Genomic DNA, 210,042 nt, shown 5'->3' with positions numbered 1-210,042 from the left:
CTTAATTTATTATTTTCGGTTTGATTATATAAATAGGTGACATAATTGATGATATGGGTAATCGGGGGTGTTGATTACATTTTTAGAAAAAATCCGAGGCTATTTCGATAAATTTTCTTTTTGTATTAACTTCAAAATGGATTAGCGACGTTCGAATGTTGAAAAATATATAAAATTTTGTAGTCAAAAAAGGGAAAAAAGCGTGGAAAGTTTTTGGATAAAAAAAATTTTATATTTTTATAATTCATTGATCTGAGCTTAATAATAATCACAACCCCATTTTACACATAAAGTTACTAATATTGTTAACTACAAATCCTATGACAGTTATTGGATTTTAAATAATTATTTATATAAATACGGGGCTGGGGAAAATATAGAATCGAGTAAATATTTTTTTAAAACGAAAATAATTGGCTTAATATCAAAATTAACATTTTTTGGTCACTTTTTTTTTCTCTTAATTGTATCACAAAATCACGTTTCGTTTAAATAAATCACCTAACAATTAACAGTCTTTTATATATATAGTTTTGTTTTCACAAAACGGAGCTTTGATCTTCCTTTTTGTCGTCCTTTTCCCTTTTTTTCGATTTTTTTCGCCTTTTTGAATCCCGGACTTGCGGGGTTCTTTCCAGAAGGAATAAAGCTTCGTGGAAATCATCCGAACTTAAATTGGATTCTTGTACGTGTAAAACGGAACTGAGAGCGCCGTCCGTGGACGATTTCGGAAACCTACACGGAAACATAAAAATATATCGGAACTATATACGGAGTGTACCAAACAAATCTTAGGTGATTTTGGAATTTATTAGAAAATTTAATTGGGAATATAGAGTTTCAAAGTTGTTCCAGTTTTAGATGAAAACATATGCATAAAACATAAAAACAAATAATTTAGGCTGAAATAATAGGGATATGGAGCTAAAATTTTTAAGGAGTATTTTAGAAGGACGTTTCCATAAAGGAAAAAATCAGGACATTGTTTAGAGTCACTTTATTGGGAATAGGAGGTTTCGAAATTGTTCGAGTTTTAGATAAAAACAAATGCTCGTTCAAAAAATCATTTAGGCTGAAATAATTGGGATATTGAGCTGAAATTTTGGAAAAGTGATTTTTAAGGACCTTTGTATAACATAAAAAATCAAGGCGTTGTTTGGGGTCATCATATTGGGAATATGAGGTTTCAAATTTGTTCGAATTTTAGTGAAAAAAATATTATCATTCAAGAAATCATTAAGGCTGGAATAATTCGGTTAATGAGCTCACATTTCAAAAAAGTGTTTTCATAGGGTCTCTGTATATTACTTAGGGTCACGTTGTTGGAAATACAAGGGTTCAAATTTCAAATATCAATGAGGATTATATGTAATTGAAATGAAAGCTGCAATTTAACAAAAAATTTCATGAAAATCGAAAGATATATCGATTTTTGAGAGCTAAAAACGGGAGGACACAATTTTATGAAATTACTCCTCAGAAATTACAGAATATTCCATAAATGGAAGCAGAGTTTATACAATTGCTGCTGATATTTTTGAATTAAAATAAAACATATAAGGTGTTCTTGGAAATAATTAATATCATGTTTAAATTGGAAAAAAATATATACCTGAACATTTCTCTCTCCCTTTCAGGTTCGTTAGCACTTCTAGTCTTTCCGGTTTCATTGTTTGATCTGGAAGGACTCGTGCTGGGGGTATGAAGGTTTGATCTAAAACACATTTCCAAAAAACAAATACGAATTGGAATTGAAAAAAAAATTCTATTTATTAGTTCCATTAAAAACTATAGGAAAAATTCTGTAACTACGTCAATGGTATGAGAAAAGACAATAAGCGAAGCTGGTTGACAAAAATTTTTTGTGAGGTAGACGACTCAATTCCTGAAGAAGAGTTTCCACCTGGAAACTTTGGATTTCAAGATTTCATCTTATTTGATATGTGAAATGAAACTGTTTTCTTACCTAGAAGATATCGGAGTATTCGATTTAATCAATGATGGAGTATACGGTTCCGGAGGTAACGAAGAATTATTATTGAGACTCGTACTCGATATACTCAACGAACACGAACTCAAAGGCAGTGGAATACTGAAACTCGATGATCGGGACGATCTTCCGGTTTGTATGAAACTCATGCCTGACGATTTCGGTTCTGGTGTACGGGATATGGAAACACCAGAAATGAATAATGTCGGCGATTTCGGTATACCGGTTTCGCTTTCGTATTCGTTCGAACTGTCGGTTTCTAAACAATATTCGGCATTCGGAATAGGACTGTCGCATATTTGGATGCGGAGGTTGGAAGAAAGGCCTGAAATTTTGTTAGTTACATCTAAAATCCGATTATTTTTTTTGATGGTTCACTGAAATTTTTTACGCATTTCTAGGTTGATAGAATGTTCAAAAATGTACAAATTTGATCAGAATTCGTGAATTAAATAGGGATATTAATCAAGAACAGTTAATATGGATGATCATCAAAGTTTGATGGTGATTGAGTTTGAAATCGTAAAAACATGAATTCAGTAATACTAATTGGATTATGAGTTATGGAATTCAACGATACTTATTCGACTACGAGTTATGAGATTCATGAATCAAAATGAAATTTGTCTCATAATTATTCAGATTAAACCTCGAAACTTTGAATTTAAGAGTTTTAGCTAAAAAACATAAAGAAAGTTTTTTGTAGAGCAGTTAATTTTCTACAAAAATGTGTATTTTGAACTTAATAATACTTATTCGACTACGAGTTATGAGATTAATGAACCAAAATGGAATTTGTTGCATAATTATTCACATTAAACCTCGAAACTTTCAATTGAAGAGTTTTAGCTAAAAAACGTAAAGAAAGTTTTTTGTAGAGCAGTTAATTTTCTACAAAAATGTGTATTTTGAATTTATTAATACTTATTCGACTACGAGTTATGAGATTTATGAACTAAAATGAAATTAGTCTCATAATTATTCAGATTAAACCTCGAAACTTTGAATTTAAGAGTTTTAGCTAAAAAACATAAAGAAAGTTTTTTGTAGAGCAGTTAATTTTCTACAAAAATGTGTATTTTGAATTTAATAATACTTATTCGACTACGAGTTATGAGATTAATGAACCAAAATGGAATTTGTTGCATAATTATTCACATTAAACCTCGAAACTTTCAATTGAAGAGGTTTAGCTAAAAAACATGAAGAAAGATTTTTTGTGGAGCAATTAATTTCCTTAGAAAATGTGTATTTTGAATTCAATAATACTTATTCGACTACGAGTTATGAGATTAATGAACCAAAATGGAATTTGTTGCATAATTATTCACATTAAACCTCGAAACTTTCAATTGAAGAGTTTTAGCTAAAAAACATAAAGAAAGTTTTTTGTAGAGCAGTTAATTTTCTACAAAAATGTGTATTTTGAACTTAATAATACTTATTCGACTACGAGTTATGAGATTAATGAACCAAAATGGAATTTGTCGCATAATTATTCACATTAAACCTCGAAACTTTCAATTGAAGAGGTTTAGCTAAAAAACATGAAGAAAGATTTTTTGTGGAGCAGTTAATTTCCTTAGAAAATGTGTATTTTGAATTCAATAATACTTATTCGACTACGAGTTATGAGATTTATGAACCAAAATGAAATTTGTCTCATAATTATTCAGATTAAACCTCGAAACTTTGAATTTAAGAGTTTTAGCTAAAAAACATAAAGAAAGTTTTTTGTAGAGCAGTTAATTTTCTACAAAAATGTGTATTTTGAACTTAATAATACTTATTCGACTACGAGTTATGAGATTAATGAACCAAAATGGAATTTGTTGCATAATTATTCACATTAAACCTCGAAACTTTCAATTGAAGAGTTTTAGCTAAAAAACGTAAAGAAAGTTTTTTGTAGAGCAGTTAATTTTCTACAAAAATGTGTATTTTGAATTTATTAATACTTATTCGACTACGAGTTATGAGATTTATGAACTAAAATGAAATTAGTCTCATAATTATTCAGATTAAACCTCGAAACTTTGAATTTAAGAGTTTTAGCTAAAAAACATAAAGAAAGTTTTTTGTAGAGCAGTTAATTTTCTACAAAAATGTGTATTTTGAATTTAATAATACTTATTCGACTACGAGTTATGAGATTAATGAACCAAAATGGAATTTGTTGCATAATTATTCACATTAAACCTCGAAACTTTCAATTGAAGAGGTTTAGCTAAAAAACATGAAGAAAGATTTTTTGTGGAGCAATTAATTTCCTTAGAAAATGTGTATTTTGAATTCAATAATACTTATTCGACTACGAGTTATGAGATTAATGAACCAAAATGGAATTTGTCGCATAATTATTCACATTAAACCTCGAAACTTTCAATTGAAGAGGTTTAGCTAAAAAACATGAAGAAAGATTTTTTGTGGAGCAGTTAATTTCCTTAGAAAATGTGTATTTTGAATTCAATAATACTTATTCGACTACGAGTTATGAGATTTATGAACCAAAATGAAATTTGTCTCATAATTATTCAGATTAAACCTCGAAACTTTGAATTTAAGAGTTTTAGCTAAAAAACATAAAGAAAGTCTTTTGTAGAGCAGTTAATTTTCTACAAAAATGTGTATTTTGAATTTAATAATACTTATTCGACTACGAGTTATGAGATTTATGAACCAAAATGAAATTTGTCTCATAATTATTCAGATTAAACCTCGAAACTTTGAATTTAAGAGTTTTAGCTAAAAAACATAAAGAAAGTTTTTTGTAGAGCAGTTAATTTTCTACAAAAATGTGTATTTTGAATTTAATAATACTTATTCGACTACGAGTTATGAGATTAATGAACCAAAATGGAATTTGTCGCATAATTATTCACATTAAACCTCGAAACTTTCAATTGAAGAGGTTTAGCTAAAAAACATGAAGAAAGATTTTTTGTGGAGCAATTAATTTCCTTAGAAAATGTGTATTTTGAATTCAGTAATACTTATTCGACTACGAGTTATGAGATTTATGAACCAAAATGAAATTAGTCTCATAATTATTCAGATTAAACCTCGAAACTTTGAATTTAAGAGTTTTAGCTAAAAAACATAGAAAAAGTTTTTTGTAGAGCAGTTAATTTTCTACAAAAATGTGTATTTTGAATTTAATAATACTTATTCGACTACGAGTTATGAGATTAATGAACCAAAATGAAATTAGTCTCATAATTATTCAGATTAAACCTCGAAACTTTGAATTTAAGAGTTTTAGCTAAAAAACATAGAAAAAGTTTTTTGTAGAGCAGTTAATTTTCTACAAAAATGTGTATTTTGAATTTAATAATACTTATTCGACTACGAGTTATGAGATTAATGAACCAAAATGGAATTTGTCTCATAATTATTCAGATTAAACCTCGAAACTTTGAATTTAAGAGTTTTAGCTAAAAAACATAGAAAAAGTTATTTGTAGAGCAGTTAATTTTCTACAAAAATGTGTATTTTGAATTTAATAATACTTATTCGACTACGAGTTATGAGATTAATGAACCAAAATGGAATTTGTCTCATAATTATTCAGATTAAACCTCGAAACTTTGAATTTAAGAGTTTTAGCTAAAAAACATAAAGAAAGTTTTTTGTAGAGCAGTTAATTTCCTACAAAAATGCGTATTTTGAATTTATCAATACTTATTCGACTGCAAGTTGTGAGTTTCATGAACCAAAATGATGTTTGTCTCATAATTTTCCACATTAAACCTCAGAACTTTCAATTGAAGAGGTTTTGCTAAAAATTATTTTGTAGAGCAGTTAATTTTCCACAAAAATGTGTATTTTGAATTAAATAATACTCGTTCGACTACGAGTTATGAGATTCATGAACAGAAATGAAATTTGTCTCAAAATTATCAACATAAACCTCAGAACTTCCGAAAGTTGAGGTATGGGTAAAAAACATAGTAGACCTTTTTTGTAGAGCTACAAAAATCCGTATTTTGCATTCAGTAATGATAATTTGATTACAAATTATGGAATTTATGAGCAGAAATGATTTTTGCCTTAACCTTCATTAAAATTCAACCTCAAATTATAAATGATGAGGTTAACAACAAAAAAAACGTCGAGTACTTCTTGGAAGATCGGTAAATTTTTAGTATGATCACCGAATAACGAATTATAATTTATTTCTTTTCGACTAAAAAACTGTTATCCGAAAAACCTCTCCATTAATAATAACAACTCAAATTTGATGGAAATTATGTAAAGATATCTAGCAATGGATTTATATGTAAAAGTAAGAAATAAAATTATTAGATTCTCACGAACATCAATCTGTATATTTATAACTTAGGATTTACTTCTTTGAATTCCTCTTTTTCTGTATTTAGTTTTTCTAAACCGGAAATCTATATTTGACAATCTGGAGAATATCCGGAATATATACGGATAGAAAATCATCAAAAATATAACATAATGCAAAAAACACTAATCCAATAATTAATTTTATACATGTTTCATTTCGGCTGAATGAATGGACTATAAGTATAAGTAATTTATTATTATTTTGTTCTTATTAGAATAAGGAATAAATTGAAATTGGATATTACGAGATAATAAAAATTCTACTCACCTCTTGTAGCCTTTTGTTGTTCTTCTACCAAAAATCCAGTGGATTTCGAAAATATATTTTTCTTACAAGTTTTGTGATGTTTTTTCGGACTTTGCTTTTCACTTTTACATTCACTTATAATTATAAATTTTTTATCTTCTTCTTTCTGCTTGGATTTTTCGAAAGTTTTATCAGTTTTCGAAGTATTTTGATTCGTACTAATTTTCTCTTCAATAACATCGTTTTTACCCACTACTTTCGTTTTCGGTAAATGCGACGATGAACACAACTTTGTTTTTAATAAAGAGAAGGGGTTGTGCGTTTGTTTTTTACATTCGGATATTTTACTGGTACCTACAGTGAAGAAAAAATCAAAATCGAAGTTACGTGAAGAAAAATCTAGATTATTCCAAAAAATTAAGATTTTGTAAATTTGTGTCAGCATTAATTTTAATATAAACACCTTTTAATGAATATTATTATTATTCAATTAATCTAGTAATTTGTGTTTTTGTGTTGGTAAAACTTTTAAAAATAAATTTTCGAAAATTAAATATATAATTTCGACGAGAAGGAGTTTATAAGTTCACGTGTACAAAATACTTTGTGAGGAACTTCCACCCTACTTCGAGGGCAAAAAATGTTAACTTAAGTTAAATTTCAGCTTTTCAAAATCATTCAATTATTTGTAAAAATGTTTTTTTCTTCAAATACTTCGTTTTTCAAATTGTGCGTTTTTGTATGTACTTCTGAATACAGTTATTGGAAAACAAACAGGCCGCTCCAAAATTAGGTCTGATTTCTATCTTAAAAGTACAGAAATATCAATTAAAAAGGAAAAGAAATTATTAGAAAAAATGTAATTTTTCGATATTTACGATCCAATATATACTAGACCTCCAACCATTCACCAAAACATTGTTTAATTTCAGATAAAATCATACATAGAAGTTGAATTGTTCAATTCTAGCAATAAAATTCTCATATTAGTGGCTGCTATGTACTACTACATTAGCTTATCCAGAAGCAAAAGGCAGAAAGCTACTATAAAAGATAGTGAATTATACAATCTTATATCTTAAGAGCGATCGATATTAACATCAGAATAAGAATTTCCATTCGACAAATGTTTCTCTTAATAGTTTGACATCATCTTCCGGCAATCAGTTATTACCATTTACGTTACTGGTATAGTAGATTCCATTCGTCACGTCATACCTAATAACATGGAAGCTTAACAGGAATGGGAAAATTTGAATTTATCTGAATTTTCAATAAAAAAAAATTAAGTTTAAACATTGTTTTGATTCTAGCCTGGTGAATCTGGTAATGATAATGGGCCGAATTCATGAATGAAATTTTGAATTGATCCGATCATTTAAAACATCAAGATACAAAGGTGCTGTTACGTGTTATTCTTTTGTACCAGGCTAGGATAATAGTACGAATTTATGAAATTAGTATTTAATTATCAGTTCTTAATGCGTGTAAAAATATCGGATCAGAAAAAATTGATATCGAAGTTAACACCGATAAAAGATTATCAAAAACCAACCTTTTTCATCATTACCATCAACTTTAACCGTTTCGTTGAAGCTCTCCTGATCGACGTTAATAGAATCTGAAGTGGTGGTATCTTCAACCGAACTCTGACCCTGACTATCCTCTTCTGGATACGAGGTGTGCAATAAAAATAACTGTTTGTTTCTAACGGAAGCTGGTAGAGCCATCAACCTTCGAACTACATCTTCCGGTTTATCTTCATGTTGACTACTATGATCCGAATCAAGGTGATAACGAGGTTCTTCTATATTTGTGCGTATACATGTTCGATTGCTACGTCGTATGCATAAATCTCCCGTGGAATGCGATCTTTTTAAACTGACGTCGCAATCGTAATTGTCCAGATCTTCGAAAGCGTATCCTGAAAAATTTACCGAATCTAACGATATTATCAAAAAAAAATGGAATATATATTGGTACTCCTGTTCACTCATCATTTATTTATCGTTTTTACACATCCATGGACACTTTTATGTTTAGCAATCGCAGACTGATTCCACTTCTGAATTGTGAGTTTAACCTTTCTAACGAATTAGGATAAACTGCGGTAACTTGGTTCAGTACAGTCTTCCGAAGAAGACAGTAAAATGACCCCAGTTACGTCAATAAATAAAATCCAGCAGCTGCTTTTCTGTGAAGTCGGTATCGGGTTCTCCCGCTGGACTCACTATAAGCTGCAGATTCGATCGTCCTTCGTGTAGCTACCACCGGAGCCAACTCGTTGTTCCATGGGCTTAGAACCAGAGGTTTTTGACTTCTTAACAGGTTTTACCTGAACCTACAGGTTAGAAGCTCTGGATGGAGAAGGGCTATGAGAATTTTCTCAATTAAAACATATACAATCTCAACGAAATTTGTTTCTTCTTCCTCTTGAACCAATTGGTTGATTATATGATTTTTTTTTTCAAATTTCTGAATAAACTAGAAAAAATAAATATTCTTACCGTTATCGTGAATATCAGAAATTTGAAAAGTTCCGTCTTTATTTCCCGAACACGGTAAATTCATATGAATATTGTCATGTTCCTTCCACTTTTCTATGGTTCTTAAATCTATACTATGATTCGCCAACGATTTCAAAAAATAATCAACGGTTTTCTCGGCATTCGATTTTTCTCTGGAAAGCCTCTCAAATTCTAATTGTCTACTTATCGCGGCTGTGGATTCTTGTAAACTAAGTTGAATGGCAAGCTTCAACTGATCGTCAGATGAACTTTCGTTACTTGTATTTGAGCTCGGATCTGGTGTAATTGCCGGCAGAGTTTGTTGCGCCTGTTGTTTCATCCTGTCTTCTATCATTTGCAAACGCGACATCTCCAGAGCTATTATCAGTTCCATATTGTAATCGGAACCTTCTAAAAATTACAATCATTAAATTTTAAATGATTTTTTTTCGAGAAATTACTCACTATCACAATTTTTCGTAAGTTTGTTATCTTTGATCGGGGATTTACAGGTGCAAGGGAAAGTTTTATGAGTTACACCCATATCAGTCTCTTCGTCAGTATCGTATTCAGGCCATTCGCAGTCTTTTAACCATGACGATGTTTGGGATAAATCAGACTAAAATAAGACAAGTATTTAACAAGATATCACATAAATAATGTCGTTTTTATCAAATAATAATATAAAATGGAAGCTTATTGTTTTAACCCAACCTCGCTGTAGGCGACTGTGAAGCACTCCGCCATTGATGACATTCTAGCGTCAGTCGGCGTTGTGCTACAGCCACGTAAACATCTCCGCCATTATTGATGCTTCCGCCAAGTGTGACTCGTTTTCTACAGGCTGAAGGCTGTAATGCTGCAGAAATCCATCGGAGACTGAGTCGTGTGTATGGGAAAAACTTCACGAGTGATGGAGTTGTGCGTGAATGGTGTCGAAAGTTTATTATAAAAAGATCCACATCGACAATTAATAAAAGATAGAAAAAGAAATTGAGACAGGTAATGCAAGTTTGTGTATGTTTCAACATTTTGATATCAGTCTAAAGAATTTCTCTAGTTCGACGGTTATGGCCAAGAAGAATGTTCGAGATTGTTCTAAAACAAAGTTCTAGACGAGACGATCATTTAAATAAGAATGTGTAAGGACGATAAGGTATAAGGTATCAGCTAATCAGTCGAAATATGATAAATAAAACAGTTAAGGCCAGTTTACACAAGACAGTGGCAGTGCTATGAATACTAAGGGTATAAATACAAAAGTTGAACATTTTGGGGCTGTTCCAGCTTCTATCCGGTAATCAAAACAACAACCCCACGCCCAGCTCGTAGCATGAACGAAATAAATTCAGACGAATTTTTTAAACATCATTAATATGATCAACTTCTTAACAGAGACTCAACAAAACATTCAATGAGAAATTTTTATTGTCGATTAGATCAGGTTTAAGTTAATCACCATAATTTTCAAATGGGAAAATGCCAAATTTTAGTTTTCTTGAACCCATCCGACTTTTCGTTATATGAACACTCATGGGCACGTACCAAATTTTATCAGCCTTTTACTTAGAGAAGTCAGTTACTCCATTAGAAAAGTGAGGTTATGTTTTCGACGTTCAGCGATGACTAGCGCGTAAAAAGTTCATAACTTTGACGTCAAGAGCACGTACAAGCGCGATCATTGTGTGCGTTATCACAATTTTTCAACATTTTGAACTGTTTTTGACACTCATGAACGTCTAGAGCGCGTCGTGCTAGCGTTCATTCTGTTAACCCTTCGCAGCAGTGCTTCGTCCTTACTCAGTCAAAATTTTGCTGTTGTCACGTATATTATTGCGTATGACAAATCTTAATTACTTACGTAGTCAGAAAAAATAATTGACTACGCTCTCTAATAATTTCGTTGTTTTCAAAATCTTTCCCCTTGCTACTGAAGCGCCACCTTTATTTTCCCTATTTCAACACTTTATGACTCAATGACATGGTTGTTTTACGTCTACACTCCATAGTAATCGAAGTACTTACATCCAAACATTTCTTTTTCTTTTTTCTTAACATAGGAGGTGTTTCCGGTGGTATTAAACCCTGTTCAACGGCTCTAACAAATTCATGTCTCTTCCTTCTTGCCAATGCAGACGTTTGGATTATCACAGATTTTGGCGTACGTAGATAAGGTCTCGCTATCATCTCGCTCAATTTTTCTGTCACTTCCTCCAATTCATTCTGAAAACATTTCACTTAATATAATGTAACTTAAATCAAATTTCGAAGCAATAAATTCGCGGTTACGTTTCCGATGTATGTAATAATAGTCACCGATTGTTGACATATGACATTTGAAATTGACGTGACGTGATAGATCGCTTCATATATTATATTTGTTATTTAAAGTAATTAAAGTTAAATTCTTAAATTCTTACGTTCACGCTCGCGTTGGAAACTATTCATAAAATTTTTGACTTTCCATATTACTGAGGGATTTAATTATCTAGCTCTATTCGGACCAATTAGAAATATCATTTCATATAACCACAAAATATTTTGTATCTGTTTGATTCTTTTGAAATTTAAGCATTTCTTTTATTTGGGAATGTTATTTCTATTCCAGTTTTATTTGAACTATGTTATTGCTGCTGCGCATGTGTAGTCATATGAACTGGATTTTCATTGAATAGGCGCTGTAACGCGAGCGTCGAACATAAAGTTTCAGCGCTAACGGGACACTGACGCCCGCGTTGGCTAGGCGTTGGATAGCGAGCGCGGGCGTTGTATTTTAATTTATGATGGATATGAACAAGGGCGGCACCAGCACGATCACGAGCGCGAGCGCGAGCGCGAGCGTAAAAGTTTATAAAATGACCTTAAATGAAGATAACAAAATACGTTAAAGATATATAGGAGGATAAGGTAAATTTTATAATTTTACCTGCATGAATTCAAAAATAGTTTTGTTGTAACCGTCATCTTCGAGATAATAACCATAAATGTAAGAACCACATAATACTCTTCTAGCTTTTAGTAGTTCTCGAACACCATCTTCTATAAATTTAGTGCCTTTATCGATATTTTCTGAAAAACATTCAGTTAACTATCAAACATCAACCGATACATACCTTTCTAAAACAAAAAACAATAATTTTACTTGAAAATGAATACAACAAGTGATAAAGCTGTTCAAGTGGTCATGACACCTACTGTGATAAGGTCAGAGTCCGCGAGAAGTGGCCAGTACGCTGAATATGAGTTAGTCTACTGATTATCTCGTTACCAAGAGTTTGGTAACTTTGATTGAAGGCGCGATTCCGGAAGAAAAATGTGCACATCCAAGAGAGATAACTAACTTATTGTCAGCACCGGTGTTTAAGTCCAACAAGAGCTCAGAGAAACGCGAGGTCTGCTGCGAGTGGCTGGACACTGAGAAGAATATTTAAGGCAGCTAAAAACATCAACTATTGGATCCAAAATTAGCTCCAACTCATACGATTTGCTAAAGGACACGTTAATTGGACTGACGATCAATGGGATTCCGCTCTTTTTTCAGACGAACGCAGATTGAATCTACCTGGTAGCGCTAGGAGAGGACGAGTCTACAAACGACCTGGGGAAAGATTTTTGCATTGTTGGATACGACAAACCGTGGTTTTTGGAGGAAATTCCTGGATGGTTTAAACTGGCATTTCAATAGATGCAAAAACCGAGTTGGTTTTTATCTAAATTGGCGGTTGAGCGCGGGGATTGATTGCGAACGGATACATGGAAGCTAAAGATTTTTTGCTGTAGATCCCGAGCGTGTGACTAGAATCGATTTTTTGTTCAAGACATTTTTATCCATAGATAAATAATTGGAATTGGACAAAAATGAAGTTTTTTTATTTCAATACGAATATTGAGATTGAATATTTACCATCGGCTTTTGTGATACCAAAACTATTCACTAATATTTCCATTTTTTGTTTAACGCTCGTCAAAAGGATCTCCTCCAGTTTCCGGCTATTTTCGTGATTTTTAAATCTCGTGTAGAAATGTAGGAAACGTGACATTTCTTGCATTTGATTATTGCGATCTAGAGCGTCTATAATCAATGAACCTTGTTTTTCGTCCGCTTTTAAAACAGCTTCGAAACGGTTACAACGAAAATATCCACCCGTTGCCGAGCTGTGTCGTTTCCAAGATTCCTGGCACACCCAACAGAAGTCAAATTTACACTAAAAAATATAATCAAATCAATAATTATTAAAGTAAAAGTAGTTTTGGTAACTTTATTTGCTACAAGGAAGAATCGTATCATAAATTCTTGAAAACGGGCTCTGTTACCGACACGCCGCGTTTTAGCCGACCGGTCCGACTACTAACGCTGAAACGCATCGAGTTTACCGTCCGCGTCTCCTCCACATACTTTACGAGGATGATTTTCATCTGGGATTGGAATTTAGCGAGTGGTACGTCGGATGCAGTCAGGATGATTCGCAGTTCCAGCATTCGATCGGATTGAGCGGCTTAACTGCGTAAACTCGAACGACCAGAATCCTTACGTCTTCATTGAAGAAGAATTAAACCTGTCTGGGGGGTGTTTGTGGGCAGTTACCAATGCATGAGGTCTCGTGGGATCGTAGTTTTTTGAGAGTCACGTGACGGGCTAAAATTATCTGGAAATGCTCGAAGGACTTCGCATCCTCTTCGATTCTCGAGCTACAATTGAAGTAGAATTCGAAACTCTTGACATGTTTCGCCGAACCCACTTCTCCGTTGAAGAACGTTGCTGTCAAAGTATTGATCAAGATGGTGATCAGTAACTTTAGGATGTGCTGGGTAATTATCATTTCCTTTTCTCTGTGTCACATACATCTGCTGCTACCATGACAGCTATTCGAATTTTCCTCCACTACAATTCTCACCTTCAGATGTCGAAGGTATTAAGTATTGAGATAGTCTATTCATCATTGCAATTTACTGTCCCAAAATAGGTTAAACTTTCTTTGCTATCCAATTAGATAAGTGACTAGTGGCCTTCAGAGCTTTCTGATAAAGCCCCAGGACATAAATTCCAAATCTATGTAAATAGAAATCATACCTTTGAACACTTCATATGATTACAGCCTTCGTTTTTTTGAATTGGACTTTTGCAGCTCGGACAAGGCTTGGAATTAGTAACTAACCATAGACAATTTGCTGCGTCTTCAGAGCCGCTACAAGAAGCTTTCAATTCTTCTGGTTTGATTTCGCTTATTTTTGATTGCCATTCTTTCCATTGTTTGCAGCCTGAAGGAGCATGAGCTTCACCTGTAACGTAAATATTTTTCTAATAAATAGTTAAACCATAGGGAAATATCTATACAGGTCAACCAAATAATTTTTTTTAATAGTATAAGATTCTAAAATCAATTTCGATCATTTCTGGTAATTGCCTTTTGTCCAACCACTGATTACTCAACCCCATTAGGTTAATGAGGTTACTGGCATTAAAGGAGATGACTGTCGTTAGCATTCTTTCAAAGTTCAAGTTAATAGTATGATCTAACAAGTTTCTTCTACTCTATTTCTCAACCTAAAAGACTTTCTCAACCCATTCTATTTGAGTTAGTGACCTTGAACGACCCCTTGGTGTTAAATATACACACTTAACCTATTCAATTTGATACTGATAACATTCATGGTGATTTTGGGTTGGTTGGGCAATGATATATTAACACACCTCTAGTCGACGTTTGATTTTAAATGACGATCTTTAGAAGATAAAAGGGAGTCCGATAATCGGAAGGGACTAATAGTAGCATTTTCTACTGCTTCATTGTAACGTCAATATTCTATGCAAGTGGATGACCTGAACGCCAAAGATCTCCAAGTGTCGAATCAATTTTTGTTTACAATAATGTATTCATATAATTGGAGACTATTTGACTTGAGACATAGGAATATTTGCATATGGTATATATTACTTATGAGACACTGTATTGTCATCTCCCAGGTTTTCAAAGTAAGGTTCTTCGGCACCTCCAGCTATGTTGCAATAGCTAAGCACCTTTGGGTATCTTTGAAATGTTTAAAATAATTGAGTCTCCCGCTCGATAATGGAAAATGGAAGGTTGCAAGATAACAAAAATTTATGACAATGAAGCAAATGATCAGGGGTTTTAAATATGGAAACATGATGGAGAAGCTCTGTACGATGATTTTATGATAATCGCTTTTTCCTTAGAACACAATGGGAAGCCATGCAGTTATGACTACAGTCAAACTTTTTTTCAAAATAGTTAAATGAATTATTGAAAAATAGATGAAAATGTGTATAATCTTAAAGTAAAAATGTTTTTAGATAAAATATTGGTTTCATTAATAAGACCGTACTAAAAAACATCCCTCGTTTATAGTGTTTTGCTTTCTATTAAAAGTATTTATTTTCCTACGAGGTAGACAACTCAAACAACGAGCTTTAGTATTCAATGTTGCCTCTATATTCGTTTTATTAATGATTTCACTTCCTATGAAGCAATTTTGAAAACGAATTTATGCTGGTAGAATTTTCAAACATATTCACATGTGCGAATTCGAATTTCACCATTTTCTTTGGTTTTTCCTGTTATAGAAGAAGTTTTTTGGCGAAGCGGATAAAATCTGAAGTGATTTGTATTATTTACTATTCTTTTTACAATAATACTAATTTGGCATCTCCAATTACTGATTTCAAGTATACGAGGATAGTTCCAAATATGTTTGACCCACAAAGAAAAAAAATATATTTAGTTTCCAACATAATCTCCTTTCAGGTCCAAACCCTTTTTCCAGCGATTTTCAATAAGTTCGATACGATATGATCAAGTCTGGAAACAAAAAATAACCAGAGGGGGCTAAACTTGGCGAATAGAGTGCATGAGGAATCAATTCATACTTTAATTAATTAATTTTGGCCATTGCACTAACGTATGAGATGATGGATTATCTTGATGAAACAACACTTTCTTCTTAGCGCATACGAGATTGTGCGCCTAGAGGGCGCCCTAGACAGGTGGGGTGAAAAACGAATATAAATTGTTGCAAGAGGTCTATGGGGACAATTCCCTATCTCGTGCGCGTGTTTTTGAGTGGTGTAAGCGCTTTAGTGAGTACCGATACAGCACTAAAGATGACAAGCGCCCAAATTGCACTGTGATTGTTTCAGCTCCGGAAACAATGGCCAAAATCGACCAAATTGTGCGTGCAGATCGTGGAATGAGCATCCGGATGATTGCCGAAGCTGTAAATGCCGATAAAGAAACGGTTAGAAAAAATTTACACGAGGAATTACACATGACAAAAGTTTGTGAGAAATTGGTGCCAAAAATCTGACTCCTGGCCAAAAGCTTTGAAAGAGACCCGATTAGAGTCGATGGAAGCGGTAAAGCAGCTCCTGAAGGTCTTCACCAAAGAAGACTTCCATCACTGCTCCAATCAATGGAAAAAAACGTATGGAAAGGTGTGTGGCTAGACCAAGACCCAGCCTGCAGATGGAACGGCTTTTCCTTTCTCTGTAGCCGGTTCTCCCTTTTCAGTTCATTTCTTTGATTGTTCTGAATCCACGTTTCATCCATGGTTATTAAACATTGCAAAATTTTGGATTTATTTCTGTGAAACATCCAGCAGTTTTTCACATGATTTGCTTCGTCGCCTTCTTGATATGTATATAAAAATTTTGATTTTAACTATGAAAATTTGTATTCAATTTTACGAATTATTGCAGAAATATTTTTTGAGATATTTCTTTTGAAGGTAATCTCTATTTTCATAGTATTTAGTTTCCTTATTTTTGGGATTACAATCTAATAGTAACATCCAACTTTGCAATAAGTTCGCTCAAAACTCGCCGTTGATAGTTTTTCCTTTTTCAAGACTGTTCTTTTGTGTGTTGATTGAAACACCGCAAAAATTTGTCTTTATTTCTGTGAAACATTGCCAAACACTCAATGGAAACATCTTCACGAAGCTGGTTTCGATTTGTGAGCAAACGTGATAACCATCTTGCTCACAGCTTTCTCATGTCCAAATTTTTAGTTAATATGCGATGTATCCCTCTTTTTAAAATGCCTACTAGCACGCGCACTTTCAGTCGCCGATAATCCAGTGGATTTTCTTCAACATTTCTGGATCACCTCATCACCAGTAAGATGCTGATCTTCGAAGGTCGTACGGTCTCGTCTAAACTTGCCTACCCAATATTTCACTGTTGATAACGAATTGATAACGAAGAAGAAGGTTCACCTAGAGTAAAATCTAGTTTCGTTTTCATATTGGTTGTGCTAAAGCCCTCTGGTACTTCCGGGGTCATCCTCGTATTTTGAGGGTTAATGGTACAGTCCAGCATTCCTCATGGGTTCCATAGCAGCAGTTTTTACACCTTCATTGTGACCTGTATGTATAAATTTCACTTACCTAAACATTCCCAGCAAAAGAAATGTGCATTTCCACAGTCAACTGCGTGCGACGTGCCGCACTGATTTTTTTTATTCAAGTTTTCGTTAGTTATTCGTTCGGCATCCGGAAGACGTACAGCTCGACCACAACCAGGTATCGGACACCATTTTATACTTTTATTACTTTCGACGAAAGCCTTAAACTCAAAAGTTAATTAATCAAATTATTAATTTTATCACGTCACTTACTTTTATATCGAATTGTAAATATCGTCTAGCTACATTCGGAGTTACTAATTTTTCTATCAACTCAACCGGAACTAGTATATCACATTGGAATGCTGGACAAAAGATGTGATGAGCGTCTCCATCTTGGATTTTGGTCGTGAGATAAGTTTCCCAACACGTTTTACAGAAGGTGTGTTTGCAAGACATTTGTACCGGCTGGTGCCAATTTGATATTGTAAATAAACAAATTTCACACTGAAATTGAAAGCAATAATCAGATTCATAGAAACTGTAAAACAGAGCTTCAATTCAAAGCTCACTATATTCACAGATCATTCTGTCGCATATTTGTTTTAAAAGGTTCATCTAATCTAATATATAACATATAATCTTTTTTCTAGACACACCAAAAATCATTCATTCCAACGCTTTCCTAACTTCTCGATGCCGTACTTGTAGAAGGATTTGTCTTTTGCCTCCAAATAGACTTCAGTTTCAATAATGATTCTTCATTTGAGCTGAAATTATGGTGGATGAGGAAGCAACTCCAAGTGTAAATCGTCCAATTTAACTATCTTTGCCATCGAATTTTGAATCGGTGCATTGTCTTCGTGAAACAGTTGCTGAGGCAGTTTTCTCTTGATTTTGACATTCAAACGATTCAACAACTCTATGAAGTATTTGCTATTGATTTTCTCTCCCTTTTGAACATAGTGGATGAACAATATTCGATGCATATCCCAAAATGCTGAAGCCTTAACCTTCCCAAATGACAGTTGCTTCTTTGGACGTGGTTCACCGTCTGCTGTCCACTCAGATGATGATTCCGGAGTGAAGAACTGGATAAAACATATTATGACAAAGTAGAATTAAAGAAAGACTGTGGATGAAAATTCTGTTAAGGCAATGAACAAAACATTGACATCAAACTCCATAATTCAAGCTATAATCTCGAAAATTTTGTGATGAACATAGTGAACGATTCCATTAAGAAATTTGTACCATGGAGAGAATATAATTAGAACAGACACTAATAAATACTTTGAGCTTCAATGTATTAATTTTTTGTTGGAGGATTTGTGTACTTTCATATTTTTTTGAAAAGATGTAATGTTACCAGAAATTCAGTTTCATCAGCTGCGTTGGAATCCGTAGAATTACTAGAGTCAAATGAAGAACTGTTTTGAGATGCGAACGAGGGAGCTTGAACGCCTGCTTGTTGACAACATTCCACAGGATCTTTCATCCATTTTTCTAGAAGAAGCTCTCTTGACCATTCTATAAAAAAATGCACATTACAAAGTAGGGATCTAAATTCAAAGAAACGGATTTTTTAACAATTGAAGGATATTTATCTAATAATAGTTAAATCAAAAATCATTTTACAAGCACTCTCCACCTAAGAGTTGTGGAAACATATAAAAGTCTAGTAGTGTTAAGTCAGGGTTATATGTCCTCACTTTAATCATGTTTCTGGATGGTGAAGGGTGAACTAAATTCATCTAATATATACCTACAAGGTCAATTTAGTATTCTGAATGTACCACGAAGCAAATTCCTATTTATAGCAAGAATAAATCAACAACTGGCCGCGAAATGAATCGGATAGTATCGAGGGCTCTGAACATGTGTATATAGTATATTTAGTTTCATTAATAAATGCTGTTATATTATCTTGGATGTATCAAATAATAGCGCAGACCAAAGGAAAACCAGAAATTAAAATCGATATTATTGATAAGGTTGAAATAGAGCTCTTGGAATAATTGGATGAATCTTTTATCCAATTGCGAAAAGAAATTTTTTAGAAAACCGAAATGAAGGTTTGTTTCTGGAAAAGACAGTCTATAAGATCAACTAATGGTTTGTTCTTGAAACAGATACTTTCTACAGATAAATGACAGTATATTTTAGAAACGGGCGGTAATAAAATATTTGGTGGAATGTGGAAGTTTTATAGATAAGAAGGTTTATTGGAACTGTCCCAGATCTTCTGCAGGCTGGAGTTGTCGTGATAGGTTTCTGCTTCAGACTAAAAAAAAAGAAAAAAAATGGATGACCACGTAGCTCCAAGAAGTAAAAAAGACTAAAAAACAAACAGTTTTTCCAGGTTTAGAATACAGCTACTGATACATTATTCCATATCTTCGGCCATTTGGCTGTTGAATCGGTTCATCAGGTTACAGGAAATGGTTTCTATTTCAGACTAAAAAAAAAGAAAAAAATTGACGACCACGTGGCTCTAAGAAGGAGAAAAGACTAAAAAACAAACAGTTCCTTCCAGCCTTAGGAATATATTTTCAAGTTTTTTCCGTTTTCTTTATGTTTGTTTTAGTTTTATCCACATTTTAAATATTTTTCTCTTTATCAGAAAACCTGCAACACCGACGATGATAACGGTATATAAAAGGTTGTCTTGATTATTTTAGACTCATGCTTCAATTCAAACGATATAGCTACCGACATCTGGCAAAAATTTCAGAATATTCTTTTTAAAAAGATAACGCAAATTATTTTAGGATACAGGTGATTTTACATTCATATAAACCCCGTATATTATCTTATTAGTAATTAAATTTTTACCATTATTTCTTAGTAGTGCTTCAGCTGTGAATAGAGGTACTTTCAGCATATCAGAAGTATCTACTAATAATTGATCTTTGGCTTCTTGTAGATCTTGACTTCTCAATCCGCTATAAACTTCTTGCTCCCCCATTAACTCGTCTTCATTTACTACAGCAGTACCCGCCTATGGATATTCAATTCACATTATATTGATTTGACATGATTAGATTTTTTTACTCACAAAAACCATTCTGCTTTCCAATAATCTAGCGATATCGTGGTAAGATCCCCGCATAGCTAAATCACATGGTGTTAGTTTATCGTTGTTTTCCACAAAAAGAGTTGCACCATGACTTAATAACAATTCGACGCATCTTTTTAAACCAGTTTGAGCTGCATAGTGAAGCGCAGTGTTCCCTTCCTAAAAACATCACAAACTTGCAATTTCACGTGTAATTTTCATGTTAACGTACTGTCAGGAATGTAAGAAAAATCCAAAGCAAAATTAAACCATTAAGCAACATCCCCGGAAGTCGTTTGTAAAGTAGAAGACATATATATATATATATATATATATATATATATATATATATATATATAGATTAGATTCCTATTGCAAGTGATGGTGCATTTTTTTGCATTGTAACATATAGAGCCTTCAACTAATTCTGAAGGTGATAAGTACAGGTCGTGCTTCGCGTTTAATGCAACGATCTTTCTGAAATTGGAGAAGAGTGTTCCTGACTTAGCCACACGTTTCAAAGATAAATTTTTAATCTTTCAAAGAACTCCCTACAGTGAGCCCTGCTATTTAGTACAAGTAAATATCTAACAGCTCTTTTATGTATTTTGAAGATTAGCATCAGGGAGATATGAGAGCAGATCATGGATCAAGAAGTTATAGAATTTGAAACATTTTTGGCTACATTTACAAAGTAATTATTAAGGTTACCAGGTGAAGCAGATATTATGCTCGATGAAGAAGCCTTTCTTAGATCATTAACAATGTACCATGCTTCCTTTCTCTATAGTTTCACGTAATTCTGAATGTGGACCTTTAGTGGACCAAAACCAAAAACCTGCAATAATTCTCAAATAACTGTAGTTCTCAAAAAATTGTTGAATCTCTTTCAACACTAAAGCTTTTAGTAAAAAATTTCTGAGATGCTTTTTCATCAACAATTTCCATCGAGAAGAGAAGAAAAAAAGTTTGGGTTTTTAATAAAGTATAACAACAAACTTTAAAATTTTCTACAAAAAAGCTCCGTAGCATCAATCGCTAAAATAAATATTTCTGGAGATGTTTAATATCAAATTCTTATCAAAAATCTTCAAGATTACACGAGGTTTACGTGTTTACAAATGATATTCGTGCTTGGTAATTTAACTATTTTCCAAATTTGTAGCATCAGATACAACGAAAATCGTTTATTTCACTATTTATATCACCCTTGGAATCAACCAACAAATCTTCCAAAACATTTTTCTTTGTAGAGTATTACTGCCTAATCGACAATGTTTTCTTTATTATGTGTTTAGTTCAGTTTCTTTATTTTATTGGAGTGATATTTCCACAACGAACAGCTGGAGGAATCAATAAAGAGATACCATTAAGTTCAAATATGAATTAAGTACATGCAAGGTATCTAAACTTTAATCACTTTTTTTGTTTAATCGATGTTATGGTGGCGCCTTTTGACGAAAGATTTCGCTCTTTTAGTCACCACAAATCAAATCAAACTTTCTCCTCGACCATCTAGTCTAATATTAAGAAGTTGGGTTATCAATTTTATTCATTCCAATCGTGAAAGTGCTTGTCAAACAAGACATGGTAAATATTAAACTTAAAAATAGCGAGAGCTTAGATTGAGGACTCCGTCAAAAGCATCGTTGTTTTAAATTGAACGCCTTCGCGACTGTGGTTATTTATTCATTTTCGTCCTTCATTCGTTTAGTTATCTGTGACGAAAGCTACAATGAGATCGATAAATATTGAAATCATTCTTCTAGATACCTTTCAATTAGTTTTTTGCTATAAATATATTATCAAAGTATCTTTCTCCTTTTAAGGTTTTTGTAGTTTTCTGTCCTTATTTTATGTGTTTCATCTTCTACTTCCTTTCTAGTTATTTTTCGGTGTTCATTGTTTTTCCTGTGTCTTGTTCCTCATGATTTCTCTCAGTCTCTATCAATATTTTTATTTGTGTCTTTACCTCCTCAATATTCTTTACTAATTGTCTTTTGTTATGTTTTTTTCATAATCTTGTTTTGTTTTTGTTTGTATATAATTTTTTCACTATTTTCCCTTTGAAATGTTTTTGATCTTTTCAATTCAACAATTCGTTATTTTTTTCATATCTTATCGCTGTCTAGAAAATGAACCAACGTTGCCAAGAGTTTTTCTGAGGCTAAGAGATGATGCCAAGTAATTTTGGTTTGATGCTAGAAGGTTATTGAAAAGCTAGTTTGAAGAAATATGGATTGGAAGATCAATGGAGTGAGCAAGACCTCCTGATCTTATCCTCTTAAATTTTTATATAACTTCGCAAATTATATAAAAGTTTGTAAATGTCCACTCAAGTGTTTTTACAGTTTTTTTTTAAATGATCATTGTACGTTTAATGGATGTTGTATTTTATTTTAGTCTAACCCTAATACAAAAATGGAATTAATTGAGATAATTTCCCCTCATCGAATTTACCAACAAACAAGTCAACTTAAGAAAACTGTATTTTCGGAGAATTAGTGGGAATATTTATTAAAAACATGCTGAATCACGAAATATTCGTCGAATAGAACTTTCTAGTAAACTGTAATGGAATTTCTCCGAATTAATTTGCGTTGCAAATTTAGAAACACCAAATACAAAAGGCTTCAAGTGTTATTGATAGAAAAGTTCCTTGTAAGGGATATGCATAATGGTCGAGTCCGAGTCAGCAATTTAAAATATATTTACTCAGAATTTTAATTAACTGAGAAATACGAAAATTTTCATAGAAAGTTAGCGCACCTGAACTTTTCGTTCAAAGTTGTGAATATTTTGAACAATTACTTATTGAAATTCGGCTCAATGTCGATTTTTATTTAACAAACAGTTTAGTAAATTTGAATTTCTTTGATCCCTCTGTTCCATAGATTGATTATCATAACCAAAAAATTGCATATTATCAAGTAAGAAAATTCTTAATTATATAAACAAGCAAAATTTTGATACAGTTTACGTAGAAATAAAAAAAAACGAAGAAGGTACTATAAACGAAAAGCAAAAAGCAATGACGGTATTTCATTTGTTGATTTATCATTACTTCTTGATGGAAAAAATACTATACAAGCTCAGTAATGGCTTCCAAAGTATTATCCTGAGTCTGCTCTAACAAAATGAACCATTTGTTTCTGGTTTGTTGAATATAAACATGGTCGTACGGACACAGATGATGGTGAACGTTCTGGTTGTCCAATTGAGGTGGTTACTCCAGAAAACATTGAAAAAATTCACAAATTGGTTTTATCTAATCATAAATTGGAATTGCATAAGATAGCTGAGACTCAATAAAATCTGAAATGATAAAAAAATATCAAAGAATTAGAACCATAAAACAATAATTGAACTATCAAAAAAAGAGAACTAGTATATTATGAAAACTGAATAAGATCATGGCTAGAGAAAAAAAACACAAAATACAAACTGGATTTAGAAGTGGCTTCCCTCGCATTGTTCAAATTGCTTCAGTGAGAATAATATTGAAACAAATAAAAGAAAAAAATGAAGATATCCGATTGAATTTTATAGACTTTGATTCGATAAACAGAATAGACTGGATAATGAAGAAAACAGAGGATAAAACTTATTCTAAAACCTGTGAAAGAAATAGAAATTACGTAAAAAAGAAAATAAACTAGCTACATAATAATTCAACACCAGTTGTACTGAACATAAAAACCAGAAAAACAAAGATATAACGTCTCGGCAAATCCTATACTGACAGCGCCATATACTGAAGAGGAAGCCAACTATTTTGTTATGTAGGCAATTGGATAATAGAGAAAACAGAGGATAAAAGGTCAGGAATCAACTGTAACTGATTCTAAAAAACGTGAAACAAATAGAAATCCCATAAAAAAGAAAACAAACATGCTACATAATAAATCAACAACAGTTGTACTGAACATAAAAACCAGAAAAACAAAGATATAACGTCTCGGTAAATCCTATACCGACAGCGCCACATACTGAAGAGGAAGAGAACTATTTTGTTATTTAGGCAACATAATAAATTCAATAGGAGGTACTGGAAATTATATGCAAAAAAGTGTCAATAGCTTTTAAATCATTGCATTAAATAAGGTCTTCAACAAATATCTCAATAACGACAAAACTAAGGCTATACATTAGACCCGTATCTTTCTATACTCCCGAACTGACTCGATTCGATAAATCCCGATTCGACGATAGTTCAAAAATGTTTCTTAATTTTTTTTCTGAATAAATTAAACTTTTACGGCTTGTCGTCTTGTGTGTCGCACACCCTGAAGATGCTCGATTCAATACAAAAGAGAGCAGTTCGATTTATACACGACCCAGAATTGACTTGACTGCTTTTCCTAGTTGTTCAGCGCAGTTTTTCCATAACCTACTCGACAAGCAGACCTGGCTTATGAACGCCAAATTAACTCCAAAGCAGGTCTTTCCCGAGTACTACAACTTACAGAAGTTCAAGGTGAATATCTCGAATACAAAAGGTTTTAATCTTTTGTGCTTGTTTTATAAAAAAATTCAATGATAATCTTTAGATTTTCAAATTAAAGTCACGCATCCAAGCCTTTCACCTACGTTGTTTAGAAAATTGCTAGCAAATCCTAGCAACAAAACCAATGAATTAGTGTTACGAACTCGTCCACTGATATAAACCATGAAGCGGGTGTTGTTCTGTTATATTAATCGAAGTTAAAACTTTGAGGTATACTCTGGGCACTTTATCTATTTATTCCCTTCTTATTTCACATTTTTTGTAATCTGTTTATATTACGTAACCAATTTTAAGACATTTGCCAAACAGGCGTTTTTGTTTTTTTGAAATGGCAAGCTAGAAAATTCCAGGAACTAGAAAAATTCTAGAATGTGATGATACTATTCAAATTGGACTAAGAGTTGGTAAAGAAAAGGTGTATTTAAATAAATTACATAAGTGCGAATGATTAGATTAGTGTATAATTGTTAGTGAATAGTAAGTAGTAGTAATTTAAAGTTATTGAACTGAACAAGAAGAGTTCTAAATAGCAATAAACTATAACTTTGTTCACGGTAGAGATCCCGAACATGTTCTATGGTCAAACTGTTGTGTATTTTGAAATTGGACGTTCACTGTTATGATTAAACATGTTCGGGATTTCGAATAATATGTTCCAGGGGTTTTACCTTATCTTGTGCGGCTATATCCATTTTTTCTCGAACACCATTATTCAAAGTGACACCTTTCCAATAGAGCAGCAAATGAACGCAAGCAGCTCTCCTTTCTTGTGCACTAAAACTTTTAGTTTGTTCTAGTTGACAAGCCGAATGTAAAGCTGTTTCATTTAGACCGTTTCTTTTGTTCGGATTGCCTCCTAAATCGTTCAAGAAAGCGCGAAGTAGATGTTTCATACCTGAAAATAAACATAAAACCAACCGATGTACAGTTGGGCAAACATATACATTTGGAGGACTTAGGATCGATATCTGGAATTCCGAATTTCACCATATTTTTTTGGTTTATCTGTTCTTCTTAATTTCAATTATCATAGTCCATCGTCGGTTTTTTTTTGTAATTAAAAACGACCGCGTGTTTATACTTTATGAATTTACGATTTGGTCTCGAAAAAATTCTTAAGAAAAAGAAGTTTTGTGTGATTGATTGGTACTATTCCTCCTAAATGGTTTTGATTTACTGAAAAGCCCCATAATAGTTTTATACAGTTACAAACGCCTTTCAGAGCTTTCTAACTAAATCCAGCCTAGTCCTACTTGATATAAGCAGACGTGGATGATGACCCCTGAGTTTGTATGCAGACGTCCAGAGCAAGCCTAACCAAGACACGTCTTCCCCGAGCTCTACACCCTACAGAACTTTAAGATCAATATCCACAGGCATATCTACACCACATGCAATACTGGAAACCTTGAATGTACTTGTTTCTCATAAAAAAGTGGCCTAGGTTAAAGTTGTTGAGTGTGAAATCAATTTACTATGTCAAATAATAGGGTTCCAATTGAAAAAAGTGTTTTATGGATCGTTTTGAATATAAAAATTGAGATTTGAGTACAGATATCGATTCCTTATTAAAAATAATGGGGGTTTCCGTTTGAATGTTTTTATTTCTGATATACCGACCGTGTTTCGCAGCGTAATGCATAGCCGTGTTATGATTATGACTTTCACCATAACTGGAATTAGGATCTAGATTCTTCTTTAATTCGGGCGAACTTTGATAGATTTGCATAGCTGCATATTCGTCACCGTGTTGTATATACTTTTTAAATTTTGAGGACGTACTTCCCATTCTTGAGGAAACTTTGGATAAGCGGAAGCGTTTGTCTTATGTCATGAAACCCAACTTCCACGCCGACAACACCATTCTTTCTCCTGAAATAGAATTTAATCAACTATCAACATCTATGTCCATCGTCTCGCATCTTCTAGCCATTATCTAGTTAAAATCAAAAAAATAATAAGAGGAAAAAATTGAAAATGATCATGTCAAATTGTTGCGGATTCAACACGTTTCTTATCACCAAACGATATCAGTCCTTTTGTTAATTCGCTATGCAGTTGTTAGTGAAGAACTTCCATCATCACTTTCATCATAAACCGACCTTGAATTCATAATAAATAATAGAAATGTACCATTGAGAGCATGTTATAAAATACAAGGAACACCCTCGGTAGATGTATAAAAAACTCAACAGGACTTACTAGTCTCAAGCTTGGAGTTTATCTACTGCTTTCCTCCTTTTCTTCTTCTTCTTTCAATAAGACCAGGTCCTGTTCAATCCTGTACGTTTGGCCCTATTCTTGGATCTTCCCGAGAAGCTGATCTCCAGCTTTCGTACCACCTCTTTGGTAGTCTGCCTACAGGTCTGCGTGTGTGAGTTTTAGGCCACTTTGCCTATCTGTCTTCTGGAATTCTTTCTACGTGATTCTTCCAGAATCTTTGTCGTCTCACCACATCCTGTACGCCCAATTCTTCTCTTATGTCATCACTCCTTATTCGGTCCCTTGATAGTTCGCAGTATTTTCATCTCTGTGGTTCTCATTATTCTTTTTGTTGTTGATGTCTCGGCTCTGGTTTCTGAGGCATATGGTTCTTCCCTCTATTTTTGTTTTTTGCTGCTTCTACATCCTTCTATCTGTGTTTTCCGTTGACATATCATATCCCATCTCAACTTAACCATACGTGCTTTGATCTCTGCGTTCGTTTTTCTCATTCTCCACTCGTTTTTAGTACTTTTCTCTCCCATATATTTATTTTGTTTTCTCCTTTTTTGTTCATGATCCAATAACCGCTGTCATATGGTTGTTAGTTGTATAATTTTGAATTTAGAACTCCAAACTTCCTGTTTCTTTTTTTCAATCTTTTATCGATTTCCCTGGTTTCATCTCCTTCGTTTTTCACTGTAATTTCAGGACTTTATCAAATTTATACCTCCTGGTTTGTTTTGACGTCACTTTCAACTGGTTGAATTCATGCTGTAAGTATTTCGAGTATTTCGAGTGTTGGTAGCACCTTTTTGTATCATACTCGAAGAGGTTTAATCCTCGATCCCACCTATTACTCTGGATTGCCTTCGGGATATAAATTTGATCACCAATTAATTTAGAACCATCCTGGTACTCGCTCACTTGTTCAACCAATTATTCACCTAATCTAGTTCTCATTATTCTAACTAAGATAAGTCACTGTCACTGTCACTGTCACTGCCACTGTCACTGTCACTGTCACTGTCACTGTCACTGTCACTGTCACTGTCACTGTCACATTCTTCTTATGTACTGGGCAAATAATTGTCTCATCTCATTGGTTTGGTATCTGCTTCCTCAACGGGAATTGGTACTCCTTATTACTCATAATTTGATAATATGGTTAGGACTCATGTCCAAACTTATTAAAATTGATCCAATTTCTGAATTATGGTCGAATTTCTCTGCACTCTTTCATTTATTAAAAAGAAATGTGAACGAAATAATCAATTTAGAAAAACCCGGTATCTTCATAGCTTGAAAATTTTCTTTAAACCTTGATGGAACCGATGTAATTTATTTGACCGGCGATTTATAGAGATATTTGAAATGACAATAAAAAAATGTTAAACGATATGAAGAAAATTTTTCATTCGTATGATGATAAAGTCATAAACCATCGAGAAATTAATTTCTAGTAATTCGTAATTTGTTTATGAATAAGAACGCATCCTCATATCATAAATCTATTCAATATTACATGCAAAGTGTTCAACAGACTAATTATTTGAAGACCGATGGTTAATGTCATGTTTAGAAGCATCAGTTTTTGTTGTAAATAACTTAAATTGATGTATAAAAACTTACCCATGCACGTGCAAATCTATTATCTCGCATTTTCTTTATATTTGGCACAATATTCTTGACAAGAAATTGACATTTTCGTAATGGTTCGAATGCAATATCGTAACAAAACGAATCGATTTCCGAGGCGCTTGCGTTTTGGCCCTCCCGGCAGCCGCCAGCCTAAATCCCTCTGCCGCTCTTAAAGATTCATATGTCATTCTATTTTTTTTTGATTTCATAAATTCAACTTCATTTATTAATAATTCATTGCAATTCCTATTCTACTGTTTGTTTCGTAAATAATATGCCAAAATTCTACCATATACCAGTAAATGTGACCAAAGAACAAATATTTCCACATATATTTATCGAAGTCATAGGGAGTCAAATCTGGCGGATACGGTAGCTGAGCGATGACTCCCCCGTTTAGTGTTTGGCCAAGAAAATCATGATGTAAATAATCGTGGTAACGATCAAGTAGTACTCTATTAATTTTTAGAATTTATGTTTAACCACACCACGACTATCGAAAAAAAGGATGAGTTTTAGTTAACTTTAGACGGAGTTTTACTAAATGAGGTAACGACTCCAGAAATGTGGAAGGAAATCTACGAAGCGGTACTGAATGATGTTAAACTGAAAGCGGACATAGTAGGCATTACAAAAAGTGCGGTACTTTGTATATTAACTAAAAATTTGTACACAATGGAGCTAAAGCAGCGTCCTGAAGATGATTCCATCGAGTGTTTAGCGATTCCAATGGACTAAAAAGGAAGAACCGGCTGCGAAGAAGACAAAAACCGTTCCATCTGTTGCCAAGGTCATGGCGTCAGTTTTTTGCGACAATTTTCATTGACTATTTTGAAAAAACTATAAAGTGCGACTTATTGTATTAGGCTGAGAAGAAAATGTTGTTTCATCAAGACAATGCACCAGCAAAATTAATGAATTAAAGTTTGAATGGCTACCTCATGCATCCTATTATCTAGATTAAGCTCCTCTTGATTATTTTCTGTTACCAGACTTAAAAAAATGACTCGGTGGTCGAAGATTTTCCAACAATGAAGTTGGCAGTTAATTCTGAAGGCGATTCTTATTATAAAAAGGGTATCAAACTTATTGAACATCGCTGGGAAAAGTGTTTGGAGCTAAAAGGAGATTACGTTGAAAAATTTTCTTCTGAGACTATCGTCGTACTGTCAAATTATGGTTCTTGATTCATTTTAGTGACTGATATACAATTTAGTTATCACTCTGATTTTAGAATAGATTGTAAAAGTGCTAAATACAAAAAATTATATTCCTAAAATTACCATTAGAATCCTTTATGGATTGTTTATTCCTAGACATTGCTAGTCCTTTCAATATAGATTTCATAAGATAGTTATGCTAGGAACAATCAATATTCCTTTGTATTTGAGTATTTACAATTATTTTAATGAGATTTTTTGAAAATTTCAAGTACAATAAACATCTTTATATCTAGGTTTAGGTAGCTAAAGATAATTAAATTTGTTTACATTTTGATTATCACTTAATCCCACTTTATGGTTATCTACTCGCTGAACATGATCCGCACGTATCTCTGCAAGCTCAAGGATACAAACAGACGTGGACTAAGGATCGTTTATATTATAAGGATCATATATCCAAGTGGAATAAACATCTTAAAACGCTGACACTAATATTAATTTTGATTGTACTTTCTAATGCCAATAAATGCACATAAATCTCATAGCTTGCGTGAAGAAATAAATAAAAATAACTAAGGAACGTTTATTATACTGAAAGGCTTCGTTCAATGGAATGTTCTAATCGATATATACTTTCAAAACGCATTTTCTCTTGCACAAATGCAATTTTTCTTTCTTATTCCTAATTTCACTGCTCTAAAAATGTTTTTGTCTATTCGAGGAGGATGGCAGTTCGACTTTTAATACTGCCGGGTCGCTTACTTCAAAATTACCTAAGTTTTTAACCAATATGCTGTTTTACATCATTTATACTTATCATATTAACATCCTTTAATAGGTTATATTCAAACCAAGGACGTAGCTAACTTCAACAGGTAAACCGAAGTTGGTATCCCCTTGCAAATCGATTTTCTGAAGAAGAAGAAGTCTTTGTCGACTAAGGACGAACGGAATACTTGAAGAACAGCTACACATAGCTCTAACTTGCAAGAAGTATTCACAGATAAAAGTCGATTGATTCTCATTCTGAACGACATTGACTCAAATACAATAGATTGAGCTTGTTTTTGGGGTAGCAAAACAACAAGTCTAATCGCAATTTGGGACTTTATGTCTCAACAGATGTTATTTAGAGCAAAGAAAGAGCTATATTTCTGAGGTTTAGATAAAACTTCGTTTGCTGTTATTTTTACTTTGTAAAATATAATGATACGGTTCTGTAGTTTTATCTACAAATGATCATTATCGATTATATATAAAAAGGGTCGTGGGTTAAGTGGTGTTTGAGAAACTATTTAAAATGGCCGTGACCCAGACGTTACCCACGGTGTACGAATATTATACCGGAGATGGAATTACCGCTGGTTTGTCAGATCAACAGCCCTATTTTACCCTTAACAACAAAAATATCACGATATACAGCGGCGCTTTCCATTATTTTAGAGTACCAAAAGCGTATTGGAGAGATAGATTGAGAAAAATGAGAGCCGCGGGGTTGAATGCCGTCGAAACTTACGTACCTTGGAATCTACACGAACCTCAATCTGGTAAGTATTATATTTGTATATAATTTTCTTTAACACAATCATTTTATAAAGCGAGGTGGGTATATGATGGCGGTATTCCCGTAAAATCATAATTAAAGACGGCGCAGCGACGATAAAGGTTCATTTAGATACCAGACCAGAGCTGAAGTTGAACCTTTACTTCTAAATTTACTAGCCCTTCAAAAATATCTAATAGAAAATAATCGAACGATGCCTTCAGCAATTTCAATGAAACAAAAGATTATTCAATGAGAATGCAGAATATTCCCCCTGGAAAGCACTTGAAAGGCCTATCACTGAAAACCAATAAGAAAAAATGAGAGGAGATGGAAAAATAATCGAACGATGCCTTTAGCAATTTCAATGGAACATTTTCTACCATCCTTCGTATAGACCCGACCTAGTACCGAGTAATTTTCATCTTTTTCTGAACTGAAGCAGTGGCTTTAAGGGAGATGCTTTCAAAACGACGTGGAACTGGCGGTTATATTTTGCAAAGCGAAGACATAATGACAAATGTTTTAAACAAAGAAAGAAAATAGTTGTATTCAGCTATCTTTTTTGTACAGCTCGTCGGAGGTTGAAATATACAAAAAGCGTTTCTTTTGTAGTCATACAGAAGAAGTCTTCTAGACTAACGAACTAACCATAGAAAACCTACTTGGAGGAAAACCCGTGCCTCTTGAAAACCTCTAAAAAGAGCTACCAACAATTTGAATTTGAACGATGTAGTCTTCGGATTGAAGCATGTTCCAATGGTATGGAAAATAGTGATTATGCAGTGAAACTTCACCTACAGCCTTTTGTATTGAAATTTTGAAAAACCACTTAACAAAAATTTGGATTCTTCAAAAATATGCAACTATAGAACTTTGTGAAAATCCTTGACGATGTTTTTAGATACAATCCAAAAGTATTATCCTAAAGGAATCATAAAATATTGGTATGAATGAAGAGAAAACAGAAGAAAATGAAACATTACGATCTGGTGTGAATTTTGGATGAATTAATAAAAGCAGAAGGTTCATAGATAAGACGCCAATGAATGATAAAGATGAAGATAAGAAACATATAATAAAAGCCCAAATAAGGAGACTAAGTAACCAAATTTGTGTCATATTTCTTGTTTCATTTTCTTTACAAGTTTTAACAAATTCCATCTCCTCTTCTTTATACTAAATGTTTATAATATAACGATTTGTAGGTGTATATGATTTCGGAAACGGTGGATCAGAATACGAATCATTCCTCGACGTAGCCGAATTCTTAAAAACGGCACAAGAAGAAGATCTACTAGCTTTAGTACGCCCAGGACCGTATATATGTGCGGAATTTGAATTCGGAGGTCTTCCAAGTTGGATTTTACGAAACACCACGTCGGTAAGGAACTCGCAGGATAATAATTATTTGAGCTACATGAAGAGATACTTCAACATGTTACTACCGATTCTAGCGATGTTACAATTTCAAAAAGGAGGACCGATTATAGCGTTCCAAATAGAAAACGAATATGGGAATACGGGACGCGATGATTTATCTTATTTGCAAGCGATACAACAAATTTACAAGGATAATAATTTAATTGAACTGTTTTACACGTCGGATCCTCCCGGTGCTAATGGAAGAGGAGCTATACCGGGGGTATTACAAACAGCTAATTTCAATACGAACCCTAAACAGAATTTGGATAAATTGAATACATTGCAATCTAATAAACCCACAATGACTATGGAATATTGGACGGGATGGTATGATCATTGGGTAGAAGGTCATCATACTGTGGATGTCGAAACTTATAAACAACGTTTATTAGAAATTTTGGATTATCCTTCATCGGTGAACCAATATATGTTTGTTGGTGAGTATAAAGTTATTTTGATGTTGATTAGCTCAATAATAGCGGTTCTCAAACTCAAGCAACTAGTATTCAGATCCCAAAATTTATTATACTAGAGCTAATTTTGAAGAAGGTTATATTATACCCATTCGTAGGCCAAAAAAGAGGATTTTTACTTAACCTCAATCAACGTCCTGAAGATTAATCTTCAATAACACCTTTCAGCATGATTTTTATTTATATTGTAGCAAATTTAAGGCTCCGTATTTCAAATATGATGAATCCAAACAACGTCCTGATTTTTTTCAACATACATCTAACCCTTAACAATATTTTTGCAAAATTTTGTTTCGATATTCTAATTATTTTGACCTCACTGATTTTATAAACAAGTATCTGTTAAGTCCTGATTATAATCAGATTATGATCAGATCAGAAACATTTGGTGATTGGCAAATTGTGATTATAGCACCATCTATTATCAAACTCCAACAGAAAAAAACCTTGGATTCTCTTGAGATGATTTTCGAGATCAAAAAGTATTTTTTTAAATAGAATTTTACGTATCAGCGTTAGTTTTAGGGTTGTTTTTGGTCTTATTCGTTTTTCAGTATATTTGAAAAATGTGATCATATCAATTTCACAACCTAACCTAACCTAACTTAACCAGAAAATATAAATAACAGCATGTTTTTGCGACTTACGGGGCTAGCAGAGACTAAGCCACAATCATAAACACCAAAAAAAATAATTCACAATTAAAGAATGATAAAGTTTTAACTATTGTACTAACCGAAAATAACATGTGCTCGTATAAAGTAAACAAATAACGGAGGCTATAATTTTTGGTTCTTTAGACACAGCTTCGACCTTTGCTTGACATTATGAAAGAGAAACTTCTTAAAGTGTATATATAAAACGCAATATTTAACTTAGTCGCGCGTGCTTAATCTCTAGAAACAACGTAGCTCCCCTAGAAACGACTAAACATTGTAAAGGGATGTAGGCATGTCGGTTTTTTATAAAACGTGTACCAAATATATTAGAAAATATTAATTATTTGCTGTAAGGACATTACGAAGGTTATTAAAGAAAGTTGACTTGCAATTACCGAAAGAAAGTAACTTTGCGATTACTTTTGTCAGGCATCAGTCAATTGGGGTTCGAAGGATTATTGTTCTTTTGAGTAATAAATTGTTGTACCTGAATTATATACTTCTTGCTCGCAGGGGAAACGTTCAATTATTTTTATGTTGGCAGTGAAAAGGGTTGTGAATAAAATGCTATGCCATTATCATCAAAAACATTTCCAAATCCTGCGTTATTTCCATCGAGGCAAAAAAAGCTGCGTACTTATGTTGAAATAACTTAGTTCGTAACTTTGTGAAAACTATTTATTAACATAAAATATAAATCAATTAAGTGATTATATATATAATCTGATTACTATACTTGTTTGAAGTCAAAACTATTAAGAACACACTATGCGTGTATGTGTTCTCTTAAATACTCATCCTATTTTATACCAAAGCTGGAATTAATTATATTTATGGTTATTAGAGTCATATCAATACAATAAGTGATTAAGTGTCTAATGGACGTATGAAATCGCTTAACTACGACGTTGGCTACCATCAGTCATAGTTAATTCACTTTATAAACAACGTCATACGCTGAAATTATTATTTTCGTTCACAGGTAGTACGAACTTTGGATTTCTGAATGGTGCTAATAGCCTCTACAGCGGTACCAACAATTCTGGTTTACAACCTACAATAACCAGTTACGATTACGATTCTCCATTAACTGAATACGGTGCTTACACAGAAAAATATAATATAGTTAAAGAAGCCATAGCAGAACGTACCCCAGTGAAATTTAGTAACCCGGATCAACCAGAATTAATCCCAGTAATACAATATTCTTCTAGACATATAGATGGACAAATAACATTCAGTGATCTAATTAATCAAGCTAAAGATGTTATAGAAAGTGAGGATATCATCCCGATGGAAAGTTTACCAATAAACGGTCATTCCGGACAAAGTTACGGATATATTGTTTATAGTAAGACATTTACTGCATCAGGAAAAGTTTCAATAAGAATCGGTGGTTACGTAAGAGATACAGTATTAGTATTAAGTAATGGTAAATTAATATCTCCAGTACCACAAACTGCAAACGATATTAACGGTTTTGGATTTTGGAGACTTGAAAATTCTACTCTCGATATAGAAACCAACGAAGAAACTGCTGAAACAACTTATAAAATAGATTTAATAGTAGAAAACTTTGGTAGAAATAATTATGGTGGTTTAGATCAATTCAGACAGTTTAAAGGTCTAACTGAAGATGTTTATTTGAACGGGAATAAATTAGTAAATTGGAAAATAATTCCATTCGAATTTAAAAGATCATGGACTAATTCTTTAACGAATTGGCAACCCGTTGGATCTAAGGAAGCGACTCCTGCTCTTTACAAGTTTACACTTAAACTTGACGATAAACCGAATGATACTTATTTGGACATGCGCGATTGGAACAAGGGGATTGTTATTGTGAATGATTTCGTTTTGGGAAGACACTTTTTCTTAGGGCCCCAACAGACGCTGTATCTACCAGCGCCGTTTTTGACTCGAGGAGAAAATACTATAATAGTTTTTGAGCATTATAACGCACCTGATCAATTGTCTTTTTCGGATAAACCAATATTTGAATTGAGATGAATTTGTGTATAAATAAAGAAAGAAAAAAAACGTATATATTCTTATTTTTATTGTTATTTTATTTCAATAAATAATAATGTACTCAAACTTTTCCTTTTTCAACATAATTGATTATTTTAAAACGTTTGATTTGAAGTTAAAGATGATCTTTAAGCAATAAATTAGTCGGCCGTTCAAATGAGCAAAACTTAGAAGCGAATATACGAAGACATGAGAAAAAAAAGGAAAATATGTAATTGAAGGCGCAAATTGAAATTCTAAACGTTAGAAATCAGAATATGCTAGAAACAGCCCGACGGACAAACGCCAACATGGCAAAACTTTCAGGAAAGAATCAAAACATGGAAAAATCGCAGGAGAAAGACGAAAAAAACGCCTCTCCTACCATAAAAGAAGTGAAAAGAACGAAAAATAAAAGAGAAAGTCTCGAAAATCGATCGCTAGAAGACCTCCCCATGGAAAAAGAAATAAACAACAAGACAAAGAGGAAGAAAGCGCAAAGGTAATCCTCTGAAAAAGGAAACACAGCATACATCAATATACATCAGAAGCTCCAAAAAATAAGGAGAAAAAACAAGCGAGAAGGCCACCTCCAATAATTATTGAAACTCATGTGGACAGCAATACGGACGCAGCTACAGGAAAATCGATGCCCAGTACAAAAAGAGAATTCACAGCGGGATACCACGGAGACAAAAGAGGACAAAATGAAGATGCTCGTGAGCTTACATAAAGAGATCGAGTTGTATACGTATCTACTCAACGAAGAGAAGGAAAACTAATCGTAAAAGGACTGGCAATCAAGTCGAAAGAGAGCTAAGAGAAAACGGATTAAAACCAAAAAAAGTAAGACAACTAACGAGTCGTACACAAAAAAAGTCGACAACACCCGAAAACTAATAGAGTAATAGAGCCCGCAAAAAAAGCAATCATACAAGAAGCTTTGTCGTTGAGGCAGAAAAGGCACGATGTTACAGATGCCAAGGATTTCACCATGGATGTGCACCCTCAGCAGGACAAAGAAACCAGATGCAAGAACTACAGCCCATAAGAGGACACCCCCAGATACGGTAATTCCACAATTCATAAGCAAGTTATATATCGGGGACAGCGAAAATACACATTAAGAGGACCAGAATAAGAAGACAAGAGTGTACAGCCAAAAGGCTAACTTTTAACAAAAAAATGGGATATCCCAGAATCTCTTAAAGAACTCGGGGGGAGGAAAGAGTCACTGTGCGAAACTGCGTTTAAGAGGATGAGGACCAGTCGATATGTGAGTGAAAGTGAAAAAAGGCTGAGTTATAGGCATTCAAAGCTGCTAAATCGGAACTTATATTTGAGTATATTTTCTAAATTATACATTCGAACATGATGAGTTTTCGATGGTTCACTACAGTACAGTATGCAGTTCAATAAGAAACGTTCGACAGTAGCCTATTAGATGAAAAATTATGTTTTAATACCTCCAGTCAGTATTTTCAATAATTGTATACTTTACTAATTCTCGCCGAAGAGGTTTTTCCGCTGAAATTATTCTTAGCGGGAAAATTTAGTAAAGAACAAGTAAGTTAAGTTAATTGGATTTAATTCACCTTCAATATCTAAAGATCATCGAAACGCGTGTCAGAAAGTATAACTGGTGTATACAGTATGATTTGATACAGTTGATTTGCAACAAAAATTCTCTTGTCATATTTCCAAATTTCAAAATACGATTTGCGAACCAATTAAAACTTTGAATACACTACGAGGTTTACCCAGCTTTGTCAATTCTTCTAGCTTCATTTACTGGACTATTAAAGCTTTTTCTAATCATTTTTGTGTTTGTCATTTACTATAGCCACATTCCAAATTGTTAATGGGAAAGTCTCATAGTTTTACTTTGAAAAAACAAAATAAAAACACAAATCGGAAACTGCAACTACTAATAACGACCAGCATTCATCATTTTATCGTTTGTAGACATTCAGAAGCGAAAATATGGAATATACGCTTAATGGAATATTCCTGATTCTATGTCAGATAGAGGTATACACATAAAAGAAGTCATTTGAATTGAAAGTTTGCTGCAATATAAATTTTTTTCATTTTACTTAAAAATATCAATGTGAAACGTAATGAACTAGAAACGGGAATTGAATAAGTTAAAAGCAGTTGAACAAATTGCAATTAGAGACACATAATTAAATTTGAACAAATCATTTTGAACAAATCAATATAATAAAGGGTTGAAACTGATTTTACAATTTTATTTCGTTACTGAAAACTCTAGAGGATTTATTAGCAAATTTTGTAGCCTGTTTCCTTTCTTTGAAATATCATAATAACCTTATTAGGTTAAAACAAGGTTAGGGAAAACCTAGCGCATCAGAATAACCCTATTAAAAATTAATTTTCCATCAGGTTTCCCTGATCGGGTCCATATAAAGAACCTCTCAGAATCACCATGTTATCGAAATTATCTTCATTGCTTTTATCAAATGTTTCTTGTAATATGAATTTTCCAAATTGGCACATTTGTACTTTTATGATCGATAGAGTATTCTCAAAAATAATTTTGATAGAGTGAACCGCCTAATCCCAAACAAACAGGAAGCTGTCCAAGGCAACTCCAATAAGGACAATATGAGGTAAACGTGATCAAGACCTCATTGCTGGTCTGCAATAAATCTTTATCAGATTCTTGTCAAATTTTCCTGGTCTCTACTTAACCAGATTGTGGAATAACTTGATAAGGCCCTTATAGGGTTCTTGTAAAAAATTCTAGCCTGGTGTAGGATTATGAATTTAAGGGAATAGCAGGTTTGGACCAAAAAAATTACATTAACTTGTACGTACTCATGGATACTTCAACGAAAGTTCGCTTTGTTTATTGAATAATCATATTTTCTTCTTCAAACGGAAGTTATATCTATGACAATTTGATTGAATTTTTTCGATCTATAAATTTTTTATTGTCAATCTTTCCGTGAATGATCAGTTTTTATGTATTTAGCAGTTGTAGACCTTTATTCAGCTGTCTGAGTTCCTACCTCTTCCTCACTAGCATGTGCAGTCCACGGAATCTTGAAGATTTTCGATAGTACCACGTTTCGAACGCTTCTATTTTCATCGTGATGTCAATTTTAAACGTCCACGTCGCACAATTTTACAAAATATGCGGAATGTTTTTAACCGCTTTTGAACTCTGGGAGCTGGTTTCCATTTAGTGTTCGTCGCAAGTCATTGTTAATCAACTACGCAAATATTTGGGTATATATTCAACCAGATTACTGCATTCTGACTTTTTTTTGTAAAACGAAATATATACTAAGCTATTATATTTAGCAAAAACCATATTGAAAAAAGTTTGGAGCGCTATAATTAAAAAACTATGCGTTATACAAAAAAAGTTTCAGATAAAAAAGATGGCAAATATTATTATCTACAATAGTAATTTCCACAATTTTTATCGTACGAGGCGCGGTTCGCGAGATTTTTAATAAAACGTGTTTTTCAAGATGACGGCTGAAGTGAAACCCCCCATGACGCCCACTGGGATTTACATTTAGAGGATACCAGGTAACATATTAAAAAAATATCTGTTCCCGTACGTTTTTTTCAGAGCCTACTTTTTTGGCTGGGGCTCTTGGACTACAACTAAATAGGAGGAATAATTTTGAAAAAATTAAGTAATTTCTTAGAAAAAAATTATGGATTTCAATTTATTGATCCTGCCTAACCTAACCTAACCAATTTTCGTTTTTTGTACCAATGGCTTATAAAAGTTTGATTTAGTACCTATGTGAAAAAAATTGGAACGTCTATTTTATGTATGAAGTTTTTTTGCATATTTTGACTATGGTAAATAGTCTAAATCATTTGCATATTTTGTGCTTTTCAATTGTATTAAGTTTTAAATATTCATTTATTCCATTATTTAAACTGACAATTATTATTTTATTTCAATAGTTTGTTAAGTTTTATAAACATTCGAAAAAAGTCCATTTTTTGGAGGAATATTCTCTTTAAACTTCTTGTCCAATGTTAGTTTCATCTGAAGCTGTGATATCTCCATGTATGCCAGGGGTTTGGCCCAGGACATTTTCTGAAATTCTTCCCTTTATTTCTAATGAACTCTCAACATAACCTTCGACTACACTGTTCGATTTCCATCCTCCGTGTTTTACAAGAACTGTAGAAGCTAAATACATAGACGCGACTTAATCAAGGTTGTTTTATTTCAATAGTTTGTTAAGTTTTATAAACATTCGAAGTAAGTCCATTTTTTGGATGAAAATTCTCTTAAAACTTCTTGTCTAATGTTAATTCCATCTGAAGCTGTGATATCTCCATGTATGCCCAACCTAATCTTCGACTACACTGTTGGATTTCCATCCTCCGTGTTTTACAAGAACTGTAGAAGCTGAATACATAGACGTGACTTAATCAAGGTTGTTTTGTGATCTGGTATGTGATAGTGTGATTGTTGATCATGAGCACGTCGAGATCATTCGATTTCAAGGATTTTATTCGAAAACTGGAGTATCAAAGCAACTGGTCGCGTTGAAGATAATTTGCGTTTTCCAACGCGACCAGTTGCTCCAGTTTCTCAATATTTGCAGACTTACTTCAAATAGATTCACAAATCTGAAGACATTCCAAGTAACTACATCTAACCTCATTTATTTCCACATTAATATTTCCATTGCAATTGAAGATTCTATCAAATATTATAGATATTATAAATACGTTAAGCCTCATCCACACCCGCTAAGCATGAGTGTAGATCCTATTCGCATTTTCTTATTGAGCCGTTTGCCGAAAATTATCGGTTTATGTCCAGCCAAAAAAAGGCTGACGGAATCGAGCCGCGCTCGAATACGAAGAGACTCCACATTATCTTCGACTCCACGATTTAGCATACAAAATGAGTACTGTATGAAATGACGAATTAGAACTCTGATTTATTGAATGTTTTTATTGAGAAAATTACACGACGTGAATATTCAGCAAGAACGGGAACTTTACTGCGAGCCAAGCCCGATTCTGCGAGTGTGGATTGAGCATTATAAAAAAAGGATATTATCCAATTCGCATTATTTTCGCTCTTTCCATAAGTAGAATAAATTGTTTTCATTTTATATTTATTTTCACATAAACGTAGCCATTCCTATCACATTTCCATTTCAAATGTATTGTTTCAACATTCTATCAAAACCGGTATCCTTTAGAAATTCAAATACGTGTGATCTTTCCATCTAAATCTCCTCCAATGACAAGAAACGCGGTTAATCCCTTTTGTTGCAGCAGTAAAAACTATAGGAATAACTGACAATAGCTTTGTATCGAGTAATTGAAAATGATCTTGCGGTAAGGATTTCCCTCTTTTCACGTGACATGCGCAACTGCGCGCACAATTCCGAAACATAAACTATGTATTCTTTCCATCCCTTTCCAAACTCGCTCTTCAGTGGCACGTTGCTATTAGATGTTGCAACACCGAAAATGCTCTAATACGGAATTATTTTCATCTTCTCTATTCAGACTGATATTTCTTTAGTGGAATCGTGTCTGCGAACTTACATGTGAGACTTCAACGTTTTAAATTTTTTTTTTTTCCTTTTTAGTTAATTGTGTATTATTTTTTTTTGTGTAATTTCGTTGGGCAATTGTTAGTGCGCATTTTTTACAAGACGAAGTTCTACGAGGTCTTTGAAGTAAAGAAGTTTTCATCGCAAAATGACGGCAGAAAGTATATTGTTGTTGAAACTGGGTAAGAATTATCTTTAATAGTTCTAATAGTCGAAATGAAAAGTTACTTCAAACTATATAGAGTTATGATAAAGTAGTGCAAAGAATTCATAACACTTACAATGTTCATTTTTCAAAATAAATTTACAAACACGTCAAATAGTTTGACATAAGTCAGGAAAATAAAACGTCAAACTAGTCAATGTCAATTTGTGATTATTTACGTGAAAGCCAGTTGAAAATATTTATGCAATTTAATTGAATAATAATAATAATAATTTCATTATCTTAACTAGTAGGAACCGGAAGTATATTATTAGTTGATAACGTTCCAAAATCTACTGAATTGCTAGGACTTATTAATATATTATATGAGATAAAACTGGGAGTTATCTATGGAAATCCAGGATGGTTGCAGTATGAAAACTTTCATAAAATATTTGCTTAAAACTGAAAGAAATCCATAAAAATAACCGCAATTTTTGTGAGCCCAATAAAGAAAACAAAGAAAAACTTACCAGCGAAAATAAAAAATAGAACCATCACCCATTGACTGAAATTTACTTGGATTCGAAGTGTAGATAGGTAGAGGAAGATTCAATTTCAAGGTTTCATTGATTCTCTCGAATATTGGAATAAATAAATGCAGCTATACGTGAACAAAGATATATTCATAATGTTTGGAAAAAAACAATCCGAATAGAATGTTACAGAAGGTTCTACGAAAACAGTGAGCTGTATCTGCTTTGGTTCTGGCAAAAATTCGGCAAATGGATATGTACCAACTGAATTGGCAGTGGATTTTTTATTTATGTATTCCAGGAAAAAACGACGATGTTTGTTTGTGGAATTTACTTAAGAAAATAGTCATTATATTCTACTAATAAATCATAAAACTATTCACGTAGACAGACTCCAAATAATGCGAAAATAGTTGCAATTTCAATCATTAATTTCGTATCTGGTGCTGTTAATGTGAGAATTTTCTATTTTTTGAACTTTCCGTTTTAATTATGCCTTTCAAAAACTTATTAACAGCAACATAATTTTTGACTTGATTATAAAAAATTAGATGTACAAAGTTGATAAGCTCCATATTTTTGATAATTCACTAAAGTTTCCTTCTATAGTTTTCAAATTACAACAACCAGAAAATTGGTACATGAAATATCGTAATGCTGAGTTGATTTCTTAGATAAGAGCCCTAAAATTGCTTTTCTTGTATGTTAAGCAGCAACCAAACCAAAACTTTTATTAATTATTCTACTATCGACACAACTATTAGACAATCAAGTATCAAAGATAAAAATTTGTAAGTAATCATACCGTTGGCTTTCACAACAACCTTGTGATTATCTAAAATGTGTTTTGAGGTTCATTCTCATTCCGAAATCTTCTATTTTATTATCAAAATAGGGCAGTAATACAAAAAAGATTGTATGACATTTATTTTAAAAGATAAAACATTACTCACATCATAAATAACTACGAAAGGTGTTACTCAAATTTTGAAATAAGGCAACACTAATATGTATATAACAAATCTGACATTGTCATAATGAAAATGTACTTGTACTTAACACATTCATCTTGGTCGAAAAATAGAATTAAACCTGTTTTTTAAAAACTTCCTACATGGATTAAATCAACAGCAGTGGGTCGATCAACTCGCTTCGACTTTTGGTAATGAAGCACCATCTCGTAGCATAGTGTTCAGCTGATTTTCCAAATTCAATCGGGGTCGTACTCTGCTACAGGATAACTTTTGTGAAGGTCGTCCAAAATCGACTGTATCCGAAAACATCGACGGTGTGCGTAAATTGATATTGCAAGATCTTCATGTAGCATACATATTCAGTATTGCATGAACATTGCACTGCTTCAAAAGATGGATCGTTAACAACGAATCATGAATCTATGCACGAATTTATGTGTATTTCAAGACGAGTCAAATCTAACAAGAGTTGTTCGCGCATGAAGCACTTCGAAGTTTGTTTTTTTGATATAATTGGACACGTCGCCGCTGTTCTATTGGAGCAAAGTAGAACGGTGATTTCTAAATAAAACAGCAGCATTTATTTGCCATAAGTATTTGAAAATGTCAAGAAAATCCAGCATGACTATTCAAGCTGTCAAAATATCGAATTTGGAACTGAAGTACCTGTTAATGCATTCAAATTACCTGTTTTGTTTTTTGAACCAAAACTATTCCTCACAGGAATTCTCCAAACGGTGTCTCGTTCTCTATCTGACATAGACTAAGACGATGGTAGATCATATGATCTTATTTAATTAGTTTTTATTAATCCAGAACGACAATTCGATCTGTCAAAATATCGAAAAATAAATTGCGGACACTTGAAGCACCTGTTAATGCATTCAAATTACCTGTTTTGTTTTTTGAACCAAAACTATTTCTCACAGGAATTCTCCAAACGGTGTCTCGTTCTCTATCTGACATAGACTAAGACGATGGTAGATCATATGATCATATCTAATTAGTTTTTATCAATCCAGCACGACAATTCGAGCTGTCAAAATATCGAATTTGGAACTGAAGCAGCTGTTGATGCCTTCAAATTATCTGTTTTGTATTTTGAACATAACCTTGACTTTTTGAATTACCTAGATGACTAGGGACACTCCGTTTATCCCCTTCAAACTGGCTATCCAAAATCCTTTAAACATTAGGACCATAATTTTGGGTTGTACCCAAAAATTAATTGTTTGGGCGCGTTCAGGGTGTTTTGTCTGAACCCAGAGGGAATTATTGTATCATCGTTAGTCTTTGTAAAGTTTGTATAGCTTAAATAAGAAATGATCGCTCATAGTACGCCAAAAATTAAAACTAATCCTGTTATTGAAAAAATTGTCATTATTGTGACTAAAACTAATTTCATTTTACAAGTTCTGATATACTTGGTAAGCTACTAGTGCGTTATAATTATATTCCTTGTTGAGTAAACATTCAATTAATCGAATTTCCACATTGAAAATTGTACGGAAGTTTCAAGGTACCGTTCAAATAATTGATTACAACAGATTAATTGAAGTCTGCGTGCTAATTGTTCTTATTGTCTGTCAACTATGCTGACATACACTTCAAGCGTGCTAGTTAACTTTACCAAACTTCGTAACAACCTTCTTATACGATGTTGATGGAAAATTCAGCTTTGATTCCAAATTTATATCCAGTGTCTCATTATCAAAAATGCATCAGGGCAGAACGGTGAAGTTTGTATGAAATATATGATTTACTGTTCTCTTTTTACTTATAGTCCGGTCAATATACGCATTTAAAATAATAGAAACTCCCAGAAAGCCAAATATTGGTTGGGGTTTATCACTACGAATAAAGATCCCCCTAGATTTTATGTGTGCTACAAAAGTTATTCTAGGTCAAAGTCTTTGATTTGAGTTTTCTTGGATTTTTCTCGAAAACGGTTAGTTTTATCAAAAAAAAAACTTCATATCAAAGTTGTAGATCGTAGAATTCTCTACAAAATGGTCGATATAATTTTTTCTAAGAGGTACTATTCTTGAGATATCGCGATTTAAATATTCACATTATACATGATGACTTGACATGTGCGTTTTTTTACCGGGGTTTCCCCTGTAGGCCTACTCATCATATTACGTTATTATTGGAAAAACTATTGTTTTGATTTCTTTAGATACTTTAATAATATTGGAAGTCTACTTCAACAGTCATGTCTTCTTTGATTTCTTTTTCTTCATCTTCCTTTTGCTGGATGTTTATGAATTGTTCAAATGTGGCCGAGTCATTGATCTCTTCATTAAAATAACAGGAATTTTCCTCTATTTTACTCAATCGCTTATTTAAGCAAGACTAACCTTGCCAATTGGAACACAGCAGCCCGATTTTTTCACAGCCACATCTCAAAGAAGTTTTTCTCACATTTGTACACCATTTCCGTGATCAATAGATATGTTTTGTTTTTATTTTGGTCCAGAATAATGGTCCTTTCAAATGTTGACATAGCCCGAGCTGATGCCTCGGTCGAAGAAGCCGAAACTACCGAAGTCTACCACTCACGATGCACTCCAACGTCTCCAGGAGATTGGTAGCTACGATAAGAGGACTAGCAGTGGGCGACCAAGAGCAACAACGACAGTAGACGATCAATTTATTACTCTGTCGGTGTTGAGAGACCGTGATCAGTATTCTCAATAGACGATCAAGACAGAATCTGGTGATGACCAGTGAGCGATTTGCTTGATGTACCATTCGTGAATCACGGCCTTTTAAAAGGAGATTAGCTATGGTTTGAGTTGGAATTAATTTGCACGCCCGGATCGAACTGATTTCCATAAATAATGGGGCTGTGATCCCGTTTGCTCAATTTATTCGTGAGCAATTCATTTTAATACAGGATAATACCACCAGGATTATTACCGAATATTTGGAGCCAGTGGGAATCACAGTTCTGGACTGGTCTGCACTATCTCCCGATATGAATCTCATAGAGAATTTGAGGGATAATTTAGGGAGGCTTGTTAGACGTTATCCTCCTTAAATCAGCTCCAAATTGATCTTCGAGAAGAATGGGATGTTATTCCCGGTGGAGTACGTCCAGAATTTAATTTTTTTGACGTCTGACAGAGTTAGAGCTCTTCACCGTATCAGGGGGACTAATATTTGCTATTAGAATTACATAAATTGCTAGAAAACCTAATAAACATGTGTTAATTCATCATTTTCTCTTTATTTGTAAATAATGAGTAAAAATTATTTACTTCTCGTAGATTTTGTTTAAATAACCTATAAATTAAATAATTATAATTATAATAAGACTAAATTTAAGTGTCCGATTTTTTTGTTCAGTTTATATGAAAAAAAACACAAATGAGTATTTATATATGTTGGTAGATGAATTTAGCGACACCCTATATTAGTCATATTAGTCATTATATCTCAGGAATAGAGAAATCGCGAGGACAATTTTTATAGAAAATTTTAAGATCTACAACTTCGGCTCAAGGTTTTTTCTGATAAAATTATTTTTTCGAGAAAAATCCAAAATCCAAATGTTGACTTTTGACCCCGAATAACTTAGCATCGATGGGGATTTTTAAAACTTTATTTGTAATGGTAAACCCCATGTCCTCACCAATATTTGACTTTCCGTGAATTTTTGTTATTTTATGTCTAAATTGACCGGACTAATCCCTTCATTAGCTGATAACCCTTTTTCCAATTATTCTATAAATTCTCATATTTATTTAATATGCCTGGGTTTCGTGAAAATACAAATATAATTTATGTACACGCATCATTTTTTTTATTTGTAAAAATATCAGTTCCTCATAGGTTTCCACTTCCCATGGTGATTAAAAAGTAAATATGCGCTAGATAATATTCCCCATGGAAAGTTAAATTAATGATTCTGTTTTATAAAACGCGTTAAAGCCAAGAATCACGCCAACAAGGCTGGAAAAATGAGACCATTTAACCCAAAATTTACGTAAAACGTACAGAAATAACACAATCAATTTATAATAAACTAAGCGGATAAAGATTTTCGAAATAATAATGAACAAACATGAAATCTAATTCATCTCCTATTCAGGTTACAACAATCTAAAGAACTAATACAAAGGCAATGAGCTAACTAACTATAATACACAACATAATAATAACCAATAGGATTATTAAAGACACGTCTTAAATTCAAATTAAAGAAACTGGGTCTACAACCGAAAATGAAATGATAGAACACTCGAATCTAATCGAATCTGTCATTTAGATGTCAAGTTTGCAGATCAAGCTGCAGAAGAAGCTTCGACGGTTAACCTCCACGGCGACTCGGTGCCACAGTGACTCGGTGCAAATCTGGACGTTGTACAACCTGGCATTCATGGATGTGAGCTGCACCGTGAAATAAACGGTCCATCGACTTCTGCTTTTGATTCTCCCATATGTCAACACTGACAATCAACCACGTACTAACAAGTTGTCCAAAATACTCCAATATACAAGGAATATCAATGATAAGGTGTTATAGTTAATAATTATATCATAACTGTACCAGGTATCAATGATCTTAGTTGTCGAGACACATAAATTAAAATAAAAAAAACATGACACTACTTCACTTCATAGTAAATTGTAAACCAATAAATTAGTGTAGTAAAATTCACTTCAAAAGTATATAAAATGTGATGGGCTTGGTAAGTTTGACAAAATAATAAGCACGACATGATATACAGACACATTGAAGCATCTTAAAGTATTGAAAAGTATTTTTTATATACTTAATTAGTTATTCACGTAACTAATTTTCGTTTTTTTATATTAATAAACATCAGAAAACTTTTGAAAGGAGGGAGTTAATTGTTTGTATTACTTAAACAATATGCGCTTTATTTATAAGCAGTTTCCGTGGTTTCCTTTGAAAAAAACTGATCAAACAATAGAGCAAGTTTTCCATGAAAATGGAGGCTAGTTCTTTCAAACGTGGAGCAACACCAAGTTTTGTCTTGAAATGGTTAAGAGCAACAGACGTGGAATGGAAGATAACAGAATAAATGAAAATTCTTCAGCAGTTAATAAAATTGGAAAATTTTTCAATATTCACAACCCCTTTGCAAATGTACAGGAAGCAATTTCCACAAGAGGTTAGGAAACTATTGATTGTGATAAAGTATTTGATATAGGAATTAATTTAAGAAAAAAAAATTGGAGGTTTATACTTCAAAGATATAAAAATGACAATAAAAGATACAACTGAATCATTATTGAGAATCAACAGTAGATTTAAAGTTGATAATAGTGAAATAGCTGAAATTCCAAATCTAATTTTACAACGTTTATGCTTTTTGAGAAAGATTATGAAATTCATCAAAATTTTAAATACGATCTGGCTTTCTATTCCCTGTTTCTTTAACAGTATATCAAATATTTACGTAATAACCTGTAGAACTAACGTCAATGTTGTTTTTAATGGATACAATAATGATGAAACTACCGCGTCTAAAAGAAATCGCAGATATAAAAGTAATACTTCAATCAATTATTTGTTCGAAGAAAATATGTCTCCGAATATAAATAAAATAAAAATAGTTATAAATCTTTAAGGCACGAAATTGGCTGTAAATAATATTGATTAAAGTTAAATAGAAAGCGATGCAGATGGTTCAATTCAGCTCTTGATAATTCCTTCCATGATGACATTGATCATGATGAAGAAATATTTTCCTTAAAACTAGTAAATAATATGTTTCAACGAGTTTATTCAACAAAAACGATGTTAATAAAATATCCAAATATTCCCAAAAATCATATTTTTCATTCATGCATTCACTGGATGTTTTTATATTAAGAGATGATAATAATTAGAAACTACGTGCCGCAGCTGGAACTATTTATCGTATTCTCACCACGTATGATGCTAAAGCTGTCAAAAACAAGCGTTTTATAGCATTAGCTTCAAAAGACAATTCAGCTTATCACAAAACCGCTCAAAATGACGAAACCTGCAGCATTAATGAACGTCTATTAAAACAGGGAGCGGGTGCAGCATGTAGCTGCGGAAAAACTGGTTTGCGTTGTTTGTAGTGCAAGGTACTGCGACAATCAACCACTTCACAGCTCCGATGACTGAAAATTTAGTATTTTGTAGAAGAGATCATTTTGATTAATTTGATATGCATATATGGGGCGCGGAAATTATATCTTCACATATTTAGCCTAACCTAATCACACTTTAAACAAATTATCTCATTTCCGATGACTTTATGTTCAATTAGAAAATCAATTGTTAATAAGCTCGTAAATTCATACTGTGGATTGTTAGAGTCTTATTATTTGCCACCCATTTTGTTTTGTGATAGTGATAATCACCCATATAGGATTTTACAACGTGCTCAATATAGGTCCAGACTTGGGCCAAGTATGTACAACTCTAGTCCTAGCTTGGAAGCCGTTCCGTCGCTTGGTTTGCAAGCCTGGACCAGGCCTTAAACATTAAAGAAATGATACCATTTTTTATTGTCTTTTACGCATAAAAATGTATCACTTTTAATGTTGAGATATCTATTATGGATAAGACATTACAACACAACTTTATAAAGTTATCAAAGTTCTGGCAAGCCTGGTTGACTATAAGATGGCCGAGGTCGGATTACCCAAAGTTTAGTCTGGCTTGGACCATTATTGGTTTGCCAAAGTTGGCCCCAGCTAAGCCCTTTTGTTGAAATATAGGAGTTTTTACATGGGTATAACAAGGTTTTTTTAAGTACAAGTTTGAGGTTCAAAGATTATACAATTATAATGTGTCATAAACTGTAATTTTTCAAGTAAGATATTAACTTGAATATAAATTCTTTTCCTCCCAATAAAAACTGATATATTTACGAATTATTGCAATAAAAAATGATCACAATACTAAAAGACCCCGACCTTACGAATAAATGGCTAGTGATTATAAAAAGAGATAATTTCAAACCAAGTAACTATACAGTGATTTATATACTTCACCAAAGAAGACTTTGAAGTTAATTTACATTGATCTCATCGCGTTTTTTTCATTATATCTTGACGAAAAAGTTTTAGTGCCTTTTAGCAAAAAAAATGAGCAGATTGAATATCTTAGAATGGTAAGATTTGCAATTATTCCTCAGAAAACTCGAGACAAATATTAATAATTTGTTGTCCATCAATCAACTACATTTAATCAAAAATTTTATTATCAAATAATTCATTTAATTAAGCAATAAATTCCAGCCTTTACTATTTTCGAAAGCTGTTAATTCGTCGTTGAAACTTACAACGCAAATTTCCGCATATAGATCTAATTATCATACAACTCCACTACAACTCTCTATGTATTATATATCGCCACCCATTGGTAAAAGTCAAAGTTCCAGACATATATCCCCCTCAATGTCCGATCTCAAAATCTTTTGAATCAATTGTAGAATAGTTGTGAAAAATGGATGGTGATTCACAGTTTTCAAAAGAGGCCGTTGAATAATTCAAAATCAAAACATTGGATGTAAATTGACAGATCCCTTTGCGATTATTTGTCATAATTTGTCTAATATCAACAAATAAATGTTTCAATTTATAGATTTCGAAAATTTATTATTCTCAACGAAAAAATATATAATTCGAAATTAACCGGGTTCTGTTTCGTTTATTCTCATTACAACTCCAGCTCTATCCAGAGAAATTTGGATAAACTAAGTTAGATGGATTAAACCCAAAATTAATCATATTTCAAATTCCCAATTAACTTTATCTGAAAACGTTGAGCACACCTAGCTGTATATAGCTAAACTTATTTAAAATTTAATATTTACCTACAACATACATATACAATGAAGCTGAATTATACAGAGTGTCTCATGAATAATGTCGGATTCCAATTTTTATTAGAAAATCATACAAAGAAAGTCATAATATTCGAAATTTTTTAAAGTCTTGATTGATTCTAAAGAATTAATAAAAGAAATTAAAATAATAAATTGTACTCTTGATAGAATAAGACATTAGTTTTAACAAGTTACGTCATGTTTAAATCGAGACGTAGGAATGAAAACAGACAATACTTGTAAGACACACTTTGTTTTATAGATACACTTCCATTTGAAATAAAAATACAATTTAATTAGATTCAATTTCAGCGTCAAAATTCAAAAATTTATTATTAGATCCATTTTTTAACAATTTTACATCATTAACACTTATGCCAAGACTATAACTGGAATTTTAATTGAGCTATGTGCTCTTTAAGGCGGACGTTAACGGATCGCTTAGTCTGCCCAATATACATTCCGTAATAATCACCCCAGCTAATTTCATATGAACGACTCTTTTCCTACAATTGTTTTTATGTATTGCTGGACCAATTTGAAACCCATTCTGTTGAATATTCCTTCAAATTCTTTTGTATAAACAGGATTGAAAGGTATCGAAGGAAATTTTTCCTTTTTTTTCATTTTGGGTTTGGAAAAAACTGGTTGATGATCAATTTTTATCATAACCGTTGAGTACAGATACCTCCTAGATAAAAGTCTTTTCCTCATTGTATCTTTCGATGGTAAGTGAATAAAACAATGTACTAGGGAATGGAGACTCGTCATCTTATGTTGGTTACAATGAAAAGAATCAGTCGGTATGTATCTGCACGTAGCGGTATTTTTCCTAAATACATCAGATTCTAACCTATTCCAAAGTATCCAAAAATGGTAACTATCCATTATTTTCCATTTACAGATCTTCTTTTTCTTCTTATTTTTTGTATGGTTGGTATAAAACCTGTTTATTCTTCAGTTTCAGCCTCCTGGATCCAGATTGTCACACCATCTCTTGCTCTGTCGACTGATACTTCTTATGCCTGTTGACAATTGTAAGCCTTTTAAAGATAAATATTTTGATTCGATTATGGCGAAAATATCATCCACATACCTGTCCCATACCCCGGGAAAGTATTGAAACTCTTGACTGATTTGTTTCAATATGACTCATGGACAGTTCAGCCATAAAATTCCTTGTTGTAGTGGAAATAATTATGTTCTAAAATTAGTAGGTCGCATTAAGTTCTCAAGATACTGCAAGATCTGCGGGATTGGCAAAAAATGAGCTTACATCAAAGAAGATGGAAACTTCCTCATCTCCAATTCCTGTAGTCTTCACTTTGTTGATAAACTCGTCGAACGAATTCTTTGTTGAAAAAGTCTTAGGTTTGATGGATAGGTTTCGAAAATTCCTTGGAACAATAGGTCTCATTGTCTTCCCAGATTTATGTATTTTTGGTTGGGTTATAATACCTTAATGTACCAGCAACAAGATGTTTACAATTCTTAGATGTTTCTTTCACATTTGTGATCAATTTATTCATTGGAGACCTTGAGATTTTGTTTTCTTCCGTTAACTGATGGATTTTTATTCTTAGTAGATGTATTTTACAAGATTTTACTTCTTTTGGCCTTTCGGACGAAGTTTTTAATTCATGAGAATATTGATTGGAGCTTTTAATATATCCAATCAATTCGCCAAGATCGCCTGTAACAGCAAAATCATCCCTTTTCTGTCAAACATCTGGAAAGAAAGATTTTCGACAATATTGATAGGTATCAAAGCAATTTTCAAGGACTGCGATTTCAATTTCTTAAACTTCTTGTTGAATGACCCTGAACATGTTACTTTGAAACTCACCTCTCTAAATTCTAAACGTTTTCAGAAATTCCAGCTTAGTTCATAAAACAAGACAAAATTGCTGTTTTCACCAGTTTTTATCAAATATTTTGATTCAAAATTAAGAATGTTTCAAGTAGTAAGATATATATGGTCTGAATTAGTTGACAGCTCAATGATTATAATGTGAAAAAATGCACAATCATTTGCCAATTGAAATCAAATCGCATTTGGCAATAATTTGATGGCATATTCACTGGAAAGTGCCTTCTAATCTTTAAACGACTTCTAATAATAATATTTAATTGTTTTTTTTTTAGTTTTTACTAGCTTTTGTCTACAAAATATGACAATTTCTTGACAATAAAACATTTCTTTATTTTTCTATTGTTGCATGTCAAATTAAAACGATACGGAAATGTAAGAACTTCATTAAAAAAGTCCTTTACGATGAAGGTAATTGGAAAATAATAATAAACATAATATCTTCAGTCTTTTTTTTTATAGAGACCAATTTTTATCCTTATTCACATCAATATTAATTAAATCACGGCGAATAAACAAAACGATGTAAATGTTGATTTTTATAATACGTTTCACTCGATTTATCTTTTCGCTGTTGTTTACTTGGAATTTTAATTAGGATTGGAGGTGTGAATACTTCATATTCCATCATATTTTTTCGGGATCCAATTTCTGTTTGTATCATCTTTATAAATCGTTTAACTGATCTCATTTATCCTCAGTCGGATGTTTTCATTTTTTATTTGGAGCTAAATCAATAAATTTTTGTATTTCTCCTTTTTATAACTATAGAAATATTCAATATTTTAATTATTTCCAGAATAGTATTTTAGATAATGCACCGGCATACCTACAATACGAGAATTGCTACTTAAATTTTGAAATATGGCAACACTGATATAAATATGTCATATCTGACATTTTCATCATGGAGTTTGACAGTTTTAATAGCACCATCTCGAGTCCAAAATAGGTGGTTGTGCTAGGAAACATCAATGTTGTTCGTAAACTGATAAACTGCATGAACATCTGGCTGTCAAAAAGATACGTTCACATAATTTGACAAACGCTCAAAAAAAGCTCGTATCGATTTAAAGAAATTCTGCAAAGATGTACCAAATCCAACATATTTTCGAGGTAAATCAATTTGAATGGAAAAAATTCTTCAAAAATCTTAAAATTTGAGTAGCAACCCTCGTAAGTTTATTGTTTGTGCACCGTTCGTTTGATTATTGATTCTGGTTCAACCAGATCTTTCGCTAGCATGGATTTACGTCTTCCATAGACCATATTGAGCTTGAAAGGACATTAACCTTATTAACTTAAACGTCTACTATACTCTGGATCAATCATGAAGCAATTTTGAATATTGGAATTTGAAGTTTGAAAGGCAAGTAATACTTTTTGTAAATAATTAAACGGAAACGTTTCGATCGCAGACATGTTTTTAGGTTAATGTGCCTCATTACATTAAATATTTACGATGTTAGAAACAGCATTAAAAGGTCTGACTTAACGTGGAAGATACATTCGTTGTCTGTTTAATTATGTAAATGAAAACTCAAGTCAATTATTCTGAATGAAACTACAATGTCAATTATCTGTTTAATGATATTCCACTTTTTACATGATGAAGAACTCGAATCATTATAAATTGTAAACACTGTTCATCTATACTATAACTACACGACTACGTATTGACACCAGATAAAAACCAGATTTCAAACAACAAGATATAGAACTATAATAATTCCTACGATTTTCCATCTCATATCATCTTTCTTGGAGTGTCTACTTCAGAACCTGTTTATTTATCTTTTTACCTGACATTCCTTGTACATGACCATAGTTTTTGGTTTTCAAAAACCAGATTTCGAAAAACAAGATATAGAACTATAATAATTTTCATATAAATTCAATCTCCTACGATTTTCCATCTCATAGCATCTTCCTTGGAGTGTCTACTTCAGTATCTGTTTATTTATCTTGTTACTCTGAAATTTTTTATCGCTATTTTGAATTTTGACGTTGTTTCTTTTGATTTTCGGGCAATTCGCAAATATGGTTGTTTCAGGACTCACTAGACACCTCGTGTACACATTTTATAATCGATTATACTTAAAATATTATTTTATAATAAAGATACATATCGATCAGAATTCACTAGTGTTCTTATTGACACTGACAGATTAGAGTTTTATTGAAATAAATAACCCTTCAACGTTATTAGAGTGTTTACGTCTTACTAGGGCTGATTGATCAGTAAATATATTGCGGATTTTAGAAAAACATATTTATTCAATTAAATTTAAGCCGATTCCAAGATGAATGTTCTGGTTTTCGCCACTACCAATCCTTCTAAATGTCCCTTATAACAAATAGAACACAAAATAAAGTTATTTGAATCAAAATATAACAAATTATAACCGATTCATGATATAGCAGGTATTTCAAATAAAGGTGATCTTGTCTTTATGATAGATGGTAAGCTATAAAATATTTTCTTGGTAAAATTTTTTGTCATCACATCCGTATTCAAGATAAAATATCTTGAATATTCTATTGATTTTTCTCGCCTACAGATACGAACCGCAGACTGATGAAAACAGTATTGTAGATGGGAAAAGAAAAAAAGAAAAGAAATGAGAAAATTTCGATTTATAAGTAAGGAAATAGAAAAAAATATCGAGAAGAAACAAATAGTAAATTCAGTGATAACTACAAAAGTTAACGCTAGAAGAAACAAGGAAGTGATTGAAGAAGCAACACAAAACCAGATTGTGGGCTGAAGGAAAAAGGAAAATGTTAATCCACAAAGAAAAAAACAAAGAAAATAATTAGGTAGATAAAATCATAAGAAACAAAGTCAAGAAGCATCAAAAAAGCACAAATCCACGAAAAATTAGCAAACAACTATAAAAATAATAAGAAAAGCTTTTGGAATATGGGAGAACAATGGGAGGAAGAAAAATAAGAATAAGAGATCAAAAATATATATAAAAGTAAATGAGGAAGACAGATGACATATAAAGAACGACTGGAGAAGAACCATTGAAGGATTATACGACGATAGAAGGACATGAGAGGAAATTACGGGATAGGAAGTGAAGGTAAAAACATAGAAGCGGAAATTATGAAACATTCAAGACAAACAGGAAAAGGATTTTTATTAAATCAATTGATTTTAGCATGGAACTAATATAAAACACTCAGAGACTGGAAAGACAATGAAAAGATAACAGCTTGATAAAAAGGAAAATAGAACAGGGAGAAAAACTTTTAAAACTGTGTATTAATAAAAATTATTTCTTACGTTCTCAATTTATTAAACACTACACAAACACGTAACTAACTTATAATAATTCCCTTATCCCTATCACTTAATTAATTTATTTAAATTCTTTGATTACTTTGCTTAATCGTTCTGTTTACTTGTTTACTACGACTATTTCCTTCGAAAAATTTAAGCCAACCAAAAAGCTGTAATATTTTATGTTTACCTAGCAACGATCAAATTTCAGCGATAATACTGCACTAGTGCCAAATTTTCGTCTAGGATTAATAAACATCATTTGGTTTTAATTTTATATTTTAAGAAAAGGAACAATTATTGTTTATTTTGAATTAAATTTTTCTCAGGAAATAGTCTGCCAAAATGCCCTCTCGTGCATGTCAAATTGTCTCATAATTTCCTCTCGTGCGCATTCGCGCACTCGAGAAAATTAAATTATCGACAATTTGACATGCACTCCGGACATTAATATTGACTATTTATTATAAATTGAACTAAACTGCGCTATATCTTAACGCTTGTAAAAAATTTTTGAATCTCATAGAAATCAAAATTCAATATTCCAAAATATTTACTAAAAGAATTAGACTCTCCAGGAAATTATTAAAAAGATCAAACATCAAACGGATTCCGCGGTCTATAAAAAGTGTGTTAATTTTTGAATTCCACTACGTCTAAACAGGACCGGCGCCAGGGTGGAGACGCGTTCTTAAACCTTATCAGTTACTGCTTGTAGGGGATATTATTTCTGATCGAATTTCACCCTACCTAGTGCTAAAAATCGTCAATTCCATTGAATCTCGTTTTTAGTACAAATTTTCTTGGTTACTTCATTTTCCCTACACTTAAGAATTTCTCATAAATTCAGTACCATCAGTTACTTTCTTACACTATAAAAGAGCCAGAAAAAAGGTTTAGAACTTTTGGAAATGATCCAATTGTTTCCAGAGTAATTTTATTTCAGATACTTTATTTTCCTGGAACTTGTTTGTGTGGATTCACTTTCTAATACCATAGAAAGCTTCCGATTCAGTATAGGATTATTTTTTTCATATCTGGTGGTAACGATCTGAGTTATTTTCATTTTAAATTTACCAAACCCTGAACGTTTGAAACGATCTGGTAGTAATCAAAGCAATTTAGTTCGTTGTAATGATTGGTAGCGATTGCACGTTTCAAAGCTTTAATTGAATCTGTGAATTAATAAACATTATCTCTTACGTTCTCAATTTATTAAACACTACACAAACACTTAACTAGCTTACAATAATTCTATTATCACTATCACTTAACTAATTTATTTAAATTATTTGATTGCTTTGCTATTGCGTTCTGTTAACTACGACTATTTATTATAAATTAATTAAACTGCGTTACACAAATTTCTTGTTATTTCTGATCGAATTTCACCCTAACTAGTGCTAAAGTTCGTCAATTCTATTGAATCTCGCTTTCTGTGCAGATTTTCTTTGAAATCTCGCCTTTTATTCACAGCATTCTTGATAGGAGTTTTTTCATTTTCCATACAGAAGCTACACTTATCAATTTCTTATAAATTCAGTACCATCAGATACTTTATGAGCTGACATTACATTATAAAGGAACCAGAAAAAAGGTTTAGAACTTTTGGAAATGATCCAATTGCTTCCAGAGTAATTTTAATTCAGATACTTTGTTTTCCTGGAACTTGTTTGTGTGGATGCACTTTCTATACCATAGAAAGCTTCAGATTCAGTATAGGATTATTTTTTCCACATCTGGTGGTAACGATCTGAGTTATTTTATTGAAATTGACCATACCCTGTACGTTTGAAACGATCTGGTAGTAATCAAATCAATTAAGTTCGTTGTAATGATTGGTAGCGATGGCACGTTTCAAAACTTAAATTGATACCTTCCGTGCAAGGCGTCTGTAATTCCATATTTGAAAAGAAGCGAAAAGGCAATTATTTGTTATTGAAAGTTGTGAGTGACTTTGGGAATTCCGCATTCAATACTGGTGTATTACATTGGTACAAAGAGTCACGTGATTTATTTCGTAAAAGTTTTTTTTATGTATTACAGAGGCGATGGCGAGAGAAATTTTATAACGGAGGGGTTGAGAACAGCCCTCGCCCGACTGCGACAGAGATCAACACCCACAGAAAGCCAAACATCCCCTTTGCACCAACACCAAGAAAACGTGAGTATTACTTTTTACTGTTGACACTCACAGTTATGCCTCATAATAAAAACAGACTTAAGTTGATGTATATGATCTTAAGGGCGTGAACTTGTTATTTTTTATTGAGATTAGTTTGAAATTTTTAATACAGTGACACAAAAAAAAATAATAGATTTATAAAAATGATTTACCGTTGTGGAATGTATCGAATTATGTTTTATATAAAAATGAAACTAGAATAAAAATATCTGGATGGAGTCGACTCGAAGCTATTTTTGCATGGGTGGGGAAAACTATTTTCGAAAAACTAGAGGCATCATTTCTTAATAACGTTAACCCGTGAGGTAATTTGGATAAGATGGTGATGAATCAGTACAAAATCCCATCTATGTTGTTGATGTAAATCAATATCCAACAAACAACTCGTCAGTATCACATAAAAAGCAATCTTATTAAAAAGAAAATGCTTCATAAAAGTTTCTCGCAGAAACCAGGACATTCATATCAATCAATATATTAAGTATCCTAAGAATTGTCAGATGGTACGGCTTAGTATCCCAGTATCCATTTTATGTTATTACTAGGTTACTATCTATTAGATCCTGGTGGAACTGAGGAAAAATTAGTTTTTAGTCAATGATAGAAGACGTCTCGTCTGGACTGAAGGTAAATAATCTCACCAACTTATGTCGCGGTTTTAGTCGTCCCAATGGTGAGTTCAAAAACTATCTGCCCCAAAAAAACTAGTTTTATTGAGGTTATACTTTGACAGATATGAAAATGAAGATTCCTTGTGAACGAAACTATCGATTCTTTTATGTAGACGTCGCTGGTTGAAGTTGGGCAACAACTAGAAATAATTTTAGCAAATTTAGTTCACATGACTTGTTTATGGATTTAATAGTGTAGGCGAAGATACTAGATGTGAATTTTCTGATTTAAATGTACTAATTAATAGCATTAGAATGTATTTTCCAAAATTATTGCATGGGAAAGATTGCAAGTCAATTCAAAGAATAGATTTTCTCAATCAAGTACCGAAATTTTCGTTCAGGAATTGATTCTATTCATCGTGAAGATCCTGAGAATTCGTTTTCATGTTTTTCTTCGAAATCTTAGCTAGCTTTGCAAGTTAACTGTTGGACGAATGCTTGTACGTGTTGATCAATTTTTACTCATAGTTAGTTTTGGCAACTATTATGTTTTGAGCCTCTATTCGCAAAAATTTGATGAATAAATAATCGAGTCTAGATCAAAAGAACGAAGTAGCTCCTAGATCAACAATATTCGATGTAAAAGCCAATCGATTCTATCAGATTCTATCCACGGAACATCATAAAGATGCTGAAAAGTCGTTTTCTCGTTTTTATTCGAAATCCTAGCTAGTTTGGTAAACGTCTCTGCTAATTGTTGGACAAATACTTGTACATTTTGGACAATAAATAATCGAATCTAGTTCAAAAGAACGAAGTAGCTCCTAGATCAACAATTATCGATGTAATAGCCAATCGATTCTATCAGATTCTATCCACGGAACATCATAAAGATGCTGAAAAGTCGTTTTTTCGTTTTTATTCGAAATCCTAGCTAGTTTGGTAAACGTCTCTGCTAATTGTTGGACAAATACTTGTAGATTTTGGACAATAAATAATCGAATCTAGTTCAAAAGAACGAAGTAGCTCCTAGATCAACAATATTCGATGTAATAGCCATTCGATTCTATCAGATTCTATCCACGGAACATCATAAAGATGCTGAAAAGTCGTTTTTTCGTTTTTATTCGAAATCCTAGCTAGTTTGGTAAACGTCTCTGCTAATTGTTGGACAAATACTTGTACATTTTGGACAATAAATAATCGAATCTAGTTCAAAAGAACGAAGTAGCTCCTAGATCAACAATATTCGATGTAAAAGCCAATCGATTCTATCAGATTCTATCCACGGAACATCATAAAGATGCTGAAAAGTCGTTTTTTTCGTTTTTATTCGAAATCCTAGCTAGTTTGGTAAACGTCTCTGCTAATTGTTGGACAAATACTTGTACATTTTGGACAATAAATAATCGAATCTAGTTCAAAAGAACGAAGTAGCTCCTAGATCAACAATATTCGATGTAAAAGCCAATCGATTCTATCAGATTCTATCCACGGAACATCATAAAGATGCTGAAAAGTCGTTTTTTCGTTTTTATTCGAAATCCTAGCTAGTTTGGTAAACGTCTCTGCTAATTGTTGGACAAATACTTGTACATTTTGGACAATAAATAATCGAATCTAGTTCAAAAGAACGAAGTAGCTCCTAGATCAACAATATTCGATGTAAAAGCCAATCGATTCTATCAGATTCTATCCACGGAACATCATAAAGATGCTGAAAAGTCGTTTTCTCGTTTTTATTCGAAATCCTAGTTAGTTTGGTAAACGTCTCTGCTAATTGTTGGACAAATACTTGTACATTTTGGACAATAAATAATCGAATCTAGTTCAAAAGAACGAAGTAGCTCCTAGATCAACAATATTCGATGTAAAAGCCTATCGATTCTATCAGATTCTATCCACGGAACATCATAAAGATGCTGAAAAGTCGTTTTTTCGTTTTTATTCGAAATCCTAGCTAGTTTGGTAAACGTCTCTGCTAATTGTTGGACAAATACTTGTACATTTTGGACAATAAATAATCGAATCTAGTTCAAAAGAACGAAGTAGCTCCTAGATTAACAATATTCGATGTAATAGCCAATCGATTCTATCAGATCCTATCCACGGAACATCATAAAGATGCTAGAAAGTCGTTTTCTTGTTTTTCATCAAAATCCTAGCTGTTTGGGAAACGTCTCTGCTAATTTTTGGACAAATGCTTGTACATTGTTCAATGAATAATCGAATCTAGTTCAAAAGAACGAAGTAGCTATTAGATCGACAATATTCGATGTAAAAGCCAATCGATTCTATGAGATTCTATCCACTGGAACATCATGAAGCTCCTGGAAAGTCGTTTTCTTGTTTTTCATCGAAATCCTAGCTGTTTGGGAAACGTCTCTGCTAATTTTTGGACAAATGCTTGTAAATTTTAATCAATAAATAATCGAATCAACTTCAAAAGAACGAAGTAGCTCCTAGATCAACAATATTCAATGTAAAAGCCAGTACTTTCCTTTAAAAGAAATCTAATTTAGAAAAATCTTTTCTTACTCATTTTTGAGATATTTTGTTTTAAAAATCATTTAGTTACATCAAACTAGACGAATTTCTTATTGTTTTCAATACTCAATTCAGCTTGGAGTCTTCTTTAGAACCAAAATGCTTCTAATCCTCCACAAATCCCAGATTCGCCATCTTTTGAATATAGCTCGCATATTTGGAGCTCCACTTTCAAGCATACCCTGAAGAAGCTAGACTCAATATAGAGGAGAACAGTTCGGCGATTTAGAGTTTACCAGGAACTTGGAGAGCTAAAAGAAGAGTCGCCGACTTTGCAAGACATTCACGACAAGCAGACGTGGCTCTACACTCTGCACTACAATCTACTGAAGTTCAAGATGAATATCCACTCGCAGGCACCACTCGTGTGCTTGCTTTCACGTGAAAAATAAAAACTCTCGCTTGGAAATTAGTTTAGACATTATTGTAAAGTATAAAGGGGTGTCATTAACAAATAAATAGCAATAAATTCGGTTTCAGAGTTTCCTAGTTTATCTAAGTTTCAAGTAAAGCAATTCAAATAAACCTAACTTCATAACTTCCAAACTTCACATACCGAACGCGTTAAATGGAAGTTTGAACTTTAGTAATCTAAAACGTGTGCCGTATAATAAATTTAGAAAATCGTAAGATACATAAAATGTCAGAAGCTTCTCATTTAAGTGTGTGGAAGGTGAATTATAATAACTGGCTTATTTCCGCCAATTTTTTTTGACTTAACTTTAGAATTACAACATTCACATTCTAACGCTATATAAATCAATCAAAACAATGACAATTATGTTGATTTGACAACATCGTAAAGTTTTACCAGCTTTCGAGACTCGATTTTCCTGTCTATTGAGTGTTAATCGTATTTAGTTTCTTATTTATCATCAAGTTCAGTATACAAATCACTAAAAATGTCGTCGCCATCTTCTTAAACGTAAAACTTGTTCATGTATCTTTTCAGGACAACAGGACAAATTGTAGTTACTATTCACAACCTAATGTTATAAAACCCTTCATGAATTCGAATGTTTCAGTTGACTATCAAATTGCAGTTAAAAAATAATTATAAAATTCAATTTTTCAAATTAATTATGATTGATACAAATATCACGTGTTTCTCGCTTGACATTAGAAAATTGAGTCAATTTGTAATATGTCAGTTAACCCTTTTACCTCCCGGACAACTTTTTATGCATAAATTATCATTTCGTTAATGCAGTTAAATCATTTGCGACGTTTCTATATAACAGAACATACATTTCGAACGTCGTTTAAATTCAATTTATAACCGTAGATTTGTAATGTAAGGGCGTTCACCCCGGTGTTTTCGACAAAATCACAAATACGAGGGTCTTGTAGAAAATTCTTACTTATCTTGACTTTCAAAGATACTATTAGTATTATTGAAAATTGAACAACCGTCTTTAAGTACTTAATTCTCAATAATAATTCCAATAAATTCATATTACTCTGAACTGAGTCGATGAAGTTTTTCGGCGGATCCATTGAAATAAACTGTGAAAAAAAATTGTTAGATATATATTATAATGTGTTAATTAACCCAACGGATTAGATTCTGCATATCGATCTCTAAAGGAGTGCTGAATATTTATAAACAACGTCGATAAATCGTAAATGGATAAGGAAATTCGATGTCGTGTTGTAATACATTATCTAAGTCGGAAATCATTACAAAAAGGTATTGCGTGTTCCGCTAGTTCCAGTTCTATACTGCAGCTTTCTTCCCCGAATATTTCAAATATTTTCGCATCATTCATTATGTTTGCTAAACTATTTTTGGTAATTACCGTTCTTATTAATAATTGTTCGAGAACGGTAATAAAAAACGATATCTTTCCAAAGATAATGAAAATTTGTAATAAACGACATCTAGCCTAGTTTTAGTTTCAATAAGGGAATCAAAAATAACTATTTTCGGAAAAGTCGGTTATAATAAATTCATTTTTGTCACATAGATTCAATAATTTAAAAATATAGTAACAATCAACGGCACGAATCAATATAACCAAGTAATCAATCAACGATTCCACCGATCAATCGATCAACGAAATTATCTATCAAAAAATCAAGGCATAAATGGATAAACCAAGCAACGAATGGAATTGATTAACGAATCATAGAATAAATGAATCAAACAATCAACCAATTAACCAACTAACTAATCAATCACTTGACGAATCAACGAATGATTCAATCAATCATCGGATCAATCGATTAACGACACATCCGATCAATGAATAAATTAATAAAAACTCGATAAAACAACAAAAACAACGAAAGAATAAGTTGATTAACGAATCGAATCAAGACACTAATAAATCGATCAATTTATCAATTAATTAATCGAGCAATCAACTAATTAATGAATAAATCAAATCACAAATCGAATCAATCAACGTATAAATCGATCAAACTAACAACTAATCAGCCATCAATCGATCAATTAACGAATCGGATCAATCTATCAACGGAAGAATTGATCAAATAATAGAATTACTCGAACAACGACATATTCAATCAACGAATGAATCAATAAAAGAGTCAATAAAACAAAATAACAAATGAACAATCGATCAGCAGAAGAATCAAATCAATTAAAAAAAATCATTCTATTGACGAATTAACTAATTAAATAAAGATTCAATCAATCAAAGAATAAATCGATCAATGAAACAATCACTCAATGAAAAAACAAATCAATCGATTAATCGAATCAATCACTCAAAAAATCGATGATTCTATCTACCGCTCAATCAATCAATCAACAAATCAAGCATTTAACTAAACAATCGATCAACGATTCAATGAATGAATCGAATTAATCAACGAAACAATCGATTAACGAAGAAACCAATCAATTAACTAGTCGAATAGATCAACGTATGAATTGATCAATCCATCAAGGAATCAATCAATCAATCAAACGATGAATCAATCAATGAATTAACCAATTAACGATTAATTTAATCAATCAATCGAATCAATTAAACAACGAATAAATCTATCAATGAAACAACCAATCATCGAAAAAAACAATCAATTAACGAATCGAGTCAATCAAAGAATTTATCGATATTTCTATCAAATAATCAACTAATAAACCAATCAATGAATTAACGAAAGAATCAATCTACGTATAAAATCAATCAATCAACAAATAAATCGATCAACGAATCAAATGAATAATCAACGAAACAAATCGATATATGAACTAATTAACTAAATAAGTAATCAATCAATCAAAGTATTAACCAATCAACGAATGAATCAATCAACGAATCAAATCAATCAACGAATCAATCGATCAACGAAGAAACCAATCAATTAAATAGATCAACGTATGAATTGATCAATCCATCAATGAATAAACCTATCATTCAACCGATCGATTCAATCAACGATTGATTTAATCAACCAATCGAATCAATCAAACAACGAATAAATCGATCAATGACACAATCATTTAATGAAACAATCAATCACCAATAGAACCAATCAATTAACGAATCAAATGAATCACTGAATACATCGATCAATCTATTAACGGGAGAATCAATGAACAAAAGAATCAATCAACGGAACAATCGATCAACGATAGAATGAATTAATTAACGAATTGAATCGATTAACGATTTTATCGATATATCTATCAAATAATCAACCTATCAATGAATTAATGAATTAACGAAAGAATCAATCCACGTATAAAATCAATCAATCAACAAATAAATCGATCAATTCATTGAGCGAATGGATCAATCAAGGATGAATCTATCAACTAAAGAATTAATCAATCAACGAATCGAATGAATAATTAACGAAACAAATCGATATATGAGCTAATCAACTAACTAAGTAATCAATCATTCAAAGAATTAACCAATCAACGAGTAACTCAATCAACAAATCCAATCAATAAACGAAACAATCAAGAATCAATGCCAGGTCTTTTGAAAAAATTTCGTATTGTTAATTTAAAATTTCGCAAAAAAAACTGTGGAAAACCGGGAACGTTAAATACTATTTTGGATCATGAGTTCGTGAGTTTGGAAAATCGAAACTATCGAAATGAAAATCCAATAACAAGGATGGTCGATATCAAACTTATATACTCTAAGTCCCTTAAAAAATGTTTTTCTGTCTATAATCAAATAGAAGACGAAAGATAAAATAACCTTTTCATGATGAAAAATACTTTTTATTTTCATTTTCAATCCTAAACTGATAATAAAAACTCGTTTTCAGTGTGGCTTTCCGTTCGGTTGGTCCAGTTAAAAAGCTTTCACAATCAGATTTTCCAATCAATCGGTGGATTGCACAAAATTATATACAGAATCATTTTTGTCAGCGCGAATATTAAAGGAGCTACGAGCTGTGAGCGATGTAATATTTTATGAACGAGCAAACAACATTCGACGGTGTTAAACGTGTCAATTTAGATATTAAAACCATGAAAGTCTGGGCGATTACGATAAAGTATGACATATATATATGATGATATCAATCTACCTTAATTAATTGTGGCGGGTCATCACGTCGTTGGTGAGGAAACTGTTTAGTATCAGAAGGTATATTAGGATTAAAAAAACTGGTTTTAATCGTCTGATGTGTTATTTCAGTTAACAAAACTAACATTATTATTACTGTTAAAAAATCTTTGAAGATAGTAAAATATTAGTCGAAAAGCCAAATAAATCATTGATATAAATCTAGTAGGCTGCTGTCATTTAGGTGTTTGAAGTTACTAAAAGAGTCCGAGACTCGAAGAGAAGACATGATTGTTAATTATGATTGGTTGTGGTAATTAAACAAAAACTCAAAGGGAGGTTTGTGAAATTGAAAACAAGTTTCGTGGAACTGGACATGAGAAAAATATTGAAAAACCAGGTAAAAACGTTGGAAAATGATGAAAACAAGTTGGATGTACTTGGAGATTGAAGAAAAACCGCTTAAGACAACTCGAGACGTTGCCGCCGACAATGATCTAAGTAAATCATCTATTTTGAGTGTTTTACATATAAAAAAATACTGCCTCTACAAAGTTCAGTTGGTTAAGGAGTTTAATGAAGATGATCCTCATAGAAAACAAGAATTCTGTGGATTGATAAAGGACAGAACGAATAGATTTGCGGCTAATATACAAAAAAAGTTTTTTCTGATGAAGCGACCATTCCTTTAAACGAAACGGTTAACAAACAAATATCAATATCAATATCTTGAAAAGTGAACGTTTGGGCTGGTATCATTCTTCTTCTTCAAGTGCCATCTCTATTAAATGGCATTTTCGCTCCTGAGTGGTGCAAATTAAAATTCATACCAGTCTAATCGCATATGTTTTCTAACCACGAATGTTGTCTGCGACCAGGTCCACGTTTTCCTTCGATTTTTCCTTCTTTTATCAATTTCAGTACATCATACCTGTTGTCAAGGTATTTGCGGCCCAGATAAGTGGCCTTTCTTTTCTTTATTGTTTTAAGTAACTCTTTTTCCTTTCCCAAACGTCCATGAAATTTTTGGTAGTCTACAGAAGATCCACATTTAAAAAGCCTCGAGTCTGTTCATGGTATCCACTTTTAATGTCCATGTTTCTGCTCCTACGCCTTCACAGAACTTTTTTCTGATGTTACTTCCAACAAGACGCAGCTCTACTACATTTTGCAATAATTCACACAAGGTTTTTTCAATTGGTGGATTGGAAGACTTGGAACGATCAAAAGGCCGGCTAGATTGCCAGATTTGACTCCTTTCGATTACTTACGATATAAAAGAAAATTTCTCATACAACCCCTCGTTTCTTCACCTTTAACGTCCTATAAGGTGAAATGTTGGAATATTATTCCTAAGAAATATTCTTCGTGGACTCAGGAAGTGTGTAAGGTGTCGAAAAATTATTACAGATTTTTACTTGTTTTTATTTGATAAGTTGTAGGCTAACCAACTAAATTTTTTCCCTGCATAATTAACACTATGTTATAGAATGTTACAAATTACCACAATGTGTAATTTCTTCATCGATCTATTATTAAATTCAACAATATTGATGTATTTTCTGTTTTCCTTTTATGAAGTTAAACTGTCAGTTCACCACATTATCAAATTACGCATCGTCTTTTGCAGTTAAAAGCTTTTCGCGACTTTGGTAACTTCTGTATACTATAGTGAAGGCTTTCCATTTCTCTCCCTACCTTATAGACTGTTTCCTTTCAAATATAAACCGCTTTCAATGACTAACAAATATCCGAGTTTGTCTCGAACGTTAACAAAGAAGCTACGACCTAAATGTCATTGGAAAGGGCAATAATTCAGTTTAAATTTAACTTTTATGGGATTAAGATAACTAATATGATATTTATGAAAGTTATTCAAGATATAATGCCGTGTAACTAGCGCCCTCTATTCCAGTCAGATTTAAAAATATAACAGTCGTGTCACTGACACGCAGATGGCGCTGCTATTTATCAAATCTATATGACATTTACGAAGTACCAATTATTAGATTAGTCAGAAAAAACTGACAACCATTTAAGTGAAGCTACTTTTTTATTTTCCAAACAATTTCTTGTGTTAATTTATCATTGCTTCTTGATAAAAAATACTGTTCAAGCTGAGCAATGGTTTCAAAAGTGTTACCCAGACTCTGCTCGATCGAATAGAACCGTTTTTTATTGGTTTGCTGAATTTAAACGTGGTCGTACAGACACCGATGATGGTGAACGTTGTGGTTGACCAATTGAGATGAGAAAACATAAAAACACAAATTGCTTATATCTAATCGTCAATTGGAATTGCATGAGATAGCTGAAACCTTAAAGATATCAGAAGGTGATGTGTTTGAAATTATGCATGAATTTAACCATGAGAAACTTATTTCAAAGTGCGTGTCACGTTTACATACAGTCTATTAAAAACAACAACGTGTTGATGATTCAGATCAATGTTTGGACATTTTCACACATGATAAATCAGATTTTTTGCGTCCATAAGTGACATGGATGAATCACTTCACTCCAAAATCAAACCGATCATCATCTTAGTGGATTGCAGCCGGTGAACCACGTCCAAAGACACAACAGTCATTTGGGAAGGTTATGGTTTCAGTACTTTGTGATATGCATGGAATATTGTTCATCCACTATGTCCAAAATGGAGAGAAAATCAATAGCAAATACTACATAGAGTTATTGAATCATTTGAATGCAAAAATCAAGAAAAAACGGCCTCATTTGTCGAATAAGAAACCAAGAGAATGCACCGATTAACAAGTCAATGGCAACGATTGTTAAATTAAACTTCGAATAGCTTTCTCGTCCACTGTATAGTCCAGATCTGACCTACACGGAAATATCTTTAAAAATCGTTCCGATATATCGGTTTAGCGATCGAAATTTTTTGATACTTTTTACTAATAAAGATAAAATATACTATATAAAGATTCATTAGATTATACAGGATGTCCAATACAGAGTAGAGGCGTATAAGACGGCCCAAAATATAACGATTGGAAGCATTTACTTTTTTTACTTAGTTGCATCCATGAGGAGTTATTTGACAAAAAAGTTGGGACCAAAACACAAAGAAAAAACTAATTTCTTTGCAGCCTTTTGATTTTGAAAATACCAAATTTTGTATACTCTGAAAAGCGGTGAACTATTTTGGTTAATTAAGGGGTACCTAACCTTAAAATTTCAAAATATTTCTATCTATCAGTTGATTGAAACATTTTGTGTTTATACCATGGATTTATGTCCTAAACTTTTCGTTATTTTTCATAAAACTTTGTCAAGAGTTGGCTACAAGTTCAACAATTTCATTGTCATTTGTCATATTTTGAGCTAAATTTTTAGGTTAGGTTACCTTTAATCAACCCACAAGAATGGTTTGATCGCTATTTATCTACCATTACTTAATACGCAGTCTCAAAATTTGGAATTTTCAATTTAAAATTGCTCCCATTCGTAATATTTTTGGCTACCGTATACGCCTCCGTTTTGTATTGATTTTTTACGGGGACCACCCTGTATAAGAGTCGATTCAGATCAAATATTTTGAGAGAATTATTAAAATGACTGTCGCTTACGATGAACGACGTCTCGTCCATAGAAATAACGTTTTTATGAAAAAGAGACTGACACTTTGTTTTTCAATCGATTTTCATATTAACATATATGTATGAGTTTCCCTAAACAAATTTATTCAACATAATATTTGTTAAGCTTGTGGCGTGAATTGTGAAGATAACGTGTTGTTTTTATTAGAAAAATAAATAAATGAAATATGTTCGGAATAAAGAAAATAATGGAAATCAACGAGAAAATATAGTTGACTAGAATCCAAAGTTATGAATTCCATATTTATACAAAAAAAAAACGAGTTGAATAAAACTTTACACCAACATTTACGATTTTAATGTCACGCGTTTCGCTGAAAATAAATTAAAATCTAATCCCTTAATTTACCTGTTTTAAACTAAGTTCTCCACCAATCAACTTCAAATTAATTCCAGCGGGAAAAATCTTCTTGGCGGGAATCTTCACATCTTCATTTCTATTGAGTGAGCTGTAAAGAATTGGCCCTTTGTCCCTATTTAAGTTACTCTCATATCTAGTAATTTCATTGCTTTATAATGTATCCAACAATTTATTATTTGATACATTTTTTGATAATTTCACAATATTAAGGTCCGTATTTCAAATGTGCGCTTCAAACCTGACAAGAACGGATCTCTTAGTTTGCCCAATATACTACAACACTTGAGCTAATTTCATATATATACAACTTTTTTCCAAATTTGGTATTTTATTCTTTGGATTACCCAACAGTTGTTTTAATATATACTTATAGTTGGATTTATAAACCTATTTGAGGCCGAATTTGCTAAATATTCCTTCCAATACTTTTTTATAAAGACGATTGAAAGGTATCAGCCCACTTAATAATTTAATAGTCAAGGAATGAATGTGAAGATTCTTGTTAAGAAGTTTTTCCTCGCTGGAAAAATTAAGGTGTGTTGATGGCAGAAGTCATTAGTTTACCTCAGTCTCTGAAGAGGAAAACTTGGTTATCGAAATGTGTTGGTGTAGTGGAGGTGCAAACAGTGTATTCAGTACTAAAATTCATGATTAAACCTGCTTAGTTCACGATAAATATCGTCCACATAGATGGAGAATGTCAGTTAGCAAAGAATTGAAAATACAAGGATTGCTACTTAAGTTTTTAGATAGAAAATTAAAACCGAACGCTTATGAGTAGAAATGACTTCATTCTTTTTCAAGATATTCTGCATTAGAATCAAAAACTCTTCCATGAGATTTATTTAATCAATTTTCGAAGCATTTTTCTCCATTCGGATTGAGGTACCGCCAAAACATGTGATTTGAACGCATCAACCGCTCGTTATTTTTAATCTGCGGGAATCTTTGGATACCAAATTAGGACTGTACGGTGGATAATCCATTAGATGTTTTGGCTGCTCAACAACGTTTTTGTTTGAATTGATATGTACAAATCCACAGAACTGATCATTATATGTTGCTTTAACGGAAAAGTGGTCATATATACAGTTATTCTGAACAAACAGGCGACCATTTGCTTCGAAGTGCTTCGTATGTGAACTAGTTTTGCTTCTTGAAAGACCCATACAGTAGATGTTTGTCTCTTGAAGCATCCCGATTGAATTCTTTGCAAATGTACGTTCAAAATTGAATGTGTGCAATTGGAACTAATGCCCAAGTATTCATCAATCTCACGGTAGTTCACATGACGATATTTTAAGATAAGTTCACGTAGAACATCGATATTTTCTGTTGTGCAACAACAGATTTTGGACCACTGTAACGAAATTCATCCTGTAGCGAATTGCTAACAAAATTGAATTCGCAAAACTCGCGACCCTCTAATAATACACACGATTTTCTCATTTTTTAACCTTGAAAACAGAATTTATTATGATTTTTCTACGAAAAGTATGAACCAAGACATAGTTATAACATGTCCTACTGTACCTGAGTGTTTGAACCACCTATCCCCTATACTTTTAACAAAAAAATTTCAAGAATGAATAATGTCAAAAAATACAAAATCATACGACTTGTAGATCTTGACATAACCTCTAAATAATTTTTAATACACCCGGATAGCTTAAAAATCAAGTGGTAACTATCACATTTATTTGTATCTATAGCTATTTTGGTATATTGGACACACCTCAAACTCCATCGGAATGTAATCTATATTATCGGCGTGGTTTGCAGTTGGAAATGATGATAACGCCAAATACAGTTGCTGTGGTATAATTAACTACAAGAATCAAATAACAGCGCTGTTTGGTGTTGTCTTTATTTCAGTTTAGAGAGGTTGCTACGCCGCTCTAATTTGACACAAGAACGTCGAAACTAGTCAGTGTATACAACCCCTGCAATTGCGAGCTATTAAGAATGTTAATAATGACAAAAAGATCGATGAACATCACGTTCTTCAGAAGAGATGTAATTCAATATTCCTCCAAGGACAGTAGTTTGATTTTTATCTAAAATTTTTGTTTTCTTAGAGCGTTAAGTGCTGTTTGAACTCGCCAAATCTCTCTTATTTGATAACTCTCAATTCAATGATTCAATTTTACATAATCGCAGTGCGACTAGAATAAACTGTTAAAAATACATATCTCGGACCTCTATACTATATGAAAAAACCTGAAATCGAATTTTCAATGACACTTATTGGTATGAGAGACTTAGAATTGGAATAAGACAAAAATTTCTAGCTTTTATTAGCAAATATGAACTTATAGAAAAATTCTAGTGATACGACTATGTAATACTTCAACACACAGGGCTTTTGGCCTATCCAAACTTCTTTCTATTGTTCTATACAACTTGTGGTTATAAAAAACCAAACAATTTGAGAAATATTGAGACTATTCTGTACTAAGTTTTGCATTGAAAATTAGGTTTTACTTTTCACTCATACATAAGTAGTTGCAAAGCAGTTTCGTAAAGAAAACCATGAAAATGGAAGGCTTATTTATAAAAAAAATGTGAAACTCACTGTGTATTTCTCATGATTGAACATCAAAGGAAAATTATGATGGATTTCAACTTTGATTAATAAATTGCGGTACAAAAAGAGCAGAAAATCTAGGTGGGGTAGAGCGAAATCGATTTGAATTTCAACTATACTCACATTGAGCGTTTATCACAAATAAATTATATAATATAAATCTATAATTCAATCTTCAAGTCAAGTTTTAATCATCGAAAAACATCCCGACTGTTCCTCACTCTAATATCATTTACTACGAAACATTCCAAGCTTTTTAAACAGTTTTAATTTCAATCTGAAACCCAAATCTGAATGAATTATTCACATTATTACCAAAGCTACTATTGAAAACGTTGTGAGTGTTCGGAATCATCGACAAGCACTGAATTGACTCTCCTATCAACCATCAGGATATCAAGCCCATTATTTGTCACCTGTCTATCGTAGGAGAGTCATTTTCCAGCAGGTAATTGTAATAATGTGTATAAGTATCCTGAAGAAGCTAATTCTTTTCACAAAACTGGTCATATCTGCCTCCATATTGGTTTATTTAAAGTAACAGTACATAATGAATGAATCAACTCATTGGTCCAATTCATGCGCTTTTTAGACAATCCGGCTTTCTTAGTCATAGAAACAGTAAGAGCCTATGGAGTTGAGCTAGTGATTCTTCTTCCATGGTAAATCTACTGGGCGTCACGATGCGATTGGCGCTGAATCTGCAGCTCATTTTTCGAACATGAAACCACTACCTTAATCCTCAACAGGTCAAGAGAGTATGGTTGACCAAGGGAGGTAAGGATCTAAGAGTGGAATATCATTTTCGGACTTTTACGACCACACGGGGTTATATTACTATAATACAAAAGACAATTTATTCAATATTGAAGGTGTTTTTTTGGTAATACCAGTTTGGGGATGTTAACATGTAGGGTCTTAAGTCCGACGCCGGCTGCTGACATAATATCTGGTACTATTTCGCTGTACCACAACACTGTTTAATCTCAACTGCGGGATTAACGTACTTGATCAACTTCTGCTGATGTTTGTTAAGAATGTTTGGTTTTGCTACGTCGACGAAAAGAACTAAATTGACTCTTCTATCAATCATCACGATGTCAGGTCTGTAATGGACCTATCGAGTTTAAAATTGTCATTTTAGAGCTCCTTCTGATGCTCGAATCGAATTGAGAAGACCGAACTTGTTGACCAGTTTCTGGTGGATGATATTTGAGCATCATGGAATGGAAAACAGCTTAACAATAAAAGAAAGATAGAAGGCAAGCGTGGCCTGGGTAGAAAAAGATTTTCATGGTTGAAAGACCTTCGAGATTGGTTCCATGTACGTGCTTAAAACTAATACGTATGACTGAAGATCGTGAGGAATTCCAAAGGATGATTCCCAACCTTTATTAGAATTAAGCAGACACTGGAAGAAGCAGAAGATATTTGATCACTTGGTTATGCCGATAGTCAATATTAGCTAACACACTACAAGCAGATGTTATACGTTGGATGGTCTCTGATGTTTGTTGGCACTTTCTGCATTTGTCAAATTGGGCGTTTGGATCCTTAATAACATTTTTCTTGTAGTTATTCATGTTAATAACTTGATCCTGGATAGACATCACGAAGCTTTCGGTCTCTGGAGAGATATTTCCGCTATTGAACCATCTGTTTGGAGCTTCCTTGTCAACATACGGCTGGTTGAGTTCGTGTAATGCCTTTCGTGTCCACTGTTCCAGCTTCTCTCCTATATTTGAGTCAAATTCTGTTGAGATTTCTGATTTAGTATGAAAGAATTCACGTAGTTTCATTACCTATCGAGAGTGCAGGTTAAGAAGGTCGATCAAACCTCTTCCAGCCTCTTTTCGTTTTAATTTCGTTCTAATAGTTTAAAACTTCGGTTGGTGGCTGTGGTTCTTCGTCATCATTGTTCGTATCAACTTTTGAACACCCTCTAGCTCTGTTTTTGTCCAAAAGAGTACGTGGCATAGGTGTTGATTGCATGGACTAAGTTGCCTGTATTTAATTCGGATTTCATAAGTAACTTCACTCTTTTGGTTTATTGATGCTGGATTCTAGCTTTTTCCTGCTTTTAGTCTAGCCTAGGTATTTGTAGATTTCCCCGTTTTTCTCGATATTTAGAGTCTTCCACATGACAGTCTAAATTTCAAATTATACCAAGAAGATGATTGATTTGAAGCTCATTCACTGCGTATTGATATACTTGATATCATCCATATGGAGATGATTAGAGATAATTGTTGTTGAGTTTGTTAGATTCTATAAATCTGCATTATCAAACGCTTTCTTGTAATCTACGAAAGCAATGTGTATATTTCGTGGATCTTTCTCTGCTATTTTCCTCGACGTGCCTTTAAATTATGTTAGTTATACAAGCTGTAATTGGGTAGGCACGTCATAGATCTGTACATTATTATTATTATCATCATTATTTCCAACTTAAACCCTTATGCTAAAGTTGATTTGATCTTATGGTCATGTCTGCTTTTGGTTCAATATTTCTTTCTCAATTTCTTATGTAGTGTGTGCACATGCAGTAGTTTGGAACTCCATTGTTCTTTCTTTATCGATTTTATTGTTTGTTTAGTTGTTGTTGCAAATTAGTTCTTCTTGTATCTCGTCTTCTTCATGAATTATTATTATCATTATCCGTATTACTGGTATTTCCATAGAAATATTTTTTTTTCGTTTTTTCTTTTCGAAAGTTCGCGATGCTTTGATTGAATCCAATTTCTTTAATAAATCTGTAGTAAATTAAAAAGGAAATTGACGAAAGATATATATACACGAATTCTCTTTTGTGAGGTTTTTTCTCGGGAATTAGCAAACGATTAAATGGAAAGTGATTTATTAAATTTTATTAAATTGCCACAAAATGAATGTATAGTATCGATTATTAAAGAAATGCGGTTGTGATAATAAGAATTGTCTTCAACCTGTCTTTAATGCTCAAAATAACTAGAAAGGAAATTAGATATTTAGCTTTTTTAAAAGATTTGCTAAAAAATAGATCTATAAGGTCTGAAATTCAGCTAATAGTTTTTGATAAAATTTTGGATGAAGGTTTCGTGAAGTATATGATCGAAAATGAAGAAAATCACTCTGTAGAATTTCAAGAAAATAGTTTTTCAAGTCATCCAAGATATAATGATCAATAATTATATCTTATGTCAAATAATGGAAGTTTAATCTAAGGTAATCTTCACAAACAATAATTTTTGCTAATGTTATAAAGGTACAATTCATAAAAATCTAACAAGAAATATCCGGTTGAGAAGAAGACACCCAATTTATCCAATCTGGTTGTTATGTGAATATTTTAATAAATTCATTATAGGTTTGTTGTTTATAATCACGAAAAAAAATGGAATGCAACATTTCATCGATCTATTATGTGTCCTTTCGCATGACAAGGCAAGGACAGTAAATCACGTGGGAAGTTAATTATATTTGACAGGCAAGGCTCATCGATGTGGAAACTACAATGCAGACATATTGCTTCTTGCTCCAGTTAACCAGATCCTGTTAGCTGCCGTTTTTTTACTTCTTGGTAATATTTTTTATCAGTTTTTAACAGGAGCTTCGATATTCTCTGCAAGTAATTTGGAGAACGCGAAAAAATTATATTGAATAAACTTTTTGTAGAAAATAATTATTGAATTGCAGTAACAGAGACCTTAATTGAAATATGAATTTGTTAAAATATACCAAAAATTAGAAGTATTCAGAAGAGATTATCGATTTTACGTAACCAAAAACATAAAGGGCATCAAATTTTTTTGAATTGGTAGATTCTGAAAGATTCTACACAGCAAATCGTAATGTTTTTTTCTTGATACACACTTGGACTATTTGAAACTTAAAACAAAAAAATACTTATTGAATTGCTTTGTTTTTCAGTAGCAGAAACCTTATTTGAAATACGAATTTGCTAAAATATACAAAAACTTAGAAGAATTCAAAAGAAATTATTGATTTTATGTAACCAAAAATATACGGCATCAATTTTTTTTAAAATTGGTAGATTCTGAAAGATTCTACACAGCAAATCTTATTTTTTTTTCTTGGTACACACTTGGACTATTTAAAACTAAAAACAAAAAAATACAAATTGAATTGCTTTGTTTTTCAGTAGCAGAAACCTCATTTGAAATATGAATTTGCTAAAATATACTGAAAATTAGAATAATTTAGAAGAAATTATCGATTTTACGTAACCAAAAATATACAGCATCAAATTTTTTGCATTAATAGTAGATTCTGAGAGATTTTACAAAGCAAATCTTTAAGTTTTTTTGTTGATGCACACTTGGACTATTTAAAAATGAAAACAGAAAAATAATTATTGAAATGGTTTGTTTTTCACTAGCAAAAACTTTTTTTGAAATATGAATTTGATAAAATATACAAAAAATTAGAAGAATTTAGAAGAAAGTATCGATTTTACGTAACCAAAAACATACGGCATCAATTTTTTTTGAATTTGTAGATTCTGAAAGATTCTATACAGCAAATCTCAAAATTTTTTTCTCTTGATACACACTTCGATCAATTAATAATAAAAAAAAGAAATAATTATTGAATTGGTTTGTTTTTCACTAGCAATAACTTATTTGAAATATGAATTTGATAACATATACCAAAAATTAGAAGAATCCAGAAGAAATTATCGATTTTACGTAACCAAATACAAATAGCATCAAATTTTTTGCATTAATAGATTCTGAGAGATTTTACAAACCAAATCCTGCATTTTTTTATACACACTTGGACAAAATTTCTAAGGTTTTGGTAAGTTAGTTTGGTTACGTTTCATTAGTTTAGGTTAGGTTAGGTAATGTGAGGTTAGATTAAGTTATGTTAGATTAGGTTATATTAGTTTAGATTAGATAAAGTTAATTTGTTTCAGGTAAGTTTAGGTTATTAAAATAAAGTAACAGAATATGAATTTATAAAACTGTCCTGTTATAGATACAATTTTAATAATTTCCTTATTGTTTTTTCATGTGTTTTGTATTGTGTTCAGAATGTAGAATATTCCTTATTAAAACACACTGTAAATATATATCTCAATTTTGTTTTTTCATTACATAATCAAAATTCCGAACTGCATAATCGAAATTTTCATGACAACTACGATCACGAATTGGCACATTGTAATAAAAGTTGGAATTTGTTATTGGTATTAAAATTTCTAATTGGCGCACGTCCCTTTTAATATAACTCTCCAAGTAAGAAATAGGGGAGACTGGGAACTGTCTTCACGTTCGGTTCTGCTAAGGTGATTTTTCCAAATTTGAAGTTATTTGAAAGAGAGACAATTTCATTAGCAGCGTGAAATTCAATTAAAAGTTTCAGTAGATTTTTCGAAAGTAGACTAAATCAACATTGAAATAGCGCAAACCGCATAACAATATCTTTTTTCTGTCACGAGATATTTTGAGAAATGTGTAAACGGAGAATTTTTCTTCATTTGAACTGGGAGCGAATGTAAGCAACCCCTGATTTAATCCTACACTTAATTTAAAAGATTTTCTCGAGTTAATCTGAGTGGATCAAAGTAAGAATAAGAAATTTTTTCATTAGAAGGAACTTGATTATTTACAAAGTGGAATTCGCTAATGAATTATTCATTTGTACAGATACTGAAAGAAATAAAATGAATTTTCTTTCTAATAGAACTTTTTCAATGTCATACCTTCGAATCAAACATTTCAAAAGTGTTATTCAATAGCAGCAATTCGTAATTAAGGAAAATTGAATTAAATAAATGAACGTACGCCAAATCAAGCTGGACCAGAGAAAACAGCTTTCAAAAACTACGGATAATACAAGAAAACTTCCAATGAACAAGTTCATGTACACAAGGTACTCAAGAGGTGATAGTCGATGTGAAAATTTAGAAGATAACCTCACAAAACCTTCCGGGTAAAATTGTTTCGTTTGCTTAAAAACATTTTTCTTATACGTTTTCGATTATATGACATCCCTGCTCAAATTGGTTATAGACGATGCCATAGTAGAGAAAAAACTTCATTTTCGACTCGATGGCATGTAAACTGCCAGAGTTTTAGCTCATGTTGAGCGTCTGTTGTACCAGGTACTCGTAAGATGATCCCCAAGGGGAAAATTTGGAAGAAATACATCAATTCACTTTTTGCTTAAAAAAGATTCATACAATTGGCTGTTTTGTCATGTACTTTTCATCTGTGATATTCTGGTAGCATTTACATCCATTACAACTTTTAAATCTATCAAATTATTACGATATTATCCACTGATAAAGACCTGCCCTATTCCAATATGTTGTCGAAGCTAAAGTTTGATAAACGCTTCGGGTATTTCCTGGAAAATCTGCTTATCTCTTTGCGACATTCACATAATGCTTTTATAGATACAATTTCTAAAAAAATATTTTTGTTTGTGATGAAATGAAAATTCTGGATACTATATAAAACGAAGCTCTAGCCGCCGTGGCAGTCAGTATATAATTTTATGTCTTAGTTAACTTTTTTTTGGTTTCGAACATACAGCGTTTCAACAGCTATGAAAATTGATTATAATAAACTTAATTAATATATTATTGAGCTCAATTTTTTTATCTACACGAACAACATTTAATCTAAAATAGTTATTGACACGCAGCTTGACACGAATACGTTTCAGTCGTGATAATTTATAGTAATTGAATTAAGGCGAGTGTGGAATTAATAATTTTTATAGTAATTATAAATAATGGTTTGAGATGTTGATTAAATTATTCATATAATACGACGTATGTATATATATATATATATATATATATATATATATATATATATATATATATATATATATGTGTGTGTGTGTGTGTGTGTGTGTGTGTGTGTGTGTGTAAAATAAACTACGAAATGTTTCAATAATTTTCTACATAACCTCAAAAATTTTGTAGGTACTTGTTATAGCATGTATCCTTTCTTCCTACAAGGTTTGCAGAACCCCTGGTTCAATAGGGCTTAAAGTAAACTTCTATGACTCTCCGTTCATTGAAAACAAACAAGAAGATGTCTAAGAAGTATAGTGGAGGCACGCAACGATTTTATGCATGTTTATTTGCAACTTAAAGTCATCTTCATCAATTTACGGCGTGTACAGATACAGAGAACAAATTTATTGTACGAGGATGATCCTAGAAGTACCTGGCCCTAAAAGGAAAACACGTAATATCTTTTTAGCTCCATACTTTTCCCCAGCCATCAACTATCGACATCACCTCTTATTATTTGAAAATCTTTTACCACTGGGCCATTTTTTCACGTCTGGAAAAAAAAAATTTCCCTCAAACATTGCAATAATAATCGCCGTTGGTAGTTTTTCCTTTTTCAACATAGTCAATGGAAGTTATCCCACGTGCAAACCAAAAAAACGACCACATGACTTTACCTGTATATGGAATGATCTTTTCCTTCTTTGGAGCTGGTTTTCCCTTTTCAGTCTTTTGTTTCGGTATGTAACAAGGAAATGAGGGTCAGTTGAATATGATTTACAGATGAGGAAGAGGTTGAGGGCTTCTTAGTTATATACAAGTATGCCAGACTTTGTCAAAAGCCTTGTTAACATCCAAGAACACAGCAGAGGATAACTTTTCTTCTTCCCCGTTGTACCTGTTCGACAATGACGTGCTCCTCTTGAACACCAGTGGTTATTTGGGATGATTGTTTCTAGTCTAGTTTTTATTATCTTTTCTGGTATTTTAGATAAGGTACGGAGCAAGCTTTTTGGTTTATAAGAAGTTACATCTTCGGTTGGTTTACCAGGCTTGGGAATTAAAATGATTCTTGCTATTTCCATTGCATTTGTGTTCTGGAATTAAATGATTATATGGGATGATAGTTTCTAGTTTAGTTTTTAGTATCTTTTCTGGTATTATGGATGAGATACGGTGTAAGCTTATTGGTCTATAAGAAGTTACATCTTCGGTTGGTTTACCAGGATTAGTTTGAGGAGGCCTTTGGCATTTATCAATCAATACCCTGATGACTTCATGAGATCCTTGATTTATTTTTAGATATTTTTGTTAGTGGTAGTTCTGATAGATTGTTTTAGTTCTTTTTGGTGAACATCTATTTGATTAGAAGACATTTTTCAGATGGTCAGCAAAAGCATTTACCATTGAAGTTATTTATGAGACGCTTAATTCTATTTTACCATAACTGTATTCACCATTAGTTTTAATCAAAAGTATCTGTATCATATCCATGAAAAAAGTTAAAAAGTTTATCGAGTGAATCATGAAATACCTACTCTTTTAAAAAAACTTTTAGTAATCGATTTTTAAAATGAAATATACATAAATCTGTTCTCGGCCTAAACTCTAAATACCCCTTTGATCGTCATTCTTTCTAATATATCATTGTCAAGTATGAAAATATAAAACGCTCTGACCCGTGGACGTTAACTCTTTTGATTAATAATTAAATTTTTCCCAGTGCTTAATAATTAATTTGCTTCACAGTAAGGTTACGTATAGTTTGATCGATGGATATACCATTAATTTTTTGCTTCTGTATAAATATGGAAACATTTATAGCTGAACAACATTCAATATTATCGAAATTCGAAATAGAAATGACAGAAAATTTTGTTAAAAGCGTACGTATTTAAAAATAAAGCAACAGTGTACATATACAGAGTCTCCAAATAAGATAATTCTTGGTTAAAACGTACTAGACACGCACTTAAATGTAGATTATGAATTGATTGCTCTCCAACAAGTCCGCAGCTACACTTATGGTGGGTCCACACGATACAGACTTCCATAAAATTCCATGTAAGTACCCATGTAAGTGCGTATTTATCGTAGCTAATAAATTTAAATTCCATTTTCCAAATTTTTTATTCCGACTTCATAATCTGAACAGATATCTGTACGAATCAAAGTCTGTATCGTGTGGACCCACCATTAGAGAAAACACTCTCCATCTCTGCTTCCTAATGAAGGTGGGGTATTTGTGTCTCACTTCCAAAGGTGTTAGTACTACTCTTTGGAGTTTAATGTAGTTTTTGGTTATCACGAGAAGTTTCTCGGACTTCTTAGATCATATGGCTCCGAGTCTATTTTTGTTTTAAGTCTAAAACGTCTATTTACCAAGACTTCATCTGGTTCTTCAGCCATTTGCTCGGGTCGTAATTGATATGGTACCTTATAGAGCCCAAATTCCAAGTATGGGGTAGTTACCTCTTTTTCGGCAGCTTCTTTATAGTCTTTTTGATCACTTTGTATTTTAATAGACGACAGTATTTTAAAATCACAATTAATTTTGGTACAAAATATATTTTTATCATACGAGGATTTTCACAGAAGTAACTGGTCTAACAGAGAGTCATTAATTGTTCACTCTTTGAGCCATTTTTTCAAGAAAACAGATAATTATCCGAGGAGGCTAAATCTGGTGAATAGGATGTATTGATGCATCAATTTTGGGCATTGCAATAGCTGATGTGTTAGCTGGCGCATTTACTTGATGAAACAACACTTTCTCCTCCACCAAATGCGACCGTTTTGCTTGATTTTTCGTTCCAACGTCGTATAATACTTTCGTTGGTAGTTTTTCCTTTTTCGACATGTCGTCAATGGAAATTATCCCACGCGCATTCCATAAAAACCAACGCCATGATCTTACCTGTAGATAGAGAACGGTCTTTTCCTTCTTTGGAACCGAATCTAACTTTTCAGTCCATTGTTTTGATTGTTCTTTTGTTTTTTTTATGAATTGATGGACACACGTTCCATCTGTGGTTATGAAACGGTGCAAAAATTCGTCTGTGAAACATTGCCAAACATATTAACATTTAATGTATCGCATTTTTTGAAATGCTTACTATGCCTGCTAGCTCACGCCAGTAAACATTTGATTTTCTTCAACATTTCTGGTCGACCAAGTAGTAGAGTAGAGCAGAATCTAGTTTTATATTAGTTGAACTAAGGCATTTCAAATAAAAATATTTAACGATCACCAATTTTTTCCAGGTTTACAAATTCACTGAAAAAGTTTACCAAGCAAATACTAAACAACGAAGGAACAGTCTCACCTAGAGTATATAGTTCAGCTTTTATTTTGGTTGAGCTGACGCATTTCAAAAAAAAGTATTGTATCACATAACGAAGACCAATTCTTTCCATTTTTACAAATTCACTATTGATAGCTACCAAACAAATACTCAACAACGTGGCGTCTTCAAACTTGAAACATATCTTGCATAGATTCTATACTTTCGAATACAGTGTTATTTTTCAAGCAACTACCGCCATCTCTAGGTCAGATGAGGTACTTCTGGCATCATCCTCTTATTTAACGGCTTGGTAAAAGAAAATTTATAACTTAAACCAGATTCCATTAAATGTTTTCAAACGTAGTAAATTGTTGAATTTCTTTTATGCTTTTTCAAACTTCTATAATACATTTTCTCGATTTCGATTCAAAGAGCGCGGAATTTTGAGTTTCATATAATATTTTCTTATTTTTACTTTACTAATTATACTTTTCACGATTTGTCCTCAGCTCCTCTAATTTTCATAATTTTCGTGATTCCTTAACCTTCTTAGGTATCCTCCATTAGGTCTTTCCGGCCCCCAATATCTTTTTCAAGATTTTTCTCCTCAATATTCGAAAATACTATCCCTCATTTTCTCACGGGAACATGTTTTGTCTCTATTAGTCGCTCTAATTTACTCAGCTACTTGTTGTTTTAATATTCACCTCCAACTGCACTTTCTAAGAAATGACAGGTCATCAGCGCATTACTCCTTTTATTGCAACATTGAAAAGAGTCGTTGAAAGATCCTTGCTCTATCTATTACCTCTTTCTACTGTAACGACGTTGGTTAGCCCGTTCTCTCTTCAAAATTCCAGCCTTAGAGCTATTCAAAGTCATTTTCTTCAATTTAATAAGCGTTGAGATGATCCCTCGTCTATTCTTTTCTTTGAATCCTTGATGATAGTCTTCGAGTTTCTCTTCAATGTTGAATTTCTTATTAAAGTTATAAGAATTATATAACTTCGCTTAGAGCTTCCTCTATCAATATTAGAATGAACGGTTCCATATTGCATTCTGTGGGCGATAGTTTTTATCCAGTATTTCGTTAATAATATCATCTAGTTTTTCCTAGTGCTTTCTTCTATGTTTGGATATCCAATAACTTCGATAGCTACTTCATATGTTTTTCTTTCTAGTCCTGGATCAGGCTCTATTGGGGGTAATTTCTGCTCTGGTGTAGTTGAAAAATACACATGTTTAGTACAAAATTATTACAAAAACCAGATTCTGTTTGAGAAATATGTGTATTTCCGAATTGAAAATTCGGAAAGTTATAGTATACAAAACAAAGATAAAACTATAATGTTATCTTAGCCTCCTCAGTAGATACCGATATATATTTTGAAAATATGAAATATATAAAAAAGAAAAATATTTCATAGAATCTGTGAAAAGAAACAATCTAAAACATGGATAATATCGAAATTCAATTTCCATGTTGAAACAGAGCCCAAAAAGTCCCTACAAACATTCTAATGCATTTTAAACAATGTATCTTTTGAAAGAAAAGATTTTTTTATATAAATTAAATTTCTAAAAGAAACTTTTTTTTGATAATGGCAAAGTAAAAAGGACCTCCATATGAAACCTGTAGCGAGATTGTTCTGAGCAAAAAGAAACTTAATTCAATTGATCATTCAATTCTTCTCAGAAAAAGACCAAATTAATATCATGGATATATCTTGAATTTAAAAATTTGACGAGAGCGATTTGAAATTATGGTGGGCGCGATTTGTCAATTTTTTTAATGTTTCCTTGATACATAATAAAATAATATGCATCGTTATATTTTAAATCAACTATTTGAAATCAAGTCAACAAGACAGATCCACAAAATCAAGTCAATTAATGAAATCAATCGTGTAGTATAAAAAAATTATATCTATTATGTATTTTTTCAAAATCCAGTTTATTTAACGATCTGTGCCTCCTGGTATCGAGGATTTATATTGAGAACCCAATTTTTTGACTAAACAAAATCGTATAGAGCCTAAAAGGTAATTCGGTTAGTTTGGAATGCTTCATTCAGCGCTGTTCCCCTCGGGTTTACCAGCAAATGAAATCGGAACGGCTACTATGATCCTTAACAGTTTATTTTGAAAGGATCTCCGGGTTTAAATTACCAACTGAGCCCCATAGTTAGATGCAATAGATGCAATAGATCGATCCATATAGGCACTACGATTTGGTATACAAGGAACTGGCTTTCGAGGGATAATCGCTTTTTCTATTGATCCAGTACATTAGTTACAACTTGAACCCACGCTCTTTTCCTTTATGAAGTATATGCTTCTTCTAAGTAAAACTTCTGTCCAGATGTATGCTTAAGTTTATAGTAAAGTCTCTACTAGTTGTTTGTTATTTATGAGGTGAACATTTCCCCTGGAGCCACGAAATCTTGCCCAACTGCTGCACCTCTCCACCTAGTACTGGAAAGCGTGATAAAAAAACATCGATTAGAATGTTCAGAGATGGAAAATCCGTTTCTAAATAATGTCCAACCCTGGGACATGCTTTAGGACGTTGTATCGAAAAGTTTAGCTTCGATATCGATGCTCATGTTGTAGCAGTTGAAAGGACGATAATATCCTGAGAAAAAATCTGTCTTCTAGAATAACCACGTATCCGTATTCCTGAGTCCTTGTGATTGTAGTTTAATAGTAAAAATTGCAGCTAGATTGGAAATACATACCCCCCTGACAATCTGATTAAATCCGCATTATAAAATGACGTTTTTTCACTTATTTTCATAGCTACTTTTAGAATTTCCTATTAAAAATCGAGTCGATGCGAAACTACAAACATGATGAGACGGCATCGCTTTGAGAATATAGAAAATTAACCAATCTCTTCGAAATTTTATTATTCTCACCCCGAAGCAACACTCTAAATGGATAGGAAAATCGAGAATGGCCCTTTTCAACTAAATTAAATGAAACTCGACCTTTGGTCGGTAAAGAAGAAAGAGGTTTAGTAAATAGCTTACCATCAACTAAACGAACATCAAATAACGGAGATAGATAAAAAGATTTAGTTTCCAAACACCCGAATGGAATTTGAATAGCAGTGAGTTAATGGAATGGAGATACTTTTTTCCAATTGAAATATCATGGGAAATTAACAGCTTTTGGTGAATGGAACTTTTATTATTTTCGACTTAAGTATCGTCTTTTTATATCTTATTTTAATACGCAATAAATTTATATAAAAAACTACGTAATGGAAAAAAAAACACTAGTGATTATCTATTTTGTGAAAATATTCAGAGAAAATTCTTTTGTGGAAATCTATTTTCTACTATTTATTGAAAATTCTTCCAAATAGTATTGGGATACCAGGGTATTTTAGATGATGGCTAGATTATGTCATCTCAAAAATGTATTTTTCTCATTAAACCTTACATCTCAGGCTTGTACTTTTTTGAAATTTTGAAGTCTACGACTCGTGGTTTTAATTCACTGGTTAGTTTTGTTTCCATAACCATCCTGTTCTAATAAGCATTATTCAAGTTTCATTTTCATGTTAAATTTCGGTATTCATCCGAATTATGGTAGACCTCGTTCTAAATAATTGATTATCATAACAACTATACGTGGGTTGCTTATTAAGTTTTCAGATGGACAAATACTCGTAAAAACAAATATTTATAATTAGATATGGGTTTATTGTTTATATTTTCCATAAAGAACACTATTTCAGGCGTTTGAACTAATTTTTTCCAATTTCGATTGAGGTACCTCCAAAATATGTGATTCGAAAGCATCTTCAGGTATATAAAAACGTTGACCTCGCAATTTCTCAATTTTACATGCGTTTGAACCAAATGTTTCCAATTCCGATTTGGGTACCTCCAAAATATGTATTTCGAAAGCATCTCTAGGTGTATGAAAACGTTGACCTCGCAATTTCTCACTTTTACATGCGTTTTAACTAAATGTTTCCAATTCCGATTGAGGTACCTCCAAAATATGTAGTTTGAAAGCATCTTCAGGTATATAAAAACGTTGACCACGCAATTTCTCAATTTTTCATGCGTTTGAACTGATTTCGTCCAATTCCGATTGGGGTACTTCCAAAATATGTAATTCGAAAGCATCTTCAGGTGTATAGAAACGTTGACCTCGCAATTTCTCACTTTTACATGCGTTTGAACCAAATGTTTCCAATTCCGATTTGGGTACCTCCATAATATATATTTCGAAAGCATCTCTAGGTGTATAAAAACGTTGACCTCGCAATTTCTCAATTTTACATGCGTTTGAACCAAATGTTCCCAATTCCGATTGCGGTACATCCAAAATATGCAATTTGAAAGCATCTTTAGGTGGATAAAAACGTTGACCTCGCTATTTCTCACTTTCACATGCGTTTGAACCAAATGTTCCCAATTCCGATTGCGGTACATCCAAAATATGCAATTTGAAAGCATCTTTAGGTGGATAAAAACGTTGACCTCGCTATTTCTCACTTTCACATGCGTTTAAACCAAATGTTTCCAATTCCGATTGCGGTACCTCCAAAATATGTAATTTGAAAGCATCTTTAGGTGTATAAAAACGTTGACCTCGCAATTTCTCAATTTTACATGCGTTTGAACCAAATGTTTCCAATTCCGATTGGGGTACCTCCAAAGTATGTAATTTGAAAGCATCTTTAGGTGGATTAAAAATGTTGACCTCGCAATTTCTCAATTTTTCATGCGTTTGAACTCATTTCTTCCAATTCCGATTAGGGTACCTCCAAAATATGTAATTTGAAAGCATCTTTAGGTGGATAAAAACGTTGACCTTCTAATTTCTCACTTTTCTATGTGATTGAACCAAATGTTTCCAATTCTGAATGTGATCTAAATTTCATTTTGGCTTGTTGATATAAGCATTAAAAAATAAAAAAATATTCTCCTTCAACTTGTCAATTTTTTTACAAAAAAATTAATAACTCAAAAAGTATGCAAAGTATTTTGCCATATACAGAAAGTTTTAACTCGTCGTGGAACAACCCTGCATATCGAAATTCATTGAAATCACAATATCAAAAATGTTATCAGTGTCTGAAAATTTATTTTTCTGTCAGATCTCCCTCGTATTTTTCGTCGTATGATTTTGCGGTTTCTCAGGAAACTGTTTACGTTCATCAGCTAAATGGTCGACGACAGGGAATAATGCAACCCCAGCTGTATCCGCCTTTCTCCCTCTTAATCTAATTGTCCCATCAAACAAAACACTTTCAGCAACTACTCCGTAGAATTACTGTGTTTTTAGAGAAAACAAATCCAAAATAATGAAAATACTTTCGAAAAATTATCAAAAACTAAGAAAAAGGTATCAAAATCTGATTTCCTTAAGTGCTTTAAACACTTATTTAGCTATTTTTGTTTTTAATAAAAAGCACAAAGTATTTTTGTATATTTTCATCTCTTCTGCAGCAATTTTGATCCATTCAACGTTCAAAATGTACCTCGACTGATTTTCCTTAAAAGATAGAGCAGAGAGCTTGCAGCAAAAAATTCAAATATTCAGAATTTTTACATTTCAATGTATAGTTTAGAAATATTTTAGTTTTTTCAAAATTTTAAAAAAATAAGACACTTTTATTAAATAAAATTTGGACTTTAGACTTTGTATCATTGCTCCAAAAGAATTATATTTTTTTCGTCATTTGGGATATGATATTACGTCAAAACATATTCGTAAACTATTTAAAAAATCCTTAAGGCTTCTCCTTCCATATGATGCTAGAGTATCCTTCAATCCTCTTCTCTCATTTCTCACCATATTCTTCTGTAATAAATCACAACTCTTTACGCCCTCGGGCCATTATAATCCGGCCCGCGACATGATTTCCAATAAACCATACAAAAACACGCATCGTTACCGTTCACGACGATTTTGCGACCAATACGTTGAGTGAGGAAGCACCTAAGTACTTACCACCTGTCCTTTAAACGTGTTTATTACATATTATCAAGTGCCCTCTGTGGTTATGTCGGGCTTTTTTTCTTTCTTATTCAGAATATCGTGTTTTGAAGTGAGGTATCTCAAGTTTGGGATCTAGATCACGAAATAATCTCTTTGATGGAAGAAAAAAGACTAAATCAGTGTGTGGATCATTCAAAAGATATCGCCTAGATTCGGGATTTTGTATTGCTTACAAAATAGATTGAACTTTAAACTTGCGGGAAGAAATCGGTTAAACTCCGATATTTGGAGTCGCATCAAGGGTTTCAAAATGCAATCGTGAAATATATGAAGAATTTGAACGAAGATCAAAGACTTAAAATCGAACAGGACTTGGACATTTTCAACATGTCGTTTTATGTGAATTGTGAATGAGTCGAACCAGAATTACAGCTCGAGCTGATGTGGATATCTGCGAAAAGGTGTTTTCTACCTTGAAGCTTCCCAAAAACAGAATCAGTTTATCCCAATTTCTACCAGATCACACTTTGATTACCATTGTAGCATATATAAATTGTGTGTGACTTGAGTTCGTCTTTCATAATTGTTTACTACGTATACATAATTTGTTATTCTGGTGCCTTCGCATCCTATCGCTTCCTCGTCTCCCCCATGGAGGATATTCCTCTTCAAAGATCTCAAGTTTTCTAAAAACTTTTCTGCTGGTTTTTCCCAGTTTCTCAAGATGAATCTCGTAGCGTCTTTGTAAATGAAGATAGAAGCTAATCCTTTAAACTGAAGCCTCAATAGTCAACTCATAGGTTGTCCCTGAAGCTTTCAATCATAAATTTCATTCTTATATACTTATCTTCATATGAATGACTGACTTCTTTCACCCATACAATCAATTGAAACCATATTCTGAACCATCCATTAGTCTAAAACAAACACGATGTCTATCTCTAACTCTTTGTTATATAATAGTTATTTTGAGCTGGTTTTCACTGGAAACGAATTTGAGGATCACCACGACAAAGAAGGTTTCAGCAACCATTCGGAAATTCTAGTCAGGCTGATAATAATCTTAAGACCAAACTCGTTTCCAGGACCTGGAAGGAAGGAATTGAACAAACCATGGACGATAGAGCTATTCAGGATGCGCCAAAGGAAGCTGAAGGATCCCGTGTTTGACTGATGTTACATCGAATAAATATTGACATTGATTGATACTAACTCGAATCAATTTATTTGCATTCCACGAACCTTTCCACTGAAACTTGATAATATAATAGAAGATATTGTTGTTTTCAAACTTTTTTAAACTTTTTTATTCGTAAGAATCATCCTCGTACTCCAAGAAATATTATAAAAAAAGAATTAACGAAATCGGTTCGGCTATTTCGAGATTTGCGCTCAGAAACTTATTTAGAGATTCGTTTTTATATTATAGAATATTCACACTCGTTCTATTCGCGTTCTTACCTTTTTTTACACACTATACAATACACTTAACTTTAATTTACTTAAATAATTTCTGCAATTACTTTCAATAATTCGTTCTTGTCACTACAACTATTTATCTAAAACTGAACTAACTGCATTCACACAAATAATTTATATACCTAAATAAAGCTCTAGAACAAAAAGAAATAGAAGAAATAAATGAATAGACTTTCCTAAAAATTATTTAATAGAAATACTGTGAATAAACTGTCATCTTTAATAATAAGTTCATCAAAAGCGAGTTCGACATTTACAAAAAAAAGATGAAAAGCCTCACACAAATTCGCCGAATTTTAAAATTCCATTATAGCTGGACAGGGCAGGCTAAAGGATACATTTTGCGAACTATTTTTCAAAGTTTCAAAGTGTTATGAATGACATTTATTTAAGCTTTATAACCACACCAATCCTCGTCATCGTCGGCGTTTCAGTAGTTGTTGTAAATAGTGTTTCGTGGGTTTCGTTCAATTTTGTTGACAAGGGTTCTCTATTTACTTATGTTTTGGACTATTGTCTCTTATCTCTTCTTATGTTAAGTTATCTATTGCAGTTTTTTCTAGATAGTTATTCTTCATGTTCGTACAGACTTTTACTTGTTATATAATAATTTAATTCTTGCTTGGATATATTTATTGCTAGTTCTTCTTCGTTTTCGTTTCATAATCCGTTATATTCCAAAAAATTTTGCAGTATTTTGACATTTAAAATAAGAAAACTACATTTTGATCCGTAGTTTAGCTACGCTCCTCATATTAATATAAAATATTGAACATGAAACAGCAGCGCTCGCTAATCCATTCCGAATTTTTGTGAGGAACTTGTGAATAGACGATGATATAGCTCGGATTATATGACTTACATTTTACAAAAAAACAAACACCTTTTTATTACCCAGAACGTAATATTTCATGTCAATATTATGAAAATTTTGAAAGCTTACATTATTTAAATTAACAGGAACGAAAAAAAAATGTTTGATGTGTCGTATAAATTTTTTGGCGTCGAATCAAAACTTCAATAACTCATATCGAATCAAAATTGAGTCAACTCATAACGTATGGTAAATAGAAACGAGACATTACAGTATTTTTAGATATAGGAACTTATGAAAAAACTAAAAACTAGGTTGTGTAATTAGGTAACGATCACTTTTTGATGAAAACTATTTTGAATGATATTAAAAAACGACAGGAGCGATCCACGAGTTGTTCTTCCACAACTCGGGCCGTTTTTTACGAAATCGTTCTCGCAGTGTTGCCAAAACTGACAAATAGCAAGTCTGGTTGACAGTTTGACTCTCTGGAACTTATTCAGTCATCACATATAAGACACAAATCAGCCGTAGCTCTTTAACCGATTCATAAGAAAGTTGAAGAAATAATAAAAACCAGAAAGCAAAGATCGAATAGCTTATTAGTGGATAAATATGGAAAAATAATCATGGAAACTTATAGGAAATTAGAAAGATGGACAGAATATATAAAACAATTATTTGATAATAACGGAATAACAAGATAAACATCAGAAAGAAGAAATTTGAGAAGTGGATTTGATATAACAATATAAGAAATCGAACATATACTCAAAAATATACTATATGGGTTATATCTAGGGACTTGGATTAATTCGAGAAATGACAACACTGGAGAGATCAAAGTACTGGATCTTTTTGTACGGAATGGAGGCAGCTACTTTAAACAAAGCAATAATGAAAAAACAGGGGACAGACATGGAACAGATAGAATCGCGAATGAAGAAGTTTTATACAAAATAGAAACTACTATATTACTAATTAACTACCATAAAAGCCCCCAAATTAGAGTATTTCCAGAGATCAATTATGCAGGAAAAGATGAAGATGAAAAAAAGTTTATACAAAAGTTTTGGAAAATTTGATTCTCTACAATTTTTATAATAAGTGTAAATCTTTGTAAATCATTTGAGTGATAGGAATCGAAATATTCGAGAAAAACCGATTTTTATAACATTTGATCTTTCAATCGGGGATTGACCAATATTTTTTACGTAATATGACCGGGTTATATGAAAATTTGGTAACTTATAGCAAGTCAAAGTCTGATTTCACCTTTTTGTGCTAAGAAAATAACAGAAAAGCAACACTGATATGGATCCCCATAGAAAAGCGCCAATCATGTACAATATAATTTTAGGTTATGTCAATAGGTAGCGTTGTATATAAAGTTGCTTCTAGTTGTTTTCTTAATCTTATCCCTATGACAATGCTAGTCTATTTTACCTCATATATCTTTTATCTTTTGTAACTATGAAGTTTTCCAAATTTTTATTTCTAAAGGGGTTTCCAATTTTGAATTTAGTTTGTGAACGCACCTCTTCACTTAACATCGAACTGTCACTGTCAGTTTATCTAGTAGACAGAACCTTTTCATCATGGCGAAGTACACTAACAAACAACGTCTGCAAATCTTAAAAATTTACCACAGAAATTCGAAGGCGATGGCCGCTACTTTAAGAGCGTTAACTCCGATTTTCGATCGTAATTCTCGACCTAGTAACAAGTTTAGTGAAAAACTTTGTGTCTACATATTCGTTGTGTGATGTTGCTGTGCCAGTGAGACTACGGGTTGGTCGAAGTGTTGAAAATATCGCTGCCGTTGAAACGTCCGTAGCAAATTATCCAAATCAGTCAATCCCACGGCGTTCTCAAGAGTTGGGCATCGCCAATACTACTTTATGGTGAATTTTGCGTGAGGATCTTACTTTATACAAGATTAGGCTCACTCAAGAATTGAGCTATGGACCATTCTAAGCGACGTATAGGCTCTGGAAAAGATGCGCCAAGATGATCAATTTCATCGCAAAATCATCTTTAGTAACGAAGCTCATTTCTGGCTCAATGGGTTTATCAATAAACAAAATATGCGTTGGTGCGATTTAACGCCTCTAGATTTTTTTCTTTGGGGCTACATCAAGTCATTGGTCTATGCTAATAAGCCGACGACGTTGAAAGAGCTAAAAGCCAACGTTGAATACGAAATTGCAATCGTTTCGGCCGAAATGTGTGGAAAATTGGGTCCAACGAATCAACCGCTGTAAACGTGCCCGAGGTGGCAATATGAGCGATGTCCAGTTCCATTCATAAATTTTTTGAATGTACTTCAACACGATAATAAAGTTTTTGAAATATCCCAAATGTTTTTCATTTTAATTTGACAAAAAGTTGTCGAGTCCTTATTGGAAAACTCTTTATATGATTTTAGTTTGATATTTCTTCTCTAATACTACACATGTCGTTGTTTTTTCCTTGTTTCTACCATGTATCATTCACCTTTTTGGTCTTATAATATCACGCAAAACGTAAATTATTAATAGCATGTATTAGTCGTATTCTAAATCATATTACGACGACTTGTATATATATCTAAATCGAACAATGTATTTATATTTTAATTTTGGGGAAATATAACTTCATCATCTCTTGGTATTCTAAATTTAATGTTTACAATTCCGAGGAACACCTGATTTGGCAACTATCCATAGAAATTATTGAAAATAAATTGTTATTTTTTCCACCAGATCATCGTTGATATATAACAAGTTTTTACTATGAATTATTAGGTGAACAAACGTGTACTGGATGTCTCGAATGAACGGAGATCATGTTAGCAGGTAAATTTGGTCAAATACGGCCCGCGAGCCGCTTATGGCCCGCGATCGCAATGTGTCAAGAATCATGATTTTCAGAGCTTTTAGACTTCATTCGATTCCTCTACGGATGTTTTAAATAATCGTACTTTCAAGTCTACGGCGTTGTAACTGAATTAAAATTAAAATTTTGTGGGATTTTACTGTATAACCCATGAGGAATCGTTGGCATCCAAAAATCAACCATAAAAAATCAAACTTTGGATAATTTCCCCCATTTAAATCATTATATTTGATTTGTAATCGAAAAGTTGATGTTTTAGTTTGAAGAGACACTATGATACGAATGATAAGTCAAAAAATGAGAATCGATACATTGTCATCTTTAAAATCGAAACTTCAATGTCAGCAATCGATATTTCGCTTTAAATAAACATTGTTGCTTCTAAAATAAATAATTTATCTCAAAATTTGCATCTTCAACTGGAAGAATTTAAAAACTTTTCACCGATACTCTTAATAGAGCTCAACTTCTTGCTGTTTTTATACGAGGCGTTAACAGAAACTTCGAAATAACTGAAGAATTATTAAAGTGCGTTCCGTTGATAGGAGCATTTGATAATAGCAGAATATAAACTCGACTGGAATACGGATGGCGCTCCTGCCATGGCTGACAGACATTCGGGCATTGTATCCATCAGGAATCATTAGCATTCAAACATTCAAAAATGTCACCGACTGTTCAGGCAACTTTTAAAAGATTAGCAAGTTTTCTGATGTCTCTTATTTCACCAAAATTCGTTGGCTCAATCAAGGAGTATTCAAGCTTTCATGTTAGAAAAAGACAATCCAATTGAATACGACAATGATTGATGGATTGATTATGCCTTTTTGGTAGATATGAATAAACACTTGATTGATCTGAATATAAAGTTACAGGGAAAAAATCAGATTGCCTCTCAAATGTATTCATATATTCAAGCCTTTGAAACAAAGTTGAGGCTAAGGGAAAAAACAAACTTTAGACCATTTCCCTTATTTAAAATCATTTGGCACAGTGAACCAAAAGAAAATAGATGAATATTTTCAACTTGTGCAATGGAATTCAATAATCGTTTCGAAGACTTTCACAAAATTAATGAAATGAATTTGAAGCTTTCCAGGCACCAGTTCATTTGCAAATGGAGTTGATGAATCTTCAATCGGACAGTATTTTCAAAGAAAATTTCAATGAGATTAACACAATACACAATACAACATCTCCAATCAATTCTTAAAATAACTACAACGAATTTGATACCTGACATCAATACGCTTGTCAAAAACAATCTGAATCCTCGAGCTCAACATAATCAGCATCTTTTATAACTTTAAGATGATTTTTAACAACTGTATATAATTATATACTTATATAATTTAATAATTTAAATGTTAAAATAATTCAGAAGATTTTTTTTTATTTTAAATCTGGCTCAACTACGAATTCAAAATTTAATATATTGCAAAATTGAGTTTGACAACTCTGATATAATGAGATGGAGTCGAACTAGACAATTTTCCGGGATAACTTTTGAACCAACTTTTTTCCATTTTATCAATTTCAACGCTTTAGTAACCATTTTTTATGAAAACATAAATAAATCTTCAAAATTCGTGTTAAATTATTAATTTTAAAACCGGGAATAGAAAATTTGAAAATATGGTCTTTCCATTCTTAGAAAAGATAATATAAAAGTAAAGGATTCGTATTGTTAAAATTATTACAAGGGTTGTTTAGAAGGTTTTCGAACTCAACCAAAAAATTTACACGTGCTGCTTAGATTTCTTATCAAAGTTTTCCAAAATCTGTTTCGGTATATCAGTTTTTCAGTGATAATTTCTATAGTTCTTCAAGTAAGAATGAATAATGTATAACATTAAAAATATTTTATCAACCTCCTTCAAAGACATATTAAAGACAGAGACTTAGTCTGAATTATTTTGTTCATGTTAAAAGAGATTCAGAGATCTCGGAGACTTGGATATTATGATTTTGAATTAAAATATATTCATTATTCATAATAAATGATAAAAGAAAGTGGATGGACGATGGAGCTATAAAATCATCTTTATGAGGATCATGAGTTTTTGTGGAATGTACAACATATACCAGGATCAATATCTGAAGTTTTGAATTAGTTTTAAGTGAAGATTCTAATCTAATCTATACTGTTTCAAGTTTGAAGACGCTACGTTTTTTAGTAGAATTTGTAAACATGGATAAACTGGTCATCGTTATGTGATACATTACTTTTATCTGGAAGCATCAGCCCAATCAAATATTGAGTACCAGAGTTGAAACGAAGACGTAAGACCTGCATCGTAGTGGTCGACCAAATGAGATGAGGACTCCAGAAATGCTGAAGAAAATCCACAAAGCTATACTGAAATTTGGACATCAGGAAGCTGCGTGCAATTTGGAAGCCGCGTTTGCTCACAATGGAATAAAAACAGCTTTGTGAAGATGTTTCCATCGAGTGTTTGGCAATGTTTAACTATGGATGAAACGTGGGTCTATCACTTCACATCCGAAACAAAAAGCAATCAAAACAATGGACTGAAGAGGTAGAACCGGCTCCAAAGAAGGCAAAGACTGTTTCATCTGCAGGCGTCGATTTTTTGGCATGCGCGTTGGATAAATTAAAGTTTGAGTTGCAATAAGACCTTGGTGGTCAAAGTTTGTCCAAAAATGAAGAAGTGAACTTTTTGAACATAGCTGGGAAAAGTCTTTAGAGCTTTTAAAGGATTCTACTGATGCTCGAACGGTGTAGGAATTTGAACTAAAATAAAATGAAAAACGATTTTTTTTGTCGACAGATAAATTATGATAATAATAACCTGAAATGTGTTGCTCTTTACAAAATTCTATTCTTTGGAACGTACGCCATCATTTTCACGGTAAATAATTTCTTTGTCTTGTAATAGCAGAGTCTTTTTTAGAAAGGCATCGCTTCCCGTTTGTAGATTATAAAGAAACGTGTTTCTCTTTCAAACAAAATTTTCTTCATTAGGTTCTATTTAGAATTTATTTCAATATTTCAGCTTCTCTTTCGCCTTCTAATCAAATTACCATGAGAGAATTCGCTCTGAATTCATTTTATGTAAGTAACTGTTCGAAAGGGCATTTAATTCGATAATTAGCTTCATAGAAGCTTCTAATTAACATATAACATCGCATAGAATGATTGAGATAAATGCGGCGTTTATTTCAAATTCTGCAATCGCTTCAAGCGGAACATGTTTATCTATAATTGCTGTGGACTCTATAGTGCAGTTTTGGACAATCCTACTATGAGAGAAATCTAATGAATACGAGGGTGTCGGAGAAAGTACCTGGACTCTACGTGTTTTTTTTTGAGAGGAAATACTTTCACACACACCATCCCAAGTAGTACAATTTCTGTCAGGAGCCAGCAGGTTCAGTAGGAGGTTTTCAGCAGTGAGGAAGCTGGGATATTTCCTTTTGTATATTGGACTGTCAATACATCCATGTCCAAAGCGTACTTGTGTAGAGTAGAAATTAATTTCGCCGTGTTTCTTGTTGATCAACTCAAGTAAATTTTGAATGAGTGTCTTGTCCATAGTTTTGTTGAGTCCTAAATGCGTTTCTAGTCGTTTTATGACAAGCAAATCTCAAGGTGCGTTACTACGATAGTGGGTATTATCCAGTATGCACTGCAGACTCTAATTACTAACTTTTTGCTTGTAAATTGCAGTTTTTTTGAGTTTTTGACACTTCAATGCTTTCTCTGTAAACTGGAGTCGCGTAGAAGATGGTTCAGTAAACAGCTACACATAGAACTCTTCTTAATTTGTTTCTTCTGGCCTTAGTCTTGATATACTCGACGTGGTCTGATGTTGAGCATAGAGAACAGCCGGGACTGCGTAACCTCGCTTTTTGGTGTACTTATAGTCATGAGATATAAGGATGTCTGTTTTTTTTGGTCAAAGGAAATGTAAAATACGCGGAAATTCATATAATTATTTGAGGAAATCGAGGGTAAATGCCTCTTCAAAACTCAAGTGTGTGGAGAAGGGTGTGAATTGGTGAAAATTTTACCACATAGCCCCGTTGCTGGAGGCCACAGGTACAAGTTATAAGACTAGAATTAGTACTTTAGAGTAGGTATAGAGGAAAAACTTCAAAGGTCTATCGATTTCTTAAAACAAAATTTTCTATAATAATTTTGGATTTTCAAAATTTCCCAATTCTGTTATAAAGTTAGACGGATTTTTCTCGATAAAGAAGCTCTCTTACACTTTTTTATGAAACCTATAGATTTCTCAAAAAAATTTACGGAAATAGTTTTAGATTTTCAAAATTTTCCAATTCTGTGATGAGGCTAGAAGAAACTAAGAAATACTACGTTGTAGGGTGAATTTTTCTCGATTAAAAAGGTCCCTCACACTTTTTATGAAAGCTATAGATTTCCTAAGAAAACTTTATGAGAATAGTTTTGTATTTTCAAAATTTTTCAATTCTGTCATAAAGTTAGAATAAAATAAAAAATACTACGTTGTGGGATGAATTTTTTTCGATAAAAATGGTCCCTTACACTTATTCAAGAAAGCTATAGATTTCTCAAAAAAAATTTACGAAAATAGTTTTGGATTTTCAAAATTTCCCAATTCTGTGATAAAGTTAGAAGAAAATAAAAAATACTACATTGTAGGGTAAATTTTTCTCGATAAAGCAGGTTTCTTACACTTTTCTATGAAAGCTAGATTTCTCTTAAAAAACTATAGGAATTATCAAGAGACGCGATGGCTACCAAAAAAATACGAATTCCGCGTAGTAGATTATCACATTCATGTGACGCATGTTTAATATATGGAATGGAATATTGAAACTAAGCATTTTGCAGCTGGAAATATTTATATTTATATATAAACTTTTCGATGGATATATTTGAAAATTGTTTACTAAAAAAAACAGACATATTCAAGTAATTTCATAAATTATTCAATGAAAATTGGATAGGCTATAGGAGGTATTTATAAGCATATTTGCCTTAGAAAAAAGACTTAATAGATTTGCGAAATTTTTTACAAAAAAAGTGTAATGAAAAAAAAAATGCTAGCCTTACAACGTGGTTTTTTAAATTTTCTTTTATTTTCATCACAGACTGAAATAATGGGTAATTTTCAAAATCAAAATGATTTTCGAATTTTTTTTTACTTTGATAAATCTATGGAACTCTGAAGTTTTCGTAAAATCAATTAGCATCTAATCTTTCTGCTTATAACTTATTCTTTTTGTAAAAAATTGCCTCACCGACTGGGCTAACACGCCCCAACCCAGACTATCTAGAAAAATTGTCTCTAACTTATTTTCTGGTTTATATTTGAACCCCCTCTTTTATTAGACATAGTGAAATAATTGCGGTTCAGAGGAAAGTTTTGCTATAATCTTGATTTTCTAGACATCGATATTCTTCGAGGCACTTAACTTAAATTTGTTTTTTTGCGGGTAGAAATTTGACCCTAATTGTATATTTGTTGATCACTCCTTGTATGTACAACATTTTTTTATGTAACTTCATAATTGCGATCGGTTTGATACCTTTTGAAGCGTATATATTTATGTTTCTAAATCTTGATTTTAGGTCTCTTCTGATTTGAAATTAGTTTTTCCTAAGACTTAAGATCAAAACATTTTTGACTAGAAATCGAAATTAGTCATACATATCTTAAAAAATTTAATTTTAATTCAAAAGAAACCTAAAATCCACACGATGTACCAACAGAAACATATCAAAAGGTCTAAGAAATAAAAAATTTAATAAATTTATTTCTTCTATACTAGTTGAACATTTGGAAGAAAACAATTTATGAAATATTCTTTCTATTGAGGAATGTCGAGATCGAGAAATATCTCAAATACAGAAAATATTTTCGAGGAATTTAATCTCTTAATTGTTGTGTATGAGAAATGGATCGGATTCTTGATATTAAACGAAATGACTTATTCAGTTAATGTTTGAACTTTTATACAGTTTGTAGAAACCAAAAGAAATTATTATTTATAATCCTGAAATTTTGAAATTATAAATTGACATTCTTCAACCTTCAATCCCCTCAAAATGGCAGATAAAATTTTTGAAAAGCCTAAAGTTAGGTGAGTTTATTAAAAAAATGTTTATTGGCGAAACTGCGCCATATTTAGAATAGTATTTTGTTTTTTTGAGGATAAATTTAATGAGGAACTGGCTATCAAACAAAAAAAACCTAAAAACATCAATTCTATGTTCTTGGTGTGACTGTAATGGCCATCTAGAATCAAAAGCACTGTGGATGCTGCTGTGGAAGCCATTCCATCACTAATTGACATCAAACTTTTCCTATGGAACCAAACTCTCATTGAGGTATTCGACATTCGCATTCTTACGAAGGAAAATGATCATGGAAGTGACAAATATTCCCGTGGTATTCATATAAATCATAATAGTTATTAAGGACCTTCTTTCGATTGACGTTATTCCATAATTTTTGATATTTAACTCCAAATTATGGAGCCTGCTCTCTACAATGTTAGATATACGCGCAGCAGATTCCTTCGTAAAACAAAAAGGAAGGGTGTAAAAAGATTTTATTAAATTATTTTTTATAGCTAGTAGATACGCCAAACGGCGCAAATCCATTATAATCACTAACTCTCCATAGTTAATACATACTCCACCAGCAGGTTTATATATTCACCAAAAACTGCCCTTCGAACATTAACTGCTATAAATTATTGTACCAGGAAACCGTAAGCTTTATATTTTACATAACCTCGCAGGAAAAAGTCCAAGTGGAGTAGCCATGAGTCGCTACGAACGAAAGCGGCGCACGTTTTACGAGAACGGTCGTTTATACGTCTTGACAAGGTTCAGAATATGAGTTAAAACTAATAAGTTCCTAGTGCAAATTTATTTAAAACAAAGGTTAAGAGTTTTGAAAAGATCTGTTCCACTGCTGCAACGAAGTTTATAGCGAATTTTGAAGTTGGATCTTAAACTGCATCCTTATAAGCTCCAGTTAACACAGATTGAAAGATTGAAGCAACACTGGCATTTGCGAAAGAAATGCTTTTCTAATTTTGACAACATCATTCAGATATGGCTCATTTTCATTTAAATCGGTTCGTAAACCGACAAAATTCGTTATCACTCCAAAAAAAAATCCAAAAATGAAACATCAAAAACCACTGCATAGTCCAAAAGTAACGGTATGGGCATCATTATCAAGCAAAAGAATTATTGGCCATTTCTTCTTTGGAGATTCACGAGGACGAAATTTCACCGTTAACACCGACCGCTATGTTGCGATTTTAGAGGAATATTCGACTCCACAACTTGCAAGATCAAAATAGCGAATACGAGAACTTGGTGTTAACAAGAAAGAGCTAGCAGTCAAATGTCAAATGATTCTATGGCAGCTGTGACACAGATATTTTCTGCAAGACTAAAATTTCCAAAAGAATTGACCACCACGTAGCCCAGACTTGGCGTCTCTTGATTTTTTTTGTGGGGATACCTCAAACATAAAGTGTACATGAACAATCGGAGGGTTATCAGTCAACTTAAGAAAAATATCCGCCAAAAAATGGAGGCAATCACTTAAGATTTATTAATGAGAGTTTTCACAAATCTGCGTTCGCGTTTTGTCGAGGAGTGCCGTCTTCGAGAGGGCCGACATTTAGATGATGTTATTAAAAAAAAATAAACTTCATTCAATTAATAATCAAAAATCTTGTAGAAGGTATTGTCTTTTGCTTAAAAATAGGCTTCAATTTGAACAACTGCTTCAACATTTGAACTGAATTTCTCACCGAGGGCCAGATCTGAACTATACGGTGGATTAGAAAGCGATTCGATCAATTTAACCATCGTTGCCATGGACTTGTAAATCGGTGCATCGTCTTGGTTTCTTCTCCGCCGTTTTTTCTTGATTTTTGAGCAATGATAAATTGACATACGAAATTACTTTCTAGACGATAAATATTCCATGAAATTTTACACATAGTCTTTTGAAAATTGGTACTTCATGAAGTGTGTGAGTCACACGACTTATTGAGTGATGTAGTACTTGGTACGAATAGCTAGACAGCGTCCTCTATGAAAATCAGATATAGAAATAAATTCATTGCATGTGTCAACTTCCAAATCATAAGAGAATAAAATTCATTATAATGCTTCCAGTATTTTTGTCAAAATAGTAGGAAATAAATATTTCCTTAAAACGGATGGTGAATTTTGTACCAAAACAAACCCCATTAAATTTTCAACTTTCTACTCATCTTTCAAAGCGGTTGCCTTTTTTGGAACATTCTGTATAAATGAATATTAATATGAAACGAAAAAGTGAAGTGAATATACGAGATTTAATTTTTAAATATTTGATAAATTATTTGTAAATTTATTTGTAATAAATTTTGATTTGAGCACCAAAAATAGGTCAAAATAAGCTAAAAACTTGAAAAATGTACGTTTTGTATATTTTTCATTCAAAAGAGCTTATTTATATTCTGTAGATACCTACAAATGTTAAGTTTGTGAGATAAAACTCAAAATATTCATTATAATTCATGACAAATTGTTTTATTCAATTATTTTTGCGAAAAAATTGCGTTTTATATGAAAAAAAATAATTTCATAACTCAAAAACCTTCTTTCAATATCTAACGATGTAACTGAAGCAAAATTTAAAATCTCCATTGAAAAGTTCATAGATTCCCTCGAGGGTTTCGATGCTGCTGTTTTTTTTTTATTTGGAATATTCAGTTTAAATTCATAAATAATTATAAAAGAATTCAATTAAGGACATTTTCATTTTTCTAAATTGTAATTTCCCTACAAATTCCTTAAAATATGCACTTTTTATTAAATATACAAAAAAATATGCAAAATATGGCTTCACTTTTTAATTATCACAATTAAAAATTGATTTATGAATTGAATTATATTCGTTCAACGGCCATATCTGCACTTAAAATTACCAAAATTACCACTAATTTCTCATTGTATAAATCACCTCACTTATCATGGTTTTTTATATTTTTCAGCATCAGTACTGTCATCAGTCACGTTACGACAGCGGTCCTTTGTCATCATCAGCACCATCGAATAGTTACTGCCCTCCTGCACCCTCCAGTCCTCATCCTAGGATGACCGTAAATTCGCAGTCGGGCCCCCCAAAGTCCCCCCGACCTCCCGACGACCTTATCACCACTGCCACCTCCGCGTTGAGACGATTTCATTTTAAAACAGGAAGAAACGCCACAAAAAATTCTAAACAGGTAGTTTTTATTTACATCAAATAATAATTGGAAATTAATATTTAATACGATTTAATAGAAGATCAAATTAACAAGGTTTGGTAGCTTTTGATTCATTACAAAAATTAATACAATTGAAAAATAATCGTCAATCTAATATAGAAATAATAAGAATAGAAGAAGTAATCGATGATATAGAAAATAAGGTAAAAATCAAAATGACCATAAGTCTAATATTTCAATATTCGCTTATATAATCAATTGATACGAATTGTGGCGTTGAATAATAAAAAAATGTTTGATATCACATGATATAAGATCCACAAAAAACCTTACGTACTTTGAAATTATTACTGAGGTGGGTATACTTAAATATTAGACCAAGATTTTATATCATGAGGATTAAAATTTCCTTATTCGATTTTCATGTATTATTACACTTCACAACTTATCAGCCCTGTATATTTCTCACAAATACAAGTATAAAAGTGAAGGAACCAAATATAATGACAAGAATTCTCAATTGATTCCTGTCAAAAATAAATCGATATCTCGAATGGTTTAGGAAATTTCGAATCCTTTATACAACCATGTCAATTTTTTTTGAAATTTCTGGATTTTTTGATTTAATAGTTGAAAATACATCTTTATACCGAAATTATGTAACAACTATGAGAAACTATATATTTTTGTTCGAAAAATTCATATTTCTGAAAAATTTCCAAATAAAATGTATAGTTCTTCAAAAATGCAATTTTTGAGAAGCATCCTCCATTCTCCTTCTAAATTTTTTGTTTTCTGAGCTACTAATAACTTTTCTGAGCTCCTGGTAAAAAAAACTTAGTAAGTGGTTACATACAAGTATTCTTAATTGATTCCTGTCAAAAATAAATCGATATCTCGAATGGCTTAGGAGATTTCGAATTCTTTATACAAGCATGTAAATTTTTTTGGAAATTTCTGGATTTTTACATTTAAAAGCTGAAAATACACCTTTATGTATGTAAAAACTATGTATTTCTTTTCGAAAAATTCAAAAATCTGAAAAATTTCCAAATAAAATGTATAGTTCTTCAAAAATGCAATTTTTGAGAAGCATCCTTCATTCTCCGCCTATAATTTTTTTTTCTGAGCTACTAATAACTTTTTCTGAACTCCTGATACGAAAAAACACAATAAGTCGGTTAGATACAAGTATTTTCAATTGATTCCTGTCAAAAATAAATCGATATCTCGAATGGCTTAGGAGATTTCGAATTCGAAGCATGTCAAATTTTATTTTTCTAATTTTTGGATATTTTGACGTAACATTTAAAAACATACCTCTATGACAAAGTATACGGAAAATCAAATAATATCATAAATTTTTGTACAAAAACCCCAAAATAATACAATAGTTGACTACACATAACGAATTTTCATTCATTTAATAATATTTAACTTTCTAAAATTTATTATAAGCTTAAGATTATAGTTGCGATAAATAATTTCAAAATGACAACAAAAGTATCTAGTTGAAGCTCTACCATTTCGAAAAACTCATTCATAAATTTATTTTAGTAATCATTTACCATAGATAAGATCTCTATTTATTGAGCGAACCTCGTAGACACGCAGTCCCATAGTTACAAAATCGTAAAGCAATCATCCACACATCTGTACGAATCAAAGAAAGATTTGAAACAGCAAATTGAATAAAATATAAAATACAGTCTAAAAATATCGATAAAAATGCTTCTAAATTTAGCTATATCAAAAAGTAAAAAACAAATTATTTACAATATACATTATAGACACGAGGCTTCATGTCGCTCTATTGCTTTACTGCTCTAATGTTCTTCCTCTATCTGTTTTTATTAACGGCTGCTTCGAGCTCCAGGTCTATACTCCATGTTTTGCTCTGTTAATTGGTTGAAGTTATTCAGATCTTTTCCTATGTTCATATATTTGGAAATGTTCATCTATTTATACCTAAGCAACATTCTTTTAATTACTTTTGAAATAGAAGGAACGTTTTTTATAGATCGCAATGATTTGTGTTTGTTATATTGAATCATCTCCTGGATTCGGATCCCACATAAACAGCACTATTTATATTTATTAAACTTCCTCCGACAACTACTCGGTGTCATTTTCACCAAATTTAGTATTTTCTTAGGTATTCCGATTACTGCTAGCACCTGGAGGAGCTTCATCATGGAGCTTCATATTTGATTAATATATAATTTCACCCATCAAACGTCTTCAGTGAATAATTGCCTTATTTTATTGGTTAAGCCGCATTCCCACTGAACAAACAATGGGCAAACATGGTTTGCCAAACATTTGTCGAAAGTTTCGACAAACTTTTTTGTTTGACAAACAATGTTCGTCGGTTTTTTAATGTGGACGCTATCCCAACAAACATTTCATGTATGGAAGGAAAAGGGGACGCCATTTTTGTTTGCCTAGAATGTTCCCGTCCTAGATCGAACATTGTTTGTCAGTGACTTCTCTCAGCCACCATCGACGAGAACGAGGTTCTTCCATAAAAATATAAGCTGCTGAAATGCAGGCCAGACAACGGCGGCGGTTCTAATCACCCATTCTTCGACAAAACCTACCTGACTAATGTTTCATGTGGAATGGTGAAAATGTTTGCTGAAAATGTTTGTCAAACAATTGTTTGTTGAAATAAGAAATGTTTGTTAAAACTGCACTCAACGTGTTTGACAAACTTGTTTCCCCATTGTTTGTTCAATGGAGACGCACCTTTAGGCATATTTTCTTGTTCCCATATGCTTTTAAGGGTTCACCACCATACTTTATGACGTCTATTGGAATCCCATTTTTACTATACTTGCCATTTTCCATATTTATCACTAATTCTATTTTTATTTTCGATAGTTTTTCTCCCGCAAAGACTGTTTCATTATTAGTCTTTACTTCTTTTAATTTATCTTCTTTGAGCCCTCCAATAAATAAATAACGAGTGGCATCAAGTCTCAAATTTTGAGCTTAGGTGAAAACCCACTTAGTGGATAAATTTTACTAACATCCACTTATTTTAAATAGAGCTGAAGGAAATTGCCTTTTGTATAATATTTTTTGGATGAAATAGTTTTTGTAAAACTAAAATTATTCAGGAATAACTAGCTTTTACTGGCGGCTTCGCTCGCATCGAATCCATTAAATAAGTATCAGAAATCATTATAATAGAAAAGAACGAACTCTGTAGCTATATTAGAACCTGAGATATAGATCTTAGAATGTAGAAAAATTGCCAAAAACCTACAAAAATCCATAACTCCACATTGAATGTCCGCGCCTAGCTCCTCTCCAACTCAACCAATTAAAGTGTTCAAAAACTCAAAAGAAAGAAGGTGTTTCAGCGAGTGTCTTTAAATCAAAACGAAGTCTCTATCTTAATAGAACCTGAGATATTGAGGATAGAATGTGTGTATGTGAAAAACTCCCATCGGTAATGTAAAGGGGAAAATCGCATTTGAGTATAACTTGAGAATGGTGAAAATTAGATGAAATCCGATGATTGCTGGCTGATCTGTGCATCAATACTTTTAATTGAAAAAAAAATTAAGCAAATCGGTTGGGTAGAACGCCTGAACGGACTCGAAATGGAAATCATCAATTTTTTTAATATATAAAAATCTAAAGTAGACATGAAATTTTTTGTTCTAGTAGATTAAACAATTTGGTAACCAGAATATATTACCTGGTGCTTCTAATCATTTGATCACAATTAATATTCCTACTTTAGAGACATTTCGAAATCATATTCGACATTAAATTTATGACTACGCTTGTTTTTTTCATCATTGTATCCAATTCCACTGTTTAAATCCATATTTTGTTATTTTCCAGAGTCAATCTGTACCAAAAGTGATAGTAATGGGCAGTAGTACTGCTTCAGAAACAACAATTAACACCAGTACAGACAGTTCGAATACGATAGTTACCACGGTAACTGCAACCGATGGAACAGACGACAGTTTAGATTATCCAGAACCGATGGATTTTTTCTCTTCCGATAGCATACTGGATAATTCTAAAACTTCGATTCTTCAGCCTTGTCCTTTATCTCCAAAAACTCCTGCTACTGCTAAACAACAAACTCCTCCGACAGCTAAGAATCAAACTATGTTCACTTTCGAGATAAGCGAGCCTAAAAAGGGAGCCTCGATGGAAGATAGTACGTCAAAAATGACAGAAACTGATCGTATTAAAGAGACAAAAACTGTGGATTCTTTAATGCGCGAACAAATCGAAGCTTTAAGGATAGACGCTCGAAGAAGAAACAGTTACAAACAAGCAGCGCAAAATTTAGACGAAATTGAAGTTATGAGTGATACTTGCTTCAACAGCAGTAGTCCCAAAGAACACAGGAGGAATGTTAAGAAGAATCTCGACGTTGAAAAACAGAGAACGGGGAAAAATTCACCGAAACGAAGAGCCGAAAGAACTACTAGTTCTTCTCCCGAAGAAACCGATTCACCAAGACCAAAACACAGGTATGTAAATCAATTTTAATCGTACAAATACTGCCAATTTGTTAATCGGTGTAATGTAAATGTGGAAATAATTTCCCAAATAGTTGTAATCGTTTGAAACTTTCAGACTTATGATTTATAATCTACACATTATATTATTATCTATTATCTATTCAATCGTATTTCCTACAAATACCTGGATAATAAGATCCGAATTCTAAAAGACCATTAGACCTGTCAACTAAACAGAAAAACTGAATAAACGAAGAATTCAATAGAAAAAAAGAGAAGTTACTGAAGCAATTGAAAGAGTCAAACATTTACAATGAAACTGGGCTGGTCTGAAGTCAAATCACAGATAGAGCTCCAGGGATGAAGCATACAATAAACAAAGGACCACCACCCACGTACTAGATGGAAAAGGATATATTCAAACTGGATCCAAGATGTCTAGGTTAAGAGAGGATTATATCTAACAGCTGGCTGATGATGATGATTCGTATTTCCATGTCATTGTTTTTGTTCAATAATAAGGCTTCTATTGTGAAATCTAGAGATCGGAGTAGCCTTCCACGAGCTATTTATCTATGGCAATATCTTAGATCTCATTCACGTTTGAGTTTTTATTTGGTAATGGATTTTATCAAAATTTGTAAACCTTGGAATGAACAATAACGAAAACTTTAAAAATGTTTGCAAACGAAAACAATTTAGGACAAATATAACCGTGCTATAGATAGTCCGGTCAAATTTGGCCTTAACATTACATCTTTAGGCATTGGGCTACAGATCTACTCAAATACTATATCAGTTTGAAATCTCACTTATAAACGGAGCTGTCAAAACAGTGACAGTTTCATCATCAAAAACCTTGTTATACTCTTTTTTTTGTTGTCGTTTTTTTTCTAGTCAAATCCCAAGCTTCCATGGTAAAATGGTTGCTGAGATTCTCCATAATCATTGCAACACATGGGTTTCAAGTACAAGAAATCTGGCATCAACTCAATTTTGTCCAACCCATTTGAGAACATGGTGGACCATCTCTTCTATCTGCGAAGTGATGCAGTCGAAGGAAAATAGAAAAATCCTGAATCACTCATAGCACCTCAACTGACATTTGACAGTAGCTATACGATTTTTGTTTCCTAGACAGCGGAAAAGAATTGATCCACTTTATAGAGTCTAAGTATCCGATTGATGGTTGTCACTTCTGGTTTTCTAATTCTTAGATCAGGATGTGGTTGGAAAAAATCAACTAGAAAGTCTCTACTTCCAACTTTATTAGCTTCCAGCAATGTATATATAGCATATATAACTAAGCTAGAATGACATTTGGTTCTCCAGTGAACACAGAAAGACTTTTAGCTAGTAGGTGCTGCTGGAATTTTTTTACAGCTGATTTCAACGGTCCAAGACACTTTCTTAGTGGTGCGTCCCCATTTTTAGATAAAAAAATATATCAGAGAACATTTGGGAGCTACAAAGGATAATCAGAGTCCAATAAGTTTTGATTATTGGACTACCAAATTTTTGATATTGCAACAAACATCTAATGCCGTACGGAAACATCGTAGGCACCCGATTGAATAAGATCTTTAGTTTCTCACAACGACATTTAACATTTTTCGCAGTATTTATAGTACAGTGAGATACTGAACACACTGTTTTTCACAGCCACTACACCTACACTCACGATTCCACTATCTGAGGCGCGTTTCCATAACCAAGTTATCGTCTTCAGAAACTGGTACACTGAAACCTAACCTAAGCTGGTAAACAGTGTACTTTCAGTTTCTGAAGACGATAACTCGATTATATTCATATTGAACACACTATTCACGATACCACTACCCAAACACTCACGATTCCACTATCTGAGGCGCGTTTCCATAACCAAGTTATCGTCTTCAGAGACTGGTACACTGAAACCTAACCTAAGCTGGTAAACAGTGTACTTTCAGTCTCTGAAGACGATAACTCGATTATATTCATATTGAACACACTATTCACGATATCACTACCCCAACACTCACGATTACACTGTCTGACGCGCGTTTTGAATGATCAAATTATCGTCTTCATCGTCTTAAACTGAGTTTAAGCTTGGTGATCGAAAAACGCGTCACCAGTGTTGGTGTAGTGGTTATTTAAATAGTGTGTTCAGTATGAAATTTCAACTTAACACAGTGTAGATTCAAAATTAACAAGTATTTTCAAATAGGAAACCACGAAAATGATCGATTCAATTTAATTAAAAATCATAATGTCACCCAATTAAATATTAACGTATTAAATGTTGTTTAGACACAAAAAAACTAGCCGGCGTACTCGCTCCCCTAACAAATACCACCACCAAACGTCAGAAAATTTCGGTAGCGATGATCGTCAAATACAAAAATACCGAACAAGATCAAGCTTATCATCGACGTCTTCCCGTATAACGCCTCCTCCACCTGATCTACGCGTGGATTTCTTTAACGAAACGTCAGATAGTAGCGGCTTTCAGAGGCCTTCGACGTCGTGTCAAATGAACGGCGCCGCGACGCCAACGTTTCACACGCTAGCCGTCTACGGATCGAGCGGCGGTGGGTCTATGGAAAAGCGAGGAAGCGTGTGTTTGAATAAATGTCTACGAGAAGTAAGTGATACACGATACAACAGTGGTTATAATTTTTCTAGACGTGGGTACGTTCAAGATTTTATATATACTCAGTGTAATCCAGTTCTTAACCTAACATAGAAAGACGTGCATAACGTTATCAATCAGTAAATACGAGGTCTGGTTATTAAATAACGAAACTGGTTACGAAAATATTACCTCCCCTCCCCGCACAAACACATAAATTCATCGTGTAAAATTTTTTTACCGTTTTTTTATCTTTAGTGCTCTCTCGGCCATCACTAAAGCGTTTGCACCACTCAAAAACACGTGCACTAGATAGAGAATTGTCCCCATAGACCTCTGGAAACAATTTATAGCACTCAGTCGGAGTTTTTTTTTTCAATTTAATGAGAAAACATCTTCGTTTCAAACCGCTACTGCACAAATACTATAATAGTGATGAAAACATGTTTTGGGACGTGCAATGACAAGATGGCTAAAAACCCCAACCGTCTAGGGCGACCTCTAGGCGCGCAGTCTCGTTATTTAATAGCCAGACCTCGTATTAACGCAAATCTCAATTTATAAAAGGAAGTTTCCATGATAAATAAAAAATTCTTGGTTTATTGAATGGAAAATGACATAAATTAAACGTCCATTTTTCTATATTTACAGTTGGTATGGGAAAAAAGTCTCTACGACAATATTCATTATCTCTTCAATAGACGTCTATTGTCATTTGATGTTGATCGATGTCTTATGATGTCTATTGATGTGAATTTATGTCATTTGACCAATGAGATCAATGAGATCATATATTGATTGATTTATTGATCAATTTTTACCTAATAATGCGTAAAATTTCGTTCGTTTCTGCACCCCTACAGCTTCGAGTATGCAGAAATTTAATGCAAAAAATGCGCTTAAAATGTGATGCATTTTTAGAGTTAAAATGTACGTATACCGTTCCTAGCTTGACCTAGAGATAGCGGTAGTTACTAGAAAACTGCCACTGTATTAGAAAGTACACAATCTATACAGCGTATGATTCAAGTTGAACACGCCACGTTGGATTCTCCAAGAGAAATTTCTTCTCGTTGGTTTCTAGATAAACAACGAATTGATAATACATTTGCTGGAAAGTACTGTTTTACTGATGAAGCTTTATTTCACACGATACGGTTTTATCAATTCCCATAAATCAAACAAAGAATCGAAATAATCGATTTTGTATTCAGTGAATCAATATTCCTAGCGACACGTGGTTCATGCATATATTCAAATTTGACTTTTTTTATTATTCCTGAAACAATTCGGACTTATACGACGGTATAGTCTATATAATTTCAAAAAAACACTACCCCCAGTCAATATAATCTATTTTTAGCATACATTCGGGGTGTTATTGATGGTTTTTAGGGTTGTTTCCCAGAAAGGTATTAAGTTAATGTTGTGTTAAGTGTTAAAAGTGTTAAGTAGGTGGATAAGTTCAGTTTTTGGAAACTGATCTCGGTAACTCTTATTTCAAGAAATTGTCTACAACAAGTCCCAGAAAGACTGCAATTTACTTTTATATGATGAAACTTTGGTTTGATGTCATGATTTAAGGGTGATTAGGTCACTAGATTTGGTCCTATGAAGTGCCGTTAGATCAGGGCTGCTTCAAGAAAACTAGTATCGTCTGTCTACAAAAAAACATATTTTACCACTAATTTCTAGATTGGGGATGTCGTTTATAAACAGAAATAACAAAATAGGTTCTAGTACTGAGCCTCGAGGCTCTCCGCATTCTATTGGCATGAAAAACTACATCGTTGTATCTACCCTTACAAGCTGACCTCGTAGCTGACTCCCAACCGTTTAGAATTCCAATTCAATGGATTGTTTATAAAAAATATACACAGTACATTCTGAACACCTGCTCTAATTGAATTCTATTTCATGTTTTTGGTGTAAAATTGAATAATGTTTAAGTTCACTTGAAATTTATTTAATAAATCTAATATTGAAAAAGTTATATTTGTACGAATCAACCCCAAATATTTTTCAGTTTTCTTTTTATCCTCGAAACGTGATTATCTTTTATTGAAACACCTCGTATACTAATTACCGCCTATTTACCAATTTTATTTAGCCTCTTATTGAGGTATATAAAATAGTTTTGCTATTCTTTGGTCCTAATAATCAACCCTATTCTTCCATAGTATAAAATTCGACGAAATCTTTTAAATAATTTAGAACAAAAGTTTTATTTGTCGTTCACCCCCATGACTGCACTTTAAATCGCATAAAACGCCTATAACCTCAAAGTTTTCAGACATAATATATTGTATGCAGCTATTTCTGTGAGAAATTCATGAGGTCATTTATTTCTTGGATCATATCTCTTCGTTGCCTTCGCGAACAATTTATTTGGATTTGGAACAGTATTTACCGCGTTCCTGGGAAATTTCAAACGCAGTTACATACACCATTATAATTCAGAAAGCTTTTTTCGTCAGTTCCTTTAGGACGCTCGCCGCTTTCACTTTCACAGTCTCGACAAACTCAAATCTTGTACATTTTGATTCCGATTTAACCCCTTAATCACACAGATCCGACGAATAAGGTCAGAGCAAAATTATGTGGAAATGCGACCCGAACGTGGATCATCTTCTACATCTTCTCGGCCATTTTGAAAACGTTTAAACCGTTCTAAAACACAAAAATTCATCGTTATACACTTGTTTCAATAATTTATAAGTTTCAGTTGCATTTTTTCCAAATTTAATGTGAAATTTCACAATCTATTTCTACATCGATCAATACATAATTCCGATACAATCGAGGTCTACGGCTACACTTATTTGTTTATAGACAAGAGTAGGTTTCGGGTTAAACGACTGGCGGCTTTAACCTATGCGTGTTTTTTACATGGAAGCGCTAGTTTTGGTACTTAATAGCCACACCTCGTATATGTTTCTCAAGATATAATTTGAATCAATTTTATTCATAATGGCACATTTTTTATATGAGTAAACTAAACTATGTAAACTATGATGACAAAGTTTTTGGTTTGAATAGAGAAAAAGTTCAATAATCCAGTTATAGATTTTCTTTCAGTGTATATTGTTAAATTAGATTTACTTACCTTATATATGTCGTCAAGGAAATATTAAAATGAAGATATTAGTTTGAAGAGATTCTAATCAGAATTAGACTTTGTTTTCAATATAAAATTTGACTTTATTTTTCGATCATACCTCGTAACCAACACCGATATGATGTATAACTTTTTTATGTATGAAATTTATCAAAACAACAATTCATATATATGAGAAAATATATTTATATCGATTGTAGAAAGGTGTAGATCACGGAATTCCCGTGACTTCTAATATTTTATACGTTTCGCTGATTTTTCTCATTATCGTCACTCACGCGAACTAATATACACTTAGACACTCACACGGCTATACACAAACTTTCGAAAATAGATTTCGACAACAAAACATTAGAGTTGGGAGTCAATATTTTCGAGTAAGCGATTATAAACATTCACGTAACAAAAAAATATTCTGTTAAACCGATTCCTAAGTTGTTTCTTTCTACAAGAATACTATCATCCACACTCTCGATTTATTCAATCTTTACGTAGTTTGACTTGCGTCCGAATAACTGACAATGAGAAAATGGGATTGAAGGTGAGCGCGTCATCCACACTCTCGCACTCGTATAGCCTCGTACAGTATTGCATCTTATTCTTATCTCAAATTATTGACTGAGTTGTTACGAGCAGTCTCGTGAGTCCGAGTGCTTTAGTGAGTTTTGTGAACTCAAATTGAAAGTGAGGTTAGGACGTCACGTTGTCAAATCAAAATAAGTAAATAAATACACAAAACTAGATTATTGCAAACAGTAATCGATGTAAATAGTTTTTCATTCACTGAGCAATGAGCATTATCTGAGTATGAGATGCTTACATAACTGAGTGTCTCAGTTCATTTGAATGTAAATGGAAAGCATTTTGGGGGATTTTGAGCTGGAGATTCCTTATTTTTGAGCTCCAGAAGAAGATTATCCGGTAGTTCACTGAAATGCGCGGTTCTAATAAACATAATGATCTCTTTTACTGAAGGCACTCGAAGTTAGTGATAAAGCCTTTTCATTGAAGCACCTTACGAGAAGCGACATTTTTTGTTTTATTATCAGTCGCAAGAAGAAATATCGCAGAAAGTTTGCCCCACACTGAAGATGTCACATATAATTGACCAGTATTTTCTAGATTCAGACCACAAACATTCAAATATTGACAAATGACAAACATTCGAATATACTTTTGATCATCGTCGGTTGAATAAAATTGTTCATTCATTAACCACTTAATAAAATGACAACTTATCTTTTCTACTAAGATATTACAATCCTGGGGTTTCTTCGGAAAACTCCAGTGTGACAAAATATTCGCAAACAACGTCCATTGAAACAGGATAAGAATTATCCTGTATCCTTCATCTGGTTCTAATAGATCTTCCCATCAATTTTTAGCGAAATCAGTTGGATTGTTCTCGAGTTATAGAAAGTAATTTGATATTATTTACTTGTAGTTGAAAAAAATCCACAAAGCGGTACTGGATGATCGTCGAAAAGTTTAAATTGCTACCTTACACCCTACTCTACAGATTTAGCCCCCTCGGATTATTTTATGTTCCCAAAGTTGAAAAAAATATTTCAGCGTCTTGTCTTCACGATTCTTATTATAAAAAGGGTATTGAACTTATTAGACATCGCTTGAAAAAGTGTATTGAGCTAAAATAATGAATAATAAATATATTTTTTTCCAGAATTTTTGTGTTTTTATTGCTGGGCTAATGATCTTATTCCCTAAATAATTTAAAATAGATTTCTAGTTAAAACAAGTAAATCCTTTCCTACTTTTTACTTACATTCAAATTTCCTATTTTATAATTAGAAAAGTCGCCGGAAAATAGAAGCATATTTTTCTAGAATTGATCTATAAAAGTCATTTCGAGGAATTTCATTTTTTAAAACTAATTTATAAATAACGTAACCATCTCTAATTTTCCGTGTAAGTACTTTGACTTACTTAATTCCGAATTTTGGCAGGTGGGAGCACATTTAGAACAAACCTGCACGTCCCCTATTAACGTGACTACTAATCCTCTAGACCCAGTGCATTTCGGTAGCGGTAGCACCAGGAAAACGCCCCAGGCGACGATAGTAGTACAGCAACCTTCAGTCAGTTTGGATCATACGAATGTATCTACGATATTACTGAAGAACGGAAGTGAATTTGTGTCTAACGTGCAGGATAGTGTTAAGGGAAAATTGAAAAGAGAAGAAAACATGAAACAGCTATTGGATGTCGCTCATAACCTCACATTAGAGGAGATGCATAATTTCGAAATGAAGTAAGTAATTTTCTAATGTTTTCATGTATCGTGTCGTATATTTTACATTTTTTGTAATGAAAAATACATTTTTCTTCCTAGATCAAATCAAATAATATGCCATTACCTCACTATAATTTTTCTACGGATATATCGTTCTTAAATATGTTTCAAACGCGTTTTAGATTTGAAATTAATGGTACATTGAATTTTATTTGACTTGTATTCTATAGAGCCAAAAAATTTAACGATTTCCTTCATTTTCTTTTCAAATGCACGGTATTTATGTCTAGATTTGTCATCATGTCACTCAACTTAAGCCCTGGTAAGTTATTCTCAAACATGACTCTTTCTAATTAAGTTAAGTTGTTCTTTTTGGTCTAAAAATATTCAGTAAATTAAATCTTTTCCATTTGAGATGTAATATGAGTGAATTGATTGAGTCTGAAAGGAATTAGAGCGGAATTCTCACTCATACATTTTTCTAAATCAAATGCTGCAAATCTTGAGTTCTAATTCGAGTAATAGATAAAAAAAGGAGCGGAAAACTAAGAAAATAAAGGATGTAAGCTGGAAAACTAAGAAAAGATAAAACAAGTGATATATAAAATTGGAGAAGGTATCAATGATAGACCAGATTGCAACAGTTGTTTTAAAAGCTCAGAAATACTAAAAGTCATTATGAAGAAAATATATCTCACATTCGAAGCCCTAGAAGATTAACAAAACAGAATATATATATATAGATATAAAAAGATATAAAAACATAAAAAACTGTAACCAAAGAAGATGCAACAGATGCAAGTTTCATAATTGAATAAATAACTGAAAAATTAAACTATGTTCTATAGATTTTGGAAAAGTATTTGATACAAAGAAGAAAACTGACGTAGGAAAAATCTTGAACAGTATAAGGTCAGATACTAGGGCAAGATAACGAAAGTACGATGATATTATAAGCAAATAAGATAATTGTAAGTGCAGGAGATGACGGAAATTCGGAACCAAACTTAAATATACATAAAGATAGTTCACAAGACCAGAACAAGTGATGAATTGGAGGATTAGAACACCTGCAAAACCAAAAACGTTGCAATAATTTCGCATAAAACTCGTCGTCGAAAGTTTTTCCTTTCTGAAGGTAGTTGATGGAAGTAAAACCACGCGCATCCCATAAAACCGACGCCATGACCTTACCTACAGATGAAACAGTCTTCGGAGCTGGTTCTCCCTTTTCTGTCCATTGTTTTGATTTTTCTTTTGTGAAGTAATGGACCCAAGTTTCATCCATGGTTATTTACCATATTTACAAATTCTAAATAACAACGTTGGGCCTTCAAACTTGAAACATGCTGTATATATTGTATACTTTCTAAAACAGTGGTATTTCTAGGTCAGGCCAGGTACTTTTTGGATCATCCTCGTACATAAAAGTTTTCATACACATTTTGACATTGGTATTTGAAGAATTATAAGATTGTGAGAAAAAAATATTAATGCAGAATATGAAGCAGAAACTTACAAAAATAAGAAAGAAAGACCAAGGAAGAGCAGGATAGAAGAAAAGGGAGAAAGAAGAAGAATAAGATAAAAGGAAAAGAGGCTGTGAAAAGAGAAAGCTAGAGAACAAATCTCATTTCTAAAGATCTGTTAATCATATAACTGATTCAAAAGTCTTTTAACACATTTATCACTATGAACTCTAAACCTCATTAATTTCTTCATTACCAATGGATTGTTTATATATCGTATTTATCTCAGTTTGGTAAATTGTCAACTAGAACTTCAATTATTTATGCTGACCATAAATACCTTTTTCTACTGATTTTATAATTATTATTGTGTACGATAAGATTTAGAATTTAATGCGGTCTGTATACTGATACTGGGTTCTTAATAGTTTGATTTATTTCCGATTTGGTTAATAAATTGTTTTGAAAATCAAAGTTGTGAGTTGACATTATCCAATCACAACTAACTTCACTCCTAAAAAGTTTCAAGAATAAGCTTAGGTAATGGAAAGTTTCCGATATTATATGTTTAATAGAAAAAAACCACTTCAATAAAGCTCCTTTCAACAGATCTATTTATATAATTCTATATTTAATATAGAACAAAATGCGTCAATAATATTGAAATATAGTTGTTCAATAACTTACATGCTAATTAGACACTTACTTTCATCTTTTGTTGATAAAAAAATGTGTTTACGAGTTTTGAAAGCATACATTTCAAACTTTATCACTTATACAGATTGAAAATATTTTGAGAGAATATTTTACGTCAGGAAAAATAAACGAAAAAGTTTAATTAAAAAAAAATCACGTAATTCAACTTTAAACCAAATTGAAAACAATAATAAAATGATTCATTGCTTTCATAAATCGGTTTAATTTTTGTTTTGTTGCTAATAATATCGAATAGAGTCTAGTTTTGAGTACCATATCATGTGTTTCTAGCTGTGATTATCGTTATAGAGGATAATTTCTTAAGCTTTGCCATCGTTTTCGACGGATTTAACTCCCTATGACTTTTTTGTCTTTTTGAAACTTAAATAAAACGCCTCCGAATCGATGTGAAAAATTTGATGGGCTCTTCAGAAATTGTATAATAATTATATTTTGGAAATATCTATTACTAAATTGTTTTTGCATATCTAAAAATTTTCTCTATTCAAATTATAACTTTCCTTTTAATTTTTATACTAATACCTCGTCCATTTTTAAAACAAACCAATTATTGCTTTATAAAAATTGGTTATAACGTCTTAAAATTTTAGTTTGTAATAATTTGAATCTGTTTCCTTAATCAACATTGAAATTATCGTCTCATCTCCTGTTTTATACAACTCATTCCCTAAGACATTGTCTTATTCTCCTATTGTCCTTTGGCGCGTCTTCTTGCTTTATACAAGCTTGAAACAGGCAATTTATTAAAGTATAATACGTGCAAATTGCTTCGTCATTATGAGAACATTTGAATAATTTAATATTTAACATTGTCAGTTCAACGAAATCTGTATATCTAGATCTTTTCGAATTTTGTTTATCGTATATAAAAAATTATTTTAACTTTTGAACAACTGGTGAACAGCAGCTCGTTTGGGTGCCAGGTAATTCGAGCAACAAAACAAATCTCGAAGCGGCAGACTAGCTCAACAGAAAATCCACCCATGGGTCCAAAACAACACCAGAATCATCAAAAGGAAGTTCACTTTAGTTGTGTGGACTGCGAGATCTTCACAAGTCATCTGTGTTTGAACTCATCTTTAAAGATGGCTGCAAGCTCCTGTCTCGTTCTTTTCTTGATGTCTTCAATGTTTTCAAATCGCAGTCCTTTCGTGTCCCTTTTCATGCGTGGAAACAAGAAAAAGTCGCACGGAGCCAGGTCAGGCGAGTAAGGTGCGTGGGGCAGCGGAACCATGTTATTTTCAACCAAAAACTGGCTAACAGTGATGACTGAGTGTGCAGATGCGTTTTCATGGTGGAAGAACCAGTCATTTGTATGCTGAACCGAGCTCCAAGATATTCTACTGATTTCAGACAGTTGATCAATTGTCTGTCGACGGTCTGTGCCATCATAAAAAAACGGAGCAGCTAGCAAAAACGGTCACTAGTAACAGAACGTGAAAGGTCAACGGCCCACGCGGCTATTTTCTTTTTATTGATGGGCACTTTCAAATCATGAGGTTTGGTTGATGAAAATGAAAAAGAATTTGTTGTTGTTTTTTTATGAGAAGGAATGTTTAATCGATCAATAAATAAATTCCTTTCCGATCTGAATCATACTGGAAACTCAAGTATGTCGATTGATTTTTTCTGGTCTTTTGGGGACTGTACAAAGTTGGCCATCATTTCTTATATTCTGAAACATCTTCTGTTTTTAGCTCTATGATTGTATATGATGAGCTGGAATTCAAAACCAAATCAATGTATTCTCCTACGACGTATTCTCATGCTTTCGAACAATTTTTTATGACTCCAAAATCACGGTCATTTGGTGAAAACGAATGATAACGTATGGAAAAATACTGATAAATAAATGTAAATAAGATAATATCAACGATCCAGCGCATTCATCAAATTTTAGACTCTTCCATTATAACCGGACAGGACCGGCTTCACGGTCCATGTTATGCACAAGATCGTGAAAAAATTAGTTCATCACACTAAAAAATTTCACTGAAACTCCAATGCTTTATTGTCCAGTTTTTCTAACTGCAACAGTCTACAATTTTTTTCTCTCGGACACTTATGAATTTTGTTAATCGAAATCCTCATGACAATTACTTTTCGCGTCACAGTCAAACGCCTTCATAATTGTACACTTTGAATGTCTCTAGATAGAAAATATTATCTTTATAATAACATAAACCACAGATATAAACGGACATGAACGGCTTCGTGGTCCATATTATGGACGAGATCGTAAAAAATGATTCATTACACTAATAAATTTCACTAAAACTCCAATTATGTCTAATTCTCTCCAGTTTGTCTCACTGCAAAAGTCTTTTGAATAACCATATAATTTCCAGCGTTTTCCTTCGGATACTTATGAATTCTGTGATGACAATTATTTTTCGCGATAGGGTCAAGTGCCCTTCTCAATTGTACACTTCAAATGTTTTAAAATAGAAAATATTATCTTTCTAACAAAATAAACCACAGATTTAAGTGGACATGACCGGCTTCGTGGTTTATGTTACGGACGAGTTCGTAAAAATGGTTTATTATGTGAGACAATGGTAGATTTTGTATAAACTCAAATGTTACAGCTGCAACATCTTGTTCCTTACAAAGATCTTGAACTGATGAAATTTTGTCCTAAAATTCCTTTGCACGTCTTTTATGGATCATTAACTGAACTTCCACGGAACGTTTTTTATTTTCTAGTAAGCACACTGTATAGATGATCGTTGAACGTTGAACTAAAATGAACTAAAAAAATATACTTCCTCATTCTAGACACCTATTGGTTCCGCACTTATTACCTTCGAGAATTACCCCGAAAGTTATAATTTATTTCGTAACTAGAAATAACAAGTCACGTTTTTTTCTACGAAAAATCATTTTAAGATACCACATGACGTAACCTGGTTCGAATCCAGGTTGTAGAAATAAAATTTTGCCAGATGTTACCGTACAACGACCTAAAAAACTGTCACAAACTCGTTTCGTAAACACGCCTCGTAATTTTCTATTGAACACGAAAACTGTTGTCCGAGGGAAGTGAGTAACGTCTACTATTAATTATGAACCAATTTACGTTTCAATTCACCATAAAAATAAGAAAATATCGATGATTACAAACATTCTCATATCATAATTCGATTTTCAATTACATTAGAAGTTGAACTGAAATCATCAACTTCTTCACATGCTGTGACCGTTATCGATTGTTGGTTCCCATTTTGGCTTTCATATTTTCTTCTATTCTTATTGATTCATTCATGCAACTGATTTCAAACAATTTATTATATATTATAAACAACATGCGTAATAAAAATAATAATTTATTATTACAACACACAATTTTTTCTACTATAGTTTCCTAGTAATCTCTTCGTTCTTCATCATCATGTATTCCGTTTTCTATTTATATCTCTTTTAACAATTATAGATTGGAATAAACCTTGTTTAAACAGCAGATGTATTAGATAATAATTTACCAACCGTTTTTTTTTTTCATTATTTCATTTTTGGTAAAAAGCGCGCAAGCTCTAATTACCACTGATCCATTGTCACATCTTTACCTTCGTCTAACTTACTTCATCAACCTTTTGGAATATTTTTCGTTTAAGTGCTAGCAGATCTACGAAGGTTGCTACTTAACCTTGGGAATAGATAAATAAAAACAATAACTTTGATTGTTTTTGTAAGAATTCTCCATTAAGAGCAACGAACGCGCCTGGAACAATCATTTTTAACTGTTAAAAAACATTTTTGCTCTAACTGTTGTAAGACAACTCGCATTGCCGTGGCGATTGGTTTCCCTGATTCTTACGAAAACTTTTGGTAAACAAATGCTGATGTTCCATTCAGAATTCACCGTTCTACGTTGCTAAAAAGACACGTCTAGTTATACCGGTAGGTTGTAATGTCTTTAAACATTTTATTGTCGTTTATGATTGTGTTAGGCTGATCCAAACATCCAAGGTGTTCTTGGAAAATTGTAAAATATCCGATGTTGTATGAAGCTAGAATGAAGTCAAGACTTCTTGCTGATAACTCGTTTATATTAGTCCTTAAAAACTTAGAAAGCTTAGAGCTGATATTTCTTCCTCAAAATACAACTAGTGTTTTTCAGAAACTGCACTAAAAGTTCTAAAAGCTCTAGCCTAACGTAACCTAACCTAAAAGTTCTATTTTTAACATGCGGGACTTTGTATCTATTCAACTTCTTGTATTGAGCGAGAGTTTAAGTATTTGAGAGGTTTTTCATAGGAAATCAACTTGGGAAATGTCAAAAAGATGAGACGAATAAGCCTGAGCTTCCATCGAATATTAAAGAAGTTAAATCATTAGAAAAAAATTTTCTTCAATACTAAGATGTCCGAATATTAAGAGTTATGAATAAAATGAGTGTTAGTGTGCCCAAGAGACGTCAAATGTCATACAGACTATAGATAATAGCTTTCGAATACGATTATTTATTTTTTTCCTAATTTTGATTATAGTTCTGTAGATTTAACGACCACCCTGTATATTTTTGTGCATTACCAAACTTTATGAAGGAGGTTTTTGAATAATGATGGAAACGGTTTCCAATTAGAGACGTGCTCGCTTCTGTGTGATCAACTTTCCCCTGAATCTACATTTTCAAAAGCATCTGGAACATTTAGTCACTTTCCAAGAAATTCTCGTTTTATGTATACTACGAATAAACAAATGAATGTACCAAGGTGCAATAATGTCCATTTATTTTTAGAATTTCGATCTAATTTTAACCGTACGCTAAAAGTAAAATTTAGATCCGATATAAATAAAACTTGTCGTATTTATACTGTTGTTGATGTATAAATAAACACTAGTCTAGTTAAAAAATATGTTTACGTTATATATATAACGCATAAATTAATTTTTTTGAAAAATTTTCTCGAAAAACATCAATTCAAACGTAAAATATTTTATCTAAAACTCTCATCTGGATAGCAAATCGATTGAATGAATATTTGATGGATCGACTTTTAAATCTCAAGTATGTGGGGGGTCGATATCTCAAAAACTATGCGTCTTACAAAAAATTCGTGAAGACATAATTTGTTGCAAATTGTTTTGTCCACAAATATGTTCATATAACTTTTTGTTCTAAATTTGAAATTAAAGAAATTATAAGCAAAAAAGTGAGAAAATTTTGCTCTATAACTTTTTTTCATACATTTTTTCAAAAAAAAAATAACTTCAGATTAACCTTGTAGATGATTTTTTGAGAAAAGTTTTTTTCTATATTTTTTTTGAACTTCATTCATTTAAAACGCTGTTACAGCACTTCAAAAGTTTACAGGGTTCGTCAATGCTCATGAGAGAATTTTTTTCATTGTAAATATATTCTAAAAAAAATTTTTTTAAACCAAGTAATTTTTTCTGTGTATGAAAAAAGTTATAGGGCAAAAAAGAAAATTTTTATAAAAGTTTTCTCACTTTTTTGCTTATAACTTCTTTAATTTCAAATTTAGAGCAAAAAGTTACATAAACACATTTGTAGAAAAAACAGTTTGTAACAAATTAGGTTGTCACGAATTTTTTGTAAGACGCATAGTTTTTGAGATATCGCGAAAAAAGATGTTTGCACCCCAGTTTCCAAGATGGCGGCCGAAATACAAGGGTGACGACTCCACAAATCCTGAAATTGTAACATTTCAATGGACTCAACCACTTCTACAAAGTATTCAAAGATCTTGGTGGATGTCCACTGCACCCGCGCTGTGAGCACAGCTCAAATCATTAGAGAGTCATTGTACGTTTTATTCAAAATAAAAAATCTTGTATTTTGTACAATGTTGTTTGATAGTGGTGTAATATCAGCAGCAGCTAAGTTGTGGATTATAGAACATCTACCAAACAAGCGGTTTTCAGTCCACCCAATAAATAGAAGAAGCGAGAAAGTTCCACCCTTGAATAACTGCGAAGCAGCCAGCTAAACCACGCGGTAACCATCGATTTAAATCAAACGAGTTTGTTTTTCATAAACATCTCTGTAGACCTCCTGGATGTCACCTTCAACTTCCTAGTTCTGTTCGTACTCATAAAGGCAACCAAAAGGTAGAGAATATTTTGAAAGAAGAACAAAAATAGAAAGAAGATGGAGAAGCCAAGAAAATGAAAAAGAAGGAAGTGATAATAATTGAAGAGGAATTGATCGCAGCAATAAATAGCAAAATAATGATAAGGCAGCCGAGATTATACAGAACATGAGAAAAAAAAGTGGCCTCATATTTTTTACTTTGCTTTTCCATTTTCCAGTCCTGAATTCTTCTCTTTCTTAGTTCCATCATTTGTTTTGTTGCTTCTTTATATGTGTGACCAGCCACTATATTCTTCTGGATAGATTCCTTATTCCATTATCTGCTCTTCGTAGCCTCTCTCTCTCTTTTTCACCTCATAGTATCCTTCTGAATATTTTCCTTTACCATATATATCTAACGCCTCTTCACCGTCGTCTTCAATACCATCCCAAAATATACATAACTTTGAACTCGTTCTTAGTTCAGTTGTATGGACAAACTTCTAATTGCTCGTTTCATTTGTGGTGTTGTCATTATTATAAACTTCGATCTAAGTTGAAGGATCTACAATTTTCCTTGAGCTCGTTTTCAGATGTTGAAAGGATTTTTACATTGTTAGTGTCCCTGACCTTTTCAAACCAATTTTGTCTTTATATTCGTTTTTATATTATCTTTCATTTTGGTAAGACTTTTTTTGATGTTAAGGTTGTTCCTAATGATGAACAAATAATTTCTATTGACAGTATCGTGAGTTATTGAAAGATCTATGAAAACTGAGTAAATTGGTAGATCATATTAAATGTTCTACCAGACTACGAATTTATTTCCTTCAAATTCTGACAACCTTCTTTGATTTTTAGCCATTATTTTTTGGACTAGTAGCTGTATTCATTTTTTTTTCCAATCATGTATAGTCAAGTTAAATGACAAAAGGTTTCTTTAATAAAAAGCGTGACTACAAGATAGACGAAGTTTAGACAAACATTGTTGAAGGTCAAACGTTACTACTAATAAAGAACTATCAATTTTGGTCAATTTCTCATTTGCATCCTTAGAAATATGAACTTTTCATGCTGTTACCTGGAGTTCTGTTAGTTTTTTTTTTCTTCTCCTTTTTTTCAGCTTCAGCTTCTTTAGTTTGATACATATCACAATTTGAAGACGTGTCCACTATTGGAATTTTAAAAGAAATATTTGATGAAGCAAAAATTTTCGTTTATTCCTTTATTCACTACTACAGAGCTGGAAATATGTTCATTTATAAAATATTAGGTGGAGGATGGTCCCGGAAGTACATGACCTGACCTAGAGATGGCAGTAGTTGCTACTGTATTAGAAAATGAATAATCTCTACAACAAGTTTCAATTTTGAAGACGCCACGCTGGAACCATCAATAGAGAACGTTTTAGTGAATTTGCTCTGCTCCAAATAAGGCAAAGATCGTTCCATCTGTAGGTATGGTCATAGAGTTGGTTTCATGGGATGCGCGTGGGGTAATTTCCATTGGCGACATCTTGAAAAAGAAGAAATTGATCAAAATTGATGAGTTAAAGTTTGAATTGCCACCTCATGCACCCTTGGCCAGATTCACCTCCCTCGGATCATTTTCTGTTGAATAATGGTTATTTGGAGAAGAAAATTATTTGGATTTTGTTATGCCTTGAATGTTTTTTGAAAATACTATTCACTAGTAAAATAGATTTTTTATTTCTCATTTAATAATAATTTAGTCTTAATTATTTTCCAACCGGTTTGTTGTTTCAACATCATTCTTAATTTAGTTTCTCTATGAAATGTTGAGTTTATTATGATTGTTGATGATAAATAAAAAGTAGCAGTCCCTGACCTAAATTTATCGAGAACCAAAAATTTGAAAAATTTTGTTCACTCGACATCCATGAATTAATGTCTACCTTTATTATTTTGATATTATTTCAAATATATTGGCACAATTTGTAATATAATTGGAGTATAAAAATATTTGGAATATTTTGAAAAACTAGCCGTGAACGTTCGAGATCTTGAACTAGATTCAAAATTCAAACACACCTAATCAGTTATATTACATTGCCAGATTAACACAAATTTCATATAAAATTCGCGACCAAAACAGTTCCACAGTTGATACGTATTCCCAAAGTACATTCTTTCCAGTTCATCCGTAGTTCTGGTTGTGGTAATACCTCATGTAGTTTTTTTCTCTATCAATCGCTTTAAAGATTTCGTCCATCCAGGTCTTCCTTTGTCTTCTTCTGTTTTTTGCTCTACCTATTCTGGTTTCTAGGAATCTCATTTTCGTTCTAGGTGTCATTTTTCTGTGTCTTTCGTTCGTACAACTACCATTTTATATATTTCTACTATTATTTCATTGGGTATTTCATTAGAAAAGATGATTTTTTCGCGTTACATAGTTTCCCTGTATTTGCTTTTCTTTTATTTTATTTCTTTCTCTAATGTTCCATATTCTAATTTTGTGATATATAGAATTGATAAAATCTCTAAATTTATTACTAGAAATCGAATGGTTTCCAATATTCTGTATTATAATAAAATTAATAAACAATCGTATATATAAAACGATAACTTTGAGTTTGATGCATATTAATGTTAAATTTTAAGTTTCAACTGAAGCGGTAAGTTCGGAAGTAACTTTCAACTTTCGATATACCGCAGGAAAGTTCAACCTGATAATTCAATACGAAATACAATACAAGGTGTCCCACGACAAGTTAAAACTATCTGTATATGGCGAAATATTTATAGTAAAATCATAAAAATTTCTACGTTTGGGTTTTCGGATATGATCTTTTTAACTGAAATATTTTCAAAGATGGCCGATTTACGGTTCTACCGGAAGTCGAATATAACTTTGTATATTAAAACGTTTTTGAAATCTACGTAAAATTTTAGTATACATTTGTCTAAGAAGTTTTCCGAAACATGCACAATTTTTGAGTTATTGATTTTTTTGTAAATAATTTGACTGTTACAGACCCTTATAAATTATTTTTTTACGAGGATACCCCTATTGGGTTGCTTTTAACAAGGTCAGAAATTTTTAATCTACGTTGAAAATTTTTTATTTTATACAGGGTGTGTATAAAAAGTGTTCAAAGTTTAACGTCAAAAATATCAAATTTCTTCATTTTTTTATCTAGAACCACCAGGTTTTTTTCTATTTTAATGCGTTCAATTATTTTTCTTTATCTTGTGGTCTGTGAAAAAAATCAAATCAAATTTTATTCACTAATCCTATTCCAACTTTCAGTCGTCTCCGAGATATTTGAGGTTTTAAATTATTATTGTATTTTTCAACAAGTTTTAATTTCTATGTATACTTTTGGTATACTTTGGAATAAATGACACTTATTTAACTGTCATTAGTCAATTGTTGATAATTTCGAAAATAGTTAAAATAACTCGATCTGAATTTAATCCCGAATAAATAAAATTTAGACCGCACCTGCATGTCTAAAAGTTTACAGAAATAATTTAATATCTGGATAACGGTAAGGCTTAGGTATAGGAAAGTAAACATGAATTTACCTTATTCTTTACCCCTGAATGCATTAAAATAGAAAAAACCGAGTGGTTCTATTCAAAATAATTGAGAAATTTGATATTTATGAAGTTGAACTATGAACACTTTTTATACGCACCCTGTATAAAATGGAAAATTTTTCAACATAGATTCAAATACGTCTGACCTTGTTTAAGGCAACGGAACAGAAACCATTTTCATATATTTGAGGGTATTTTCGTAAAAAAATAATTTATCAGGGTCAAATTTTTTACAAAAAAATTAATAACTCAAAAAGTATGCATGTTTCGAAAAAAGTTCTCAGACAAAAGTATACTTATATTTTACGAAGATTTCAAAAACGTATTAATTTACAGGGTGTTCTATTCAAAATAACAAAGTTACATTAATTCTGGTAGAACCGTAAATCGGCCATCTCTGAAAATATTTTAATTAAAAAAATCGTATCCGAAAACCTAAACGTAGAAATTTTCATGATTTTCCTATAAGTATTTTGCCATTTACAGATAGCTTTAACTCGTCACGGGACACCCTGTATAATCCTGAAGGTCAGTAGTGAGCTATAAATCATTGTACGTTAAATGATAGAGAATGTAAAGACTATGTATGTGGCATTAAGTAAACCATTATCAATACGAGGGTTGCCACTAAAATTTGAAAGAAACAAATGAAATTTTCAGAATTTGATATGGCTTTTCAAAAACATATGATTTGAACGCATCAACCGCTTCTTCAAGTGTAGAAAAACGTTAATATTTGATCTGCAGAAATAAAAAAAAATCAATGGATGCCAAACAACGATTATACGAGGGACGATCCATCAATTCGATGTTTTAACTGTTCAAAAACGTTTCTATTTGAACTGATCTGTGAGAACTCGCAATGTCGTAGTGGAGAATGATTCGTTTTCTGCGATTAGTTTCTTTCGAACACTCCTGGCAAACAAATACCGGTGTAACATTCAAAATGTCCAGTCTTTCCAGGCGATCATTTGCTTCAATGTATGCGAACAACTTTTGTTGTATTTGGTTCGAGTTGAAAGACTCATACAGTCGTTTTTTGTATGTGGTATCTAATGAAAACAAATCTTTTTGTCGTCCAAATGTTCATGCGAATAGAACTTATGACCAGGTATGCCTCAATCTCAAAGTATGTCTCATGATGTTTACGTATAGCATCGATTTTTCTCTGGCACAACTGTCGTTCTTGAACGGTTTAATCCACATCCAAAGTCATAGAAAATCGTTGCACGAACTCAAATAGCACTCGTATAACAAAACTTAAGTAACATCCCTCATAATATAAAATTTCTAGAATATAAATTCTAAATTCCCAAGCCCCCAACGCAAAAATCGATTTACTGAGGCTAAAGTACATTTGAATAACCTCAGTCATATATTCGGAGCTAACCTAACCTAACCTAACCTAACCTAATCTAACCTAACCTAACCTAACCTAACCTAACCTAACCCTTGAGTGATCTAATGATATAGCACGAATCTATCAATCACATAAGCGACTGTTATTTTTCCTTGACCAGAGGATTTTCGAAAAAATCGAAGCAAACGGTAAAAAACGTGGAGGTGTTCAAACGCTTATTCGGAAGATATTTCTGTGGTTTGTGTCCAGTTGAACGTTCAAATGAAAAAGAAAGAGAAGCTTTTGTCAAAATTACTGAAAATTTTCAGGATAACTTCTGACCTTACCAAAAAAAAATGCTCGATGCATATTATAAATTGAGATGTAATATATTTTTGAAAATACAGTTTTTCTATTCTCTCTTCAAGTGACGAGCTTGAAGATTAAGATATCACTAAAATTGAAAAATGCTACCAAGGAAAATTGGAACCTGCTAAGGTTGCGGACTACTTACTAGAATGTACCTTTCTCCCTTGTAGCCACAAGGGTTTAAAATATGAGTCACTGTATACATTTGTAGAAGCATTATATAATAAGGGTTAAGTTTTTGTAAAAACGGATTTAACATTATGGTAATTCGTAGCGAATTTCCCTAAAAGCGAATAAATCTCAAAGAAATTTTTGATACTCGTAGATGTATAAAAACGTTTTCAAATCGTCAAAACCATTCTCTGAATCTGATTTATTTCAGATCAACTTGTGTTCTGAAACTAATTTTGTTTTGTATACTCACTATTCTGACAACAACATAAAAGCACTCAATTCCAATTTGGAGTTATTTGCTTTTGAAGTTTCCAGTTTTTGATACGTTCAATTGAATTACTTTGTAATAATAATGTAAAAAGGATTCGCTCGAGGTAATTTTCAATGATTTTACAGTTAATTAAAATAAAAACAAAGGAAACACATATAGGAATCACTATATTCCGACTTTTCGAAATTAATTTTTAATGGATACCTTTTTTTTTAGTTTAGTCAAAAAATTGTTTACATAAAAACACAAATAGAAAAATCTAAAGATAAAATTCATAGAAGAAAACTACAATTTCAGTTGGCGAATGATTATACATTTTTTACGTTGTAAAGTATTGAGCTGTTAACTAATTCTGAACGTGGAGTGAGTAGTGCCGTGAACTGCACTAAAAAGTATACCAAATAATTTTATACAAGACTAATATTCTATATAGAAGTGGAAACTGAAAACAGAAACATAGATAGATAACAAAATACAAATTAAAAGTACAAAAAATTATTCAAAATTAAAGAAAAACATCACAAATTAATCTCCAAACCTGGAAAGAACCGTTCGTCGTTCGTTTTTTCTTTTTTAATCTGTATTATTGCAATAACAAACATATAACCACAACCCCAATTCTGCAGAGGAGAAATTCCTATATCAAGGCCAACCCTTCTTATCATGAAAAATTTCATTTCATCACACTCAAAATATATAAAAGGAACAAATTATATAGAGGGCGTTACTAGTTTTGAAAGATTTGAATGGAAACTTAATAGTTCAAGTAAATCTTTCGAAAGTAAACTGAATCAACACTACGACATTTTTTTTAAACGTCTATTAGGCTGAATCAGTCGCTGATTGGTGGATAGGACAGCAGTTTCAATTTCTACCATTAAAATATTTCCTACTGCCTGTCGTATTATTTCAATCATATCATCTCTTATCGTGACATCTGTTGGTGTAAACGAGATCTTTTATTCGGCCCCACAAATGAAAATCAAAACAAGTTAGATCTGCAGATCTGGGTGGCCAAATAAATAAACTCCCGCGTCTTACCCACCTATCAGGGTATGCTTGATGCTATAGATTTTTCGTCAAAAAAATCGCATTTTTCAATAGTTTTTCACGTATAACACTGTAATGATGCATTTTATCGAAAAAATTGTCATAAACAAAAATGAAGCTTATAAAGCTTATATAAAGTCATTAAAGAACTTAAAAAGACCTTTCAAATGATTACTGATAAAAGTCGTTTAGACTAAAATTTCAGTGAGATGTAAAATAATTAAAACTAAAAATAATTACACTAAAACTAATGCAATTTCATTGAAAATCAAAATTAAACTTATTCCTTGTACCAAATACTATATTTGGAGGTTATTTACGACATATGGAAGTTTGACTCATTAGAAATGCATAGTTTTGAAAAAAATGAGCTTTAAATGATATATTTATATGTATTTTTCGATAAGGGGTGGTTTTCGACACTTAAAAACAATTTGATCAACTGGTGACCACGTAGATCTTGATATGTAGGGTAACATCAGCTTAATTATAAATTTTCAGGAAAATCGGAGCTGCATTAAAGATTTCGGAGGTTTGACAACATTTTGAGCTTCAATGCCTGCAGTCCAACGACTCTAATATTGGATCTTCCACATCCAACAGAGATTTGTTTAGGATCAGTAATGCATATTATGGTGGATTTAATCCACCATTACTATGAAACGTAGTCTCATCTGTCCACAAAATATTTCGTTACAAATATAACTTTTTTAAATGATGGAAAAACTTGTATCATCAGCCAACTATATGTTTGAAGAAAAATTCTTAACGTAAATTTACATTCCAAACATCTCGTTTATATAATTCAACTCAGGTAGTCCTGCAGATAATTTGGTGGTGGTGTGTGTATAACTAAATCATTATTATTCTAAACCTGAATGCGGTTGTGATATTGGAATCAAACTTCACTTAACCGACTCTAACTTTCGTCGAATTCTGTTTGATTATCCTAACTTTCCATGAAGGTAGTAATACCTCGATTCTGCCAAGAAATATATTTCAAAGTTATAATTGCTTTCGATTCACTTTGAATTCGTTTGAATTTCAAATTACATCAACACTAACAGACGTTTATATATAAAAAAAACTGAATCGCTTTTTAAAAATACCAAGAACAAAATTTAAGAAAAATTGTTTACTTAAAATTACAAAAAATCAGAATTTGTAGTCCCGACTCAGAACGGCTTCGGAGAAAACTAATAATACTTGTAAGTCCAGTTGTCCAAAGAATAAGTACCTACAGGAAACTTATAGGGACAGGCAACTTTTGCAACTTCTGATCGAAGGGAAAATCTAGGGAAATCGCCGTCCTGTTAGACGACAGGCTTCATGGCTGATTTAGACACTGATAAAAAGGACCAGAGACAGAAATAACTTTGTTAGGGTTATTAGTTAGAAGAGGGCACCCAAAGAAGAAGAAGTCCAGTTGTGCTTAACCGATTTTTATAAACTTGAAGTTGTTCGAAAGAGCTTTTATTCAGCAATATAAAATATATGAAATCTATGCAATTCAATTAGCAACGAGAATGCTATATATCATATATTGTGATTTCTCAATATATACAACTTATGCTTCAAGTTTGAAGACGCCACGTTGTTTAATTTTTGTTTGGCAGCCATCAATAGTGAACTTGTAAACATAGAAAAAATTTAAAGTTTAGACGAGACCGTACGACCTGCAGGGACCAGCATCACAGTCGACCAAATGAGGTAACTACGCCAGAAATGTTGAAGAAAATCCACTGGATGATCGTCGACTCAAAGTGCGCGAGCTACAGATATTTGAGGCATTTCAAAAAGTGAAAATTTGGACATGGTAAAGATTGGTGCCACGTCTGCTCACAATTGGTTAAAAATGTCGTCGTGAAGATGTTTCCATCGAGTTTTTGGCAATTTTTTACAGAAAGAAAGGTCACTTCACCCCCGGAATAAAAGAAAACAATCAAAACAATGGACTGAAAAAGAAGAACGGGCTCCAAATAAGACATAGACCGTTCCATCTGCAGGCAAAGTTATGGCGTCGTTTTTTTGGGATCCGCGTGGGATAATTTCCATTGACTACCTTGAAAAAGAAAAAACTATCAACTGCGAACTTATTGCAATGTTTGAGCGAAGAAATCAAGCAAAAACCACCGCATTTTACTTAGAAGTAAATGTTGTTTCATCAAGAAATGTACCAACTAACAAATCCGTTAATGCAATGGCCCAAATTGATGAATTAAAGTTTGAATTGCTACCTAATGCACCCTATTCGCCAGATTTAGCCTTCTCTGATTATGCTCTGTTCCCAGACTTAAAAAAATTCCTCGGTGGTCAAAGATATCTAACAAGGAGCTTGACGATTTGTTTTTTCTTTGTTGGAATTTTGAAAATAAAGTTAATCAAATTCAAAATAGCGAAAACCGAATGTCTATATCTTTTTTCTGTAAATTTTTCCTGATATATGAACAATTTCCTTTCTTATATTTGCCCACCCGGTACTTTCTGTATTTATATTAAGTGGAATTATTGCTTGAAATTCATATACTTCATCGGAAAAATATGGAAAACAAAATTTAATCTGGACTTTTGTTCTAATGTACCAACTCGTGATCGTGATTGTCATGAATATTAGACCACACTTGACGGAAGATTACGCAGCTCGAAATTTTGATTATGGAATGAAAAAACAATATATATTTAAAATGTATTTCAGTAAGAAATATACTACATTCTAATTGCCTAACACCTAACCCAACTTAACCTAACCTAACCTAACTTAACTCCCGCTGACAGGGGATGAAATTTAATACTAATGCTATTTATAACCTGTCACAAGCATCCACACCACGTTAATTGTTTGAAAAATAAAAAAGAAGAAACGAATTTATTATTGGTGGTAGTATTGGGGATAGAATTTTAACTAATTGCAAAGTGTGCATTGTTAGGGCTTCCGAAAATTTCAAAAACTCATTTCTCCATTGGATATTGTTCAAAAGCTACCTAATATTAAAATCCAATTTGAATGTAGAAATTGTAGCTTTCAATTTTTGAGTTTTCAAACTTTACAATTTGGATTTGGTACTAAATTTACGAATTGTATCATGTACTCCAACCACCTTTTCGTTTATCTAAAATATCCACATGCTTATCTCAACGGATTAAAAATCATCACGATCTGCAGCACACCTTCAGCAGTTAATCTCAACGCAAATTCAAAATTCAGTGGATACATCGGGCAAATCTACAGAATCATAAGATTAGTGTATAGACAAATGTATAAGTGAAGCTGTACATGAAAAAATCGATGAACACATCATTTCCCATAACTTTCCGCATTCCTAGCAAATATTTGAGATTCTCAAGTTTTATCTACATAAGCCTTCACGAAAAAATTTAGTTTCAGTGTAAAAGAATGAAGCTAAAACGAAAGATTTAACGATCTGGAAATGCTACCCAAAAAAAATTTTGATTCTAGATCTTGCACGTGTTGCTTCATTCTGTTTGAACGATATTCCATCCAATTCTTCTAGTTGAAATAGAAAAAAATCGTTTCTGTAGTGCTTGGAATCCATAGTCGTTTGGTGCGCAATTTTTTTAAAAAAACAAATCCTGATGATATCTCCTACACCAGGTATAAAAAATCATTCAACCATGGGTCATAAATCTGGTTATTCCCGTGTAAATTTAGCTCTTTGTGGTTGTGTTTCACATGTGATTCTTTTCATTTTTTTAAGCATGGCTCATCGACATATTCAGCCACATCTATGATACTCTTCTTTCTTGGTTTGAATTTTCCTAGTTGGCGTTGATCGATTGACATTGCTCCAACACAACTGAATGGAATTTGTTATTTCGAAAATATTGATAAGTTGAAGACTGTTTTTTCGTATAAATTTCCATGTGATGGACGTATTCAGCGGATTACCTTCAAGATTCAATCATAAAAGTTATAATTTGTTACAGATACGGCAGTCCGCATCACAACAGATCCCAATCTGTGAAAACTCCTGGTCGATCTTCCGGAAGACCGAATTATTTGTGCCTTCCGCAACAAAGATCGAGAGTGGCTTCCATGCCGAACACAGGTGTCGAAGAAGAGTATTATAGACTTAGACATTTCTCCATAACTGGTAAGGGAGTTGTCAACAGGGGGGACAGTCTAAAAAGTCGAAGATCCAGATCAAATAATTCTGTAGCTTCCAGTAATTCAAGGTAAGATAGATGATTCAAACAAAAGAGATTTAATTTTGGTGATAGGTCTCATTAGATATGTATCATTAAATAGAAAAAATTATTTGCATTAACATAGGACTCTAAAAAGTAGGACTGAAGAGTTGGAATTAACTCATGATAATCCAAATTTTATTTTCGATTCTTAATCTTAGATATACGAACAACCAAATGGAATAAATTCATTAATAACATGCCGATTTGTATTTTTATACAAGGATTTTTTCAAAAAAAATAACAATTATACAGGGTGTGTCATATGATAATGATAAAAACCAACTCTCTTATTTTAAATACAATTTTTCTAATATTAGATCCCTATAAAATGGCCTCAAGAAAGACTATTTCGATAGAAAAACGTTTTTTTTATGAATAAGTGATGCTTTAAGTCTTCCTCTTCTTCCTCTTCTTTCTCTTCTTCCTCTTCTTCCTCTTCTTCCTCTTCTTCCTCTTCTTCCTCTTCTTTCTCAGCTTCCTCTTCTTTTGGTTTCACACTCTCCTCACTGGTCTTGGACCAACTGTAAGATAATGTTTCAAGTACCCAGGACTGTCCAACCAAACTGTAAGGTGGTCCATAGGAAAGTTCAATTAGAGGGCTCAACGTGTTAAATATTTCAAATCTGCTGCTTGCAATGCACTTTTTTGTTTAGCAGCCATAGATCTGTAGATTGCTTTATAAACTTTTAATTTAGTACTTATTGAGACTTCTCTTTTATTCATTAAGCAGTTGTTCAGGCTCTAATATGTGTTTATGGTGTTTCTAATTCTCTTTCTTCGTCTTCATTGCCTGTATTGTCTATTTCTGTTCTCATTCTTTTAATCTTACGTCTCTCTATATCTTTGTTGTTTGAATGCCATTACTACAGTCTTTTCTACATTTATTTTCATGCCAAATTGCTTCAGTGTGTTGTTCCAGCAGCCAAAGTAGATCTTAATTATTTTAAGCAATAAGGACTATATCCTTAGCATATTCTCCTTAAGATATTTCCACTATTTGAAGGTTCTTTCAATTGGCCGTGCAGTTATTTATTGTATCATCTAAGTCCATATAAATAAATTCCTAGTCGTCCAGCTTCATCTTCAATTCAATATTCTGCAGTATCTGAAGCAAATTTTTCTGAATCGGCGGGTAGAAAAATGCGGATCGATATAATGGCCACCTCGATCACCTGATCTGACTCTCTTAGTTTTCTTGAGATAAGATTTATACAGAAAAATCAGTTTTTTAATTCACGCCTGGGATGTTTAAACGATATATTTAGACTAGATATAGTTAAAAGCAAGATTCCATTATCTCTGCAAACGTCAATGTTGTTTTCTACCAACACGATTCAAGTATCCGTAAACAACTCAAATAACTCTCGTATGACAACAAGTTCTGAGTACGTTTATTATTAAAAACGTCAAATGTCATGATGACAATGTCACATTTGACATATTCACATCAGTGTTGCCATTATTACGTTCACTATAAAAAACGTCAAATGGCATGATGATAATGTCAGATTTGACATATTCACTTCAGTATTGCCATTAGTACGTTCACTATTAAAAACGTCACACATCATGATGACAATGTCAGATTTGAAATATTCACATCAGTGTTATCATTAGTACGTTCACTATTAAAAACGTCACACACCATGATGACAATGTCAGATTTGACATATTCACATCAGTGTTGCCATTAGTACGTTCACTATTAAAAACGTCACACATCATGATGACAATGTCAGATTTGAAATATTCACATCAGTGTTATCATTAGTACGTTCCCTATTAAAAACGTCAAATGTCATGATGAGTGTGTCAGATTTGACACATCCACATCAGTGTTGCCATTAGTACGTTCACTATTAAAAACTTCAAAGACATGATAATGTCAGATTTAACATATTCACATCAGGGTTGCCATTAGTACGTTCACTATTAAAAACGTCAAATCTCATGATGACAATATCAGATTTGACATATTCACATCAGAGTTGCCATATTAAAACTTAAGTAGCAACTTTGGTATATCTGAATTACTCATTAATTTTTTTTATTAATTATTAATATCAGTGATAAAGTTGATGAAATGTCAGTGATTTTCTATAAAATTCTACCTACCTTTATATAACAAGGTTTGTATTTTCCAATTAGAATTTGTATCAACTTGTAATTACTTTATCTGATCGATATTAATTAATAAAAAGTTGCTATAATTAAAATAGATAATTGAAATGTGGGGAATTTAATAAAAGTTTCGTACGGACAGAAAGAGATTACGTCATTAAAAAAAAAAGTTTGCTTCGAAACTTCCACTTTGCTCAGGCCACTTCGTGAATGAAAAATATATAAAATTATTGTGACAAAATAAACAGAAAAGTTATAGGCTACAACAAATGTGTCAACTAGATTAAGTAATGGAAAGTACTTAACCAAATGGACGTTCTAGACCACTCAATCAACTCAATCTTTATTTGGAAATTATCAATGTAGTTAAAATAGACGGTATGATAAGTCAAAGCTCTCTAGATGTATAGAAACGTGGAATACTTCTTGGTAGAGAGCGATTAAGTAACTTAAGCTAGAAACCAGAACAACACTTAGGATAGTTGATGAGCCTAAATTTGTAAACAAGTCAAAGACCAACTTCTTCACGTTGCACTAGGTTGGAGACAATGAAAGGAACCAGCAATAGAGAGAATAGAAATATTCCAAAAAGTTTGTGACCCTCCTTACTGAGGAAACAAGCAAAAAGTTATTGAAAGCTTAACCCGTTATAACAAGTCTATAGTCAGTGAAAAGTGGACAGTGCGCCGAGCTTGAGTCAGTCTGCTGTTTCTAGAGTTTACCGTCGTTACCAAAAGTATCAGTCACTTCCACGTTTCATTATAACCACATCACTGAGATAACTGGTGTTTAAATCCAACAAGAGCTGAGAGAAAAGCGAAAGGTGGTGGTACAATCAGAAGAACACCAAAGGTAGCTAACCTCGAGCCGAAAAGACCCGATACTGGTCCCAAATTAACCTCAACCTACCGAGTAACCCGTCAATGGGTTGCCAATGCGCACGTTAATTGAGCTGACGGACAATGGGGCTGCGTTTCTTAACAGACGAGATCAGATTGAGTCTGCATGTAAGCGATAGAAGATAACGAATCTACAGAAGATCTGAAGAAAGATTCGCGAGGTGCACCATGAAGGAAAACGTGGTTTTTCGATGGTTTGAGCGGACATTTCGTTGGAAGCTAAAACGGAGTTGGTTTTTATGGAAAGTGGAAAAGATATGTAGGAGAAATTTTAGAGGATCAAGTCGTTTCCTACGCTAGTTTCATCCTGATACAGGACAATGCTCGTCCTGCGCATAGCTCGGACTTAAATCATATTTATGGAATGGGAAGTTATGGGTTAAGAAATTCTGCTCCAATCTTAAAATCTCGCTCATACTGGAATAGCATCGAACAAGTTAAGAAGTTATGGGTAAATTTTGACGAATTTATGTTTATTTTATCGTTACTGTTAATATCAATTTTCCATCCTATCCGTTTGATATTTTTTCTTCACCAAAAAATAGCACTATAAAAAATTGGAGCTCTCATTTTAAAGCTAAGACTGATGACTTCGAGATGCTACGGATTTTTTGCTGGAGACGTTCTGACCGCGAGCATACGACTAGAGTTTAATTTTTTTATTTGAGGACAGTTTGACATTGACAATTACTCAACCAAATGCTATGGAAGCTCGAAAAACAAAAGCAGATATTTACGAATAAGAGTGAACCGCGTTTTAATATTGATACGCTTTCAATTATGATTGGATTCGAATGAAATTAATTCGAGCGTATATGACAATCTAAAATCAATATTTTCAACTCAATCTAACTCACTTGTTCAACTCTCCTCAAACGAAAATAAGCTTTGCTTTCATCCTATTTATAGGAATAGTCGTTATTCAGAATATCGCATTATTTCCAGAGTTTCGAGCGTAAATTTCAACCAACACACTGTGTATCGATCTCTACCTCACCATTCTCTATGTTGTTGTTCGTCGATGCTAAACCGCTTAACTTCTTCATATTCCAATAACCTCTTAGGTGTTATAATGTTGAATTTCGTTTTACAAAAAAATTTCACGCGTAGAAATGATAATTCTGTTGTGAGTTGTTTTAGTGACAGTGTTGTACCTCTAGCGTGTATTCACGCACATATTGCAAGGTAAATGTCCTAATTATACCTAGTTTACTAGCTATAACCTACAGTGTTCTCCCCCTAATCAAAAATCTCTAAATTTCGAACAACCAATTAATAATTTCTTTCAATTCAAGTAACAAACCATTTCATCCAAATTTGATTTTCTTAATATAAAAATATAAAATCCTTTCACTTCACTTTATACGGTTTTTTGTGATTTCGCTAAAGCCTTCGATTTTGTTGATTAACAAACTAGAATATTTTGGCATCCGAGGTATTCTCTTAAAATGGTTTGTATCTTACCTTGAATGTCGAAATCAATTCGTACGAGCTAATGGTAAAGTTTCAAGTAAATTGGCAGCGGTGTGCCTCAGGGTGCAGTTTTGGATCCAGTTCTTTTTTTGATTGATGATTTGATGATCTCACGGACCAATGGTCAATTCACTTTATTCACGGATGACACCAGTGCAACCTGGAGTGGTCCAGATCCTAACTCCTTTTCAATCGAAATACCTGTCTCAACATGGCCACAGATATTATACAATGCTTCCCTCTTCTTTTCTGACATTTTTTTTTGCTTTTTTCCCGATACTAACCTCCTTTCAATCGAATAACCTGTCTCAACATGCCCACAGATATCGTACAATGCTTCTCTCTTCTGTTTTTGGATTGTTTTTGCTTGTTCCCCGATACTAACTCCCTTTCAATCGAAATACCCGTCTCAACATGCCCACAGATATCGTACAATGCTTCCCTCTTCTTTTTTGACATTGTATTTGCTTTTTTCCTGATCCTAACTTCCTTTCAATCGAATAACCTGTTCCCAGAGTAGTATTTGCAAGACCTGCAGAAAATCATTATCGATACCCTCGAGCATCTCTTCCGGCAGGCACCACTCGAACTACTCGAGTGTACAAAGGATTCAACCTCTTGCTTTTCATATAAAAAAATCAAAATCTGCGTAGTTGAATCAAAATTCATATTATTTTTGAGAAGATTCCATATAATTTGTATAATCACCACTTTTTGTTTTGTTTCAGTACGGAACAACTTCCTACTGCAGTATCAGCAACAGGTTCAGCTAGGACCTCAGCTTCTTGTAGCTTAGCTTCTTCAAGGGAATCGAGTACGAGTGCTCCAGGACCAGTACCATTCAAAGTTCTTATGCTTGGTGGACCTGCCGTTGGAAAATCTTCTTTAGTATTACAATTTATGACCTCGGAATATCTACATGCTTACGATACAAGCATCGGTGAGTTTATACTAATTATATTAGAAATTAACCAATAGAAGCGAAAAGTTTTGATTATTTGGGTTTCTAAGTGGGTGGGGTGGTTTGACAATGTTTTGGAGACAATCATGGTTTTGGTTTTTTTTAATGTTGATGTTAAGGCAATTGCTTGCTTCATATAAACCTCTACCAAAGACTTTTTCTGAATAATATTGAAGAGTAGAAAAGACAACACGCATCCCTGTCGCACGCCTCTTTTGATATTGTATGGTTCTGGTTCTAGTTATTCTCGTCTAGACCCTTCTTGTAAAGACAGTCCATCAGCTTATCGTGTCTTACTTTGTCGAAAGCCTTTTCGTACTTCGTAAAAATCTACTTTCCATGGCCATCATTCAAAAGCCAACGTTGGAAGCAAAACAATCTACTATGACTACACGAGGCGTCCAATCGTACCGGCGTTAGACACATCGTATGTTACATGCTTTATATTCACACGCATTAATTTACAATAGTTATAATTCGAATACTATACTACGACTAATTGAGAAACTAGGTCACTAGACACTGTGTTTGTTATAATCAATATGTTTAACCGTAATTACGAGTACACTACATAGTGTAATAAAATTAAACGATAGAACGTGATCCAATTGTTAATTTTCCCATTCAATTTGCATTAATCAAAGTAGGAGATTTTGTATGCTGTGAGTTTGGATATCTCCACGTTTAATTTTGATTAAACCCACTACCTAAAAAGAATAATCGTCAAATTGATTGTCAGGATGTATCCATATCATAAGGATATAGTAAAGTAATCCGAAACAACCCTTATCACAAATTCATTAAGTTTATCACTATAAATTGTCTGTATTTCATATTTCTGTCAGTTTTACAGATTGTTAACTTTAATCCCATTTATTATTTAATTATTATTTATGTGATTATCATGAACCATAAATATATTTATCTAATTTTATAATAATTATTGTCTCAGTTAAAACTATCTGTATATGACAAAATAGTTATAATAAAATCATGAAAATTTTGACAAAAGTATATTAAAATTTTACGTAGATTTCAAAAATGTATTTATTTCCACGGTGTTTTATCCAAAATAACAAAGTTACTCCGGTATAACCGGAAGTCAACCATCTTTAAAAATATTTTAGTTAAAAAGATCGTATCCGAAAACCCAAACGTAGAAATTTTCATGATTTTACTATAAGTATTTTGCCATATACAGATATTTATAACTCGTAGTGGGACATCCTTTATAGTTTTATGTCTATTGACTAGAATGCAGCTTTTTTTCAAGTAAAATAGTAATTGTAAAACGTTTTACACTAAAAAATTTTTAATTCTATCCTTTTTAGTAACAAATCAATGCAATTTTTGGTATCTATTTAATAATCTTATCATCATTTATAGCTAAAGTTTGGAGACAGACCAATGAAAACCAATAATTGTCGAAAGCATTTTCTCCACTTCGATTGAGGTACCTCCAAAATTGTTTATTCAAGTGTATTAAAACGGCGATTGATCCATTAATGCGATGTTTTGACTATTAAAAATCGGTTTTGTCTGAATTGATATGATTCGACTTCTGCGATTGGTTCTCCTGATTTTTTCGAAATTTCTAGCAAGCAAATGATGGTATCCCATTTAGAATTGACAGTTCTACATTGCTCTAATTGAAAGCGACATGTCTAGTTATTCCAAAAAAAAAACAAGCGACCATTTGGTTCGAAGTGCTTCGAGTGCGAAAAACTTTTCTTGGATTTGACTCTTGAAAGGTCCATATGATGTTTAGTTTCGGATTCATATGCCTAAATCTATGATTCGTCGCATGTCATAGACGTCTTACGAAACATCGTTATTGAATTTTTTCAGCTAATCTCAAATCATGCGCTCTCCAAAGGAAAAGCACCTCATTTACTAGATTTAGCACCATTGGATTATTTTTTCCGAAATTTAAGAAAAATGCTCCATTTATTGAAGATTTCTATTATCAGAAGTATTAAACATCGTTGAAAATATTGTATAAATGAGATTTATTTTGAAAATTATTTAAATTTTTGACAACCAAATGATTATGCAATATCGAATGTATGCGAGTGAACTGATACCCAAGTAAGTCTCAATCTCACGGTTTGTCACGAAATTCATCCTGTAACGAAGTGCGACCACAATTAAATTCGGAAAACCAAAGAAAGACGGTTTCTGGAGATGACGCTTCATCACCAATAGTCGAAACGACTCGATCAGTACATTGCCGTTGATTTAATTAACGTCCAAAATCCTAATTTCATTTTTTTTTTACCCAAATAGCACATGTTTTGAATACGTTCACCATTGAAAATGTCAAACTTTGACAGATTTGACATACCCATGTCAGTGTTGCCATATCTTAAGATTAAACAAGCAATCCTCATATCTAATAAAGCAACTCTCATTATTTCTTCTTTTTTAGAAAATCTACATTCGCATGTTTTGGAAAATACTTAGTTATAATTATTTTTAAATTAATTTTGCACCGCGTCTTATGTTTTCTGTAACAACTGTGAATAGTTTTCTTCGAGCGATTTTCCAATACGAGCTTATCGCTAAAGCAGTTGCTGGAAGCTTTTCTATAAACTTCCATTTCAAGGGGGAAAATGCCAAGTATTACAGGATAAAAGAGCAGGAATAATCTTTGAATTCAATTATGTTTTCCTCGAATCAAATTTTATAACTTCAATTTGGAATAAAGAAAAATCTTATATTGGAATTTTAACACAGAACTTCTCTCGAGGAAATTGAAATGTTTATCCAATGCTAAGGATAATTGAAATATTATATTCGTGATGCTCATAGTTTGCTCGAGTTTCGTTCAAAATATTTGATTGAAAATATGTATAGCATCACCCCATCTGTTAAGGTTTGACTTCAACTATATTTGATAAAAAAAATATATATGCAGTTTAAAATACAATTTAATATGCTTTAATGTGGATGTAAACAACATTAAGGAATCGTCACCTTGATGCCTTTCAAGTGCTACGACAGCTACTACTAAAACACCTGCGATTGGTCCAAAAATTACTCCAAGTCATCGACAAGTCTGCACATCTGAATTGGACGTTGGAGTAATGGGGATCAATAGCGCAGGCATTCAAACTTAAAATGGTATCAAACCTCAGAATTCTTTGATGCTGCTCCGATTTTTCTGAAAATTGAGAATTAGGCTCATCTTACAACCCTTTCAAATCTTTAAGAACTACCCTTCTGATGAAAATAATGTAGAAAAAAATCTTTTAACGATTTAAAACATTGAAATTCCATTTTTACTGTGAACAATTCATAGTATTTTAATGAAATTTTATTGGTTATTGATTTTTATTATTCAACCCTTAAAAACTACCCCTTTCAGAGAATAAAATAAAAATAAATCTAATAACTGCCAACTTTTAGATTTTGCATTCTTTTTGGTATTAAAGTTTCTTGTCTCTACTTGAAGTAATTTTTAATTATCTATACCCTGTCAACCCTTAAAAACCACCCCTTTTATTAGAAAAAAAATATTAATGACTGTTAATGCTTTCATTTTGATTTCTTTCGGTATTCAAGCGTATTTTCCAAACACAAAGTGATTTTTCATTCTCTACACCCTGACACCCCTCAAAAACCACCCCTTTATCAAGATTATAAGTATATCATCTTTTGGTACTCTCAAATGTACCTACAGATAACTTAACATCAACAGAAAAAATCCATGCGCCAAAATTTGAAACTTCTTCATATCCTATAATTCAAAAAAAAATTTCAAATTCTTATTTTTTATGTAACTCCGTTAATTTTGGAGCTACTACATCGTACAAAAAACCATTTTGAAAGTGATTTTCAGGGCTACAAGTCTATGTATATTAGAAAGGCTTGAGACCCTCCGCATTTTATTAATAAAGGGTCAAAGGACTATGGATAAGCAATCCTCGCACTAAAGTGGTTATAACTCCGTCAATTTTCAAGCTACAAAAAAAATAAAAAAAGCAAAATAATCGTCATAAAAAATGCTTTGATTTGATTGTTTATTTGTTTTTGTATCTCTTATAGTTATGGAGAAAAAATGAGCAAAAATTTTAGTCGAAACGACTTTTATCAGTAACTATTTGAAAGGTCTTTTAAATTATTTTTTGTTGAAAAATGTACCCTTTCTCCGTTATTTGAGGTTAAATGCTCAATATCAAAACAAAAACTATCAAGTATCTATAACTTGCTTTAGATAGAACATTAAGATATCAAAATATAGCTTAATTTCTTTATTTTTTATAAGCTTTATTTTCGCCTTAACACAACACTTTTTTCGATAAAAGGCATCATTACAGAGTTATACGTAAAAAACTATTGAACTATTATTTGACTTAAAATCATACTTTTCAATTGCGAATAACTCGAAAACTATTGATCTGGCGAAAAAACTTTATACGACATTTTTACTACAAATTTACTAATATTTCGATTTCTGGGGTTATTTTGCTAAAGAAATGAACAGAGAAGGAAAAAAACATATACGAGTATTTACCCCAAAAATGTAAATTTGATAACATGTTGAATTCAATTCTATATTTATTGACTCGAAGTTGGACTATGGACTATGAATATTGACCGGCAGTATATAAACGTTTTTTTTTTCGGAAATCGGAAATTAAATGTAGTCACGTTTCGAATACATTTAGCATTGAATTATTAAACCTTTTTCTGAATATTATAGTTTTTAATTTTTCGTTTTGTTTCATAAGAAACAGGATGAATAAAAAGCTTTGATGTAACGTTAGATTTCTCATTGTTTTCGTTGTCAGTTGTAATGTTTTCTTTTTTAAATCAGAACGCAAATTTAAACTATTCCAAAAGCTTCTTTGTATAATTCTCCTACAAAATGTTGAAAATATTTTATCTGAAGGTTGTATTCATTCTTTCTGTCCGCTTTTTTTGAATTGAAGTAGAATACGTTGAGCTAAAACCACGTTTCGAATATATTTTTAAACTTATCCCTAAGTTAACTTCAACTATATAATTTTTCAATTTAAATTTTCTGAAATTTCGAATCCTGGGGTTATTTTGGGTGAAAAACTTTCCTCCTCCGGAAAAGGGTAGCATTCCCACCGCTTTTTGGATACACACCTACCATCTATCAAAATTTCAAATAAATCGGTGCTTCATTAAAGAATCCAGATGAGAAAAGGTTGAATAGATAGATTGAATGGATGATTATATATTAAAATATACCTTAATTTTTTGGTTTTTTTATAAGCTTCATTTTTGTTCATTACAATTTTTCCGATAAAATGGATCATTACAGAGTTATACGTAAAAAACTATTGAAAAATGCGGTTTTTTGACGAAAAATCGTACTTTTCAATTGCGAATTACTCAAAAACTATTGATCTGGCGAAAAAACTTTATATAACATTTTTTACTTGAAATTTGCTGATCTACCAAAGTTTCAAATAAATCGGTGCAGCATTGAAGAATTCGGAGGGGAAATGCTTGAGTCACAAATGAGACAAAGATTGCGATTTGTAGATTACTGCTTGTATGAGCCGAATGCTTATGGAAATGGTTCTTACATAATCTGGGGTGCAATGATTATATTGAGGAGGATATTTTAGCAATTCATGTGGTACCTTAGAAATGACAATGCAAGGCGAAAACATCGTAGAAATCGGTTTACGAGATGGAGTGTTTGTTTTGTTTCAAACAAACACTCGAAAACATTTACCCGAGGAACAAAATACAGGCCAAAATCAATGGTATAACTACCGAAGAAATTTCTTAAAACAATTGGGGAGATTCTCTTAGCCCCGTCAAGATCTTATACCATGCAGATGATATTGTTCTGATTGAAGAAATCGAAGATAACATACAGATATAACCATTCAAATTCAACGCAACGGTAAAAAGTTTAAAAATGAAGACACCTGCAGGAAAAAGGAAATGTTTCACTACATCAAAAACACCTATCAGATGCAAGCTTGTTGTAGATGATGAAATTATAAAACAAGAGATGAAATTCGAATATTTAGGTATAGAAATATTAGTGCAAAAGCAACTTACCTGAACGATATAATCTTCCGAAACAAATCGAGACCAAATCCCGAATCTACAAGGCCGTCATCCACATCTAGATCGAATGAATGATGACAGAATAGTCAAAATAACTGAAGACCTTAAGTCCTGATTTAAATCCGATAGAATATTCATAACATAAATAAGAAGAATTCAAGTTTTACTTCTTGGAATTGCTTAACATCCCTAAACCTATGAGAGATGTTATAAGTCTTATTATTCAGAAATTAATTGTTAATTAGTTTTAAATTGTAGCAAAGTTCCAAAGCATATTGAATTGTCTTCCAATCAGCATATTTTGATCTTATGATTTTAAAAAATTATATAGTTGAAGTCAACTTCGGGATAAGTTTAAAAATATATTCGAAACGTGGTTTTAACTCAACGTATTCTACTTCAATCGAAAAAAAAGCGGACAGAAAGAATGAATACAATCTTCAGATAAGATATTTTCAACATTTTGTAAGAGCATTATACAAAGAAGGTTTTGGAATAGTTTAAATTCGCGTTCTGATTTAAAAAAGAAAACATTACAACTGACAACGAAAACCATGAGAAATCTAACTTTTTATCGAAGCCTTTTATTCATCATGTTTTATATGAAACAAAACGAAAAATTAAAAACTATAATATTCAGAAAAAGGTTTAATAACGTGATTACATTTAATTTCCGATAAAAAGTTTAAAAACTTTTATTTACCCAAATTTAAAGTAAAAAATGTCGACGAACAAAAATGAAGCTTCTAAAAAAAATAAAGAAATTAAGATATATTTAAAGATCTTAATGTTCATTGAGTACTTTTTAAAGAGCTTAAAAAGACCTTTCGAATGATCACTGATATAAGTAGTTTCGACTGAAATTTCAGTGAGATATGATGTAAAATAGTTGAAGCTAAAAAAAATTTCACTAAAACTAATGAAATTACATTGAAAATCATAATTAAACTTATTCCTTGTACCGAATACTTTATTTGGATATTATTCAAGACATCTGAAAGTTTGACTCATTAGAAATGCATAATTTTGAATGCATTAATAATCCTTTTTTTTTATTTTAAAAAAAAATTTTTTTTGCTCATTTTTTCTCCATAACTATCAAATATACAAAAACAAATAAACAATCAAATCAAAGCATTTTTATGACGATTTATTTGCTTTTTTTATTTTTTTTTTTGTAACTTAAAAATTGACGGAGTTATAACCAAATTAATCTGTCACTTTAGTGTGAGGATTGCTTATCCACAGCCCTTTGGCTTTTATTGATAAAATTATTCTAGAAAGTAAATGACTTGATTGGGAAGTTCCCCTTTAAATTTTGGAGACATAGGGATTGCATTTTCACTGTTATCTTCTACACTATATGTATAGTTCAGATCTACAGATCTTCAAGATCAGCTTCAGCTTCAATTTCACCTCATCTACAAGTTTACGTTCACTATTACAAACTTCAAATGTCATGATGACAACGTCTGATTTGACATATTCATATCAGTGTTGCAATTAGTACGTTCACTATTAAAAACGTCAAATGTCATGATGACAACGTCTGATTTGACATATTCATATCAGTGTTGCCATATCTTAAAACTTAAAGTATAATTCAAGATATTCACACGCACTCTGTATGTTCTTGTGGATTTGGTTAGTTGATATGTTTTTTTTTTTCGTCAAGAATCGATAAGCTCGTTTACGGATTGATCTAGTAGATAAATCTCTGTGAAAATTTCAATTTCGTAAACGAGATTCGAAATCTACTCGTAATAAGTTCGGAATTATTCCATTATGGTAGCTATTAGACGTTAGCGAGATCACGTATTCCAAGATTGAACGCGACATCTAAGCTAACATTAAGATGAATGATGGCGTCGACGAATTTAAATTCCAGTTCAGATAATCCAAAAGTAATCAATTCTTTTTTAATTCCACGGATAATCCATCTCTTCGGAATTATGTGATTTTAATTCTAATTTAACGGAAAGTTAATCGTTTTTTTTTTCGAAGCTCATAATACTAAAGATGTTAACTACATATTAATAAACCTTGCATACTTGGTAAAAGGTTTTTTTAAAAATTATTTATTCCAGAAAGCTGCAAATATTAAGAGTCAAAGTAAATTCTAGATTGACGATATAAACTGAACAACTAAAATTGTTGAAAAGACAGTATAAAGCTGAGTTTACACTATATAGCTGCAGAGCTGTATAAAAAATGAGCTATATTTAGGTCCGTCAGTTACATATATTTCTGCTAGAGAAACCGGAATGTTTAGATCCCAACCACATGCTGAAAGAACTTCTTGCAGCAACCGCTGGTTTCGCAGCAGCTACAGTGATATTTTTAACAGAGAAAATGGGCTGAATACCTCAATTCCTGGACGATTAAACCAATTTTTGATTGGAATTATTTGCAAAAAAGTGATTTTTGACCAAAATGGACTAATCTCGTTTTGATTTCCATGAACAGAAAAAAATTTAGGGGAAATTTCAATTTATATTAATATAAATATTTCGATTTTTGATCAACATGGAATTCAGTTTTATCAAACTAAGCTCGTAAAAATTATTTTTGATATTGTGGACTCTTAGAAGACAAATTCTGGAATGTTTTGATCTAGAAAAACAATTTTTTCACCTAACCTAAAATCTATTTTATACCTAATAAAATTTTAAAAAAAAACTTTTTGAACAAATAAAACAATTTTGACATATATAATTCAGAAAACCGATTAACAATCAAAATAAATTCAACAAAGCAAATGTTTAGCTAAATTGAACAAAAAATGTGGAAAATGAATAAATAAAATCTAGTCTATTGATATAAGTGAAATTGTAGGGATTGAAAAAATATTCTCAAAAATACGTTTACAATAAAAAAAAAAGTATGATAAAACTGTTGTTATGAACATTGACAAACCCTGTAAACTTAGGAGCGTTGTAACAGCGTTTTAAATGATTGAAATTCAAAAAAAAATTACAGAGAAATATCTTTGTGAAAATTGTACGAAGTTGTACTGATATCATTTTTTAATTGAATACAAAAAAGTTATTACGTGAAGGAGAAATTTTTTTATTAATTTTTTTTTCACCTTTTTGCTCATAACTTTTTAAATTTGAATTTATGGGAGAAACCGCGTAAACATAATTGTAGACAAAAAAATTTTCTACAAAATATGTCGTAACAAATTTTTCGTAAGATCAATAGTTTCCGAGATATCTCAAAAAACGTATTTTCACTTGTATTAACCCCCCTACATGTCCCATAAATGAAATTGCGTCCTCCAAAAAGTTGATTTTTTCATAATTTTCTCTTGGTTTCAGACGACGAAAGTGGTGAGAAATCTGTATCGGTTCTATTGGCTGGCGAGGAATCTGAACTTTGTTTCATAGATTTCGCCACAGCAGATCTGTCGGTAAGTAAAAATTTCTGTGTTCTGATCATTATAATCAAGATGATCTATCAGACAATAATGTATTTAATTCAATCACGTACTCCATATCTAAAAGAACTTGATATACCTGACGTAATATTGTTTAATAGTAACTATTTTTTAAGCAGGATAAGAAAATTTCCTGTTTATTATGTTAAGTTAGGTTAGGTTAGGTTAGGTTAGATTAGGTTAGGTTAGATTACGACTTAATAGAAGTCATTAGTTTCTTTCTCAACTCTCATTTAGGCTTTTCAAATATCTTCATAGCTTCTAATAATAATTTTCGGTTATGAAGACATGTCAATTTCAGTTTGGCGCTGTTATAAAATTTTTGACTGGAGAAGGAATAACATAAATCAAAAACATAATGGAGGCTTTGACTGTGTCCTTCAGTTTCAACAATACAAATTGCTTTGTTTCGCTTGGGACGAAAATCATTAGAAGACGAGCCACGTGAAGCAGGTCCTGTGACGTTGAATATTCCAGAAAACATGACATTAGTGGAAGAAATTGTTCTAAGTGACTAAAAACAAAAGAAATTTCAGGACAGACTGTCATTTTCAAAAAAGAAGTATCCAAATATGACAAAAAGCTTTGCGGCGAAGACCAAGAAAATTTAACGAATGGGGAAAGTTTGCTCTTTTACCATGATCCAAAAATGGAAAGATATTCCATCGGCAAGGAGAGTTCTTGCAAAAAAAAGCAAAAATCACGAAAGGGACGAGAAAGTGATGGCGATTTAAACAATTATCGAAAAAGGGCGCTGCAAAATCAGCCGAGGTGCACTTGCTTCATGATAAGGCTCCAATTCACACTGCTTTCCTTTCCAAGGCTACTATACTGGCTTCAAAGAAATTGAACACCCACCATAAAGCACTGATCTAGCTCCGTGCGATTATTTTAAAACGGTGTCCAAACATTTTGATTCTAAAGATGCATCACATGTTTTTAATGGCATAGAAGCTTTAGCCAGACGTTCTGAAACGTATATTTTGAAAAACAATTAGTTTTTTTTTATTTATTACCTTTCGATATCGAAATCGCGTACGCGGAATTTTTATTTTAAAGGATTCAAACCTGGGATTGATGTGCAATGATTTTAATACCGTGGAGTTGTGTTACGAAGAGCTCACATCCCATCAATAGAGAAACGAAATGATAAACCTCAACGAGATATATGTTGTTTCATACCACTAATTCGGGTGGAAAATTTGTGGAAATTCAACGTAAAAAAGAGCATGAAAATAAATCTTCTCGCTATTCTGTATCACTAAAATTTCTGACTTTCTCCCGAATTTAATAACGAAGTTTTGTGTGTAAAAGCGATTGGTTGTGAATAATTTCTTACAAGAAACAAATTTTTCACATTTCTATACAAGGTATGTTAAAAAACTTTAAGATTTCGTGTTGGGTGCATGTCTTTTTATTCATGTACAAATTTCCGCCACCAGTTTTTCCATTTAATCTAAAACTTCTGGTTAATTAAGACTAAAACTAATTGTTCAACGTATCCTTAAAACAAAATGACCCATTTTGAAACTAAATCACGTGGTGTTTTTACTATAATCATGGATCCCGGTAGTTATTTCGAAAATGTATTCTGCCGTATTTAAATTGAGATAACAACTACTTTCCTGGCTAATGCCTCGACGAATATTGAATTACATCTTCTCTGAAGGGCGTGATATCAATCAACCCTTTTGTCGAAATTAACATCCCCAATGGCTCGCAATTGCAAGAAGTTTGTAGCTACTGACTAGTTTTGACATTATTTAGTCTCCTCAGAGCGGTTTAACAACTTCAAAGAGCTTCTCATTTGGTCCATGAAGTTAAGCATTTCTTAGCGAATGCTAAGTGGCGCCATCCTCACTTCCAGCTGCGAACTATTGGTCAGCGTAGTCACTAGATTTGTATGGTAAATGAGGTGTGCAAAATGTATCAAAATTAAGGATTTCTACTATTCACTTTTGAAATAATTTCGAAAATGTATTCCGCCTATCTTCAAGTGCCCTTCACTTATTTATCTCATATTTTTATCATTTTTTTATGGTCAAAAATAATCCCCTGATAAATATATTTTATAATTTTTCAATTAAATTTGATTTTAATACCTGAAAAATGCACTGGCGTATTGATTTTACCAATTTATGCGGAAAAGAGGGTGGTGTATAATAAACAAGATGAACGAAACGATTTGGGAGAATTTGAACAGGACCAAATTCACCTCATTTGTCAGTGGAGTCAAACTAATTACTTGAATTGACTACATTTCTAAACAGGTTATCGAACGGAAATTATTTATTACAAAAAATTTGTCCTGGAAGCTTAGAGCAGTATTTTATAACAGGGAAATAATAGTGTGATTCCTTAAGGAATTTTTCTGAAGAATTTTCTCATGTTGTCTTTATATTGGGATTATGCATTAGGTAACGCTTTATTTATGAAAAAAAAACTAAATACGTTATCAATTGAAATATTATTTCATTTCATTTATAGTTTCGGAGGTATTTGTTTACAATGTTAAGGATCGGAGAGAAGTAAACTACCTACTTCCTATTTTTAATACATTTATTATCAATTCTATACATAAAGGTTGAAAAAATTAAATTATGTTTTCCTTCAATTCCTTTTAATTTTTGCTTAACACGTTGCATCATATGCTAGAATTTTTTTTGCTCATTTTCGGCGTCCAAACCCTTATCATACAGTCTTGTAAGAATTTCTTAAGTAAACATCGTTTTTTCCAATTTGAAACCTTTAAAGCGGTGCTTCCAACGTGGGGTCCACGTCTCTAGGTGGGGCGATTTGATTCTTAAAGGGAGCAATTCGAAAATAGGGATCGATACGAGTTTTAACTCACTTTTGATCCGAATCAATTGAGTTCAAATCAATTATTAGGTACGAGGATGGTACCTGACCTGATCTAAAGATGGCGGTAGTTGCTTGAAAAATAACACTGTATTCGAAAGTATACAATCTATGCAAGATATGTTTCAAGTTTAAAGATGCCACGTTGTTTAATATTTGATTGGCAGCTATTAATTGTGACCGTTTTCAGTCAATTTGTAAACATGGAAAAAATCGGCATTAGCCAACCAATATGAAAGTTGAACTAGATGGGTGAGAATGCTACTTCATTATCAATAGTTAAATATTGGTAGCGAAGTTTCAACGAGACTGTACGAAATGGGAAGACCAGCAGCGCAGTGGTCGACCAAATGAGGTGACGACTCAAGAAATGTTGAAGAAAATCCACAAAACGGTACTGGATGATAGTCAACTGAAAGTGCGTGAGCTAGCAGATGTAATAGGCGTTCCAAAAAGTGAAAGATTTCTTTCTAAAAATTATCAATTTAACAATGAAATTTTGGTAAAAAAACAACTTAATCTCAGATCAGTCTATTCTCAACTGTATGCTCAGATCAACAATTGAAGTTTTATATTTGAATATCTTCGACTGACTAAAACTCAAAGAGGTAGTAAACACCCTTCCTGAATTCGGTTTTACGTCCCTGTTTAATCCATCTCATACCCTCCGGTTCCTACATATCGATTCCAAATATAATGGATGATGTGAATGCCGAAGTTAACTCAATTTTCTTAATCAAATATCTTGTTTGGAACTGTCAAAAAACACATTTTTAAATAAAAACATTCATCGCTTAACACGATTCAGTTCTTATTAATGAATCTCCAGGAATAGTGCTTCCAATTTATCTAATGATTCTCGTAAAAAGGATCTTTTAGTTTGTCCTGATTCCGTGTTTTCTTTCTCGAAAAACTCATTGCAAAAGTTGTTACTTCCATATAAACCTCGAAGTTTGAAGTTAGACACGAAATGGATCCAGAATATATATAATTGAACAAAAAAAATGAACTAGAAATGTTATAAATTACCAATTTTGAACAGAATCTAGAAGTTCGTGGTTTAGGAGATTTTTAAATCGTTGTACATTCGCTATAAAGAGACATTCTGAAAAAAATTATCATAAATTGTAATTACGCATTGAAAATACTTTTAGGAAAAATGTTATTAAGATGATTTTTTACATCATTTAGAAAGTAAGAAGTAAGAACACACCCACACACACCCACATAACATGGGTGGAACGATTTTAACCAATCTTAATGGATAATCTATTTCCATGACATGCATCTTCTGTATATCAAAGGCGTGAAGTTGCTCCTCGAGAATCCTTTGAATAGTTGTCGTTGGTACGATGAATTATCTGGCTACTCCTCATGGGAAACCATTCAAGATCTCTTGACCATATGGTATAACCTTATCTTGTATACAATAAGATTAGTATTTAAGACAGCTTATACACGCATAGTGTGTTCTTAATAGTCCTGACATCCAACGAATACAGTGTACAGAATTAAATAAAATTTTCGTACGTTAATTGTGGGATCAGCACCTAATTTATTTTGCTCTAAGGCTGGTGTTCGTATAGTTATTCATACACCTGGACCTAGTTTATTTAATTTATGTGTACAAACCTGTTTCTCGTGAACTAAGATCAACCCAAACGGATTACAGTCGCGTGTAGTACTGCCCAGAAAGCGTTCGGGATACAATCTTCTGGTCTCTGATCCAAACCATACATCAAGTGCATATCGCCATATTTTCTAAAGGTAAATTCTACCATATTAAAACTTCAAATACGATGTGATAATTATTGATGACAAGTTTTCAAAAGATTGACAGAAAATTGATATTAACAATTTAATTAGCTTCCAATTTTCAATTGAATATCACTCAGTAGCTTAATTTTTTTTATCAAACAAAAACTAAAATAATCTTATTGGCAAATTCTAAAATATTCATTAGTTCTCCAAGAAATGTTTCAATTTTCAATGAATAATTACAATTTATGATAATTTTTTTCGGAATGTCTCTTTATAGCGAACGATCTAAAAATCTACGTATCTCCTAAGCCATAAATTTTATCGAGTTAAACAAGGAGTCCTTTTTTGTTAAAAAATCGATTTTAAAATTAATTTTTAATATTGATTTTCTCTTTCGGTCTTCACTAAAGCGCTTACACCCCACAAAAACACGCGCAGTCTCGTTATTTAATAGCCAGACCTCGTTTAAGAAATAAGGATCGTCTGAAACCTTGTTGGGAAGGAATTTAAGTTCCAATACAAAGTTTTTCGAAATTTGGTGCAATCATAACTGGGAAAATTAAAAAGTAATCGAGTAATCGATCGTTCCACATCTTCCAATCCACATATTTGGAAGAAACTAGTTATCGATCTATCTCAGTCTTTTTAATTTAGGCACTAAAACAATTTTTTCTAATATCACTGTTCAACTGTATGTTTAATTATTTTTTTTGTTTTAGCCTGAAGGATGCATCAAAAAATATACGGATACACACGCATATTGTGTTGTATACAACAGTGCCGACAGATCCAGTATGGAAATAGCAGAAAAAATCCTGCAAAACTTGTGGACGTTGGACACCATTAGCACAAAAGCTGTAATTTTAGTAGCTAATAAAGCGGATTTAGTTAGATCGAGAGTAGTATCGACAGAAGGTACGTAATTCTTGACCTAAAGATGGCGTTACTTGCTTGAAAAATGTCACTGCATTAAAAAGTAAACAGTCTGTACAGCGTATGTTTTCTAGTACTTATTTGTTTTGTATTTAAAATAGCTGGGAAAAGTGTATAAAGGAGATTCGTTTTTTTTTAATTTTTTTGTTTTCTTTGTTGGGTCAAGTACATTAGAGATCATCCTCGTAGAATACAACAGACAGATCAATGTATGCCGTCGACCTGTTAATATTCGTTAGCACAGAAAAAGATCTACATAACAGAATACAGTGAGGGAATGAAATAAAATATTACAGATATACAAAAGACAAAAATAATGAAAATATCAAACAAATAAAAATATAAATACAAAAGCTTAAAAAGAAAAGCTAAAGTTTCTATGAATGAAGACATCAAAAACACAAAAAGTCTTTGGCATTTACGAAATGAATTCGGTAGTGAGTGTCTGAGTGAATCTGATGAATTTATAAGGAGCAAAGCGTTCAAATATGGCGATAAAACCATAAAAAAATAGCGTCGAACGTGAACTCACATCGCGTCGCGTAGAACCACACATTTCCGAGGACCGTAGGATGAGTGTTTGAAAAATTTCGACTCAATTCAACATTAGAGTCTAACAACCACAAACACCACATCGAAGCGAAAGGCCCAAACGTCAGTCAATGTCTTGATTATGTGTTAGCTAAATCAAATTCCAACTGCCATTGCGTATTGTCTTTTTTTTTGTCATTAAAAACACGAAAATTTTTTGGCATTCACGAAATGAGTTCAGTAGTGAGTGCCTGAGTGAATCTGCTATGTTTAAAAAGGTCAAAGCGTTCAAATATGGTGGCTAAACCATCGAGAAATAGCATCGAACGCGAACTCACATCACTCCGCGTAGAACCACTCAATCCAGCTCAATTTAGCATTAGAGTTTATCGCCTCTTGTTGACTCAATTCGAAGGGAAGGGGAACGTTCAATAAATAATGCATATCATTCAAATTTCATGGAAATACACGGGAAACACGTTAATGGATTGAAAAGAGATGCATTGCAGCACGAAGGCAGATTATTTTCTAGGATAAAGCGCGCGTTAGGTTCGATATTGAGTTGGGTAATAGTAGAACATCTGAACTACTGAAAGAAACCCTCAGAAATCAAAAATTGAACATCGACGACACGGCAGATTAATTTTTGTGCACTTGGCCCAAGGAATTCTTCTATACCGACGTCATAAAGCTTTCGGAGACGTAACTAAGCTACTGCGAGAAATTATATAGAAAAACCGTAAATTTTTGTAAATATTTCATAAATGAATGAAAATGTCAAAGCGTTTGAATCGATTATATTTACTAAATTTGCACATTTTGAACATCCCTATAGAAATATTATTATTTTTTAAATCAAGTATAGATGGAATCTTTCAAATTACCTTGGAAATACTCTTAGAACTTCAATTATAATCTGAAATTTCTGTGTCGATCGTAAGATATATAAACCCGAGGTATGAAATAACCTATTCGATTTCATGGCGCACTAATAATAAAACTGAAAATTGAATTATATTTCAGAGCTGTCGTATTAAAGTCGTTCATAATCACCAACATATGAACCTTAACATTTAACAATAAATATCTTTTTTACTAGACGTTACTTTCGAAAGAACATCGTAGAGAGTTTCATAAGTAATAAGAAATCATTCTTTATATAAAATAACAATCTATGGTAAATTTTGGAATTCTATCATAGAATAATCAGAAACTTATGAAATCACTCAATAAGTCGTGTGACTGACACACAGATGACGCTGTCTATGTCAAATCCATTTGACGTTTATGAGGCACAACTTTTAAAATGCTGTGTTTGAAATTAAATGACATTTCGTTTGATCGGAGATAAGTGACAGATATTTAAGTGAATCTCCTTTTTTATTTCTAAAACAATGAATTCAAAACATTTTCTTTTGTTAATTTATAGTTGTTTCTTGATAAAAAAAGCTCAACAATAAACGTCATCGTACAGACTTGATTGTGAACGTTCTGGTCGTGTTGCATAGTGACAAAACCGGATTAGAAGAAGGGTGTTTCACAATAATATTGCGCGTTCTTTAGTGATAAAATCAGCCACAAGAAGTAACAAGACAGGACCTGAGTCTGGAGAAAGTAATATTGCAAATGACGCACAAGATGTTGCTTTGGAAAAACTGTGCTTTCAAATGAGTGCAAGCAATCAAGAGTTGTATTTTCCAAAATGAAGTACATCCTTCTAAAAAGTGAAGTTATACGATCCCGACTGTTCTCTAAACTTTGTACCAGACCAGTTTAACATCCAGTGCAGACACTTTTATTTGAACCGCCTTCGTACATGTAAAAGACGCACAAACTTTTGGTGTTTTACATTTTTTATGAATATGTTGGACGTGATTGGAATAGTAGGATATGTTACCAAATCTATAGTCGGATTTGAATTCTAAAAATCAAGAAAAACTTCCTCAAAACAAGATGTCGTATGTGCAGCTGCAAAAAAGGAAGAATGCAAATACAAATCTGTACTATAAGTAAGAAAAATATTGGTAACAACTATGTCTATAACGTGAATTTCGTATTCGATTGCAACAAATTTCCTTCACTAGGAAGAAAAAGCTTGAACCCGTCAAGCTAGACGGGCAAGATAATCACCAAATACACAAAATCTCTGTTGGTATGCAGAAACTTTGCAGGGAGGAATTGGAATCTTAAGGTGGATGTACATGGTAATTGTGAGACCAATCATCACACATGGAGCGGTGATTTGTGGTACTAGAACTAGTCTGAATACCACAAGGAACAATCTCTTAAAGGTACAGAGATTAGCTTCCTTATGTGCAACTGGGGTCATGAAATTTTGCCTAAAACCTGCACTACAAGTGATTCTAAATCTCTCACCACTTCACAAAGTACTGGAAAATGTGGCAGAGAAAACATGGATTAGAATGTTGAGAGACAGAATCATCAAAAAACAACCAACCAAGGAACGTACATCAGGACGTTGTATCCAAAAATTTTAGCTTTAAAAAAATTTCAAAGGGATCATTTTGTTCTATAGTGAAACAGTTATAAGAGCTCCAATCTCATGGATGAATCAATATCAATGGATTCACCGGAGCGAATAGAGCAATGGAGAAGAGAACTCTAGAGCACTTCATTTGAGAGCGCTTGAAATAGAAGACGAAAATCTCTGGTGATTAAAGCCATTGCATATTCTATAGGACTGTGATTAATGGATCAGCCTCAAACACTGGATTTCCTCAGTATCGCAACAAGAAAAGGGGACACGATAGATCCTTTGGGTCGCGGTGTATACGAGACCCCAAATTTATATATCATAGTAGAATATCATTCTCTAGGTCCTTCTGAAGATGCCATAAATCGCTTCTCAAAATTTTAATGAAAAGGAATGTTGGAAAAGGCAATACGACTTTTTTTCTCCATAAAGTAGTTTTATGAAAATGATGAACTCTACTCGTACTTCGAATACTAAGGCTTCTCAAATTAGTATCACATTTCATCTATATGGATAGATTCCTGGTTCTTTGATGGTCAAACTAATTGATCTAGTTTCTCACGAAGCCCCGTAAATATTGCTTTTGAAATTCACCCTATATGTATAAAAAACTTGCCCTAAAAAAAATTGTTGGTTGGCGTATCCCTTCGAATAAATAAGCGAAAACTACAAAAAAAATAATTGTTTGTTTTCGCTTGACGTGAAGGAAAGTAGAAGAGATCGCATTGCACTTCTGCGCCATATAGTTCGGGGTTGGTTGACCCCTTTTCATTTATAAGGCAGCGAATGACACCACTAGCGGGGTCGAAGTTTCTTTTGAACTTTCATCGAAAGAACGTATAGAATGTATAACTCGATCGATGAAAAGGACACTAGAAATATAAATTAGATTCATTCCATCACTTTTCCAAATATCTTCCAGATAAATTTCCAATTTCGTTGATTTTCAAATCGAAAATTCATCTAGAAGATATTTTATTGACATCAATGGCCGATGGGATGCAAAGTAAAGTCGAGCGAATATACTTGCTATAAAAAATTGTCTACACTCAAACATCATACGAATCCCGCTATAGCGCCTTCGCCAATTTTTTAAATTCCAAAATTAGCCGGCCTACGGACCCATATCGTTCGTAACTCTATAAAAAAGCTTTTTTGTGACTATTTTTTTAAACTTCACGTCAGTTTGAGAGCGCCGCCTTCTAAGTCACGGCAAATCACTCACTAGTTATTCGAAAATGTCGCATTGAAATTTCTGATCAAGTCGGCGTTGTGGGGACACATACTTTATAGAGTTTAAGTCCGGGCTACGTGCAGGCCAGTCTAAAACTATAATATTCACCTCTTGAAGGTACTGGTATACTATCTCAGCGACATGTTCTATCGATTCTGTATGAGTCCTTGAAGAAATTCCACGCCACAATTTGATGGACCCTCACCATCTCTCTATAAACAGGTGTTTTAGAAGTTTCTGGACGATGTTTCCTAGTTAGTCGACTGTAGATTGTTTTGAGAAGTAGTTTAGACTTTGCATCTATATAAGCCTCTACATCTTATTGTTCTGTTACCAAAATACGTAAACTCCTTCCAAAAGAGGCTATTTTTTGCGATTATCGTGTCCCATTCCCCTAGTACAACTCCTTCAAGGTATTAAAGCAATATGGTAAGGGCATTCGCAGTGATGTTTTAACGGCTTGCTCGCAGAATCTACAATTGTCGTCTCTTGCCATTCCCATCATTGTAAGGTGGTATTTGACGGGGCTGTAGCCTCTCAGAATACCGACCACCAATTTTACATCGTTCCTGTCCTCAGAAAAAGGTCTTCAGACTTCTTAGCTGATATAGGGATGAATCTTTTGGATTGTCTTGGTTATGGAGTGTTTCTTCTCTTCTTCTTCCTTTTTCAATAGGACCAGGTCTTGTTCAATCCTGTACGTTTGGTCCTCTTCCTGGATCTTCCTGAGAGGCTGAACTCCAGCTCTCGTAGCACCTCTTTGGTGGTCCGCCTACAGGTCTGCGTGTGTTCGGTCTCTGGAGTGTTTCTCCAGTAAAAATTCATCTGATTCTTTAGCCATACAATGAATATTGATGTGGCTTGAAGGGTTCTGGTTCAAAGCTTTTATCGTTATTCCTTTTTTGTCAAGGATGTCTTCTTCCTTATTTCCTGGTATACCCTGGAGGCCACATTAAGGTTACTTTGTTTTTATTAACTGATGCTTTTAGAGTTTCTTCACTCTCCTACACTAGTTTAGACGTGCACTCAATAACTTTCAGCACCCTCAAGGTCGCTTGGCTATCTAAGACAATAAATATGTCTTTTTAGAGAAGTTTCTATCAAAATACTTCTGAGTTTATTTGTTTATTGCCAGCAGCTCTTCCGGAAAAGTTATAAATGATTTTCTTGGAAGTATGAAGAGCCCAATCCAGCTTTTTGCGCTAGCTTCGAATGGGGAATCTATGTCTATGCATTTGGTTTTTCCAAGACTTAAAAAATACCTCGGTGGTCAAAGATTTTCCAACAGTGAAGTCGAGAATTAATGTCTTAACGATTTTCATTCTAAGAAAGGTATCGAAATATAATTTTTCCAAAATTTTGTGATTTCCTTGTTGTGCCAGGTACTTCTGGAACCATCCTAAGCATATAATGTGTTGTACGTCTCCATTGTGGCTAAGCGAATATCTGATGGATTATTATTTATCAACTCATCACTGGAATCACTTAATTTTTACTAATATATTTCAAAAATTACTGGTACTAAATGCTGATTGGTGAATTTATAATACATTCCAGGATGTGCGATATATGAAATCATATCCATTCAATTAACCGAAATGGCCTACTGTAAATTATACAGAAAATGGATGATGTATATGTAGAAAAATATTATCTCCTTCCTGTTTTACGTTTAATACTATCGCCAAGCGTTTTAATCGCGTCCTCATTATTAAAATGAATCTACAAAAAATGTTTATCCCCGCTAACATCAAATCGGTTTATAAAAACAAGGTGGTTGAAAGTTTTATGTATCTAACTACTTATCATTGTCGTTTTGTTAATTCAAACTTCATCTTCTCCATTAACTTTTTTTTATCTTTACGGTCTCGAGGCAACATTCTTAAAAATTGTGCCGTGGACTGAACGGGCAATAAACTGCCTAATATCCGATCCCCTTCATTTCCCCCGGTAACGCCAGAGTCTTGGCATTAAACTTTATTGAGATTATACATACAAAAGGGCACTCGAATTACAATCATCCATTGTAGAGGTCACGTCGATCCTCTTTATCGAGTATTATCTTGCGACAGTCTCATCGATCGAATCGTATACGATGTTATTAATTTCCTTAACTTTAAATCATTCTTTTTGGGTCACATTATTTAAAATTCGTATTTTGAGGTATTCTCAAATTCTTCTTCTTCTTCTCATGCCGTCTTCTCATTGAACGTTGGCGACCAAGAACCAGGATTTCCTCTTCCTGCCGATTCCTTTCTTTCCCTCTATTTTGCCCTGCATTATCTTCTGTAACAGTAGGTATTTGTCGTTGCGTAAGATGTTTTTCTTACCGTCTTAGTACTTCGTTGTTGGTGATTCTGTCAGTCCATTATAACTCCAGGATGCTTCTGTAGAGTCACATCTCAAATTTCTCAAGTTTGTTGATAATTTGAGCCTTCAAGGTCAAAGTTTCCAGCAGTACTGACCACACATAACATTCCATGAATTCTATTTTGACGTGGAGGTTTAGATTTCTGTTTAATAATTGTTAACAGCTTTCTTTTGCTACCAATGCGCCTTGGTACTTCGTCGTTGGTGATTCTGTCAGTTCAGGATAACTCCAGGATGCTTCTGTAGAGTCACATCTCAAATTTCTCAAGTTTGTTGATAATGTGAGCCTTCAAGGTAAAAGTTTCCAGCAGTACTGACCACACATAACATTCCATGAATTCTATTTTGACGTGGAGGTTTAGATTTCTGTTTAATAATTGTCAACAGCTTTTTTTTGCTACCAATGCGTCTTGGTACTTCGTCGTTGGTGATTCTGTCAGTCCAGGATAACTCCAGGATGCTTCTGTAGAGTCACATCTCAAATTTCTCAAGTTTGTTGATCATTTGAGCCTTCAAGGTCAAAGTTTCCAGCAGTACTGACCACACATAACATTCCATGAATTCTATTTTGACGTGGAGGTTTAAATTTCTGTTTAATAATTGTTAACAGCTTTCTTTTGCTACCAATGCGCCTTGGTACTTCGTCGTTGGTGATTCTGTCAGTTCAGGATAACTCCAGGATGCTTTTGTAGAGTCACATCTCAAATTTCTCAAGTTTGTTGATAATGTGAGCCTTCAAGGTAAAAGTTTCCAGCAGTACTGACCACACATAACATTCCATGAATTCTATTTTGACGTGGAGGTTTAGATTTCTGTTTAATAATTGTCAACAGCTTTTTTTTGCTACCAATGCGTCTTGGTACTTCGTCGTTGGTGATTCTGTCAGTCCAGGATAACTCCAGGATGCTTCTGTAGAGTCACATCTCAAATTTCTCAAGTTTGTTGATCATTTGAGCCTTCAAGGTCAAAGTTTCCAGCAGTACTGACCACACATAACATTCAATGAATCATATTTTGACGTGGAGGTTTAGATTTCTGTTTCATAATTGTCAACAGCTTTCTTTTGCGACCAATGTATCTTGGTACTTCGTCGTTGGTTATTCTGTCAGTCCAGGATGGTCAGATTAGGTTAGGTTACGATGCTTCTGTAGAGCCACATATCAAATTCCTCAAGTCAGCAGTACTCACCATTTCACATTCTCGGTCGTTTCTTTCTAAGAGGATTTGGAGATATTCTCCTCCAACACTCTGAAATACAAACTGAGAATATAGATTGAATAGTTGTGGAGAAAAAACGCAACATTTGCGATTGTGATATAAGTTAATAGTTGTTAAATTCTCTCCAATTTATCGTGTTGGACTTTATCAAAGGGCATCTGGAAATCAATCAAACAGACAATTCAAATGAATAATTAGTTAAAAAAGCATGAAAATAATTATTTATTTTCTTTACTTTGGTATTAGAACACTATTTTTAGTAATTTTCTGTAGTAATTTGGTACCCCTGAATAACAGTTTTATTTTGACAACTGACTTGACTATGCATAATATTTTGATGAGTACTCAACGTTGACTTTTATTCTATATTCAGTCTCCTACTGAATTAATGACAAACAACACAAATTTTCCTTTGCTCTGATGGAAATACGTCGATTTGTCTGGCCAATATAGGAATTTGAAAAGACGATTTCGCACACTTCATGGTGTTTATGGGAATACCATGGGATTTGAAGATTTTGCAAATTTTGTCTGGACACCCTCAGTTCATCCTCCAAACCAGTGGAGAAGGGTAGACGAATTGGAGACGAAAATTTGTAGATGCTTCTGAAGATTTGGGATTTGTTGTATACTTGTTTCAAAAAATTTATCATAGATGGTCGATTGGATTCGTCAGTCAACAAGATGGATCGTAGAGATCCTTGTAGTTTTACCCTTAAAAACCCTCCCTCATGCACTTTTTGTTCTCAGAAAGCCTGTAAATTATTTCTCCCCCCAATATTCCTGCATTCTCTTCCTTCCCTAATGGTTTTTATCCCCTATTTGTTTTTTGTTTCGAAAACTTTCAACTCTGGTTGAAACTTTATTTGTTTCCATTATTTAATTATTTGTTTATTTACTAAAATCTCGTTTTATTACAGAAGGTAAATCAATGGCGACGTCATACGACTGCAAATATATAGAGACATCTGTGGGCATCAACCACAACGTCGACGAACTACTAGTAGGAATCCTCTCGCAGATCCGTCTGAAGCTAGAGAATCCCGAAAGGAGTCGCGATATATTCAGGAAACGTAGTTCGTCGAAAAAAAATCTAAACAGAAACAAAAGTCCAGCTTCAGGAGCGGCGACACCTACCGGTAGCTGCCAAAATTCGCCGAAGAAATATAGAGGCTCCAGAACTTCGGCCAGTTTGAAAGTTAGGAACCTTTTGGGAAAAGTTTGGGCTAGAGACAGCAAGTCAAAGTCCTGTGAAAATTTACATGTGTTGTAAACAATTGTGATAAGTATATATCTTTTGTTTGAGGTAGGTAATGATGATATTTTGAATGAGCTAAGTTAGGTTAGGTTAGGATTTATTTTGAATGAAATGATTGGTTTCTAAAAGACGGTTCAGATTTGATCGAGACAAACGCTTCGACACATTTATTTATTATTGTGAACTGAATACTTTTACTCAACTCAACCGGTGTCGAAAAACTTCTCAGCCTCTTAGTCTTGAATTTTTGACCTCCAAATGCTTCTTTCAGTAGTCAAAACATGTGGTAATTCTCGATAAATTAGCGACTATATTTGAAAGCGTTAGTTTCTTTATATACAACAGATCAACTCGGGCATCCACTACAGAATTGATTACGTACTTTAATGCCTTTCCACACTCTTAGATTGCGACCTAGTTAACTTATAATCAAACCACATCTTGAAAAGTATATAGCAGCGCCATCTACAGCGCTTGTCTCGATCAAATTTGAACCGGTTTCGTATTAATTGTCTTTTATTGATTAATTGGATCAAATAGGTTGTCTCCTATGGAAAAAAAGCCTGAGCGAATAGGAATAAGTGATTTATAACTTGGTATTAGAGATTTGTTTGTTTCTTTGACATTTTTTCGAAAATGGAACCACTATCATTATATTTGTCTTTTGCATATTTATATTCATGTTCGTCATTTTCAGTGAGCAGATACTCGATCTAAATCTTTAACTTCGGATTGTTTATTTTCGTTTTCCCACATCTTGTTCTTCATTTTTTCATTTATACTTCTGATATTGCTTCTAAATTTGTATCCAACTCCTCTTGTAATATATTTGGTTTCTTTTAATGCATCTAACAAATCTTCTACAATAACTTATGGTGTTTTTCGTGTCTATCTTCGATATAAATCCAAAAATCGTAAAAAACGGGAAGTTTTTTAAGTATATCTTCAATATAAACCCAAAATTCCTAAGAAACATGATACATTTCATCAAAAAAACCCAAAAATAGTGAAAAAATGATAGTTTTCGAGCCTATCTCCAATATAAACCCAAAAATCGTGAAAAACATTTACATTTTGCATTTTTATAATTCGAGTAGCTTATTCAAAGTAAATTTGAAAATTCCTTGCATCAGATTCAAAGTTTCCATTTAAAATTTTGTAAATTTTCTCGATGGGCTTCGAAACGTCTTTTCCTTTATCCTATGGCTTCGATAATGAAATTATAGACCAGGAACCAGCGGTAAAAAACGTTAATCATAGAATTTTCTTAATCAACGTCAATTTTTATAAAAATTTGGATGTAAGCTTTAATTAGCCCCTAATTCAAATTCTATTCTGTACCGAAAGGTGTTTTTCATTGTTTAGGAGTGAAAACTACCCTTTATCGTAAAAAACTTCGATTTTAGTATGTATTGGAGTGAAATGAAATTTAAATGTTTTAGAAAATTAATCACGTTTGATCAGTGATCAGTGATAATAAGTTTAGCTGATAGATCTATCCAACAATTAGATCCTGAATTTAGAATCCTTGTATTATCCAAATATTTCACTGAATTAAAATCTAAGACACGAAAAAACAAAAGATATTATATATGAAGTGCCTTGTACTAATTTTGACACTGTTCACATAGGACAGATATCTCAGTATTTATAAAATAGACTAAAAGGTCAAAAATACGATAAAAAAGGCTTTGAGGAAACATGAAATAGTAAAAAAACATGATGTAGGTAATTTGTTTGTTTTTCAAAAGTTATTTTAAAAAAACCTAATTATAAATTTTGAAAAAAAACAGCTTAATTTTGAAGTTAGAAACTTTTTAAAAAAGCGTTTTGTAGAGGATTTCACGTCATTTTAATTAAAACTTTTTCCATCTTCCCGTTTCGAAAATGGTGCAGCTCAAAGGGGTTGCAGATGAAAACTTTGAACTAATGTATCTCGTTCAATTTTGGTGATACGTAAGTTTGAAAAAACAAATATTTGCAAGAAAAACGAATAGTTTTTGGTTTGCTTACAAAATTTTCATTACGGAAATGTATAGTTCAATTTAATCGATCATTTTTTCCAAAATAAACATTCAAAACCGGTCAAATCACATAGATAACATTAATAATACATAAAGTTAATTACAAGTGAAATACGATTAATTTCAATTAGGGTGGTAATGGCGAGTGTATAATTATGAAATTTTTTCAAAAAAGAAAAACGAAGAAACCTTATTTTTGTTATAAATGAGTCTCTTATGCAAAAGACTTTTGAAAGGGCTCATTTTAAAGGTTTTTCTATGTGTTTTGGAAATATTTCGTGAGTATTTTCCAAAAATGTCATCAATTTCGAGTTATTTGAGGTTAATGGTTTTCAATTTCGGGATTATACCCTAAAAATAGCCAATGAGCAATAATTCAGTTATTATTTAATTCACATAGGTCCTTAAAAACGATTTTCATTGTTATTCTATCAACTACACTAAGTTATTAATAAAAAACTGAAAAAATATGCATTTTTTCAATGAAAAATAAGCAATTCCAATCGTTAATTACTCTAAAAGTACCAACTTTAGTTAAAAACTTTCGTAGAATTAGTTAATGATAAAATATGATTTAAATGAAATAAATTTTCATCTCCTCCAAGGTAAAAGCATCCTTCGGTACAGGGTAGATTATGAAGAAGGTTATAAATACTACCTCCATAGCAATTTTCAAGAAAATCGATTATGAAAATTCCACGCGAAATCGGCTTGTACCTGGCCTATTAAATTATTTGGTTTTAGTGAGAATCTTTTATTATAAACAATTATACATTGAGACATATCGAAAAAAAAAAACAATTTACTCTCGACTAAAAACCAAAATTTAATCCAGTATACTGTAATTATAAGTAGATTTTTCAAATTAGTTTTAAGATAATTCAAAAAATTATATTTGTATGTGATTTTAAGAAATATTTGTTATTGTTTTTTATACTTTCCACTAGTTAATTATATTAAAATTGTTTTTACTTTCTATAATTAAAATTTTTTGTACGTTGAATCGTATATTTCTCTTTAACATGTTCTTAATCACTAATCAAACATTCATGTACATTATTGCATCTCGACGAAAGGCAAATGCCGCAAAAAAATATTTTACTCAAATAAAGGGACAGTAACAGAGCGAAAATTCATTGAAATAATACCAAATCACGTGATTAACAATTAAATTAAAAATAAGTCCAATAATAACTCATGAGGGTCAACAAAGTCAAGCAAACTTCCTCGCCAGATTTGTACCAGCAAATCCACCAGAACTCATTCTTGGAATTCTTGGTTTATACAAAAGTGTCACTATTGCATTTTTCATTAATTTGGTCGCGAAAGAAACTTTAGAGATGAATGGAGACACCTGGAATAAGACAAACTAAAGCACATATAGATTTACCTTCTAAATATTTTACCAATCAATAGTTTCACTTGAACAAGTGCGAAATTAGACTAATGATTGACTTATTAACTAGATACGCTCATGTAGGACACCATCTTCATCTATAGGCCGATTCGGAATGGTTAGGATTACCTAGCTATTAACGTGGACAAGCCTTAAGGTTGAAACCCATTAGCAACACGCCACGCCACACCATACAACGTCGATTCACGTTGTACATTGTTGTGTATAGATTTGTATCAGGCCCAGGTTTAATTTAAATTAAATTTGAATATTAAATAGCTTGGATGCATTTCGAGTCCATCTTCAATATAAACCCAAAAATCGCAAAAAAAGGATGTTTTTGAGTCTATCTTCAATATAAACCCAGAAATCGTGAAAAACATGATGCATTTCGATTCTATCTTCAATATAAACCCAAAAATCATAAAAAACTTTCCCATATACTGGCATACAAAAGCAAAAGGGAGGCATTGACACGTCTTAGCACGCGTTGCATCTGAGAATTTTGAATCGTAGGATGATGTGGCGTGGCGTGGTGGGGCGTGGTCTGATTATGTACGAAAACAATTGCATTAAATGGAAAAACATATGCACACATATTCAACAAGTGGCGTGGTGTGGCGTGGCGTGAGTTTGGGCCCTTATAGTGTTGTAATAGTGCTTGATTAGCTTTTGAAACGATATGAGCTTTTGAAATTTTCTAGTGAGGTGTACAAAAGGTCTATCAAAAGGCTTTTGTGCTCAATGATCACTCACCTTCCACGTCTGAAAATCTGGGCAGAAGAAATGGCGATAATATTAGACCGGAGGGGCCAGTAAATAGTTAAATGGTTTCCTTGGAATAAATTGATTCTTCTCGGTTTTTCCGTCGTCGTTTTCCATTATTTTCAAAGACATACCTGTGTGATTTTGAAAAATCCGTATCCGTGAAATGTGTCACTGCTTACCTCAAATTAAAAGAGATAATTATCACATGGAGATCAGCAAAAACGTCCAGTGGGGACATTTTTGAGTCAACGTTTGTCCAATGGTTTAGAAATGGGTTAAAAAGTTAAAATTTCAAAAATATCAATGATTACATAATTTTCACTTCATAAAATCATAAAAAAATGAAAAAAATAGTGTTTCTAAAGCACGATCGTCAAATTCAAAGTATGCGGCAGTGTGATAAATATATAATTATACAATCATTGATACAAAATAAAAAAAGGGACTTTAGGACAAATTTGCAAAAAAAAGTTTTTGAGGGCATTAAAAAGGCCTTCAAGGACCTCACTAAAAGCCCTGAAGTACATAAAGAGATGGTTTTAGCATCCTATATATTGGTTGGAGACAAAGTAATTTCGATTCTGATCAATGAGCTTTCATAAGCTCATAAAACTTCTTGTCCTTGTCAGCAAAAAACTGAAGCAGTTGCGATTGAATATCAACGTCATTTGTGAAAGTTTGATCATTCAAACTTCGAAATAAATGGTAATCAGATGGTGCCAGATCTGGGCTGTATGGGGGATGCGGCATCACTTCCCAGTCAAGCTCCAATAGTTTCCCACGAGTTTCTTTCAGATTTGACGATTCTTGACGTTTTCCTTTGGTTGCTTCATCCAGTTTCATTAATTATTGACAGTAAACATCAGAATTAATCGTTTGGTTCCTTGGAAACACCTCAAAAAACACAACATCTTTCTAATTTCATCAAACTGACAGCACGAGCTTTTTTATTGTTTTTCAGCTTTCTATACGGTTTTGTGATGGTTAATCTTGTTTGCTTCATGATCGTTGTGTTGAATGAATTTCTTCCAATTCGTGAGGTGCGATCCTCTTCAATTATGACTTTGATTTGGTCATCATCAACTTCAGTAGACCCAAAAATAAATAGCTTTGGTTTCAATCTCAGGTTTTAGCTACAGCGCCTGGACTATATTATGCTCCGGGCGTAGCTTTAAAACACAATTCAACTTCTTGCGGTATTTACTACCTAAAACCCTTCGGTGATTGGACTATGTGGGGTTGCATCAATGTTTTTTCAACCATTCATAACCATTCGATAAATGTCTGTGAATTAAAAATAAAACAAAAAAAAATATTCAATCAATTTGGGTCCACCTTGTTGATAATAGTGTATAGAAATTAGATATTAACATCAGTATAATGTATTTATGAATTGATTACACGTTTCGTATTTACTTAATACAAGTATCATTACTACAAAAAACGAGTTAAGTTCATTTTAAATGTGTTTTTTTGAAATATTAAATTTCGTTGTAACATATTTTCACATAAATATTCATGGACTGGATGTAAATTGTCGAATATTTATGTAGAAAACCTTTTGATTTATTGTAGATTTTATCAATCAAATATAATAGAATAACCTTAAAGTTAGGCTATTTGACCAATTTTTGTTGTGCCTTCTTTTAGAGGCTTAGTAAAATGGAAAAAAAACATATTTTCATCGTAATATCAGTAAACTATATTTTAATATCAAGCTTAATCTACTGATGTCGTTAGCTATTCTGAAAACTACGATTACCATAAACGAATATTTCCATGCATATCCACGCGCGATTTCTCTCGCACAATGTGACGTCACGTTGGAATCAAAATATGAGCATCGATTATCCGGATTAATTGATGCATTTCAGTGTCCGCATAAATAATTTGGACTGGGTTTTCAAACAAAAAGCAGCAAATAGAATCTACAAAACATCTTTAAGATATTTTTTTTGCTAAAGACTACTACAATACAAACACCTTTTTTTGTAGCTAAATCTCTACAAAATCTACAAAAGTTGAATGGTGTCAAACTCTAAAGCTCTAGTCACTTCATGGCTTTTACTAAACAAGTGGGCTCTTGAGAATCGGTAACATCGTTTTCTAAATCAGTATCTTCCTCTTCCTGATTATCGTTCTTCATTTGCTGCATAATTTGTTCATCAGAAAGAATCTGATCACCAAGATCGTCGAAGATTTAACCAATCGTTTATATTGGTATTGCTACATTCCTCAAAACCTGGTGCTTCTTCAATGATTTCTCTTATTTCATCCGGATTACCTCTTTCTTGTGGTTCATAAGGATCATCTGAATTAGTATCACCACTTTCTTGCGAATCTCGTGGCTTAGGACGCAGCTTTTTCTTTTATTGATGCCCAAACATACGCCGCCTTGTAGAATTCAATTTCTTGTAGCTGCTTAGCACAAATTCTACACCATTCTCAATACCTAGAAGCAGCATTTGAAGCAATTGCTTTCTGCGGAAACGTATTGATGTTCCTATCACGCCTTGGTTCATTCACGTCACATTTGGCGGAAAAAACAACACATTGAACTTGCCATCATGTAAGCTCTGATTGATGAGTTGATGTATTATCCATATTAATATGTTTTTTGTTGGTTTTTCTGTTTCCATCCAGGAGTTTTTTTGATTTTTATATTCAACAGAGGACTTGATTATGCCCTTAAAACATCTAGTGTTCTTTGCTTTCCCAATAATAAGCAGCGGGTGCCTGTGATCACCAGTAGAGTTTGCGCAAACCATGGCTGTACCAAAGCGCCGCAGTTTCCCTTTTAGAAACAAGGCTTTTTCCAGTTGAGACCTTTCAGAAAGGTATTTGCACGGCTTTCCAATTAGAAACACGGAGCACGACTTTTAAATACCTACTCCACGTTTAGAATTAGTTAAGGGCTCAATATTTTACAATGCAAAAAAGTGCACAATCATTTACCAATTGAAATCAAATCTATATCATCTTTTCCCGCATTTGGTAATAATTTGACGATATATTTTTTCAGGAAAGTGCCTTCCAATCTGAGAAGCTATTTCGTCCTGCTGGATCCATGTTTTTTTTGTTAGAATTAAAGTACTGTAGACAGTACGCACTGAAAATAAGTTCGTACTGTCTTTTATTTGAATTTGGCCGGTGTCTCAAAAGAAAGCTCATCATGATATTGCTGATTGCGTAACTCGAGGAGTGCTCGGAATATGTCAATTTGTAGCCTGGTTCTTGTAGACTGTAGTGCTCGATTGAAGAGAAAATGGGCATCCAAGGTCTTCTCAAACCAACTGAAAAGCGATTGACACGTCAAAAAGCTTCTGGAATTCAAACCACAAACATCTGAAACCTCTAAATTGACTGCGGTATCAGTTATAGTCAATTAGAGCATTATGTGCAGATGTTAGACGAATTCTTCGTATCTGAACTGTGAAAATTGGTCTCCGAGAATTTTTTCTCTGTACTTTACTTTTAGCAGTTTATCAAAAAAATTGGTTCAGTACCAAGAAGTTTAACACCCAATTTAATTGCAGGATATAATCTCATAAAACGTAAACTGTTTGGAACTAACGAAAGTACAATGAGAATTCGATAGATTCGAAATGATTTGCTACTATTCTGTATAAATCCACTATATGTTGCCTGTTGGTGGTTAAACTCTATGGATAAACCTTCAAGAATACTTTTCAAACTATTTTTGATAATTGAGTCAACCAATAATCCTTATATTCATATTCTAATCAAAATATTCAAAATTAATATTTGAATTCGATGTTTTTGTAGCTGATTAATTTCGTTTTTACTTTGTTTTATTCAATTATAGATGAAAATATGTTTTTACTTTTCTATCCACAATGTTGTAGAAATTAACCAAAGGACTGAATGCGATGAAATGATCTATTCCATATCTGTGTGTAATCATTTACTGTATCCATTATTTAAATATATGTATAGATACTCAGTTAATAACTTTGTAAATAATAAAATAAGTTAGTGGAAAGCAATAATTAAAATTATGAAATTTGATTAAAATCATTCGTTAGGATTCGTAATAAACACAGCTGTATATTTTCAAGCTTCCCTGTATAATAAAACTAGCGATAACAATGTGAAAACCTCACAATGACAATTCGGCTTTACTATTCGTATATTGGAAAATCTGCACTTGAGAGTTTTTGCTTCGAAATAGGTCCAAAAGGTGCGTACTTTAGACCAATTTAAAAAAAAATATTATACAACACATCTGTTAAAAATTTAAGAGTTAGTACAGGCGAATTTGGCGATTTTGAGCTAAAATTGTTGCGAGATTTTGTGAGATTTTGATTTTCAAGATTCTGGGAGGTTTTGGGATACTAAATAAGTCTAGTAACTCTTATTAGAGGCACGGATTTTCGAAAATTTTGGGACTTGAAACTCAAACAAATTTTGAATCGCGAATAACTCGTAAACTAAGATTAATTCGAAAAAAAGTGCTGAAGCAAAAAATGTAGAATAGGAAATTATCTACAAAAAATTAAGTCCGGTATTTGTTGGTAACCTCAAAATTTTCACCTTAAAATAGGTTTATATACTCAAAAATACTTTGAATCACGAATAACTCGAAAAAAAAAGTGCTGGAACAAAAAATATACAGCACAAAATTCTCTAAAGATTGGTCGGTAAACATGTTTTCCTAACCTCAAAATTTTCACCGTAAAATTTCACTCAAAAATATTTTGAATCACGAATAACTCGAAAACTATGAGGAATTCCAAAAAAAACTGCCGTGATAAAAAATGGGTCATGTACTCAAAAATACTTTGAAACGTGAATAACTCGAAAACTACGAGGAATTCGAAAAAAAATGTCATGACAAAAAATATAGAATAGAAAATTCTCTACAAAAAAGTATCCTAGGTATTTTATCTTAACCTCAAAATTTTCCCCTTAAATTGGGTTCATGCACTCAAAAATATTTTGAACCGTGAATTCCCGAAAACTTTGAGGAATTCGAAAAAAACTGTCGTGACAAATAATGTAGAGTAGAAAATACTCTGAAAAAAGTATCCTAGGTATTTGTTCCTAACCTCAAAATTTTTACCTTAAAATGGGTTCATGACTCAAAAATATTTTGAAATGAGAATAACTATGAGGAATTCGAAAAAAACTGTCGTGGCAAAAAATGTAGAGAAGAAAATTCTCTACAAAAAAGTATCAGAAGTATTTTTTCCTAACCTCAAAATTTTCATCGTAAAATGCGTTCATCAACAATAACAACAATATAAAAATCGACTTTTGTCAGCTTAGTACTTTGAATTTATTCCATATATATGAACCGCATTGTATATTAATGAAAATAGATTTGAAATCACATAAATAAATATTTATTGTGATAATGAAAAATCACGAAAATATTATTTACAAAGTTATTGGGGATAAACGTGGATTTTCAATTGTAAGTATTTTGAAAAAAATTCTGAATGTTACCTGTATCTTCCAAAATATTTAAGCAAATGTCTTATGTGTTTAGCTTCTAAGATTATCATTACTATTTACGTGCCAATATTTTCTCATGTCACTGTACTAAATGTCGTATTATTTTTTGTTATTTAGCAACAATTTTAGATTCAAAACAAGTTGAGTAAACGAAAACTATTGTGGAAAATAAAGAAAATAATTGATTTTTCAAATGAAAACTCAAGAAAATACCGCATAGTTGTTTCCGTCTAAAACAAACCGACATTTGTCTTTAGAAACTGACTTCTTCAAAAAAAAGCGAGATTTATCTGACTGTATTTTCTTTGAAACAAACCGACATTTGTCTTTGGAGACTGTTTTTGACAAAATAAACCGACTAAGTTGGTTAGGTTTATACCATTACAACAATTACACTCTTTGACGCGAATTTCGACAACCAAGTTATCGTCTTCAGAGACTGGAGTCTCTGTTTTCATCTTCAATGTCTGAACTGTAAATAGTTTGGCTTTTTAATGATGCTCGACCCTGCTTTACTTCATCACACAAATCATCTAGATCGTTATCGTCATTTTGATTAAAAGTGTAGTAATTTTTTTGTTTTCTCTATTTTCTTATGTTATTTGGTTCTTTTTTGGTAATCCTTTCCTTCGTTTCCTCAAGTTCGTTTACATCTTTGGTAGTTTCAGCCTTGCTTTACTAATTCAGCTAGTTTTTTTGTTTTTCCTTTATTTCAGCGACCAATCGTATGGATTTTTCTCCGAAACTCAAAAAATTTGGAACCCATCGTGTCGTTATTTCGCGGCCATCTTTGAACGCTTCGGCCCATTTAAATACCGTAGATCTGCACAGACATTCACTACCGAATTGATTTACTATACTACACTGTTGAAAAGGACTCAGCTAACACTTAATCAAGCCACGATTTTCGATACAAACAGTGTCAAATATGATCTCGGATCATATTTGAGCTTACTTCGTATTTTCCTGAAAATTATGTTCATTCTAACTCATACTGAGCACACTGTTTACATCACCACTACACTAACATTAAAAATTACACTGTTTAACGCGAGTTTCGTTAAACAAGTTATCGTCTTCAGAGACTCATTTTACCTGAGTTGGTTACCGAAACGCGCGTTAAACAATATAATCGCGAGTGGTAGTTTAAACAGTATGTTCAGTGTAAATGTCACCAGAAGTTCCAGAAATACCAACTTAAACTAGAATTTTTCAAGTTAATTTCCTAGTTTAGAAATATTGAAAATTAAGAATATCGATTTTCTCTTTTTTCCCTACAAGTTTTTGATACCACTAATTTTGAATCTAGCAACGGCAGTTCGGTAATTCGGGTACATGTTAGCATCTATAATTAGATGAATATATAATTTGCTCTTCCTAAATCATCAAATATTTACGTATCTCGAACGTACAATAAGTATTTTTTCTAGTGGGTCAATATCATATTTTTATATAATTTTTTGAATTTTTGAAATTAAAAATTGAGCTTAGAGCACTATATAATTATATTCAACTGTCACTACTAAATTTATTATCAATTACTACCTTATATAATCGATTAAAAACGTTAAAAAACTAATTTTTTACAGTCTATCCCTTGTATGTTTTGTACTTGCGATTTAATTCATTAGAGGACAGCACTGGTTCCTTCCTGTATCATTAAATATTTCAGAAGTGACTCCATAACCCGATAAACGATTTCTGCAATATAACTCGCAAGAATCTGGTGGTGCGTGGTCTTGTATAAAGGTAAATTCGTCTTCAATGAAGCTGATTTATCTATCAGGTGTTACGCCTCTTCTTTCGCACCAGGTCGGTTTGTGTTCCTCGATAAGCGCAATCTGCAAAATCGCTTTCTTGGTCTTGGGTACACTCCAATCGCTACCATGAAGGCATATTCTGGAATCATCTGAGAACAAAACAGATCCCAACAAACGTCCAATTCAGATGATCTTGAGTAAGCAAAAATCAGGTTTACTTGACGATGATCTGGAGTAAGTTTTCGAACCAATCGCAAGTGTTTTAGGATTCGAGTTATTTTCCTGGACTTCCACAAATAATTCAAGACTAAAATCAACCAAGTCGGACCAGCCGTTTTCGAATATTTAAAGTCGAAAGTTTACAGCCTATTTCTATGTACGTAAATTTATATAAATAGTAAAATATTGATCTACTAGATAATACGTTTACCTAAATTAGAAAATAAAACAAAGAGATATTAATTTATCTCTTGATTTCAAAGTTTTATTATCGTCTGTCTCCCAGTATTTAAATTTAAGTAACAACAATAAGTTTTGAGTTATCTTAGATGGTATGTTGTTAAAATCAACATACCAGGATACCATTTTTGAGTCCTTTAGTTGATCAAAATCAACACGAGTGCTAAAAGAGTTTGATGGTAAAGAAAATCAACTTTTTTCCATGTGTCAACAACCAGCGCGTTTATAAAGACAAGAAGACGAAGACAGACTCTTGAAACGAGTTGCATGGAAGATACCAGAAGGCAAGAGGTAAATAGTTAGACCAAAAAACGGTGGAGGGAAGTAGTAGAAGAAGACCTTGGAGACAAAAACATCCAGTTAGGGATAGAAAGAAGTAGAGAGAAAATACAAGGCTATGGACCTAAATGGTTTGCATGTAACAGTCGTTGTTGAATTATTACCGTTGAATATGTTGATAATAATGTTCTATTAATAGATACTTTGAAATATTTTTGTTGTTACTTGAATTATGAAACCGTTGTGTGGTTTTAAATGGAATTTTAAATTACTATTTTAGTCCTTATTATACGATGCACAATTTGGAATTTTGAAGTTTGTAAATTTATATATTCTAATGTAAGTCGGATTTGTAAAATAAAATTTTTCTGTGAATGTAATTATTGAGTTTTATTGTTAACCTCTAGGAGATTCAGTTTTTTTTTTCTATTTACGATTAAACGGCAGCATCAATGAGGTGAACCATGACCCTGAGTACTGTCCTGATTCTTTTCTTTATAAAGAAATCCTCTGAGAAGAGTTTCTCAAAATTTAATGAGTAAATATTTTTCTTCAATATTTGAACAACTTTGAAGCTTCGTTTTTCCGGAACCATGACTCTAAGTACTGTCTTGATTTTTTTCTTTATAAAGAAATCCTCTAAGAACATTTTCTCAAAATTTGAGCTCAATATTCCATATATATCAGCCTCTGTGATTTTTTTAATGAGCAAACGTTTTTCTTTAGTATTTGAACAAATTTGAACGCTCATTTTGCCGGAACCATGACCCTAAGTACTGTCCTGATTTTTTTCTCTATAAAGGAATCTTCCAAGACCACTTTATCAAAATTTGAGCTCAATTTTCCTATTAACTTAGCGTCAGAAATATCTTGAATGAGTAAATATTTTTCTATAATATTTGAATAACTAAAGCCTCGTATATTCAACACCGTGACGTGATAATAGGGAATAATAATTTTAGTTTTTACTGACATAATTAATGAAAAATATATGAACAAAAAATGAGAAAATCTACTAATGAATCACCTCAAAATCATTTATTTGCATATTATAAGACTAATATAGATATATAGATTCGAGTAGAAATAATATCGAAAGAACAAAAATTCGGTACGCCACCTAACGAAAAATCATATAAAAAAAGTGAAAAAGAAGAATTTTAATCCTTTAATTATTTATTTTTACAATTTTTCATATTATCTACAAGCAGAACGATTTTAAAGGGTGATAAGTATCGAAATGGACAACCCTGTATATATTTGAGTGACCACTGTGTAACGAAACCGAATCCAGTTGGAATTACATCGTTAATTTTGTACGCCATCTATCGAAAAATCATGTAAAACATCGTCAGAATTCTGCCTCTTGCACCCTTTCCGAAATAAATTGAGTTTAATGCATTTCAAATCTTTTTTTTTTCAATTCTTTTGGGGTAAAACCAAACAAAGTAAAATTTAAATATTTTATTTAAAAAAGAATAATAAATAATCATGTTTTTATATAAGATTCCCTCCTTTAGCTACTTTACACATCCTCGCCAATAACCCCGACATCTGCATCAACGAACATAAACCGTCGACTACCCTCTGATGGGTTAAACCAATTTCCTTTATAAATTCCAATTTCAATCCTTCCTCCATATCCATATTCTTACAGACTTTAAATATATTTTTTATTATATCCTCGGCGGCGTATCCCAAATTCCACAACAGCTCCACGACTTTATAAGCTTTCCTGATATCGCCTTCGATGCAATGTTGCAACATATCTTTAATCAACATCGGATGCGGTTCGTCGCACACTTTAAACACATTCTCGGAATTGACTTCTCCGAATCCGTTGTGAGTCGATTGGAGATTATTCAAAGCTTGACGCATGTCACCTTGGGCTGTGAAAACTATCGCTTCGAGACCGTCTTGGGTATAATTTACCTGGTTGGTGAATATAATCGTTCATTTATTTATTAATAGACAATTTTCATTGAATAAAACGACGAAATCGACGCAAAAATAACAAATATTATATATATACGAGGTACTTTCACAAAGTAAAACAAAATATTTTCAAATTTCGCGGGTTTAGAGTCCGAATGTCAAAAATTGGTATGACATTTTAGCAAATGTCTATCGTTAATCTGTACATGACGTAAGCGTTTTTACAATGGCCCACGAGGACGTTGAAGATAACGAACGACTTGAACGTCAATTGCCAAAAAAAACGTGAAAATACTGAAAGAATTTCTATAGTCATAGTTTGTGTTTTTCCGACTGCAGTAGGCGTAATAGCGAAAAGCGTTCTTCGAATTTGAACTAATGATATTCGTCCAATTTCTACAATCATAGTTTGCGTTTTTCTGACTCCAGTGGACAAAATAGCTAACAGCGTTCGACGAATTTGAACGAACGGCATTCGTCCAAATTTGTAAAATTGCAATTTGTACATTTTTGGCGTAAGTAGATGAAATTCTTTCGTGCGAATTTTCACGAATGGCATTCCTAAAAATTCGTAAAATTGCGTTTATAAATTATCGGCGTCATATGAAATTCATTCGCGCGAATTTGTATGAACGACATTCGTCCAAATATGTTAAATCGCAGTTTGTAAATTTTCGGCGTCAGTAGGTGAAATTCGTTCGCGCGAATTTGTACGAATGGTATTCGTCCAAATTCTACAATCATAGTTTGTTTTTCCTACACTATTAGGCAAAATAGTGAAAAGCGTAGGGCGAATTTGAACGAACGGCATTCGTTCAAATTCGTAAAACTGCAGTTTGTAAATTTTCAGTGTCAGTAGGTGAAATTCGTTAGCGCGAATTTGTACTAACGGCATTTGTTCAAATTCTAAAATCACAGTAAGCGGTTTTTTTGCACCAATTGGTAAAATACATTTGAGAAAATGCATTAGCACATTTAAAAAATTTGGAACAATTGTAAAAATTTAAGATTACTTTTGAGCGCACCTCGTAAAAACAAAATTATTTGAATATATGTAATAACATTTTTTTGATAGGAAAACGATAGGTATAAAATGAAACATTTCTTACATTCTCTTTTTCACATATATGCAATATTCTAGCCATAATTTGTGCATCACTGAGCCTTGAATATCTCAATATGGCACAACGAGATTGTATAGCTTCAATCACTTTTTCACTATAATTACACGCCAAGGCGAAACGAGTTGTGTTACTATATTTTTCCATTGTTCTCCGAAGTGCTTGCTGAGCTCCGTCTGTCATACTGAAACAAAATTTTTCAATTTCTCATAATTTTTGTTGAAAATATGAAAATTCGATACCTATCGACTTCATCTAAAATGATTATCTTGTGTCTACCGGGTGGTAACGTAACTTTTTGTTGAGCAAACATTTTCACTTTATTTCTTACTATATCAATTCCTCTATCATTAGATGCATTCAATTCTAGAACAGCTTCTTTAAAAGCTGGTCCTAACAATATCTTAGCTAAACAAAGAATTGTCGTTGTTTTACCAACACCAGGGGGACCCTAAATTATATATAATATTAATAACATTGTCATACAAATAAATAAAATCTACTTACTGCTATAATTATATTAGGCACGTTTCCTTGTTTTGAAAATATAGATAATCTTGTGATGGTATCTTCATTTCCCATTATTTCTTGAAAAGTTTGTGGTCTATATTTTTCAATCCTGAAATAAGACCGCTATAAACAATGACGAAAATGGATCAAATATTGTTTTACCAAGGTAAATTACAATGTTTTTTTATCGGTTGTTCTTCGTTTTGATAATTAGATGTCGAAGGTCCAGGCATAGGTTCATCTATCAATTCTATACTTTCCATTTTTTCAATAATATATATTTAAAACGTGAAAAATAACACAACATCCAGCACTTTGTTGATGATTGTTGAATTTTGACAGTGACAGTTGATTTCCCTCCAATTCTTCTACATTGTTTTAGTTGTATCTTTTGATATGTCAAAATTAAGATAATAATTCTGAAATAACCCTTTTTCAAATTTTTTTTTAAATAAAAAATAGTTTTGAGCACGCTTTCTTGTTGATGGTATTAAGTCAGTGAAGCCCTAAATAAAATTATACATTATACAAGCACGTCTTCACTTTCAAATATTCTCAAGGTCATTCATAACAAACTTTGTATTTTGAAATTTTTAATAAAAGAATTGATTCTAAAAATATTAAGTATCATGAATGATGTACATGCCTCTCAAACACAATAATTTCATCACATTTAAAACATGTAACTATGTTTAAGATCAAAACTTTTACTTGAAATATTACAGTCGAGCAGTTAAGTTTAAAAGATCCTTTTTATTTAAAACCCCTTATACCACACTTGAACGATTGTACCAAAACTACCCTCTCGTAAAATAAAATACAATAATACACATCATAAACTCCTTGTAATACTATTTAATATAGAATTAATTATAATATGTGATTGTAAATGTCGATTTCAAGTAAATACATTTATTTGAAAAATTATTTCATCAACTAGGGAATTTTCACCCTACTGAGTATCTCAGCTCACTATTGATTTTCACCACCCCGATGTTCTGTCCGATTTCAGTTGTATTATTTCTCCAAATCGGTAAAATATGTCCGGAAAAACCTTTGCTTTTTAGTGTTAGAGTTTTCAGTTCGCTTTTCGCGTTTACATTATGTTCGTAAATGTCGAAATATGATTAGAAAAAGTGTTACTCATTTTATATATGTCAATATTACGTTTAAGAAAAAACTCTATTAGGAAAAACTCGGGAAATCGTTTCCCGTTCGACTGTTTTTATTTTAAAAATAATGGAAAGTTGTTTTTTGTGGTATTCAACCAGTAGGTTGAATAGTAAAGAAGTAGAGAAATTGTGACAACAAAAAATAAAAATAAATTGACGCTGAAGGGTGGAAATATGCAGAAGGAAAATTCAAACCCTTCCCCAGAGGTGCACCAATATGTGGGGCCCTATAGATTAGAAAAAACCTTAGGAAAAGGTCAAACTGGTGAGTAAAATTAATATCAGGATTAAATATTAATAAAATTTCATTAACAATATATACATTTTTTTTAAAAAGTCTCTTATGAATTTAAATTATGATAAACACAATTTAGATTGGATTGAATAATGTATATAGGCAACACTTTGAACTTCGGGTGAATATAACAATAAGTTTAAAGTGTTACATAAATTATATGATTGTTGTATATTATTTTTATGAGATTTTAAAGATTAAATGATAAAAGAAGTGATTGTGATCAGTTGAAATATGTAATTATTCAGCATTATGGCCTACTTCACCGTAATTTCGGTATAATGCTAGTTTGACGTCATTACAAATGCTTATTTAAATCATCTTCTCTAATAATATCTGCCATAAAGAATATCAAAGAAAAGAAGAATATTAAAGTTAAAAGTGTTGCCTATATATAAATCGTTGATAATATTTAAACTTGTTGTTTCTTTTTTTTTTATTTATTTATATTAATCAAAAGCAAACTGTTCTTTTAACTGCAACATATTTATTATTGAATCAAAAACGTTAAATTTTTAGTTGCTTCTATAGTAATATCCAATATTTTAATTACGGAACAAAAAAATCAAAAGATTACAGTGCTGCATATATATAATGATTTTTTAAATTTATTTTCATATAAGAATGTATGATTAGACGGTAAGAGAAGTTATTGAGATCAGTTGAAATATGTAATTGTTTGTCATTATGGCCTATTTCTCGGTTACGACATCATTTTCCTATGACGTCACTCTAAATACTTAGTTCTTCTCCCTAAACGAGATTAAAATAAATATTTTCGTGTCAGGTTCTACTCTTATCAATTATTTTACGTATATTGCAGATAAATCAAATAGCTCTCCATTGAATTGATTAAGAATCACTATGTCATAAATTTAGCCAAAAGCTAAAAGTATTGCCTATTATAATTCGTTCAATAATAGTTCAACTTTATTGTTTTCTCTTCTCATAAATCACTATATGAATATTCATATCATAAACATATTGTTTATGGATTGGAATTTATTTTCTATTTAAACGAAACTAATGAAAATAGAAGAAACCAATAATTATATAACGTGGCAACACATAACTTTCTCTTGCTTAAAGTATTGCTTATATACAGATTGTACTTTTATAGCAATTCAAGTATTAAGTAGTAAAAGAATTGATTGTGATCAGTTGAAATATTCGATTATTCTTGATTATGACATTTAAAATACTTAGTTTTATGTGTATTTTTTGAATAGTTCGATTAATCATAGAAGTAAAAATATAACTAAATGTATATAGTGTTGCCTAAATATTTATTATTGTTCAAATATGCATTAGAATGTTCCACGCAGTATAATAAAATATTAAAACGTAACTATGTCGTGGATATATACGTTATACAATTGCACCCCTATGCGATGAGAATGAAATAGTGTAAATACAACGATTAATATTCAATGTTGTTGACCTTATCTTTTCAACTGTTACGCAATGCTGCTGCCATCTATATATTAAGGTTTAACGGAAAGTGGTTCCTAATTTGGCATTTAACTGTCTCAACAGCACCATCTGAATGTTAATAAAATTCAATATACATATTTGAAATTTGACTAAATTATAGAAACCTGTACGCAATATAACGAAAATATTTTATAACTGTGATTTGTGTTGCAACTTAGAAATGTGTTAGTCTAGTTGTTTACGCTGCACCGTGACAGCCCAAAAACGGAAGCGAGATATAGTAGATTTGCGCGACATCTCTTAGCGTTAAAAGAATAATAAGTTAAATGTCACATTGACAAGTATTTTCTCTGTATTAGGTTATAAAGTTAGTAAAAGCTTACGAAAATTTAGTTAACTACTTTTATCAAGAAATTATGTTGATTAAACAATAAAACTCATTGAATCTCAATAGAATTTTATTTTCTATAATAGGGTTTATCAATAAAGTCGGAGTAGTATTTATGACATAGTTACAACAGTTTTATATACTTCTGAACGAACGACAGCGTTGCCATTTTAGAAATTCGTATTAACGTATCTTCGGGCGTTTTTAGGGTTAATATTATTTCAGAAAACTCCCTAGATTCGAAGGTATAGGGAGAATATTATCATTTACATTTAGTAAATTATTAACTGGTGAAGTAACTAAAGAAATAAGAAAGTCTTTCGTACCAATATTTTATATTCAAGATAGACACGTCCATGGCATGCTGTTTTCACGTGATCGGCCAAATTGAACAGGACCGTATTTAGTAAAATAAATACATAATGAAAGATTTCTATATCAAGTAGTTTGACATACAGATGTCAATATAAGTCAGGCAACGCTCATAAATCTGGCAACGCTATGGAAAAAGATTAAAAAGAAGCATTTTCATGCTTTAGACATTTGTGTCTGTGTCATGTTAACACGTGCTCGTCGAGTAGAATGAATAACAGATACAAGTTCACGATTCAAGAAAGAGTTTTTTTTCTTACGTTGTATCTAAGTGGGACGCTCATTACGAAGCTGTGTTTACCGAATTTCAACAACAATGTGCGACCTCGCCGCTACCTATTCGTTCGACAGTGTGGAAGACGTACAAGAAATTCTTAAAACCAGGCTCTTGTTGATGCGCTGGCTTTAGTTGAGCAGCCGAATTATGGAGAATCGCGGCTATTGGAAGAAAATATCCGATCGTTCTTTACGACGAATGCTGAAAAGCTCTTTACGACGAATACTAAAACGCGTTTTACGTCGGTGTCTCCTCCACGTACTTCACGAGGATGATTTCAATCGCAGATGACGTGCCTGAATACCTTAATATTAATTTTGGAGAATGGATACGCAGACGAGGATTCGTTGAGTGGTCCGCAGGGTCGAGTAACCTGACACCATGTGATTTTTTCCTGTGGAGTCTTTCGCGGGCAGCGATAGATAATTGCCACTTCGTGGGCGTAATATACATTATGACGCGATGTTATTGAAAAATTGATGATAATATTATGTTTGTCATTGAAATTCTGTCTTTTACTTACTTGATTTTTTAAAAGCTCATACTAGATTGTTAGATCTAAAAAAATAACATAAAAAGCTCGCTGCTGCTTGTAAGAAGCATATCAAATACATCGCGAATTAGCCAAATTTTTCAAATCAATTATAATCGTACAGAATCGGCTCCACGGTCCATGTCGCGGACGAAAAATTTTTTTTAGATAATAATTATAAATTTAATATAAGTATCATATATGTATTTTCAAGAAAAAAACTATTTCGTTTCAGGTCTTGTGAAATTGGGGGTACATTGCGTGACTGGGAAAAAAGTGGCTATAAAGATAATAAACAGGGAGAAGCTTAGTGATAGCGTTTTAATGAAAGTAAGTATAGCACAATGAATATTCTTTTATCTTTATAAATATTCGGAATTTTTACAAAAAGGCAGCTACGTAAAATAAAAAGTTTTTATTCAATCGCCAGAGGCATCGGCCACGACATTATTTAACGACCCTGTGGCTATAATAGTTCATAGATCATACGTGTGGGCGGTCGTGAAGCCGTTGAGCACACAGGTCTTCCGATAGGCCCCACTTGACGTCACCAAAGTCCGATGTCCTTTGAGAAGACCAAGAGCTTTTACTTTAACCCTTTGATGTAGTTAGGTAGGTTGTAGGGTTTATCCAGGTGTTTAAACCGCGCCCGTGTGATTGCAGGGTACTCACAGATAACGTGGTCTGTAGTTTCGTCCTCCTCCATGCACCAGCGACACTCCGAATCATCCGTGATGCCCATGAACGTCTTCTAACCATGTCCGGTCACTAGTCTGATTTCGCGCCTATTTAACCGGAGCAGTTGTTTCGTTTGTCTCATGCTAGGCGTCTCCACACATCTCTGTCGAACCCGCCTTGCGAGAAAGCAGTTGAAAGACGCTCTGTCAGTGTTTTTGGCCACACCAAGAATGAGTTCTGGACCCGTTGTTGGGTTCGCCGATCCCAGTCCGGCGAGTGAATCCGCTTCGTCGTTGCCTTTGTTGCTCGAGTGACCGGGCACCCAAACTAACTGGATCTTGCTTGTTGCTATAATAAGAATCAATCCATCCTCCAGTTAATCCTCCATGGGAACATGTCAGGTTTATACGACAGATATTGAAGCTACTCCCAGTCGAACTTTTCAAATATGCTTTGTGCAACTTTGGAGATATGTGGAGCAGAATTATTTCCTCTACGAGGAGTCTAAGTGGTTTTATCTTGATTATTAAGGCAATGGAATGTCCGAACTCGAAGGATTTGGACGTTGAAATCGAGGATGATCCTAGATGCAATCTAGATTTTTTTTAGGATACGTGATGACATATGCGATTGTGGTACCAAATGTCGTCACTGTAAGAAAACAGGGTGCAGCAGTTACAGTACTAGTTTTATAAGAAGTTTCTTTATTGGTCTTCAGGCGGTAATCCATCATAAAAATATGATAATAGTCCAGTGAACAACGGTAAAAATTTGTTATTGCCTCAGAATTCCATCAAGACTTAGTGAATATGCGTGAAATTTTGAAATTAAGTTCTATTTACATTTCACTTCAATATCTACCTAATGTTGATATGTGCAAATTATTGTAAGGGGTGAAAACTACCCCTTATTGTCAAAATTTAATAAAATGAAAGTTGAAGCATTTAGAAGGTAAAGAAGAAATATTTGTAAGATCAATATAAATGTTGTTTTAGGAAATTATTTATGTTTTTCAACCCTAGGCACACATAGCTATGTAGTCGATTGAAAAATATGGAAAATATAGGAGAATTTCAAATCTATTAGGTTAAAAAGGTCTGCAATACCCTGAAACCTTTTAAAAAGGGATCCGTTTAAAGGTTTCCAAAACGGTTACTTCTGAAGTTATAAAAAAGTTAAAAAAACAGAATTTGTATTGAAAAGGCCTAATTTTTTGTTCTTCAGCAATTTTAATGTATTTTTCATATGTTTTAAGTTATTTTTAATGAAAAATGCTTTTTCCATTCTAACCATATTTTTTTTTCAGCATCAAGCTTTCTACACCATTCAAAATTTTGATCCTATCATTTGAATTCAATTATTTTATTTCATTTAGGGTGGCAATATCCAGGGTAGAAATGCCGTTTTTTGGGGGATTTCTATCTTATTTTCGTCATAATTCCCTTATTTTATGTATCACAAAGTTTTATAACATCTCATTTAATTGGTTTTTTGAAGTTCTTTAAAAAAGTTTCTATACATTTTTTTCGTAAAATTGACCGTTTTCCAATTATTCAATTTTCAAAATTTTCATTTCCACATTTATTAATTATAACTCGGTCGAAAAAAAAGCTACATTTAATGGTATTTTCGATAAAAAAAAAGTTTTTGAGTGTCAAATTCAAAATTTCAATCATGATTAAGTCAAAACGTATTGACTTTTCGAAAAAAAATTCCATAGAGTAATTTTTGCTTCTATCGATTTCTATGGTTAATTTCCCCCACCACCAGATTAAAAATACATATTGGCATAGGGTAGACTTTGATTCTTAAGGTTTTACTATCTACTGTTAAAATTTCAAGAAAATCGATGCGCCTATATGGAGATCCGAGATAAAAACCGTTGTTCACTGAACTATAACGAATATGTCACGAAATATTGCCTTAAATAAAAACTACTACGTATATAAAGTTCTATTAAGTCTAATGATACTCAAAAATTCCGTATTCTCTTCTAGGTTGAAAGGGAAATTGCAATAATGAAGCTAATTGATCATCCACACGTCCTTGGTTTGACCGACGTTTACGAAAACAAAAAATATCTGTAAGTTTCCTATTACTTCACCTCAAATGTATTTCAACGAATTTCATTGTCTATTGGGGTTTTATATATACCCCTGTATATACACTGCCGACAGAAAGTTCCTCGGACAAGATGAAAATTTATCAAAATTATTAAAAGTTAAATAAATCAAGTTAAAACAAGTTTTATTTTCAAAATATTAAAAGATAACTTTCTACGATCAAAACATATTTTTATTATTCCAAGACTTTTCAAGAGCCTTCCAAATATCATCCAAAGAAGTTGGAATCAATTTTCGAAATTTCTGATCCAATGGACCCACAATAATTCTATCGGATTAAATCCGGAGATTATGGGGAGCATTTCATTATTCTTAACTAACCACTATCTTTTTTATTTTTCAAATAGGGGGCCATCCATAAAGTTCGTCACACGTTAATGGGGAGGGAGGGTATCATCGAAGTGTGACATCGTGTGACAAGGGGGTTGGGGGGTCAATAGTTTTGTGACGTCACATGTTGAAATTTAAAATACTAAAACGCAAAGTTTGGACGTGAATTGACAATTTGAAAAATTTTATGAAATTTTGGAATTTATGTTGATTTTATTAGATTATTATTTAATAAAAATAAGTAAAAAATGATTCGATTATTTTTAAATAGATACATAAATTTGAAAAATGTGTGACGTCACACCAGGAGGGGGGGTTATAAAAATGTGACAACCTTTGACAAGGACGGGGGGAGGGGTTTAAAAGTCCTAAAATTCGGGTGACGTACTTTATGGATGGCCCCTAGTGAGACAAAACTTAGTTGTGTGCCTTTAGGGGCATCCCAGAAGTGTTAGCACTTCTGCCCAGGGTTTCTTCATTTCTGTAGAAGGCATATGAAAAACACCTCCAGTATCTGCGACGAACATAAATTCTTCGCTTTCGCCCAAACAGTTTGAACTAATCAGATACATAACTTGCTACAACTGAATATTGGATTCTAAAACGTAAATAGACGAGTAAAATGTATCTGTCTGCAAGGGAGTTTGGTTTAAACAGGCTACCAGACGTGAACTGAACACTTTTTAAACCCCATTTTCTGGAAAACGAAATCTAAACTAGAGAATTGATTTAGTTATGAAAGGTTGTGAAGAGGGTGATACCACATATTCATCTTCTTCTTTGATAACATGTTTTTCAAAAGCTCTCGGCGGTCTGCTACCAGAACTTCCTTTAAGAGGTCTATTTTTGACCTACGGGAACAAGAAGAAATCATCGTGTACAAAACAAGGAGTATACGGTGGATGAAGCATCAATTCGATGTTTTGACTGTTCAAAAACGTTGTTGATTGAACTGATGTCGTGGTAGAGTATGATTCGTCTTCTACGATTGGTTCCTCTGATTTTTACGAACACTTCTGGCAAAAAAATGTTGATATTACATTAAGAACTGACCGTTCTAGAGTGCTCTAGAGACATGTCCAGTTATTTCGAAAAAACAAACTACAATTTGCTTCGAAGTGTGTCATGCGCGAAAACTTTTGTTTGATTTGTAACACCCATACAGTCGATTTTTGTTTGATTTTGGGTTCATGTGGATAGATCCATGATTCGTCGCCTGTACGATCTCATGGAATATTGTGAGTGGAACTAATGCCTCAATCTCAAGGTATGTCCACCATAAAAAAACAACAAACTTAAGTATCAACCATCGTAAAAGAGAATATGTGTTAATATAAGAAGACTTAACCTTAAAAACAAAGAAAAATTACGAAATCGCGTATTTTCGGTAATACTGACACAAAAACGATATTTATATTTCTCAAAAATTAAAGAAACACATTCATAATTGTCTTTTAAATGGAAAATTTCGAAAAAAAACTATCGCAAAACTTCATATTTTATTATTTTTAAATATATATACCACAAAATTGTAAAGAAATAGCTTTATTCGCGATAGATATCCTGAAAATGTTCAGGATTTAAAATCCTTTGTTCGTGGAGCACAGATTACTACTTCCGAACATGTTCTGATTCGTTCGTAATATAAGTTCAGAACATATTCCGAACAAACCATGCGTATTTGAAAAGTTCAGATGATATTCAGAATACATTCAAAATGTGTCCAAAGTATCTACCGTCAACAAAGCGTTGTATTTCCTACATCAAAACGGTAGATTTCCCGTTAAAACAATAGATTTGACAACACCGAATACATCGTGTTTTATGAATTATTCTGGCAACCTAACCTAACTGCTACATCCGACTCAATACAAATATATGACTGAAGGTAATTTAAATTTGGCAACTATGTGCTAATATTCTGTGGTCGTGGTTGTTTAAGATCTTGAGTTCTATGTGTTTTAAGCTGTGTTTACACTATATCGACTTTCGGCCTGTCCACATTTGCTACTACACTTGGACGTGTCGATCAACGAACGTCTCATAATTAAATAAAGTTTCAATTTACTTGATGATGAAGATGCAATCATCATTGCCACATTTTGTAGCCTGCTGGACAGCCGTCGATACCACCAAAAAGGTTTTAGCAAAATTAGAATTGGTGTAGAAAGTGAATGGTGTAGATCGACAAAATCGAATGGTGTAGATCGAAAAAATCGAATGATGTAGATCGAAAAAATCGAATGATGTAGATCGAAAAAATCGAATGGTGTAGATCGAAAAAATCGAATGGTGCCGATGGACATAGTGTGAACACAGTTTTAGATTAGCGTAGAATTTTTGTTATTCGAATCAAGTTTATGTTCTATTCATTACAGTTACTTGGTGCTGGAGCATGTTTCTGGTGGAGAACTTTTTGATTATTTAGTTAAGAAAGGAAGATTAACGCCGAAAGAAGCGAGAAGGTTTTTCAGACAAATAATTTCAGCCTTGGATTTTTGTCACAGTCATTCAATATGGTGAGCTATTATTCTATATATTATACACAATCTAATAAAAACGAAATTTCTCAAAATTGGTGTATATTTTGGTATTTGGAAAATCGACGTTTTTTTTTAACAGTATGAATTCATTTTAATTGTAAACAAATAGGTTTATTTAACTAGAATTTGAGCCAAAATGGAGATACCAGTCAACAGTGATTTTTTGAAAAGTCTTGACCAAACTTAGATTTTGAGCACAATTTGAACCGATTAGGACCAGTAGATTTCAAGAAATCTTAAAAAAACTACAAGATTTTTTTTCAAATATGGTTTTTTTGAAATAACTTCTAAACGGCTCTATCGATCGATTCCAAAAACTTATCAGCTCTTAACATCAAAAAACCACGTAGATCACCATCAAGCTGGTCAAAATCGGTTGATTCGTTCGTGAGTTATTGCTGTCTAAAGAAAACCGAAAAACTTGTTTTGCTGATCGAAAGGATCGGCCGATTTTTAATTTCCATCTTGTTGCTTATTCTTCAGGCTCATTTGAACATTCTTCAATGTAGCAAATGAATTTCTTCAGCATTTGTTGTTCAACAAATCAAGTTCAATGTAGCATGTTCTAGAAAAATTGTTGCTGATCGAAAAGATCGGCCGTTTTTTAGTTTCCGATTTTGTTGCTTATTCTTCAGGCTCATTTGAACATTGTTCAATGTAGCAAATGAAGTTCTTCAGCATTTGTTGTTCAACAAATCAAGTTCAAGGTAGCATGCTCTAGAAAAATTGTTGCTGATCGAAAAGATCGGCCGATTTTTAGTTTCCGATTTGGTTGCTTATTCTTCAGGCTCATTTGAACATTCTTCAATGTAGCAAATGAATTTCTTCAGCATTTGTTGTTCAACAAATCAAGTTCAATGTAGCATGTTCTGGAAAAATTGTCGCTGATCGAAAAGATCGGCCGTTTTTTAGATATTTTGTTGCTTATTCTTCAGGCTCATTTGAACATTGTTCAATGTAGCAAATGAATTTCTTCAGCATTTGTTGTTCAACAAATCAAGTTCAAGGTAGCATGTTCTAGAAAAATTGTTGCTGATAGAAAAGATCGGCCGTTTTTTAGTTTCCGATTTTGTTGCTTATTCTTCAGGCTCATTTGAACATTATTCAATATAGCAACTAAATCTTCTCTCCATTTTTCGTCTAACAAGTCGAATTCAAGCTAGCATGTGTCAAGAAAATTACTGCTTGTCTTTTTTTCCAATTTTCGGTAGTACTAGTGATTTTTCGCGAACGGCTTAAGCAACAAAATCGCGGTTTCAGCAACTAAATAGCAACAAAAAAGCTTAAAATTTTGCATATTTTTTTTATTGATTTTTGCTAATTTGATAATGTTACCTTGGTAGAGGTAGCTCTAAGTCAGACCAGGTACTTACTGGGCTTATCTTGGTAGATAATTACCTTATGGTTTTTTTACAGTCATCGAGATCTTAAGCCAGAAAATCTGTTATTGGACGAAAAAAATAACATCAAAATAGCCGATTTTGGAATGGCCTCTCTACAACCAATGGGATCTATGTTAGAAACCAGTTGTGGATCTCCTCATTACGCATGTCCGGAAGTTATAAGGGTAAACTTAATTAATTTAGATAATTAGTTTTCTCGAATGCGAAATATGAGTTAAGTAACTAAATTTTGAAATTTATAACGTCAACTGTCATTTCCATTCGTATGCAATATGGCTGATGAATCATATATAAGTTACACGTAATATAACATGTTTATAACGTTGCCACGTTATAAATATTTTCCAAGAATTCGATATTACTTACGCTGCTTTTATCGTTTCCAAATAAATAGTTTTTATTTTTGGGGGGGTCATTTCAGAGAAATAAAACTCATTAGGCACATGTTGAATTAATAAATAAGCTGTAATTTTGTTTTTTCGACAAGAAATTAATAAACTACAATTTTTTGTTTCATAACTAATTTTTTTGTTAGGGTGAAAAATACGACGGCAGGAAAGCAGACGTATGGTCGTGCGGTGTAATCCTATATGCCCTTTTAGTTGGAGCTTTACCCTTCGACGACGATAATCTTCGACAACTTTTAGAAAAAGTAAAAAGGGGCGTTTTCCATATCCCCCATTTCGTTCCCCCAAACTGCCAAAGTTTACTTAGAGGGATGATCGAAGTCAACCCAGAAAAACGATTAACAGTAAGTTGAATTGAAAATTTCAAAAAAAAATACCACTATTTACTCCCATATAAATCCGAAAACTTACTCAACATTCCCCTCAATTTCTGTTAAATCCCCCTATATAGAAATCGAAAGTGAAAACTCGAAAACGGCTGGACAGATTTGGTTAACTTTGGTATTGAATTATCTATCCAGAGAAGGTTTAAAAGGTGATTGAATATGAAAATGCTCGGAATTAAATAAAAACAACAATTTGCAGTCAAAAATAGGATCAGTTGTAACATTAATCAACCTCGACCGAGCAATCGAACAAGACTGGTTGGTGAAAAAGTTGAAGAATAACGTTATTGAGGACAATCATGAAGGGAAAATATAAAGGAGGGGATGTCTTGATCCCGCGTATACCGATGATTCAATTTTAAACGTTCAATATTTCCGGTACGTCTGGCAATTGCCATAACCATAAATAAATAGCAAGGCCAGTCATTGGAAGTTTGCGGAATCAACTGGAGTTTCCCTGTTTCGGACAGGGACAATTAAACGTCGCGTATTCGCACGTCAAAAACCGTCATCTTTGTTTGTTAACGCACCATAGAACAAAACAAATAATATAGTTTATCAGAATGTTTTAAAAACTTTTGTAAGTAAGTAAAATCATGTGTAATTAATCGAAAATAATGATCATCATCTAGTTATTCTAATATAATGATTATAAGTTGACAGAAATCAATAAACATCCTTGGGTGACGGCCGGTGGTAAAGGCGAACTCGAGTTAGAGCTGCCGATGATGGAAGTCGTTCAAACGCACGTTCTACCGTCCATAGACGCAGTCGATCCCGACGTACTGCAAGCGATCTGCAGCCTAGGCTGTTTCAAAGAAAAGGAGAAATTAATTCAGCATTTGTTAAGCCCCAGTCATAATACGGAGAAGGTTATTTATTTTTTGTTATTGGAGAGAAAGAGGAGGAGACCCGCTTGCGAAGATGAGACTGATTCGTTATTGAGAGTGAGAACTGGAGATGGACAAGACCCGCCTAAGAAGAGGATAGATACGTGTAGGGTTAATGGGCAAAATACCCTTCAGTTTGGACAGATTAGCGAAGGGTCGCCGTTAACGCCGAGACGGACACATTACAAGTTAGTAAATTTGTCAACCCCCAATTTTTTTTCGAATTTCGAATTTCATTTCGTTCATGAATATTTTTTAAAAAATGTGAATATTAGCTTGTTTATAGTCCATTAGTTTGACGTACGAAGTGATTTAGCTTGACTAAAAGCAATAAAAATGAGATTAATTCAAATTTTTACAAATAAAAGTTTTTTTGAATTAAAATTTTTTGGAAAAAAATATATTATATGATAAAAGTTTCATTGGAAAAAAAATCGAATTATAGGATTCTCTGATGGGGCTCATAATTTGTTTAGGTGTATATAGAAAAATTAAAAAAAAATTCAAAAATTTCCGTTATTCTTGAGATATTGAGTTTCCAATTTCATTTTAATTTAGTAAAATTGTGAAAAATGTGAATTCCAGCTTGTTTATAGTCCATTCATTGAGCGTTCGAAGTGATTTAACCTGACTGAAAGCAATAAAAATAAGGTTAAATTAATTTTTTTAAAAAGGGGAGAAAACACTTTTTTATAATTAATTTTTTTCTCGTACAAAATTATATAGATTCGTCTCAAAATACGTAAAAAGGTTATTTTTTTTGTTCAGATCAAATTTTGTATTTCTTCTTTCGAAAAATTCCAATTTGTTTCGGAAAAACTGAAATTTTATGGAAAAATATAAGTTTGATAAAAGTTTCATTGGAAAAATTCGAAATATACGAAATTCTGATGGGGCCCATTTTTTGTTTATAAGTATATAGAAAAAATGTAAAAAAACAAAAAATCCAAAAATTTTCGTTATTTTTGGGAAATTTTTTAAAAGTTCCAAAATTCATTTTAATTTAGTAAAATTGTGAAAAATGTGAATTCCAGCTTGTTTATAGTCCATTCATTGAGCGTTCGAAGTGATTTAACCTGACTGAAAGCAATAAAAATAAGGTTAAATCAATTTTTTTAAAAAGGGGAGAAAACACTTTTTTATAATTAATTTTTTTCTCGTACAAAATTATATAGATTCGTCTCAAAATACGTAAAAAGGTTATTTTTTTTGTTCAGATCAAATTTTGTATTTCTTCTTTCGAAAAATTCCAATTTGTTTCGGAAAAACTGAAATTTTATGGAAAAATATAAGTTTAATAAAAGTATCATTGGAAAAATTCGAAATATACGAAATTCTGATGGGGCCCATTTTTTGTTTATAAGTATATAGAAAAAATGTAAAAAAACAAAAAATCCAAAAATTTTCGTTATTTTTGGGAAATTTTTTAAAAGTTCCAAAATTCATTTTAATTTAGTAAAATTGTGAAAAATGTGAATTCCAGCTTGTTTATAGTCCATTCATTGAGCGTACGAAGTGATTTAACCTGACTGAAAGCAATAAAAATAAGGTTAAATCAATTTTTTTAAAAAGGGGAGAAAACACTTTTTTATAATTAATTTTTTTCTCGTACAAAATTATATAGATTCGTCTCAAAATGCGTGAATAGGTTATTTTTTTGTTCAGATCAAATTTTGTATTTCTTCTTTCCAAAAATTCCAATTTGTTTCAAAAAAATTGAAATTTTTGTGTAAAAATATAATTTTGATAATAAAAGTTTCATTGGAAAAAATCGAAATACTAGAAATTCTGATGGGGCTCATTTTTTGTCTATATGTATACAGAAAAATTGAAAAAAAAAAACAAAGAATCGAAAAATTTTCGTTATTTTTGCGATATTTTTTAAAAATGGAATTTTGTATAATATGAATACCGGTTGGTTTATAGTCCATTCATTGAGCGTACGAAGTGGTTTAACCTGATGAATGGACTATAACGAAAAAAAAAACTACAAATTATGCAATTCCACAAAATTGATCGTCATTTTTCCCAGAAGACATCACGCTAGGAGAAGTCCTTCGACAGGAAGCACCCACAGTAGTCTTAGTATACATTCCCCGACGCGATCACCGGGAGCATCTAGTCCCGTGATGTTCAATAGTACCATAACTCCAACTAACACGCATTGTAAGTTGAACATCAACAAAAACTCTTGTAGATTTAAAAAAAAAAACTTTTTCCCCAGCTGGTATGTCTTCGCCGGTTAGTCAACGCTCAACCACTCCCCATCACACCCATCGGAGCTCCACTCACGTTTCCTCAAACACCCACGTGACGGTTACACCCCCTCCGGCTACTCCGACCCATCATCGAGCGAATAGCAGCGGAGGGGCTTCGGTCATTTCGGGAATGTCGCTGACGTCACCGGAAAGCGATACGACTAACCTGGTGACGGGTCAGTATGCAACCGAAACGAGTCATTCGGTTTCATATAAGGATTTTGTTAAAGGTCCCTCTATTTTAACCCCAATGACACCTCCGGGGTCTCCGCATTCTAGTACTACGACCCACCATTGGCGATCGAGACTCACTACTATTAAAAATAGCTTCTTGGGATCGCCCAGGTTCCATAGGAGAAATAAATTGCAAGGTAAGTTAAATAATGGGATTTATAAGACGTGGTATCGATTTTTTTGCGTTTTCAGCCGCTTCCGAGGAGGTTCATTTGACTCCGGAATCGTCTCCGGAGTTAACGAAAAAAAGTTGGTTCGGTAGTCTGATGACGACCGAAAAGGACGAAACTTTCACGATATTAGTTAAGGGGAAACCGCTAGCTACCGTTAAGGCCGATTTAATTCACGCTTTTTTATCGGTGAGTTATTTGGTTTTTATAATTTTTTAATTTAGTTTATGGAAAGGCGAATTACATTTCATTGGAATCTTCTATTAGAATTGTGATATTTACAATGAAAATTTCAACTATACGATCTCCATTTCATCATTTTTTTGGGGAAATTTGATTTTTCATCTGATTTTGGTAGTTACAACAAAAAAATTGAATCTCGTTTACATTCTTAACATACGATAAGCAATAGGTAATAACTAATATTTTAGTGCTTTTTAAGTAGATTTTTGAAAAATAAAAAGAAAAATCTACAATTCAAAGTCAATATTTACTTTTTGACGCCTCCCTGTAACATCAATGTCCATATAGAGATCGAAAATTCTTGAAATAACAACGACTAATATTCCCAAAAGTAAATAAATGAATATTTGAGTGCTTTTCAAGTAAATTTTGAGAAAATTAAGAATGAAATCCACATTTCAAAGTCAATAAGTTCTTTTCGAGGCCTCCCTGTAACATCAACGTCCGTATAGAGATCGAAAATTCCTGATATAACAACTACTAACATTTCTAGAAGCAAATAAATGAATATTTGAATAGTTTTTGAGTATATTTTGAAAAAAAAATGAAAAATCCACATTTCAAAGTCAATAAGTACTTTTCGGGGCCTCTCTGTAACATCAACGTCCGTAAAGAGATCGAACATTCCTGAAATAAAAAGTACTAATGTTTCCAGAAGCAAATAAATTAATATTTGAACGGGTTTTAAGAAGATTCTATACAAATAAAAAGAAAAATCCACACTTCAAAGTCAGTAAGTACTTTTCGACACCTCCCTGTAAGATAAACGTTCGTATATGTCCTACAATATGATACAACTAGGTTTTAAAAAAAATTTTATCCATGTAAATTATATTAAAAATACGTATAAACATAATACATTAATTTATCACCTTGTATAAATACCGCAGCACAAAACTTTTCTTAAGACTAACTAATCACCCTGTAGGAATATCGTTAGAAAAACCTTTGATTATATTATTCTTTCACAGTAATATATCACCCTATACAAATTTCGTTGGCCAAAACTTGGATTATTTGATTGTTTGACAATAACAAATCACCCTGTACAATTTCGATAAAGAAATGTTGGAATATAGATTTCTTTTACAAGTTATTTTATCCCTTAACATGCGAAGTTTGCGAGAATCGGCTCCACATTCACGTATTTTTCTCGCAATATTCTCGACCGATAAATTTAACGAGAATTTCGACGAGAATTTTGTTCTTTGTTCACACTATGAAGGGTCTCAATACAATTCCTAAGCTACATGACGATGAAACAGAAGAAATAAAGGCTTTTATATTATAATTTACTATCCTACAGGATGTTTTATGCTTAAAAACATGTAGGAATGTCATTTCCAATTCGTTAATTTACATTAATGCTCAAATAACATTCACAATTACTCTAAATGATCGCCACTGAGAAACATGAGAGTGTGGATGGTATTTTGATCTCTCGATCAACGAAGTTTGCGAGAATCGGCTCCACATTCTCGTATTTTTCTTGCGATATTCTCGACCGATAATTTTAACGAGAATTTCGACGAGAAATATTTTCTGTACCCATTATGAAGGGTCTCAATACAATTTTTAAGCTCGATAACGATGAAACAGCAGAAATAAAGACTTTTATATTATAATTCAGTATCCTTCAGGAAGTTTTACGCTTAAAAACACCTAGGAACGTCATTTTCAATTAGTTCGTTTCATATTAATGCTCAAATAACACTCACAACTACTCTAAACGATCGCCACTGAGAAACATGAGAGTGTGGATGGTATTTTGATCTCTCGATCAACGAAGTTTGCAAGAATCGGCTCCATATTCTCGTATTTTTCTCGCGATATTCTCGATATCTAATTATCATACAAATAAATATATTTTTAGATAGCGGAATTGAGTCATTCGGTGTCGAGTCCTATGTCATTTAGAGTAGAATATAAACGAGGTACCACCGGACCGGCGATGTTCCAAAGACACGTTAGATTTCAAGTAGACATATCGCCGATAATCAAACAATCAAGAGATAACACCAAAGAACATATTTTTGCCATTACTTTCACTCTACTTTCAGGTGAGTCCTCTAAAACGTTAATCCGGCAGATTTTGTAGCGGTTTGAACAGTATCCGAACTCATCAGCATAATAATATTTTTTCTTAGGTAATATTCGAAGGTTTAGGAGGGTTTGCGAGCACATCCAAGCGCAGGTGTGTACGAGACGACCTCCTCCGAGTCCGAGAGCCCAGAGGAAGTTTACGACCGAGTTGAGCGAAAGTTCTAGTTGCGGATCGGATTCCAGTGAACTATTTCTTAATACTAGACAGGTAAATCAATCATTTATCACGATGTATTCATTTGTATATCTAGAAAGAAAGCGAGGAAACGTTTTTGACGATTTTTTTGACGCCATCTTCAGGTTCTAACGTGATATTGTCAAGCGGTTGTTGTTTTTTTATAGTTAAACGTATTACAACTAGAAAATAGCGATTTGGAAAGCGAATGCAGCGTGTTCGACGTCCGTACCGCCGCTAGGGAAGTTTCTCGACGAGCTTCTACCAACAACAATACGGAAACATGTGAACAAAATAATCCCGGTACTCCGAAAGCCGTTCGATCGAATTCCGAAAATACGGAAACATGCGAAAAAAAATGTATTACAACAATGTCTGGTAGCTCTATTGCGTAATATTTTTTTTATGTAGCCTAATTTTATTATTATTGATGATGTTTGAAAGTTAATGGGAAACGGTTTTTGAAATTTTTTATAATCGTGTTTACTTGTTGGCGAGTCACTGTCTATATCAATAAAATAATCATGAAATTCGTGTCACGTTATAGAGACCACCCTGTATACATTAAACTCTAAAAAATCATTTTTTCCACATCTTAAACTCAATTTTTTTTAAATATTTCGTTGCAAATTAGCCTGAATGCGGATCTGTCCTCAAGTTGAATGGTGTTTACTTGTTGGCAAGTTACTATCTATATCAAAAAAGGAATCATGAAATCGTGTCACGTAAATTACAGACCACCTTGTATACATTAAACTCTAAAAAATATTTTTTCCCACGTCTTAAGCTCAAATTTTAAAAAAAAAATATTTCGCTGCAAATTAGCCTGAATGCGGATATGTCATCAAGATAAATGGTGTTTACTTGTTGACGAATCACTGTCTATATCAAAAAAATAATCATGAAATTCGTGTTACGTAAATTAAACTCTAACAAATAATTTTTCCCCACATTTTCAACTCAAACAATTATTAAAAAATATTTCATTGCAAATTATCCTAAATGCGGACCTGCCCTATATGGAGCTACTCTCTCGCTCATTAGATCGATTTTAAAATTTATTAATAAACTTTTTGCACGTTTGTGAAATTTAAACGAACGTATTTAGAAAAAAATATACGGAGTGTAAAAAATTTGAAAAACCGTCTCACTAATAAAATAATACTCCCTGTTGTTATCCATGTTGGTTGTGGGAAAGATGTACAGTGACGTAAGACATGAAGTAATAATAGTACTGATACAAATAACTCATTTAAATATAATTAATTAATCATTTTCAATTACCGTAAAAATTTTTCGTATTTTGATTAGCACGTGATCGCGTCATAATAAAGGGAATTCATTCGGACGAGTCCATTGTGAGGGGTTTAGGGGTTTCTGGATTCATTGTTTTAAATCAGTGACGGATGATGGCAACGTTGCCAGTTCAATTTTTTTTAAAAATAGTTATGAAATTTCTTACGTAACTTTTTATGTTTGAATGTTATGTATAGTGGTATCTGCACTGGTTGAAATGTGTTATAAGCAAAATGCTTTCGTTAATTGTGATTTTAATAAACAATAATTGTGTCAACCTTTAAAATTTTTGATTCATTCCTTTTATTACAGGGTAATTCTTCGATCATTCTTTTATTTACAAAAATACAGAGTGTTGAATCAAACAAATATATCTAAAAGATCGTAAAATATTCAAAGTAGGATAAAAAAGTCCCCGATAGTAGCTTTAGTGAAATACGTAATAATATATAGGGCGTTTTATATAAAATAACCAAATCAACATAACCAGAAATGGTAATATATTTAATAAATTTTTGAAGAATCACCCTGTAGTTGTAACAGCACGTTTTTTTGACTGAAACTGAGTGTAATATTGAAAACTAATTTTGATCATAGTAAAGAAAATTGATTCAAAAATAAAAATTAAATATAAAAGAAATTTCACATTTACCATATACAGGGTGTACCAATCTTACGACAAACCTCGCCATGTCGATTATTTTAAGAGATATGAAAAGAGATATAAATAAAAATAGTTCTCTTCAAAGTCCATTTTGTGATTAACCCTAAATATACCCCTGTATATAATAGCGAATTCGGTTTTTTAAACCTTTCGATATAAATTTGCTGTAGTCATCGAATGTTTCTTAATAATACCATTTTTTGCGTGACACTAAAAGAAATCTGAATACCCAAAGGATGAATTGAAAAAAATACATCTTGGCAACAGTGTAAAATATTTTTAACTGTTTGATGTGAAAGTTGTTGCAATAAGTGAGGTTAGGTTTGCAATATTAACATCGGAAATTATTGCTCGCGAATCAGATAGAATTACGTTCTAAAACGTTGGTAGTTGTGTGACATCGGTCGGTGTTGTCATATTTATTAATAATCAAAAAATTGTTTCAGAAATTCTTTTTACTATAATTCTCATTTGCACTTGTGTAATTATTTATTATTCTGTTAAAACATGATTAGGAACAACTTCCATATATGAAGTTTCAAATAAAAAGTAAAGAATGAATTATAAAACTAAATTAAAAAAAAAAAGATTGTGTAATATCTTTTCGAATGTCAACATTATTATTAATATTCATTTTCTACAATTTTTATTGAAAATTGAAAATTTGTTTGAATTATCGATACTGTAACTTATCTACTTAACATTTTTCTACGACATTCCGTCATAATTGTTTTTCTAATTTTACTGCGAAATTTTTCAAGATCGAACGTATCAAAACTCGTAAATTGTGGATATTGTGAGAAAAAAAAAATCGTTATGCTTTTGTATATATAAGCCAAATAAAAAAAGCTTATGTGATTTTCAATATTGTCTTCAATGTAAAATATAGTAAATTGTTAAATAACCATTTTCTAGAACGTCTATTTATATTGAAATCGATATTTTAATACGAAATTCCAAGACAATCACTGAACTACGAAAATATCCCCTCATATTAAAATATAAATTGTTTAATTTTACTAAATCCTGACTCCTGACCTGTATCATGAAAAACACGATATTTTCTTATTTAGAGATTATGCACTAAATCACCATTTTTCACTTCTTTAATACACACTTACTTAAAACTGAATATTCTTAAAAGTATAAAATATCAGGATCTGAGCATTTTAAAATAAAATAAGTCTGTTATATATAACACGAGTTAGCTTTCCTAATACCAAAATTTCGATGGATAGATCGATAATCAACAACCTCCTCCTCAACAGCACTCAACTTCAACTGACATATAATCAATTAGAATCGATTCTGATCAGTTGGTAATCAATTTAGTATCGCTGTAACGCGCATGATTGATTATGAACCCATTGCAAATAATTATTTACCACGATGGTAATCAGTGATCATCTAAATTAATATGATCCGCGAATACGAAAATGTTACTAAAAATAAGGAACTGAATGCGATTGGTCACTAGATTGATTCGGAATCAAACCCACGAACAAAGCTATCATTGATTTTCTAGTGCATAGATGGCGGCACTGGTATACTACATATATACGAAATAATATTAAGTCGACTAATTCGGATAAGATTTCACTTTCGATGTCAATATAAATTATCCTGTATAATAATCTCACTCATTACATGGTTATATTATTTTCAAATAACTGATTTTGACAGTCCGCCATTTTGCTTGGGTTCATAAATTTGAGATATGTTGATTCTGTTGATATTCAATGTTTTTACTGAGAATTATTAGTATTCCAAATAAACTAGGAAATATTTGTATTTTTTTGCATTTAGTATAACACATTTAGTTTAAAAGTAATTTGAAAGACGTCTCTGTTTTGTTTACACTGTTGAGTTTGTGGATTTGGTATGAAGTGTTTTTAGTGAAAAAATAACCTTACGAATATTGTGAATCTGTATGATTACTACACAAAAGGTAAGATTATTTATTTTTTGTTATTCAAAACAAACTCTGTTTATCAGACTTTTTGCGCTATATATTTTTAATTTTATAGAAATTAATAGCTAGTTACCATTAAGACAATTTGGAATAGCAGCTGTACGTGATCTTAAGAGAATATGCACGCTGATAAATGACTTTGAAATAATAATAAAGGTGAAAAGGAAAGTTGAACCTATTTTATGATAAAATTCAATGTATTGTTATAAAAATGTTCTAGAGAGTGGTTTTTATTGCCTCATAATACTAATACAAAATAAGTCATTATTAAAGAATCTCAAAATATCGAAAATATTTTTAAGAAAATTTGTTTTATCGATTTTATTATAATAGCAACTATATCACAAAAAATATTTTCGATAATAAATACGGGATACTATTTAAGAATCATCATGTAAATATATACCATACGCATTTTCAAAAATTTTAAAAACAAACAATGTACAGTTAAGAATTTCTTTTTAAATTATTCCAATTTTAGAAAATATGCTAATGGAATCGAGGTTATATTTGGTTCATTCTAGTTCGGGACGACACGCTATCGAGTTTGTTTAAATTCGTGGAATGACTACACTCAGTTTTCATAAGCACTGTTGCCAGAATTAAAATAATTTCTTTATTATAAACAATTTTTAACCAAATTTTTTTATTCTAGAAAAAATAAGGCAAAATTGATTATTTTATGAAAATTGATTATTCAGTTCTATAATTTAAGGTACGAAACACTATAAAGTTTTTTTTATTAGTATATTTTGTTTTACCCAATCCACTCGTAACTATCTAAAGGATATGACGATTTCTATCGCTTCTGAAAAGAAAACCGTTAAATAAGTTTGAATTGAATGAATCTTTCATAATTTTCATTTTTATTAAAAAATTTCGTTCATGCTCTTAAAATATCTTAACCGTTCTACTTGTAACTATCCAAATGATATGATATTTTTTTTAGTTTCTGAAAGGATATTCCTTAAATAAATTTGGCAACACTGTTTTTATATTCGTTCTTCTGAAAAAATTGATGTTGAATACAGATATCTGTCATCTACGGATTAGTACAATGATTAATTTACACCCTTCTTTCTTAGTTAAAGTAGATATTCTCTTGTATGAATCTTTGATTGAATCATTTTTTGATAAGTCTCTTGTCTAATAAATGCATCAATATTTAAAAATGCTTTGAACTTCATTATTAATTGTATTCATAATAAAGTGTAGGCATCCAAATATACATATAAACATTTTCAGTTACATAACCAATAATATTATAGGTTAAAGCTAATAAAAAGTAACGTCAACATCTCGAAATATCCGCATATATATGAGAGGAAATGTGTTTTAGCTGTACAATGTTTGTTATTGAGCTTATTTTGAATAAAATATATGAAAACTTCCATATAAGGTTTTAATAATAATTTAAATATAAACAATATATTAGAAATTGCCGGCCATATATAAATTTTGTCAAATATATAGATATAAATATTATTAGTACTACTGTTTTTAGTAAAATTTATTTTTTTTTGCCTACAAAAAAGTGTTTTTCTAACATACAAAAACATTTTTTTGTAAAATTAAAACGATATAGACAATTTCTTGTCAACATATCAAAATTAATTAGGCTCAAATATAAATTTTAAAGATTAAAGTTTCAAATGTAAAATTTAATCCTTATGAAAATTCTTCATAAGACCCTGTTTCCTATGCAGACCATAAGTATGTATTCGGATTAAATTTGCGTGTTAAACGTCAATCAACAATCCATAAGCAAGGAAAGAAAAGACCAGCGTTGCCAGCTTGTGTGATTTTACTATAAGTTTTAAGACAATGGTTGTAAAACGGTTTTGCGAGAAAAACTATTTAAGAGTATTTTCTATGGGAAAAATTCATTGGATTGTTTTTTTTTTGCTTTAACAAGCTCAAAAAACAAATATATTCTAAATTGCGTAAAATCGCCCTCTATCAGTCAAGCATTAAAATATTTTTCTTTACAATATTTACAAATGGAATTCATAAATTTTTTACTAAGTTTGGCAACACTGTACTTACGTTCGCTCCAGTTATTTATTCTGAATACCGATATCTACAGATTGGTAAAATAATTTATCACTTTTGATTCAATTTTAGACACTACCTTTTAATGGCGATATCTCGAAAATGGGTGGGCTGAGGAAATTTTGTTATAGGAATGTATATATCCTGTATATTGTTAGGAACGGAACGATATAAGCACTTGGCAACGCTGTGATATTCGCTGTGCTTAAAATACGTGAAGTTAGCTGGGAATGCGAATACACTGCGTTGCCGTTAGTTATAATAAAAATGATATTTTCGGAAATGACGTGTATTGAAAAGGAAAAAATGATATTGAAACTTTCGATTCAAAAACCTAATTGAGCGTATCTATATTAAATCATTTTAAATTTAAAAAATAATAAATATACAAAATTTTATTTTAAAAACTATTAGTGTTATTTTTTTTATTATTTTAATTCAATTAAGGTTGGAACAGTTAATGTAGCAATTATGGTTCGCTTTTTAAATTTAACCTTAACATATTTAAAAAATCAAACTTAAAACCGAATTTTCTTCTCAAAATTTTATGGAAAGAAAATTTGGTTTTTCTAACGAGTGAAAGTGTACTTTTGTATATAAAAAAATGGATTTTTCTCGTGTAAATGAGATATTTATTAGCATCAAATTAATACGTTATTTGTTTAAGTTATTTATTATTATTTGTTCCAGCTCACGGGCATATGTTACTGTGAAGTTATTTTATATAAATTGAACATAGTTTATGTGTAAGTGCTTGTAAATAATATTGTGATAAATAAAATAAATTTGCACAATGAAAACCTCGTTTATTTCACACCCAAACATACAACAACGCCGTTTTAACACAAATATATTAATTTAAATAAATTTTTCAAAAATATCCTTGTAGCTACCGAAATATGCCGGAATTTCGTATTTTTTTATAACATTCCTATCTAATTTCTTTAATATTTCTAATGATTTCAATAATCTATTTTTTATTATCACTAATCTAACAGCCCAAATGAATTTATTCAAAATCAAATAGCGTTTGAACCAAAGTTCCAAATTACACGAAACTTGTTTATCTTGAGTTGGTACAAAACGTGCTTTTCTTACGGTACGTTTATTAACCAAAACTCCGTTTGAATTTTCTTCCCGAACATCATTTTCTTCAGTCTAAAACCAACCAACTATTTTTAGGAAAACAAAAGAAAAAATTTAAGATCTGACAACAATGCAATCGTAACTAATTGAAGATTAAATATTACTTATTATAGATGATTATTTAATTTTTACGACATCAGAAATCTAAATAAAAGAAGAAGAATTGACAGTGCCAACATCAGCAAATCATAACACGATTTTCTCTATATTATAAGAGAAACTAATATAAACAAAATTTTTTATTACTTCAACTGTTTCGTCGTTTAAAAACTGCAAATCCAATGCCGCCATGTAATATCCATGTAAGCGAGTTTTTAAACAATTCAAAGTTTCTTCGTTCATTTTATTATAGTTCTTACGAGCTTCTTCAAATTGCTTCAACTTTTTTAAATAAATTTCGTGATTTTCATTATTGTATCGATTGTAAGGTCCTATTTGATCTTCATATGGACGGATTTTCGGGGGATGTTCAATAATTTTTTTATGAACTTCTGAATGCGTTAAAATATTTACTTTTGGTTTAATCGTCGTCATTGTGAAAAATAATTTCGACAAATTCTCGCGATGTCATTGACGTTTTCATGACTACTATTACGTGATATATCAATAATAAAAAGAAATTCTAGTGTAAACTATGTATCTAATAGAATATAACATATTTACTACATTATAAATCTAACTGTATATACTCTTTAGCCGTGGCATATTCTAAGATATAAAAGAAGAGTTAGTAATTTTTGTTTTAAATGATAATATATTCTTTATGCTATCTATATATAAACCAGTATAAAAAGGAAATAATCGTAATTATTTGAAAAATACTAGAAAAGGTCAATCATAAACGAAAATATTACCTAATATCGTTTATGATGAATCGCAAGTATATCGACACCAGAAAATCTAAATAAAAGAAGAAGAATTGACAGATTACAGGCTAGATTTGTGATTATTTTACAAATGTGTTTGGGAAAAACTATATTAGGAGTAGTATATATTCCATTTTAGAGTTAAATTTTGTTTGTATAATGAAGTGCTACTATGAAGTTTTAAATATAACTCAAAACGCCGATGAATCAGAAATAAAATCAGCGTACAGAAAACTGGCACTAAAATGGCATCCCGATAAAAATTTAGAGAATCCCGATCAAGCAAAGAATCAATTTCAAATAGTTCAACAAGCATATGATGTATTGAGTGATAGACAAGAGAGAGCTTGGTATGATAACCATCGCGAACAAATATTGCGAGGCAGTAATTCAGATTTCGAAGATAAAAGCCTAAATGTCTTCCAATATTTCACAACATCGTGTTTTCAAGGATACGAAGACGATGAAAACGGATTCTACACCGTATATAGGAACGTATTTCAAAAAATTGCCGAAGAAGACATCGAATTTATGGAAGATAAAGATGAATTTATCGAAATTCCCGGTTTTGGTGATTCCAAAAGTGATTTTAAACACGTATCTGAATTTTACGCGTTTTGGATTAGTTATTCCACGAAAAAATCATTCGTTTGGCTTGATCCTTACGACGTTAAAAACATAAGAGATAGAAAATATTTGAAATTAATTGAAAAAGAAAATAAAAAGGTGAGAATGAAGGCTCGTAAAGAAAGAAATGAAGAAGTAAGGAATTTGGTAGCGTTTGTAAAAAAGAGAGATAAAAGAATACAGGCACAGAAGAAAATACAAGAACAGAAGATATTAGAGGATAAAAAGAGAAGGGAAACATTGAGTAAGCAAAAGAAAATAGAGAGACAGCAAGAATTAGATAAGGCGAGATTATCATGTCAAGCACAATGGAGTAAATTCGAAAACGTCGAGTCTGAATTAGAACAAATTGAATCTCAGCTAGTGGAACAATTTGGAGACTTGTGTTCAGATGATGATGAAGATTTAGATAATTTATACTGTATTGCTTGTTCGAAATTATTTAAAACCCCCAAAGCCTTTGAAAACCACGAAAGTAGCAAAAAACATAAAGAAAATATGGAGTTTTTGAAAAGTAGTATGTTAGAAGAAGAAATTTCCCAAAATATAAGTGAAAATAGACAAATTAGTAGTGCAGAAAGTGATACAGAATGTGAAGAAATAGAAGATACGAATAAAAATAAGAAGAAAAAGAAGAAATCCAAAGTTATTGTCATTGACGAAGATGACGAACTTTCTAATTATAATACGACGTTTCAAACAACAGAAGACACTGGATTTGATGATTCAGTTAAGAAACAGAAAAAGAAGAATAAGAAAGATACAAAAACTAAAGTTTCTAAAGATACATTCGATAATGGCGATATAGAAGAAGTTAATTCACCTGCATCTGAGAATTTAAATATGAACGGGACTAAAAAAAAGGTAAAAACAAAAAAAGTGGCCTTGAAACAAAATATCAACATTAATAACTGCTGTGTTACTTGTAAATTACAATTCCCATCAAAAAATAAATTATTTAATCATTTGAAAAGCACTGGACACGGCATTTATATTCCTCCAAATATTGTACATTTGTAGTTGTTATAATGTACGTTTATTTAATTTGTAAATAGTGGTTGCAATATTAAATAACAAAAATCAATTCATATTTTATTTTTTGTATATCTATTTGAATAAAAATAGACGTATATCCATATTTTTACAAAAGATAATTAATAATTAAGGTCCATTCATAAAGTTGACGTCCGCCGTCTGACATCTATTGACCCTATCATAAGCTTGACGTTAACCTAAAAATTTTGTTATTCTTTTAGACGTGTGTACTGCTTTCCTGATATTTTTGTTTGTAATCCAGTAATTATGGACGATATTATGGAAAATAATGAAAAGTTTTTCACTCATTGCTACGAACAGTCTACAAGAAAATATAAAATTCGACTCTATAGTTATTTTGGTAATGGAAACTGCAGTTTTCCATTATAAATGATTGATAATCCCACTAATGACATTTTTAAGTGCTGTCATCTTGACTTTCATTTTTACCTCAGGTATAGATAGCCTAAGTTTGACGTCACAGAGACGGGCGGAGCTTATACCGACTCCAAACAATTTCGTGGATAATGGTAAATGCCCATAAGCAATTTTTCATTGTGTTTTCGTGATTTATGTGATAAAAAAAACTTTTCAATTGTATATATTGAGAGATTTTTATTAGTCTTTCTCCAGGTGAGTTAATTTAACATATTAATTCTGCTTTAAAACTTGTTAAGATTATGTCTATTTTATTTTTGCAGTACCTTTTTGTTTGTTTTATTTGCAGATCCCTTTGTTGTTAAGAAAATAATGGCTTTTAAACTTTCCAGTAACAGTGCTTTTATAGATGACAGCAAAATTATAAAAAGGGGTGAAAACACCTTAGAGTCCAGTCATGTGAAGAAAATGGACTTTGACTCTGATTTGTAGGTAATCAGAGGGGAAGTATTTGCTAGTATGAAAGACAAAAGCTTCAAGGTATCTATAGGTAGGTATATATGCCTTTGTTAATGTAATATGGAATTAATCCGGTTATAATTTTATTGTAGTGTTGGAAAATAATGGTGACATTAAAGAAGCCACCTGCACTTGTCCCATGGGTATAAAATGCCATCACATTGTGGCGTTGGCACATTTTGGGCATTACAATATATCTGTAACAGATAGAGTGTGCATGGAAGGCACTGCCTAAATCGAAGGTTGAGCCAGTGAAATCTGCAGAAGAGCTTTACCCACCAAAGCCCTATACACCTCTTGAAGGTGGGGTACCAGAAGCATCAATCAACAGATTGAAGGAAAAGCTACACAGCTTTGGAAATACTGTTGGTTTTACCTGGCTATTGAACTAGAAATCAATAAATTTGCTGGAAAATGGATTACCGGTAATTGAAGAAATAATTTCTTCCAAGGTCTTTTTGGAGGCTACAGATAAACTGACTGTGTTCAAAAAAAATGTGTTGTTGGTGATCAGCTAATAGCTAATAAAAGAAATCTCTGTCACCACTACTGGCCAGGTGTCAAATGAAAACTGGTACCTTGCAAAAAAATTTAGATCAACTGCTAGCAACTTTGGTGCTATTATTGTAGAATGCAGGAGAAACAGATTCCCAGTAAGTTTGTTCAACACACTCTTCCGTGAGTAATAAATCACAAATTTATTACATAGTTTAGTCATAGATGTTATCAATAATTTGCTTATTGAACCTCTTCCAGTGGGGTAGAACTCATGAAAAAGATGCTCTAGATCATTTGAAGCAGAAATGTTAGGCCAACAAAAATTGAGGAATTTTAATAAATATAGTTTTTTATGATTATGAGGGTAA

At 32.4% G+C, this 210,042-nt stretch overlaps 6 protein-coding genes across 12 annotated transcripts; 4 read left to right on the top strand and 2 right to left on the bottom strand.

The window, feature by feature from the left end:
- Nucleotides 1-250: 250 nt before the first annotated feature.
- On the bottom strand, nt 251-28,965 carry LOC130446429 (ankyrin repeat and IBR domain-containing protein 1-like). Of its 2 annotated transcripts, none has more exons than XM_056782686.1 (19): nt 28,857-28,965; nt 26,643-26,894; nt 25,691-25,917; nt 20,516-20,695; nt 20,293-20,458; nt 18,827-18,987; nt 17,731-17,964; nt 17,501-17,678; nt 14,169-14,377; nt 13,002-13,302; nt 12,024-12,166; nt 11,123-11,320; nt 9,563-9,716; nt 9,098-9,508; nt 8,146-8,514; nt 6,612-6,944; nt 1,967-2,315; nt 1,613-1,714; nt 251-735 (listed from the first exon to the last, which is right to left on the bottom strand). In XM_056782686.1, exons 2-19 carry the CDS (start codon nt 26,809-26,811, stop codon nt 540-542), a joined length of 4,080 nt encoding a protein of 1,359 aa, XP_056638664.1. In that variant the 5' UTR covers nt 26,812-26,894; nt 28,857-28,965; the 3' UTR covers nt 251-539. The 2 variants fall into 2 exon arrangements, with proteins under 2 accessions (XP_056638664.1, XP_056638665.1); XM_056782687.1 differs by having other exon boundaries at nt 9,098-9,505; nt 28,857-28,949.
- A 2,347-nt stretch (nt 28,966-31,312) lies between these two features.
- Nucleotides 31,313-36,712, top strand: LOC130446448 (beta-galactosidase-1-like protein 2). Its single transcript, XM_056782718.1, has 3 exons — nt 31,313-31,575; nt 32,780-33,433; nt 35,111-36,712. The coding sequence occupies exons 1-3, from the start codon at nt 31,329-31,331 to the stop codon at nt 36,136-36,138; spliced, it is 1,929 nt and encodes a 642-aa protein (XP_056638696.1). The 5' UTR covers nt 31,313-31,328; the 3' UTR covers nt 36,139-36,712.
- A 4,880-nt stretch (nt 36,713-41,592) lies between these two features.
- On the top strand, nt 41,593-170,106 carry LOC130446379 (uncharacterized). Its single transcript, XM_056782601.1, has 11 exons — nt 41,593-41,896; nt 58,416-58,533; nt 102,978-103,211; nt 107,052-107,698; nt 109,982-110,315; nt 115,386-115,690; nt 134,607-134,855; nt 140,092-140,303; nt 149,702-149,793; nt 155,160-155,355; nt 164,141-170,106. Exons 3-11 carry the CDS (start codon nt 103,080-103,082, stop codon nt 164,491-164,493), a joined length of 2,520 nt encoding a protein of 839 aa, XP_056638579.1. The 5' UTR covers nt 41,593-41,896; nt 58,416-58,533; nt 102,978-103,079; the 3' UTR covers nt 164,494-170,106.
- A 7,985-nt stretch (nt 170,107-178,091) lies between these two features.
- LOC130446511 (replication factor C subunit 2) lies at nt 178,092-180,554 on the bottom strand. The gene is made up of 5 exons (XM_056782820.1): nt 180,371-180,554; nt 180,206-180,317; nt 179,941-180,149; nt 179,687-179,882; nt 178,092-178,574 (listed from the first exon to the last, which is right to left on the bottom strand). The coding sequence occupies exons 1-5, from the start codon at nt 180,469-180,471 to the stop codon at nt 178,140-178,142; spliced, it is 1,053 nt and encodes a 350-aa protein (XP_056638798.1). The 5' UTR covers nt 180,472-180,554; the 3' UTR covers nt 178,092-178,139.
- A 620-nt stretch (nt 180,555-181,174) lies between these two features.
- LOC130446330 (serine/threonine-protein kinase BRSK2) lies at nt 181,175-205,354 on the top strand. Of its 4 annotated transcripts, none has more exons than XM_056782520.1 (14): nt 181,175-181,645; nt 184,914-185,008; nt 187,354-187,439; nt 190,188-190,328; nt 191,769-191,919; nt 192,291-192,506; nt 193,205-193,626; nt 195,474-195,604; nt 195,663-195,872; nt 195,927-196,067; nt 196,123-196,289; nt 198,217-198,403; nt 198,491-198,654; nt 198,789-205,354. In XM_056782520.1, exons 1-14 carry the CDS (start codon nt 181,555-181,557, stop codon nt 199,014-199,016), a joined length of 2,430 nt encoding a protein of 809 aa, XP_056638498.1. In that variant the 5' UTR covers nt 181,175-181,554; the 3' UTR covers nt 199,017-205,354. The 4 variants fall into 4 exon arrangements, with proteins under 4 accessions (XP_056638498.1, XP_056638497.1, XP_056638496.1 ...); XM_056782519.1 differs by having other exon boundaries at nt 195,471-195,604; XM_056782518.1 differs by having other exon boundaries at nt 195,663-196,067.
- A 1,305-nt stretch (nt 205,355-206,659) lies between these two features.
- Nucleotides 206,660-209,078, top strand: LOC130446633 (dnaJ homolog subfamily C member 21). 3 transcript variants are annotated; one of them, XR_008910172.1, is made up of 3 exons: nt 206,660-208,108; nt 208,501-208,912; nt 208,981-209,078. XR_008910172.1 is itself a non-coding variant. In XM_056783000.1 (2 exons), exons 1-2 carry the CDS (start codon nt 206,777-206,779, stop codon nt 208,519-208,521), a joined length of 1,353 nt encoding a protein of 450 aa, XP_056638978.1. In that variant the 5' UTR covers nt 206,660-206,776; the 3' UTR covers nt 208,522-209,040. The 3 variants fall into 3 exon arrangements, 2 of the variants coding, with proteins under 2 accessions (XP_056638978.1, XP_056638977.1); XM_056783000.1 differs by having other exon boundaries at nt 208,501-209,040; XM_056782999.1 differs by lacking the exons at nt 208,501-208,912; nt 208,981-209,078 and having other exon boundaries at nt 206,660-208,377.
- The last annotated feature ends 964 nt before the right edge of the window (nt 209,079-210,042 follow it).

Source organism: Diorhabda sublineata, chromosome 7 (assembly GCF_026230105.1).
Source record: "Diorhabda sublineata isolate icDioSubl1.1 chromosome 7, icDioSubl1.1, whole genome shotgun sequence".
NCBI classification, from domain to species: Eukaryota; Metazoa; Arthropoda; class Insecta; order Coleoptera; family Chrysomelidae; genus Diorhabda; species Diorhabda sublineata.
Note: the sequence above shows the minus strand (reverse complement) of the source record. Positions and strands in the feature narration are given on the sequence as shown.

Coding starts and splice junctions, on each gene's coding strand:
- LOC130446429 (XM_056782686.1), bottom strand. CDS start 26,811: ATGGGAAGTACGTCCTCAAAATTTAAAAAGTATATACAACACGGTGAC. Junction 8,515..9,097: donor TTCTGATATTCACGATAACG/GTAAGAATATTT, acceptor TAAATTTTTCAG/GATACGCTTTCGAAGATCTG. Junction 1,715..1,966: donor AATACTCCGATATCTTCTAG/GTAAGAAAACAG, acceptor AATGTGTTTTAG/ATCAAACCTTCATACCCCCA.
- LOC130446330 (XM_056782517.1), top strand. CDS start 181,555: ATGCAGAAGGAAAATTCAAACCCTTCCCCAGAGGTGCACCAATATGTG. Junction 185,009..187,353: donor GTGATAGCGTTTTAATGAAA/GTAAGTATAGCA, acceptor ATTCTCTTCTAG/GTTGAAAGGGAAATTGCAAT. Junction 190,329..191,768: donor TGTCACAGTCATTCAATATG/GTGAGCTATTAT, acceptor GTTTTTTTACAG/TCATCGAGATCTTAAGCCAG.
- LOC130446448 (XM_056782718.1), top strand. CDS start 31,329: ATGGCCGTGACCCAGACGTTACCCACGGTGTACGAATATTATACCGGA. Junction 31,576..32,779: donor TCTACACGAACCTCAATCTG/GTAAGTATTATA, acceptor AACGATTTGTAG/GTGTATATGATTTCGGAAAC. Junction 33,434..35,110: donor GAACCAATATATGTTTGTTG/GTGAGTATAAAG, acceptor TTTCGTTCACAG/GTAGTACGAACTTTGGATTT.
- LOC130446511 (XM_056782820.1), bottom strand. CDS start 180,471: ATGGAAAGTATAGAATTGATAGATGAACCTATGCCTGGACCTTCGACA. Junction 180,150..180,205: donor TGCCTAATATAATTATAGCA/GTAAGTAGATTT, acceptor TATATAATTTAG/GGTCCCCCTGGTGTTGGTAA. Junction 178,575..179,686: donor ATATATGTGAAAAAGAGAAT/GTAAGAAATGTT, acceptor TTCACCAACCAG/GTAAATTATACCCAAGACGG.
- LOC130446633 (XM_056782999.1), top strand. CDS start 206,777: ATGAAGTGCTACTATGAAGTTTTAAATATAACTCAAAACGCCGATGAA.
- LOC130446379 (XM_056782601.1), top strand. CDS start 103,080: ATGACCGTAAATTCGCAGTCGGGCCCCCCAAAGTCCCCCCGACCTCCC. Junction 115,691..134,606: donor ATGCATAATTTCGAAATGAA/GTAAGTAATTTT, acceptor AATTTGTTACAG/ATACGGCAGTCCGCATCACA. Junction 149,794..155,159: donor TCGCCACAGCAGATCTGTCG/GTAAGTAAAAAT, acceptor TTTTTGTTTTAG/CCTGAAGGATGCATCAAAAA.